At 51.4% G+C, this 288,358-nt stretch overlaps 1 protein-coding gene and 1 long non-coding RNA gene across 2 annotated transcripts; one reads left to right on the top strand and one right to left on the bottom strand.

The window, feature by feature from the left end:
• Window positions 1–122,266: 122,266 nt before the first annotated feature.
• Window positions 122,267–265,323, bottom strand: LOC140393282 (E3 ubiquitin-protein ligase TRIM8-like). Its single transcript, XM_072479579.1, has 6 exons — window positions 264,706–265,323; window positions 143,233–143,328; window positions 138,343–138,576; window positions 134,279–134,310; window positions 130,678–130,793; window positions 122,267–124,658 (listed from the first exon to the last, which is right to left on the bottom strand). The coding sequence occupies exons 1-6, from the start codon at window positions 265,321–265,323 to the stop codon at window positions 123,988–123,990; spliced, it is 1,767 nt and encodes a 588-aa protein (XP_072335680.1). The 3' UTR covers window positions 122,267–123,987.
• Window positions 265,262–268,606, top strand: LOC140393283 (uncharacterized). Its single transcript, XR_011935566.1, has 2 exons — window positions 265,262–265,419; window positions 267,456–268,606. It is a non-coding gene; the product is annotated as an uncharacterized lncRNA (long non-coding RNA).
• The last annotated feature ends 19,752 nt before the right edge of the window (window positions 268,607–288,358 follow it).

Raw genomic sequence — 288,358 nt, 5'->3', positions numbered from 1 at the left:
ATCCGATCCCCTTATGGCATACTGTATCTTTTCATGAATTCCTGCAAATTCCCAACCATGCCAAAACCTTTGGAGGTGCCCCCGTGGTGGGGGTCCTGTGTCTGGTCTGCTTCTTCCAGCCCCGGGCAACCTGAAGATTACCCTTGGCATGGTAATCTCAGGCGGTCCATGCAGTTCAGTGGAGAATCAAAGCAGAAATACCTTCCCTTTCCTAACGGGCTGGATTCTCTGCCGGCGGGATCCTCTGTTTTCACCGGCAGCGCGCTCACGCCTGCGGATTTCCCGACGGCATGGGGTGCCCACAATAAACCCCATTGGCTGGCTGGTGGGACGGAGGATGCGACTGCCGCCCGGGGCGCGCCAAATTCTCCGGGGCAGAGAATTTCACTCTCTCTATATTTATTACTTTTATAAACCGTTATTCAATAATTCACTTGGTGGTCGCTCATCTGTCACGCTACTAATTGGGCGACGAGGACGTAATGGGGTGCCTTCCTGCTGCTACAGGAATCAGGAGAGCAGACCTCGCGTGAAATCCTTTCCTTGAGCAAACCCGTCTAGCAGTCTGTGAGTGTCAAAATGCCTCTTTTTGGCAAATTAGAACCATCTGACCCCAATGGGGACTATAAATCGAACACCTCTGCTCTTTTCTTAAAGCGAGTAAAATCGGCGAGTGCGGGGGCAGGAGTGGGAGGGAAGAAGGGCAGTGGGTAATTCTATTGATGGCCTGTATGGCTCCCACATATAACCTGATTAGGCGTCTGACTTTCCCAGATACCTCCGACTCAAAAACCTTCGAGGAGCTTGTGGAATTAGCCAAGGGGCCTTGACAATAATGCAACGATACAAGCTCAATTCAATGGCAAGGGCCCCAGGGGAGACCATTGTGGCATTCATGGCACGCATAAAACAATCAGCTGAACAATGTGAGCTCAGGTCTGCACTCAATGACATGTTGAGGGATAGGCTGGTCTGCTGAGTTAACGACATAACCATACAAAAGAAAATTGTGAGCAGAGGCAGAGATTACCTTAAAGGAGGCATTAGAGGTCACCCAGGATACGGAAAGTGCTGAGGGGAGGGTGATGGGGTTACAGAGTGTGCAAGCAGGCAGGTTCCACCAGGTTTGGCGGAAGCCGCTGGCAGTCAAGGCGTCAAAGATGAAGGCACTGAAAGTAACAAGCAAAGGCAAGTTCCTGGAGTGTCTTGTGACCCAATCAGCCAATGGCACCAGAGCACGCAAACCCTGGGGGCAGAGCGTGAGTTCCCCAGTCGGTTTGGAATTTGGAGCCATGGAACATGGTAGCCTATATAGTTATTACTTTAATAAATCGCTATTCATTAATCAACTTGTCTGTCAGGATACGACACTGGGGCTGAGAGATTGTGATCTCTCAGAGAATAAAGGGATACAGGAAGTGGGCGAGAAAGTGAAAGTTGTGACAGAGGTTCAGTCTTGATTGTATCGAACAGCAGTGGACCAGATTTGAGGGGCAGTATGGTTTACGCCATTCCTATTTCTTATGTAAGGGTCCTTCCTGCTGATACCCTTGTTTCCCTTTTCTTCATTTTTTGCTGTTACATTTTGATCCACAGATGCCTAATGGACTTGTATCGGTTTTTTTTAAAATTTAGAGTACCCAATTCATTTTTTCCAATTAAGGGGCAATTTAGCGTGGCCAATCCACCTACACTGCACATTTTTATGTTGTGGGGGTGAAACTCATGCAAACATGGGGAGAATGTGCAAACTCCACACGGACAGTGACCCAGAGCCGGGATCGAACCTGGGACCACGGCGCCATGAGGCAGCAGGGCTAACCCACTGCACCACCGTGCTGCCCTATGGATTGTATCTTTAAGTCGAACAGCAAAGAGAAGGAGGGATTCAGGAAGCTGCAACATAGTGTATGGTGCTGCCATCTTTGGACAACAAGATCCAGACTATTGGGCACCCGCGAAGTGGAGTGGGATATGGTTTGATTGGTTGACTGGTGTCCAATGAATTGGCCAAAAGGCCGTATTCTGCCCGGTTACAGGTGGTGATTGGATCCTTCTCGAGTGGAATGATTTTCAGAGACCCAGGGAGCTCAGTTTGAATCCTGGACACTCAGGCAAAAGGATCTTCTCTCTCTGTCTCTCTCCAGAACGGCTGTGAACCTGAATGAATGAATCCGCAGTGAAGCTCGTATAGGCTGCAAATAGAGGCCTGGATCTGAAAGCTTAGTTTGAAGGAAGTTCTGCGTAAAGACAACCATCTGAAACAAGAAACTCTTTTTCCTTTTACTTATTATTTTCACCCCTCTCCTCCTCTCTGTGTTTTTAAAAAATAATTTCCCCCCCCTTTTAAAAAATATTTAGAGTGCCCAATTAATTTTTTCCTATTAAGGGGCAATTTAGCGTGGCCAATCCACCTACCCTGTAATCCTTGGGTTGTGGGGGCGAAACCCATGCAGACACTGGGAGAATGTGAAACTCCACACGGACAGTGACCCAGAGCCGGGATCGAACCCGGGTCCTCAGCGCCATCGGCAGCAGTGCTAACCACTGCGCCACCGTGCTGCCCAGCATGCTAGTTACTCAACGAGTATAGAAAAATACAGATGACCATTGACAGGCGGACAAGGATTTGATTACCGTGGAGACTTCAGATTCCTTCACCGATCCCTTGGGAACCTCGATCCCAGCTTTACCATGCTTTACATGAAATAGTCCGAAGGAATTCCTTCCCCCAATACCAAAATGCCTGGTTTAGCACAGGGGGGGGGGGTCTGGTTTAATACAGGGCTAAATAGCTGGCTTTGAAAGCAGACCAAGGCAGGCTAGCAGCACGGTTCAATTCCCGTGCCAGCCTCCCCGAACAGGTGGCGGAATGTGGCGACTAGGGGCTTTTCGCAGTAACTTCATTTGAAGCCTACTCGTGACAATAAGCGATTTTCATTTCATTTTCATTTTATTTCAAATCCACAATAATTCACTTGAGCGCCTTTACTTCTGAAACCGTCACTTCTGTTGCTGTCTAAAGAGTTCAATCAACAACTGGTGCTAAAAAAAAACACAGCTGTGCCAGTGAACAACTGCTGCAGTGCCATCGCCATAGAAACAATCCCAATCCAAGGCAAACACAAGACGTACAGGGGCAGTTTACAACAACTGTTCCTCGCATGGCCTCCATCATTCCTCCATGTTGCATACTGCTGCCGCCAGGGTTCTGGAACACAGGGTCACAGTCTCAGGGCGGGCCATTTGGGACTGGGAGGAGGAGGAACCTCTCCACCCAGAGAGTGGTGGACCTGCAGAATTCTCCACCACAGAAGGCTGGGGAGGCCAAGTCACTGAATATATTCAAGAAGAAAATAGATAGATATCTAGACACTAAAGGGGACAAGGGGTTTTGGGGAGGGCAGGAGTGTGGCATTGAGATGGAGGATGAGCCATGATCATACTGAATGGTGGGGCAGACTCCAGGATCCTGCGCCTGCTCCTATTTTCTATGTTTCTATCTCTGCAACATTTTCAGGTCTTGTAACCTTCCGAGATCTCAGCATTCCACCAATTCTGATCTCTTGCGCATCCGCAAGCCCCTTCGCTCCACCATTAGATTTTAAAAATAAATTTAGAGTACCCAATTATTTACTTTTTTTCCAATTAAGGGGCAATTTAGCGTGGCCATATCCACCTAACCAGCACATCTTTGTGTTGTGGGGGTGAAACCGACACAGACATGGGGAGAATGTGCGAACTCCACACAGACAGTGACCCAGGGCCGGGATCGAACCCGGGTCCTCAGCGCCGAAGTCCCAGTGCTAACCACTGCGCCGCATGCCGCCCTAGCTCCACCATTGGTGGCTGCGCAGCGGTTGCCTTGCCCGCGGGCCTATTCCCTCCCTGAACATAGGACATACAGTGCAGAAGGAGGCCATTCGGCCCATCGAGTCTGCACCGACACACTTAAGCCTTCACTTCCACCCTATCCCCGTAACCCAATAACCTAAGGGCAATTGGACACTAAGGGCACTTTAGCATAGCCAATCCACCTAACCTGCACGTCTTTGGACTGTGGGAGGAAACCGGAGCACCCGGAGGAAACCCACGCAGACACGGGGGAGAACGTGCAGACTCCGCACAGACAGTGACCCAGCGGGGAATCGAATCTGGGACCCTGGCGTTGTGAAGAAATAATGCTAACCACTGTGCTACCGTGCTGCCCGTTTCTCTCGCTTTCCTTTTGATCCTCCTTAAACTTTCCCTTTTAACCAAACTTCTGGTCACCTGTATTGTTTTTTTCTCTTCATTCTTTCATGAGGTGTGGGTGTCGCTGGCAAGTCTAGAATTTGTTGCCCATCACTAATTGCGCTTGAACTGAGTGACCCGCTAGACCATTTCAGAAGGCGGCAAAGAGTCAACCACATTGCTCAGAGTCTCTCGCGCATGCTCAGGGGTTCCCTTCTCTGCGCCGGCCCCCGGGCAATATGGCGGAGCCCAACAGGGGACGAGCGAGGAGTAAAATAGGCCCCCACGGAACCAGCCCGCCCGCCGATCGGTAGGCCCCGACCGCGGGCCAGGCCAACGTGGGGGCCTCTCCTCCGGGGTCGGATCCCCCCGCACCCCCCTCCAGGACGGCCACCTTCCAGGTCCCGCCGTGTGGGAGGTGAGTAACCCACGCCGGCGGGACACGGCCAAACCCGTCGGCCACTCGGCCCATCGGGGCCCGGAGATTCGATGGGGGGGGGCGCCCGCTGTCAACGGCCCCCAACCGGCGCGGCGGCGATCACGCCAGCGCCCGAAAAACGGCGCCGGAGAATCAGGAAGCCGGTGCCGGGTCGGGAATCCCGGCCCATGTCTCCGGAACATTAGCCCCTGGATTACCAGTCCAGTGACATCGCCACTGTGCCACCATCTCCTCTGGCTCATTTTATTTGCCAAGTTTTGTTTGCTAACCACTCCTCTGAAGCATGTTGGGATGTTTTACGAGGTGAAAGGTGCGATTGCCTGTAATCCGTAGAATGTGGTACACATTTTCAGTTCGTTGTCACAAGCAGTTTGGTTCAGTGTTCACAAAAGCCCCCCCAAAACACCTGGACAACTCAATCACAGGGGTGACCAATCAGAGAAAAGTTGCTCTCCCATTGGGATGTGGACCAGAGCAGCAGTGACCAACTTCCCGAGTTCCCGACGGCGCGGTCCTCGTGTGCTCTCACAGATCGTGCACTTGGCATGGTGGCTGCTATGGCATCAACACTTAGACTCAGAACTGGAGACTCTGGCCCCAGATCTCTTCTTGCCTTTTGTTCAAAGATGTTTTTAAAAAACAAGAGGGTGGAGAAGGGAACGTCCCATCAAGAAGGGAAACAAAACCAGGCGGCCATGTTTTAAAGTGAACATGGGCGGCACCAGGAAGCGGGCAGGTAGCGGACGCCCTGCCCTTCTCTCATGGGCTTAAAGGTCCGGGCACCATTTATAAAGGTTGGACGTCAAGATTGCAGATAGACTTTTGTATCATTCCCCATGTAACTGGAGATGTCTCAGAACAGTCAACGGGTGCCCCCATCCCCCGATAAGGCAAGGCCTCGCTATAGTTCTCCTCCAGATCTTCCAGGAAGCGCAGGAGGTTCTCTTTCTCAAGGATGGCACCAGGAGGCCGCTCTGCCAGACCAAGCAGCCTGGACAGAGGTCTCACCACAGGTCAGTGCCAGTGGGGCCCACAAACCAACCTGTCTCCAATGTAGGAAGATCTCCTGGAAGGAATGATCTGTGGACTCCTGCAAGCGAAGGTAGCACTGCCCACTCACAGAAAAGCAACCGGGAGTGGAGAACGATCTCAGTTAGGAGGATTGCGTGCAGGCCTCAGTAACAGATGGAATATGTGGATTGAATGTGTGACAGTCACATCACATGATCAATGTTGTCTCAGCTGCAAGATTATACATTTGTTAATCACTGACTGAGGAGGGTTACCCACAGTCCAAAGATGTGCTGGATAGTTGGATTGGCCATGCTAAATTGCTCCTAGTGTCCAAAGATGTGCAGGTTAGGTGGGGTTGTAGGGATAGGGCAGGGGAGTGGGCTTAGATAGGATGCTCTTTCAGGGGATTGGTGCAGTCTCAATGGGCCAAATGGCCTCCTTCTGCACTGTGGAAATTCTGGCCCAGGTTTTAATGATGATCGAGGACACTCTCTGTGGTGAGTATTGGAGAGCCCCACCTGATACTCCAAATATCGAAACCTCATCTATAGGTGGCCTATCGTATGCTTATGGTGGCTCTTGTGGAGGGATGTGTGACATTATTCCTCTACTTGGCAGCACCTGACAGATGAAAAATGAAATGAAGTGAAAATCGCTTATTGTCACAAGTAGGCTTCAAACGAAGTTACTGTGAAAAGCCCCTCGTCGCCACATTCCGGCACCTGTTCGGGGAGGCTGGAACGGGAAGATGACAAACTGACATCATCAGCCAGGTCATCTGAGGGATTCCTTGTCCCCAGGGAGCTGGCCTTGCAATTGCGAAGGACCTTCAGCTACCTGTGGCTCCTGGGAGTGGTTCAGATATAGGTGTTGTGAGAGCTACTTACGAATCGTGCATTTGTCTCCTGTGATCACATATCAGCTGCACGTTCAGAGTGAAAACCTTTCCTCTTGATGAATGTATCTGTGTGATGCCAGGGAGCTCTCAAGGCCGCACGTGGGCAGTCGGTGGCCACTTGCACTTGTGGGAATCCTGCGATTGCTGCAAAGCCCAACGGTCTGGGAGACAGAGGGTATCTCTCACCTTCTCAGAGCTACTTGTGTGAGATTGACTGAGATATGCTGCAGGTCCCCAGTGGAATCCTGGAAGGAGCCAATTGAAAAGAGATTTAGGGCTAAGGTCACCTTTAATACCACCGGCATGCGCTTGCGTCCCAGTCCTTGAGGACGCAGTGATCAACTGGCATATGTGATTAGCCACAGCTGATGATATCCTAAGGTGCTCCTAGCATTAACGCTCATCCATCTTCAGGCAGCTGCAGCACCTGTAATGTGTCCAATATGTTTGGGCCACTGCCCATTGTCACCCTGGCCCTCGGTTGCCAGAATCCTGCACTCCTTGGGCCTGTGCTGCCACTGCCTCTCGCTGCTCCTCCAGGCCCTGGGCCGACCTGCGCTGGACCACAGCCAATAGAAAAGCAGGATTGTTTTTTGCGATCATTGTGGAAGTCTAAGATGATCAGTGAACAAATCGTAGTGTCTGTCCACTCAGTTCATTCTTTGAAGCTGTCCTTTCGCCCCGAGCATTTCAGCCAATGGGAAGCCCTTATACCAGCATCAGTGTATGATTGGCCTCCTCCAACGCCACCACGGGGGACCGCAGCCGAGTGTTCCTGTTGTTCATTCATCCAGGTGCATGGGCACTGCAGCAATGCCCAGAGCTATTGAGAGCCAAGTCCACACAGTCCTACTCAAAAATGATTGGGCTACCCTCCATCGCCCTTGAGACACATTCGAGAGAGCCTTGCCTTGTATCATAGATGTTCCACCCACCCCAATATCAGCCATGACCCTCAGGATTCTAAACCAGCACATTGTTGCTACCCAGCCCTGGAAAGCTAACCCCTGCCTCCCTCCCTCCCATTTCCACCTCCCCACACAGCCTTGGTCAACTTGAGATGTTACTGCAACTCCCCACCTTGCTGGGATCATAATGTTCTGAGCCCAGTGAGTGAGGGACAAGCCTGCCGCCGTGTGGGCTTCACCATAGCGAGGAGAACAAAACTGGGCCTGTTTCACGCCCAGTTGACTCAGGATTATTAGCATGTCCCTGTAGTTATCCACCTGTAACTTCACACACCGAAAAAGGCCCCCCCCCCCCAACTTTGAAGGATTGCGTTTTCAAAGTGACTGCATTTTGGTAAATAGTGCGCGTCACATTTCATACTCACTCCACCACCTACTACCCTCTCCCCGTCACCCATCCTTGACACACCCAATATAACCACTCCTCTCCCCTCTGTTACCCTGAACATCGCCCCTGTTATACTTGGGGATACCTGTTATAACCATCATCCACCACGTGATTTCTTGATTTCTCTTCCGCCTGAGCCTATACCCGTTACCATCCCCATGCCCACCCTGACCCCACCCATCATCTGCACCAGTCTCATGAGACCATCCGCTCCCCGACCATGACCCTGGATATGCCACCCTACAGCAACCCACTCCCCCCCTCTCACTCTGACTGTTCCCTCCACTGCCCAGTACCCTTGGTTCAAACCCAAGCACTCAATGTCGTCAGCCCTGACCACACCCGTCAGTACTGTCCCTGCACAGGAACCACCTCCCCACTGCCACCCAACCCTAGGACCCCCACACCCAATAGGCAAGGTCCTTTCCTCTCTCCCACGTACCTGCATCCCCGCTGTCCCTCCCTGACCCGGAGAGCCCAGCTCCCTCCCTCCCTCCCTCGCCCAGCCTCCCTGCCCCATGCCCCTCTGGCTGCCGCCACCCAACCACTGCCGTGATGAAGGATGTTCCCCTAAGAGGAGAGAAACGGTGCCAACCTCTGCAGGTTGACCACCTTCCCTGCTGCAAATCATTTTGGTGGAGTCGTGGATCCGAACACTTATTTCTCATTCACTGGCAACTTAATTGGACAGGGAATTTAATTCTAGCGAGGTGGCCTTTTAACGAGAGTGCGTGGCATGCAAATGGTTGCAGCGGGCGTCCGGACATGGTGCCATCGGAAGGCTCGACCCACCTTTCAGGTTTCGAGAACTTATTGCAAAAGTTCATCCCGCCATTGGGAGGCTGATTTTTGGCCTTCTGCTCAATTGAATTACCCCGCCCACCTTGCTTCCCCCTCCCCAGGACAGCACAAGATTCCGCCCTGTGTGCGTGTGAGAGAGAGAGAGAGAGAGAGAGAGTGTGTATTTGAGAGATAGGCAGAAAGATATAAAAAAGGAAAGAACAATCTGTTAAAACGGGAAACTGCCTCCTCACTATCTGCAATCACATCCAGATTCTGCAGATTAGTCTTCTTCTTGGTATTAACTCTTAAAAGGAGCCCATTCGATGTTAAGCCGGGGAAGCAAACTTCAAACAAAGGGTGTGGAGACAGCCACAAAATGTAAATTATGTTGACAGGTGTGCAGTTGCTCGCGAGTGAAGCAATTTCAATGGAGATACTGTTCAGGGTTAACGGGTTGATAAGTTCTCTGTGCACAGGCTCTGCTGTCTTGCAGCTGTTTTGCAGCTGCTGTCTGTGCTTTTAATTCATTCTTGCAAAATATGCATCACTAACAAACTTTATCTGTACTCTCAAAGCAGCCTAGGCCCGGATCCCTAGGCCCGGATTGCTATGGATAGCTTTCTATATTCTACAACAATTTGGTTCATTCAGATTCCCAGACAACTAATTTTCTTTTGATGTACTAATGAACCAAAATTATTTTCTCCCCCCCCCGCGCTATTTTTGCTCCTGTATGTGTGTAACCTCCTCCAGCCTTACACCCTCTGAGGTCCCTGCGTTCCTCCCATGTTCATTGCTCTGCCATTGGCAGCCATGTCGTCGACTGCCGAGACACTAAACTCTGGAATCCCTCCCTAAAACGCTGTGCCTCTATCTCCTTCTTTAACACACTCTTTAAAACCCACCTCTTTGAGTAAGACCTGTCCTAACATCGCCCTGTGGCAACCTTCTATCTTCGAAGATAATGGCGGCAACCAAGGAAACAAGGAGAATTCCTTCTGCACAAAGTCCTGTACCTGCAAATACCTAAAAACATTCCCTCCCAGGAGTTGCAACTTCTCCACCAACTCCTCCAGCCCAGCAAACCTGTCCTCCATGAACAAATCTCCGGACCTCTGAATTTGATGTATTTTTACTGCGTGGCAGACAGTGAGAAAGTGCGGGGCTGGGTTAAGGATCTGGGGTCGGTATGGGGGCGGATGGAGGAGGCTTCTTGTATAGGTTCCAGTTTGAGGGCACTTGTTACTGCTCCTCTTCCACCCTCTCCGGCCAGGTTCTCTTCGAGCCCGGTGGTAACAGCCTCTCTGAGAAGGTGGAATCAATTCAGACAGCACTTTACGTTAGGGTTAAATTACTGGCGCTGATCTGTTACTTGGGGGAGCCCGGGTTAGGATGGATTTGTCATATAAGGTCTGGGAGAGGGTGGGGGTTGAGGGATTTAGGGATTTGTTTGTGGAGGATAGGTTTGCTGGGCGGCACGATAGCACAGTGGTTAACACTGTTGCTTCACAGCTCCAGGGACTGGGTTCGATTCCCGGTTTGGTTCACTGTCTGTGCAGAGTGTGCACGTTCTTTCTGTGTCTACGTGGGTTTCCTCCGGGTGCGGAGATTGGTTGTGGGGTACTTTTATGAAAATTGTGTAAATTTGTTTGACCATTTTGTATGTTATAATTAAAAAAAATTTTGAACACAAATATATATTTAAAAAAGTGCTTCATTTGCTCTGAGACACTTTTGCACGTTGTGGGCAGCACGGCAGCGCAGTGGTTAGCACTGCTGCCTCACGACGCCGAGGTCCCGGGTTCGATCCCGGCTCTGGGTCACTGTCCGTGTGGAGTTTGCACATTCTCCCCGAGTTTCCGTGGGTTTCACCCCCACAAGTGTTGGGTGGGGTTACTGGGTTATGGGGATAGGGTGGAGGTGTGGACCTTGGGTAGGGTGCTCTTTCCAAGAGCCGGTGCAGACTCGATGGGCCGAATGGCCTCTTTCTGCACTGTAAATTCTATGATAAAACCCAAAGATGTGCAGGGTAGGTAGCTTGGCCATGCTACATTTCCCCTTAATTGGGAAAAAATGAATTGAGTACTGTAAAAAAAAATTTTTTTTTAAACTTTTGCACAGTGTGTGGTTCTGAAAACTGCAAAATACAAATTTTTCCTTTAATTTGGTATGCCATTTGACTCTCTCCAGTCCTTTAAGACAAGTGAAGGTCCAACCAGTAGATATAACACTCAAACACTAGTCAATGAAGTGTCTATTTTCTGCCCAGTACCCTCAGCAGTTCAGCAGAGTGAGGGGCCACCAGTTTGGTCAATTCAAAGCTCTTTGCAACATCACATGATGCACAGGTTCACAGGTTCCAGCCTGCTGCCGGGACCACATTCAGCCCATCTGCGTTGTGAGTGCCGACCGTGAGCCACATTGTTAACCGCTGCCCACACTCAGGGCTGTCACATCCGGCTGATTTCCATCCGCGTAGTTTATTTTCCCCACCGGTACGTCTGAAGTGATTCGCACATAAAGCGAGGGTGAGTGAAATGAAGTGCTGATTGCTGTCAACATTGACTGTGGGAGCCGTGCGTTCGTTCTGCGTCCAAAATCTAAATATTTATTTTGCTTTTACTTTAATAAGGACACGGGGAGTCCACACCCAGTTAAATGAACAATTTGATTTATTTACAATAATGGTATATACACTTCCCGGTAGATCCCTACCGCATCTCTCTCTGGTCGGTGTCTTGTTGGCTGACCTCTTATACAGCTAAATGGAGTTTCCCGCCCCTCAGCGGGGGAGCTCTTACTCTGCGAGAGCCAGGATAATCATTCCCACCCCATAAGTCCCGTGTGGGATATGACATTCCGTAGACCCCCAAAGTCCGAAGACCCCCTTGATAACCGATGAGAAGGAGAAGAAGGAGCAGGTGGAGGCCGACAGACCCCCTTTGGTTCCAGTTAATCTTTGTGTGGCTAAAGCATGGGTCAGTCGGTGTGGACCGTGTTGGTGAATGCCGCCTGCAGCAGGAACGTTGTGGTGGATGATTGGCGGCAGGTGGCTGTACCGTTCAATCTGCACCCAAGACCTCAGACGTCTGCGACTCCCATGTCTGAATCGGAAGGTACAATGTCGGGCATGTCAGCGTTGACAGAGGCTCGAGACATCACATCAGGCTGGTCCGACAATCAAGTCGCAGGATCTGTGGTGTTACCTGCGTGGTCGATAACACGTGTTGCTCAATCCTTGGCTGATGGTGAGGTCCTCTGAATCTTGTTGAAGAAGACTCGAACTCGTCCAGTAACAACAAAGGTTTATTAAGTAACTATCAGTATTAATGCATGAGTTCTTTTACGTTAACATGGGGACCAGGAATTGGTTAACAAGATTTAACAATTGTAACTAAACGTAACTCCACTAACTATCTATGTGCTTCTGATGTTGCCCTGTTCACAGCACACCCGAGAGAGAGCGAGAGAGACCCTGTGTGGCTGCCCTTTATACCCCATTTGGTCCAGCCCTCTAGTGATCATGTGGTGCTGCTATCTACCCATTAACCCCTTGTGTGCATGCACCTACAGAGATCACTACAGGATCAAGGACAGGTTCCTCCTGAGGAACCTCAAGAGATACCAACCTCCCCAAGCGAATATGATCCAAATGCCGTCACGAGCTACCCCCCGAACCAAACTCGGTCCCATTTGACGGACGACAATCCCAGACAGCCAGCTAGCACCGTTGTTGAAGTTGCTAACGAACACCATGGCATCAGGTGTGAAGCGTCGAACTGGGCAACGGCCTTGCAAGTCCTGGTCACGGAGTCCCTTTGCGCCGATGTCCTAGAGAATTAAACTAAGTCGGGTATGAAGCCCACAACCCGTGAGCATCTCAGCGGGGACCACCCCAGTTACTACGTGCGGAATGGTCCCGTATGAGAACAAAAAATGTGCCAGCCTGGTGTCCATCGAGTCTGAAGTTGTCTGCTTTAGCCCCATTTAACCGTCTGGATGTTCCTCTCTGCCAAGCCATTTGATGCCGGGTGGTTTGGGGCATTGCACATATGATGAACCCCGTTGCTTTTCACGAAAATGGCACCAGATATAACTTCCCGCCAACATCTTCATGTTGGACATTCCTGGGTGACCGTTGTGAAGGTCCTGTAACACTAATTCCTGGCCCTCTGTCGGAACAACAACCCACATACCCCACAGTAGGATACCGTCTTCTACAGTCAGCTCCGAGAACTTTGAGGAGAAAGCCTCCAACTCACCTGGTAGCCGCTGATGCTGGCCACCGTCTAGCACGTGATGTCGCACATTGGCAAGGATTGGGTCTGTTTGCGTCCGGTCACGAATACACGAGGCACTGATGGGCAAGGTGTCACATGGGGGGTTTGTGGATTCAGCCTGCAGGGGAAGACAGCTCAACGCATCAGCAATCTGGGTCCCTGGGCTGTGCTCGGAAAGGGACTCAGAAGCAGCCAATAACAAGGCCCAGCACTGAATTTTTGTGGAAGCAATTGGTGGGATTGTCTTCTCTTCTAACCTGAAAGCCGTGTTTACCATCAATTTATATTCTCGGCAGAGTTGGACCATCTTATCCGGCTTCATCATAGGGCCCAATCAGCGAAGCACGCAGGTCTAATGATGCCCAAACTCTCCAAGCGACAAAGTCCGTCTCTACTTTCTCCACTTTCTCCACAGCGTTCCTGTGCTGTAATTTTCTTTGTTCTTTCTTGGAAAATAGGCGACAGGTTTAGATAAAGGATCTGGATTGGCGCAGGCTGGGAGGGCTGAAGGGCCTGTTCCTGTGCTGTAATTTTCTTTGTTCTCTTTGTTCTAATGCGCAGGGAACTGGGCGGGCATGAAAATATCCGGGGCTGGGTTTCCGGGTCCACTTGGATCTTGGCTACGGCACATTTAATTGTATCCAAGCCAGTCTGGAAACGTCGGGGAATTTGCTCAGAAACTCACACAGACTGCCAGATCTTACTTGGAAGACATGCTGTCAATCCAACTGCAGCTGGTGTAACCAATCGCAGCCCAACAGGTAAAGGCCACTTCCTTGCACGAGTGAGCGTTGTCCCCACAGTATTCAGACGTTCCGCAGTACAAGTGGCCAAACGAGCTGCCGTGTCAGCCAAAGTCAAAGTATGCACACCCTGTTTAATAAGATCAATGGTGCTCTGTGCCACCACAGAACCGGCAGCTCCTGTATCCAATTCCATCTGGAGCATATGACCATTCACTTGTATCGGAACTCGAATAGAGGCCACACGACCAAACAGCTTAACTGCATCTCAGCCTCATCCTCTGCCGCTTCTGGGTCATCCAGATGCAAGGCCCGGCCTCAGGGCTGACGCCTACCTCAACCAGGGCCTGGAGCCCTGTCCCTCTTGCTGCCTGTGGTTTTGGCTAGACTGGTACCCGCACGATACACATGGGCTGGAATCTCCCTCAGCTGAGTCCGGAGACGTCCCACATCCCGATGGCCAGCCTTTCGCCCAGAGGCTGGAGTCGCTGTGGCGGTCGGTCCAGGCCATGGGGATACCACGTAAAGGGCGACGCCCCAAATGTTCACCTCCCCCCCCTTGTATTTCTTGGATGTCGCATTCTGCGCTCGCCCAGGACAAAGAGATCTGTAGCACCTGTTGAAAAGTCAGTGAGGTTTCGCCCAGAGGCTTCTTCTGTGTTTCCATATTATTTATACCGCAGACCAAACAATCACGGAGCATATCCGATAAAGCAGCCCCATATTCCATGGCTATTTTCTGTGACCGTGATGTAAACTCGGTGATGGACCCACCAGGGGACCTCTCAGCCATGTTAAAATGATACCTTTGAAAGATCACTGACGGGGTTGGGTTAAAATGTTGCTCCACAAGAGCCATGAGTTGGTCGAATGAGTGTGTATCTGGCGCCACAGGGTACATAACATTCCTGATCACTCCAAATGTGTGCATCCCACAGGCCATCCACAGTCCACTGTCTGGCACTCGTTCTCCGTGATGTGGCTGAAGAAGTAACGCATCTGTTCTGCGTCTGGTTCCAGTCTTCAACACCAGTGTCAAGTGCATCTTATCGCCCAAATAGAGGCATGGTGAAATAATTGGTTCCAACCTGGGTCCAGAAAATCAGAGAGGTGGCTCAGCCGAGTAGATTGCAGAGTCATCAGCAAACCGGGTTACTCCTCATCGCCAGTTTAAGAAGGACATGGAGAGTCCGCGCTCAGTAAAATAAAGAACTTTGATTTATTTACAATAACGGTATATACACTTCCTGGTAGATTCCCACTGGATCTCTCTCTCCCTGGTTGTTGCCTTGCTGGCCGACCTTTTATACAATGTGAAATGGAGTTACCCGCCCCTCAGCGGGGGAACTCATACTCCACGAGAAGCACGGCAAAGATACTCATTCCCACCCCATAAGTCCTGTGTGGGATATAACAGTTAACATTTGAAGTTGATGACAACTCTAATAATTTATAAATGATTAAGCGTTTTCTATAACTCGTTGTGAAATATTCGGCGTGCATAAAATGCATTTAATCTTATTCATGGGGTCATGGTTAGTGAACAAGCCCCGATTGCGATCTTGCGACTCACTGAGATGAAGGAGGGACATTCACTGTTCTCAGGTTGCCCATCCGTGGGTTGCAGGGATAGGGAGGGGCAAGGCCTCAGAGCGATTTGAAAACAACTGAATGACAATTCTGTTTGTGTGGCTGCACCAATGTGAACAGAGGCTGGTTGGGCAGAAATACCTTTCTCTGCTGTAATGTGTATGGATCCTTTGCAATCCCCTGGCTGATCAACAATGGAAACAGAAATGACCACAGAAAGTAGACCTGATGGAAACTGCTCTCTGCAGGTAATCTTTCTCCAACCACTTCAAGTGGCTTTCTATCCCTAACACATCCTGCCCCATCTCCAAACACTTCAGCTCATTCCAAAATCAAATGGAAGGGGCAGGGGCAGGGGGGAGCCCATGACAATATTTCTCTGAAAAAAGACACAAGTTATTCTACTTAAATTACTGCGAAACTAAAGTTTGAAGAATAACAGTGCTGTTGCACAAGAGCCAGAAGACGTCCAGCTCACTGAGGGCTCTAGAGTTTTGACCACAGTTTGGCTCAGTTTGGCACTTAGCTGCAGGCCCATCTGTCTCAGGCTTACCGACTCCAAGCAGCTGGCATTACAGCCTAACCTCGAGAAAATGCATCTTAACAGCCTGCAATTAACATCGACCAGTTACAAGACAAATCAGCCATTTTCAAACAGACCGCGGGGCTGAATCCTTCATTTTATTCTCTCCAGCCCACCAATGTAACTTCAACATTTGTATCCACCTCAAGCTGAAGGTGGGGTAGCCCCGGCTCAAATGCAGTCAGTCGCAAAAAAACGCAGGTCAACTATGAAAAAAAAGTATTTTAGTTTTTCAAATTCAACTTCCCATAGCCCCAATAGAGCAGAATGGGCCATATTTTTCTGGTATTGTCACCTTACAAAGCCTGAATTGGGGGCCCCCTTGTTAGAATTCTTAGAACTAATTGGTAGCTTTAATAAAGAAAAAGACATTGCATTTATATATCATCTTTCCCTTCCTCAGGTTATCCTAAAGCATTTTCTTCTTCTGGTCACCAAGGCAGACTCCTGTCTGTTACCATAGCTATTTGTTCCTGCAAAAGGTCATTAGTCTGTCACCAGGGACTTATAGCTTCCACAGAATGTCTAGAATCCCTGCAGTGCAGAAGGAGGCCATTCAGCCCATCGAGTCTGCACCAACCTCCGAAAGAGCACCTTACCCAGTCCCAATCCCCCACCCTAACCCCTTAGCAAGCGCATTGATCAGGGCCAATCCACCCAATCTGCACATCTTTGGATTGTGGGAGGAAACCCACGCATACACGGGGAGAAAGTGCAAACTCCACAGAGATAGTAACCCGAGGTCGGAATTAAAGCCGGGCCCCTGGCCACTGTGAGACAGCAGTGCTAACCACTGTGCCACAAGACCCCCTTTTCTGAAACATTTTACAGCCAATTAAAGTGCAGTATCTGTGGTAATGTAATAAACGCAGCAGTCAATTTGTGCAAAGCAAGCTCGCACAAATAGCAGTGTGAAAATCACCATAGTCTGTTTTTTGAGATGTTGACTGAGAGACAAATATTTGCCAGAACATCAGGAAGATCTCCATATTCTTTTAATTAATGCAATGGGACCAGTTTAACATCTCAGCTGAAAGAAGGCACCTCCGGCAATGCAGCACTCTGTCAGTACTGCACTGGAATTGTCACCTGATGCACATTACTTACTCAAACCTCTAGGTTGGGCTTAAACTCACACCCTACTGATATCGGAGGTGAGAGGCATAGGGTTGCCAACTATGATTAAATATATTCCTGGAGGTTTCATCGCATGACTTGCCCCCATGCTTCAGCCATTTGCCGGCCAACACATCCATCCTTGTGACGTACGGCCTTCCTACACCAATTGGAAAGCAAAAAGAGTAATTACCCAATTGGATGATGCTTGATTGTCAGCCAGGCAGCCTCTTTTCTTTCTCAATTTTCAGCATTTTTACATCCAAGTGTTCAACGAAAGTTAATGCCCTGATGATTTTCCTCCGGGGTTGCACACAGCAGTGGCCTGGAAATGAGCTTAAATAGCTGGAGACTCCAGGGCAACCCTGGAGGCTTCGCAACCCCAGGCACTACCCACTGATCCATAGTTGACACCTAAAGTTACAATGGAGTCATATTCTCCTCCTCTCCATGACTAAATTCTGAGATTGAAGTCCATCCAATGTCACTTAAATCAAAGTTCCTCTCATGTTACAAAATACATTCATGCATTCCCATGCTCACAAATGTGATGAATGTAAGAAATTGCTATTTATCTCATACTTTTTGCATTAAAAACCCTGGGCTCAAATACATACAGGCAGGAAGTCTGCTAAAGCTGTGATTAAGGAGTCGTAAAGGCAAGGTAATGATCGATTTTAACCATTTACTTGTTTACATGTAGATGGCTAATGGAATATTGTTTATGTTTAGGAGGTTCTCTGGGGTGTAGATAATTTATGAGGGATTGTGTTTAGTCCTAGCTAAGCAAGTCACGGGGCATCTTAGTGGAGAGGAGTGGAGAATGGCTTATGCTTCAGATACAGATGATATAATTAATAAGAGGAGCCAGGTCTGTCTGTAGTTTGGCAGTCTGCTATAGGATTTTAAGTTAATAGAAGTGCCTGACAAGACAGAAGGATTTTCAGGTTGTTCCTGAAAGGGTCTCTCTTTAAAGGACTGCACAGAGACTAACTAACCTTGATTGTTAACTTTATTTATAAGTGGCATTTGAACTGTATTGGGTTGCTTAATTGGAATATACAGTGGCAGGTGTAGATAGTGAGTTAAAGATTTTTTTCCCCTTTTATTTAAGCACTGTTTTAACTGTTAATTGTAAAGCTATTTCTTTATTGTTAATGTGGGTAATGTGTTTAAATTAAAGTTTGTTTTACCATGAAACATACCTTTTTTTAAAATACCGATTCTTCTTTTAAATTTAGAGCACCCAATTATTTTTTTCCCAATTGAGGGGCAATTTAGCGTGGCCAATCCACCTACCCTCCACATCTTTTGGGTTGTGGGGGTGAAACCCATGCAGACATGGGGAGAATGTGCAAACTCCACACGGACAGTGACCCAGTTCGGGATTCGAACCCGGGTCCTCAGCGCCGCAGTCCCAGTGCTAACCACTGCGCCACATGCCACCCCTATGAAACATACCTATTGGTCAGTGTTATCACTGCTGTGGTTCAGTAGTGTTCCCTCACAATCTTACAAATTGAAAATTGTTGGATTTCTCGTATAGTCCTCACACAAGAAGTACAATTCTGAAACGCAAGAGAACATGCTGGAAAATCTCAGCAGGTCTGGCAGCATCTGTAGGGTGAGAAAAGAGCTAACGTTTCGAGTCCGATGACTCTTTGCCAAAGCTCAATTCTGAAAGTACTATTCTGAACCGTTGCACTCTCCTTCACTGCCCAATGTATTTGAGATCTTTCATCACAATCTTCCATTTACTTTACCTTGACCAGTTAGACTAAAGTAGGTATTGGTGAACTTCCCACTATCGCTTTCAATCGGCTTCACAGGAATGTAAATGGTGAGGCCTTGGCGTAAATGACAGTCAGGTAAAGTCCATCGAGCCAACCTTCTCTTGAAGAGTCGTGACCTTCTCATGACCTTCCAATTACGGACATTTATGGCAGGAGCTGGTGCGAAACCTCCGGGAATATTTCCAACCAGAGTTGGCCACTCTACGGAAGCCCTTAGCACACTCAGGGATTCTAAACCCGTCATCTTAGAGGGCTTGCTGCCAAGGGCCAAGCAGGTGATTAACCCACTCTCTCCGCCTTGTCCTCCTGGACCTGGGCTGGACAAGTGCACTCCAGGATAGTACCCAGCAGTCAACTACGCTTCCTCGGATGAATTTTTCTACACAACTCCTCTGTCAATAAGAAATTTGGGATCAGTTGAATCCTTGATACTGCTATTTCTGCCAATTATCCAGGAGAATAGGAAAAATATCTATATATAACTGCTTTCTGCTTGTTCTTTGTAATTGAGGATGTGGTCGGGTAATAATTGGCTTCCAGTCTGGCATTTCTAACTGATGCTGCTCATCTTTTAGCCACATCGTCACTGTAGCGCATTTATTAACCAAATTAAATGCGTTCCAAGGGGTGTTTTGCAGATTGCAATGAATTATATTTGTATCAGTTGAAGGGGTGATACACAGCGTCAGTCATTCCGCCTTCAGCTCGAATTGGAAATGCTCGCTCCCAGGGAATTATACGTGGAGCTAAATCAGGAGGTGAGACAAATTTCACTGATTGAGAACAAATTGGATGGAGGCCCAATTCCATTGGTGAGTTGGAGGATTCCTGTCACTCAGGGCTGGTGCTCTGTGTACTGTGCACAGCTCTGGTCTTATTACAAAAAAAAGCTTTTTAGAGGCAGTGGGGATGTGGATAAAGGACTCACAAGGATGGGATCAACACTGAGAGGCTTTAGCGATCAGGAAAGTTTGATCACGTTCTGGCTCTTTCCTCTGGAACAAAGAACGTTGATGGGTGACCTGAAGATAATTGACGAGACCTCCCGGCTGTTCACATCGATGGGATCTTCTAGTCCCCCTGATGATGCACCCCTGCTGCGAGTTTCCCGGCGGCATGGAGTGGATTCAATGGGCGATCCCATAGACAGCGGCGAGACCAGGATATCCCACCGCTGGCCAACAATGAGCTGCCTCCCACTGCCACGGGGAGGCCAGAGAATCTCGCCCACTTAAAGGGTTTGATGGGTTAGACGTAGAGATGACCTTCAAGTCGGGAGCGCGGAGTAAGTTTCCCAGATGTTCTCATTTTTGTTCTGAGGGTGGCAGTTTATGGGGGATGGGCCCACCAGCCCCAGGAAGAACTCAGGGGCAGCCACAGGGGCTGTAAGGTGCGAAGGCAGGCTGTGTGAAAGGCCCACCCACCTCAGTGCTCTGGGACGTGTAAGAAAAGAGAATAGAACAAAAACAGCCCTCCAGCTCTCCTCCCAAACACGCCTTCACCCTCCATACGCACCCATGCCCCACCTCTGCCATCTCATCCCCCTACCCACCCATGTCCCATGGCCCCACCTATCCTCCATGCCAACCTATGCCCCTCTACACACCCCCATGGTCCTTCATGCCCCTTATGGAAAACTATACCACTCTATTTACCCCCTTGGCTCTTTATTCACCTTTGCCAAGTTAGTGCCAACTCATGCCAACCCATTACTCCCACTCATCAGCCTCTGTCCTTACATGTTCCATGATAATACACCAAAGGCATGGTGAGGTGAAATAGAACAATGTTCTAAGTGTCTTTTACATACTTTATCTTTTAAACATTCTCATTCATCAAAACCTATTCAATACATTGAAATTCCTTAAACTGCTTAATCCTCTGTAAATGCAAACATTTTGTTCAATTACGTAATCCCTTAAAAACATGTATTTGTATTCCTAGCCCCGCATCAAACACTTTTATAACCACTTAGAGCTGTCAATCAAACTGTGAACTGACAGCCACCCCACAATGATAAAGATGGGTTGTGAAAACAGTCATGCAGCACAAATACTATAATGATAACCCTCCAGGCTTATGTTAACAGACAGATGAAATTGTAAGCACTGATTTTAAAAAAAACTGCAGACTGTTTTATTTAATTTAAAGAGTAGGAGAGTTGAATTCTTCTAAAGCTTGACAGTCCCACAAGCTTTTAAAATTTTAGACATATTCAGTGCATAATGTGCAGTGTAGGTTAACAAGGGCTGCCCCACCCACTCACTTAACTGGTTGGCAGAAGTGTCAGTCACTTTAATCTACTTTGATCTAAAAGCAGATGGGTGAGGGGAGTCAACTCAGGCCAATTTAAAAAGAACAACTTGTAACTCACTCCCAGTGAGTTCTCCCAGTGAGCCAGAGAAGACACAGCCAGAGTGAGACAGCAAAGAGTGAGTTTGGGAATTAGAATCTAGGTGGGAATTCGAAGCTGGGTGGGGAGGAGGTGCTTTTTATCCCTGGTAAGTGACTGGTAAGTAGTTTTTCTTTTCATTGTCTAATTTATTTATTTTTTCTTTCATTTTTTGGAATTGTAGTTGTATAAGTTTACCTAAGGTTTAAGACATGGCAGGAGATCTCAGGCCCGTGTCATGCTCCTCGTGTGCGATGTGGGAGCTCAGGGACACGTCCACTGACCCTGGCTCCTTCACGTACAAGAAGTGTGTACAGTTGCAGCTCCTGCTAGACCGCTTGACGGCTCTGGAGCTGCGGATGGACTCACTTTGGAGCATCCGCAATGCTGAGGACGTCGTGGATAGAACGTTTAGCGAGTTGGTCACACCGCAGGTGAAAGGTACTGAGGGAGATAGAAAATGGGTGACCAAAAGACAGAGCAAGAGTAGGAAGGCAGTGCAGGTGTCCCCTACGGTCATCTCCCTGCAAAACAGATATACCGCTTTGGATACTGTTGAGGGAGATGGCTCACCAGGGGAAGGCAGCAGCAGCCAGGTTCATGGCACCGTGGCTGGCTCTGCTGCGCAGCTGGGCAGGAGGATGAATGGCAGGGCTATAGTGATAGGGGACTCAATCGTAAGGGGAATAGACAGGCGGTTCTGCGGGTGCAATCGAGACTCCAGGATGGTATGTTGCCTCCCTGGTGCAAGTGTCAAGGATGGCTCGGAGCGGCTGCAGGACATTCTGGGGAGGGAGGGTGAACAGCCAGCTGTCGTGGTGCACATAGACACCAACAATATAGGTAAAAAGCGGGACGCGGACCGACAAGCTGAATTCAGGGAGTTAGGCGTTAAACTCAAAGGTAGTAATCTCAGGGTTGCTGCCAGTGCCACGAGCTAGTCAGAGTAGGAATGTCAGGATAGATGGGATGAATGCGTGACTCGAGAGATGGTGCAAGAAGGAGGGATTCAATTTCCTGGGGCATTGGAACTGGTTCTGGGGAAGGTGGGACCAGTACAAACCAGACGGTCTGCACCTGGGCAGGACTGGAACCAATGTCCCGGGGGGGTGTTTGCTAGAGCTGTTGGGGAGGGTTTAAACTAATGTGGCAGGGGGATGGGAACCAATGCAGGAAGTTGGAAGGTAGTAAATCAGGGACAGAAACAAAAGGCAGTAATGGGGAAAGTGTAAGGCAGAGAAGCCATAGTCAAAAATCAAAAAGCGCTACAGTACAAGGTACAGTGACTGAGGGGAGCTCAGTGAATAGGACCAGGAATACTAAAAGAAATAAAACGGGAAGTAAAAACATTAATCGTAAGCAACGCGGCAGGTTGTTACATGAAGATATGGGTTCAACGACAAGGAAAATTAGGAGAAAAGTTAAGAGGAAATATAACTTAGGAGAGGTGACTGATCGAGGTGTTAAGATTCAAAACAGAGGTAAAAGAGCCAACATAAGTGTACTTTACCTGAATGCTCATCGTATTCGGAATAAGGTAAATGAGTTGATGGCGCAAATCATCGTGAATGACTATGATTTAATGGCCATTACTGAAACATGGTTAAAGGATGGTCACAACTGGGAGTTAAATATCCGAGGGTATCAAACTTTTCGGAAGGACAGAGTGGATGGTCAGGGAGGTGGTGTAGCTCTGTTGTTTAAGGATGACATCCGGGCAACAGTAAGGGATGACATCGGTGCTATGAAGGATAAGATTGAATCCATTTGGGTGGAAATCAGGAATAGTAAGGCGAAAATGTCACTGATCGGAGTAATCTATAGGCCACCAAATAATAACATTATGGCGGGGCAGGCAATAAACAAAGAAATAACTGATGCATGTAGAAATGGTACAGCAGTTATCATGGGGGATTTTAATCTACATGTCGATTGGTTTAGCCAGGTCGGTCAAGGCAGCCTTGAGGAGGAGTTTATAGAATGTATCCACGATAGTTTCCTAGAACAGTATGTAATGGAACCTACGAGGGAACAAGCGGTCCTAGATCTGGTCCTGTGTAATGAGACAGGATTGATTCAGGATCTCATAGTTAGGGATCCTCTCGGAAGGAGCGATCACAATATGGTGGAATTTAAAATTCAGATGGAGGGTGAGAAGGTAAAATCAAGCACTAGTGTTTTGTGCTTAAACAAAGGAGATTACAATAGGATGAGAGAAGAACTAGCTAAGGTAGACTGGGAGCAAAGACTTTATGGTGAAACAGTTGAGGAACAGTGGAGAACCTTCCAAGTGATTTTTCACAGAGCTCAGCAAAGGTTTATACCAACAAAAAGAAAGGACGGTAAAAAGAGGGAAAATCGACCGTGGATATCTAAGGAAATAAGGGAGAGTATCAAATTGAAGGAAAAAACATACAAAGTAGCAAAGATCAGTGGGAGACTAGAGGACTGGGAAATCTTTAGGGGGCAACAGAAAGCTACTAAAAAAGCTATAAAGAAGAGTAAGATAGATTATTAGAGTAAACTTGCTCAGAATATAAAAACAGATAGTAAAAGTTTCTACAAATACATAAAACAAAAAAGAGTGGCTAAGGTAAATATTGGTCCTTCAGAGGATGAGAAGGGAGATTTAATAATGGGAGATGAGGAAATGGCTGAGGAACTGAACAGGTTTTTTGGGTCGGTCTTCACAGTGGAAGACACAAATAACATGCCAGTGACAAAATGAGGCTATGACAGGTGAGGACCTTGAGAGGATTGGTATCACCAAGGAGGTAGTGATGGGCAAGCTAATGGGGCTAAAGGTAGACAAGTCTCCCGGACCTGATGGAATGCATCCCAGAGTGCTAAAAGAGATAGCTAGGGAAATTGCAAATGCACTAGTGATAATTTACCAAAATTCACTAGACCCTGGGGTGGTCCCGGCGGATTGGAAATTAGCAAACGTGACACCACTGTTTAAAAAAGGAGGTAGGCAGAAAGCGGGTAATTATAGGCCAGTGAGCTTAACTTCGGTAGTAGGGAAGATGCTGGAATCTATCATCAAGGAAGAAATAGCGAGGCATCTGGATGGAAATTGTCCCATTGGGCAGACGCAGCATGGGTTCATAAAGGGCAGGTCGTGCCTAACTAATTTAGTGGAATGTTTTGAGGACATTAAAAGTGCGGTAGATAACGGGGAGTCAATCTATGTGGTATATCTGGATTTCCAGAAAGCCTTTGACAAGGTGCCACACAAAAGGTTGCTGCATGAGATAAAGATGCATGGCATTAAGGGGAAAGTACTGGCATGGATAGAGGATTGGTTAATTAATAGAAAGCAAAGAGTGGGGATTAATGTGTGTTTCTCTGGTTGGCAATCAGTCGTGGTGTCCCTCAGGGATCAGTGTTGGGCCGACAATTGTTCACAATTTACATAGATGATTTGGAGTTGGGGACCAAGGGCAATGTGTCCAAGTTTGCAGACGAACTAAGATGAGTGGTAAAGCAAAAAGTGCAGAGGATACTGGAAGTTTGCCGAGGGATTTGGATAGGCTAAGGTAATGGGCTAGGGTCTGGCAGATGGAATACAATGTTGACAAATGTGAGGTTATCCATTTTGGTAGGAATAACAGCAAAAGGGATTATTATTTAAATTATAAAATATTAAAACATGCTGCTGTGCAGAGAGACCTGGGTGTGCTAGTGCATGAGTCGCAAAAAGTTGGTTTACAGGTGCAACAGGTGATTAAGAAGGCAAATGGAATTTTGTCCTTCATTGCTAGAGGAATGGAGTTTATGACTAGGGAGGTTATGCTGCAATTGTATAACGTGTTAGTGAGGCCACACCTGGAGTATTGTGTTCAGTTTTGGTCTCCTTACTTGAGAAAGGACGTACTGGCACTGGAGGGTGTGCAGAGGAGATTCACTAGGTTAATCCCAGAGCTGAAGGGGTTGGATTACGAGGAGAGGTTGAGTAGACTGGGACTGTACTCGTTGGAATTTAGAAAGATGAGGGGGGATCTTTTGGAAACATATAAAATTATGACGGGAATAGATAGGATAGATGCGGGCAGGTTGTTTCCACTGACGGGTGAAAGCAGAACTAGGGGGCATAGCCTCAAACTAAGGGGAAGTAGATTTAGGACTGAGTTTAGGAGGAACTTCTTCACCCAAAGGGTTGTGAATCTATGGAATTCCTTGCCCAGTGAAGCAGTTGAGGCTCCTTCATTAAATGTTTTTAAGATAAAGATAGATAGTTTTTTGAAGGATAAAGGGATTAAGGGTTCTGGTGTTCGGACCGGAAAGTGGAGCTGAGTCCACAAAAGATCAGCCATGATCTCATTGAATGGCGGAGCAGGCTTGAGGGGCCAGATGGCCTACTCCTGCTCCTAGTTCTTATGTTCTTATGTTCTTATATCTAGTCTTACCAATCACAAAGGGCACCTTATCTCTCCCAAAGAGCACCATACCTTTCCAAACAACTCTGGCACCTTTAGATCTTTTCCTCAATGGTCTAAAGACCACTGGTCCGTGTTTTGGACACCTCACTAACGGAAAATAGGTCTGTTTGAACTTCATTTTTCAATGCACAGCTGCCTCAGTGAACTACAACCCATCTGGCAAAATGGTGGGTGTCAGGAAATCCATATTCGGATCTCTGGCACCATTCTGGCTAAGCAGGAGTTCCTGTCTATCCCCGCGAAGATTCAGGTCGATGTTTCCACTTGTGGGGAGTCTGAAATGAGAGTTCATAAATATAAAATAATCGCTAGTAAATTCAATTGGGAATCAGGGAGAAAATTCCTTCCTCCAAGAGTGGTTAAAATGTGGAACTTACTTCCACAAGGAGTAATTGCAGCAAATGACGTTTAAGGAAATGCTAGAAAGAGTGGCACGTGGCGCAGTGGTTAGCACTGCTGCCTCACGGCGCCGAGGACCCGGGTTCGATCCCGGCCCCGGGTCACTGTCCGTAGGAGTTTGCACATTCTTCCTGTGTCTGTGTGGGTCTCACCCCCACAACCCAAGGATGTGCAGGGTAGGTGGATTGGCCACGCTAAATTGCCCCTTCTTTAGAAAAAAATAATTGGGTACTCTAAATTTATTTTTAAAAATAGGGAAAGCTAGATAAATATACAAGGAGAAAAGGTACAGGAGGATATGTTGATAGAATTAGGCAAACAAGAGGTGGGAGGAGGCTCGTGTGAAACATAAATGCTGGCATAGATCGGTTAGGCTGAATGATCTGTTGACTCAATGCAACTTAAAAAAGCTTCATTTGCCCCTCTCTGGAAGATTGGCTAAGGCTCACATACTCCACCCCACTGCACAGCATTGGTGTGAAAGATCTCCGTCCAAGTTACAGCTGAAGAGGAAAGAACAGTGCCCAGTTTTGAAAAAATCCTGTTCAGCAACACAAGGCGAGCATTACGGGCAGGCACAGGACTCCTTAGTGTATGCTGTCATAATATCCACGCATGCATATAATGAAGTGCAGACAGGCAGTGATTGACACACAGGATGACCAGTAAGCACACAGCACAGTGCAGCCAATCACCAGACAGGACACCACCACTATAAAGTCAGAGGGCACTAGGTTTCCCGCTCTCTCTGGACCCAGCCACTGAGACAGTCAGAGTCCACGACCTAGCACGGTGCAAACACGATGCGGTAGCTAGTAAGTCGGGTCAGGCTAGTACAAGGGGCGGGATTCTCCACGCCCACGCCGAAGTGGCCGCGCCGTCATGAACGCCGTTGAGGTTCACGACGGTGTGGAACGGCCCCGGTCCCAACCGATTCAGGCCCTGACAATGGGCCAGGATCGGGGCTGCGTCACCTACACACGCCAGGCCTTGTCGCCCGCGGAAAAGCGGCGCCGCATAGATGACGCGGCCGGCGCCGCATAACGGGCATCATCCATGCATGCGCGGGTTGGCACGCGAATGCGAGGTTGCCGTCCTCTCTAAGCCCGCCCCGCAAGAAGATGGCGGACGGATCTTGCGGGGCCGCAGAAGGAAGGTGGGCACCGATCGCGGGCCACCCCACATCTGAGGTACCCCTCGGTGCAGGATCCCCCCTCGCCACCCCGCAGGCCGCCCCCCCAGCGGTCACGCACCGCTCACGACTGCAGCAACCAGGTGTGGACGGCGCCGGGGGGGTAACCGCCGTTTTGGCCTGGCCGCTCGGCCCATCCGGGCCTCAGAATAGCGGGGGTGCCGGAGAATCGCCATATCAGGAGGCCGTCGGACTGGCGTCCCGTGGAATTTTGGTGGCCCAGGCGATTCTCCCAACCGGCATGGGAGTGGAGAATCGCGCCCATGGTCTCCAGTCAGTTCAGTATAGTGTCGACCCACAGTTAAATATGTATGTTAGTTCTATCGTTCAATAAAACCGTGTTGGATCTTCTACAGTGTTAGAGGTCTGTTTCTCGCATCACTGCGTCAAGTGCAGCCCACACCGAACCGACCTGCCTAACACATCATGGTACCACGGAGTGACACCGAAAATTGACGGACCTACTTCGAGTGAATCAGCATTGACCAGCAAGCAGCCATCCGGTGACATGGAAAACATCCAGCCTCCTCCGCAGCTCCGCATCTCCGGCAACCTCAGCGCAAATTGGAAGCTCTTCAAGCAAAGGTTCCTCTGGTACATCGAGGCCTCCGACCTCAAAGCAGCATTGGATACCAGGAAGATCCCGCTATTTCTCTCCACCGCGGGGGACCACGCCATCCACATCTACAACTCCCTCACGTTCGCTGACGGCGAAGACAAAACAAAATTCAAAACAGTCCTGCTGAAGTTTGACAGTCACTGCGACATTGAGGTGAATGAGAGCTTTGAATGGTACGTTTTCCAGCAGAGGCTTCAGGGTAAGGATGAACCTTTTCAGTCCTTCGTCACCCATCTCCGCATCCTCGCGCAGTCATGTAACTATGACTCGACGGCTGATTCCATGATCCGGGATCAGATCGTTTTCGGGGTCCACTCCAACTCCCTGCGGCAGCAGCTCCTTAAAATCAAACAGTTGACCCTCTCTGTCGCTATCGAGACGTGCATTGTCCATGAGCATGATGAGAATCGTTACTCCCACATCAGGGCAGCAGAAACTGCGAAGCTGGCCTCCTACGAGGCGGAACGGGTGCAGGCCATTGCACAGAGGCAGGGCTTGAGCATCGAGGAAAGTGGCTGTTTTGCACGCTCTTCCCGGGTCCCTGCGCATGCGCGCCACGACCGAGTGAACGACGAGGCCGACAACCCGACTGCGCAGGTGCGTACGTTGACCGACCGCACTGCGCATGCGCGATGGCGCACGGAACGCCCTGACGTCGGCGTCATGACGTGTCCGAATTGTGGCTCTGCCCATTTAAAGCGGCAATTTCCGGCAAAAGGACGCCGGTGTCTACAGTGTGGCAAGCTTGGCCACTATGCAGCCCTTTGCAGATCTGCTCCACCGCTCAGCAGCCAGCGATCCCAGCTGCGGCGCAGACGTATCCGCTCAATACAACAAGGCATGCCAGATTCCGATCCCGACAGCCCAACGGACCCTGATGCTGAGTGCCTCCAGTCTCCATCATAACTACACATGAGCTGCCTTCCACCACACCTACGCAACGCCTCTCGATCCTCAGTGTGGATCCCGACGATGAGTGGTCTGCTGTCCTCACAGTGAACAAGGCCCGCATCCGGTTCAGACTGGACACCGGCACATCGGCGAACCTTAACTCGAAATCCGACCTCGACACCATCCGCACCAAACCAAGCATTCTTCCACCGGCCTGCCAGCTCCTTGACTACAATGGCAACGCCATAGCTGCCAGTGGCTCATGTCAACTGGGGGTATCCAATAAGGCGATCAAGGCGACACTGTGGTTTGAAATCGTCGGGCCTGACAGAGCATCTCTGCTCGGTGCTCGTGCCTGCAAGCTCCTGAACCTTGTTCAACGCGTCCACACCATGTCATCATCACCGGCGACGTCATCATCACCGGCGACGTCATCATCACCGGTGACGCCCTCGCCCGATGGAAACTTGCAAACCGACATAGATTACATCATCACGCAGTACCACAGCGTGTTCGACGGAATGGGCACGCTCCCATACCGATCTGAAATCCTGCTCAAGTCGAACGCCACCCCTGTAATTCATGCACCTCGCCGGGTGCCGGCGCCCCTCAAGGATCGTCTGAAGAAGCAAATACAGGCCCTCCAAGACCAGGGCATCATATCAAAGGTTACAGAGCCCACAGACTGGGTCAGCTCCATGGTCTGCATCAAGAAGCCGTCAATGGAGCTTCACATTTGCATTGACCCGAAGGATCTAAACCGCAACATCATGAGGGAGCATTACCCGATACCAAAACGAGAAGAGTTGACCAGTGAGATGGCTCATACCAAATTCTTTACTAAGCTCGACGCCTCCAAGGGTTTTTGGCAAATACAACTGGACGCGCCCAGTCGCAAGTTGTGCACATGCAACACCCCGTTTGGTCATTACTGCTACAGCCGGATGCCTTTTGGCATCATATCTGCCTCCGAAGTATTTCATCGCATCATGGAACAGATGATGGAGGGCATCGAGGGGGTGCGAGTGTACGTTGACGATGTCATTATCTGGTCCACACAGCCCCAGGAACAAATCGCTCGCCTCAAGAAGGTATTCCAAAAAATCCATGAACATGGTCTTCAGCTCAACAGGGCCAAGCGCTCATTTGGTCAATCGGAGATCAAATTCCTAGGGGACCACATCTCGCAGCAGGGCGTACGGCCAGACGCTGACAAGGTCTCGGCGATCAACGCCATGAAGACCACGGTGACAAAAAGGCGGTCCTCCGCTTTCTCGGAATGGTCAACTTCCTCGGGAAATTGGTTCCCAATATGGCGTTCCACACCACAGCCCTCCGCCATCTCGTCAAAAAGACGACGGAATTCCAGTGGCTGCCCACACATGAAGAGGAATGGTGCGAGCTGAAAGCAAAACTCACGACAGCCACGGTCCTAGCATTCTTCGACCCAACCAAGGAAACCAAGATGTCAACTGATGCAAACCAGGACGGCATTGGGGCGGCGCTCCTTCAGCGGGATGACTCCTCGTCCTGGGCTCCAGTGGCGTATGCCTCCAGGGCCATGACGCCCACTGAGCAACGGTACGCTCAGATTGAGAAGGAGTGTCTGGGCCTCCTAACAGGGATAGTCAAGTTCCACGACTATGTTTATGGCCTCTAGTCCACATAATCCAGAAGGATTTAAACGACATGACACCTCGGTTACAGCGTATTCTTCTAAAGCTACGCCGCTACGACCTCGAACTGGTCTACACGCCAGGTAAAGAGGTGATCATTGCAGATGCCCTGTCCAGGTCCATTACCACACCGCATGAACAAAGTGACTTCATCTGCCACATAGAAGCCCAAGTGCAGTTGTGTGCCTCGAACCTTCCGGCCTCCGACGAACGGGTGGTCCAAATTTGTGAGGAGACAGCCAAGGATCCTCTGCTGCAGCGCATGATGCAGCACCTCAGCAATGGCTGGCAGAAGGGACAATGTCCCCAGTTCTATAACGTAAAAGACGACCTGATGGTGGTGGAGGGAATCCTTCTGAAACTCGACAGGATCGTAATTCCTCAGAGTATGCATGCTATGGTGCTGGGCCAACTCCATGAGGGTCACCTTGGGGTCGAGAAATGCCGACGCAGAGTTCGGGAGGTGATCTATTGGCCGGGCATCAGCCAGGACATTGCCGACACAGTCCTCAATTGCCCTACCTGTCAGAAGTTTCAGCCAGCTCAACCCAAAGAAACGTTGTAGCAGCACGAGATTGTGACTTCTCCGTGGTCCAAAGTCGGTGTAGACCTTTTCCACGCCAAGGGTCGTGACTACGTACTCCTGGTCGACTACTTCTCCAGTTACCCAGAAGTAGTGAAACTGTCCGACCTCACGTCGAAGGCGGTAATCAAAGCCTGTAAAGAAACGTTCGCCAGGCATGGGATACCGCTCACGGTAATGAGCGACAACGGTCCTTGCTTTTACAGCCAGGAATGGTCTGACTTCGCACAGTCCTACAACTTCCGTCACGTTACCTCCAGTCCCCACTACAGTCAAATGGGAAGGCCGGAAAAGGGGTCCACATTGTAAAGCGGTTGCTGTGCAAAGCTGCAGATTCAGGCTCCGATTTTAACTTGGCGATGCTGGCATACAGGGCGACCCCACTGTCCACTGGATTGTATCCAGCCCAGATGCTCATGAATCACACTCTGAGGACCACAGTTCCAGCCATCCACGTTCCCGACCTTGACCACCTCACGGTCCTACAGAAAATGCAGCAGTCACGGGCCCAACAGAAAGCCACGTGCGATGCCCATGCCACAGATCTGCCCAGGTTGGCCCCAACTGATCATGTTCGTGTCCAGTTGCCTGAGGGCGGCTGGTCAGCCACAGCTGTTGTGCTCAAACAAGTGGCCCCAAGATCATTCCTTGTCCGCATGGCTGATGGCTCCCTACGACTGCGCAACAGACGGGCACTGCGAAGAGTTCCACGCCTGCTACCTGACCAGCGTGCCCCGCCACCTACGAAACCTCCTCCGGACGTACCCGACCAAGAGGCCACCGATCTACCAGCAATCCTGCCGGTCCACGCGCCCACCGCGATGCCAGCGATCCCACCTCTCCAAGCGCAGGCGCTCACCACAAAGACTAAATCTATAGACTGAGCTTTTGTACATTTTTGTGACTTCACCAATTGGACCTCTGTAAATATCGTTGTATCTGCACTATCCCAACCTTCCTATGTATGTACGTTCGTTTAGACATCTTTCTGTAAATAGTCAGGTACATATATATATATATATATATATTTATAAGCATCCACACCTTAGTATTTTTTTTTAAAAAGGGAGAGATGTCATAAGCACGGTAGCCTTGTGGATAGCACAATCGCTTCACAGCTCCAGGGTCCCAGGTTCGATTCCGGCTTGGGTCACCTGTCTGTGCGGAGTCTGCACATCCTCCCCGTGTGTGCGTGGGTTTCCTCCGGGTGCTCCGGTTTCCTCCCACAGTCCAAAGATGTGCAGGTTAGGTGGATTGGCCATGATAAATTGCCCTTAGTGTCCAAAATTGCCATTAGTGTTGGGTGGGGTTACTGGGTTATGGAGATAGGGTAGAGGTGTGGACCTCGGATAGGGTGCTCTTTCCAAGAGCCGGCGCAGACTCGATGGGCCGAATGGCCTCCTTCTGCACTGTAAATTCTATGAAATCTATGAAATCTATAATATCCACGCATGTATATAATGAAGTGCAGACAGGCAGTGATTGACACACAGGATGACCAGTAAGCACACAACACAGTGCAGCCAATCACCAGACAGGACACCACCACTATAAAGCCAGAGGGCACTAGGTTTCCTGCTCTCTCTGGACCCAGCCACTGAGACAGTCAGAGTCCACAAGCTAGCACAGTGCAAACACCATGCGGTAGCTAGTAAGTCTGGTCAGGCTAGTACAAGGTCTCCAGTCAGTTCAGTATAGTGTCGACCCACAGTTAAATATGTATGTTAGTTCTATCGTTCAACAAAACCGTGTTGGATCTTCTGCAGTGTTAGAGGTCTGTTCCTCGCATCGCTGCATCAAGTGCAGTCCACACCGAACCGACCTGCCTAACACATCATATGCCAGTTGATATTGATTTGGCATAGAACGGTGAATGAACAGAGGTGCTCCCTGACCTGTGTAACCTGGCTCACAAAACTCACTGGTGCTGGGGGGATGCAGGTTTAAAATGGTGGGAGGCTTTGACCATACGGAAAGCTGGGAGAGTTCTGACTTTGATTGTATTCAGTTCCTATAAACTGGTAGACCGTGTAAAACATCCATTTCTAGTTCAACATGGAGTGGGCAGCAGCAGCATCTTAAATTTACATAGCAGCCTTAGTTAGAAGAATGGCTTTAAGATGCTTAATAGATGTTAATTGTAAAATGGGCAGCGAGCGCGGGGATGGCTGGAAAACTCATCGGAAGAATTAGGAGCTGTGATTTTTAAGGTGGAAAGAGGTTTAGTGAGAATGAAATCCTGAGGGCGAAGCTGGGATAATGGGTAGGTTTCATCACCAATGAAAGTTAAGTTCACAATGAAACAGTCAGAGGATTCCCAAGCATCTGCAGACCAGCTCAAGGTGTCAATTCCGTTATAAAGTTCCGATGCACTGACCTGCTGTTAATTGGTGCGATGACATGAAAAAGAATTGGTGCTGTTGCTCCCAGCTCCAATCTGGGCATTAGCACTCCCAACAGCACAACGCTCTTTTTGTTACTCAAGGCTGGACTTCACTAATTAACTCAACACATTATTCCCTCGCGTGTTACATGAGCCCTTATGTACAGGACTTTTTTCTTTAATATCCTGGAGTGAATCCAGGACTTTTTTAGATGTAGGTCAGGTCAAACCAGGCAACAAAGACAATCGTTGTGCTAACATAATAGCAGACAGGTCGCAAACAGGATTCAGAGCTCTGCTTGCCACATGGAGAAGGTGATGACTGAAAGGCTAAACCCGCTCGCTATGGGACTTTGTTCCTATTTAGCCGAATCATGAATATCTCCCACTGGCCCTCCATTTTTTGATGACCATGTGTCCTTGGTGCAATAGTTATAGTATGTCAGGTCTCAGAGTTCTCGCCATGACCATTCTCTCATCATAAATAAGTAAGTATCTGTTCATGGTACTGTCTGAGAATGGGATTGTGTGGCATGTATGCAGGCCATCTCTGACACAGTCACTCTGCCCGAAACACGTTCTTATCAGATTTCTGCGCGTCTCTGATTTCATTGAGTCAGTGAGTTGTTGCTGCAACACTTGAGGTTGTTGTCGGTGCAAAACGTTCTACCTCTTCAAGAAGGGCTCCATCATCTTGTCCAGGCCTTGCCACTGGGATAGGGGGCAAAACATCTGCTATAGTCTGCTGCTCTCCCAGAATATTCTCTGTCTCTACATCAAACCTCATCAGCCTCAGTCTGAATTGTTGTACTTGAGGAGGCAGTTTTGCTCAACTCTTGCGAATTTAAGAGTGCCACTCAAGGTTCTAAAGCAGCGATTACGTCACCAAAGGCAGCTATTGCAACACGTTGAATCCCAAACCGTGGACCACAGTTTGTCAATAAATACTGGACATATACAGCATCATATAGATTTGTCCATACTACCAGCTCACCAAGATACCCTCAAAACATGGTGAGGCAGAAAGTGGAGTGCGTACAGTAAAAGCATCTCATAATCTTACTCTCTCTTGTAGAACTCATAGCAAGGAAGACGCAGTGAGAGATATTCCAATAATGTTAACATTTTCCTCACCTGAGCAGTGCCTGTAAATATTGTGTTAGCACAACGGGACTGAGAATATTAAAGATATCACGGCAGTCAAGAGAGGTGGAACGAACTCCATATTATTAATTTCTCCTGGTGTGCCTCTTTATTTTGTTCATTTATCATCGCCTTCTCAGAATGAATATTCTGTTGTTGCCAAGCTGCAGGAGCAGGTTAAAGTATGCATGCTAAAACCCTGAGGACCATGTAAAACAGAACAAATCCTTCCTGTAAAATCCTGAAACAGCCCCAACAAAAACACCTTCAACAAGAATAAATTTAGAGTACCCAATTCTTTTCTTCTAATTAAGGGGCAATTTAGCGTGGCCAATTCACCTACGCTGCACATCTTTTTGGGTTGTGGAGGTGAGACCCACGCAGACGCAGGGAGAATGTGCGGACTCCACTCAGACGGTGACCCGGGGCCGGGAACGAACCCAGGTCCTCGGTGCCGTGAGGCAGCAGTGCTAACCACTGCGCCACGTGCCGCCCACCTTCAACGCATTACAAGTGATTCTCCAGCCTCCTATCATTGGTAGTTATTTGAACCATTGATGACACAGCATCAGGGAAATTTGGGGGTTCGTATGCACGGATCTTTGAAGGTAGCAGACAAGTTAGCACACGGGATTCTTGGCTTCATGACTAGAAACACAGAGGACAAGAGCAAGGAAGTGATGTTAAAGCTCTACATAACGGTGAAATTGCCCCAGTTGGAGTATTGTGTGCAATTCTGGGCAGTACCTTCGAGGAAGGATGTTAAACCCTTGGAGACAGGGCCAGAGGAGATTTACTGAGATCACGGGCTTCAGATATTGTTAGAACAGGAAAAGTTAAGGGGAGATTTACCGCAGGTTTTCAGCGCAATGAAGCATTTTGGTCGAGTAGATAGGGACAGAATGTTTCCACTGGCAGAAGCATTGGGATCAGTTCCATTTCCCTTTTTACAGAATAAGTAAAGAAATAAGCTGATTTCACTGGCAGGCGGATTAGTAACCACATCATAAAGATTTACAATAAATGGGAAAAGAACCAGAGTGGGAATGTTTAATGCACTGGGTTTTTGTGATCTGGAATGCTCTGCATGAAAGGCTGGTGGAAACTCTGTGGGTGGCATTCTCCGTTGCCCGACGGCGAAATCGGGAACGCCGATCGGACGGAGAATGGCTCCCGACGCCGAAATCGGGGCAGGCGCCGTTTTGACGCCCGGTCGCGATGCTCTGCCCTCTCCAAACCGGCGTCATCGGGACATGCGCCGCGCACAGTCGCAACCCCATTGGAATATCCTCAGCCGGCCCACCCTCGATGCTCCGCCTCTCATGATCCGAGTTCTGCCAGGGCTTGGGGGAGTGGTGGGGGGGGCGGTGGCCAGGAGGTGGGCTGTGGGGTCGGGGTAGTCGAGTACGCGGTTCAGCATGGCCAGCGCCATTTTGTGCGGCGTGATCGGTGCGTGTGCGGGGGGTGTAAGGCGTACACGTGGCTGCAGCTAGTCAGCCCTGCGGATGTGCAGCCCGGGTCCTGGCGATTGTCCGACTGTTTTCCGTGCATTCCGCGGGTGATTCATGCGGCGGGGGTGCTAACCCCTCACCCATAGCGGAATCGGTGCGGGTGTGGTGCCGATTGTCCCCTTGTGAAACACCACAGATCCTCCGTTAGCCTCAGCACGCCGGAATGGAGAATCCAGCCTAGTGGCGTTTAAAAGTGAATTGGAAATGTACTTAAACATCTCTGGGGGAGGGGGTGAAATCAGAGCGGTAGGGAAAGGCAGGGAGGGTCAGAAAGCCAGCATAGATACGATGGGCCGATTGACCTTCATCTGTGCTGTGAGGCTGAATGACAATGATATTGGTGGGGTCTGCGTACTATTGAGGCTCAGTCTTGTGTCGCAGCCGGAACCCCAATTCACAGGTCCCTCTGAGCACAACTCCTTTCTGATTACTTTACCCCATAATTGTAGAGTGTGATGAATGGTTACTGTACCCTTAACACCATGTACGTGATGCCCCTTTATGACCGGGTTTGGAACCCTGTGGGACTCCGCCTCCGGCTCCGCCCACCAGAGAGCCGAATATAAGGTGACGCCCTGTAGGTGGCACTCAGTAAGCACACGTCTCTGTAGCTGGCTAGTTCTCTGCTTATTAAAGCCTTCATTTACCATTCCACACTCTCGTGTCGTTATTGAGGGTACTACAATTTAATAAGCAGACTACGTTAGGATGGACGCCGGTCTCAAGCCAGAAAAGCTCAACCTGGAAGCACGGACACCGGAGGCCAAAGAAAGTTTTAAGTACTGGCTCCGCTGCTTCGAGGCCTACCTGGAATCCTCGGAAGCTCCCGTCCTAGGGCCTCGCAAGCTGCACCTACTCCACGCCCGGGTGAGCCACAGAATCTCCGCCATGATCGAGAAGGCGACCACCTACGACGAGGCGATCGAGATCCTGCGAAAGCGTTTCATCAAACCCATAAATGAGGTACATGCACGGCACCTGCTCTCTACCTGCCGGCAGCACTCAGGGAAAACGCTGGACGAGTACGTGGAAAAGCTCACCGCGCTCGCCAGGAGCTGCAACCATCAGGATGTGACGGGGGACGCCCACATGAACCTGCACATCCGAGACGCCTTCGGCGTCACAAATGTGGACCAGTACGACTTGCGGGCTACTTACCCATACTTGGACAATGCCACCATCTGCAGCCATGATCAGCAGGACCATGACGCGAACCTTGAAAGGTTCATCCAGACCGCCCGGGCCCTCAACCTGACCTACAACAAGGAAAAATGCATTTTCCACACAACCCGATTAGCCATCCTCGGCTACGTCGTGGAAAGCGGGGACCTAGGTCCCGACCCCGACCGCATGCGCCCCCTTAAGGAACTCCCCCTCCCCCGTAGCCTCAAGGCCCTCAAACGGTGCTTGGGGCTTTTCTCCTATTACGCCCAGTGGGTCCCCAGATATGCGGACAAAGCCCGCCCACTCCTAAAGACCACAACATTTCCCCTAACGGCTGAGGCCCGGTCGGCCTTCGGTCGCATCAAGGCCGACATCATCAAGGCCTCTATGCACGCGGTGGACAAAACCATCCCTTTCCAGGTAGAGGGCGAAGCGTCAGACATCGCCCTGGCTGCTACCCTCAACCAGGCAGGAAGGCCAGTAGCATTCTTCTCCCGGACCCTCACCGCCTCCGAGATGCGGCACTCTGCAGACGAAAAGGTGACACAAGCCATTGTGGAGGCTGTGCGGCACTGGAGGCATTACCTAGCCGGTAGGAGGTTCATCCTCGTTACCGACCAACGGTCGGTAGCCTTCATGTTTGATAACGCACAACGGGGCAAAATTAAAAATGATAAAATCTTGAGGTGGAGGATCGAACTCTCCGCCTACGCGTACAATATTAAGTATCATCCAGGGGAGCTCAACGAGCCCCCAGATGCCCTGTCCCGCGGCACGTGCGCCAACACGGAGGATCACCTGTGGGCCATCCACAATGACCTCTGTCACCTGGGGGTTACCCAGCTCGCCCACTTTATCAAGTCCCGCAACTTACCTTACTCCACCAAGGAGGTCGAGGCCATGACCAGGGCTTGCCAGATCTGCGCGGAGCGCAAACCGCACTTTTACCGGCCAGACAAGGCTCGCCTTGTAAAGGCCTCAGGGTCCTTTGAGCGACTAAGTGTGGGCTTCAAAGGTCCCCTCCCATCCACCAACCGAAATACCTACTTCCTAACCGTCATCGACGAGTTCTCCCGCTTCCCATTCGCCGTGCCCTGTCCCGACATGACCTCGGCCACCGTGACAAAGGCACTGCACAGCATCTTCACCCTGTTTGGTTTCCCCACTTATATCCACAGCGACCGGGGTACATCGTTCATGAGCGATGAGCTGCGTCATTATCTGCTCAGCAAGGGCATCGCCTCGAGCAGAACGACCAGTTATAGCCCGCGGGGAAACGGCAGGTGGAGAGGGAGAATGCGACAGTTTGGAAGGCTGTCCTTCTAGCCCTACGGTCGAGAAGTCTCTCAACCACCCGCTGGCAGGAGGTCCTACCCGATGCCCTCCACTCCATTAGGTCGCTCCTCTGCACGGCCACGAATGAGATCCCTCACAACCGCTTGTTTGTCTTCCCCAGGAAGCCCACTTCCGGGGTCTCGCTTCCACCTTGGCTGACGACTCCGGGACCTGTTCTTCTACGGAGGCACGCGAGGAACCATAAAACGGACCCCCTGGTCGAGAGGGTCCAACTGCTACATGCAAACCTCCGATACGACTATGTCGCGCACCCCGACGGCAGGCAAGACACGGTTTCCCTCCAGGATCTGGCACCCGCTGGTTCCCCCACTGATGCCCCCCCTCGCGGTTTCCCTATGGGACCTGGCACCCGCTGGTTCCCCCACTGATGCCCCCCCCCCAGACCCCCACTCCGTCGGTAGACACCGACCGCGCCCCACCCAGTGCCCCCCTCCACACTCCCCGCCGGTGCCGGCACCGCTACCCCCAGCCCCAGCTATTCCCCCTGCCCCCCGACCCCCTACCCCGACCCGGATGAAAGCCCCGACCACCGTGCTCCCGGATGTACCCTCACCAAAGACGTCCGTGCCCGGCGCACCACCGCCCGAGCTGAGAAGGTCGATGAGGACGATCAAGCAGCCGAAAAGAATAGACATGTAATTCCACTTCACACCCGACGGGCTTTGCGTTTTTTTTATTTAAACAAGGGGTGAATGTGATGAATGGTTACTGTACCCTTAACACCATGTAGGTGATGCCCCTTTAAGACCGGGTTTGGAACTGGGGGACTCCGCCTCCTGCTCCGCCCACCAGGGAGCTGTATAATAAGGTGACGCCCTGTAGGCGGCACTCAGTAAGCACACGTCTCTGTAGCTGGCTAGTTCTCTGCTTATTAAAGCCTTCATTTACCATTCCACACTCTCGTGTCGTTATTGAGGGTACTACATAGAGATAGAAAAAGAAAAACCACGGGTGCTAGATATCCAAGAGAAAAGGCAGCACGTTATTCAGCATCTGAAATAAAAGGGTGGGTCAGGTGTGCAGGCGAGGCCACAGCCTTATGAAAATGAAATGAAATGAAAATCGCTTATTGTCACAAGTAGGCTTCAAATGAAGTTACTGTGAAAAGCCCCGAGTCACCACATTCCAGCGCCTGTTCGGGGCGGCTGGCACGGGAATTGAACCGTGCTGCTGGCCTGCCATGGTCTGCTTTCAAAGCCAGCGATTTAGCCCTGTGCTAAACATACTGTTATACTGTGTTAAATTCACTAAAACGGATCTGTAACAGCAGTAATGCCTGTGCCTGAGTGTCCCCGGGCAATTAACCTGGACGAATCTATCTTGCACCTACTATTAGAGAGAGAAGGAGAGAGTGGAAAAGATAAGAAAATATAGAAAGGGAGAAAACAAATTGGGTATAACTTGGGCAAGGTAGTAGTTGTATTACTGAATATTAATCCAGAGACCCAGAGACATGTGTTCAAATCCCACCCAATAGTCTGGGAAGTTAAATTCAATGAAATAGACAAAGCTGGTGTCAGTAATGGCGACCATTAAGCCAATTCGATTGCTGTAAAAATCCAACTTTATCCTTCAGAGAAGGAAGGATCCGCTGTCCTTATCTGACCTGGCCTACATGTGACTCCAGACCCTCAGCAATGTTGGTGACTGAGTTTTAACTGCCCTCTGAAATGGCCGAGCAAGTCACTCAGTTATACCCAAGCTAGGGGCTCACCACCACCTTATCAAGGGCAATAAGTGCTGGTTGTGCCTGTGACGGCCACATCCCGTGAATGGATGATAGAAAATTCCTCAGCTACAACGTTGCCTGCCCTTCAATAAATACTTATGGCTATCAAACACTTGGTGATGTCCTGAGGAAGTGAAAGGCGCTATATAAATGCAAGTTATTATTATTTCACTGTCTGAAGAGCGGAGTGTCTTTGCCGTTGTGCTCCTGGCACACGTCGGTGTCTCAGCTGACGGCTGAAGTTCCCAAACCAAGGTCAATCGTTCAGTACTAATGGTTCTGGCAATACCTGAAGTGATGATTTCCTCTTTTAGATATTGGAACGAGTTTCTTAAACGTTAAACTGAAAACAGCAGTTATTTTCAATGTTTACCCTCTGATTATGTTTACTCATGAGGAGGGGGGGGGGGGGGGGGGGAGTACAATCTCCTAGGACTGCTGTGCTGGCAGCAACATATTTAATTAATCTGGGGAGAATTATGAGTGAAAATGTCAATGTTAAAATGAAACGTCAATGCTATTTAATTAGTCAGATTGCCGATGCACAAGAATCCAGCTTGTGTGTAAAACTGCGAATACCTGTTTTGTCTTTAGTACTTCACAAGTATCCTCGTGTTGTATTGCGAGGCGATTGACATTCAAACATAACCGAGGTTCCCTGAACGAACAAAACTATATACACAGGACAGCACAGCTACCACACGAGTCCTATTCTACCGATTCACGGGCTAACTCTGACCAAGCCCCCAACACAGGTCTGCGCCTAAACACCTGATAGGCGAACGTTCATTCATTCCGTCCCCTTTGGCTCAGGGCCCATCATGTGACCCACGAAGTATCGCCCCTTAAAGGGGCCACGCTACCACATTCCTCCTCCCTTATGTTCCCTGTTATACAAAAAACGAAAAACTCTTCTTTGCAGTTATATACAGACAAAAAGAGTTACAGTGAGGGAGCTTAAAACAAAGTTTATAAGGTAAGTCTAGCAAGTGAACTTCGAACATTTGCCGAACATTTCAATTTGGCCACTTGATTCTTCCAGGTTAGCAGCATCCGAGTCTCCAGCATATCGGTCGAGTTGACTACCTCTTCAGCTCATTCCGAGGCCCCTGTTGAATCTCCTGAGGAAGATCTCGGTTCTAACACCATCACCTCAGCAAATGGTACATTGGGAGCTGGAATTGGGCCCGCCAGCCCATTTTCAGGGATGTCGGTCCCTCTCTCTCCCTTTCTCAAATGGTCAATGTACCTTCTTGCCTCACGGCCCTGGAGACGGGCCGAGCCCCTGGCAACGGCTCTTCCAGGTGGCCATTCTGGTCCTCCACCAAAATGAACACCAAATCGTCTGCTTGAAACGACCTGTCCCCCTTGGCTGTACAGTGGTGGCTTTTCTGTGAGGCTTGCTGAGCCTCCCCGGCAAATTTGGAAAAATAAGCATGATAAGTCCGTTAAGCAAAGCCTGTTAGCTTGTTTTTTCATTGATGCTTTGAAGCTCTTTTGGTCAGACCAGGGCGCTGTCCACACCAGTTGACCGTGCTTTCTGTGCGATTGTTGATTCCCGGCCACCATACGTAACTCCTGGTCAGGACCTTCATTTTAGATTTCCCAGGGTGACCATTGTGCAATTCTTGAAGAAGGTTCTGCCACCCCAGGGGTCTGCAACCCTTCAGGAGGACGCTGTCTTCACAAGTGATTTTGTCCCTATGTTGCATATCGGGCTTAAATGTGCACTGATTTCTCAAAACGCCAGCCCTTAAGAACCACCCTCTTGATTCTTGACAACACAGGTTCCCTGCTGATCCATGCCTTAACGTGGCCGGATGAAACATAAGGTTTCAAGAAAATTTAGAGCCAGGATGATCTCCTGTGGAGTGGGAGGTTGGGAAATAGTTTGCAGCAATGGAAGCCTGCTCGAAGCTTCCACATTTGATATCCGGGTCCCTGGTCTTTGCTGAAAAGTATATGAACAAGCTGTCAAGAGCAGTGCCCAACTTTGCACTCAAGCTGAAACTATTCGGGTTTATCTTCACGTAAAATGCCAAGTAACGGTCCATGGTCTGAGACGATAGTGAAGGTCGACCTTCAACATTTAAAATATATATATTTAGAGTACCCAATTATTTTCTTCCAATTAAGGGGCAATTTAGGGTGGCCAATCCACCTACCCTGCACATCTTTTTTGGGCTGTGGGGTGAGACCCACGCAGACACGGGGAGAATGTGCAAACTCCACACGGACAGTGACCCAGAGCCGGGATCGAACCCGGGTCCTCAGCACCGTGAGGCAGCAACGCTAACCCTGGGTCACCGTGTCGCCCTGTGTCAACCGTAAACATATTGATGACATTTCGAAGGCATAAATGACCACCAGACTTTGCCAGTCTGGGAATATTTCCTTTCAGCATCTGACAATGTTCTGGTTGCGAGAGCAACAGTCCTTTCCACGCCATCTTCCATTTTGTATGAGAGTACCGCCTCGATATAGTATGGAGATGCATCGTAACCACGATGTGTTTAACCGGGTTGAAATGGACCAGTAATGTTGGTCACTGCAGGGTTTGCTCGATCTGATCAAAAGACTTCAAATTTACAATGCCAGTGTTTTTTTAGCAGTTGAAGCTGTGCTGCCAAAATGGTCGACAGGTTGTATATTGGAACAAGCCTTTATTTATGGTAACAAACTTTCTTGACCCATCTTCCAGCTCAAGCTGCTGGTATGCATGACTTAAATCCATTTTGGTGTATTTAAGGTCCCATGCCAACTTGGGACATAAATCTTCTATCCTGCGTCTAGGATATGTATCTACTTTAGCCATCCTATTCACTGTCACCTTGTAATCACCACAGATTCGGACTGTCCGGCTTCAACATGGGTACAATGGGTGTAGCCCATTCTGAAAACCATGCTGGAGTAATTATCCCCAGATCCTCGTGGCACTTCAGATCTACCTCGACTTTCTGGTTTGGAGCATAAGGCGCTGGCCTGGCGCTAACAAAACCTGATGTTTCTTCTGGCCGTAGATCTTCTACGTAGATCTTTGCTTTCACACCTTTGATGCATCCTACCTCTCTCTGGAAGACCTCATGGTATTTCCATAGAAACTCTTGGAAAACCCCATCAGAGATACTGAATATTTCTAACCAATTCAATTTGATTTACTTCAGCCTGTCATGCTCTATGAAACTTGACCTCCTTCCTTCTTCAATAATTAAAGGCAGCTGGGTCCACTTCTGCTGGTACGATGCGTGTATGGATGCCATCCCCAATATCTTCAGCGCCTCCCCAGTATAGTTGTCTAAGGTGGCCGATGTGCTTCTGTGATTCACAAACTGCAGTTCTTCCTGCAGATACCTAAATGCTTGCGCACCCACTACTGTGGCAGCTGCCCCTGTGTCAACCTCCAATATAAGTCGACAGCCACTGACGATGAGGATGATCTCAATGCTAATACATGTCTGATGTTTCTTCAGGGTTTTCCTCAATCTGGTTGACTGGAGTTGCCAATGTCTTTTTTTTAAAACTTGCAGTAGGCTGTCTGCCTCTGCATTGGGCTTGCAAATAGTCTTTCTTATTACATCTGAAACAGCTGAATTCTGCATCTGCCCCACAACAGTAACGACCCTCTAACCATTGTGACTGCCAGTCCATTTTCTTCTTTTTGCCTCGGGAGCCTTAAGCAGCCTTTGCTTCCCATCATAACTGGTTCACCAGGGGGCAGCACGGTGGCACAGTGGGTTAGCCCTGTTGCCTCACGGCTCCGAGGTCCCAGGTTCGATCCCGGCTCTGGGTCACTGTCCGTGTGGAGTTTGCATTTGCACATTCTCCCTGTGTTTGCGTGGGTTTCACCTCCACAACCCAAAGATGTGCCAGGGTAGGTGGATTGGCCACGCTAAATTGGAAAAATGAATTGGGTACTCTAAATGTATTTTTAAAAACTGGTTCACCTCGGTCTGCCCACTTTCCGATTCAAAAGCGTTCTGCTCAGTGCTTTCTGCTGCTTGAGCCAATTCAACCATGTTGTCCAAGGATATCTTGGTTTCTGCCAGCAACGTCTTCTGAATATTTAAGTTGTTGTTCCCGCAGACCAACCAATCACACAGCATGTCGCTGAGGAGAAGTGCCAAATTCACAATGTTCCGACATTTGTCGAAGTCTGGCTACGAAAGCAGATACTGTATCAGCCGGGCCTCTAATGGCTGTATCGAACTTGTATCTCTGCATAATGACAGACGGTCGGGGTTATAATAGTCCCTCAGTAATTGCACCAATTGATCATCGGACTTTTTGTCCGGAGCCTCTGGATATCGCAGGAGGTTGTATGTTTGTGGGCCTAAAACGGGAAGAAATATTACTTTCTGATTTCCTTCCGCCGTTATTTCATTGGCAGCAAAAAAAACCAAAGCCTTTCGACATATTGGCTCCAGATTTCAATTTCCAGATCAAACAGATCAGTATTTCCGAACAGTGGCATCGCTATTCGACCGTAGACGATCTTTTATCTTTTTAGGATTTGACTCTTCCTCCCCTTCCAGATTTTCAACAATTTCCTTCAACTGGTTTGATTCATACTCGTCGCCAATGTTGTCTTGCCAGGCAGTGTTCAAATACAACAGGGGTTTATTGAACGATATACACAGGACAGTACAGCTACCACACGGGTCTTGTTCTCACAACTCCCAGACTTAGTCTGACCGAGTCCCAACAGTCAGGTCTAAACACCTGATAGGCTAACGTTTGTGCGCTCCATCCCCATTGGCTCAGAGCCCACAAAGTATCGCCCCTTAAAGGGCTCACACTACCACAATTTGCGTGCAATCTCCACCCTGTAACCCGGTTAACAAATAGATCCACTTATTTAGTAGCTGCAAGTGTAAGTGAAGTCGTCAAAGTCCCACATGACCATAGGTTGCTTTCCCCTTTGAGGGAGGAGAGCTGATTGGTGGTGGTTTAACCTGAGGGTCACCAGGTGAGGGGCAAGGTTAAGAAGGCGGGGCCTCCATGAATAACTTCAGCCGGTACGGGGATTGAACCCGCGCTGCTGGGCTCGCTCTGCATCACGAACCAGACAACTGAGCTAAACCTCAGCTGCAAGATGCCACGGTTGACTGCTGTGGCTCTCTGTATGGCCAGCTGTCGCAGGCTGCACACTGGTGTGTTATTGCTCAGATACCTTTCCAATATTGCTCCTGTTTCTCACAATACACATTAAGCTCAGGACTGTTGTCCATTACTGCCAGCATGAAGCCAATAAACATTCCCCGAATGCCTACTTGCAATAAGCAGCAACAAAACCCTACTTTACAATTACATGAAGTTGAAATTGCTACCGGGCAAAGCAATTAAGAAAACAACATGAAACTATTGGAAACAGTGCTAAGGGAGTGGGCACTTGCTCGTCTGAGCACGTGCGCCTGGCCACTTGTGTGCCAGCTGTTCTGAATGACTGGCACAGCAGCTCCTCAGAGAGACTGCGAGGAGCTGTCTTTCTACAGTCAGCCTCCGCTGAGAAGAAAGAGACGTTATTACATCCTCCAGCACAGGACAGGGTTTCTTTGCGTGTTTGAAGTAGCCTTTCTCATATTGCAAACCCCACACAGTCTTTTTGTTCCGATGGGTTTCTGTTGTCAAGCGATAGGACCGTTGAAGAGAAGATTGCACACATGGGGCATGGTGGGGCTGGGGTGGGCTGGGCTGGGGGCAGGAGGGAGGGTTTAGGTTATTCCTCCCCGTCACGTGGATACTTTTCTGTCTTTCCTTTCCTGATAGTACTGACAACTTTCCAGCGACTTACCCATGCCCCTATTCTTCATGTCCACGTGTCAGCTTGCCAGTCGATCTTGAGACCTCTGGCATCCTTGTTCAATCCAGGCACAGTGTGATATCTGCTCCAGTTAGGGATAATAATAATAATACTCGTTATTAATGTCCCAAGTCGGCTTACATTAACACTACAATGAAGTTACTGTGATAATCCCCTAGTCGCCACACTACGGCGCCTGTTCGGGTACAGTGAGGGAGAATTCAGCATGTCCAATTCACCTAACAAGCACGTCTTTCGGGACTTGTGGGAGGAAAGTGGAGCACCCGGAGGAAACCTACGCAGACACAGGGAGAACTCCGCACAGACAGTGACCCAAACCGAGAATCAAACCCAGGTCCCTGGCGCTGTGAAGCAACAGTGCTAACCACTGTGCTACCGTGCCGTCCAGCGGTGGGGAGCAGTCAGGAATAGGGAACCTGACTGATTTTCCCCTCCCCATCTCAGGGGTTTTGATGTCAGTTCCCCGTATCCCCAGAGCTGCCACAACGAAGGTCAGCTCATTTCATATCTACATGCTGTGACTCAGCAAAATTCTCATCCTTGCTCTCAAATGCTTCCTGATGTTCCTCTCCCTATCCCTGTAACCTCTGGCCCAACAACCCTCCGAGATCTCCATGCTCCTTCAATTCTGGCCTTTCCTGCATCCCTAATTTGTATCTGTCCACCATCGTTGCTTATGCTGTCAATTACCTGGAGTTTCCTCTCGAAACCTCTCCATTCTCTACTCCCTCTCATCCTGTAAAGCCAAGTCTGTCAACTTTCCCAAATCCCCTACGTGGCTTGGTTTTAAATGGTGTCCGATACCACTCCAGAGAAGCGCCTGGTTTTTCCTACATTAAAGGTGCTATATGAATGCAAGTTGTTGCAAAATTATAATTAAAATTCCATCATTGCTCAGGTGTTTCTTGAACGTTATTAAATTCCGATTGATGAGTAACCATTTCAGAATGTTATTTTTATCTCTGTTAGAGACAATGGTTATTTTGTTTTGCAAATACTCTTACCACAGAATGGAAACACAAGTTGGTTCCAGGACAGAAAGTGGCCATCCGGCCTGACGTGTCGTGCTGGCTCTTGGAAGGAGCAATTCTCCTCGTGCCACTACCCTGCCTTCACCCATTCTCCCTTTTCAGATAATAAGCTGAATGCCTTGACTGAATCTGTCTCCAACACATTCTCTTTTTTAAAATAAATTTAGAGTACCCAATTCTTCTTTCCAATTAAGGGGCAATTTCGCGTGGCCAATCCACCTACCCTGCACATCTTTGGGTTGTGGGGGTGAAACCCAAGCAGACACGAGGAGAAAGTGCAAACTCCACACGGACACTGACCCGTGGTCCAGGATCGAACCCGAGTCCTCAGTGTCGTAGGCAACAGTGCTAACCACTGTACCACCATTGCCACCGCCTCCACCACATTCTCAGGCAGTGCATTTTTTTGGACAAACTTTTTATTGGAGGCATTTTCAAGCATACACATAATAAAGAAGAAAACCACAAAAATTAACCGTGGCAACAACAAAGGCCAAAACATCCTTACCCCCCCCCCCCCCAAACCATCCCCCTCACACACACACACACACACACACACACACAATGCCCGCTGGGACCCCATTGCCTGCCACTTCTTTTTTAACTTATCTGGCAAACACATGGAGGACCAGCGTGGTTACCTGGGTGAGTTGTTGTCAGGACTGGGCTAGTGTCCTATGTCATAGACCTACAGGATTGTGAAGCTAGAAAATATGTTGATCATTTGAGAAGGAGCAAACCCGTCAGAAAAATGGGGGGAGGAATGTGGTAGCGTGGCCACTTTAAGGGGGCTGTCGTAACCCCACGAGACCCATGGGGAAACCATCATTGATCTCCCTGTGGGACACAGATAGGGGGCGGAGGATACTCATCTGGGGCTCGTTATGAACTAAAGATAAAAACAGGCCCAAAGCAGGGCCTGATGTTGTCGGGTCCTCCCTGCAAGGACTGTACTGGGAGTGACAGGCTGCCTTGAGCAGGACTTTGTAAATAGTTTAAATATAGTTATGTTCATTTACCGCCAGCCTCCTCTGATTTATTAAAGGAGCAATCGTTCGTGAGCCACATAACCGGCCCGGAGCCTATGGGGATGGAGCGCGCAAACATTAGCCGATCAGGTGTTTAGGCGGGGTCCTGGCTGCTGGGGTTTGGTTAGCGTAAGCTTCGGAGTCGAGGGGAGTAGACCTGTGTGCTGTCTTTTTGTAAAGTGCTGCTTGGTTAAATAAATCACCGTTGTGGTTTAATAATGCCTCGTCGCTTGCCTCTCAATACAACACTGTCTATGTCCTTTTGAAGTTCTACACTTCCCTCCTCACAGTTTACAATGCTTCTAAGTTTTGTATCATCTGCAAATTCTGCAATTGTGTCACTGATTTAACTACCGAAATGCTTAGACACACAACTTAGACATAAGAACATAAGAACTAGGAGCAGGAGTAGGCCATCTGGCCCCTCGAGCCTGCTCCGCCATTCAATGAGATCATGACTGATCTTTTTGTGGACTCAGCTCCACTTTCCGGCCCGAACACCATAACCCTTAATCCCTTTATTCTTCAAAAAACTATCTATCTTTATCTTAAAAACATTTAATGAAGGAGCCTCTACTGCTTCACTGGGCAAGGAATTCCATAGATTCACAACCCTTTGGGTGAAGAAGTTCCTCCTAAACTCAGTCCTAAATCTACTTCCCCTTATTTTGAGGCTATGCCCCCTAGTTCTGCTTTCACCCGCCAGTGGAAACAACCTGCCCGCATCTATCCTATCTATTCCCTTCATAATTTTATATGTTTCTATAAGATCCCCCCTCATCCTTCTAAATTCCAACGAGTACAGTCTCAGTCTACTCAACCTCTCCTCGTAATCCAACCCCTTCAGCTCTGGGATTAACCTAGTGAATCTCCTCTGCACACCCTCCAGTGCCAGTATGTCCTTTCTCAAGTAAGGAGACCAAAACTGAACACAATGCTCCAGGTGTGGCCTCACTAACACCTTATACAATTGCAGCATAACCTCCCTAGTCTTAAACTCCATCCCTCTAGCAATGAAGGACAAAATTCCATTTGCCTTCTTAATCACCTGTTGCACCTGTAAACCAACTTTTTACGACTCATGCACTAGCACACTCAGTTCTCTCTGCACAGCAGCATGTTTTAATATTTTATAATTTAAATAATAATCCCTTTTGCTGTTATTCCTACCAAAATGGATAACCTCACATTTGTCAACATTGTATTCCATCTGCCAGACCCTAGCCCATTCACTTAGCCTATCCAAATCCCTCGGCAGACTTCCAGTATCCTCTGCACTTTTTGCTTTACCGCTTATCTTAGTGTCGTCTGCAAACTTGGACACATTGCCCTTGGTCCCCAACTCCAAATCATCTATGTAAATTGTGAACAGTTGTGGGCCCAACACTGATCCCTGAGGGACACCACTAGCTACTGATTGCCAACCAGAGAAACGCCCATTAATCCCCACTCTTTGCTTTCTATTAATTAACCAATTTCTATCCATGCTACTACTTTCCCCTTAATGCCATGCATCTTTATCTCATGCAGCAACCTTTTGTGTGGCACCTTGTCAAAGGCTTTCTGGAAATCCAGATATACCACATCCATTGGCTCCCCGTTATCTACTGCACTGGTAATGTCCTCAAAAAATTCCACTAAATTAGTTAGGCACGACCTGCTCTTTATGAACCCATGCTGCGTCTGCCCAATGGGACAATTTCCATCCAGATGCCTCGCTATTTCTTCCTTGATGATAGATTCCAGCATCTTCCCTACTACTGAAGTTAAGCTCACTGGCCTATAATTACCCGCTTTCTGCCTACTTCCTTTTTTAAACAGTGGTGTCACGTTTGCTAATTTCCAATCCGCCGGGACCACCCCAGAGTCTAGTGAATTTTGGTAAATTATCACTAGTGCATTTGCAATTTCCCTAGCCATCTCTTTTAGCACTCTGGGATGCAGTCCATCAGGGCCAGGAGACTTGTCTACCTTTATCCCCATTAGCTTGCCCATCACTACCTCCTTGGTGATAACAATCCTCTCAAAGTCCTCACCTGTCATAGCCTCATTTCCATCAGTCACTGGCATGTTATTTGTGTCTTCCACTGTGAAGACCGACCCAAAAAACCTGTTCAGTTCCTCAGCCATTTCCTCATCTCCCATTATTAAATCTCCCTTCTCATCCTCTAAAGGACCAATATTTACCTTAGCCACTCTTTTTTGTTTTATATATTTGTAGAAACTTTTACTATCTGATTTTATATCCTGAGCAAGTTTACTCTCATAATCTATCTTACTCTTCTTTATAGCTTTTTTAGTAGCTTTCTGTTGCCCCATAAAGATTTCCCAGTCCTCTAGTCTCCCACTAATCTTTGCTACTTTGTATGCTTTTTCCTTCAATTTGATACTCTCCCTTATGTTCTTAGATATCCACGGTCGAATATCCCTCTTTCTACCGTCCTTACTTTTTGTTGGTATAAACCTTTGCTGAGCACTATGAAAAATTGCTTGGAAGATTCTCCACTGTTCCTTAACTGTTTCACCATAAAGTTTTTGCTCCCAGTCTACCTTAGCTAGTTCTTCTCTCATCCCATTGTAATCTCCTTTGTTTAAGCACAAAACACTAGTGCTTGATTTTACCTTCTCACCCTCCATCTGTATTTTAAATTCCACCATATTGTGATCGCTCCTTCCGAGAGGTTCCCTAACTATGAGATCCTGAATCAATCCTGTCTCATTACACAGGACCAGATCTAGGACCGCTTGTTCCCTCGTAGGTTCCATTACATACTGTTCTAGGAAACTATCGCGGATACATTCTATAAACTCCTCCTCAAGGCTGCCTTGACCGACTTGGTTAAAACAATCAACATGTAGATTAAAAGCCCCCGTGATAACTGCTGTACCATTTCTACATGCATCAATTATTTCTTTGTTTATTGCCTGCCCCACCATAATGTTACTATTTGGTGGCCTATGGACTACTCCTATCAGTGACTTTTTCGCCTTACTATTCCTGATTTCCACCCAAATGGATTCAACCTTATCCTCCATAGCACCGATGTCATCCCTTACTGTTGCCCGGATGTCATCCTTAAATAACAGAGCTACACCACCTCCCTTACCATCCACTCTGTCCTTCCGAATAGTTTGATATCCTCGGATATTTAACTCCCAGTTGTGACCATCCTTTAACCATGTTTCAGTAATGGCCACTAAATCATAGTCATTCACGATGATTTGCACCATCAACCTATTTACCTTATTCCGAATACTACGAGCATTCAGGTAAAGTACACTTATGTTGGCTTTTTTACCTCTGTTCTGAATCTTTTTAAAAATATATATTTTATTCAAATGTTTTCCGGTCAAACAAAACAATACCTTTTTACAACAATAAAACAATATATATAACAGTGACCGTTTTAACAAATAAATAAATAACATATAAACTAAATGGCAACTGCCATAACAAAAATAATAACTCTCCAGAGACAAAATCAAACAATCCAATATACATAACCAAGTACAAATATCTATACAAAAACACCCCTGAGGACCTGCCCGTGCCCCCCCCCCCCCCTCCCCCCGGGTTGCTGCTGTTACCTTCCCATTTCCTTTATCGTTCTGCGAGGTAGTCAATGAACGGTTGCCACTGCCTGGTGAACCCTTGAGCCGAACCCCTTAATGCGAACTTTATCCGTTCTAATTTTATAAACCCTGCCATGTCATTTATCCAGGTCTCCACGCCCGGGGGTTTGGCTTCCTTCCACATAAGCAATATCCTTCGCCGGGCTACTAGGGACGCAAAGGCCAAAACATCAGCCTCTTTCGCCTCCTGCACTCCCGGCTCTTCTGCTACCCCAAATATAGCCAACCCCCAGCCTGGCTTGACCCGGACCCCCACCACCTTCGAAAGCACCTTTGCCACCCCCACCCAGAACCCCTGCAGTGCCGGGCATGACCAAAACATGTGGGTGTGGTTCGCTGGGCTTCTTGAGCATCTCCCACACCTATCCTCTACCCCAAAAAATTTACTGAGCCTTTCTCCGGTCATATGCACCCTGTGCAAAACCTTAAATTGTATCAGGCTTAGCCTGGCGCACGAGGACGACGAGTTTACCCTACGTAGGGCTTCAGCCCACAGCCCCTCCTCAATCTCTTCCCCCAGCTCTTCTTCCCATTTCCCCTTCAGCTCATCCACCATGATCTCCCCCTCGTCCCTCATTTCCCTGTATATATCCGACACCCTACCATCCCCCACCCATGTCCCTGAGATCACTCTATCTTGAATCTCCTGCGTCGGGAGCTGCGGGAATTCCCTCACCTGTTGCCTCGCAAATGCCCTCAGTTGCATGTACCGAAATGCATTCCCTTGGGGCAACCCATATTTTTCCGTCAGCGCTCCCAGACGCACAAACGTCCCGTCTAAGAACAGATCTCTCAGTTGCACAACCCCAGCTCTCTGCCATGCTCCAAATCCCCCATCTATTCTCCCCGGGACAAACCTATGATTATTTCTTATCGGGGACCGCACCGAGGCTCCCGACCTTCCCCTATGTCGTCTCCACTGCCCCAAATTTTTAGCGTTGCCACCACCACTGGACTTGTGGTGTATTTCTTCGGGGAGAACGGCAACGGCGCCGCCACCAGTACTTGTAGGCTGGTTCCTTTGCAGGACGCCATCTCCAATCTCTTCCACGCCGCTCTCTCCCCTTCTCCCATCCACTTACACACCATTGAGATATTGCCGGCCCAGTAGTATTCACTTAGGCTCGGTAGTGCCAGCCCCCCCCCTCCCTATCCCTGCTACGCTGCAAGAACCCCCTCCTCACTCTCGGGGTCTTCCCGGCCCACACAAAACTCATGACACTTATCTCAATTTTCTTGAAAAAAGCCTTCGTGACCATCACCGGAAGGCACTGAAACACAAAAAGGAATCTCGGGAGGACTACCATTTTGATTCTGTTCTGAATCTTAACACCTCGATCAGTAACCTCTCCTAAATTATATTTCCTCTTAACCGTTCTCCTAATTTTCCTTGTCGTTGAACCCATATATTCTTGTAACAACCTGCCGCGTCGCTTACCATTGATATTTTCACTTCCCGTTTTATTCTTTTTAGTATTCCTGGTCCTATTCACTGAGCTCCCCTCAGTCACTGTACATTGTACTGTCGCCCTTTTTGATTTTTGACTATGGCTTCTCTGCCTTACACTTTCCCCCTTACTGCCTTTTGTTTCTGTCACTGTTTTACTACCTTCCAACTTCCTGCATCGGTTCCCATCCCCCTGCCACATTAGTTTAAACTTTCCCCAACAGCTCTAGCAAACAACTCCCCAGGACATCGGTTCCAGTCCTGCCCAGGTGCAGACCGTCTGGTTTGGACTGGTCCCACCTCCCCCAGAACCGGTTCCAATGCCCCAGGAATTTGAATCCCTTCCTCTTGCATCATCTCTCGAGCCACGCATTCATCCTATCTATCCTGACATTCCTACTCTGACTAGCTCGTGGCACTGGTAGCAATCCTGAGATTACTACCTTTGAGGTCCTACTTTTTAGTTTAACTCCTAACTCCCTGAATTCAGCTTGTAGGACCTCGTCCCGTTTTTTACCAATATTGTTGGTGCCTATGTGCACCACGACAGCTGGCTGTTCACCCTCCCCGCCAGAATGTCCTGCAGCCGCTCCGAGACATCCTTGACCCGTGCACCAGGGAGGCAACATACCATCCTGGAGTCTCGATTGCGTCCGCAGAACCGCCTGTCTATTCCCCTTACAATTGAGTCCCCTATCACTATAGCCCTGCCATTCTTCTTCCTGCCCAGCTGCGCAGCAGAGCCAGCCATGGTGCCATGAACCTGCTGCTGCTCCCTTCCCTGGTTGAGCCATCTCCCTCAACAGTATCCAAAGCGGTATATCTGTTTTGAGGGAGATGAACGCAGAGGACACCTGCACTGCCTTCCTACTCTTGCTCTGTCTTTTGGTCACCAATTTTCTATCTCCCTCAGTACCTTTCACCTGCGGTGTGACCAACTCGCTAAACGTGCTATCCACGACGTCCTCAGGGGCTGGTTTAGCACACTGGGCTAAATCGCTGGCTTTTAAAGCAGACCAAGCAGGCCAGCAGCACGGTTCAATTCCCGTACCAGCCTCCCCGAACAGGCGCTGGAATGTGGCGACTATCTTTCGTATTCAAGCTGCTTTATGTTCCATTTGTTTAATTTGTAACTGAAGTTTTGCCATTTCCAATCAGTCAAACTGTATCTCAGGCAACTTTAAATGCTTAGCCACCTCATCTTTTCGCATTTTGTCAGGTAATGTTAACTGCAATGTTTTTGCCAAATTTAACAGTCTGCTTTTCGTCTCTGTCCGTAAGGTACTGCGTGTGACCGTCTCCACCCCCAAAAACTTCAGAGCCTCTGAAAGAGCCATTGTCCACAACACACTCCCTACTTAAACTAAAATACCACACCGGAAAAGCAACCACAATATGCTCACCCCTCACTGTCTTTAAGTTCACGAAGTCAATCAAAGAGATAGACTTTTATCGCGGACAAGCCCCCAATTTGTTATGGACCAGGGTTTAGAGAACCCCAAAGTGTATCATGGAGTTCATCTGACCAACAACTTTTACTAGATTGTGGTATGGGGAGCACACGGCCCACTCTACAGGTGTGATGCAGCAGAAATGGAAAAGTATTATTTAAAGCAAAACAATGTTTATTCTATGAACTCAAGTTAACCTTTTTAAAACATACAGTGAACATCTTAGCAACCATTAATTCAAATACAACCCACAAAGAATACAACACTAAGTAATCCTTAATAAATTCCCAGACAACATCCAGAAGACAAAAGAAACACCTTTTAACAGAAGCACATCAGGTTTAAATTCATTACTGAAAACAGTTATAATTCTGAATTCACCAAATGATCAAGAGATAGTCTTTTCATGGCAGAGAGAACAACAGTACACTTGCTTTGTCTGGCTTCAGCTCCAACACTGAAAACAAAACCAAAGCAAACACAGACACATCCAAGCTTTTCTCAAAGTGAAACTAAAAAGTAGAGCCAGAGCTCAGCTCCACCCACACTCTGACATCACTGCAGTAACATGAGCATTAAAACAATTCTTAAAGTGACATTCTCATGACAACTGTCAGAGGATCAGTACTGAGGGAATGCTGCTCTGTCAGAGGATCAGTACTGAGGGAGTGCCGAACTGTCAGAGGGTCAGTACAGAGGGAGTGCTGCTCTGTCAGAGGGTCAGTACTGAGGGAATGCTGCTCTGTCAGAGGATCAGTACTGAGGGAGTGCCGCACTGTCAGAGGGTCAGTACAGAGGGAGTGCTGCACTGTCAGAGGGTCACTACTGAGGGAGTGCTGCACTGTCAGAGGGTCAGTATTAAGGGAGTGCTGCACTGTCAAAGGGTCAGTACTGAGGGAGTGCTGCACTGTCAGAGGGTCAGTACTGAGGGAGTGCTGCACTGTCAGAGAGTCAGTACTGAGGGAACGCTGCACTGTCAGAGGGCCAGTACTGAGGGAGTGCCGCACTGTCAGAGGGCCAGTACTGAGGGAGTGCTGCTCTGTCAGAGGGTCAGTACTGAGGGAGTGTTGCACTGTCAGAGGGTCAGTACTGAGGGAGTGCCGCACTGTCAGAGGATCAGTACTGAGGGAATGCCGCAATATCAGAGGGTCAGTGCTGAGGGAGTGCTGCACTGTCAGACGGTCAGTACTGAGGGAGTGCTGCACTGTCAGAGGGTCAGTACTGAGGGAGTGCCGCACTGTCAGAGGGTCAGTATTAAGGGAGTGCTGCACTGTCAAAGGGTCAGTACTGAGGGAGTGCTGCACTGTCAGAGGGTCAGTACTGAGGGAGTGCTGCACTGTCAGAGAGTCAGTACTGAGGGAATGCTGCACTGTCAGAGGGCCAGTACTGAAGGAGTGCCGCACTGTCAGAGGGCCAGTACTGAGGGAGTGCTGCTCTGTCAGAGGGTCAGTACTGAGGGAGTGTTGCACTGTCAGAGGGTCAGTACTGAGGGAGTGCCGCACTGTCAGAGGGTCAGTACTGAGGGAGTGCTGCACTGTCAGACGGTCAGTACTGAGGGAGTGCTGCACTGTCAGAGGGTCAGTACTGAGGGAGTGCCGCACTGTCAGAGGGTCAGTATTAAGGGAGTGCTGCACTGTCAGAGGGTCAGTACTGAGGGAGTGCTGCACTGTCAGAGGGTCAGTACTGAGGGAGTGCTGCACTGTCAGAGAGTCAGTACTGAGGGAACGCTGCACTGTCAGAGGGCCAGTACTGAAGGAGTGCCGCACTGTCAGAGGGCCAGTACTGAGGGAGTGCTGCTCTGTCAGAGGGTCAGTACTGAGGGAGTGTTGCAATGTCAGAGGGTCAGTACTGAGGGAGTGCCACACTGTCAGAGGGTCAGTACTGAGGGAATGCCGCACTATCAGAGGGTCAGTACTGAGGGAGTGCTGCACTGTCAGACGGTCAGTACTGAGGGAGTGCTGCACTGTCAGAGGGTCAGCACTGAGGGAATGCCGCACTATCAGAGGGTCAGTACTGAGGGAGTGCTGCACTGTCAGACGGTCAGTACTGAGGGAGTGCTGCACTATCAGAGGGTCAGTACTGGGGGAGTGCTGCACTGTCAGAGGGTCAGTACTGAGGGAGTGCTGCACTGTCAGACGGTCAGTACTGAGGGAGTGCTGCACTGTCAGAGGGTCAGTACTGAGGGAGTGCCGCACTGTCAGGCGGTGTTGCTAACTTTGCCTTAGTTTAATTGCTCTGTTTTATCACCGTTGCTCTTGAGTCGCCAGGTATCTTTACGATACCGCCACGTGGTTCAAGTCCGAGTAATGATCAATAACCCAATACACCGCTTAGTAAGATTTAAATCAAAGCACATTTATTATACACAGTAATCACTACTCATGCACAAATTCTACGTCTAAGCTACTTCTACAACTAACAGGCCTATACTTAACTTGGAAATGGCCCACCAGGTCAGGGAAACGAATGGCCTTTCGTTTGGGTTCTGAGTCTGCGGGATTCGAAGTTGGTACAGATTGATAGCTAGGAGCGCCTATCTCGTAGCGAGCGTTGAAGTAAGACCTTCAATTTTCAGCGGCTGTTGAAGAGTGAAGAAAGCTGCAAGCGGTTGAAGAGAGGTGGAAGAGATGGAAGAGAGCGCCTTGAACTTGGGGCTCAATTCTTATAGTCCCCAGGGGCTTCCCGCCTTTCGGGGCGGACCCTGTGCCTGGTCCCAAGTGACTGGACTTCGTCCCAATCGCTTGGTTCGATTTCTCCAATGCTGGAGCGGTTCCCTGATCGATGGGCGGTCCTGAGGTGGTCGTTCACCTCCCTTTGTGTAGGCTTCTGCTGGCGCCGACGAGTCTGATTTTGCTTTATGTGTCTAAATGTTACTCATAGTTCCCGGGGATTGCTCATTAGTATGCAGATGGCTGGTGTTGTGTTATGCTGATGGTTGCTGGTATCGATCTTGTCTGGCCTTTCCAGAGGTAAATACACAGTCAAACTGCAGCTGCTCGTTTTTGTCCTGTTGGCTGACTTTCCCATCAGCCTTTGCCATTCGCCATTTAAAATCGGGAGTTAGCTATTTTAAGTGGTAACAGCGGTCAGTACTGAGGGAGTGCAGCACTGTCAAAGGGTCAGTACTGTCAGTGCCGCACTGTCGGAGGGTCAGTACTGAGGGAGTGCTGCACTGTCAAAGGGTCAGTACTGAGGGAGTGCTGCACTGTCAGAGGGTCAGTACTGAGGGAGTGCTGCACTGTCAGAGGGTCAGTACTGAGGGAGTGCTGCACTGTCAGAGGGTCAGTACTGAGGGAGTGCTGCACTGTCAGAGGGTCAGTACTGAGGGAGTGCTGCACTGTCGGAGGGTCAGTACTGAGGGGGTGCTGCACTATCAGAGGGTCAGTACTGAGGGAGTGCTGCACTGTCAGAGGTCAGTACTGAGTGAGTGCTGCTCTGTCAGAGGGTCAGTACTGAGGGAGTGCTGCACTGTCGGAGGGTCAGTACTGAGGGGGTGCTGCACTATCAGAGGGTCAGTACTGAGGGAGTGCTGCACTGTCAGAGGTCAGTACTGAGTGAGTGCTGCTCTGTCAGAGGGTCAGTACTGAGGGAGTGCCGCACTGTCGGAGGGCCAGTACCAAGGGAGTGCTGCACTGTCGGAAGGTCAGTACTGAGGGGGTGCTGCACTGTCAGAAGGTCAGTACTGAGGGAGTGCTGCAATGTCAGAGGGTCAGTACTGGGGGAGTGCTGCACTGTCAGAGGGTCAGTATTGAGGGAGTGCTGCACTGTCAGACGGTCAGTACTGAGGGAGTGCTGCACTGTCAGAGGGTCAGTACTGAGGGAGTGCCGCACTGTCAGAGGGTCAGTATTAAGGGAGTGCTGCACTGTCAAAGGGTCAGTACTGAGGGAGTGCTGCACTGTCAGAGGGTCAGTACTGAGGGAGTGCTGCACTGTCAGAGAGTCAGTACTGAGGGAACGCTGCACTGTCAGAGGGCCAGTACTGAAGGAGTGCCGCACTGTCAGAGGGCCAGTACTGAGGGAGTGCTGCTCTGTCAGAGGGTCAGTACTGAGGGAGTGTTGCACTGTCAGAGGGTCAGTACTGAGGGAGTGCCGCACTGTCAGGGGGTCAGTACTGAGGGAATGCCGCACTATCAGAGGGTCAGTACTGAGGGAGTGCTGCACTGTCAGACGGTCAGTACTGAGGGAGTGCTGCACTGTCAGAGGGTCAGTACTGAGGGAGTGCTGCACTGTCAGAGGGTCAGTACTGAGGGAGTGCTGCACTGTCGGAGGGTCAGTACTGAGGGGGTGCTGCACTATCAGAGGGTCAGTACTGAGGGAGTGCTGCACTGTCAGAGGTCAGTACTGAGTGAGTGCTGCTCTGTCAGAGGGTCAGTACTGAGGGAGTGCTGCACTGTCGGAGGGTCAGTACTGAGGGGGTGCTGCACTATCAGAGGGTCAGTACTGAGGGAGTGCTGCACTGTCAGAGGTCAGTACTGAGTGAATGCTGCTCTGTCAGAGGGTCAGTACTGAGGGAGTGCCGCACTGTCGGAGGGCCAGTACCAAGGGAGTGCTGCACTGTCGGAAGGTCAGTACTGAGGGGGTGCTGCACTGTCAGAAGGTCAGTACTGAGGGAGTGCTGCAATGTCAGAGGGTCAGTACTGGGGGAGTGCTGCACTGTCAGAGGGTCAGTATTGAGGGAGTGCTGCACTGTCAGACGGTCAGTACTGAGGGAGTGCTGCACTGTCAGAGGGTCAGTACTGAGGGAGTGCCGCACTGTCAGAGGGTCAGTATTAAGGGAGTGCTGCACTGTCAAAGGGTCAGTACTGAGGGAGTGCTGCACTGTCAGAGGGTCAGTACTGAGGGAGTGCTGCACTGTCAGAGAGTCAGTACTGAGGGAACGCTGCACTGTCAGAGGGCCAGTACTGAAGGAGTGCCGCACTGTCAGAGGGCCAGTACTGAGGGAGTGCTGCTCTGTCAGAGGGTCAGTACTGAGGGAGTGTTGCACTGTCAGAGGGTCAGTACTGAGGGAGTGCCGCACTGTCAGGGGGTCAGTACTGAGGGAATGCCGCACTATCAGAGGGTCAGTACTGAGGGAGTGCTGCACTGTCAGACGGTCAGTACTGAGGGAGTGCTGCACTGTCAGAGGGTCAGTACTGAGGGAGTGCCGCACTGTCAGGCGGTGTTGCTAACTTTGCCTTAGTTTAATTGCTCTGTTTTATCACCGTTGCTCTTGAGTCGCCAGGTATCTTTATGATACCGCCACGTGGTTCAAGTCCGAGTAATGATCAATAACCCAATACACCGCTTAGTAAGATTTAAATCAAAGCACATTTATTATACACAGTAATCACTACTCATGCACAAATTCTACATCTAAGCTACTTCTACAACTAACAGGCCTATACTTAACTTGGAAATGGCCCACCAGGTCAGGGAAACGAATGGCCTTTCGTTTGGGTTCTGAGTCTGCGGGATTCGAAGTTGGTACAGATTGGTAGCTCGGAGCGCCTATCTCGTAGCGAGCGTTGAAGTAAGACTTACAATTTTCAGCGGCTGTTGAAGAGTGAAGAAAGCTGCATGCGGTTGAAGAGAGGTGGAAGAGATGGAAGAGAGCGCCTTGAACTTGGGGCTCAATTCTTATAGTCCCCAGGGGCTTCCCGCCTTTCGGGGCGGACCCTGTGCCTGGTCCCAAGTGACTGGACTTCGTCCCAATCGCTTGGTTCGATTTCTCCAATGCTGGAGCGGTTCCCTGATCGATGGGCGGTCCTGAGGTGGTCGTTCACCTCCCTTTGTGTAGGCTTCTGCTGGCGCCGACGAGTCTGATTTTGCTTTATGTGTCTAAATGTTACTCATAGTTCCCGGGGATTGCTCATTAGTATGCAGATGGCTGGTGTTGTGTTATGCTGATGGTTGCTGGTATCGATCTTGTCTGGCCTTTCCAGAGGTAAATACACAGTCAAACTGCAGCTGCTCATTTTTGTCCTGTTGGCTGACTTTCCCATCAGCCTTTGCCGTTCGCCATTTAAAATCGGGAGTTAGCTATTTTAAGTGGTTACAGCGGTCAGTACTGAGGGAGTGCAGCACTGTCAAAGGGTCAGTACTGTCAGTGCCGCACTGTCGGAGGCTCAGTACTGAGGGAGTGCTGCACTGTCAAAGGGTCAGTACTGAGGGAGTGCTGCACTGTCAGAGGGTCAGTACTGAGGGAGTGCTGCACTGTCAGAGGGTCAGTACTGAGGGAGTGCTGAACTGTCAGAGGGTCAGTACTGAGGGAGTGCTGCACTGTCAGAGGGTCAGTACTGAGGGAGTGCTGCACTGTCGGAGGCTCAGTACTGAGGGGGTGCTGCACTATCAGAGGGTCAGTACTGAGGGAGTGCTGCACTGTCAGAGGTCAGTACTGAGGGAGTGCCGCACTGTCGGAGGGCCAGTACCAAGGGAGTGCTGCACTGTCGGAGGGTCAGTACCGAGGGGGTGCTGCACTGTCAGAGGGTCAGCACTGAGGGAACGCTGCATTGTCAGAGGGTCAGCACTGAGGGAACGCTGCACTGTCAGAGGGTCAGTACTGAGGGAGTGCTGCACTGTCAGAGGGTCAGTACTGAGGGAGTGCTGCACTGTCAGAGGGTCAGTACTGAGAGAGTGCTGCACTGTCAGAGGGTCAGTACTGAGGGAGTGCCGCACTGTCAGAGGGTCAGTACTGGGGGAGTGCTGCACTGTCAGAGGGTCAGTACTGAGGGAGTGCTGCACTGTCAGAGGGTCAGTACTGAGGGAGTGCCGCACTGTCAGAGGGTCAGTACTGAGGGAGTGCCGCACTGTCAGAGGGTCAGTACTGAGGGAGTGCTGCACTGTCAGAAGGTCAGTACTGAGGGAGTGCTGCAATGTCAGAGGGTCAGTACTGAGGGAGTGCTGCACTGTCAGAAGGTCAGTACTGAGGGAGTGCTGCACTATCAGAGGGTCAGTACTCAGGGAGTGCTGCACTGCCAGAGAGTCAGTACTGAGGAAGTGCAGCACTGTCAGAGGGTCAGTACCGAGGGAGTACTGCACTGTCAGAGGGTCAGTACTGAGGGAGTGCTGCACTGTCAGAGGGTCAGTACTGAGGGAGTGCTGCACTGTCAGAGGGTCAGTACTGAGGGAGTGCTGAACTGTCAGAGGGTCAGTACTGAGGGAGTGCTGCACTGTCAGAGGGTCAGTACTGAGGGAGTGCTGCACTGTCGGAGGCTCAGTACTGAGGGGGTGCTGCACTATCAGAGGGTCAGTACTGAGGGAGTGCTGCACTGTCAGAGGTCAGTACTGAGGGAGTGCCGCACTGTCGGAGGGCCAGTACCAAGGGAGTGCTGCACTGTCGGAGGGTCAGTACCGAGGGGGTGCTGCACTGTCAGAGGGTCAGCACTGAGGGAACGCTGCATTGTCAGAGGGTCAGCACTGAGGGAACGCTGCACTGTCAGAGGGTCAGTACTGAGGGAGTGCTGCACTGTCAGAGGGTCAGTACTGAGGGAGTGCTGCACTGTCAGAGGGTCAGTACTGAGAGAGTGCTGCACTGTCAGAGGGTCAGTACTGAGGGAGTGCCGCACTGTCAGAGGGTCAGTACTGGGGGAGTGCTGCACTGTCAGAGGGTCAGTACTGAGGGAGTGCTGCACTGTCAGAGGGTCAGTACTGAGGGAGTGCCGCACTGTCAGAGGGTCAGTACTGAGGGAGTGCCGCACTGTCAGAGGGTCAGTACTGAGGGAGTGCTGCACTGTCAGAAGGTCAGTACTGAGGGAGTGCTGCAATGTCAGAGGGTCAGTACTGAGGGAGTGCTGCACTGTCAGAAGGTCAGTACTGAGGGAGTGCTGCACTATCAGAGGGTCAGTACTCAGGGAGTGCTGCACTGGCAGAGGTTTCTAACTTGCTGATGAAAAGCTAAAGCGAGGCCCTTTCTCGTTTGGAAACAAAAGGTCCCATGGCACTATTTCAGATAAAATCAGGGGAGTTATTTGTGCCCTGGTTAATGTTCATCCTTCAAAAAGCATCATTTAAGAAGAAACATCTGGCTATTATTACATCACTGTTAGTGGACCCGAGCTCAGATATGCTCCATTACCTACATGGAATGGGCTGGGCAGGGTAGTGACGGTTTCCCGGGCTGGGGAGTCTAGAAATAGGGGGCGCGATTCTCCATTCCCACGCTGGTTGGGAGAATCGCCTGGGCCGCCAAAATTTCCGGGGACGCCGGTCCGACGCCCTCCCGCGATTCACCCAAGCGGTGGGAACGGTCCAGTCGAGTTTCGCGGGCTGCAGGCCGGAGAATAGCCGGAGACACCGAAAATGGCGATTCTCCGGCACCCCCGCTGTTCTGAGGCCCGGCCAAAACGGCGGGTTCCCCCCAGCGCTGGCCACACCTGGTCACTGCAGTCGTGGGCGGTGCGTGAACGCTGGGGGGGGCGGCCTGTGGGGGGGGGCGGCCTGTGGGGGGGGGGGTGAGGGGGGATCCTGCACCGGGCTTCACCTGGAATGTGGGGTGGCCCGCGATCGGTGCCCACTGATCGTCGAGCTGTCCTCTCTGAAGGAGGACCTCCTTCCTTCCGTGGCCCCGCAAGATCCGTCCGCCATCTTCTTGCGGGGCGGACTTAGAGAGGACGGCAACCACGCATGCGCGTTATGCGGCGCTGGCCGCGTCATCTATGCGGCGCCGCTTTTACGCGGGCGACAAGGCCTGGCGCGTGTAGATGACGCGGACCCGATACTGGCCCGTTGTCAGGGCCTGAATCGGTCGGGACCGGGGCCATTCCGCGCCGTCGTGAAACTCGACGGCGGTCACGATGGCGCGCCCACTTCGGTGCGGGAGTGGAGAATCCCGCCCTTCCTTCTAAATTTACCCCTTCCCCAGAATGAAAGCAGGTAATTTAGGAAACAACTTCTCTCGTTAAAGACGCGCCCTCTGAAATATTTCGAATTTCTCTGCATTTGGAAGCCTGATCCTGCACATATGTTCATGAGTTAATGTATTTTTAAAAATTGGAAGACTTAAATATCGCAGAAAACCGAGAGACTGAGAAGAACATGCAGCTGAATCAAGCTATAAATAATTGGAATAATATGGTGTGCGAGGGGGTGTGGGGGTGAGTAAAGCTAACAGGCTGCTTATCCCTTGTATTGAAAGAGAGAGTTTCATTTATATAGCACCGTGCACCAGGACATCCCAAAGTACTTTGGCGTTTTTGGAATTAGTCGGTATTGTAGGGAAGTTGGTAGCCAATGAGCGCAGCAAGGTCGTGCCAACAGCGACATGATCATAATGGGATAATCTGTTTTTGTGATGTGAGCTTAGGGATAAATATTGACCAAAAGATCTGGGAGAATGCTCTGATCGTCTTCACAATAGTTGCAAATCTTTCATCTCAGTCTGAGAAGGAAGACCTCGGCGCCGTGAGGCTGCAGGGCTAACCCACTGCGCCACCCTGCTGCCCCCAGCACGACCAAAACTGAGTTGGAAAGAAGACAAAGTGCTTTTGATCACAAATCACTGAGAAGGATTGTAAAACCTCAAACTCGGAGAAAGTGAAGGAGGAGTTAGTTTTGGAGTGTCACACTTACAACAGGAGGTGAATTAAAATATGTGAAGCTAAAGACCTCTGCCAAACCAGAGAAGTAGCTGGGAAGGTTTCGGAGCAACTGTTGGGCATGGTGGCTTAATGGTTAGGTCACTGGACTAGTAATCTAGAAGCCTGGACTAAAAATCCAGAGACATGAGTTCATATCCCACTGAGGAATTGGGATTTCAGTTAAAGACATCTGGAATAAAATGGTCGCCGTGAAACTACCAGATTATTGTAAACTTTCATCTGATTCACTAATAATATCCTTTGAGGCAAGAGAGTCTGCTGCCCTGCCTCTGGTCTGGAGGTTATGTGGTTAAGTGCCCTCTGAAACATGCCGAACAGATAATGCTCGCAGTGGTTTTGAGAAGGTTCTTCACTGACACCTTCCCCCCGTAGGTGATAAATGCTGACCTGACCAGCGACCCACATGTCACATTCAAAAGACAAAAATGTAGTGATCTTTATGTCGTTAATTTCTGTCCCGCTTCATTGGTGCAATATTGGCATCTGGAGGAAGATGTGACATATTGCATACAGATGTGAGTGAAGCCAGAATATTAATGGCATTGTCATCAATGGTTGTCTGTTTTCCCTTCGGTAAAGCTAAAAGGTTTCTTAGTAAAACATCTGCTTTGAAACGAGGCATACTTTGAGTGAAGAGAAATAATTTCACCCATTGGGTAAGTGATGCTTTTGTTAAATGGCGTTGTCGGACAGAGAGTGGGAGACATATTGTCAGACATATGGGAAAATGATGGTGTCACCGGGCTAATAATCTAGAGGCCCAAGTTCATGCTCTGGGTTACATTGCTCCTGGTGGAAATCTTTTTAAAATCAATAAATTAATACATTTAATTAATAAATCTGGAAATGAAAGTTCGTCTCAGTGAGGGTGACCACATAACCATCATTGATTGTTGTAAAAAACCATCTGCTTCACTAAGGTCCTCCAGCGAAAGAAATTTGCTGTCCTTGCCTGGTCTGGCCTACATGTGACTCCAGACCCACAGTACTGTGCTCGACTCCTAATTGCTTTCTGAAATAGCCCAGCGAATCCCTACAGCAATGTTGAAGCAGGTGAACGCAATGGTTCAAGAAGGCAGTTCACCACTGCCTTCTCAAGGGCAATTAGGGAGAGGCAACAAATACTGGCTTTGCCCGTGGTGTCCACATCCAAAGAAAGAACAAACAAAAATACAGCTTGTCTGTAGAGGTAGAGCAGGAACCAGTTCTAGGATTTTAGGTTTAACAAGTCCCTGTTAAAGTTAGTCTATAAGCTCCCTGGAACTCTCCACCTCCCAACATCTCTCTCCTCCTTTAGGACGCTCCTAGAAGCCAATCTCCTTGACCAAGCTTTTGACCACCAACATCTCCTAGATGACTCGGTATCAGATTTTGACTGTAAAGGACTTTGGGTACCATAAAGATGCAAACTGTTGTTACTTTCAGGTCAAAGCAATAATAGTAGGGGGAGTCGGTCAATGGATATACACACACACATTAGTCTTAATGGATATGAAGTGTGACAGTAAAAGAGTCATAGGTTCTGTTCTAGTTACTGAGCTATGGGATGCGATAAGTAACCATCATTCTCCACACATTATCTGCACTTTGCCATTTGTGTCTTCTCACTGTTCCAAGTCTCAATCTTCCAATTAGGAGTCATTCCAATGTACCCGAACAGGCGCCGGAATGTGGTGACTAGGGGCTTTTCACAGTTATTTAATTGCAGTGTCAATGTAAGCCTATTGTGATAATAAAGGTTATATATAAATCACGCTGGAGGATCCTGATGTCACATGGATGACCTCCATCTCTGTTTTTTGCATGTCGGTGCAAATTTTCACATTTCTGGTAACCATCCTTTCTTTAAAAATTTTTTTTTAATTTAGAGTTTGAAATGAAAATCGCTTATTGTCACAAGAAGGCTTCAAATGAAGTTACTGTGAAAAGCCCCTAGTCGCCACATTCCGGCGCCTGTTCGGGGAGGCTGGTACGGGAATTGAACCGTGCTGCTGGCCTGCCTTGGTCTGCTTTAAAAGCCAGCTATTTAGCCCTGTGCTAAACCAGCCCTATAAGTAGCCAATTATTTTTCTTTTTTCCCCAATTAAGGGTCAATTTAGTGTGGCCAATCCACCTAACCAGCACATCTTTGGGTTGTGGGGCTGAAACCCACACAGACATGGGGAGAATGTGCAAACTCCACACGGACAGTGACCCAGGGCCGGGATTCGAACCCGGGTCCTCAGCGCCGCAGTCCCAGTGCTAACCACTGTGCCACATGCCACCCTACTGGTAACCATCCTACATTCAAGTAACAATTTTTAAAAAACCTCCTTGCTGTCCTGACTGTGTTAAATCCTTGTTGAGGATTGATTCCGTGGCCACCGCCTACACTTTGGTACAGTGAAACATTACAACTGGTTGACTATTTAAATGGCCGCAGATGAGTATGGAAAGATGAGGTGTCGTGTGCAACCTAAGACTATGGTTCTTCGTTCTGAGTGTCCTGCCACCCCCCCACCCCCCCCCCCCCCCCCCCCACCCCCACCCCTTACCATATGTAATCGGCAGAGTAGGTGGGTTTGCACTCTGAGGTTGCGAGGTTTTACTTGCAATGTGTTACACCACGGGTTTGTTTTTAGTTCAGAACAAGACTGCAGTCTTCCTTTTGAATGAGAATTCTGTATGCAAGTCACAGCGAAATGGAACACTTTCTGTGTTGAGCTCCCATTGTCGGCATCAAGCACTCCCACGTCAGGTTAGCACAGTTAAATGCAAAGTAAATCCTCCCCTTCTCTGCCCCAACAATATGCTTCAGTCTCTAGCCTCAAGAACCACACCACTCTGTGTCATTGTGACCATTTTCCATTTGAGTCATTCTAGCCCGCACTGCGAGTGAGGATGGTTTTGTGCCGTGGGGTTATGCCTCCTGGGGACTGGGTCAAGATGGTTCAAACTATTTCACATCAGGTGGCTACAATAAGAATGTTCATCCCATCAGCCTGAATGGGCAGTGTCTAAATTACTCCAATGTTACATTCAGTCCCTTTCGATTCTGAGGTGGGTTCTCTAATCAGACGCCCAACTTAAAAGAAAACTTCAAAAGATTAATCGGCTTTGGATGTTCATTCTTGAAGAAGGGGAGTATTGTGAGTGGAACATCAGAGAGCAATGGAAGCAGATGGATGTAAACTCCTCAAAGGAAATAAGACTTCTGTCAGAATACTTTTGACATTCAAATTTATGACTATATTTGAGTTCTAGGACGATGAAGCAATGATTTTTAAATTAACATTACAAAGGTGTTGCTTCAAGGAACTCCACTGACTTACAAACGTTAAAGTTTTGTGTTGAAGCTCCTTAAGCTTGACCTCAACAGATGATCTTTGAAATTAAAGATATATAAAGGGCTGGATCCTCCGATTTTGTGGCTATGTCCTCAGGATCCATCTGGTCTTACGACCAAAATGTCGGCGCCGTCACCGCACTGATGCTCCGCCCGGTGGGGGGCTAGCAGCCATGTCAGGTAAAGCCCCCCAGCTTTACCTGCCGATATGGATGCAAAATAGCCGGGTCCGTGGCCGTGCATGCACAGGGCGGAATGGCGGCTGCGCCGTACAACTTGGCGCCATCTGCGCGTGGACCCGGCCTGCCAGAAACTGCCCCCTGTAACCCCCCCCCCCTCACCAACCCCGGACCCACCCTCAGCAGTCTCCCCACCCCCGCCGAAGCCCCCCCCCTGCCAGCGGAAAGGCTCCCCCCACGATTGTTGGACCCAGTCCGCAGCCGCCATGGAAGGTCCCCGAAAGGTGAGAGGACATGCGACCCACGCCGCCGGGGACCCAGCCCATCGGGGGCAGAGCATCTGGTGATGTCCTGAGGCCGTCCTGGCGGCGTGCGGAGTACACCTTGAGTACGCCGTTTTTGAGGGGGCGGAGCATCGGAAAAACAGCGCCGCCCCCAATTCGCCATAAAAATGGATTCGCTGGCCGAATGCGATTTCAGCGTCGGCGATCGGAGAATCCCACCCAAGTAGTTTGCCTGAGGTTAAATGGTTAAGTTTGATTCTAAGTTGTGCAAATAAGTTCCCCGTTTGGTCTCTGGCCTGTGCTCATTTTGTTGATTGCAGTAGAATTGGCCACTAGCCCATATTGAATGACTCAGGGAGATAGTTCAGCCTGGATTTGCACTGTCGCTTAACCTCTGCTTTAAAGTGTGCATATGTAAGATAGGGATTGGATTTGCAGGTAGGAAGGAAGACTGGGACTTACACTTAACACTTCTTCAAACAGTGCCATGGGATGTTTGGCACCACTTGAGAGGGCAGAACTGATCTTGGTTCCTATGTCTCAACGAAAAGAGGGTGACCCACAACAGTGTTGTGCTCCTTCAGCGCTGCGCTGACGTGTTATCGCAAAGATTTAATGCTCAAATCCTGGACTGAGGAGCTTGAAACCGTGACCTTGAGTGGCCGCAAAGACAAAGGGAGCTGTGAAATCGGACAGGGGAATGAATCCCCTCAAGTAGGGAAAAATGGCTGAAAACTAGAAAGGGGAATCAATGCCAAAAATATGTTTATGCTGAATTCCGAATGGCCAGTTCAACTTATACCACATGTTTACAAATGTTTCTGGGGAGAATGTAGAGTGAGATGACCATTAAAATCTGCTTGGAGTACATATCCACACAATATTTGATGCTGGCAGCTATTCATATCACCAAGTCTGGGTTCCGAGGTCATTAAGTTGCCCTTCTCTTTCTGCTTACATTCCCTTGACAGCGAGACCATAAGACACAGCAGCAGAAGGAGGCCATTCGGCCCATCGAGTCTGCTCTTCCACTCAGTGAGATCATTAATGATCTGATATGATTATCCTCAACTACACTTTCCCGTCTTATCCCCGTGATTCCTTTACTGATTAGATGTCAGCCTTAAACATACTTAACGACCCATCCTCTACAGCTCTCTGCGGTAAAGAATTCCACACATTCACCACCCTCTGAGAGAAGAAATTCCTCCTCATCTCTGTCTTAAGTGGTCAACCCCTTACTCTGCGATTATGTCCTCTGGTCCTCGACTCTCCCATAAGGGGAAACATCCTCTCAGCATCTACCCTGTCAGGCTTCCTGAGATCCTATATGTCTCGTAGAACATAGATTCCTACAGTGCAGAAGGAGGCCATTCGGCCCAACGAGTCTGCACCAACCGGCTGAAAGAGCTCCCCACCGAGGTGGATTGGCCGCGCTAAATTAGCCCTTAATTGGGAAAAAAATAATTGGGTCCTCTAAATTTATTTTGAAAAGGGACGAGATTTCCTATGGCAGCCACACTCTGTTGTCGGTGCTGTAAGTCATTGCATTCAGAAACTAACTAAAACAGAGTGACCTTTCACTTTGAGCAGAGAGAGGGTGGGATGCTGTAAATTTGTGAAAGGATTACATAACAGATTCTTACGCAGCCTGCATGAATTTAAGTTGCATTCCAACAAGCCTAGAGTGAGTGTACATTACGCAGGTTTGGGGGGGAATATGTGCTTACGTCAGGACTTGTCACACTACCTGCCAAGACTCGCTCCATCAATCAGCCAGCACTTGGCAAACTCAACGACTGACAGTGCAAGGTCCTGGAGACTGCTGACAGTGCAAGGTCCTGGAGGCTGCATTCTGTGTTAAGCAGAAGGACTTCATTTTGCCCACACAAAAACAAATTGGGGCAGGAGCAGACTGTTCCGTCCCTTGAGCCTGCTCCGCCATTCAATAAGATCGTGGCTGATCTGACTGGGGCATTAATTCCACATTCCAATCTATCCCCAATAACTCCATTGTTAGTCAAGAATCTATCTACCTCTGCCTTAAGAATATTCATTGACTCCGCCTCCACTGCTCTCTGGGGATGAGCGTTCCAAAAATCCACAACCTCCCGAGAAGGCGAGAGAGAATAAAATTATTCTCATCGCCATCTTAAATGGGAGACCCCTGGGTGGCACAGTGGCGCAGTGGTTAGCACTGCTGCCTCCCAGCGCCGAGGACCCGGGTTCGATCCCGGCCCTGGGTCTCTGTCCGTGTGCACATTCTCCCCATGTCTGCGTGGGTCTCACCCCCACAACCCAAAGATGTACAGGGTAGATGGATTGGCCGCGCTAAATTGCCTATTAATTGGAAAAAATAATTGGGTACTCTAAATTTATTTTTTAAATGGGAGACTCTTTATTTTTAAACAATGTCTCCTGGTTCTAGTCTCCTTTCAGCATCCACCCTGTCAAGTCCCCTCAGGATCTTATGCGTTTCAATAAGATCACCTCTCAATCTTCTAAGCTCCAATGGATACAGGTCCAATCTCTCTAATCTTTCATAGAGTTGCTTCTGTCCAGTGAATCCTACCACTTTTGTGAGCCAGGTTCATTCAACCATCCACCCTCCGGTTTAAATTTTAGATTTTACTTTCCTTTGTTCAAAGTCTTTGATTATTTTAGCAATTTGCAGTGTTGGATGCAAGGATTGGGGAATGTGTCCTTCTGACAGTGCAGCACTCCTCCAGTACTGTAACACGGCGGGGAGATCCTGGTGAGATCCCAGTCCTACTTAAGCCCTGTCGTGGTGGGATCCCCATCAGCAAGAGGGAGCCCATCACCGCCAGTGAGGCAATGGTTGTTAGTGGGGCAGTGGGGCACACACTTTGTTGACTAGGACTGGCTGTGGTTCAATGTGTAAACATTCTTCCCTCACAGTTGTGAGTTCGAGTCCCATTTCAAGAGTGGAGCACAAGAATCATGGCTGAGGTAGTGCTGCACTGTCAGGTGTGGTGCCTTTTGGATGAGGAGATAAGCTGAGGCTCCATCTTCCATCTCAGGAGAATGTAAAAGATCGGCGTGCACCATTTTGAAGAAGTGCAGTTGAGATATCCCCAGCTAATATTCCTTAATCAACATCACAAAAACAGGTCAGCTGGTCATTATCTGATTTGTTTGAGTTTGCTGTCTGTAAATTAGCTGCCGCATTATCTAATTTACAACAGTGGCTACACTTCATTCTTATTTGTTTATTTATTTATTTTTAAATTTAGAGTACCCAATTATTTTTTTCCAATTAAGGGGCAATTTAGCATAGCCAATCCACCTACCCAGCACATCTTTGGGTTGTGGGTGTGAGACCCACGCAGACATGGGGAGAATGTGCAAACTCCATACGGACAGTGACCCAGAGCCGGGATCGAACCTGGGACCTCGGCGCCGTGAGGCAGCAGTGCTAACCACTGCGCCACCATGCCGCCCTTGGCTACACTTCTGACTGGTTTAGCACAGGGCTAAAAAGCTGGCTTTTAAAGCAGACCAAGGCAGGCCAGCAGCACGGTTCAATTCCCATACCAGCCTCCCCGAACAGGCGCCTGAATGTGGCGACTAGGGGCTTTTGACAGAAACTTCATTTGAAGCCTACTTGTGACAATAAGTGATTTTCATTTCATGTACTTCACCTTAAAGCACTTTGAGATATCTGCTGGTTGCTATATAAATGAAAGTCTTTCATTTTTTTCTTTTCTGTCAAGTGCTTCGAGGCAGTGCTGTAAACACCAGTTCTTTCTTGCTAAAGCCTCACCCTCTTTCTTTCCCCTCTCCTAAATCATCTCCCATTCACTGTTCGCTCGCCTCCCTCTTTTTTTGGAACATCTTGGGATGCATTGCTACATAAAAGGCTCTAGGGGCGAGTTATTCCTGCAGGTAGCAACCTGTGTTTCACAGTAGGTGCAATAACTCTGGATTGCAAAATGATAAGAATGGCTACAGTCCAAGCAGCCAGCAGTACAAAGCACAAGAGGAGGAAACAAACACCTCATTTACCAACATATCTGTTTGAAACCCTTTGCAATTTTACACCATGATCAGTTTGCTGATAGCTCTGCCACAGTATTAAATATGCATGTGCTTTGACAAGTGCCTACTCTGTCATCACCCTGGGTTTAACTGTGATCAAGGCAAAATTGGCTTTTGGGGTTTTTTTGGTTCCTTTCACCCACACAGCTGAGTTAAGGATTAAATTAATGCAGAAAATAAAGTTCAGTATAATCCTGCACAGCCATCAACGAGTTCAGGAACAATCTGTCCTGTGTATCAATCGTGTATCATGTATTGAGATCAAAGTTAAAAAGTGTGTTGATTTGTCATCTTCCAAAATTCCTCCCCCATACATTAAATTCTTGCAGCAAAAATGATGCCAGCCAATCAAAATGCATCCCAGGAGAACCACCTCCATCTGCTAAAGAATACATGGATTAATTTGAATTTAAAGTTGGATTACTTTGCAGTTTGAAGATTGGAAAAATATTATGTTGGCAGGTCGGAATTCTAATTCCGCGGAGTTAGCTGGTTAATCGGCATGTGAGAGAGATCATTGCTGAAAGGGAATGCGCGGAACTTTCATTATTCTAACAAACTAGTTCAGCAATGTAGCCTTTGCAGTCCTCCGACCAGACTTGAGTCAGCTTCGACAAGGATTGGCATGTTCTAAGGGGACTGTAGAGTACTCCGAAAGTGGGGTTGGTCACGGATCCCTAGGTGGAAGGTTTCAGATTCAAAGCCCACTCCAGACTGCACACAACAATACAGTGCTGGAGGAGTACAGCACTGTCAGAGGGGCTAATCGTTGAAACTGAGAATCTGTCTGGCTTCTCAGGTGGGTGCCAAAGATCCAATATGGCACATTTCATAGATTTCATATAATTTACAGTGCAGAAGGAGGCCATTAGGCCCATCGAGTCTGCACCGGTTCTTGCAAAGAGCATCATACCCAAGCCCACACCTCCACCCTATCCCCATAACTCAGTATCCCTACCCAACACTAAGGGCAATTTTGGACACTATGGGCAATTTAGCATGGCCAATCCACCTAACCTGCACATCTTTGGACTGCGGGAGGAAACCGGAGCACTCGGAGGAAACCCACGCACACACGGGGAGAACGTGCAGACTCCGCACAGACAGTGACCCAAGCCGGGATTCAAACCTGGGACCCTGGAGCTGTGAAGCAATTGTGCTAACCACTGTGCTACAAATGTAAAAGAGCAGAAACCCAGGAGGGAAAGGCAGTGTTCTTATTTCCCAGTCTTTTCTTCTGGGAGAGTTCGCCATGGAGTGCCGGTCAAGTCAACATTGCTTCCAACATTATTAGTAGATTATCTGATCATTTAGAGGCTTCTGTTACTGGGATCGTGCCGTGCTAAAACTGGCTGCCACTTTTACCTTTTTAAAAAAAATATTCCGATTAAGGAGCAATTTAGCTTGGCCAATCCACCTACCCTGCACATCTTTTTGGGTTGTGGGGGTGAGACCCACGCAGACACGGGGGAGTGCGCAAACTCCACACAGACAGTCTGATCCCGGCCCCGGGTCCTCAGTGCCGTGAGGCAGCAGTGCTAACCACTGCGCCTACATGCCCCCCCCCGTACCCCTTTCCCAACATCACAGCAGTGGCTACACTTTGAAATTGCTTCATTAACTATAACATCGGGTACCTGTGGAAGGAATTATTAAAATACAAACCTTTCATTCTTCGGAGATTTGTTAAACAAGCCAACAGCTTCACGAAGATTATTTGGGATAAGGGAGAGTGACTACATGCCCATCCCACAAAGTATGTTTGCTTCACATGTAGTTAAGTATGGAAGCTAAATCTGGTTCCTGAACTAGAACACAAATACGTTCAGAATTAGTCTCTCTGATGGAGTGGAGTGGATATGTTGCATTGCCGGCAAAACATCAGCTGATATAATGAACGGTCGCTAAGCCTGGTTGTTGCAGTGGACGTTTAAAATCCCTAGGCATTATTTGAAGGACACTACAGGGTTGTCCTGGCAACAGCAAAATACAGTTTGAATTGGTTTTCATCTCATTCTGCCCTGGGGACCTTGCTGTGCACAAAATGGCTGTCATCTGAGCCTAAACATCTCTGTACTCACTGTGTCTCCCTAACTCACTGTACCTCCCTAACTCACTGTGTCTCCCTAACTCACTGTGTCTCCCTAACTCACTGTACCTCCCTAACTCATTGTGTCTCCCTAACTCACTGTACCTCCCTAACTCACTGTGTCTCCCTAACTCACTGTGTCTCCCTAACTCACTGTGTCTCCCTAACTCACTGTACCTCCCTAACTCACTGTGTCTCCCTAACTCATTGTCTCCCTAACTCACTGTGTCTCCCTAACTCACTGTGTCTCCCTAACTCACTGTGTGTCCCTAACTCACTGTGTCTCCCTAACTCACTGTGTCTCCCTAACTCACTGTACCTCCCTAACTCACTGTGTCTCCCTAACTCACTGTGTCTCCCTAACTCACTGTACCTCCCTAACTCACTGTGTGTCCCTAACTCACTGTGTCTCCCTAACTCACTGTACCTCCCTAACTCACTGTGTCTCCCTAACTCACTGTGTCTCCCTAACTCACTGTGTCTCCCGAACTCACTGTGTCTCCCTAACTCACTGTGTCTCCCTGACTCACTGTACCTCCCTAACTCACTGTGTCTCCCTAACTCACTGTACCTCCCTAACTCACTGTGTCTCCCTAACTCACTGTGTCTCCCTAACTCACTGTACCTCCCTAACTCACTGTGTGTCCCTAACTCACTGTGTCTCCCTAACTCACTGTGTCTCCCTAACTCACTGTACCTCCCTAACTCACTGTGTCTCCCTAACTCACTGTGTCTCCCTAACTCACTGTGCCTCCCTAACTCACTGTGCCTCCCTAACTCACTGTATCTCCCTAACTCACTGTGTCTCCCTAACTCACTGTGTCTCCCTATCTCACTGTGTCTCCCTAACTCACTGTGTCTCCCTAACTCACTGTGTCTCCCTAACTCACTGTACCTCCCTAACTCACTGTGTCTCCCTAACTCACTGTGTCTCCCTAACTCACTGTACCTCGCTAACTCACTGTACCTCCCTAACTCACTGTACCTCCCTAACTCACTGTATCTCCCTAACTCACTGTACCTCCCTAACTCACTGTGTCTCCCTAACTCACTGTGCCTCCCTAACTCACTGTGCCTCCCTAACTCACTGTATCTCCCTAACTCACTGTGTCTCCCTAACTCACTGTGTCTCCCTAACTCACTGTGTCTCCCTAACTCACTGTGTCTCCCTAACTCACTGTGTCTCCCTAACTCACTGTACCTCCCTAACTCACTGTGTCTCCCTAACTCACTGTGTCTCCCTAACTCACTGTACCTCGCTAACTCACTGTACCTCCCTAACTCACTGTACCTCCCTAACTCACTGTATCTCCCTAACTCACTGTGTGTCCCTAACTCACTGTGTCTCCCTAACTCACTGTGTCTCCCGAACTCACTGTGTGTCCCTAACTTACTGTGTGTCCCTAACTCACTGTGTGTCCCTAACTCACTGTGTCTCCCTAACTCACTGTGTGTCCCTAACTCACTGTGTCTCCCTAACTCACTGTGTCTCCCTAACTCACTGTGTCTCCCAAACTCACTGTACTTCCCTAACTCACTGTGTCTCCCTAACTCACTGTGTCTCCCTAACTCGATTTCGGCGGGAGAATCAGCTGGTGAGTCAGTTTCAGCGGGAGCAGTGCGGAAGTGGTTGCTGGGAGGTAAGTCTGTCCTTTAAAAGCACTTGTCTTTGCAGGGGCAGGCCAGTCGATTTCGGCGGGAGAATCAGCTGGTGAGTCAGTTTCAGCGGGAGCAGTGCGGAAGTGGCTGCTGGGAGGTAAGTCTGTCCTTTAAAAGCACTTGTCTTTGCAGGGGCAGGCCAGTCGATTTCGGCGGGAGTGGAGCTGGCTGGTTAAATTTAAGAGCCGTGAGGTGATGATGCAGCTGTACAAAACATTGGTAAGGCCACATTTGGAGTACTGTGTACAGTTCTGGTCGCCTCATTTTAGGAAGGATGTGGAAGCTCTGGAAAAGGTGCAAAGAAGATTTACCAGGATGTTGCCTAGAATGGAGAGTAGGTCTTACGAGGAAAGGTTGAGGGTGCTAGGCCTTTTCTCATTAGAGCGGAGAAGGATGAGTGGCGACTTGATAGAGGTTTATAAGATGATCAGGGGAATAGATAGAGTAGACAGTCAGAGACTTTTTCCCCGGGTGGAACACACCATTACAAGGGGACATAAATTTAAGGTGAAAGGTGGAAGATATAGGAGGGATATCAGAGGTAGGTTCTTTACCCAGAGAGTAGTGGGGGCATGGAATGCACTGCCTGTGAAAGTAGTTGAGTCGGAAACATTAGGGACCTTCAAGCAGCTATTGGATAGGTACATGGATGACGGTAAAATGATATAGTGTAGATTTATTTGTTCTTAAGGGCAGCACGGTAGCATTGTGGATAGCACAATTGCTTCACAGCTCCATGGTCCCAGGTTCGATTCCGGCTTGGGTCATTGTCTGTGCGGAGTCTGCACGTCCTCCCCGTGTCTGCGTGGGTTTCCTCCGGGTGCTCCGGTTTCCTCCCACAGTCCAAAGATGTGCGGGTTAGGTGAATTGGCCAATGATAAATTGCCCTTAATGTCCAAATTGCCCTAGTGTTGGGTGAAGGTGTTGAGTTTGGGTATGGTGCTCTTTCCAAGAGCCGGTGCAGACTCAAAGGGCCGAATGGCCTCCTTCTGCACTGTAAATTCAATGATAATCTATGATTAATCTAGGACAAAGGTTCGGCACAACACCGTGGGCCGAAGGGCCTGTTCTGTGCTGTATTTTCTATGTTCTATGTTCTATGTTAGTCAATTTCAGCAGGAGCTGAGAATATATTTTTTTTTAATTAGTGTTTTAGGCGGGAACAGGAAGTCGACCCGCGGACGTCTGGGGAGACCCTCACCAATAAATTCTGGTGGAGAGGAAACCCGAGACACTACACGTGTAGTGTCTCCCACCCGCCCTCCTCCTCTAACCTAATAATAAAACCCATTGGTCTGAGGTAAGTACCATATTTTATTATATTATTATTTTTTATAAAAAATTTAATTTAGTTGTTAGCCAGATCTTGGTAGAAAGTTAGAGGAATGGCAGGGAAGGGAGTGCAATGTTCCTCCTGCAGGATGTTTGAGGTGAGGGATGCAGTTAGTGTCCCTGCTGATTTTACCTGCAGGAAGTGCTGCCATCTCCAACTCCTCCAAGACCGAGTTAGGGAACTGGAGCTGGAGTTGGAAGAACTTCGGATCATTCGGGAGGCAGAAGGGGTCATAGATAGCAGCTTCAGGGAATTAGTTACACCAAAGATTGGAGATAGGTGGGTAACTGTAAGAGGGACTGGGAAAAAGCAGTCAGTGCAGGGATCCCCTGCGGCCGTTCCCCTGAGAAACAAGTATACCGCTTTGGATACTTGTGGGGGGGACGACTTACCAGGGCTAAGCCATGGGGTACGGACCTCTGGCACGGCGTCTGTCCCTGTTGCTCAGAAGGGAAGGGGGAGAGGAGCAGAGCATTAGTAATTGGGGACTCTATAGTCAGGGGCACAGATAGGAGATTTTGTGGGAGCGTGAGAGACTCACGTTTGGTATGATGCCTCCCAGGTGCAAAGGGTACGTGATGTCTCGGATCGTGTTTTCCGGGTCCTTAGGGGGAGGGGGAGCAGCCCCAAGTCGTGGTCCACATTGGCACTAATGACATAGGTAGGAAAGGGGACAAGGATGTCAGGCAGGCTTTCAGGGAGCTAGGATGGAAGCTCAGAACTAGAACAAACAGAGTTGTTATCTCTGGGTTGTTGCCCGTGCCACGTGATAGTGAGATGAGGAATAGGGAGAGAGAGCATTTAAACACGTGGCTACAGGGATGGTGCAGGCGGGAGGGATTCAGATTTCTGGATAACTGGGGCTCTTTCTGGGGAAGGTGGGACCTCTACAGACAGGATGGTCTACATCTGAACCTGAGGGGCACAAATATCCTGGGGGGGAGATTTGTTAGTGCTCATTGAGGGGGTTTAATCAAATGCAGCAGGGGCATGGGAACCTGGATTGTAGTTTTAGGGTAAGGGAGAATGAGAGTATAGAGGTCAGGAGCACAGATCTGACGTCGCAGGAGGGGGCCAGTGTTCAGGTAGGTGGTTTGAAGTGTGTCTACGTCAATGCCAGGAGTATACGAAACAAGGTAGGGGAACTGGCAGCATGGGTTGGTACCTGGGACTTCGATGTTGTGGCCATTTCGGAGACATGGATAGAGCAGGGACAGGAATGGATGTTGCAGGTTCCGGGGTTTAGGTGTTTTAGTAAGTTCAGAGAAGGAGGCAAAAGAGGGGGAGGTGTGGCGCTGCTAGTCAAGAGCAGTATTACGGTGGCGGAGAGGATGCTAGATGGGGACTCTTCTTCCGAGGTAGTATGGGCTGAAGTTAGAAACAGGAAAGGAGAGGTCACCCTGTTGGGAGTTTTTTATAGGCCTCCTAATAGTTCTAGGGATGTAGAGGAAAGGATGGCGAAGATGATTCTGGATAAGAGCGAAAGTAACAGGGTAGTTATTATGGGAGACTTTAACTTTCCAAATATTGACTGGAAAATATATAGTTCGAGTACAATAGATGGGTCGTTTTTTGTACAGTGTGTGCAGGAGGGTTTCCTGAAACAATATGTTGACAGGCCAACAAGAGGCGAGGCCACGTTGGATTTGGTTTTGGGTAATGAACCAGGCCAGGTGTTGGATTTGGAGGTAGGAGGGCACTTTGGGGACAGTGACCACAATTCGGTGACGTTTACGTTAATGATGGAAAGGGATAAGTATACACCGCAGGGCAAGAGTTATAGCTGGGGGAAGGGCAATTATGATGCCATTAGACGTGACTTGGGGGGGATAAGGTGGAGAAGTAGGCTGCAAGTGTTGGGCACACTGGATAAGTGGGGCTTGTTCAAGGATCAGCTACTGCGTGTTCTTGATAAGTATGTACCGGTCAGGCAGGGAGGAAGGCATCGAGCGAGGGAACCGTGGTTTACCAAGGAAGTGGAATCTCTTGTTAAGAGGAAGAAGGAGGCCTATGTGAAGATGAGGTGTGAAGTTTCAGTTGGGGCGATGGATAGTTACAAGGTAGCGAGGAAGGATCTAAAGAGAGAGCTAAGACGAGCAAGGAGGGGACATGAGAAGTATTTGGCAGGAAGGATCAAGGAAAACCCAAAAGCTTTCTATAGGTATGTCAGGAATAAGCGAATGACTAGGGAAAGAGTAGGACCAGTCAAGGACAGGGATGGGAAATTGTGTGTGGAGTCTGAAGAGATAGGCGAGATACTAAATGAATATTTTTCGTCAGTATTCACTCAGGAAAAATATAATGTTGTGGAGGAGAATGCTGAGCCGCAGGCTAATAGAATAGATGGCATTGAGGTACGTAGGGAAGAGGTGTTGGCAATTCTGGACAGGCTGAAAATAGATAAGTCCCCGGGACCTGATGGGATTTATCCTAGGATTCTCTGGGAGGCCAGGGAAGAGATTGCTGGACCTTTGGCTTTGATTTTTATGTCATCATTGGCTACAGGAATAGTGCCAGAGGACTGGAGGACAGCAAATGTGGTCCCTTTGTTCAAAAAGGGGAGCAGAGACAACCCCGGCAACTATAGACCGGTGAGCCTCACGTCTGTAGTGGGTAAAGTCTTGGAGGGGATTATAAGGGACAAGATTTATAATCATCTAGATAGGAATAATATGATCAGGGATAGTCAGCATGGCTTTGTGAAGGGTAGGTCATGCCTCACAAACCTTATTGAGTTCTTTGAGAAGGTGACTGAACAGGTAGATGAGGGTAGAGCAGTTGATGTGGTGTATATGGATTTCAGCAAAGCGTTTGATAAGGTTCCCCACGGTAGGCTATTGCAGAAAATACGGAGGCTGGGGATTGAGGGTGATTTAGAGATGTGGATCAGAAATTGGCTAGCTGAAAGAAGACAGAGGGTGGTGGTTGATGGGAAATGTTCAGAATGGAGTACAGTCACAAGTGGAGTACCACAAGGATCTGTTCTGGGGCCGTTGCTGTTTGTCATTTTTATCAATGACCTAGAGGAAGGCGCAGAAGGGTGGGTGAGTAAATTTGCAGACGATACTAAAGTCGGTGGTGTTGCCGATAGTGTGGAAGGATGTAGCAGGTTACAGAGGGATATAGATAAGCTGCAGAGCTGGGCTGAGAGGTGGCAAATGGAGTTTAATGTAGAGAAGTGTGAGGTGATTCACTTTGGAAGGAATAACAGGAATGCGGAATATTTGGCTAATGGTAAAGTTCTTGAAAGTGTGGATGAGCAGAGGGATCTAGGTGTCCATGTACATAGATCCCTGAAAGTTGCCACCCAGGTTGATAGGGTTGTGAAGAAGGCCTATGGAGTGTTGGCCTTTATTGGTAGAGGGATTGAGTTCCGGAGTCGGGAGGTCATGTTGCAGCTGTACAGAACTCTGGTTCGGCCGCATTTGGAGTATTGCTTACAGTTCTGGTCACCGCATTATAGGAAGGACGTGGAGGATTTGGAGCGGGTGCAGAGGAGATTTACCAGGATGTTGCCTGGTATGGAGGGAAAATCTTATGAGGAAAGGCTGATGGACTTGAGGTTGTTTTCGTTGGAGAGAAGAAGGTTAAGAGGAGACTTAATAGAGGCATACAAAATGATCAGGGGGTTAGATAGGGTGAACAGTGAGAGCCTTCTCCCGCGGATGGAAATGGCTGGCACGAGGGGACATAGCTTTAAACTGAGGGGTAATAGATATAGGACAGAGGTCAGAGGTAGGTTCTTTACGCAAAGAGTAGTGAGGCCGTGGAATGCCCTACCTGCTACAGTAGTGAACTCGCCAACACTGAGGGCATTTAAAAGTTTATTGGATAAACATATGGATGATAATGGCATAGTGTAGGTTAGATGGCTTTTGTTTCGGTGCAACATCGTGGGCCGAAGGGCCTGTACTGCGCTGTATTGTTCTATGTTCTATGTTCTAACTCACTGTGTCTCCATAACTCACTGTGTCTCCCTAACTCACTGTGTCTCCCTAACTCACTGTACCTCCCTAACTCACTGTGTGTCCCTAACTCACTGTGTCGCCCTAACTCACTGTCTCCCTAACTCACTGTGTCTCCCTAACTCACTATACCTCCCTAACTCACTGTGTCTCCCTAACTCACTGTGTCTCCCTAACTCACTGTGTCTCCCTAACTCACTGTGTATCCCTAACTCACTGTGTGTCCCTAACTCACTGTGTCTCCCTAACTCACTGTGTGTCCCTAACTCACTGTGTCTCCCTAACTCACTGTGTCTCCCTAACTCACTGTGTCTCCCTAACTCACTGTTCCTCCCTAACTCACTGTACCTCCCTAACTCACTGTACCTCCCTAGCTCACTGTGTCTCCCTAACTCACTGTGTCTCCCTAACTCACTGTGTCTCCCTAACTCACTGTACCTCCCTAACTCACTGTGTCTCCCTAACTCACTTTGTCTCCCTAACGCACTGTCTCCCTAACTCACTGTCTCCCTAACTCACTGTGTCTCCCTAACTCACTGTACCTCCCTAACTCACTGTGTCTCCCTAACTCACTGTGTGACCCTAACTCACTGTGTCTCCCTAACTCACTGTACCTCCCAAACTCACTGTATCTCCCTAACTCACTGTATCTCCCTAACTCACTGTACCTCCGTAACTCACTGTGTCTCCCTAACTCACTGTGTCTCCCTAACTCACTGTGTGACCCTAACTCACTGTGTCTCCCTAACTCACTGTACCTCCCAAACTCACTGTATCTCCCTAACTCACTGTGTCTCCCTAACTCACTGTACCTCCCTAACTCACTGCCTCCCTAACTCACTGTGTCTCCCTAGCTCACTGTGTCTCCCTGTTATAACCTGCCTACTGACGATTGGCTGGGGACTAATGATTATCCCACAATCCTATGGGAGTATGAACTTCCCCAATGAGGGGGGCGGAGAAACTCCTACTATAAATAAGCTGGCCAGTCCAGGAACCAGGAGGAAGGAGAAGGTAGCAAGGGAAGTTACTGCTATGTATATATTGTTATAGTAAATAAACGTTATTATTTTGTATCCTTAAAACTCGTGCTGGATTCTTCGGGGCCCTTACAAAACTGGCGACGAAGGTAAAAGTGAGTAGCTGTCTACACTGCTGAAGCCACCTCCCTGGATTTTTGTTGGATACAGGTTGGAAGTTGTTTTCTATTATACCATGCCTCTGTACGGACGTTTGGATGTTTTTGATGCTGCGCTGGAAAGCTGGAACCAGTACACGCAACGGATGCGTTACTATTTCCGGGCAAACAATATCACTGAAAACGAGCGCCAGGTGGTCATATTGCTCACCACCTGCGGGCCGCATACGTTTGGGGTGATTAGGAGCCTTACGTACCCAGCTGCGCCGGACACCAAAACGTTTGACGAACTTGTGACTATAGTGGGGCAACACTTTAACCCAACCCCATCCACGATAGTCCAGCGTTACCGGTTTAATACCGCTGAGAGGACCCCTGGAGAATCCCTTGCTGATTTTTTTATCCAGGCTACGCGGGATTGCGGAATACTGTGACTATGGTGAGACCTTGTCAGAAATGTTACGCGACCGTTTGGTTTGCGGTATTAACAATGCGGCCACCCAGAGAAAGTTGTTAGCGGAGCCAACATTGACTTTTCAACAGGCAATACAAATAGTCTTGTCCCGAGAGAGCGCAGAGCGAGGAGTACAGGAGCTACAGGGAATGGAAGTGCATGCCTTGGGGCGAAACCCTTTCCGCCCAAAAACGTCCCCCCGCACTCCTGCGGTACCTTGGGCGAGGCAACGACCAGACCGACGCCAGTGGCCATCGGACATTCCTCCCCGAAGGGAGCCTTCTCCAGAGCCAATGGATGAGGAGCCATGTCCGTGTCAGACTTGTAGGCGCCGACCCCGTCGCGGACGGCGGTCCTGGGGACGCCAGAGGTGCCATCGTTCCGACCGAAACTGGGACCAGCCCAGGGGCCGTAACTGGGACCAGCCCAGAGGCCGTACCTTCCATCTGGATGAACCTGCGGCGACCACTCCTGAGGACGTGGAGACGGAGGACGACTGCCTGCAGCTGCATTGTGTGGCAGCTCCCCGTGTGGCCCCCATTAAGGTGACAGTACGGGTCAATGGCCACCCGCTGGAGATGGAGTTGGATACTGGCGCAGCGGTCTCCGTGATCGCCCAGAGGACATTCGACCGCATCAAGCAGGGTATACAGACCCTTACACTAACTGACTCACAGGCCAGGTTGGCCACCTACACGGGGGAACCACTGGACATTGCAGGAACTACAATGACCCCTGTTGTCTATGGACGCCAGGAGGGGCGTTTCCCACTTATCGTAGTGCGTGGCCATGGGCCCAGCCTGTTGGGTCGGGACTGGTTGCGCCATTTGCGGTTGCAATGGCAGCACATCCTCCAAACAGTTTCTGGAGGGTTGACTGAGGTGCTAGGACGATACCCAGAGGTATTCCAGCCTGGTCTGGGGAAAATAAAAGGGGCCGTAGCCCGTATCCAAGTTGAACCAGGAGCCACACCGCGCTATTTCCGGGCACGCCCGGTGCCTTACGCCTTGCTCGAGAAGGTAGAAGGGGAGCTCACTCGTTTGGAGAGTTTGGGTATTATCAGGCCTGTCTGTTTTGCTGACTGGGCAGCACCAATTGTGCCAGTAATGAAGCCAGATGCCACAGTTCGCTTGTGTGGCGACTATAAACTTACAGTGAATACAGTTTCCCGACTCGACCGATACCCAATGCCTCGCATAGAGGATCTCTACGCGAAACTTGCAGGCGGACTCTCATTCACAAAATTAGATATGAGTCACGCCTACCTGCAGTTGGAGCTGGACCCTGCCTCCCGACCATATGTAACAATTAACACACACCGGGGCCTGTATGAATATACACGGTTGCCCTTTGGAGTATCCTCTGCCTGCGCAATTTTTCAACGTGTTATGGAGGGCATTTTGAGAGGTTTACCACGTGTGGCTGTCTACCTAGATGACGTGTTGATTACAGGGACGTCGGAGCAAGAGCATTTGGAAAATCTGGAGGCTGTCCTTAAACGCCTTTCGGAGGCTGGAGTCCGTTTACGTCACACAAAGTGCGTATTTCAGGCAAAAGAAGTAGTCTACCTAGGTTATCGGGTGGACCGCGAGGGTCTGCACCCCGTCGCAGAGAAGGTGCGTGCAATTCAACATGCCCCCACCCCGACTGACACTTCGCATCTTCGTTCTTTTCTCGGTCTCGTAAACTATTACGGGAAGTTCCTCCCCAATCTGGCAACTACGCTGGCCCCCTTACACCTGCTGCTAAAGAAAAATCACACCTGGGTTTGGGGTCAGCCGCAAGAAATCGCTTTCCGGCGGGTAAAGCAACAATTGTCGTCGTCTGGGTTACTAACCCACTATGATCCGGGAAAGCCTTTGCTCGTCACATGTGATGCATCCCCGTATGGTATTGGGGCTGTCCTGTCCCACAAGATGGAGAACGGGGCCGAGCGACCGATAGCTTTCGCCTCCCGCACATTGACTGCAGCGGAGAAGAAGTACGCGCAGATCGAGAAGGAGGGCCTGGCAGTGGTTTTCGCGGTGAAACGCTTCCACCAGTATGTGTACGGCCGCCATTTCACTATCGTGACTGATCATAAGCCCCTGCTGGGACTCTTCAGAGAGGATAAGCCGATACCGCCCATTGCTTCTGCACGGATCCAGCGCTGGGCTTTGTTGCTTGCTGCATATGAGAATTCTCTGGAGCACAAACCAGGTACGCAGATAGCAAATGCCGACGCACTGAGCCGATTGCCTTTATCGACCGGCCCCATGTCGACCCCCACGACCGGTGAGGTGGTCGCAACCCTAAATTTTATGGACACCTTGCCTGTCACGGCATCACAGATCCGTGAGTGGACCCAGACGGAGCCAGTCCTGTCAAAGGTTCGGCACATAGTCCTGTATGGTGGGCAGCATAGACAGCTCCCAGGCGAGTTACGGGCATTTTCCTCCAAGCTGTCAGAGTTCAGCGTGGAAGACGGCATCCTCTTGTGGGGGACGCGTGTGGTTGTCCCGGAAAAAGGCCAGGAGCTGATATTATCAGACTTGCACAATGGGCATCCGGGCGTGACCAAGATGAAAATGTTGGCCCGGAGTTATGTCTGGTGGCCAGGCCTCGACACCGACATTGAGAAGGTGGCCCAAAACTGCTCCATTTGCCAGGAGCATCAGAAGCTTCCGCCGGCCGCGCCCCTACATCACTGGGAATGGCCAGGGCGGCCTTGGGCACGCTTACATGCAGATTTCGCAGGCCCTTTTCAGGGATCCATGTTCCTTCTACTAATTGACGCCCAGTCCAAATGGCTGGAGGTGCATAAGATGCAGGGGACAACGTCCTGCGCAACAATTGAAAAAATGCGTTTATCATTTAGCACGCATGGCCTCCCCGAGGTGCTGGTCACGGATAATGGCACTCCATTCACGAGTGAGGAGTTTGCTAGGTTTACAAAGATGAACGGCATCCGCCATATCCGCACTGCCCCTTACCACCCGGCTTCAAATGGGTTGGCAGAGCGTGCAGTGCAAACATTCAAAAGAGGCCTAAAGAAGCAGTCTTCCGGATCAATGGACACGAGACTGGCTCGGTTTTTGTTTACGTACAGGACCACCCCCCATACAGTGACTGGGGTAGCTCCCGCAGAACTCCTAATGGGCGGGAGACTTCGCACCCGCCTTAGTATGGTCTTCCCGGACATTGGCGCAAAAGTACGCCGCACACAAGAACGGCAGGGACCGGGATTGTCTCAGCATCGTCCGATTCGGCAGTTTGCGCCCGGTGACCCAGTATTCGTGCGGAATTTTGCTGGTGGTGCCCAATGGGTTCCTGGGGTAATCTTTCGCCAAACGGGCCCTATATCGTACCAAGTGCAAGCCCAGGGTCGTCTCCAGCGAAAACATGTAGACCACGTCCGGTCCAGAAGATCATCCCCGCAAAAGATTCCCCGCCCCCGGAGCTCAGTTCAACAGCGGCAAAGACCAGAAACAAGGGAAGGTAGTCCTCCAAATCTTCCACTGGTGCCTCACTCAAAGCCTGCGCAGGTCATGACGGGACCGAATGGGGACAGAGACGCTGACATGACGGAGGCAGCAGACTCTGACTCCGAGATGGAGACACAGGATGAATCAGAGGGGGAATCCTCGGGTCCACAGGCCGTGGATGTACAACCGCGCCGTTCATCACGGAAGCGCCGGTCTCCGTCTCGTTATACGCCGCCTGATCCAGCGCCGCGTGCAAATGGCATCCGGCCTGCGGCCAAACGAGTTCGACGCCTCCCTTCGCCAGGGCCTACGGTGGATTCCTTGGACTTTGGGGGGAGGGATGTTATAACCTGCCTACTGAAGATTGGCTGGGGACTAATGATTATTCCACAATCCTATGGGAGTATGAACTTCCCCAATGAGGGGGGCGGAGAAACTCCTACTATAAATAAGCTGGCCAGTCCAGGAACCAGGAGGAAGGAGAAGGTAGCAAGGGAAGTTACTGCTATGTATATATTGTTATAGTAAATAAACTTTATTATTTTGTATCCTTAAAACTCGTGCTGGATTCTTCGGGGCCCTTACAAAACTCCCTAACTCACTGTGTCTCCCTAACTCACTGTGTCTCCCTAACTCACTGTGTCTCCCTAACTCACTGTGTCTCCCTAACTCACTGTATCTCCCTATCTCACTGTGTCTCCCTATCTCACTGTGTCTCCCTATCTCACTGTGTCTCCCTATCTCACTGTGTCTCCCTATCTCACTGTGTCTCCCTATCTCACTGTGTCTCCCTATCTCACTGTGTCTCCCTATCTCACGGTGTCTCCCTATCTCACTGTGTCTCCCTATCTCACTGTGTCTCCCTAACTCACTGTGTCTCCCTAACTCACTGTGTCTCCCTAACTCACTGTGTCTCCCTAACTCACTGTATCTCCCTATCTCACTGTGTCTCCCTATCTCACTGTGTCTCCCTATCTCACTGTGTCTCCCTATCTCACTGTGTCTCCCTATCTCACTGTGTCTCCCTATCTCACGGTGTCTCCCTATCTCACTGTGTCTCCCTATCTCACTGTGTCTCCCTAACTCACTGTGTCTCCCTAACTCACTGTGTCTCCCTAACTCACTGTGTCTCCCTAACTCACTGTGTCTCCCTAACTCACTGTATCTCCCTATCTCACTGTGTCTCCCTATCTCACTGTGTCTCCCTATCTCACTGTGTCTCCCTATCTCACTGTGTCTCCCTATCTCACTGTGTCTCCCTATCTCACTGTGTCTCCCTAACTCACTGTCTCCCTGACTCACTGTGTCTCCCTGACTCACTGTGTCTCCCTAACTCACTGTGTCTCCCTAACTCACTGTGTCTCCCTAACTCACTGTGTCTCCCTAACTCACTGTGTCTCCCTAACTCACTGTCTCCCTAACTCTGTGTCTCCCTAACGCCCTAACTCACTGTGTCTCCCTAACGCACTGTGTCTCCCTAACTCACTGTGTCTCCCTAACTCACTGTGTCTCCCTAACTCACTGTGTCTCCCTAACTCACTGTCTCCCTAACTCACTGTGTGTCCCTAACTCACTGTGTGTCCCTAACTCACTGTGTGTCCCTAACTCACTGTGTCTCCCTAACTCACTGTGTCTCCCTAACTCACTGTGTCTCCCTAACTCACTGTGTCTCCCTAACTCACTGTGTCTCCTTAACTCACTGTCTCCCTAACTCTGTGTCTCCCTAACGCCCTAACTCACTGTGTCTCCCTAACTCACTGTGTCCCTAACGCACTGTGTCTCCCTAACTCACTGTGCCTCCCTAACTCACTGTGTCTCCCTAACTCACTGTGTCTCCCTAACTCACTGTGTCTCCCTAACTCACTGTGTCTCCCTAACTCACTGTGTCTCCCTAACTCACTGTGTCTCCCTAACTCACTGTGTGTCCCTAACTCACTGTGTGTCCCTAACTCACTGTGTGTCCCTAACTCACTGTGTGTGCCTAACTCACTGTGTGTCCCTAACTCACTGTGTCTCCCTAACTCACTGTGTGTCCCTAACTCACTGTGTGTCCCTAACTCCCTGTGTGTCCCTAACTCCCTGTGTGTCCCTAACTCCCTGTGTGTCCCTAACTCCCTGTGTGTCCCTAACTCCCTGTGTGTCCCTAACTCACTGTGTGTCCCTAACTCACTGTGTCTCCCTAACTCACTGTGTCTCCCTAACTCACTGTGTCTCCCAAACTCACTGTGTCTCCCAAACTCACTGTGTCTCCCAAACTCACTGTGTCTCCCAAACTCACTGTGTCTCCCAAACTCACTGTGTCTCCCAAACTCACTGTGTCTCCCTAACTCACTGTACCTCCCTAACTCACTGTACCTCCCTAACTCACTGTGTCTCCCTAACTCACTGTGTCTCCCTAACTCACTGTACCTCCCTATCTCACTCTGTCTCCCTATCTCACTCTGTCTCCCTATCTCACTCTGTCTCCCTATCTCACTGTGTCTCCCTATCTCACTGTGTCTCCCTATCTCACTGTGTCTCCCTATCTCACTGTGTCTCCCTATCTCACTGTGTCTCCCTATCTCACTGTGTCTCCCTAACTCACTGTGTCTCCCTAACTCACTGTGTCTCCCTAACTCACTGTGTCTCCCTAACTCACTGTGTCTCCCTAACTCACTGTGTCTCCCTAACTCACTGTGTCTCCCTAACTCAAATGTACAGCACAGGAACAGGCCCTTCGGCCCTCCAAGCCCGTGCCGACCATGCTGCCCGACTCAACTACAATCTTCTACACTTCCTGGGTCCGTATCCTTCTATTCCCATCCTATTCATATATTTGTCAAGATGCCCCTTAAATGTCCCTATCGTCCCTGCTTCCACTACCTCCTCCGGTAGCGAGTTCCAGGCACCCACTACCCTCTGCGTAAAAAACTTGCCTCGTACATCTACTCTAAACCTTGCCCCTCTCACCTTAAACCTATGCCCCCTAGTAATTGACCCCTCTACCCTGGGGAAAAGCCTCTGACTATCCACTCTGTCTATGCCCCTCATCATTTTGTATACCCCTATCAGGTCGCCCCTCAACCTCCTTCGTTCCAGTGAGAACAAACCGAGTTTATTCAATCGCTCCTCATAGCTTATGCCCTCCATACCAGGCAACATTCTGGTAAATCTCTTCTGCACCCTCTCTAAAGCCTCCACATCCTTCTGGTAGTGTGGCGACCAGAATTGAACACTATACTCCAAGTGTGGCCTAACTAAAGTTCTATACAGCTGCAACATGACTTGCCAATTCTTATACTCAATGCCCCGGCCAATGAAGGCAAGCATGCCGTATGCCTTCTTGACTACCTTCTCCACCTGTGTTGCCCCTTTCAATGACCTGTGGATCTGTACTCCTAGATCTCTTTGACTTTCAATACTCTTGAGAGTTCTACCATTCACTGTATATTCCCTACCTGCATTAGCCCTTCCAAAATGCATTACCTCACATTTGTCCGGATTAAACTCCATCTGCCATCTCTCCGCCCAAGTCTCCAGACAATCTAAATCCTGCTGTATCCTCAGACAGTCCTCATCGCTATCCGCAATTCCACCAACCTTTGTGTCGTCTGCAAACTTACTAATCAGACCAGTTACATTTTCCTCCAAATCATTTATATATACTACAAATAGCAAAGGTCCCAGCACTGATCCCTGTGGAACACCACTGGTCACAGCCCTCCAATTAGAAAAGCATCCCTCCATTGCTACCCTCTGCCTTCTATGGCCTAGCCAGTTCTGTATCCACCTTGCCAGTTCACCCCTGATCCCGTGTGACTTCACCTTTTGTACTAGTCTACCATGAGGGACCTTGTCAAAGGCCTTACTGAAGTCCATATAGACAACATCTACTGCCCTACCTGCATCAATCATCTTAGTGACCTCCTCGAAAAACTCTATCAAGTTAGTGAGACACGACCTCCCCTTCACAAAACCGTGCTGCCTCTCACTAATACGTCCATTTGCTTCCAAATGGGAGTAGATCCTGTCTCGAAGAATTCTCTCCAGTAATTTCCCTACCACTGAAGTAAGGCTCACCGGCCTGTAGTTCCCGGGATTATCCTTGCTACCCTTCTTAAACAGAGGAACAACATTGGCTATTCTCCAGTCCTCCGGGACATCCCCTGAAGACAGCGAGGATCCAAAGATTTCTGTCAAGGCCTCAGCAATTTCCTCTCCAGCCTCCTTCAGTATTCTGGGGTAGATCCCATCAGGCCCTGGGGACTTATCTACCTTAATATTTTTTAAGACACCCAACACCTCGTCTTTTTGGATCACAATGTGACCCAGGCTATCTACACCCCCTTCTCCAGACTCAACATCTACCAATTCCTTCTCTTTGGTGAATACTAATGCAAAGTATTCATTTAGTACCTCGCCCATTTCCTCTGGCTCCACACATAGATTCCCTTGCCTATCCTTCAGTGGGCCAACCCTTTCCCTGGCTACCCTCTTGCTTTTTATGTACGTGTAAAAAGCCTTGGGATTTTCCTTAACCCTATTTGCCAATGACTTTTCATGACCCCTTCTAGCCCTCCTGACTCCTTGCTTAAGTTCCTTCCTACTTTCCTTATATGCCACACAGGCTTCGTCTGTTCCCAGCCTTTTAGCCCTGACAAATGCCTCCTTTTTCTTTTTGACGAGGCCTACAATATCACTCGTCATCCAAGGTTCCCGAAAATTGCCATATTTATCTTTCTTCCTCACAGGAACATGCCTGTCCTGTATTCCTTTCAACTGACACTTGAAAGCCTCCCACATGTCAGATGTTGATTTGCCCTCAAACATCCGCCCCCAATCTATGTTCTTCAGTTCCCGCCTAATATTGTTATAATTAGCCTTCCCCCAATTTAGCACATTCATCCTCGGACCACTCTTATCCTTGTCCACCAGTACTTTAAAACTTACTGAATTGTGGTCACTGTTACCGAAATGCTCCCCTACTGAAACATCTACCACCTGGCCGGGCTCATTCCCCAATACCAGGTCCAGTACCGCCCCTTCCCTAGTTGGACTGTTTACATATTGTTTTAAGAAGCCCTCCTGGATGCTCCTTACAAACTCCGCCCCGTCTAAGCCCCTGGCACTAAGTGAGTCCCAGTCAATATTGGGGAAGTTGAAGTCTCCCATCACCACAACCCTGTTGTTTTTACACTTTTCCAAAATCTGTCTACCTATCTGCTCCTCTATCTCCCGCTGGCTGTTGGGAGGCCTGTAGTATACCCCCAACATTGTGACTGCACCCTTCTTATTCCTGATCTCTACCCATATAGCATTCACTGCCCTCTGAGGTGTCCTCTCGCAGTATAGCTGTGATATTCTCCCGAACAAGTAGCGCAACTCCGCCTCCCCTTTTACATCCCCCTCTATCCCGCCTGAAACATCTAAATCCTGGAACGTTTAGCTGCCAATCCTGCCCTTCCCTCAACCAGGTCTTTGTAATGGCAACAACATCATAGTTCCAAGTAGTAATCCAAGCTCTAAGTTCATCTGCCTTACCCGTAATGCTCCTTGCATTAAAACATATGCACTTCAGGCCACCAGACCCGCTGTGTTCAGCAACTTTTCCCTGTCTGCTCTGCCTCAGAGCCACACTGTCCCTATTCCCTAGTTCTCCCTCAATGCCCTCACCTTCTGACCTATTGCTCCCGTGCCCACCCCCCTGCCATACTAGTTTAAACCCTCCCGTGTGACACTAGCAAACCTCGCGGCCAGGATATTTATGCCTCTCCGGTTTAGATACAACCCGTCCATCTTATACAGGTCACACCTGCCCCGGAAGAGCTCCCAGTGGTCCAGATAACGGAAACCCTCCCTCCTACACCAGCTGTTTAGCCACGTGTTTGTCTGCTCTATCTTCCTATTTCTAGCCTCACTGGCACGTGGCACAGGGAGTAATCCCGAGATTACAACTCTCGAGGTCCTGTCTTTTAACTTTCTGCCTAGCTCCCTGAACTCCTGCTGCAGGACCTCATGCCCCTTCCTGCCTATGTCGTTAGTACCAATATGTACAACGACCTCTGCCTGTTTGCCCTCCCCCTTCAGGATTCCCTCTACCCGTTCGGAGACATCCTGGACCCTGGCACCAGGGAGGCAACATACCATCCTGGAGTCTCTTTCACGTCCACAGAAGCGCCTATCTGTGCCCCTGACTATAGAGTCCCTAACTCACTGTGTCCCTAACTCACTGTGTGTCCCTAACTCACTGTGTGTCCCTAACTCACTGTGTGTCCCTAACTCACTGTGTGTCCCTAACTCACTGTGTGTCCCTAACTCACTGTGTGTCCCTAACTCACTGTGTGTCCCTAACTCACTGTGTCTCCCTAACTCACTGTGTCTCCCTAACTCACTGTGTCTCCCTAACTCACTGTGTGTCCCTAACTCACTGTGTGTCCCTAACTCACTGTGTGTCCCTAACTCACTGTGTGTCCCTAACTCACTGTGTGTCCCTAACTCACTGTGTGTCCCTAACTCACTGTGTGTCCCTAACTCACTGTGTCTCCCTAACTCACTGTGTCTCCCTAACTCACTGTGTCTCCCTAACTCACTGTGTCTCCCTAACTCACTGTGTCTCCCTAACTCACTGTGTCTCCCTAACTCACTGTGTCTCCCTAACTCACTGTGTCTCCCTAACTCACTGTGTCCCCCTAACTCACTGTGTCCCCCTAACTCACTGTGTCCCCCTAACTCACTGTGTCCCCCTAACTCACTGTGTCCCCCTAACTCACTGTGTCCCCCTAACTCACTGTGTCCCCCTAACTCACTGTGTCCCCCTAACTCACTGTGTCCCCCTAACTCACTGTGTCCCCCTAACTCACTGTGTCCCCCTAACTCACTGTGTCCCCCTAACTCACTGTGTCCCCCTAACTCACTGTGTCCCCCTAACTCACTGTGTCCCCCTAACTCACTGTGTCCCCCTAACTCACTGTGTCCCCCTAACTCACTGTGTCTCCCTAACTCACTGTGTCTCCCTAACTCACTGTGTCTCCCTAACTCACTGTGTGTCCCTAACTCACTGTGTCTCCCTAACTCACCGCGGTGGGGACGGGGTCAGGGCTGTAAAATGCAGCGTTCAGCTGTTCAAATGTTCATTGACTTTGGCAGGATCATAAAATCCCGCTGGCATAATATCCCATCCAGGATCGATGAAAAGCCGGGAAGAGGAGGTTGAGTATCAATGGTGCAAAATGGAATTAGCCTACGTGCGAATATTGGAATTTGAGAAGTCATGATCAACACGTGAGCACAGAGAAAGAATAGGCTGCTCTCCATCCAGATGGAGGAAAGCTAGCACGGTTTTCCTGGGAATACAGCATAACCCAGAGGCAAGTCCTGCTGGGATGGAGATCTTCTGCCTGCCCTGTGTCTTGGCCTGGTTGGGTGACCTCATGGAATTGGTATGTCTCGGAAAATTCACCGGTAGATGGATGGTGGATGGGTTCTACCTGAGGTGGCATTCATTCATTTCTTTCTTTAAAGAGTTAGTCACCTGTGCGGCATGGTGGCGCAACGGTTATCACTGGCGCCGAGGACCCGAGTTCGATCCTGGTCCCTGTCTGAGTGGAGTTTGCACATTCTCCCCATGTCTGCGTGGGTCTCACCCACACAACCCAAAGATGATGCAGTGTTGGTGGATTGGCCGTGCTAAATTGCCCCTTCATTGAATTTTAAAAAAAAAAAGTTTGTCACCATCAGCTGTGAAGAAGTCTTACGGCACCAGGTCCAACAGGTTTGTTTTGAATCACTAGCTTTCAGAGTACAGCTTCTTCCTCAGGTGAGTACATCTTCGTCCCTGGTAGCCCGGCGAAGGATTCTTCTTCAGTGGAAGGATGCGAGGCCCCCAAGTGTGGAATCCTGGATCAGCGATGTGGCAGGGTTTATTAAATTGGAGAGGGTGAAATTCGCCTTGAGAGGGTCGGTACAAGGGTTCTTCAGGCGGTGGCAACCGTTCCTAGACTTCCTGGCAGAGCGTTAGAAGATGGTCAGTAGCAGCAACCCGGGTGGGAGGGGGTCATTTTTCTTGAGTGGGCGTGTATATTTGCTTTTGTGTTGATGATGGCTGTTAATTGATTATTTATGTATATTGGTGGGGGGGGGGGGGGGTTGTTCTTTTCTTTCTGTATTTTGTTGTTGATATTTTGTGAAAATTTGAATACATTTTTAAATAGACTCCAAGAGGAGTGAAGGTGCTCCTGGTTGTGTTTATAGAGCAGGGCTGCCATTGCAGAACCAATAAATCACTTCAAAATTACTGAGTGAATCCTGGATAGATTAATTGCGCATAGGAAGGGGTCGTGGTTAGAGGTTACATGCAATCTACATCATCTGAGGGTTCTAACAATCATCAGGAATGGTTTGTGTTGAAAAGATTTTGGAAGAAGGAGTCTTAGTAACACTTATAACAAAAAAAAAGAAATTATGGTACACAATTCAACTTTTCCAATTAAGGGGCAATTTTGCGTGGCCAATCCACCTACCCTGCACATCTTTGGATTGTGGAGGTGAAACCCATCGCAGACAGGGGAAGAATGTGCAAACTCCACACGGACAGTGACCCAGGGTGGGGATCGAACCTGGGACCTCGGCGCCGTGAGGGTGCAGTGCTAACCACTGCGCCACCGTGCTGCCCGTGTAACACTTTACTGAGTGGGAAATGAAGATGGCCATACTTCAAGTTAGTGGAAGGGCAACATAGATGCGGGAGGGAAGATTAAAAATATGTCTAAAATATGATACGTTTTTTAAGTTCACAAACCTGGAGCAAATGAATTTTAAAAATTCAAACCACTCAGCCCACATTAAAAGGAGCTACAAGTCACCGCATGTTCTTGGCTGTACATTAAGTAGCATTAACTGTAATGTGAAGCTAGGGCCATGTGCGAAGAGAGATGTAGAATACTAATACAGGCAGCTGCTGGTTATGTGTGCCCAACACATGTTCCAGAACCCATTGCTTGACACGTGCCCTGGAGGGAGTGCAGCAAAGGTTCAAATTCCTGGGTGGGGCAGTGGTTAGCACTGCTGCCTCACGGCGCCCAGGTCCCAGGTACGATCGTGGCCCCGGATCACTGTCCGTGTGGAGTTTGCACATTCTCCCCCTGTCTGCTTGGGTCTCACCGTCACAACCCAACGATGTGCAGGGGCGGGGTAGGTGGATTGGCCACGGTAAATTGGCCCTTAATTGAAAAAATAATAATTGGGTACTATAATTTATTTTTTAAAACGACTAATTCCTGGGGTGGCAGGATTGTCATATGAGGAGAGATTGGGTTGACCAGGCCGGTATTCACTGGAATTTAGGGAATGAGAGGGGATGCCATTGAGGTGTATAAAATCCTGACAGGGCCGGACAGAGTGGATGCAGGGATGTTGTTTCCTCTGGCTGGGGGAGGGAGGGGGGGGGGGGGGGGGGGAAAGAGAGTCACAGTCTCAGGATACCGGATAAGTCATTTAGGACTGAGATGAAGAGAAATTTCTTCACTCAGAGGGTGGTGAAGCTGTGGAATTCTCGACCACAGAAGGCTGTGGGAAGTTATGGGAGGTGAGTAGTGTATTTAAAAACCCTTGCCTGGTCCCGTGTCTGTTCTTCTTTTCTGTTTTATTTGTTTTTATATAAGGCGGGAACCGGAAGTTCGACCTCTGGCAAGTCCCCCCCCTCCCCCCACCCCCCCCCCCCCAACCAATAAATTCTGGTGGAGAGGAAACCCGAGACACTACACGTGTAGTGTCTCCCACCCGCCCTCCTCCTCTAACCTAATAATAAGACCCATTGGTGTAAGGTAAGTGCCATATTATATTATTATATTATTAGCATTGTGCAGGTCAAGGATCGGAGGTGGAGGAGCAGTCTCTGTCAGCGAGAGAACCTGAGAACATCTCAGACACTCAGAAGGTAAGTAAGTGATTTTTACTTTTATACCTTTTTTCAAATTGTGTGTCGGGGGGAAACTGAAGTGACATCACAGAAAAGCTGTGACCTGAGTGGCTGGTTGGGATTCTAACCTAAATTTAAAAAAAAAAAAAAAAAAATTTGAGTATTTGGGAACTAATTAAACATAATAACTTAATTATAATTTAGAGGATATCTAAGCCAGAGATCGGAGAGTATTATAGTTAGCTATCGCATTTCTATTAGAAATCTAGTGCTAGGAAACAGATAGTTGACAGTAACTTTGCAATTTAAAAAAAAAAGTATTTAAAAAAAAAAAGACAAATTTTAATTAATTGACGCAATGTCAGTTAGAGGGGTGCTGTGCTCTGACTGTGAGATGTGGCAGGTCCGGGAGGCTTCCAGCGTCCCGGATGGCTTCATCTGCAGAAAGTGTACCCAACTGCAGCTCCTCACAGACCGCATGGTTCGGTTGGAGCAGCAATTGGATGCACTTAGGAGCATGCAGGTGGCGGAAAGCGTCATAGATCGCAGTTATGTAAATGTGGTCACACCCAAGGTGCAGGCAGAGAAATGGGTGACCACCAGAAAGGGCAGGCAGTCAGTGCAGGAATCCCCTGTGGTTGTCCCCCTCTCGAACAGATATACCCCTTTGGATACTGTCGGGGGGGATAGCCTATCAGGGGAAAACAGCAGCAGCCAGAGCAGTGGCACCACGGCTGGCTCTGATGTTCAGAAGGGAGGGTCAAAGCGCAGAAGAGTAATAGTAATAGGGGACTCTATAGTCAGGGGCACAGATAGGCGCTTCTGTGGACGTGAAAGAGACTCCAGGATGGTATGTTGCCTCCCTGGTGCCAGGGTCCAGGATGTCTCCGAACGGGTAGAGGGAATCCTGAAGGGGGAGGGCAAACAGGCAGAGGTCGTTGTACATATTGGTACTAACGACATAGGCAGGAAGGGGCATGAGGTCCTGCAGCAGGAGTTCAGGGAGCTAGGCAGAAAGTTAAAAGACAGGACCTCGAGAGTTGTAATCTCGGGATTACTCCCTGTGCCACGTGCCAGTGAGGCTAGAAATAGGAAGATAGAGCAGACAAACACGTGGCTAAACAGCTGGTGTAGGAGGGAGGGTTTCCGTTATCTGGACAACTGGGAGCTCTTCCGGGGCAGGTGTAACCTGTATAAGATGGACGGGTTGCATCTAAACCGGAGAGGCATAAATATCCTGGCCGCGAGGTTTGCTAGTGTCACACGGGAGGGTTTAAACTAGTATGGCAGGGGGGTGGGCACGGGAGCAATAGGTCAGAAGGTGAGAGCATTGAGGGAGAACTAGGGAATAGGGACAGTGTGGCTCTGAGGCAGAGCAGACGGGGAGAAGTTGCTGAACACAGCGGGTCTGGTGGCCTGAAGTGCATATGTTTTAATGCAAGGAGCATTACGGGTAAGGCAGATGAACTTAGAGCTTGGATTACTACTTGGAACTATGATGTTGTTGCCATTACAGAGACCTGGTTGAGGGAAGGGCAGGATTGGCAGCTAAACATTCCAGGATTTAGATGTTTCAGGAGGGATAGAGGGGGATGTAAAAGGGGAGGCGGAGTTGCGCTACTTGTTCGGGAGAATATCACAGCTATACTGCGAGAGGACACCTCAGAGGGCAGTGAGGCTATATGGGTAGAGATCAGGAATAAGAAGGGTGCAGTCACAATGTTGGGGGTATACTACAGGCCTCCCAACAGCCAGCGGGAGATAGAGGAGCAGATAGGTAGACAGATTTTGGAAAAGAGTAAAAACAACAGGGTTGTGGTGATGGGAGACTTCAACTTCCCCAATATTGACTGGGACTCACTTAGTGCCAGGGGCTTAGACGGGGCGGAGTTTGTAAGGAGCATCCAGGAGGGCTTCTTAAAACAATATGTAAACAGTCCAACTAGGGAAGGGGCGGTACTGGACCTGGTATTGGGGAATGAGCCCGGCCAGGTGGTAGATGTTTCAGTAGGGGAGCATTTCGGTAACAGTGACCACAATTCAGTAAGTTTTAAAGTACTGGTGGACAAGGATAAGAGTGGTCCGAGGATGAATGTGCTAAATTGGGGGAAGGCTAATTATAACAATATTAGGCGAGAACTGAAGAACATAGATTGGGGGCGGATGTTTGAGGGCAAATCAACATCTGACATGTGGGAGGCTTTCAAGTGTCAGTTGAAAGGAATACAGGACAGGCATGTTCCTGTGAGGAAGAAAGATAAATACGGCAATTTTCGGGAACCTTGGATGACGAGTGATATTGTAGGCCTCGTCAAAAAGAAAAAGGAGGCATTTGAAAAAGGCTAAAAGGCTGGGAACAGACGAAGCCTGTGTGGCATATAAGGAAAGTAGGAAGGAACTTAAGCAAGGAGTCAGGAGGGCTAGAAGGGGTCATGAAAAGTCATTGGCAAATAGGGTTAAGGAAAATCCCAAGGCTTTTTACACGTACATAAAAAGCAAGAGGGTAGCCAGGGAAAGGGTTGGCCCACTGAAGGATAGGCAAGGGAATCTATGTGCGGAGCCAGAGGAAATGGGCGAGGTACTAAATGAATACTTTGCATCAGTATTCACCAAAGAGAAGGAATTGGTAGATGTTGAGTCTGGAGAAGGGGGTGTAGATAGCCTGGGTCACATTGTGATCCAAAAAGACGAGGTGTTGGGTGTCTTAAAAAATATTAAGGTAGATAAGTCCCCAGGGCCTGATGGGATCTACCCCAGAATACTGAAGGAGGCTGGAGAGGAAATTGCTGTGGCCTTGACAGAAATCTTTGGATCCTCGCTGTCTTCAGGGGATGTCCCGGAGGACTGGAGAATAGCCAATGTTGTTCCTCTGTTTAAGAAGGGTAGCAAGGATAATCCCGGGAACTACAGGCCGGTGAGCCTTACTTCAGTGGTAGGGAAATTACTGGAGAGAATTCTTCGAGACAGGATCTACTCCCATTTGGAAGCAAATGGACGTATTAGTGAGAGGCAGCACGGTTTTGTGAAGGGGAGGTCGTGTCTCACTAACTTGATAGAGTTTTTCGAGGAGGTCACTAAGATGATTGATGCAGGTAGGGCAGTAGATGTTGTCTATATGGACTTCAGTAAGGCCTTTGACAAGGTCCCTCATGGTAGACTAGTACAAAAGGTGAAGTCACACGGGATCAGGGGTGAACTGGCAAGGTGGATACAGAACTGGCTAGGCCATAGAAGGCAGAGGGTAGCAATGGAGGGATGCTTTTCTAATTGGAGGGCTGTGACCAGTGGTGTTCCACAGGGATCAGTGTTGGGACCTTTGCTGTTTGTAGTATATATAAATGATTTGGAGGAAAATGTAACTGGTCTGATTAGTAAGTTTGCAGACGACACGAAGGTTGGTGGAATTGCGGATAGCGATGAGGACTGTCTGAGGATACAGCAGGATTTAGATTGTCTGGAGACTTGGGCGGAGAGATGGCAGATGGAGTTTAATCCGGACAAATGTGAGGTAATGCATTTTGGAAGGTCTAATGCAGTTAGGGAATATACAGTGAATGGTAGAACCCTCAAGAGTATTGAAAGTCAAAGAGATCTAGGAGTACAGGTCCACAGGTCATTGAAAGGGGCAACACAGGTGGAGAAGGTAGTCAAGAAGGCATACGGCATGCTTGCCTTCATTGGCCGGGGCATTGAGTATAAGAATTGGCAAGTCATGTTGCAGCTGTATAGAACCTTAGTTAGGCCACACTTGGAGTATAGTGTTCAATTCTGGTCGCCACACTACCAGAAGGATGTGGAGGCAGAGAGGGTGCAGAAGAGATTTACCAGAATGTTGCCTGGTATGGAGGGCATAAGCTATGAGGAGCGATTGAATAAACTCGGTTTGTTCTCACTGGAACGAAGGAGGTTGAGGGGCGACCTAATAGAGGTATACAAAATTATGAGGGGCATAGACAGAGTGGATAGTCAGAGGCTTTTCCCCAGGGTAGAGGGGTCAATTACTAGGGGGCATAGGTTTAAGGTGAGAGGGGCAAGGTTTAGAGTAGATGTACGAGGCAAGTTTTTTACGCAGAGGGTAGTGGGTGCCTGGAACTCGCTACCGGAGGAGGTAGTGGAAGCAGGGACGATAGGGACATTTAAGGGGCATCTTGACAAATATATGAATAGGATGGGAATAGAAGGATACGGACCCAGGAAGTGTAGAAGATTGTAGTTTAGTCGGGCAGTATGGTCAGCACGGGCTTGGAGGGCCGAAGGGCCTGTTCCTGTGCTGTACATTTCTTTGTTCTTTGTTTGTTTGCTGTGAAGGCCGAATCACTGAATATGTTTTAAAACAAAATAGGTAGATTTCTAGACTTTAAAGGTGCCAAGACGTATGGGGAGCGTGCGAGTGCATGATATTGAGATAATGGATCAACCGTGATCATATTGAATGGCTTGAAGGGATGAATGGCCAGCTCCTATTTTCTGTTTTAACACAACACCAAAAGCATGCTCCAGTACTCAGTGTGTAATGCATGCTCCATAATCTATAAGCTAATCCATATTCCAGTACCCAGCCCCTAATCCATGCTCCAGAACCCAGCCCCTAACCCATGCTCAAGAACCCAGTCCCTAATCCATGCTCCAGAATCCAGCCCCAACCCATGCTCGAGAACCCAGTCCCTGATCCATGCCACAGAACCCAGTCCCTAACCCATGCTCGAGAACCCAGTCCCTTACCCATGCTCCAGAACCCAGCCCCTAACCCATGCCACAGAACTCAGCCCCTAATCCATGCTCCAAAACACAGCCCCGAACCCATGCTCCAGAACCCATCACCTAATGCATGCTCCACAACCCAGCCCCTAATGCATGCTCCAGATGCATGCTCAAGAACCCAGCCCCTAGACCATGCTGCAGAACCTAGCCCCAACCAATGCTCCAGAACCCAGCACCTAATGCATGCTCCAGAGCCCAGCCTCTAATGCTTGCTCAAGAACCCAGCCCCTAATGCATGCTCAAGAACCCAGCCCCTAACTCATGCTCCAGAACCCAGCCCCAACCCATGCTCCAGAACCCAGCACCTAATGCATGCTCCAGAACCCAGTCCCTAATGCATATTCCAGAACTCAGCCCCCAGTGCATGCTCCAGAGCCTAGTCCCTAATGCATGTTCCAGAACCCAGCACCTAATGCATGCTCCAGAACCCAGACCCGAACATATGCTCCAGAACCCAGCCCTTAATGAATGCTTGCAAATCTGTTACCAGTGTTGTGTACCCCCTCATCCTACTCCACACCCCAATATTCTCCCTACCTACCCGTCTCTTGTCATTATGTAAACTCTGACTCATTGTACATTTCTCACTCACTCTGGATCTCAAAACTATAAAAAATCAACAAAAAACATATACTTTATTCCATCTTTCCCCACCCCCATCCTCCTGACTCTATGCTTACTTAAAACATGTTGCACCTCTCTTCAAGTTCTGAGAGATCATTGAAGAATCTCTCTCCACCGATGCGGAGTGTTTCCGGCGTTTTCTGATTTTATTTCAGACCTGTAGTGCTTTAAATTGACTCTATCTTCCACCGCCATGACTTTGTGCATCCTTCATTAGCAAGAATTGACTGCAAGTGTCACTTGTAGCAGCTCAAGGAGGCCCAGGCCTTTCCTGGGACATGTCACTTTATTGGCAAGAGCAGCTCCATCTGCAGAGAAAACCAAAATGCTCGAATGCTCCTGCTGCTGGCTGGAGCGAGGGAGGGTGGGTAGGAGGAGGGTGAAACTGGTCGTCACGTCATTGACAGCTTTAATCAATTACAAAAGTGGAATCTCAAGCATAACACCATCTGAGTTTAATATTGAAATACTGGGACTGTGACACTCTTGCTTTGCAAACAGCTGTCAGATACCAACCACTGCCTGTGAAAACATTTTAAAAATCTACCACAGTTCACTTACAGGTCAGGGCCGCCTTGTTTAACGTTGTCAATTTTTAAAAGACGTTTCTCGCAGGTCAAAGAGAAGTTATAAAGACCTTTGTTTCTGAAAGGGTTGCAAACAGGGAAGAAATAATGGCCACATTCCAGATTTGCTCAGTAAACAAATCCCTCTGTCTCTCAGAGACTGTGTTTACAAAAAAAAAACATTCAATGTTTCTCATGTAGCAATTGGACACATTTTATGGCCTTTCTGGTCCTTATTGCAAATATGGTAACACACATATGTAGAAAAGTCACTTTTCTGTACCCGAGACTTTCGTTATCATGTCTCACTGGTGACTATTAAAACCTTCGCCTCCACTGAATTCTGATAGAAATTCCCAGAAGTCCCTATTTTCAATGGTTAAGGGCCCAAACTTCAAGCGTAAATTGTTATTGGTGATGGAGTTGAAACGAGCCTCTTAAAGCTAAAGGCTGGATGGGATTAAACAGCTGACAGCAATTAATAGGGGTGTGGTTAATAAGATTGTCCCTTTATGATATACATTTTTTTAAAACCTCAAACACCGACTGAAGTCCCAGCAATGAACCTTTGCCTAGTGGAGGTGGTGTGATAAATGGAAGCATTATACACTTGGAAGGAGTTGCTAAGAAAACATAATTGGCTGAAAAGCTGTCAAAATGCGAGGGGAAATAAAACAAGCTCCCACTCTTGTTTGCTAACATCACAGCAGATCCTGGCACACAGACTGTTGACCATAATCATAGAACTCAGGCTATGTCCAACACCGCGCCAATATTTTACTTCACAGCATAGCCATGCGGCAAAAATTATCAGTCGCATTTCCACCATTCAGTGCTGAGCATGAACGGTGCCGAATTTGACTTTTATTTTGTTTAATTTATTTCTGGTTCCAGCAGGCTCCAACGACTTTCGCTATTTTCTGTTAAAGCAACCTCGTTGTTCCAAGAAGACGTCTCTCTTCTGACATGGGGCTCACGCCCAAAACCTAATGCTGTGAATGTCGACCATCTTGTCTCAGTTCATTAAATAGGTCTTTCATATAATGAGTATTTTAGAATATCTTACACCCTCCTTTTTGTCATTGTGTACTGAGCTATCCCAGTATTGCTGCATTACCACCCGCACCAAACTGACAATGTGGAAAATTGCCCAAGTACAACCCAGCCTCAATAAGCAGGATACATCTAACCTGGCCACGTCAGCCTGCTCGCAATAATCAGCAAAATAATTCAGTAGTGTTCCCTCACCAATAACCTGCTCACAGATGCTGAAGTTTGAGTCCTGCCAGGGCCACTCCCACTCAATCTCTGACCTCATTTTAGCCTCGGTCCAAAGATGAACAAAACAGTTGAATTCCAGAGTGACTGCTTTGACATCAAGGCAGCATTGGACTGGGTGTGGCATCAAGGAGCCCTAGCAAAATGGAATGGGGATTCAGGCAGAACACTCTCAGCATATCTAGCACAAAAATAGATAGTTGTGGTTCGGAAGGCAATCATCTTGGTTCTTTGACTTGGCTGCAGGAGCTTCTCAACGTAGTGTCCTGGATCTTAAACTGCTTCATCAATGACCTCTATCCATAAAGTCAGAAGTGTGGCCTATTCACTATTGATTGCACATGGAGCTCAACACTGCAATTACTTCCTGTACCAGCCTCCCCGAACAGGCGCCGGAATGTGGCGACGAGGGGCTTTTCACAGTAACTTCATTGAAGCCTACTTGTGACAATAAGCGATTTTCATTTTCATTTCATTTCACTTAGATAATGAAGTAGTCCATGTCCACATGCAGGAACATATAGGCTGATTTTTGACTAGTAGTACTTATGTCATACAAGTGCCAGGAAATTACCACAATCCAACAAGAGAGCCTAGTCACCACATTTTGACATTCAACAGTGTGACAATTGATGAATATCCCACCACTGACATCCTGGGCATCACCCTTCACCAGAAACTTCACTGGACCTATAATTGTCTTGGCCACTAGAGGAGATCCATAGGTTACATTCTGCAGTGAGTCTCACAACTCCTGATTCCTCAAACTATCTTTCCCCGACCTACAAGGCCCGAGTCAGGAGAGTGATGTAATATCAAAGAGAAAATGCTGGAAAATCTCAGCAGGTCTGGCAGCATCGGTAGGGAGAGAAAAGAGCTGACGCTTCGAGTCTCGTGACCCTTTGTCAAAGCTGTAATATAGCCTGTGATGTAATATAGCCTGTATGGTTGCAACTGAGTCAACATTCAAGAAATGAGAATACATCGAGGGTAAAGTAGTTTGCTTGAGTGGTCCATCATCCATAGCGACAGCCATTGCCGACCAGAACAAGAGCAGAAGGTACATGGGAGTACCGTTCATTCTCTCCAATTCCACGTGACGAGACGGCCAAAGACCCGTTTCTGCAGCATAGAATTTACAGTGCAGAAGGAGGCCATTCGGCCCATCGAGTCTGCACCAGCTCTTGGAAAGAGCACCCTATCCAAGGTCAACACCTCCACCCTATCCCCATAACCCAGTAACCCCACCCAACACTAAGGGCAATTTTGGACACTAAGGGCAATTTATCATGGCCAATCCACCTAACCTGCACATCTTTGGACTGTGGGAGGAAACCGGAGCACCCGGAGGAAACCCACGCACACACGGGAGGATGTGCAGACTCCGCACAGACAGTGACCCAAGCCGAAATCGAACCTGGGACCCTGGAGCTGTGAAGCAATTGTGCTATCCACAATGCTACCGTGCTGCATGTCATGCACCACCTCACCAATGGCTGGCAAAAAGGGCAGTGCCCTTAATTCTTCAATGTGAAGGACGACCTGACGGTGGTTGATGGCATCCTCCTCAAGCTGGACCGCATCGTCATTCCTCGCAGTCGCCAGAGCTTGGTGCTCCGGCAAATCCACGAGGGGCATCTGGGTGTTGAGAAGTGCAAGCGCTGAGCCAGGCAAGCTGTCTACTGGCCTGGGATTAGTCAGGACATCTCAAATGTGGTCCTCAACTGTCCACCCGTCAATGCTTCCAGCCAGCGCAGAGCAAGGAGACGCTTCAGCAGCACAAAATCATGACCTCCCCGTGATCCAAGGTGGGCATTGACCTCTTTCACACCAATGGTCGTGATTATGTGTTCAGCATTGTTTATTTTTCCAACTACCCAGAAGTTGTGAAGCTCTCGGACCTCACATCCAAGACCGACATCAAGGCCTGTAAGGAGGTATTCCACTCACTGTCATGAGTGACAACGGTCCTTGCATCAGCAGCCAAGAGTGGTCAAGATTTGCCCAGCTATATCAGTTTCATCACGTCACTTCCAGCCCACATTACCCGCAGTCCAACGGGAAGGTTGAGAAAGGGATGCATATAGTGAAGCAGCTCATCTGCAAGGCCGCGGATTCTGCTTCTGACGTCAACCTTGCACTGCTTGCGTACAGGACAACCCCTCTGTCTACCGGCATGTCACCGGCTCAACTCCTGATGAACAGGAACCTGCGGACGACTCTTCCAGCCATACACTTGCCTGATCTGGATCACCTCCCGGTGCTGCAGAAGGTGCAGAAACTCAGGGACCGGCAAAAGCAGAGCTATGATGCTCATGCCACCGATTTGCCTGTGCTATCCCCGGCGGATGCTGTTCGAATCAAGCTACCTGATGGAGGCTGGTCAGCTCCAGCGGTTGTTCTTCGACAGGCTGCTCCTCGATCATATATTGTGCGTATGGCTGATGGCTCTGTTGTGCGGAGAAACAGACGGGCACTGCGCACAGCTGCCCGCCCGCAACCACATTCTTAGTTGTTTCCATCTGTTATTGTGCCACCTCCTGACACCTCGAACCACGAGGCCACCCGTCTGGCTGCAATCCCGCCCATCAAGGCGCCGTCGTCCCCAGCACCACCTCCCCGGCGGTCGACCAGGATCAGACGCAAGCCCCAGAGACCGGACGTATGAACATTTGTTTTGTTTGCTATGTTCTGTTTTCGCACATTAGACACCTGTTTTCACATGTACATATGTTTCCATCTGCCATCTCATGTAAATACATTAGTTTTTCGGCCTACACATGTAAATACTTCCACATAGGCTGCAGAAAAACATTTCAAAAGGGGAGATGTCATGATGTGCAGTCATGCACTTAATGAGATACAGACAGGCAGCTAATGAACACAGAGAACAGGGCATAACCAATCAGCAGGCAGAACACTTGGGGGTGGTTTCCCACTATAAAAGGCACGAGGCACTCACACTCTGCCTCTTTCCACTAGGGACATCTACAGAGTGAGTCCGGTGTATATATCACGTAACGCATACAGCACGTGGCTAAGATCTAGGCTGGTTCAGTCAGACAGAGAGATCAGACTTAGGTTAGCAGAGGGTCAAACTCACAGAGAACTGTGCTAACGGTGTGACAGGTTCAATAAATCAAATGGAACTAACTTCAAGGTCTGGAGTCTATTTCAGTCATAGCTGCATCAAGTTGCAACCCGTGTTATCTCAGTGTGCTTAACATGACAAGGAGCACAAGGGCCTACTTTTCAGCTGTTATGTAACAGAGGCCTCAAGCACTTGTAATCAAAAATAAGGTTTATTCTAAGAATTCAGTTAACATTTTATAAACACACTCAGTGAGCATTTTATTAACTACAAACATAAATACCCCACACAGCTACAGTACTCTATATTTAACCATTAATAACTTCCCTTTACTGTTTCACTCAAATAACAACATCCATAAATCAGACAATCCCTTTTACCACAAAACAGTCGGTTTGAATTCCTTCAGAACACAGTTATTACTTTGAGGTTATCAAGTGATCTGGAGACACCTTTTTAACATGCAGAGAGAGACTCCAAGATGGGGGGGGGGGGGGGGAAACGACTCGCCCGGCGCCGCTCCGGCGGTTCTCCGGGCCCCGGAGAATCGCTCATCCGTGCATCACGCCGCGCGGCTGGGGTGCCGTTACTCAAGGCCCTCACAGCGATTTCCCGACGGCATGGTTCTAACCATGCATGGCCAGTCGGGACTGTCGCGCAGCGGCTGCGGACTCAGTCCGCGGCCGCCCTGTTGGGGGGCGGAGGGGGTTCCAGCACCGTGGGGGGGGCCTTATGGGCGGCCAGGGCAGCAATCCGATGCAGGGGCGCGGGGCCGATCGGGGGGGGTCCTTGCTTCTTCGTGATGGTCTGCGGTCCGAGTCCACCATGGCGTTCGACACAGCCGCTTGAGGCCACCGCCGTGCGCATGTGCAGACTCATAACCGGAGGTGCGGGGGCGTGTATCCACAGCCAAAGCTGCATGAAGCTCACAGGTCCCTGCCAGCCCCCTACAGGTAAGTGGATCGGTCTTTATTTTTTGCAGGAAACAGGGGAGTGAAACTGCAGCGTTTTTACGCCAGCGCGGGGGCATAATCCCATTTTGGGAGAATCCAGCCCCGGTATCTTTCTCTGCCATTGGCACGTTGAAAGGATTTGCTGGTTGAGCACCTGTTTGGTCATGTTGTTATGGGCCAGGGTTTAGAGAACCCCAAAGTGTACCATGGAGTTCACCTGACCCACAACTTTTAATAGATTGTGGTATGGGAAGCACATGGCCCACTCTACAGGTGTGGGACAGCAGAAATGGAAAAGTATTTTTCAAAGCAAAACAATGTTTATTCTATGAACTCACATTAACCTTTTTAAAACATAGTGAACATCTTAGCAACCATCAATTCAAATATAACCCCAAAGAATACAACATTAAGTAATCCTTAAGCTGTCCTTTTGACATCCATAAGATTGAAAAAAAACCTTCAAACAGAAGCACATCAGGTTAAAGTCACTACTGAGAGCAATTATTAGTTTTAAATCACCAAAGGATCAATTTACATTCTTTAGATTACAGAGAGAGAGACTAATACCCCTTCTGGCTGTGACTGCAGCTATCCAGCTCTGAAAACGAAACTAAAACACACCCTGCAGTAAACAGCCTAAAATGAAAGTAAAAAGCTGACAGACAGCCCAGCACCACCCACACTCTGACATCACTGATAAACACCCATTTCTTAAAGGTACATTTCTTAAACACCCATTTCGTAAAGGTACTCTCACATGACAATGTGATAAGCGTACCTTCCTTGGCCATCAGGCCCTGGGGTGAGACTCAAACCTGGCCCTTCTGTCTCAGATGCGGGGATACTACCCAGTGCTCCACAAAACTCTCCACCCAGCTATGTTTTGGACCGCTTTTTCGTGGGTAAGGGCGGTGACTGTGGGGCTGGCCAAATCCAGTCCAAACAAATACTCGATACCCTTATGGGTCAAACGGTCATGAGGGTGTGGGGGGTGTATCCTGTCAAACTCAACACCATGTTTCTAATAAACGTCAGTGCGAATGGGAGAACTGTGTCCATGTCGTATTGTGCTGCTGCACCATTTTCCTAAGTGTTGCCTTCAGGGTTCGATTCATGCGTTCCACAATGCCGCTGGATTGTGGGTGCTAGGCAATGTGAAACTTCTGTTTAATACCGAAAATTGTTAGGACGTTTTTCATTACTCGTCCTGTAAAGTGCGAACCTTGGTCCGACTTAGAGAGGTCTAAGGTGGGCAAGGGTGGATTCTATCCCTTGGTGTCCATGTCCGTCAAGGAATTGACAAATAATCTGGTTCCTGTCCTGGGTGGGGACCACATAAATACCATCCTTTAATATGATTCCCTCGTGTATCGGTAAAGTGTCTTTAAATCTATCATAGGGAGCTGGGAAGTTTCCTTTTAAAATTTCCTTTAGCGTGCCGTCTTCCTTTTGTGCCTGTGCCAAATCTTGAATATTGGTCTGTGAGACCTGGACCGCGTGTACTGGGGCACTCTCGGGGGGTTGCCAAAAGTGGCCATGTCTTGAGCCTGCTTTCGCTAGGGCATCCGCTTTCACGTTACGGGGTGGGGAGGAATGATGGTGGCTTCTAACTTTTATGATTCCGTATTTGTGACCTTTCGCTGTCTGGAGAATGTGTTTTAGTAATGGCGCTGAGGGTAGGGGTTTTCCGTCCACGGATATAAATCCTCTAGATTCCCACAGGGGCAGGAATTCTGTCAAGCTGTTGCAAACATGTCCGAATATATGTGTGCTGGGGTCGGGAGCGAACCTGGGTGCTGGACAATGTATGCAATGGTTGCTAACTCGGCTGCCTGCGAACCTAAATGTCCGGGCAACTTCAACGAGATTTCCTCTAATTCGCGTCCCTGCGCGTCCTCTACATAAATACCACATCCTGTGATCCTTTTTCCATTTAGAACTGTGGAGGAGCCATCTACATACATTTTTAGAGCTTTATCTGTGGGCTGGATTTCTGTGGTCGGATGCCTGTCTTTTTCGCTAACGATTTGGGAACAAAAGTCCCTGTGTTGTGCTTGGCTTCAATGATTTCACACTCATGTGGGGTTCCTGCATATTCTAAATTATCGGCCAGAAAGGTGTGCGCCTTTGTCCTCTTTACTGTAATGCCGCGTCCTTGTAGGAGTAGGGTCCAGCGCGCTGCTCGAATTTGGCCTACTGTCTAACAGCAGCTGTGTCGGGGAGTGCTCGGTCAAAATGGTTACGGGGTTGAGTCCTGTTATGTACGAGAAGTATTGATCAACCCAAAAAACTGCGAGCAAGTGCCTTTCGCAGGCAGAAAATCCTTGCTCTACAGGATGTAAAACTCGTGAGGCATAGGCTACAGTCCTAAGCGATCGTGCCTTTCCTGGAGGAGTACGGCCGAAAGGGTTCAGTCGGTGGTCGCTACCTCTATTGTGTATGGGGAGTGTGGGTCTGGTGCCTGCTAAGCGGGGGCTGTACTTAGAGCGCATTTCAATGCATCTACAGTATCCGTGTGCTGTGGAAGCCATTTCCGTGGGGCCTGTTTCTTAAGGAGCTCGGAAAGTGGGACTGCTTTTGTGGCGAAACCGTCGATATGGTTCCTGCAGTAATCAACCAGTCCTAAAAATGACCGGAGTGCTGTAACATTTTGGGGCAAGGGCAATTTTATAATTGAATCAATCCGTTTCTGTTCTATCTCACGCTTATCATGCACTATGACTGTACCTAAATAAGTGACCTTTTGTTGGAGAATTTGGGGTTTTCTGGGGTTGATTTTACATCCAATTTCTTTCAGGAGACCTAATAGTTCAGAAAGAAGCGAAATGTGCTCTTCCTTGGTGTCAGTCTGTAGGAGCAAGTTGTCCACATACTGAATGAGGCATTCGGGTCTGGAAAATTTTGCTAATCCGTTCGCCAATTGTCTGTGAAAAATGGAGGGGGAGTTGTGGAAGCCTTGTGGAAGGCATGTCCAAGTGTACTGCTGTCCCTGGAAGGTGAACGCAAATTTGTACTGGCACTTTTTATCCAATGGAATGGACCAAAAGCCATTGCCAATGTCCAAAACCGTGAACAATGTTGACTGAAGTCCCTGCTTTAACATGGTCTCGGGACTCGTGGCAATGGTGGGGGCTGCTAACGGAGTTACTTTGTTTAATTCTCTATAATCGAACCATCTGGTTTTCTTCCGGGCCAAACTGAGCATTGTTCTTTGAGGCTACGGGCTGAATTACACCTTGATCCAATAAACTTTGGATTACCTTAGCTATCTCTCCCTCGGCTTGCTGTGGAAAACCGTATTGTTTTTGGGGCTTAGGATCGGGACCTGTAATGTTGACCATTCCTGGAATTTTACTGCAATCGTGCTTGTGCTGGGCACAAGATGCTTTGTGTCTCTTCAAGACTTCCCTAACTATCTTGTTCGTGGTAATGGTTTGTGGATCAAACCAGTACTCTCCCACTGAGCTAATCCTGTGTGCATAGTCTCCTACTGTGAGCATGGCGGGGGCTCGTGCTGCCCTAGCCATTTTCCACACACACTTATTTACGGGGTCGAAAGAAAGGTTGTGTGAGCTCATAAAATCTATCCCCAAGATGTGTTCTGCTGTCTGGGGTAAATCTACCAAAACGACCGAGTGCTTGGTTTTAATATTACCGATCTGGATATCCACAGGGGCTGCAATGTGTCCCTGCTGGAGGTGTCCTGTAAAGCCACTAAGAGTAATAGTGTCTGTAGTGGGCCATGTATCTCGCTGGTACATCGTGGAGGCGTTTAACGTGGTTCGGGACCCTCCTATGTCCCAAATGAACTCTACGGAGTGTCCCCGGACTGTGCCTGCAACTACCGGTCTTCTGGACTTGTCCTAAAGTGTGTCGCAGACCCAAGTTGGGGAGTCCGAATACCATCAATCGGTGCCATTTATGGCCAAATTGTCTGCACGGGTGCTAATGCTGATGATAGGTCCGGCATTGTTCCTAGGTGGGGCATTTGTGGGCTGATTCCATTGCTGTTTCGGGGGGCTGGACATTCTCGGGCGTAATGTCCCTTCTGTCCACAATTGTAGCATTCCTGCACTTGAGGCTGCTGCGTGTTATTTCTACCTTCATTTACCCATGCGGGGAACTTGGTGTGTCCTTACTGGATTCATGTTTGCCTCTACTTTCTCCTGCTCTGACATTTTCTGTAGGGCTAGTTCCCAAGCTCTAGATAGTCTCTTTAATACCCACACTTCATTGTGTGCCGGGTCTGAGGTGGTAATTCGTACATGTCTTTTGTCCTGCCTCCGTGGCGTGAGAGACTAAAATACGGGTCAATTTGGCCGTATTGTCTGCAGATGAATGGGCGCGTGTTAAATCACCGAATACTGCGGTGAAGTGGATCCAGAGGCGTCCAGCAAATGCTGTTGGATGCTCTCCTTTTTTCTGTCTACATCGGTTGAGTCCTTCTATTGCATCTCCTCTATTGTAGCCAATGGCATCTCGAATGGCTGTTTTCATATCCTACCTCCTCCTACATTTTGTGGGTTGGGAAGGGCTGAACTAACAGACAGGTCAAGGCTCATTATTATGAGTTTTACTTCTTCCTGCTCGTCCAGACCGTACATGACGGTCTGTTGCCTAACTCGCTCAAAGAAATGGTGTGGGTCTGATGTCGGGTGAAAGGTTTCTATTTTATCGCGGGCATCCCTTAACTGGGTGATGGTTAGTGGGGTAGTGTACACAAAATCGGGTTGGTCTTCTGTTGTTACTCTGCGCTGCGTGGTGACTGGATTCATAGGGTTGGGTGCTGCCTGCCAATCGGGGCCATCTTCCTGATCTAACTGTGGGCCAAAGGTATCTCGGAACCCATTCTGAACTGAGAGCAGTGATTGCAATCTTGCAATTTGCTGCCTGCACTTGGCAGGTATGATGTGGTAGGCATCACAGAGACGTGGTTGCAGGGGGTTCAGGACTGGCATTTAAACATCCAGGGATTCACAACCTAGCGAAAAGACAGAGAGGTGGGCAGAGGGGGCGGGGTTGCCTTGTTAATTAGGAATGAAATTAAATCAATAGCACTAAATGACATAGGGTCAAATGATGTGGAGTCTGTGTGGGTAGAGTTGAGGAACCACAAAGGCAAAAAAACCATAATGGGAGTTATGTACAGGCCTCCTAACAGTGGTCAGGACCGGGGGAACAAAATGCACCACGAAATAGAAAGTGCATGTCAGAAAGGCAAGGTCACAGTGATCATGGGGGACTTCAATATGCAGGTGGACTGGGTAAATAATGTTGCCAGTGGACCCAAAGAAAGGGAATTCATTGAATGTTTACATTCTTGTTTACAAGCTGCTTTTTGGAACAGCTTGTGATGGAGCCCACGAGGGAACAGGCCATTCTGGACTTGGTGTTATGTAATGAGCCAGACTTGATAAAAGATGTTAAAGTAAGGGAACACTTAGGAGGCAGTGATCATAATATGGTAGAATTCAGTCTGCAATTTGAAAGAAAGAAGGTAGAATCAGATGTAAAGGTGTTACAGTTAAATAAAGGTAACTACAGGGGCATGAGGGAGGAACTGACGAAAATTGACTGGGAGCAGAGCCTAGTGGGAAAGACAGTAGAGCAGCAATAGCAGGAGTTTCTGGGAGTAATTGATGACACAGTACAGAGGTTCATCCCAAAGAAAAGAAAGGTTATCAGAGGGGGGATTAGGCAGCCATGGCTGACAAAGGAAGTTAAGGAATGCATCAAAGCAAAAGAGAAAGCCTATAACGTGGCAAAGAGTAGTGGGAAGACAGAAGATTGGGAAGGCTACAAAAACAAACAGAGGATAACAAAGAGAGAAATAAGGAAAGAGAGGATCAAATATGAAGGTAGGCTAGCCAGTAACATTAGGAATGATAGTAAAAGTTTATTTAAATACATTAAAATCAAACGGGAGGCAAATGTAGACATTGGGCCGCTCCAAAATGACGCTGGTAATTTTGTGATGGGAGACAAGGAAATAGCTGAGGAACTAAATAAGTACTTTGCGTCAGGCTTCACAGTAGAAGACATGAGTAATATCCCAACAATTCAGGAGAGTCAGGGGGCAGTGTTGAATATGGTAGCCATCCACAGCCAGTCGTAACAATGCCGCCGAGGAAACCAGCCCCAAGGTTTGGGGATGCAGATCTGGCCAGGCTCCGAGACACAGTGGAGGCCAGGAGGGATGTCCTGGTTCCCCTGAGGGTCCTGGAGGGTCAGTCACAGGGCAGTCAGTGCTGCCTGGGATGAGGCGCTGGTGGCTGTGAGTGCCGGGAGTGTGACCAAGAGCACTGACTCCAGTGCTGAAAAAAGGTCAATGACCTACACTGGGCAGCACAATGAGTTGGCACCATCACACCCGCCCCCCCCCCCCCCCCCCCCCCACCGCCCTCCTCCATCCCCACCCGAGACCTTTCTGCCCCCACGCGAGCATCAACATCCCCCAACTCTCCATGCTACCAACTCTCCCTCCCTTCAACCCCCAACCCTCCCTCCACCCACTTACTTCAACCCTCCCCAACCCTCCCTCCACCCGCCGCCCTTCAACCCCCCAACCCTCCCTCCACCCACTTCCTTCAACCCTCCCCAACTCTCCCTCCACCCGCCGCCCTTCAACCCCCCAACCCTCCCTCCACCTCCTCCCTTCAACCCTCCCCCAACTCTCCCTCCACCCGCCGCCCTTCAACCCGCCAACTCTCCCTCCACCCGCCGCCCTTCAACCCCCCCACTCTCCCTCCACCCGCCGCCCTTCAACCCCCCAACCCTTCCTCCACCAGTGCAGATATGCACACCTCGGTGGGATATGTTAGTGGTCAGGCTTCTGCGTCACAATCTGGTGAGCACCACACAGCTGCTGATGCACATCTGGTGGAGGCAGGAACCCCTAGGCAAGACAGCAGTCGGAGGGCGGCTGGACCCCAGGACCCAGCTGGGCCCCAGCCTGATGCTGAGCCTGTGGAAGTGGTCATCCCGGAGCTGTTGGAGATGATGGGGAGCGGCCAGGACATTCAGAGGGAGATGTCAGCATCACTCCAGCAGATCCATGGCTGATTGGAGGAGTCCTAGTGGCTACGGGCGCTGGAGATGTCGTTGGCAATCTGTGGCACCGAGGCCAACACTGGTAGGGTGGCACCATCAGAAGAGTGAGGACTTGTTACACACAATAAACACGATGTGCACAACTAGTATGAGGCCTCTGTCAGTTTCTTCCTCATTGCGGGCCGACCTCTGAACCCTTGGCCCTTCTCTGCAGACAACCACCCCCCTCCCTGTGCACACCACGTGCAGCTGATGGGTGTGAGCGAGCACTCAGCAGACAGGCAAGGGTCAGACTATGGCATAGATTGAGGAGCACTGGCGCTCAGCTCTCTGCGGATTATCATCACCCTCTTGCCCTCGACAGTGACCTGCTGACACAGTCCCAGCACCCTGGAGTGATGTAGCACAAACCCTGGGAGGGTGGGAAATGAGGTGTGGGGTGTGGGTAAGATAGCGATGACGGACCAGGTCACGTCCTAAGTGAATTGGGCGAGTACGCGGTCTCCCTGGTCTTCTGGGGTTGCCGGACCCTCGCCGCTGCCGCCTGCCTTCTGCTGGTCCGGTGCCACCTCAGCATCCTCGCCCTCGAAGGTGGCCACATGTTCCTCATCACCAACCTCCAGCTTGTTGCCCTGCTGCTGTGCGAGGTTATGGAGGGCACGGCAGACCACCACAAAGTGGGCGACCTACGGGGGGGTGTACTGGAGTGCGCCACCGGAACAGTCGAGGCATCGGAACCGCATCTTGAGGAGTCCGGTGCACCGCTTAATCACAGCCCAGGTGGCCACATGAGCCTTTTAGTACCGTGTCTCCGCTTTGGTCTCCGTACTGGCATCAGTAGCTAGATCTTTCGCGGGTAACCCTTATCCCCCAAGAACCAGCCACCCACACTGATAGCATACTAATTCCCGCTGGAACCCTGGAATGATCGCGAGGCCTCAAAGTTCAGAGCTGCGGTGACCTTGATGGCCACTGGGAGTGGGTGTCCGCAAGGACAGGTCACATGTGCCGCACCATCTCCTTGTTGAGGTGGAGCCTCCTGTGGCATGTGCTGTTCATCATCTGTTCAAATGACCAGTGATGCCCGAACACCCTGGGTCATCGCGGGCCTCCCCATCTGGGTCCATCCCTGGCTTGACAAGCGGCTGGGTCCTCAGGCGCAGGGTCCAGCACATGGCTGCCACCTCGAGCATCTGCAGACACTGCTGCTGCCACCGTCCCCGGCGTCTGGTCACCCGGCCTAGCAGCAGCACGTCTAGGGCAAGTTCTGACACCAAACTCCCTGCCATAGCTTTCAATAAGGCATTGGAAGAGGGTGTTAGACTGACGAACAGCCGTAGCTCCCACCCCAGAACCCTCCATTCCCCGCCCGGCACCCGGAACGCCCTGCCCACGCACACCCTTGACAGTCGGTGGAGGTTATGGGTGGTCGGTGAGTCAGACGAGCAGGGACAAGTGTCCCCAGAACGTGTACACAGAATCCAGGGGTCGGCATGGTGGAGCGCGCAGTTGCTCTCCCAGCGCCTGTCCGGCAGAGGGTCCTCTGAGTGCTGGGGTGGCAATCACCGAGCTCTTTGCCTGTGAGCAAAGATGGCTACTCACCTCCTCGGCTCCCCACATAAACCCTCCCGTCAGGTTCACGTTTATTAAAAAGGAGCACTAATCGACGCCAGCGTGACACTTGCTGGGGAGGACGATGAATGGCGGCGGGAGGCAGTTGGATTTCGGGTGGCTCCCGTTAATTGTATGGAAATGGGGTTTACGTGGTGATAATTGGTTTCTTGCCACGCTACGGCGAGATCCTGATTTCGCCTAGGGGAGCGGGCTGGTTGCATTGCAGACTGTTTGGAACCTGGCGCGGTTCTTGTTTTCAGCCTCTGCCACTATTCACCGGCCTCGTTTTGCTCAGGCGAGAGCGCAATGAGGCTAGAGAATCATGCCCCTATGTATGATCCGATTACTATAGCCCTAACCACCTTACCTAAGTTCTCTGCTCTTTATTGGTCTCCAGCATGTTATTGTTCCTCCTCAATCATCAGAGACGTCATCACGTTCGCTCTTATCTCAACTGAGCTATACTTTGTACACTTTAAAACCCTCAGCAAAATCGAATCTTTAAAACAATACCATTGACCACTTTGCTCGTCTCCCTCTACATCATCTGTACTGCAAAGCAATTTGGGGATTTTTGCCTTTTTAAAGTCATTGCATAAATATGAACTGCCCTTTATGAATTTGGGGCTGCCCACAAGCTCTGGCTCTTGGTGTGGATGCTTACATTTATCCCCATTTAGTGCCATCTGCTATTTCTCAGCCTCTCCAATTAAATTGTCAAAATTCCTTTGAATGTTGTCAATCTTTTCTACACTTGGACACGGGCCCTATAGTTTGGTATCATTAATAGATATATGAACTGTCTTGCACTTTAGTAATGGCGTGCATTCTTGGTAACTTACATCAGGAGAGTAAGGTGCCATGATGTGATTCAACTTAGTGGCTCTTTTCCTCAGCTTTTATTGTTGATTGTGCAACCAAGGCAGTTATTCAAACCTCCTGCAGAGTGGCAGAACCATACAATCCCTACCGTGCAGGAGGCCATTCGGCCCATTGAGTATGCACCGAACGTCTGAAAGAGGACCCTACCTAGGTCCACTGCCCTGTTCGAATTCCGTTACCTACCCTGCACATCCCTGGACTGCAGGAGGAAACCGGGCCACCCGGAGGAAACCCACACACAGATGAGAATGTGCAAACTCCACAGTCACCCAAGGCTGGAATTGATCCCATGTCCCTGGCGCTGTAAGGCAGCAGCGCTAACCACTGTGCCACTGTGGGGAATATGGATGCATAAAAAACAAATTAGTCAAGATGTCAGACCAATATTGTAGCAATGGACTCTTTTAATATTATTTAGATTTTCTACGATTCAAATAATTAGTAACACAAGATGATGGGGAAGAGGATAGTGTTAAACTTGGGTGTAGACTATCACTTGTCTAGATTTATATGCAACATTTTCCAATGCTCAAATGAGGCTGAACATTTAGAATTGTTAGATTGATGCTGGTAAAGTTGACTTTCACATGAAACACGTTGGAAGAAGCCATGGATTATGCGCACCGAATTTCTTCAAAAGACATCACATGCACCTGTGCTACTGGGAGGATACTGGCAAACTCTCAGGTTGTGGCATTGGAGAGTCTGTAAAAGCACTGCACACACAGTGGTATGGGTCAACATCTGGAAGAAAAATGATTAAATATTTCATAATTATGGTTTAGTTCAGATTGCCAGCTTTTGGTTTTGCTTTCTTTATCTCTACATAGTGGCCAGCTTACTGATGAAGTGATGTCAATTGGGAACGGGTAGCATTATTTCTAGGAGTGGGAGAGATGGGGAGAGCAAACTGCTCCAGCCTCAAGGGCAATGTTGACAAGATACCATATTGTTCAAAAAATGTAAATGAAACTGTGGGATAGGACGAAAAAAAATTACCGTTTTTGCCCTTCAACCTTTTCAACAACCAAGTTGAAGATAGACAACAGACTGACTATACTTGTGCGTGCATCCACATGATGCAGCCAAAATTTCGAATCTCCGTCTGTTGAGCACTATAATGATTTTGCAATGTTTTGGAAACTATTCTGCTGCCAGCAAGGAAAGGTCATTGATGCAGCTGCCATTTCACCAGATCTAGGCAGCATTTTCCATGCCGCTGGCTGAAATGCCATTTTCCATTCTTGCTGGCAACTGACCCCGCCAGGGGCAGGACCAGAGAATCCTGCCCACTATTTTTCACGCATTTGAGAACCCAAGCGAACACAAAACATATCCCGTCTCGAGTGGGATTTGTAGGTGTGTCTACGATGGGTCAAGATTTAGTTAAAAGTCTGTGCCCATCCAAGAAATCAAATTTAGAATAGCACCCATTTTCTACATTCGGGATTGCTTGGGATTTAGAAAGCACATTCAGCATCTAGAGGTAAACCCCGTTAGTCCAACTGTTTCTTTCTGCTTGGATCCTGAAAATTTGGCACAGCAATATTTTAGATGCCAGGATCAAAGAGCTCCAACTTCTGTATTGATTGCAGGTTTTTCTGCATCCTTGAGTGATATCACAAATACATCAAAACCCTGCATGACTATCAAGTGCTGACTCATCTGAATCCCACTCTGGGACCAGCCTGCAGATTCCGTTCGCATAAATAATAGAAATGTGGAATAATTTACCAGAGAATATCATTGATGTACATATGTGCTCAAGCCAAGCACATATAATTCTGAGAGGTTACGATATTTGCCTGCCCTGCCCCCCCCCCAAGAGAATCCACTCAAGATGTGTGCCTAAACTTGCCCGTTCTTTAGTTTACAGAGCTTTAAAAAAAACGTTTACACTTTCTTTACGTTCATAATTTTCTAGCATAAGTATGTTGCTTCATTAATAATGATCTTTATTGTCACAAGTAGGCTGACATTAACACTGCAATGAATTACTGTGAAAATCCCCTAGTTGCCACTGTCCGGCACCTGTTCGGGTACACAGAGGGAGAATTCAGTGTCCAATTTGCCTAACAGCACGTCTTTTGGCACTTGTGGGAGGAAACCCACGCAGACACGGGGAGAACATGCAGTCTCCGCACAGACAGTGACCCAAGCCGGGAATCGAACCTGGGATCCTGCTGCTGCGAAGCAACAGTGCTAACCACTGTGCTACGTGCTGCCCCATTAAAGGGTGTCACTGACATCTCACAACTAAATGTTCAATTTTCCCAGGAACCAGGATAGAAAGACAATGTCACCACAAGGATAAAGCTGACCCCATTCTTCACAAATCATATACCCACTTCCAACATTATTCAATGGATGGCAATCAGGAACAGGAACCACAAGGAATGTTGCTTTTATCTGGGCGAAGGATACAGAGGTTGTTTAACCTAGCATGGTCCATAAATCAAACCTACAGCTTGTTAGTCAGAATTAGTGCCTCGGTATGTTTTGCCGGCAAACATTTTGTGGGCTGGGAAACAGAAAAGAGAAACTTTAATAATTCAATAACCTAATAAAAAATGCAGAGGACGATGGAGAGTTGAAATAAGATTTAATTACAGCCCTAATCACGAGTTTATTGTGCCCTGTTATATCAAAACGAAAATTACATAACAGTGCAAAGGATTCTAAAGGAATAAATCTAGATCACATTTCAGCCCTTGACAAATGGGATTTTTAAAATATGTATAATTAAAACACACAACAGCCCTGCTCTATTTCAGGAAACAGTAACATAAAGCCTGGACTAATGATTCTGAGATAGTAGTTCAAATCCTACCATGGCAGTTTGGAAATTAAAATTCAGTTAACAAATAAACCTGACATTTAAAAAAGCTAGTATCAGTAATGATGGCCATGTAACTATGGTTAGAAAAGCCCCCCTGATTCACTGAAGTCTTTCAGGGAACAAAATCGGCCATCTTTACCTGCTCTAGCCTACACGTGACTCCAGACACATAGCAATATGGTTGACTCATATCTGCCCTCTGAAATGGCATTGAGAGGGAAGTGAGGGCTTGGCAACAAATGTTGGCCTTCGTAGCAATGCCCAAATCCCATGATTAAATGAATGAAAAAGAAATCCTGTAACTGCATACAGTTTGCTTAGTTTTGACATGAGTTCTCCATGAAGGCACGAAAATCTCACCTGTCGCTCCTTGCATGTTGCTGCCCAGCTTTCTTTCGATCTTTTTCCTACATAACGAGTCACTTCACAAAGAAATTGAAATAGTCTTTACCATTATACTTTGCATAATGTATGGGGATTGAGGTTGGTTATTACAGAAAAGAGGGAGCGGCACGTGGCGCAGTGGTTAGCACTGGGATTACAGTGCTGAGGACCTGGGTTTGAATCCAGGCCCTGGGTCACTGTCCGTGTGGAGTTTGCACATTCTCCCCGTGTTTGTGTGGGTTTAACCCCCACAACCCAAAGTTGTGCTAGTTAAGTGGATTGGCCACGCTAAATTGCCCCTTAATTTGAAAAAAGAATAATTGGGTACTCTAAATTTAAAAAAAAGTTATTCCAGAAGAGAGCCCAATTAGGACAGAAATAAATGGAAAAGAAAGCTACATTGCCAGATTAACCATCCCTCTCAACTCCAAGATAATATATAGAATTTCTTTGGGGTGGTGGGATGGGTGGAGAATGAGGGACACAGAGGAGAAACCAAAGCAAAGAAATCAATCAATGTTCAGCAGAATGGGGACATAATTCAGGAAAACTAAAATTACAACATGATGTAATGGCATCTCCTTAGCAACAAATTTACTGAGACCGATATTTTGTGTTAGCACTCCACAACGTAATTGCAGAGAATGTATTTTTTTTTAAATAACATTTTATAGCAAGTAATCAATCTGGCACTTATTTCACTTGTGAGAAAGAGCTTCTATATTTTACTCACAGCTGTGCTACTTCCTCATTGCCAGTTGAATTCACATGGAAATCAAACTCAGCATGTCCTAGCCAAAATTAGGAGTAGTCATTAAATACATCATGAACAGGTGACTACTATTAAAACTAAAATTAGTACTTCAAGGTGAGTGATGCCAGGGTCATCTGGGTAGTCAGAGAAAGTATCAAGCACTTGAAGATCATGTATAGCAGAGGTTAGTTACGAAGATGTCTCTGAAATACTCTTTACAACAGACCTTAGGCCCCAGCTTCAGAAGAACACTTCCTGCACCAGTAGGAATTAAATTTGCAAAGATCAGGGGCAAAATTCTGCGGTATCAGCGCGATGTGCGCCGACTGGCGCCCAAAACGGCGCAAATCAGTCGGGCATCGCGCCGCCCCAAAGGAGCGGAATGCTCCGCATCTTTGGGGGCCGAGCCCCAACCTTAAGGGGCTAGGCCGGCGCCGGATGAATTTCCGCCCCACCAGCTGGCGGAAAAGGCCTTTGGTGCCCCGCCAGCTGGCGCGGAAATGACATCTCCGGGCGGCACATGCGCGGGAGCATTAGCGGCTGCTGACGGCATTCCCGCGCATGCGCAGTGGAGGGAGTCTCTTCCGCCATCGCCATGGTGGAGACCGTGGCGAAGGCGGAAGGGAAAGGGTGCGATCTGGCCCCGGGGGCTGCCCCCACGGCGGATTGGTGGGCCCCGATCGCGGGCCAGGCCACCGTGGGGGCAGCCGACGGGGCCAGATCGCCCCGCGCACCCCCCAGGACCCTGGAGCCGCCTTGTCTCGCCGGTAAGGTAGGTGGTTTAATCTACGCCGGCGGGACAGGCATTTTAGCGGTGGGACTTCGGCCCATCCGGGCCGGAGAATCCCGGGGGGGACCGCCAACCGGCGTGGCGCGATTCCCGCCCCCGCCGAATATCCGGTGCCGGAGAATTCGGCAACCGGCAGGGGCGGGATTCATGCCAGCTCCCGGCGATTCTCCAACCCGGCGGGGGGTCGGAGAATCTCGCCCCAGGTCTTAAGCATCAACCTAGAATGGCCAATGCGGTTTATTTTTTGACTAAAGTGGGATTAGCAGCCTTTGTTTGATCTTGGTTTCATCTGCTGGCCACAAAATTAAGCTCAGAATGAATGCAACAGTAAGCAGTAACGTGGGGTTCTGATTGCTTCCTCTCCCTCCTGATACCAGAGTGATTTGGTCCAAAGACAGCACCCCAGCTGCCTCCAAGAGTCAAATAATAATAATAATCTTTTTTTATTTCTGCGCTCCTTTGTTTTGCGGCCCAAAAAACACACCTGAATGAAATTAGAATCTTTTCACACGCACGAAAAAAAAGACAGTCCTCAACAATGCATGTATACATGTTTATTCAATGTCTTAAAAGAAGATATTGATAAAGTGACATGAAATAGGAGGTTAAGATAAACCCTGCATAACCTGGTAACTATAAGTATTTGAGAAAGACAAAATACCGACAGTCTTTGATTTTACTGATTACAATAGTTTTTCCAAACACTGACATTCACCCTTTTCTGCAGGGACAAAGCTAAACAGAGCTCCCGTGGTCAAACGCCTATGGACCATCACCATACAGTTAAAATACAGCCAAACCTCGTTACAGCAAACTTTCCCCAGGTCCCCAACCGAAGCTCCATTTCAGTTTTAATTTTTAAAAAAAAGTCCAAGGAATTCAATCCCTTGATGAAACAAACTTTGTTATAACATGCAGACCAGCAGATCCATCGGCACCATTTGTAATGAGTTATCTATCATTCCTTTGCCCAGTGATAACAAACTGCACTGTTGTAATTGCTTTTACCATTCATAAGAACATCCCAGTGCCACCATCATTGCCCGGATGCAGAACTGAAAATAAACAAACCAAAAAAAAAAAATTTGGTGAAACATGTTTTCCAGCAGTTGGTGGTGTGAAGGAGTGAAGTCAGAACTGGAGGGCTCAAATCTTGGCAAGGTGAAGCCCCCACCCCCGCCACTGACAAAAGCCACCATTGGGTTAATAATAATGAGGTTCCACTGTAATAGTCCATTCAACACAACAGGCCTGAAAAGATGTTTGTTCGAACAGATTTTCAACCCTTTGAGCATTATTGTAACATCCCCCCCCCCCCCTACCATTTTCTAGAAATAAAAGCAAGATTCCCAAATACTCCAGTTCTTCTACAGAATACCGATTAAGAAAGTTCATGTTATGCATTAAGCATATTCCCAATTATTTATCAATATATAGTTTACAGGACAGTATTTGCCAAACCTAAAATAATCTGTCTTTCTTCTAGCTGGCCAGGAACCCAGCCTGACCCGTTTTTCACTCTGTATCGTAGTAGTCCCTTTGTGATGTTTTTTTAAAAATTACATGATTAAAGTGACAGGCCAAATCTGCCATGCTTAATTAGGGTGTGGTTTCAATCTCCCAGGAGGCCAGAGTCGCATCTTGAACACTTCAAAATCAAAAAATTATTTTCTTCTTAAGATTTCTTGTTCCACAAGGGAAGTCCGTACTCAAAGGGTTTATTGTAAAAGGACTGTTGGGGTAATGATGACAATCAATGATTGAACGTCCTGCCTGGCAACTCGCCAGAGACAATCCTCCATTCAGCGTGCGTTACCTTGTGACAATTTCCAGTGTTAGGGTATCATTTCTCTTCTCCGATCCACCTATTTAACAGGTCAGACAAACGGTGTCAACGCATACCAGCGTAATTTGTGCTTCACTGTCAAATGGTACCTCTGTTTATTGCTGTTATTATTATACCAGAGCACTATTGTGATTAACTAATATTAAATGCCTCTGCAAAAAGTGCTAAGAGTTTTCATATAAAAATTCTGTTATGGTTGCGGCACTCATGGCAGAAACAACCAAAGGAAGTCATTTAATACAGAACATGACTCCATCTGTGAATGGATTACTAAACCAGCACTGGAATTCAATTGCACAAAAAGGTTACATCATGTGCGGAATGTATTTTCTAACTTCTTTTTAAGCAAATGATTTGAAATTAACATTTACAGAAAGAAGAAAAATTTAAAAAATGAGAAAATGCACAAATTGTTCAAAATGTATGATAGACAGAATTTAGAAGATTAGTTTGCGGTGTAGTGTTCAGAGAAGGATTGGCCATATATCCTGCAGTTATCTTGCCTGCAGTGTTGTTATGAGATGCTGATCCCATTCCATACGATATTAGGGATTGAGGTACAGAGGGAGCAGGCGGAAGAGCGTGTGCATATTCCTGCGACGTCACAGACCATGGGAAAGTGCCCGATCTGCTGTATGGCTGGTGTCCGTTGTGGTTCGAAACAGAAGGCACACCAGAACAGTAACAGTTATCCACAGAGCAGACGAGGATTTTGCGCCCACCGTAACCGACTGGCTGGGAAAGTACAGACTGCTGGGGAGGCGTGCCATTGGGATAGTGAGTTGCATTGAAGACTGGACCCGTGTGGACAGGCTGCGGACCGCTGGTCAGTCCCACAATGTGTGGGGAAGAACTGCAGGGCACAAGGGACTGTGCTGACTGGCCCTCGACAACAGGCCCGCCCTGGCCCATGAATTGGCTGGCAACATTCACGGCCGGAACTTCCAGGAAACCATTGTCCACAGCAGATGTCGTGGGCATAGGGAAAGCAGTGGAGTGCTTGCGTTTTTCTCCAGCAGTATTGGAAATGTTGCAGGTGTAAGCCGGAACGCTCTGCAGAAACGGTACAGGAGTGCTTATTGTCCCTGTTGAAGTATAGCAAAGAAAAAAAAACAGGTTACACTAGAAATCTGCAATTACTACAAATACATGCACACATGTACTGCTGAGACTTATCCAGTGGCTGGTTTTACAAGATTGAAACACAGAACATTTGTTTTGTTTAAGTTTCTGATCTCCTAGCCAACACTTGTGTCCAATTTATATAAGATGCATCTCCTGTTTACATGTAGATTAACAACTCTGGGAATTTTGCACAAGAGGTAGTATTTTCCTCGCACTTGTGAGACCTCATTCTACCAGTCCCTACACTTACTAAAGTCTGCTGATCCCCACCTGAATGCAACCGCTCCCTGGAGCTTTCCCAGTTTCTACACTCTCCAGCACTTCAGTATTTAAGCAATGGCGCTCTGCAATGATGCAAGTTATCAGTAACCAGTTGGGCTAAGATTCAGTGCTTGCCTGACTCACCAATACCTTGATTCAGATTTCAGTTTTGAATGGTGGGTGCAGTGAACACATGCTGACATCAAGACCTGCTTCTGTCACCATTCAGTCAGAAAACGACCACTTAAAAAAAACGTGCCTATCCCTAATGGATATAATGTAAGACTGGAGTTGCATTTGGTCAGATAGGGAGGTGAAGAGATTTGTGGATCAGTTAGATTTTATTTTTACTTTTGTAAAATAAATTTAGAGTACCCAATTAATTTTTCCCCCAATTAAAGGGACAATTTAGCGTGGCCAATCCACCTGGCCTGCACATCTATGGGTTGTGGGGTGAGATTCACGTAGACACGGAGAGATGTGCAAACTCCACATGGACAGTGACCCGGGGCCAGGTTCGAACCCGGGCCCTCGGCGCCGTGAGGCAGCAGTGCTAATCACTGCGCCACCGTGCCGCCTATTTTATTTTTAGAATCCAGCAGCTTTTATGATCAATTTTCCTGGTGCCAGATCACAAATTAACATTCCACTCAAACACCACTATTTGTCGTGGTGAGTTCTGAATTCTTATTCACCTGGGCTGTTAGCTCAGTACCATGTGCCCTACGTTACCATGTCGATAAACAGTGGGATGCAGGGGAAAATTTTTTTAAATGTTTACTCATAAAAAAGAAAATGAAATGTTTGAACCAATATCAATGAAATCACAGGCCAACATGGCTGTCTTCAACAATGATCACCGAAAATTGCTGATGGCAGAGAGCAGCGTTTACATTTGGGAGGGATTGAAAAGAAAATAACTCTTGATGATGGTTTCTTTTTAAAAAAATTTAGAATACCCAATTCATTTTTTCCCAATTAAGGGGCAATTTAGCGTGGTCAATTCACCTACCCTGCACATCTTTGGGTTGTGGAGGCGAAACCCACACAAACACGGGGAGAATGTGCAAACTCCACACGGACATTGACCCAGAACCGGGATCGAACCTGGGACTTCGGCGCCGTGAGGCAGCAGTGCTAACCACTGCACCACCGTGCTGCCCTATTTCTTTTAAACTTGCCTTTTTCTTTAGAAATATATGAAGGGGATTTTTTTTCTCCCATGGAGGCTCCTTTTAATTACTGTATTTATTTCAAACTAGTTCAATGTAGTTGAGCTGGTTCTAGGCAGATTGTTGAAATCTAAATATAGTTTTAAAGTGGCATATTTTCCACTCAACAGTATTCACATCAATTGGGAACAGAACAGCTCAAAACAAGAAAGCTAGCAAACTTCCTGAGTGTAGTCGGGACAGTTTTCTGAAGCACTGTGCTCTAAAACCAACGGGAAGGCAGGCAATGCTAGATTCAATAAATGAGCCAGACTTAGTCCAGTGTTCCTGTACTGCTAATTAATAACCTAACAATGTCATGATGTAATCAAATGCAATGTTAGGTTTGAAAATGAGAAACTTACTGAGTTTCTGAATTTCGGTATGGCTAACTTTAATGGATGAGACAGATACTGACAACAGTAAACTGGTCAAATCTCTTATTGGGTAAAAGTACATGTGAACAATGAGAGGTGTTCAAGAGAATGTAGCTTAATGCCAGTATGTGCCATTCCGGGGAAAGAGTTCTACTTACTCAACAAAAGAGGTGAGCAAAAACATAAATAACATACAAAGTGCAAAGGACAGTGTACATCCGTGGGATTGGTAACGGTATAAAAAAACAGCAAAGGAAGACAAAAAAATGGTAAGAGATGCAAAATAAGAATATGAAAATAAATTTAGCATCGGATGTCAAAATCAACTACGTTTTTACAGAAGTAAATGCCAGTAAAAGGTAGTGGGGCCCTTTAAAAACAAATGCAGGTAATATTGCAAATGAAAACTAGAAATGCCTGTCAAAGTGAATAATTACTTTGAATCAGTTTACAAAGTTGAGAAAGAGGCAAATATATCTAATATTCCAGGTAGGCCAAGAACAAATCAAGGACTGGCACTCACTAAAATTAACACAAGCAAGAGAAAAGTATAAGAACAAAATAATGTCACTAGAGTGTAATAAATCCTAGAACCTGATTAAAAACAAGGGCAAAAACAAAGGAGGTAGGTGAGGAAATTGCATTTGCTTTAGCCACAATCTTCCAAAGCATTCTTGATTGTTTCTCTGGATTGGAAAATTGCAAATATAACTCATTATTTAAGAAAGGTCTTGGATAAAGCAGGAAATTACAGACCGGACAGTCTAACATCTGGGGCGTCATTCTCCGACCCCCCGCCGGGTCGGAGAATGGCCGTTGGCCGCCGTGAATCCCGCCACCGCCCCCCGCCGAAGTCTCCGGTACCGGAGATTGGGCGGGGGCGGGAATCGGGCTGCGCCGGTTGGCGGGACCCCCCGTTCAATTCTCCGGCCCGGATGGGCCGAAGTCCCGCCCAGAAATTGCCTGTCCCGCCGGCGTAAATCAAATCTGGTATTTACCGGCGGGACCAGGCGGCGTGGGCGGGCTCCGGGGTCCTGGGGGGGGGGCGCGGGGCGATCTGACCCCAGGGGGTGCCCCCACGGTGGCCTGGCCCGCGATCGGGGCCCACCGATCCGCGGGCGGGCCTGTGCCATGGGGGCACTCTTTCCCTTCCGCCTCCGCTACGGCCTCCACCATGGCGGAGGCGGAAGAGACTCTCCCCACTGCGCATGCGCGGGAAACTTTCAGCGGCAGCTGACGCTCCCGCGCATGCGCCGGGAAACTGTCAGCGGCCGCTGACGCTCCCGCGCATGCGTCGCATTTACGCGCAAGCTGGCGAGGCAACAAACGCCATTTCCGCCAGCTGGTGGGGCGGAAATCCCTCCGGCGTCGGCCTAGCCCCTCAATGTTGGGGCTAGGCCGCCAAAGATGCGGAGCATTCCGCACCTTTGGGCCGGCGCGATGCCCGTCTGATTGACGCCGTCTTTGGCGCCAGTCGGCGGACATCGCGCCGTTGGGGGAGAATTTCGCCCCTGATGTGGGGATGTTATGGAATGAATAATTAAGTACTTTGAGAGCTGAGAATTGTAATGGGGAGGTCAGACAAATGTAATTAAAGTTTTTTTGAGGAACTAAAGTAACAGATAGGACATCATCTAAGGATGTAGTTTACCTCGACCTCCAGAAGGCGTCTGATAAAGTTCCACATAAGAGACTGTTAGCTAAAATTAAAGCTCAAGGAATTGAAGGCCAATTATTGACCTTGTTACAGAGTAGATGAACAGGTATGTACTCTAATTGGGAGCGGTGTCCCACAAGGATCAGTGCTGCAATCCAACCAGCACGGTGGCACAGTGGTTAGCACTGCTGCCTCACAGCGCCAGGCACCCGGGTTCAATTCCAGCCTTGAGTGACTGTGCGGAGTTTGCACGTTCTCCCAGTGTCTGCGTGGGTTTCCTGTGGGTGCTCCCGTTTCCTCCCACAGTCCAAAGATGTGCATGTTAGGCGGGTTAGTCATGCTAAATTGCGCCTTAGCGTCCAAAAGTGTGCAGGTTAGCTGGAACACATGATCAATGCACGGGGAGAGTGAGTATAGGAAAGTGCTCCTTTTGAGGGTTGGTGCACTCCTGATGGGCCAAATGGCCTCCTTATATGGATTATCAACTATTCACTATATTTACCAATGACTTGGGTAACATAATAGAGCCATATATCCAAGTTTAACAAGGACACAAATATTGATGGCGCGAGTAGTGCGATGGGAGTATAAAAGTACAAAGAGCCGCTGATAGATTTAATAAGTGAGCAAAACAGTGGCAGGGAGTTTTCAACACCGGTTAATTATCCTTTCAGGACAAAATAAAAGATAGTCGGCGTGGTTCAACGGGCCCCAAGTGAAAATCCGCTGAACGATTTCTCAGCGGCTGCATCACCGAGAAACACTCGGCTATCCATCGGCACTTTGCCGGTTTCTTTTTGGCCTCGGGGAATTTCTCCCCACCGAGGCCGCAGTTAAAGGGCTTCTTGCAGATCGGGGCGGCATTTTGATGGCAGCCCTGATCTCTCCTCCGCACCCCCCAACCTTTCAGGCTCTGACCCTCCGACTTCCCTCATCCCCACCAATCTTGCGTAGGCCCCAGGGAAACCCCTCTCTACCTGGCAATCCCCCCAGGCCCAAACTGGCAATGCCAATCTGGCATCCTGGCAGTGCTGCACTGCCAGGATGTCTGGTGGTAGTGCCAAGGTGCCCAGGTGCCAGGGGGAGTGTCACCCTGCCGTGTCCCTGACCACCCGGTCTCCAATGGCCTGGGAGAGACCCCCCACCTCCCATATGCTCTTAGGTCTGATCCACATTTGTATGGACAAGTAGGAAAGCCTGGCGAGGTCTCTCAGGCGCAGCCAGTGAATCCCAGGCGCTGAGTGAATCAAGCGCCTGGGTATTTAAATGAGCCGTAAAGTTCATTTAAATATTCAGATCTGGGAGGGGTCCAGATCACTCTGGGCGGAGTGAGTCGGGCGACTTGGGAGGTTTCGAGCCCGATGTGGGGATCGCCCACAATTCACCCGTGTCCCCGGATCCGTGATGGGAGCAACGGGGTCACTGAATCATGCCCAGTATTATTTTTATATTGGTGAAAAGCTAGGAACAATTTAAAGGCCGATTTACACAAACCACCAAAAGGTATGAGATAGGCACAAAAGACAGGCTAATAACCTTTCTCACTAAAGAGCCAGAAAATAAAAAGGGGAGGTTTTGCTTGATTAGACCACATCTAGAGTACTATGTACAGGATTTATGGACCTAGAAGGAATGCAGTATTAGATTCCAAGGTTTAGATTTTGAGGAGAGATGAGATAGATTAGGCTTGTATTCCTGAATTAGAGAAGATACTTAATGGGTGATTTGATAGGGTAAAAAGAGGAACTCTTCCCATTGGTGAATGAGTCTAGAACTAGGGGATATATTATTAAAATAAGAGGCACCCTACTCAGAAGAGAAATTAGAAAACACTTCTTCATACATAATGGTGGTGGAGTGTTCTCGCTCCTTCCCCCCCCCCCACAAAAATCAGCAAATTCTACCTCAATTAATCATTCAAAATCAGAGATAGATTTTTCCTAGACATGGGTATTAACAGATATGGAGCCTGGGTGAGTGAACGGAGTTAGGATACAAATATCAGCCACAATCTCATTGAATGATATAACAGGCTTGAAAGGCTGAAGGGCCTACTCCTGTTCCTGTGAGTAGACCGAGACATACACTGCTTATGCATCGGCACACACATATGAATAGACATTTTAGACAAAGACAGGCACACACAAACCCATAGAGATACATACACACATTTCCTATCAACTTTTTCATAATAAATATTGTAGTTGCACCGTTGTCGTAAGGCATTTATGAAGCTCCCAACGTTTCAGCCTGTGCCTCTTATGCTAAAAGCAACTCTACTGCTCCCCAAAATTCCCCCAGTTTTTGCTCGCCAACAATAAAGTTGAAGTATTGTAAAAATAGAGTGAATATAATAACAATAAAATCTCAAATAGTTACATGGGATTTAATTATACCCGATCCTCCAACCCCACTTCATCTCAAGGTTGTGACCACATATATGGTATTTTAAAAAAACAATAGGACACTTTACCTTCGAGCAACTTTCTGATGTGTTTTTCCTTCTTACCAATCTCACTTAAGAAAGGTTTTGGCTGGAGGTGACCAAATTTGGGAGGTGGCAGCCCATTTCCTGTACAAGCTTGAGTCCTTGGGAAAAAAAATAGAAATAAACATTACAAACAGAAAACGTGGGCAACACGGTAGCACACGTGGCTAGCACTGTGGCTTCACAGCGCCAGGGTCCCAGGTTCGATTCCCCGCTGGGTCACTGTCTATGCGGAGTTTGCACGTTCTCCCAGTGTCTGCGTGGGTTTCCTCTGGGTGCTCCGGTTTCCTCCCACAGTCCAAAGACTTGCAGGTTAGGTGGATTGGCCATGCTTAATTATCCTTAGTGTCCAAAATGGTTAGATGGGGTTATTGGGTTACAGGGATAGGGTGGAAGTGAGGGCTTAATGTGGGTCGGTGCAGACTTGATGGGCCGAATGGCCTCCTGTGCACTGTATGTTCTATGCTCAGCTTTATATTATGACCATAAAGTTTTACAGCAAACACTACTCAAGGCGCAGTGTATGGGCAATCCATTTTTCCATACTCTGCCTGTTCACACATTAGGGCAAAATGTGGTATACTTCATGCGTTACAATAATCCTTCAGGGCAAAGTTATGTCGGACCCACTGCCAAATTTACTTTTCCAATCCAGCATGGCGCTGGTATGAAAAAGACTTATAGGATCAAAACTTCCTTTCAAATAACTCCAGTAAGATTTCCATCAACTAGGTTTAAAAGGGGCTGTTATTTTACCAGGAAGAGACTGAAAATGAACAGTTGTACTACATAATGATTTGCACCAGAAAAATGACTGTTTGCCATCCAAAATTATGCAAACTATTAAACACACACAATCGCATTACTGTTGAAACATTTGAACCTGAAGTCTTCATTTACATGGAGCTTATTTATAAAAAAAGGTTCTTGGAAGCATGTGTTAAGATTGCGACTATCACATTCTAGGCTGCTTGGGATACTTAGGAAGCGATATGTTCAGACGTCAGAATTCTCAGACATGGCCCTGTATTATTTCAAAATCTCATAGACAAGTAACTATTGTTGTTGAGGAAATAAAAATATTCACAATTTTGAACAGAAAGCACATTTAACTTGTAACTGATAGGACCTTTGAGATATTTATATTCCAAACTTCAAAAGGTGCAGAATAGTCAACATGAACCATGGTCAGCTGAAAACCATAGCTCCAAGAATATCAGAAGCAACGAATGATCATTGGGTAGTCTCCACACGTGTGCTACCACTGCGCCACCCGAACATATACACTTTACAGGTAATCAAGTCGACAGCGTCACCAACACAATGCAAAAACCACCAAAAAGAATATTACAGTGCTTTGTCAACGGGCCAATTCTCCTGGAATGTTAAAGTAGAACCAACACTTAGTGGGCACCTGGAAATAAATTTGGCTTGGGCAGCACGGTGGCCCAGTGGGTGGCACTGCTGTCTCAAGGCGCCGAGGACCCGGGTTCGATCCAGGTCACTGTCCGTGTGGAGTTTGCACATCCTCACAGTGTCTCACCCCCACAACCCAAAGATGTGCAGGTTAGATGGATTGACCAGACTAAAATTGCCCCTTAATTGGGAAGAAAAAAAAATTGGGTACTTAAAATTTTTTTGTTTTAAAACGTAAATAAAGTTGGCATTTGCAGCATTTTTAAAAAAAAGGAAATTTTAAGGCTTTGGTGAAAGGTCAGCAACCTGAAACACATTTCTTCCACTCTCCACAGATTCTGGATGAATATTTCCTGTATTTTCTGTTTTATTTAATGGGTTTTGCTTGTTCTACAACAGGAATGCTGATAAAGACAATGAATCCTTCAGTCTGCTATGTTTCGTTCCCTTGTACAGTAATGTGAGACAATGGTCAATAGTGGTTGGTCAAGATCTTAACTTCATTTAATTATTAAAAATACTATGCAACTATACACTCCAGATTCAATAAATAGTGCAAAATCTTATTTCCTACACTCTTTGCATCAAACGTTTCCACAAGTTCTCACATTTACAGAAACTGGTAACATTGCAATAGCACCCTCCAACCAGTAATAGCGACTACAGTTATACAGCTCCCCGTTCATCAACCTGCACTTCAGAAGAACGCTCATGCTTCAAGCAACTCAAAGGCAGGGATTCTCCAATAATGGGGCTATTTCCCCACGCCCGCGAGAAAACAGGCGCAAATCACTCCGGACTTTTTTCTAGAAAGTCCGGGGTGATTCTCCATTTCTAAGGGGGCTTGCAGGGCCCAGGAGTGCTCCACGCAGCTCTAGCTGCCAATACAGGGCCCTGCACTTCCGGCCGCGGGTCCGCGCATGCGTGCGGCGGCCCCGCGTGACATAGCAGAGCCATACAGTGGGCCGGCGCCGAAGAAGTAGGGCCTCCAGATCGCACCGTCTGCCGATCGGTGGCCCCCCTTTGCGGGCCTGGCTGTCGTGGAGGTCCCCCCTGGTGATGGATCCGCCTGCCCCCCACTCCGAGCTCCCGCTGGGTGGAACCATGTTAGAAACATGCCGGCGGGAACTTGGCCAATTGCCGGCGCAGAATTGTCGCGGGGGCCTCTTTCAACGGCTCCCAACCGGCGCTGCGTCGACCGCGCGCACCACTGGTGCCGATTCTCCGGAGAATTGTGGGAAGGTGTCGTGGGTCCGCTGCCCCATTCTCCACCCCCACGCCGGGCGCGATTGCGGCGTGGAGGCTCGTCGAATCCCGGCCAATATCGCTGCTCCCAAACTCTCCTTGGTTTCTTGTTTGACCTCATTCAAATAATGTTAAGTCAACATATATCAAAACAGGAAAAGATTATTTTTAAATGGGGATTGCATACCCCAATTTAATTATTCCCTGCTGCTACTCCTAGAATCCCTATAGTGCAAAAGAAAACTATTCAGCCCATCGAGTCTGCACCGACCCTCTGAAAGTGTACTCTACACCTAGGCCCACTTCCCCCACCCTATCCTCATAACCTCACCAAATCTGCACACCTTTGGACTGTGGGAGAAAACTGGACCACCCGCAGGAAACCAACGCAGAAACGGGCAGCAAGTGCGAAACTCCAAACAAGCAGTCATCCATGGCCGGAATTGAACCCAGGTCCCTGGTGCTAAGGCAGCAGTGCTAACCACTGTGCCGCCCTTGCTTCACCTGAAGACTTGGTCTCAACTTTCAGTGTGCAACATCATAAAAGACTGAAAGGGTTTTTTGTGGAGGTAAGAAATGAAGTTTAATCAGATCATGCAGAAACACAGCTCAATCTACTTTAAAGAGTCTGTAGAGATGCTATTTATATCATCTAAATTTGGTGCGAAGACAGATGGTTTAATTTATAAGGGAAGGCTATATTGTAAGTAATACAACTTGTGAATCTAGTTCAATTAATAGAATTAATGTCATCAGTAATAGCCAAATGATTAGACTCTCAGTTCAGTAAGTTCCAGCACATTACAGCTTTCTATTAAAAGACACATCAAGGCCACTTTCAACATTTTTTCCTTCACATGCAGATGACCAAATACTCTTCATTCTCTTGTGGCTCATTTAGAAAATCTAAGATATTAATGCTTACCTTTCCAGCAAAATTTTTACTGATTTGGTATTCTGGAAAAAAAAAATAACGTTACAATTAGCAACAAGGCTACCATTTTATTTGCATTCTTGACATTATAACAATTACATTTAATGAAGCAAGGCAGGAATCTGAGTTTTTCCTGATAAAAATCCTTTAAAATGTTTACATCCCACAGTTAAACTGAATGAACAAATGAAACGTTCAGTGATCAATTGATTTGTTACAGGTTCTCATTCTTGATAGGGCGCTAGTAGCCTGGCAATCTGTACAAGTTGCCATCCTTTGTAAGAGTCTGGATAGTGATAGTGCGCAGGCTACATAACTGAATGGGCATTTCAAGTCTCCCCCTGCCCTGAATTAACATTTCGAAATGGCACTTCCCAACAGGAATCATGGAGTTGTGAACAGGAACAGGAATCCCAGGTGAATTTGCCTCTCCCTAGTCTGGGCCCCAAGTATGTATTCTTTACTTTTCTCCACTAACACTACAGTTGAATGGTGGCATCTCCAATATATCCCTTCAGCCAAAAAAAAATCACTTTTCCAGGACTGGCTGAATGAGGGTATGATCAGAACTTACTCTAACAAAGAAACTGGAGAACACAGGAACAGGCCCTTCGGCCCTCCAAGCCTGTACCGGTCATGATACCACCCTTGGCCAAAACCCTCAGCACTTCCTAGTGCCTCTATACCCATCCTATCCATGTCAAGATGCTTTTTGAACACTGCTAATGTATCTGCTTCCACAACCTGTCCTGGCAATGCGTTCGAGGCACTCACCACCCTCTTGTGTAAAATATCTACCTCACACATCTCTTCTAAACTTTGCCCCACGGCTCTTAAACCTATGCCCCCTGGTGACTGATCCTCCACCCTGGGAAAGAGTGCCTGCCCATCCACTCTACCCATGCCACTCATAATCCTGTAGACCTCTATCAGGTCACCCTTCAACCTCCGTCGTTCTAATGAAAACAGTCTGAGTCTATTCAGCCTCTCCACATAGCTAACACCCTCCAGACCAGGCAACATTCTGGTAAACCTCCTCTGCACCCTCTCCAAAGCCTCCACATCCTTCTGGTAGTGTGGCGACCAGAATTGTGCGCAATATTCCTGGTGGATGATTTCCCCCCCCCCGCTTCATTTAGATTATCAAGTCCCAGGTTCAACCCTGCTAGAAGATGCTGCAAGTTTTCCAGGATAATTACAATTATGGGTTTTTGTGATGAGGCAGGAATTCAATCAGTGCTGAAGATGGAAACAGAAATGTCTAAATTATGTATATTAGAACAAGTCAAAACATTAAATCTGGAAAGTTACAAGTTGCTAAATGCATTATTTTGGTGTTGAAGTGAAATTCGATCAAATGAGCCAAACAATAAATTTACATTCAAAACCCACATGTGCATTTTTCACCCAAGGTCAATGGACGACAATTGGGAAAAAAAGTTACATGGGGGGAGAAAAGAACTGGCAAAAGAAATATGCAGTGACATTAGGAACAAAGTCAGGAACTCAGCTTGGAATTTAAGTCTTTTTTTATTGCTGCTCAACTCTGGGCAGACTACTTGTCAATAGTTGGCCAATTAAAAGAAATGTCAGGAAACTCGCTGTGTGCGTGTTTCTTCAGGCCAATTTAGAAACCAGGATCCTGCTGCAAACTGTTCATTTCTGCAATAAAATTTCAATAGTTTCAGAATGAGGACATAACGAGGTGAGGCAGTGTATATTAACCCCTTAAAATTAAAGAACCAGGGGCGGGATTCTCTGCAGCACCACGGCGAAATCGCGTTTGGCGTGGGGGCGGAGAATCGATGTTCACGCGGGAATCGTGCCCAACGCCGCTCCCGCATGGATTACGTGGCGCAGCTGGGGGGGCATTGAAAGAGGCCCCCCCAGCGATTCTCCGGGCAAAACTGGCCGAGTTCCCGATGGCGTGGTTCTAACCACATCTGGCCGGTCAGGAACCTTGGGTGGCGGCTACGGCTCAGTTTGCGGCTGCCCTGGTTGGGGGGCGAGGGGATCAAGTACCGGGGGGGGGGGGGGGGGGGGAGGGACGACCTTAAGGGCGGCTGGAGCTGCGATAGTGCGAGTTATATGTAGTGGCGCAGGGTCAATCGTTGGGACCTTCTCTCCTCGTCCAGGTCCGCCGGCTGAGCCTGCCATCGCGTTCGGCGCAGCCGCTTGAGGCCGCCGCCGTGCGCATGTGCGGACTCTGAACCGGAAGTGCGGGGGCCCGTATCCACAGCTGAAGCTGTGAGAAGCACTCCGGGGCCCTGTCAGCCCCCTGCATGTAGGAGAATAGCTGCTAATATTTTTAAGGAATCTCCAGAGTAAAACTCCAGCGTTTTTACACTGGCGTGGGGACATAGCCCCATCTTTGGAGAATCCAGCCCCAGATTTTCTCTTTGGCGTGCTTTAATTGAAAATAAAATACAATATTTTGTTTTGATGAGTAATGCTTTGAAACAAAAGAACATTTTAGTCGGGAATTACTTAATAGATAAATATATACTTTTCAAAATCTTTCTATCCATTTCACATATCCTATCATCCAAGGCTGACAGAGGAGTTTACTTGGGCTGTTATAGGATGTACATCTCCATTTAAAGTTCAGGGCTGTGGCGGCATGGTGCCTGCACTGCTGCCTCACGGCACCGAGGACCCAGGTTCAATCCTGGCCCTGGGTCACATTCCGTGTGGAGTTTGCACATTCTCCCTGTATCTGCATGGGTCTCACCCCCACAACCCAATATGTGCAGGGTAGGTGGATTGGCCACGCTAAAACTGACCCTTAATTGGAAAAAAATAATTGGATACTGTAAAGTTCAGTTCAAGCGGCCTCTCCGAACGCGATGGCAGACTCAGCCGGCGGACCTGGACGAGGAAAGAAGGTCCCAATGATCGGCCCCACGCCGCTACATATAACCATTTACAGTTTTATTTTGTTTGCCAATACATGATTGCAACAGACACCACAGAATAAATAGACAGTAGCAATATTTAAAGACGGCAGCTGGTCAAAGCAGCATGGTAACACAGCACCACCAGCTTCCAAACATGCTATACCCAAAGGCACTAAGGTATGTCTTCACATAGTCAACTCATTGATTCTAAAGCAATAGGAGGGAAAACACACATCTACTGTGACATATTTCCCAATGTCGAGTTAGCCACAGCAGGTGTGCATCTTCTAAACATTATAAAATAGAGTGATCCATATCATTATACAAACATATGAATTGGGAGGGGTAGGTCATATTACTATAATAACATTTAAAGCCTTCCCATTAACCTTTTACATTTTAATTTTTCATAGCCAGATTTATAATGTATAGCACCAATGTAAATGAGTCACAGAATAACAAACACACCCCTGGCAATATCACTGTTGCTCCTCAGTTTAGTATTTCTCTCAACTCCTTAGCCTATACTGCAGAGAAAATTCAACACTCCAATTAGTTCCAACTTGTCAAAACACCTTAAATTTTGCTTTTAATTATAAATAATAGAAAAATCAAAGCCACTCCCTTCTTCATCAATGCACCGTGTGTCCCGTCTACAGGATGGACTGCAGAAACTCACTGAGGCTCCTTCGGCAGCACCTTCTTTACTCACGATCACTACCATCCAGGCGGACAAGGGCAGCAGATGTATAGGAACACCACCACCTGGAAGTTCCCCTCCAAACTCCACTCACCGACATGCAAATATATCGCCGTTCCTTCATTGTCGCTGGGTCAAAATGCTGGAACTCCCTCACTAACAGCACTGTGGATGCACCTATACAACAGGGAATGCTGAGGTTCAAGGCAGCAGCTCACTATCAGTGGCTCAAAGGCAATTAGGGATGGGTAATAAATGCTGGCCTAGCCAGCGACCCCACATCTCACGAATGAATCAATTAATTAAATAAAAGTGGAATGTGCGACTTGAAACATAGGTATTGAATTATGCCCTGGTCTAACTATTTATCATCCTCTAACCCCACTTCAGCTGAAGACTTGATCCAGAGTCCATCTGCAACATCATTGAAGATTAACTAGGGTTACTTTAAAACTTGCCTTCATAAAGGAAATATCCTCTGTCCTGTCCCACATTTTTTGGACAGAGTTCAGTAATTTTTTAGCCTCCTCCAGTCGCTCATTTAGCTGGTGCACTTGCGATGCATTTTCGTCACAGAATTTTGTTCGCGTTTTATCAATCAGTTCCAAAGTCTTCCCAAGATCCTCTTCCAAGATCTGACGCATTTTCTCATACTGCAGGCGCACTTCCTCTTTTAACTGCTGGACTTTTTCCTAACAAGAAAAAAGGCAGTGGTAGAATTTATTTAATAGATCCAATATGCACAATCTGGAAAAATGCAACTGGTTCTTGGGGACAGTGGGGAAGGGGGCAGGAGGCAGGGAGAAGAGAATTTAGGCACTCTTTCAGTGAACAATTTTTTAAAAAAATCATAAAGCCTCAAGCACATCCAACCCAGTGGCTCACTGAGCAGGCCTCACCATCTGAAACCAGTGCCATTTAGGCTTATCTGTGGATACAGACATCCTGGAAATTGCAGAAGTCTTGCTGTTTGCACACACTCACTTCTGTTCCAATACAAGGAGAGCTCAGGACTGTTTTCTTTAATGTGGAAATACCACTCCTCAGCCTTCTGTTTATCTACAGGAGGTCTCAAATCACCAAATGCAGATACACTGACTCAAAAATTAAAATGATTCACAGAATGTCAAATAGTTTTCTTATTAATGAGAATGGGGCACCGTCGATCTTTATAACACCGTGAGCTCAGAATTGTGCGTACCAAACACTTCTCATTGACCAAACAAACACATGCTCATCCCCAGTGCTTTTGCCTTTCCTACACCGTGTAAATAACACTGTACCCACCCTGGACATGAATTATCTTGTGCAAAGCATTTCTACAAATGTTCAAAAAAACAGGGCAACACGGTGGCGTGGTTAGCACTGCTGCTTCACAGCGCTGAGGACCCGAGTTCGATCCCGGCCCCAGGTCACTGTCCGCGTGAAGTTTGCACGTTCTCCCCGTGTCTGCGTGGGCTTCCTCCGGGTGCTCCGGTTTCCTCCCACAAGTCCTGAAAGACGTGCTTGTTAGGTGAATTGGACGTTCTGAATTCTCCTTCTGTGTACCCGAACAGGCGCTGGAGTGTGGCGATTTTCACAGTAACTTCACTGCAGTGTTAATGTAAGCCTACTTGTGACACTAATAAAGATTATTATTATTAATTGGGGGGGGGGGGAAAAAGTATTGGGTACTCTAAATTTTTCAAAAATGTTCAAATAGGGGCCAGTCAGGTGGCTCCCCTTCCCAGAGTTCAAGTTTTGAAGTCCTATCATAAATGAATAGAACAATGCTTGAAGGCCATGTGGCTGTAGTACTCAAAGCAGTTCTCGATATTTATGAAGGGAAAACTACCCTTGGGGAAAAATGTGACGATCGATTAAATCCAATATCTACTGGAGCATTTCTCTGAACTTTATTACAAATCAAGAGGTTCATCATGTCAGAGGGCATCAGGGATCTACAGAAAAAGGAAACAAAAGGGCCCATGTCCTCCAGGAATGGCACTTTAAAGTTAAGGATCTATCCAAAGGAGACCAAGATTCTTCATAGACTCAATGTTAAATAAATACAAGCAATGTAGAATAGCAGTTGAATTATACAGTCAAACATTAGACTATCAATTAGACGCAGCAATGATTAAACTTTATAACACCGTATTCAGACTGCATGAGATTGAGTGTTTCCAAACATTGTAGTTGAAGGCACAAGGCTAATCCCCAGGGTCAGAGTTTAGAGTTGAAAAAGGTTGAATAAACTTGGGCTTTGCAACCTGAAAGGAGGTCAAATTGCCTTCCTCATCCATAATTATATGAACTGTACTCCACACTCCCCCAGGTACCACAAATTGGAAATTAATTTCCAATAATGCATTTAGGTTACCAATAACACACGCCTTTGTAAAATTTGTAGTTTTAGAATTTGCTACAAGCTTGTTTTCAGATCACTAACATTGAACCTCTTATTATAGATATGCACTTCAGTGTATCTCCTTCAGCAAACAGTGGCCAACAGACTCAGAATATCTGTATCAATTGCAACATAAGCCTCTATCATTCCCACATTAGACAACAGGCACACTTCCAGCAGGAGGACATGACTGAACATCAACAGTCACAACTGTTGGAATGTACAGAACTTAATTACGAAAGCACATGCCCTCTGGGAGAACTCCCTTCCTCACCATGTCACTGTACAGGTCCACACCCAGCTGCACCCGCCCTTGTTCCCACCCTCACGTCAAATCTTTTGCCAAATTTTCTCTTGACTTCCATTTGCTCCCCTCTTTAACTTCCACCAAAGCCCTAGCAATGAAGCTCAAGACCTTAGCGATGTCCCATGTCGGATTCTAGACTTTGTCCTGTCTAAGCTTGTAGTGAAAAATGAAAGCTAGATTGGACTTGCATTTTTTCCACCATTTTATTCACAGGATGTCCCCAACTGCTTCACAACCAATGAGCTCCCATAGTTCATTTATGAAGCAAATACAGCTACCCATGTGTACGCAAAGTACCACAAAAAGCACCAATTAATCAGTTTTGGTGCTAATGGCAGGAGGGAATGGAGGACAGACCACCAGAGTATCCTTACAAATCTCTGTAGTGTTATAGTGATCTTTTGTGTTCAGATCTTGGTTTAATGTCCAATCCAAATTGAGGTACCCAATAATGGAACACACCTTCAGTACGGCACAAGGGTCAACCTAGATTAAATCAAGTATTCAAACTGAGCTTGAATTCAATCTTCTGATTCAGATGACGGTGTTCCCAGTTGAATCATATTAATCATTAAATCATAGAATCATTAAATTTACAGTGCAGAAGGAGGCCATTCAGCCCATCGAGTCTGCACCGGCTCCTGGAAAGAGCACCCTACCCAAGATCAACACCTCCACCATATCCCCATAACCCAGTAACCCCACCCAACACTAAGGGCAATTTTGGACACTAAGAGCAATTTATCATGGCCAATCCACCGAACCTGCACATCTTTGGACTGTGGGAGGAAACCGGAGCACCCGGAGGAAACCCACGCACACACGGGGAGGATGTGCAGACTCCGCACAGCCAGTGACCCAAGCCGGAATCGAACCTGGGACCCTGGAGCTGTGAAGCAATTGTGCTATCCACAATGCTACCGTGCTGCCAGGTAAATTGCACCCAGTTTCAACCAAATAAAATAACTAATTCAGTACTGAAGCAGTCCATGTTCAAATGCAGCACGACCTGGGCAATAGCTAGGCTTGGGCTGACAAGTAACATTCTTGCCACACAAGTGCCAGGCAATGACCATGTCCAAAAAGAGAATCTAACCATAGTACCTTGACATTCAATGGCATTACCATTGCTAAATCATCCACTAATAACATCCTGGGAGTTAACATTGACCAGAAATTGATCTGGTCTAGCCACATAAATACTGCGGCTATAAGAGGTCAGGAGCTAGGAATCCTGCAACGAGTAACTCATCTTCTGACTCCCCAAAGCCTGTCCACCAACCACAAGGTACAAATTAGGAATGTGATGGAATACCCTTCCGTTGTCCAAATTAGTGCAGCTACAACGACACTCAAGAAGCTCAACAACATCCAGGAGAAAGTAGCTCGCTTGATTGGCACCCACCCAATTCACTCCCTCCTCCACCGACAAACAGTAGCAGCCGTGCGTACCGTCCACAAATGGACTGCAGGAACTCACTAAGGCCCCTAAGAAAGCACCTTCCAAACCCACGGCCTCTACCTTCAAGAAGAACAAGGGCTGCAGATACATGGGAACGCCAACATTTGAATGTGGCCCTCCAAGCCACTCACCATCCAGAGTTTGGGGGCGCGATTCTCCGAAATGGAGACAAAGTCCCGACGCCGGAGTGTAAACCGGAGTGTTTCACTCCGGCGTCGGAGCCCACTCCCAGCCCCCTATTCTCCCACCCCCGGGGGGCTAGGTGCGGGCGTCGCGTATTTTATGTGCGCTGGGCATTGACGCCGCGTAAAAAGCGGCCGGCTCCGCGTAAATGACGTAACCCGCGCATGCGCGGTTGCTGTCCTCCTGGAGGCCGCCCAGCAAGAAGATGGCGGATGGATCTTGCAGGGCGGCAGAGGAAAGGAGGTCCTCCTTTAGAGAGGCCGGCCCGCCGATCGGTGGGCATCGACCGCGGGCCAGACCCCATCGGAGGCCCCCCCCCCCGCGCAGTTCCCGGCGGCAGCGACCAGGTGTGGACGGCGCCGGCGGGAACCTGTCATGTTGGGGCGGCAGCTCGGCCCATCCGGGCCGGAGAATCTCCGCTCGCCTTTTGCAAACGGCGATTCTCCGAGCAGCCAGGCGTGATTCTCGCAGCTCTGGTTTTTGGGGGGTGGGGGGGAAAGAGAATCACGTGCGGGTGGCAGGACCCGCGTGGGGCCCCGGCGATTCTCCCACCCGGCGTAGGGGGAGGGGGGGGGGGGGAATTCCGCCCTATATCACCATTACTTCAATGTTGCCAAGTCAAAATCCTGGTACTTCCTCCCTAACAACATTGTGGATGAGCAGTTCAAGAGACATTTAGAGATGGGAAATGAAAGGTCAGCCTAGCCAGGCCATAAACCAATTCCTAAAAATGAGGAGGGAAAATGAGTGGGGAATTCTATGGGCAATGGAATCAGAAAATACAGAGGGAATTTAGAACTTGAGATATACAACAGTTGTGACTAACCAATAAAGGCAGAAAAATTATCTTTCTTAATGGCACCATTCATCAGCTTGAAGGGCGCAATGCTCCAAATTAAGTCCAAGAGAAAATGCCAAAGTCTCAACAAACTGCATTAAACAATCTCTATTTAAAAATTCTGTAACCTAAAGGAGTTAGATCACAAGGCTCAGAAGTTTAAATTTACCTCAATCACACTTTTATCAGTCTTCAGTTTGTAGATTTGTTCTTCAATATCCTGTTCTCTTTCTGACAGTCTCTCTTGTTGTTTCATCAGCATTTGCTTTCAGGAAAGACAGAGTGACAGTACTGTTAAAAATTGGTCATGAAATTCGAAAAAAACACAACATCATTCAAAAATAGGAGCGTCTAACAGCAGATTTGCTACAAGCCATATCAGAATTTTATTTGCGGCCTCTATGTTGCACAAGACCCATGATAACACTGCCAGATCCAGACATACGAGTCTTACCGGCTGCATACCAAAGTGAACTTGCTGATTTCACCAAAGCGGGTTAGGAGGGAGAAGTGGTTTTATAAGAAGTTTCCCCAACTAGCCTCAAGACTGGCTAGCTTACAGGGATTGCTGCTAGCCTTCACATTGGGAGCCAGTGACACTAGCTCCAATATAAAAACAAACTACAGGTTTGAATGGAACACCAGGAGCATTAAATGCATCTCATAACTGGAAAACCGCTCATCACCTTTTATCTTTCCTTCCTCCTACAGACTTAATACCGAAAACTGTTATTACCTAGTTTGATTTACCCCCTCTCCTAATCTTTACAAACTTGGTTTCTCTTTCGTCCCTAATTCCTCACCAGAGTCGTCAGATACAAGTTGGATGGCATGAATAAACAAAACACGCATGTTGGTAGCAGTACACAGCCAGATCAAGAGTAGCCTATGCTGAAGCCTGCAGTCATGTTGACTAACTTCGGATATGGGCAATGTGTAGCAGCACTGGGGAATTTGGAAGAGAAAATTGATGGGCGAAATATTCAATCTCATTTGTCAGAATTTTCTCTTCTTCTCTTATTGCCCTCCAATTATCTTGCTATATCCAGTTCGTTTTCCTCCTTTTGTTCCCTCTAATCTTTGCAAGGAAAGGTCAGAAAAAGTCAAAAAGACAAAAACAAAGAACACAGATAGACAATCTACCAGAGGAAGGCTTATAGATTTCAATACAGGAAATGGCCTTTCAACTTCCAAGCGGATGCACAAGCTGTACTTTCATAGCAGCAGAATGGTATTTTTAGGTTATGATTCTGGTCTTTTGGAAATAAAAGTGTTTCCAATGTCACCCCAGGACCACACGCATGCCTAGAATTAATTCTTGATCATCCGCTGTTCTGTGAATGGCTGAATGTTGAACCTTCTGAAACATTTTCATGGAGTTTGAATTTGTGAAGAATTTCATGCTAATAACGATAGATCTTTTTAAATACACTTTTGCTCATCTTTAAAAAAACATATGGCGTGTAACTTTCGGGGGAGTGGCAATCGAGACAGATCGCCACTCCATTCAATCTCACCTGACCCTCCGACTCAGGCAGGGTGCAACCACTCCAGCGAGGATAAAGAGGAGAGTCCAGTGGGGAGTCGGGATGGGTCGATGCTACAGTTACCCAGAAGCGGTATTAATTCTACTTTTCCTGGGTAACAATTGCTGCATGACAAGCGGAACTATCCAAAGTTTGTGATTTAGATCTCATTATTGGATTTTCCCAGTGCAGGGAAATTGCCCAAAGGAACTTTGAATTTCCCAGGCAATTGCCATGCAATCCGTACTGGAGTACATCTGGGAAGGGCGGGTTCTCCTTCTTCGCTTCCCTCCCCGCACCAGAGCTCGGAAGTTACGGACCAGTGTGTCTCTGGACCCACACTTACTTTTACATTCACATTAGAGAGCAAATCTCATTAGGTGCCATAGGCATAGATTTTATCGGACTTCCACAGATTTGAAATACAAAGAACCTGTTCTCCATTTATATTGCTTTAAGTGATTTCTCTTATTCAAACTGCAGAATCATTGTTCCATATTTTGATGGATCCACAATGATCACCAGGATTAAGGTTTCTCTATACAACAGTCAGCCACCGGTGAGTACAGGCTGTAGCGATAAGGAGATATTTTCATACACATGTTGGGCGGGATTCTCCATTCCGCTGCACCTGTTTTCTGGTGCAGCGCGTTTCCGCTGGCAATGGGATCCTCCGTCCCGGCAGCCGGCCTATGGGGTTTCCCATTGTGGGCACCCCCACGCTGTCGGGAAACCCAGGGGCGTGAGTGCACTACCGGCAAAACAGAGGATCCCAGCAACAGAGAATCCAGACCGTCATCTCTGATTCCACTAAAAAGTGTTGATTTTCAATAACATTTCAGTGGCGTGTAATGTGCAAGCTTAAAAACCACCAATATCATCTACTTCCATCTCAGTAACAATTCCCTGACTCTACTGCTGCATTAGCTTGTTTGCAGATGCAACCTGCATCCATGCCTTTATTCATAGAATTGTAAATTTCCTGCTGTGCAGAAGGAAGCCATTCGGCCCATTGAGTCTGCACTGACCTTCTAAAAGAGCACCTTCCTCAGGCTCACTCCCCCACTCTATCCCTGTAACTCCACCGTTGAACAATAAGGGGCAATTTAGCATGGCCAATCCATCTAACCTGCACATCTTTGGACTGTGGGAGGAAACCGGAGCACCCGGAGGAAACCCACGCAGACACAGGGAGAAAGTGCAAACTCCACATAGATAGTCACCCAAGGTTGGAATTGAACCTGGGTCCCTGTCGCTGTGAGGCAGCAGTGCCACTGTGCCACCCTCTAGCCGCAACTATTACAATGTTCTTCTGGCAGCTTGCGCCCTCTGTAAACTTGAACTTATCTAAAATTCGGCTGCCCAGCTAACCCGTCCCATTCACTCATCACCCCATGTGCTCACTGACCTACACTGCTTCCTGATCCAACAACGCCTCCATGTTAAATTTCTCTTCTTGCTTTTAAAATTCACCCTATGGCCCCGTCGCCCCATATCTCCAATTTCCACAATCAACCAAGATCTCTGCGTTCCTTCAATTGTGTTCTCTGGCTCATCACTGATTTTCTTTGCTTCACCAGAGGCGGCTGTGCTTTTAGGTGTTTAGATCCCACATTTTGGAATTGCCTCACTAAATCCCTCTGCCTCACTACTTCTTTCCCCACTTTTAAGACCCTTCTTAAAACATACATCTGTCATCTGCTCTAACATCAATGACCATGTCAAACTTTGTTCGATAATGCAAGTGCCTTGAGACGCTTCACTACATTAAAGGCGCTATATAAATGCAAGTTGCCAAATTTTCAATATAATTTTAAGCTAATGCCCTGATGACAATGGATTTGAGACAATGAATCAAGATCATGCAAAGTGTAATTCTTTTCATTTGTTTTTGTAAAAAGGGCGTCAGGTTACGGTCAACATTTATAGTTCATTTTTAATTGCCCATGAGAAGATGGTGGTGAGCCACATTCTTGAACTTTTGCAGGCCCTGTGATGTAGGCACACCCACATTGCTTTTTTTTTTGCTGTAGTGCTTCCTTGACAAAGATTTCTCCACAGTATATTACACCAGCCCAGTAGCCAACAGATAAAATACTACTACACTAGGTAACACAGCACAGACGGCATATAAGGTTCCACAAACAGCAATGAGAAGAATGCAGAGGTAATGTCCGCTCGGATACCAGACTCTTGTTCTTCAAAAAGTACTCTGGGATCTTAATACACACCCAAGATGGTACAGCTTGGTTTAACAGTCTAGCACTTCCTCAGTGCTGCATGGAAATACCTGCCAAGACATTATGGGCATGATCAAATGGCCGTGTTGAGCCGAACACAAATCCGAGTGAGCCGGTTAGATCGTGGGAGGGTCCAAAATCAGGAACTGCACCAGACACTTGCTGCGCTGTGGCAAGAAACCAATGATCACTAATCAAGGTCACTCTCCATCCTATTAATGGGAAGTACCCCCTATCCAACAGCCTCACGTGATCTAACCGGCTCCCAAGCAGGTGAGGCGCCCATTAGTACTGGTCCACAAAAACGAGGACCAGGCACCACAGCACCTGGGGGGGGTCTCCCAAGTGTTGGGAGTTCCCTGGTGGTCAGGGACAGGGCAGGGTGGCACACGGGCTCTCGCTCAGGTACCCGGGCTTCACTGGACATATGAACATGAAGCAGGAATAGGCCATTCAAACCCTCAAGCCAACCCCGTTGTTTCAAGAGATCACGGCTGATCGGATAGCAACCTCAGTTCTGTATCCCGCCTCCATCACCCCTTTGCTTATTGGTCTCCTTATTTAAGGAAAAATGCAAATGCATTGGAAGCAGTTACAAGAAAACTTATTAGATTAATACCTGGAATGGGCGTGTTTGTCTTATGAGGAGATGTTGGACGTGCTAGGCTTGTATCCGCGGGAGCTTAGAAACACAAGAGGCAACTTGCTTGAACCAAATAAGATTCTAAGGGGATTTGACAGGATAATGTGAAACGGATGTTTCCTCTTGTGGGAGAATCTAGAACTTGATGGGTGGTGAAGGGGTTGCCCATTTAAGACAGATGATGAAAAAAAAATTCTGAGGGTTAAAAGACTTTGGAGTCTTTGAATATCACAAAGGCAGAAGTAGATAGATTCTTGGCAAGGGGGTGAAAGGTTATTACGGGTCAGCAGGAATGTGAAGTTGAGGTTAAACTTAGATGAGCCATGTGCAGAAGGAATAAAGCTATTGGAAAGCATTCACCGGATCATGGTGGTTCATCACAGTCTTTTTGAACATGCTGAACTCGCAGCAAATACATTTCAATTTGGCGTCTATATTCACCCAGCAAAGTCTGAATTTTCTGGGGAAGTTTCAGTATCAAATCAACTACAGCTCAAATACTTCTGTATCTACTGGAAACAAATGGTATCTCAGTTGTGCGCGGACTTTTGCGAGATCCAGAATTTATCCGTTCCCTGCACAATGCTCAAATTCTTTTGCCAGAGTCAGAAGAAAAACGGACTTCTCTTGTTATGAATGGCTGAACATTACAGGGGGGAAGTTGGGGCCTCGGTGTGGACCCCAATACGGGGGAACCACCGGTTTGTCCCAGGGAGTATAAATGGAGGGTTTTCGGGGTGGCACAGGGCAGGGATAAGGAGGTTGGGGGACCTGTTTGTGGATGGGAAGTTCGCGAGACTGGGTGAGCTGGAGGAGAAGTATGGGCTCCCCCCGGGGAACACCTTTAGATATTTACAGGTAAGTGCGTTTGCCAGGACAAGTGGTAGAATTCCCGCGGCTGCTGCCACGCACAGTACAGGACAGGATGCTCTCGGGGGGGTGGGTTAGAGAGGGGAAGATCTCGGAAACTTACCAGGTGATGCAGGAGGGGGAGTAGGCCTCAGTGGTGGAGTTGAAAGGTAAGTGGGAGGAGGTGTTGGGAGAGGAGATCGAGGAGGGGACGTGGGCAGGTGCCCTGGGGAGGGTGACCTCTTCCTCTTTGTGTGCGAGGCTCAGCCTCATACAGTTTAAGGTGCTGCACAGGGCACACATGACCGGGACAAGGATGAGCCGGTTCTTTGGAGGTGAGGACAGGTGTGTTAGGTGCTCAGGGAGCCCAGCAAATCACACCCATATGTTCTGGGCATGCCCAGCGCTGGAGGAATTTTGGAAGGGCGTAGCAAGGACGGTGCCGAGGGTGGTGGGATCCAGGGTCAAACCAGGCTGGGGGCTCGCAATATTTGGGGTTGCATGGGAGCCGGGAGTGCAGGAGGCGAAAGAGGCCGGTATTCTGGTGTTTGCGTCCCTGGTAGCCCGGCGAAGGATTCTTCTTCAGTGGAAGGATGAGAGGCTCCCAAGCGTGGAATCCTGGATCAACCATATGGCGGGGTTCATTAAATTGGAGAGGGTGAAATTCGCCTTAAGGGGATCGGTACAAGGGTTCTTCAGGCGGTGGCAACCGTTCTTGGACTTCCTGGCAGAACGGTAGACAATGAATGGTCAGCAGCAGCAGCAACCCGGGGGGGGGGGGGGGGGGGGGGGGGGTCTATTTTATTTTTGTTTGTTTACACTGGGGGATCAGAGGGGGTGTATATATTTGCTATGTTTGCTTTGTGTTAATTCGGGGTGTTAATTTATTATTTATGTATAGGGGGGGGGGGGCACGGGGGTTGTTTTACTTTGTTCTGTATTTAATTCTATTGGGTTCCTTTTGCATTCTGTTGTTGATATTTTGTGAAAACCTCAATAAAAATTATTTTTTTAAAAAAATGAATGGCTGAACATCAGAAAAGTCATTGGATATAAATCCATTGTAAAAAATATATTTCTGGATTTTGTGATTAGCATCAATGCTGCAGGTCAATATATTTAGATATACTTCGACACGAAAGCTATTTAAAGCAAAAATATTGGAACTTTACCACATGACTAAAACGTGAGGAACAAACCCAGTGAGGAACGTTGATCTTCCACATTACTATGTAATCTGGGGTCTACTGCTGATGGCTCGGTGAGCAATGCTAACGCATTCACCGACCACAAAGGACAAGTCAACACGACACATTGCTGTGGAACTGAGCTGCTGGCCACACAAATCCCCAGAAACCAGGCCTAACAAACTATTTGAACTCTGGCCCATGTCGCCCAGCATGAAGCATGCGTGCCAAGGAACCTGGTTGTATTGATGCACTCCTTTTTACAAACACCATGCAATGACTTCACAAAATGCATCTTTGGATTTTAATCAGTGTTAAAAATTTACTTCACAAAAGATATTATTCAAAAATTTACAAGGCACTCAATATACAGACATTATATTCCAATTTATATTTGTAAATGTAAGATTGTGTTTTGCTCCCAATTTTTGTACATACAAACAAGTCACGGTATTGCTAAATACTTGAAAATGGGAAACAAAATTGAATTTCACATTCAAGAAATCAACTTATTTAAATCGGCAAAATGTTTTGCATGCATAAAGAATATAGTTGAAGTAGAAATATTGCTAACTATGAGCCATGCTACATATGAACCCTCCAAGCAAAACAAGGAGCAAGGTTTCAGTTCAATTAAATTTGTGAGATTAACTAAAATGTAAGCTTTCAAAAGAAAGAAACTACCCATATACCTTTCAGGTATTTTATCCTCACAGCTTTCATTTATAGTACTCATAGTTTGATCTATCATGTCTGCCTGCAATTTTGACCCCGTCTTCTCCACCTCAAAAATGGGCCTTTTGTCTTAACCTCGAGATTTCCTCACTTCCGCCAATAGCAATCCCATGACCTCTCTATATAATGCTTTGTGAGATAGGAAAAAGCTTTAGGGGCTCCCTTCCATCCAGCTTCAGTTTCAGCACCCTAGGCTGCCATTTTTCATCTTACCTGAAGTCTTTTAGTCTTTGGCTGAATAAAAATTGATTTAATTTCCAATCTGAAGTCAGAAACCCACTGTTCTTAAGTGGAAGGTTAATTCACCAGTCAACGTTAGCTCAGCATTTCCTTTGTCAAAGATACAGTGGTCAAATTTCATCTTTCCTGGTCTTGCACAAAATACACCCAAGTGTGGCTAATATAGGCAGTTCTGTGCCATGAATCATGCTATAAAGCACATACAGCCTTAATTTACAGGATCCTGAGGGGTGGCAGTCTACCTGGACTCAGACTGTCACAAGAAATCACCGCCACCATAGAAATTTCATAATATAATGCACCCTGAATCATGCATTATGTGCAGAACTCAATTAATGCCTCATTAGGTTAGTCTCAGAATCAGTACGGGTACAAGCATAACTCACAAAAGTCAAAATTTTGCATTCAAGATGGATCTCCAGGAAATGATCCCACAGATGCAAGTTAATATTAGGACAAACCTTGATTAATGACATCTCAGCCACTCAATTATATGATTCCATCCAGAAGCTTTGTATTTGTTTGATATACCTATTAAATATTGACTGGTTTGGCCTCTAAAAGTGGAAAGTTGAGGAGATAGGGAGCATTTGGCATGGAAGATAACACTAAAGTTTCAACAATGAAGATGATATATTTAGAGTCATGGGCGTCTACAGCACAGAAAAGGCCCTTCAGCCCATCACGTCTCCACCGGTCAAAAACAACCACCTAAGTATTCTAATCCCATTTTCTAGCGCTTGCCCCATAGCCTTGTCTACCTTGGCATCGCAAGTGCAAATCTAAATACTTCGTGAATGTTATGAGGGTCTTTGCCTCCAGCACCCTTTCAGGCAGCGAGTTCCAGGCTCCCACCCCACTCTGGGTGAAAATGTTTTTCCCCACATCCCATCTAAACACCCTGCCCCTTAGCTTAAATCTATTCCCCCTGATCACTGATCTCTCCACCAAGGGGAAACATTTCTTCCCGCTTACTCCATCTATGCCCCTCATAATTTTATACATCTCTCAATTCCCCTCTCAGAATCCTCTGCTCCAAGGAAAACAACCCCAGTCTATCCAATCCCTCCTCGTAGCTAAAACTCTTCAGCTATTTTCCATTTAAGGCTGGACCAAGAAAATCAATAGTTGTAGGCATACCTCGCACAAAGGAAGATGAGTGCGGTTGTTGGGAGGCCCAAAGTCTCAGCCCAAGGACATCACTGTAGGAGTTCCTCAGGGTGCTGTCCTAGGCCCAATCATTTTCAGTAGCCTCATCAATGACCTTGGTTCTATCATAATGTCTAAAAATGGGGTTAATCATTGCACAGTGTTCAGTTCCATTGGCAAGAGAATGAAACAGTCCGTTACCACACGCAGAAAGACTCTCCCCATGACAATCACCAGCATGACCATCGCTGACTCCCTCACTATGAACATCCCGGGGGTTACCATTGACCAGAACCTTAACTGGTAAATGTTGTAGTTACAAGGGCAGATCAGAGGCTGAGAATTGTGTGGCAAGTAACTTACTTCCCGTCCGTTCAAAGCTTGTCCGCCCTCTACAAGATGCACCCCAGGAGTATGATGGAATACACTACTTGCTTGAAATGAATGAATGCAGCTCCAAAAACACTCAGGAAGCTTAACACAATGCGGGACTTAGCAGATCGCTTGACAGACACCACATCCACCACCGGCACACAGTGGCAGCAGTGTGTATTATAAACAAGATGCAATGCAGCAACTCGTCAACATCTCTTCTGCAGTATCTTCCAAACCAGTGACCTCTACTAAGGACAAGGGCAGCAGATTCATGTAACACCATCACCTGCAAAGTTATCCTCTAAGCCAACCGCATCTGACTTGGAACCAAAATGCCATTCCTTCATGGGCAGTAGACCTAAACCTGAAAACTAGCTGGTAATACTTGGCAGGTGACAGAAGAAAGGTTGTTTAGAAGAGCACAACACCAGACCCTAATGAGATGTCCATGGCAATGACGGACCAAAGCATTCATCAACATGGTTACAAGCGTAGTACAAGGAATAAATAGCCAGGCATGGCTAGACCAAGGAACTTATTAGCAATCATGGATTTAGTTATGAGGAAGCAGTAGGTGGTCATTTAACAGTTGAACTGTTCAAAACACAGGAGGTTCCAATTACCAAAATTACACAGCTGCTGAAAAATTATGTGCGAGTTATATATACAATCTAAATTGCCTTTCTGACTATAACAAGTTTCAAAAGTTTTAAAACATTAATCTGATAACAGCCAGAACACCAAATTATTAAAGCTCCCACAACACTTTCCCGGAGGTGGAACAAATGGTAGCTTTGGCAGCACAGTGGTTAGCACTGCTGCCTCAGGACGGGGGATTAGGCAGAGGTAGGGTATTCTATCGGAGCAGGGGCCGATGCAGAATCGATGGGCCGAATAGCCTCCTTCTGCATTGTAGGGATTCTATGATGATCTGGAACACATTTTGTACAAAGGTATCAAAGCGAGCCAAATAGGTTGTGGGTTGGGGAGGAGAGAAATTGGTAGCCGTAAATGAAAAGTCCTGGCACACAAACTGGATTTGCGCATCATAATTAGTGACTCAATATTGCCAGTTACCGTGTGTTTCTCGGTGGCGGGTGATAGCCCGCTGTTGACCAACGCCAGAATCTTCTGGTCCCCCCGCTATCAATGGAATTTTCCATTGAATCCACCCCACACTGATGGTTTGCCGGTGGCGGGATTCACCATCGGTGTGACCAGAAGATCCTGCTGGTGAGATCGCCGGAAAATTCCTCGCTACCCTCCAGGTTTAAATTTCACCTGCGAATGATGAATCCACCAGAATGATGTATCCGCATAACTTTTCATTAATTACAGGAGCCCTATTCCTCATTTATAAAAATTGAAAGCAATAATTCGAGTGAACTATCAACAGCATAGTGCCGTGTAAAAGCTGAAATCAAGTTTAAGACACATGCCAAGAATGAGAGCATCTCACAGGTGATTAAATTCCATATATAGTTTTGGCAGAACTGAATTTTTCTTTTTACTGTCACCTCTAATTAAAGATGTATGTGCTTTTCTCACTTACTAAAGAACTGCCACAAATGAATCATATAGTTAACTGTTCACATCACGTGTGCTGCCCAAATAAGGTTCACAGCAACAGGAAGTCTTTTCCATACCCGAATAGGGACTGGAATTCTCTGGCTGTTGCAATTCACTTTTCCCGCCGGTAGCGCACTTGCGGGTTTCCCCGAGGTATGGGGTGGTTTCAATGGGGAATCCAGCCCAGGGTCAGCATTAGTAGTAGGCCAACTGAAAAAAACTTTTCAGCTAGTTAAGTGCATAAAAAGGGTGGCATTTGAAAGGAAGACCATTTTTGGGACGACGCAAAGCATGTGAGGCAATGAAATACTTCTGAGCTGTAGTCAGTAGGAAACAAAACAAACAAAGAACCAAACTTATAAATGTCCCAAAACATTCTTACAGCCAAGTGCCACATGATAATTAGATAATTATTTCTGTTTTATTTGTTGAACACAAATAAAACAAGCCAACAGCAGGATCTATAGGTCAATCCCAAATGCTGGCAGCATTGCACCATATTCCTGAAATAATACCGGTATAATGAGCACGGTATTTAGTCAGGCAAAATTAATTTGAAATGATAAGTTCTAGTGCTAAACACTCGAGGGAAGCAAGCAAGTTCAGACACTCGCATAAGTCAGTGCAGTCAGATCACGTTTATGACCAATGGCTTCACTTGGCCGTCCTAATTTTCCACATATTGCAGTCTCGAGGTTCAAAACGCCAGGATACCGAGAGAACTTCAAACAGCGCTGGAGAATCTTTTACATCCCTGTAAACTGAGATGTGTGCCTGACAGTTTAAAATTCCATCTCAAAGTGGTCTCACCAATAATGCAGCATGCCATCAAGTACTGATGGCGAGTGGATTGTAATAATCCCTTTGCTTTCAAACCTGCATGGTATAGCCGACTCTTTGAGTAAGGGAAAGCAGGTTTGAGTGATGTGTAAGTCCTCCAAACGCAACGCTCTGCCGCAACCTGCTGACGACAGGTTGGGATGTGGGTCAAGAATAGATTTTCACTTTGCTCAAATGATTGATAGCCAAATATTTCACAAGTAAACAGTTTCTGAATAATTCAACAGGGTGTACTGATCAAAAGAAATCGTTACCAGGATATACTGTTAAATTTCGACATGCCCCAGGCACTGTTTGAAGAAGAGGCTTTTCATTTCTCTTTTTTCGTGAAGGTAGCAGATTCTGGAGCGCCAATGTTTTTCAATTCCCAGCCCGTTTTGTTTGTATGGGGTGATCCATTTTCACAGATAATTTAATATTAAGCTTTAAAGCTGCTGCTTTCCAATATAATTTTCTTTGCATACAAACAAGGAGGGGTAGGCCCGTTCAGCCCCTTGAGCCTGCTCCACCAAGATCATGGCTAATTGAACAGCAACCTGAAATCTGCATGCTGCCTACCCCCGATGGCATATCACACCCGTTGAAAGGTTTTATTCTATTAATCAAACCAGATTGAAAATCTGCTTTGTGGGTGCCAAACCCTTGAAAACAAACCAGGGGAAGTTTGGTCAGTACCAATAATTACTGCAGTCAGATCACATTTGCTGGCCAGCACTTTCTATTGATTTTCCTTCCAGTTCTGCCCCAGATATTTTATAGTCACAAGATTCAAACCTGGAACCATTTGGTAGCACAGAAAACATCACCCCTTTAAATTCCAGAAACGTCAAACTCAAAATCCCATGCCCCAATCAGTTCCTAATTGAGTTCATCATTTTGTGGCACAAGACCGGCTTCTTGGCAAATTAGCAGCTCTCAGTTACAGCAGACCATAAACATGATTAGGTAGGGAAACGTCACTCTGGTGAACAGATTGGATGTTTGAGGAGGCCTCCCAATATTGTGACAGATCTGCAATATATTTGATGGGGAGAAAGTCTAAGTGTGGGGAAAATAGTCCATTCTTCAGGATTATTATGGATATTGGGACAAATCAGAGCAGGCAGTTGCTCATTTCCAAAGGAATCATAAACAAGTGCATGAGTTAGAACCTTAAAAACAAGAGCCATTATTTATGGTCCATTTCCAAGTCTTGATTGACAAAAAAAATGCTCGGAGGAATACAAATGCTGCCTTGTTCAGGAAGGAAGGGAATAAAAATAAATGAATCGAGAGAACAAGTTCTCCAAGATATAGCTAGTGTGCTATATCCAGTGTATTCACTCTATAAACTATATCACATATGAAGCAGTTTCAACGTTACAGTAGTTTCTCCACCAGCAGCAAGTGCCTGAAAGCACTGGAGAAGTACCACTAGCAGTACCTTGGAAAGAACCTCCAAATCCAATGGCGGGAAAGCGGTCCAATAACAGTATCCTCTCTCAAGTTAACATGCCCTGTATCAAGGTGCTAATCACTTAAAACCAACAGCACTGGGTAGGACATCCCTTTCGCAAGACTGGCACCAGACTCCCGAAACAAATGCTCCACTCGGAATTCAGTCATAACCGGAAGTTCCCAGGAGGGCAGCAGAAATCCTTGAAGGGTATCTTCAAAACATTTCTAAAGAGGTCAAACATCCCGATTGACTCCTAGAAGCCCTGGGCTGGGACAACCAAAGTGAATATGTACTTCTGAAAAAGAGACGTGCTGTCAAAGCTTTTAATCTTGCATTCATCAGGGAAGACTCAAAAATGACAATTTTGAAAGGGAGCAACAATTTATATTGCATGAGAAAAGGGGGGAAATTGGTTGGGAAATTTGATTGATTGAGGCCAAATGCACTAGGGAGCTTTATTCTTCTCCCTTATGCCTTTACTTAATTCAAAGACAATGCAATGTCTGGACATATTCCTTTTGCCTGCAGAGGACAGGTCCCGGTGTATAAAACATGTCATTTCTAGCAAGCTTAAGTGAGCCTGATTGATAATCTTAAATTGGTTGTTAGTGTAAGCTTAGCACAATTGGGATTGTTCGGCAAGTGCTGCCCCCAATCATGTAATCACAACTAACATTACACATTACGTTCTGAGTTTTGCTAGCATGGGTTTGGAGAGTACGGTCAGTACTATGCTTATTGCAAACAGCTGTTTGATATGATCCAAGTTGGGACGTACGGCCTACATGCCTGGCATCACACCGGCACCAAAATTCACATACCACATTACTCATTAGTGTGATAGGCAAAATGTATTTTTGACTTGATGGCAGAAATACTCAAGTTCTGTATTACCAAAATGAAGGTGGTCCATTTGGCAAGGCACCAAATAAGTAGAGGCGTAGTCAGAAAATATAGTGAGGTTGAGCTGTTGGAGAGTGAGTGCACAAACCTCATCTCGTCTATCCGATTCTTCTAGCTGCTCTGCATGTGGTAGAATTTGCAGACTATACATTGGATTTGATCAGCCATCGCAGGATCTATCAAACCGTTCTTGATGCTGAGGGACTGCCTAAGTAACTCTGCGGCTAAACGTGTGAGGTATCCTGGCCCTACCTGAATCCAAACTGAAGCAAATGACTGTCTCTTTTTCCCTTACTGAGGGAAGCTCAATAAGGTGAGAGAGTGGCATAGTGGCAATGTCACTGGACTAGCAATCCAGAGCTCCAGACTCTGCAACTAAATTTAAATTCAATTCATAAAATCTGAATTAAAAGCTCATCTCAATAATAGTGGCCATGATAGGGCAGCACGGTAGCGCAGTGGGTTAGCCCTGCGGCCTCACGGCGCCGAGGTCCCAGGTTCAATCCCGGCTCTGGGTCACTGTCCATGTGGAGATTGCACATTCGCCCCGTGTTTGCGAGGGTTTCGCCCCCACAACCCAAAGATGTGCAAGCTAGGGGGATTGGCCACGCTAAATTGCCCCTTAATTGGGAAAAAATGAATTGGGTACTCTAAATTTTTTTTTTTTTTTAAATAATAATAGTGACCATGAAGCCATTGTCGATGTCTTTAAAACCCTTTTGGCTCACTTCTATCCTCTAGGAAGGAAATCTGCCATCCTTACCTGATCTGGCCTACATGTGACTCCAGGCCCACTGTAAAGTGGTTGCCTCTTAAGTGACTTTTGGAATGGCCTAGCAAGACACTCAGATCAAGGACAATTGATCGGACAATTAGGCAGCACAGTGGCACAGAGGCTAGCATGCTGCCTCACAGCTCCAGGGACCCGGGTTCAATCCCAGCCTTGGGTGACAGTCTGTGTGAAGTTTGCACTTCCTCCCCGTGTTGGCATGGGTTTCCTCTGGGTGCCCCAGCTTCCTCCGACAGTCCAAAGATGTGCAGATTAGGTGGATTGGCCCTGCTAAACTGTCCCAGTGCCCAGGGATGCGCAGGTTTGGTTAGGGGGTTATTGGGATAGGGTGGGGAAGTAGGCTTGGGTGAAGTGCTCTTTCAGAGGGTCAGTGCAGACTCGAGTTACCAAATGGCCTCCTTCTGCACTGTGGGGATTCTATGATTCTATGAATTAGGGATGAGCAACAAATGCTGGCCTTGCCAGTGACGCCCACATCCCAATGACAGAATAAATAAAAATAAATCTACTTTAATGCAGTGACAGGCACAAATCAAAATCACTTTGAACTCACTTCAGAAGTGCACCTTCATTTTCTCTTTTGTCACCCATGGCAATTGCCTGGGAGGCCGATAGACACCAAAAACCTATTGATGGAACAAATGAGCTTATTTACCGTACAAACAAACTAACCAGGATTTGACTTTGCTCCCTCAATTTATGTGTATTGATTGCCAAACTATCTGGATTTATACGCCAAGCCCATAGTGCAGATTGAGTTAATGCAGTGCACTCTATGCACAGTTCTAATTTTCCTCTGCTTCCTCAAGCAAACAGTGGGTACAAAAGTGAGTCAGAACAAAAAATGTGACACAGCCTCACCACTGACTAATATGGAAAGTGAACTATGAATGGAGGGGCCTATTTGTGAACCAAAAACTTCAGCTTATACTAGCAACTGGAGGTTAAATGCCTGATCCCAACTATCTTCAAATTGTCAGTTTTAAATGCCATTTGGTATCGCATTGATATTGTGGAAGTCGTTCCTGAACTTGACCGAGCTGTTTGATGGCACGAGACAGATCCAAAACAAGTGGGCAAGTGGATTATTTTTGGATGTAGACAATCCCAAATTTCTTGGGAAGGTTAAACAGGCCAGCAGCATAAAAACGACAGTGCTGTCCTACACTGACAAGCTAAGAGTTCAGTCTGCAGAGGCCACAATAAAATGGCAGTAACCAGCGTCAAGCCAAGTACTTAAACTGCTGGCTTCTGTTTTGCCTCTGAAGACACACAGCTCAACCGCTTCACAAGATGGTGTTCTGTGCCTCAGGAGTCTTGCACACGCTGCTGTTTGTATTGAACTGCTGGCTCAGGAAACAGCACTGCATTATAAACAGTATCAGTCATGTACGCAATTCAGGTCGGAATAAATCAGGCTCCCATTTTGTTATATAGCTCAAAAGTATCCAGTTTAGAAGGTACAGCCTTGAGCAGAATTCTTTCTGAATTAAATGTGGAATGAAGTTACTCCAGCAGAAGGCGTGTTTTCAACTTAAACTTTGTTAGGGGAGTGGAGGTGGGAGATAAAGGACATTAAAATACTTCTGTAATGAAGGCTCACCTCTTGCAGCTCAACAATGCCGGGGGTATTTTAGGGTTTTTGCGTGACGGCCCGCGCAGTTGTTCAAGGGATGTTCAAGTGTTAAACTGTAAACTGTGAAAATTACAAATGCCTCGATAAAATATTTTCTAAAACAAAACAATGCCGAGGGTAATTGGTACGGTTTGTATTGATGAACAATGCTAATGAGAAGCATTAAGAGTTACCTGGTACCATTATGCTGTTGGAAGTAGGGCTTGAGTTAGTTCAACACATTTGGCGATCTGAGCATTTCTTCCTGTCCCTCACTAACCAATGTAAGATCACAAAGCTATTCTGAAACAAAATATAGGGGGCGATTCTCCGATATGGAGGCCAAGTGTTCGCGAACAGGGCCCGGGCACGACCTATTCTGGCCCCCACAGGCGCATGCGCAGTTGGGCCGCGCCACCCTGCGCATGCGCGGAGAACGTCTTACGCACGCCAGCCCCTCACCAACATGGTGCCGGTGTTCTGGGGCCGTGCGCGGAAGGAGGTAGGCCTGGGGGGGGGGGGGGGGGGAGAGAGTGAGAGGCCGGCCTGCCGATCGGTTGGCCCCGATCGCGGGCCAGACCCCATCGGAGGCCACCCCGGTGAAGGAGCCCCCCCCTTCCCTCCCCCACAGGCCGCCCCCCGGCGTTCCCGCAGAGTTCCCGCCGGCAGCGACCAGGGGTGGATGGCGCCGGCGGGAACCTGTCGTGTCGTAGCAGCCACTCGGCCCATCCGGAATTGCCGCTCGCCGGTTCTCCGAGCGGCCCGGTGCGAATCGCGTGCCGCTGATTTCCGGGGGGTGGGAGAATCACGTGCGGGGGTCGGGTGGCATGACGCGATTCGCGCGGTGCCCCGGCGATTCTCCCACCTGGCGTGGGGGGAGAATAGTGCCCATAAGCCGGCAAACATTTGGCCTCCCCATGCCTGGTTTGTTAGAGCTAAAAGCTCAATGAGCTGATCGCCAAAATACATCCTAAGTGACAAACTGAGATGGAGGCTGTTGCACCAACAGAACTGCAAGCTAATTACTCGCCTTATGGTGGTTTCAACATGGAGGCATGAAAAGGACAACGATATGTATAGTTTGAAAAATACTTGCCTGCAAATTATTATTTTTCTTTCTCTTTTTCTAAAATAAATTTAAGAGTACCCAACTCATTTTTTCCAATTAAGGGACAATTTAGCGTGGCCAATCCACCTAGCCTGCACATCTTTGGGTTGTGGGGGCGAAACCCACGCAAACACAAGGAAAATGTGCAAACTCCGCACGGAGAGTGACCCAGAGCCGGGATCGAACCTGGGGCCTCGGCGCCGTAAGGCAGCAATGCTAACCACTGCGCCACCGTGCTGCCCTGGCAAATTATTTTTTGACTTCCAACCAACAAAAAGAGAAACAGTTCCGAAAATAAGGTGCAGTGGAAAGCAAGAATGTCCAATCATTTTCATTTGAGGACCAAAATTAAACTCACTGCTGCAGTCAAGTTCCTCATCAACATTTAAAATACTCTTCCTACTTTTTCATATTTGTGACTCAATTTATGTAGCTATTAAAAATTAAGTACGGCACTGCTTTCAGGCAGCATCTTACAAGATGGGCATTTTTCAAATATTTACGAGTGTGCTAGAAAACCAAGTTCCTGCTGATCCTCATCATGCTGGCTCATCTTCCCCCCAGGCCCAGGTAAAAGTACAGGAATTCACTCAAAATCAGTAGAGCAGTAAATCTGATCAATAGTGCAGGGGTTCACAATCATGTGCAGATTGGCTAGTTCTATTGAACAGTATGTACAGCTATGGTCACCGTATAAAATTATGACTGAAAGAAATCCACAATGTTTTATAGTGAGGGAGACTTTAAGAGATAGCAATGCCGTATTTTGAGACATGGCTGGACATTCTTGGGGGGGGGGGTAATTTTCCCAGCCATGTCTCAAAATACGGTGCTGGGAGTGGCAAGAGGGCATGTCTGGGATCCTTATTCTGCCAACTTGCAAATATTGGACACGATCTATCCGAACGGGAAGAGTCCCGTAGTGAGTGTGTTAATTCAGGTATTTCCTGGAGCTGGGAGCGCCGGGAAACACCATGCTATTGAACTCCCCTTCAGGGAGATATGGGGCCTTAGCAGGGAACACCATTCTGCATTGAGGAGCTCTGCGCTCCGGAACTCCTAAGTGCAGATGGGGATGGGGATGCCAACCATCCCCCCCCATGGCCCCCCTGCCCCCAAAGCCATAATTCACCTATAAGGGAGCCATCAGGTCCCCCCCGCCCTAGCAGGGTACCCTTGGACCTGATCAGCAGCGTGGGAAAAATGCCAGTTGCCAATGTCAGCCTGGCAGTGCCCCTGCTAGCTGGCAGTTCCGCCTGGGCACCTTGGCTGTGCCAGGCCAGCACCCAGGTGGCACTGTTGGGGTGCCAGGCTGGCAGCACCAAGGTGCCACCTGGCCCAGAGGGCAAGCACCTGGGGGGTCTTGATACCTGGGTGACCCCAGTGGGTGTCGTTCTGTCTGGTCCCCGTTTATGGAAACCAGCATTGAACGGCGCTCGCCCAAGATCTCCAAGGCAAAAGGGTGCATATTTCAGTGAGAATAGCTGTCTCACTCTAATATACAGATTTGCCAAAAGTGATCCGCTCACAATGGGCAGGATTCACATTGCAACTTCTCGCGAGATCGCATTAAATCTCGTGAGGTGTTGGGAGCTTGGTAGATCCCCGAAGAGGGATCTCCCGGCATCTACCGGCCATGATGCTCCGCGCTGACTTTCGGACATAACATGGCGGGTAGATCGCCCCCATCTTTTCCAACGCCCTTCAATCACCAGGATCCAAAGAGAGGTTTCCCAATTTCATTTCAAATGCAGTCGAAAAGATAGTGGTTAGCACAGTTGCTTCCCAGCGCCAGGGACCCAGGTTCAATTCCCGGCTTGGGTCACTGTCTGTGTGGAGTCTGCACGCTCTCCCAATGTCTGCGTGGGTTTCCTCCTGGTGCTCCGATTTCCTCCCACAAGTCCCGAAAGACGTGCTTGTTAGGTGAATTGGACATTCTGAAATCGCCCTCTGTGTATCCGAACAGGCTTCGGAATGTGGCAACTAAGGGCTTTTCACAGTAACTTCGTTGCCGTGTTAATGTAAGCCAACTTGTGACACTAATAAAGATTATTATTATATGTCACCCTCCGCTAGCTTTTTATGCAACAATAGCAAGAGGCCTATATATCCTGTGCTGATTATGCAGTCAAGTATGGTTACTCATAAACAAGTTTAAAAACTAGGAGGAACAGAGAAAAATAATTGCTCAAGACTTAAAAAGGAAAATACCCTACTCTCTGGTCTTGAATGTAGTTCAGGGTAAGGTGGATGAAAGGCTATTTTCTGTTAGCATAAGGCTTGGTCGATTCCACCCAGCTTCTGGCGGACAGGGCTTACCACACAAAGCTGCACAGGAACAGTAGTGGCCCAGAGAAAGGGAAAGGAAGCGAGCAAGTAAGAGAGGGAAATTGAGAGGGGGAAAAAAAAAAGAGGAGGGGGGGGGGGGGAGAATGAGAAAGTCCCACAATCCAGCAGTGGAGTCAGCTCATTACTGGAACAGGTTATATGATGTTTTGCTCTGCAATTTACTGTGCCATAGGGTGGGAGTGGGTGTTCAAAGCCAGAGGTGGTTGCACCCAGTGGAAAATTACTCTATTCTCAGCACAGCTGTTGCTTGCCTTGGTGAACACAAGTTTCAACCAAAAAAGCTTCACTGTACAGTTACCAGATATGAGAAAAACCGCATAGAAAGGTGAAGCAAAAAACAAAATGGACACTATCACACCATTAGATAAGTTGTAAACACTTGGCAAAGAATTGTGGAGGAATAAAAGAGCAGAAATGTACTAGTTCAAAAAAAAAGGTTCCTGTTTAAAAAGCATTGTGCAACCTTGTCATAACAGTTTCTGTGGCCATTTTTGTATCAGCAAGTGCGGTCCAGGCAGTGTTGAAATGTCAAGTTTTGCAAAAGTGAAAGTCTAAACCACCTCACGACTTCTGCAGTTAATGTTTTTTTATTGAAATGATCTACAATATTAAAAGAGCAGTATCTTGCAGTCAGTATTTTGCATGCTTCTAACATTTCTAAATTCCTATGCAAGGAACTATTGCTGCTAAATGTGTAAAAATCCACATTTAAATCTCAAGTTGACGTAAACACCTACTGCTAGTGGTTACATTCTATTTCAACTCCATTTTTTTCCCTTCCAGAGCTTTAATCATTGGAAAATTAAACTTTCTCCATATTTACATTCAGTCAGGTACTCCTAAACCAGACCCAAAACTTGGATTAATGCAAGATTAAATTCCCCTTTCACTGCTTCAATGTGTTCTAATAAATCATCCTGGTCACCTCAACAGCTCCAACTGCAGCAGTATGACATTTCCAAGAGGCACTCCTGTGGGCTCTCTACGCAAGGCCAATCATCTAATGCCAAATTATTTTTTTTAAATATAAATTTAGAGTACCCAATTCATTTTTCCAATTAAGGGGCAATTTAGCGTGGCCAATCCACCTACCCTGCACATCTTTGGGTTGTGGCGGCGAAAACCCACGCTGACACGGGGAGAATGTGCAAACTCCACACGGACAGTGACCCAGAGCCGGGACCGTACCTGGGACCTCGGCGCCGTGAGGCTGCAGTGTTACTCACTGCGCCACCGTGCTGCCCTAATGCCAAATTATTGATAGTTCTGCAATGTGACTCATACAGAATGAGAGTGAGGGAGAGACTGATTTTCATCTGAATGGCTTGGAACAGATTCAGTACTCAGATGTGAAAGCACTCCATTTCAACAGTCGCTTTTCTCCACAGTGTTTTTTTAAAATGGTATAACATTGAGTTGTTCAATCTCTTACTTGCACCACATTATGCAAGGATGACTTGCAGAACAGGCTCTCACTCGACAACGCCTTCAGTGTTGCATACCACATTACAGAACACTCAGCTTCTCCACTGTTTTTAGAGAAAGGTAGGAGTGTTGCACACACTTACAGACATGCATCTCTCTACTGCCCCAAATATTAAGATTTGTTGAATTCATTTGAGCTTCAATTGTGGAATTTCCCCAAAATTAAAAAAACATTTTTTTTTAAAAGTCTTACTGGAACAATAAAAGCATGACAGGCTGCATGCTATAACACAGCAGAATCAAACCACCCACTATACGATGATGAATTAGGCTACAATGGTCATGCAGAAGCTTTGCTGCTGACTGCAATGCAACAGCTTGTACAGTATCTCTTACTCCATGTTCTAAACACGTTGATCACTTGTGTCCCCAGTAGACATCTGACTGTGGTGCATACGAGCGTCTCTAATCCTTTCCTGATGCAGATTCCATTTGCTTGGATTCTTGCACACTATCATCAGCAGAACACCATTTCCTGCTAACCTTTGGCATATAAATTACTGCCATTTACTAGAATATTGAACAAATCTTCTGAAGCACATTCCTGCCAAAAAGAAATTAGCCAAAATATACGCAACTAGTGCACAACTCAAAGGAGGCTGAATTGTGCATTGAGATACAAGCCACGCATTGACATACCAGCTGTGGTTCTGAACCTCAAAAAACACACTAAATGCAAACGGTTTGATATAACTATCGAGCATATGTTCCACGTGGTCGATGAAAGTTACTGAAAATCCAATTGTGTAATTATGAAAAGTTTCAGCAATGAAATGGCATAACAGCATATTAAATATCACTCTCAAATCAGACATTAACCCGGTTACTTTTTTTCACCAATTGTTGTATAACCCAGAACAAAAACTGGCCTTCTCTCTCCCACCCCAATACTCTGCCCAGTCTTCCCAATTTGGCTGTACAACTCTACTCCTTTGTCCAATAAGCTATCTTTTAACAGGGCACTTTGGAATGGACCCATTTAGATAGGCATGCAAGATGACGATACAATTCCCCTATTGTAAGTCGTCGTCCCCCCCCCCCCCCCCCCCCCCAAATACAAGAAATTAGTGTTTTTATACTAGCTTGCATTTACATTGGAAGAAACCAACCGCACTTTTGTGCATCTCCACCAACACTCTCAAGGGTCCCTCAATCTTTCAATAGAGTGTAAACATTAATAGTGAGAACCCTTGAATCATTATCAAAAATTGCTGACCCTTAAGCCAACTTCCAGAACCAGAATTTTGTTGTGCAGCACATTTGTAAGACATTAACTTTTAGACATTTTCTACACTGCTGCGAAAATGTGATCTTTGAAGCTTGCAACTCCATGGTGAATTACAGATTGCAAAGGTCTTCAGTAGACTGATGGGTGGTGAAGGTTGGTTTAACAATAGCTCCTTGCCAACCAATTGTTTTAAGACAATGGCTACGTTTACTAACAGGCATGAAATGTTTTCTAGCTAATATTTTATAACAAACTCAATTGATAAACGAGTGGAGGTCGGTGTGTTTGTAGTTGCAGCATGTTTTAGTCAGTAGGTTATAATCTAGCTCCAATTAAGAATTTGAAATGGGATTTGCAGATGAAAATTTACCTGCTGTCCATTTCCTAATGCCTTAAATCACTGCAAATAAGTTTAATACAAGTCCTATAGGAGGCTAGCTGCATATCCAGTTACAGCTTAATCTGGAAGATCATTTTTAATTGGTCAATTCAGATTTTCAAACTCAACTGGATGGCTCAGTCAGTCAACCCGCGATATTCCCACACAGCCTTGAGATTTTCTCCAATTCCTTTCCGAAAAAAGTGTGGAACTTAACTGGGATACATTTCTGGGGAACAACAGTCACTAGATCAGCCAATTACCAAATTAGGAGCACAGCAAATATGATGGAAGAAAGCAGCATGTGGTATGAAGAAACGAGATGCAGCACACTTGGAAAGAACTGCAAAAAAAGGTGCATGCTTAAATATTCCCAAGAATGATGCATAAAACTTTAAAGTATGCAAAACAAGTTAAACATAGAAAATAGGAGGAGTAAGTCATTCAGCCCTTCAAGCCTGCTCAGTCATTCAATATGATCATGGTTGATGCTCTATCTTGACACCACACTTACAGTACCATTTGCGACTCCTCAGATAATGAAGCAGTCCGTGTCCAATTGCAGCAATATCTGGACAATATCCAGGCTTGGGTTGATAAGTGGCAAGTTACATTCGTGTCATACAAGTGCCAGACAATAACCATTTCTCACAAGAGAGGATCTAACCATCGCCCCTTGACATTCAATGGCATTACCATTGCTGAACCCGCACAATCAACATCCTGGGGGTTACCATTGACCAGAAACTGAACTGGACTCGCCATAGTAATACTGTGGCTACAAGAGCAGGTCAAAGGCAGCTCACCATCACCTTCTGAAGGGCAACTAGGGATGGGCTGACCTGCGATGCCCAACTCCCATAAAAGAAAAAACTTCCGCTCTCTCCCATACCATTCAACGTCTTTAGAGTCGAGAAATCTTTGAAGAGGCCATTTTAAAAGAAATTGATTTTAGAGTATTGAACACAGAAGAAAAAGTGAATTGGTATTGATTACTATATCGGGTAAGCCACAGTTCTGCATACTGTATGTAGTTCTAGGCAACCTAGTATCAAAAGAATATTTATAGTAAAATTTCACCACATGGATGTGAGGAACAAGAGGTTATGGTTATTAAGAAAAATTTCAAGCAAGGCATTTTTAAGCTGAAACAAACGTTAAGGAGAAACCTTGATTTATTGGCCTTGTTGCGCCAGACTTGGTGATGCCAAAAGGCCGTTGAATTTCTCATCGGTCCACACATTAGTAGTTTAATAGTTTAAAAAGGTAGCAGTGAGAGCTATCTCGATTGGTTGCCAATGTCTGCAATGGGAAACCACAGGTTCAAGTTTATCGTGTTGAAAAGAGGAAAATCAGAAGAATGAAGCAGAAACCATATAATTTAATGGGAAATTTGAAAGTGACAAAAGAACATTGGCAAGGAAATGTGCTTAGATTTGCTAACGCCCATAACAAGAGCACAGACAAGTAGTTTGACAACTCAAAGATGGCACACCATCACTTTCTTAAGACGACTGGGGATGGGCAATAAATGTGACCACTCCAAACGTTACTCAAGTTCACAACTGAACAAAAGCTGAAGGAGGTAGTACAACAAGAGCAACATGCTGAATGACCTCCCTTTCAATACAATTTCTGTGATTCTGCGACCAAAAACCACTGGACTAAATAGAATTAGCTCTTTTCAAAGGAGTTGATACTATAAAGGGAAAATACAATTCCTGACATGTTGGATCAACAGGAAGGAGTAGGCAATAATTTCATGAAGAAACTGAAAAGGATGTAATAGGAAGACCAAATAGATAGTGACTAGGTTTGGTAGCTGGAATATTGGGACCGCATATTAGGGCACGATTCAGTAGGGCAAAAACAGAGTCTCGTTTTGGCACAGAGAAAGACCCCGTTAAGCAACAGCACTTTGCCATTTTTTGGAGGCGCAGTGGGAAATGCCATGTTGAGATTGGATTTACATCATTTCCTGAGCTCAGCTCACCAGTGCAGGAAGAGAACTTGAGGAGCCAAGCACCATATTAATGGCCACCCCAATCTTTCGACCCTCCCTCAGCTACCCCACCGCGGCTTTCTGACCGCATACTCTCCCCCCTGCCCTTAGAGATGTCTCAAGCCCCCACCCCACCACTTTTCTAGCCCCGCCCCGCACCTCTTATAAGCAAGACATCCCGAGGCCCAAACCCCAGCACGGGAAATCTGGACATTGGCACTGCCAGCATGGCACCCTGGCAGTGCCCTGCCAGCACCATCCAGGCACCTGGCAGTGCCAGGATGCCAGCTAGTGTGCCAGGATACCTCCCTGCCTATAGCCCGACTACCTGGGGGTCCCTAATGGCCTGGCAGACACCCCCTCCCCCTCTCCCAGTTGCCATTATTTCTGGTCCATGTTTGTGTGGACCAATGAGAAATTCAACGGCCTTTTGGCATCACCAAGTCTGGCGCAACAAGGCCAGTAAATCACGCCCTACATTTGATATTAATGTCACAGAAGTATATAAAAATGGAGCTAGTGTCCATTTAACACAAAAAGCAGACCGTCATAAATCACAAGGTGCTGCAAGTATAAAATCACCCATTTGACAATATTTGCTTTAACCCACTGAAACTACTGCTCAGCAATTCAAGCACGGGTGAGCCAGAGGGATTCTTTACCAAGAAGATGTGTAAGTGACTCCATACTCATACAAGCCAATAATCAAATGATGCTCCTTCCACATTTCCAAGTTATTTTGAGTAACGGTACAGTGTCTCAAATCCAGCGGTCTAAAAAACAGAAATGTCTGCAGGTGAACAATTTTAGAATGTGCCATGCATCAATTTTAATTGAATGAAAAAAACCTTATTGGACAATATGGTTTGGTGCTGGTGTCCTCATTGCTTGTTGCCTGTTCCCATGTTCAGAGAGAAACGCAACCCCTCCTGACCCAGCTTGACCCAAACCGAAATCTGGCACGATCTGAAATCCTGCACTGCCTCGATCCCGAGGTTGCCGGTTTTGGGATGCTGTTTGTTTGTTATTAAATGTGCATTGTGTACGGCTTTCCCCAATGTAAATAATAAACTGAAAGATATGACCAAAAATAAAGAGGATGCCAGCAATAAAAATAGGCAAGCAATATAGGGAATGCTTCTTATGGAGTGTTTCCCAGCATATATCCCTCAGTTAATATCAAAACAGATGAAAATAAAAAATCTCTCACTTGCTCCTAATAGCAATTTGTTGCTTGTTAATTTAAGTTTAAAATAACAGTGGCTGCACTCCAAAGAGTGATTCATTAGCCGTCTCAAATCTCCTCCAGCCCCACAACCGGCATCTTCACTCATCTGACTGACCTCTCGAGTATCCCCAATTTTAATGGTTCAGTCATTGGTCACTGTGCATTAAGCTGTCAAGGTCCCAAACCCTGAACATTCCTTCCAAATCTCTCCTCGACCCCTCCTTCAAGATGTTCCTTAATTTTTATTCTCTTTTTAAAAAAAATAAATTCAGAGTACCCAATTCATTTTTTCCAAGTAAGGGGCAACTTAGTGTGGCTAATCCACCTACCCTGAACATCTTTTGGGTTGTGGGGGCGAAACCCACGCAAACACGGGGAGTGTGTGCAAACTCCACACGGACAATGATTCAGAGCAGGGATCGGGCCTGGGACCTCGGTGCCGTGAGGCAGCAGTGCCAACCCACTGCCCCACCGTGCTGCCCCAGATGTTTCTTAATAAACTACCTCTTCAACTAAGCTTCTATTCGTCTACCCCAATAGCAGTATCTCAGTGTCAAATTTTGCATGGTAACTCTCCCGAGTCGCACTTTCGGACATTTTGTTACGTTAAAGAAATTACGCAAATGCGAGTTGTTGTTGAAGCATTTGGAATACCTCAAGTGCAATGCACAACATATAAATGCAAAGCGGCTTGGTTGTTATATAACAAGTATTAAAACCACAAGTGTATCCAGTGTCAAATTCAGCACACAAACAGGAAAATGATTTGAAAAGATTGTTATTCTGTTTTTTTATTTTAAAATGCAGGATTACAGGGTACTCCAGTAGCATCGACGTCCTAAGTGGCGAGAGTCTGTCAATGTATAGAATGTGCCAAATTGGTTTGGCTGGGCATTAGACAAGAGTCCATTTTGTCTGGCAGATTGTTCCACCTCAAAGAAAGTCAAACTAACCACCTGTACCATCCTGAGAGCTGAGGATAAAGGTCACCCAAGCCTGGCTTGGGACTAACGTTTCTACTTTTATTTCCAAATATAGTAAATTGGGAGTGAACCTTCAGCAATTGGGATGGAAGCAAAATGAAACTAAATTGTATTGCAAACATACGAATTAGAGACAAGAGAAGGCCACTTGGCTCCTTGAGCTTGCTCAAGTCATTTAATAAGATCATGGCCAATTTGATTATGGCCTCAACTCCACAATCAACCTATCCCCAATAATCTTAAATTCTTCTCTAAAGGGAGTCAATCTACCTCTGGCTTAAAAATATTCAATGACTCTACCTCTACTGCTGTCCAGGTAAAGGTTCACAATCAGAGAGAGGGAAAAAATTATTTTAATCTCCATCATAAATGGGAGACTTCGTGGCTGGAATTCTCCTTTCCGGGGACTAAGTCCCCAAGCAGGCGGGGAAGCCGGTGCCAACGGGCCCCCAAGGTGAGGAATTCTCACCTGTCTCGGGAGCTAGGTGGACGCCGGAGGGGTTGGCGCCGTTCCAGCCGGCGCCAAAGGGACTGCGCGGATTCGCGCATGCGCCAAAGGGCTGGCGTGATCTCGCACATGCGCAGAACTGCCGGAGGGCTTTGGCGCATGCGCGGGGGTTCTCCTCTCCGCGCAGGCCCCGGCGGAGCCCTACAGGGGCCGGTGTGGAAGGAAGGAGTGCCCCCATGGCACAGGCCCGCCCGCAGATTGGTGTCTCCCCCTCCCCCCCCCCGGAGGACCGCCCCAGCCGACTTACCTGCCAGGTCCTGCTGTGTGGGACCATACGTAACCCACGCCAGTGGGAATCGCCAAAAACAGACGCCCGCTCAGCCCATCAGGGCCTGGAGAATTGCCCAGGGGGGGGGGGGGGGGGGCTGCCAACAGCCCCAGACCGGTGTGGCGTGAAACCCACCCCCGTCCGAAAAACGGCACCAGAGAATACGGCAGCCAGCGGCGGGGGAGGATTCGCGCAGCCCCCCGGGGATTCTCCGGCCCCACGGGAGTTTGGAGAATCCCGGCCCTGATTTTTAAACTGTGTCCCCTCGTTCTAGTCTCTCCCCAAGTCAGAAGATGAATGTTGGCACTTTAGAATTGAAATGCTGAATTGACACCAAGTAGTTTCCGAAGGCACTCTTTCAAAGAACAAAAACTTAATCTACAAGCTCCAAAATAGTTGCGCATTTTTGTACAAAAGCCAGACTTCCTCCACAATAAATGACAGGGTATAGACAAAAACAATAAAGCAATGCTAGGACTGAGTCACAAGATTGTGTGGGTCGTGCTGTGCAACATATGACAAGCTTTGGAATTTGCATAAACCACTAAACTCATTTTTCTGCACAAATGTTTAAGGTGTTGAGATAGAAATCCAAAAAGAGTGTTTCACAGGGAAGGATTTTGTAATTTTGCTGTCCTCATAGAAGGTTCACCTGACACCAAAAAAGTCACAAAACAGGTATCCTTAAGAATGAGCTGTTTATTACTTAAATCAACCCATAAAGTATTTAAAGGAGATCCCAAATTCAGAGATAGTGGACACGATCTACTGGCCACATTGCGGCTGAAAGACAGCGCACCACGGTGCAACGTGGCTGGTAGGTGCCAGGAGACCCTGCTCCGGGGATCTACCCACCTTGATATACCTCACGAGATCCAATGCCATCTCGCTAGATGTCGTGATGTGAATCCTGCACATTGTGGGTGGGATCACTTTTTGGCAAATCTGCAAATTAGAGCAAGACAGCTAGTAACACTCTAATATGCAGTTTCCGGAGGTAACCAAGGCGTTTGAATCTATCCCCTTCAGCTCAGAGACCTCGGGCGAGTTCCGGTCAGTGCTGGTCCCCACAAACGGGGACCAGGCGGAACGGCACTCGTGGCGGGTATCCCAGGGGATCGGAGGCACTCAGGTGTTTGCTCTCTGGGCAGGGTTGGCACTGCCAAGGTGCCCAAGTGGCACTGTCAGCTGGCAGGGGCATTGCCAGGGTGCCAGGTTGGCACTGCCAAGTTGGCATAAAAAAAACTGATGGTGATTGGGCCCAGGGTGCTATGTGAGGTGGGGTGTGGGGGACGAGGACCATCTTTTAGGTGAGTTGGGGCTTTGGGAGTTCGGGGGGTCATGTGAGGAGGGGGTGGTGTCAAGAGATCGGGACACCATTTCCCTGCACTGAGGAGTTCTGGCGAGTGGGGCTCCTCAGTGCAGGAAACAGGACTAAATGCTGCATTGGCTGTGCGTTCCCCGCAGAGGCCCCGTACCTAACCGGAGTCGCGTTACATAGCATTGTGTTTCTTGGCGCTGCGAGCATCTGGAAATACGTGACTCAACAAACTTGCTGTGGGACTTTGTTCCTATTTGGTTAAATCAGGCCCGTGATGTGCCCAAGACTGCCAAAGTAAAATTTGAAATGATGGATAAATCCCACATTATCGAACGTTTGTTTTGTAGCTATGTCACTTGTTTACTTTGTAAATAAAACACTACTAAGACACTGCCTTCCTTAACCAGTCTAATATCATAGAATCCCTTCAGTGCAGGAGGCCATTCGGCCCATTGAGTCTGCACCGACCCTCCTGCACCCCCACCTATTCCCGTAACCCCACCTAACCTTTTGGACACTAAGGGGCAATTTATCATGGCCAATCGATCCCATCTTCACATCTTTGGATTGTGGGAGGAAACCCACACAGACACGGGGAGAACATGCAAACTCCACACAGACAGACAGACACCCGAGGCCGGAATCGAACCCAGGTCCTTGGTGCTGTGAGGCAGCAGTGCTAACCGCTGTGCCATCCTATATGTGCGATAGAAACAGGAAATGCTGGAGAAATTCAGCAGGTTAACAAAATGTTAACCTTATTTCTCTCTCTACAGATGCTGCCAAACCTGCTGAAATGTTTGAATCGTTCCTAGTTTCACATTTCCAGCATCAGTATTTTGCTTCTAATATACAAGACTCCAGTCCCACACAAACATGCTGGACTTTTTAAACTGTCCTCTGAAATGGTCAACTGAACCACTTAGTTGCATCGTCACCATTGCAGGAGCCTTGGGATGGGTAAATGGCCAAGGTACCCACATACAAAGAACAAACTTTAAAGTGAATACATGATTACAGTAGTGTGACAGTCACAGGAAGTCTATGCCAGATTTATTTTATGAAAGCATACTTTCTGTGTGCACACTATTGTATCTAAGTTACTTCCAATACCTTTCCCCCTAACCACCATTACAAAATGGCGAACAATGCCATGGGAGACTTGAGGACAGCCAGTTAACTTTAATCAGGGAACAGAATTGGCCTAAAACCAAACAACTTAGCAGAGGGAAAAACACATCTGGACTTTGATTTTTCAGTGAAATTACAATCCAAATGTTAAATATAAAAGAGAATTTATTGCACATTAATTTAACTTTCTAGGTAGCATGGTTGATTCAATAATGCATAAAATCTAGCACACAAGAGAACTGGCTAGATTTCATGAATCTACTTACTTCAAAGAAAGGCACAGTGATTAATATTTTTTCAGTGCATATCTAATGCTGTACAGTCAAAAAGCATTTTCTTTTAGAATTTCAAATAGCTCAACTTTAACTATTTCACCAATATTCTACATACACCATTCAAAAAGGCCTAGTATATAAAAATTGTGCCAAGTTGAAAAACACATGGCAGAATTAATCCATCCGAAGTCCCATGGCGGGCGCAAGGCTAGGGACAGGGGGTGCTTCCCTCTGTGGAGGCCAATGGGAAACTATGTCAACCTCATTAGTGATGCATCTGGGCATGAGAGGCGTATTTTATGGCGGGCGGGCGTGTCTGCATACGTCCCACCATCATATCTGGATGCCATATTGAAAAGGTGCCCAACATTAAAGAGAGAAAATGGACCTCCTGAAAAAAAGCTGGATGTTCGGGGGGGGGGAAAAAGAAGAAGAAGAGATTCCAGAGTCCCCAGTGGCATCCATTAATGGGATGCAAATCCGTTTCACGCCGGCCACCAGTGAGCTTTCCAATTTGCATGGCAGGCTCCAGCGAAGTTCCTGCAGGAAATTCATGCCTGCGTAAAAATGGACTCCCCACCAAATCTCTCCCTTGCTCCACCCACCATTGAGGCCGGTAGTAGGGGCATGGGAGAATTTGGCCCACAGTCATGTGACATTTTTATTCAACATCTAGGGCGGGTTTCTCGGTCGGTTGATGGCGGAATCAGGAAACACAATTGGGCGTAGAATTCAGCGTCAGCTGACTGCCCACTGGGAACTTAGCGCCATGGGTCATATGCCCCCCCCCCCCAGTACCTTCTGGCCACCAGCCGACCCATCAACAGGATGGGCATGCACCAGCATAACCATTGCCATCATCATGGCTAGGATTTAAAAAAAAAAAATTTAGGGCACCCAATTTTTTTTTCCCAATTAAGGGGCAATTTAGCGTGACCAATCCACATAAATCGCACATTTTTGGGTTGTGGGGGTGAAACCCACGCAAACATGGGGAGAATATGCAAACTCCATACAGACAGTGACCCAGAGCCGGGATCGAACCTGGGACCTCGGCGCCGTGAGGCTGCAGCACTAACCACTGCGCCACCGTGCTGCCCTATCTTGGCTAGGGTGAGGGTCGGCATGCATTGGAATTGCACGAGTTCTATGTGGTGCATTAGCCCATTAATGGGACCTGAATCCCTCGGGGACTGGCACTGCTTTTGTCCACGTAGAACACTCGCGATTCAGTCCAGGCATCAGCACTTATTCAGAAAATACCCCCCCCCCTAGACTTTCACCTCCTTTACCCAACATTCCCAGCACCCCATCACTAATTTAGAGACAAGACAAATTGTCAGGTTATCTTAGTACACTATCAGAGACAGTATCACAATAATGCAGTAATTTACGTGCAAAATTTTGCAAATGAAAGCAAATTCTGTTATTGTAAAATACAAAATATTTCAGGAATTCCTGCACGTCTTAAAAACCCATGGCCCGCATCAGCTCTGTGAAATGGTTGCTCAACGGGACTCAAATTCCAAACTCCTTTTTTTTTTTTATAAACATAAATTTAGAGTACCCATTTCATTTTTTCCAATAAAGGGGCAATTTAGCGTGGCCAATCCACCTACCCTGCACATCTTTGGGTTGTGGGGGCGAAACCCACGCAAACATGGGGCGAATGTGCAAACTCCACACGGACAGTGACCCAGAGCCGGGATCGAACCTAGAACCTCGGTGCCGTGAGACAGCTGGGCTAACCCACTGCGCCACCGTGCTGCCCCCAAATACCAAACTTGCAAGACTACAAGGATAGTGATGGGCAATAAGGTTATTTTTGCAAACTGGCATGGACGAAATGGGCTGAATGGCCTACTTCAATGCCATAATGACTTTATTAACCGCACACATACACGAATATACCTGACTCAGGATATTGTCACATTTAACAACAGCTATTTAGTGTGAAATAGAAGATTTCATCTGAATTACTAGATTAATTTGTGGAAAGACTAATTAATGAGAAGGTACAATGGTATAGTAGTTATGCTACTGGATCATAAACACAAGAGGCCTGGACGATTAATACAGACACAAATCCTACCATAGCCGTTGGGAATTTAATTTCAATTAATTATATAACTCTGGAATTTAGTGCTAATATCGGTATCGATGATTACAAAACAACAGGATTGTTGTTAAAAAAAAAATCTGATCTATTAATATCCTTTTAGGGAAGAAACCTGGTCTGACTTAAAGGTCATAGAGAGTCATACAGTAAAGAGGCCCTTCGGTCCATCGAATCTGCACTGACAAAACTACACTAAACCCACACTAATCCCACAGCGTTGAATGTTATGAGACAGAGTGCTCTTCCACATTCTTTTTAAAGGTTGTGAGAATCTACTGCCCTCCCATGCGGTGCATTCCAGACTCTCACCACCTTCTGGGTGAAAATTATTGTCCTCAAATCCCCTCTAAATCTCTTGCCCCTCACCTTAAAATTATGCCCCATCGTTATTGACCCGCAACTAAGGGTAACAGCTGTTTCCACGAACCAAAATCTTATCCACCTCAATCAGGTCCCCCCTCAGCCTTTTCTGCTCTAAAGAAAACAACCCAAGCCTATCCAGCCTCTCTTCATAGCTCAAATGCTCCATCAGAGGCACCATCCTGGTGATTTGGGGTGGCACGGTCAGGCAGCAGTTAGCACTGCTGCCTCACGGCGCCGAAGTCCCAGGTTCGATCCCGTCCCGGGAACTGTCCGTGTGGAGTTTGCACATTCTCCGCGTGTCTGCGTGGGTTTCGCCCCCACAAACCAAAGGGTAGGTGGATTGGCCACGTTAAATTGCCCCTTAATTGGAAAAAAACATAATGGGTCACTATAAATTTATATTTTTAAAAAACATCCTGGTTCCAACTAGGGAAGGGGCGGTACTGGACCTGGTATTGGGGAATGAGCCCGGCCAGGTGGTAGATGTTTCAGTAGAGGAGCATTTCGGTAACAGTGACCACAATTCAGTAAGTTTTAAAGTACTGGTGGACAAGGATAAGAGTGGTCCGAGGATGAATGTGCTAAATTGGGTGAAGGCTAATTATAACAATATTAGGCGGGAACTGAAGAACATAGATTGGGGGCGGATGTTTGAGGGCAAATCAACATCTGACATGTGGGAGGCTTTCAAGCGGCAGTTGAAAGGAATACAGGACCGGCATGTTCCTGTGAGGAAGAAAGATAAATACGGCAATTTTCGGGAACCTTGGATGACGAGTGATATTGTAGGCCTCGTCAAAAAGAAAAAGGAGGCATTTGTCAGGGCTAAAAGGCTGGGAACAGACGAAGCCTGCGTGGAATATAAAGAAAGTAAGAAGGAACTTAAGCAAGGAGTCAGACGGGCTAGAAGGGGTCACGAAAAGTCATTGGCAAATAGGGTTAAGGAAAATCCCAAGGCTTTTTACACGTACATAAAAAGCAAGAGGGTAGCCAGGGAAAGGGTTGGCCCACTGAAGGATAGGCAAGGGAATCTATGTGTGGAGCCAGAGGAAATGGGCGAGGTACTAAATGAATACTTTGCATCAGTATTCACCAAAGAGAAGGAATTGGTAGATGTTGAGTCTGGAGAAGGGGGTGTAGATAGCCTGGGTCACATTGTGATCCAAAAAGACGAGGTGTTGGGTGTCTTAAAAAATATTAAGGTAGATAAGTCCCCAGGGCCTGATGGGATCTACCCCAGAATACTGAAGGAGGCTGGAGAGGAAATTGCTGAGGCCTTGACAGAAATCTTTGGAGCCTCGCTGTCTTCAGGGGGTGTCCCGGAGGACTGGAGAATAGCCAATGTTGTTCCTCTGTTTAAGAAGGGTAGCAAGAATAATCCCGGGAACTACAGGCCGGTGAGCCTTACTTCAGTGGTAGGGAAATTACTGGAGAGAATTCTTCGAGACAGGATCTACTCCCATTTGGAAGCAAATGGACGTATTAGTGAGAGGCAGCACGGTTTTGTGAAGGGGAGGTCGTGTCTCACTAACTTGATAGAGTTTTTCGATGAGGTCACTAAGATGATTGATGCAGGTAGGGCAGTAGATGTTGTCTATATGGACTTCAGTAAGGCCTTTGACAAGGTCCCTCATGGTAGACTAGTACAAAAGGTGAAGTCACACGGGATCGGGGTGAGCTGGCAAGGTGGATACAGAACTGGCTAGGCCATAGAAGGCAGAGAGTAGCAATGGAGGGATGCTTTTCTAATTGGAGGGCTGTGACCAGTGGTGTTCCACAGGGATCAGTGCTGGGACCTTTGCTGTTTGCAGTATATATAAATGATTTGGAGGAAAATCAAGAGTATTGAAAGTCAAAGAGATCTAGGAGTACAGGCCCACAGGTCATTGAAAGGGGCAACACAGGTGGAGAAGGTAGTCAAGAAGGCATACGGCATGCTTGCCTTCATTGGCCGGGGCATTGAGTATAAGAATTGGCAAGTCATGTTGCAGCTGTATAGAACCTTAGTTAGGCCACACTTGGAGTATAGTGTTCAATTCTGGTCGCCACACTACCAGAAGGATGTAGAGGCTTTAGAGAGGGTGCAGAAGAGATTTACCAGAATGTTGCCTGGTATGGAGGGCATTAGCTATGAGGAGCGGTTGAATAAACTCGGTTTGTTCTCACTGGAACGAAGGAGGTTGAGGGGAGACCTGATAGAGGTATACAAAATTATGAGGGGCATAGACAGAGTGGATAGTCAGAGGCTTTTCCCCAGGGTAGAGGGGTCAATTACTAGGGGGCATAGGTTTAAGGTGAGAGGGGCAAGGTTTAGAGTAGATGTACGAGGCAAGTTTTTTACGCAGAGGGTAGTGGGTGCCTGGAACTCGCTACCGGAGGAGGTAGTGGAAGCAGGGACGATAGGGACATTTAAGGGGCATCTTGACAAATATATGAATAGGATGGGAATAGAAGGATACGGACCCAGGAAGTGTAGAAGATTGTAGTTTAGTCGGGCAGCATGGTCGGCACGGGCTGCTCCTGTGCTGTACATTTCTTTGTTCTTTGAATCCTCTCTGCACACTCTCCAGTGCAGTGACATCCTTCCTACCTACAGTGAGGTGACCAGAATTGCACACAGTACTCCAGCTGTGGCCTAACCAAAGTTTTGCTCAGCTCCAGCATAACCGCCCTGCTCTTATAATCCAGGCCTACACTGATAAAGGCAAGTGTCCTTCGGAACTAACCTGGTAACTTGCCCTGTTGCCTTCAGGTATCTGTGGACAAGCACCCAAAGATCCCGCTGTTCCTCTGAGCTTCCTATTGTCTTGCCATTCATAAAGTACTCCCTTGTCTTGCTATTCCTTTCAAAGTGCATCACTTCACACTTTTCAGGATTAAATTCCACCTGCCACTAATCTGCCTGTCTGACCAACCCGTCGATATCTTCCTGCAACCCAAAGCCTTCTTACTCACTATGAACCACCCTGCCAATCTTCAGGTCATCCGCAAACTTACTTATGATCCCCTCCTCCCATATTCTCATCATATTATTTATATATATCACAAATAATAAGGGATCCAGCACGGATCCCTGTGGTACGCCACTGGACATAGGCCTCCAGTCATACAACAGCCTTCTACCACCACCCTCCTACCACTAAGCCAGTTTTTACCACGATACCCTGGATCCCACGTGGGATCTTGTCAAAAGGTTTTGCTGAAATCCATATAAACTACACCAACTGCACTGCCCTCGTATGCACACCCAATCACCTCCTCAAAAAATTCAATCAAGTAGTTAACCATGACCTCCCTCTGACAAAGTCATGTTGACTATACCTGATGGGACCAATCGGCAGTTTTGATAAAGGTTTAAGATCCCTCATTACAGATCACACATGCCTCCTAGCAGCTTACTAAAGAGGATTTCTGTAGTTAAGTGAGCAGATCCTACATCCTCACGTGTGCAAAATGGTCGGTCAGTGGAAAAACTTTTTAAAATTTTAAACAAGAAGTTTTTTCTTATACAAATAATGTAACATTTCACTTCATACAGAGTTCTACAAGATATATAGGTTACAGTAAATTTTATTCACAATTATTTTTTTTTAAATGCTAAATATTGCACAAGCTTTTGGAACCCATGTTTTTGTGAAGTTATACAAATAATTGATTTTCCGGACTATATGAAATGACCAAATGCAAAAAAACCAGACTGAAAACTAAAACAGAGGTCAACTCAATGCAGTGTTGGAAAGCATTCAAAAAGCAGGAAGTGTACATCATACACATGCAAGAACCATTTCTGTTCCAAGGCCTCAGCAGATGTTTTAGTGACGTCAAGTGTTAGTGCCTGGTACACATTCCCAAACATGGGGAGTTTTTTTCCAGCAAGGTAAGCTGGAAGTGTAATTTAGTGACCTGAAAACAGGAGGGTAGTGTGAGCGAGCTCGTTGGAGCAAAGACAGATGCAACTTGTATTAACATAGAATTTACAGTGCAGAAGGAGGCCATTCGGCCCATCGAGACTGCACCGGCTCTTGGAAAGAGCACCCTACCCAAGGTCAACACCTCCACCCGATCCCCATAACCCAGTAACCCCACCCTACACTAAGGGCAATTGTGGACACTAAGGGCAATTTATCATGGCCAATCCACCTAACCTGCACATCTTTGGACTGTGGGAGGAAACCGGAGCATCTGGAGGAAACCCACGCACACACGGGGAGGATGTGCAGACTCCGCACAGACAGTGACCCGAGCCAGAATCGAACCTGGGACCCTGGAGCTGTGAAGCAATTGTGCTATCCACAATGCTACCGTGCTGCGCCGTATGAAGAGTTAAAAAAAAAAATCAACTTTTCCTGTTGGCTGTTGTATTAGATACATCACCAGGCTGGGTTTCTGTACATGTCTGTGTTCTAAACCAGTGTTATAGACAGCTTTACTAAAACGAAAGAGAGCCAACATTCTTGTGCACACTGCAAACTAAATTGCCAGCTCTCTCATTTTACAAAAATGTAAAATCATTAAACATGTAAAACAGGGCATCCCCAATAGCTCGGCTGGCTGACACAGTTGTAACTGAGCTTAACCATACAAATTAGGGAACTCTGGGCAGAAGGTTCGGAACTCAGACAGGGTGCCACACTGTCCTCTATAAATGGGGACAAAATCAGAGTTCAACTGGCTGCCCAGAGAACTAAAAGCTTGTGAGAAATCAAAATCCTCAAGGGACCTGGGTTGCTTTAGTCAGGAAGCAGGGGGAAAAGCCGAATGTATCGGCAGAAAAAAATAACCAGGAAAAGGACCAAAGCAAAAGCATACCGTGAAACAAAACATGTTACATGATTTAGGAAATAACCGTGGCAACCATTTAGCGAATTTCTAATGTTACTAAGGAAAACAATGAAGGATATCTATTTCCTTAAGGATCCCAGAGACTGATCAAAGGAAATTATTTATCCACTGTGCGACATAATGAGATTTCCAGCTTATGTTCATGGATGGTTAATTCCCCCATGCACCACCTTTCTCCTCATTGACCAATTTTCAGAAGCACCCGAGTCTGGTAAGAGAATCATTTATTAAGTTTGATGAAAAATTCTACAAATCATTAACTTATTGAAGCAACAAGTCTATATTTATGGTTACAATCAGACACAGATGGGTCCCCACGTGATAATTTATTAAAAAAAATATTTCAATATCTAACGAGGAGGTCTGGTGGAAAAGAAATCCTTTAAAGATTTATAGAGGAAAGATATTAATGTGCTAGAGCATTTTAATAAGCAATGGAGGATTTTATTTAAACTTCTAGTCACTCAGCAGTATACTGGGAAATGGTCAATTGGGTCTTTTTCTAGAAAATTAACTGCCTTGTTTCCCATTTTATTTGGAAAACAAAAATCCAAGAATTTTACATTTTAAATGCTAATTGACGTCCCTTTCTACCTAGAACCCTCAAGTAGTTTCTTTGGTCCCAGATGCCAATATTGGCAAACAAAGAAAGCTTGTTAAAGAAAGCTACAGTGTAGCTTTATTAAAAGCAATATGGTCAACCAATTTATTTTAAAAATTTAACATCCTAACCTCAACCCTCAATTTTTCTCACTCTCCCTCTGCACATCTAGTTGCAGAGGCAGGGTGAAGCAGCTTTGGACATCTCGTGCCTTTGACCTCGTGGTTCTTCACACATGCAGCCATTCTCCTTTCCGCCTTGGCAGAGGTTCCAAGGTCGTAGCGAGTCCCACCAAGAAATGGCAAACCTTAGGTGGAATTGGTGAACTGGACTGTCAAAAACAGCCCGAGAACTCAACCCTGAAACCACTAGAACAGGAAACCAAGTTTTGTAACTGGGCTGTTACTAATATAGCAGGCCTCATTTAAAAGGGTGGCACGGTAGCACAGTGGTTAGCACTGTTGCTTCACAGCTCCAGGGTCCCAGGTTCGATTCCCGGTTTGGGTCACTGTCTGTGCGGAGTCTGCACGTTCTCCCCGTGTCTGCGCGGGTTTCCTCCCACAAGTCCTGAAAGACGTGCTGTTAGGTAATTTGGACATTCTGAATTCTCCCTCCATGTACCCGAACAGGTGACTAGGTGATGACTAAGGGTTTTTCACAGTAACTTCATTGCAGTGTTAATGTAAGCATACTTGTGACAATAATAAAGGTTATTTTTAAAGGAAAAAGGTATAGATTTTTAAAATGCTGGCAGGGTCTTGTTATGGAAAATAGGAAATGCTTACAACTTAAGTGACAAAGCAATTTCTGAAGAGCAGAGCAGTTATTTCCAAAGGTAAAACACTGCACACAATATTTTGAAGTATTCCCCATGACAGCTCTCAGTAATAACGAACCTCCGTTTATAGAATCAGTGTGACTTTCAGGCAACATAACAATGCCGTTAAGTCATTTCTCCAGAGAATCAGCTATTTAGGCAGAAATTGTATGCATCCTGCAACCATTAAGTGGCACTGATAAGTCAACTGACACTGATAAGAGGCCAAATGCCCTTTAGTGGCCCAAGTACAACTGATGAAAGAAAACGAGAGATGAGAGCAGACACAATTACAGAAATAGTACCTTTAAAAGGATCACTACGGAATTTTAAAATAGTTACTCTTCAAAAATGCAACGCCTTTGATCTTCCCACAATAAGCCTTGGGTCTACCATATGTTATTTTAAAGAAATGTGGAGAAAGGAAATATTTGGAAATATGTCAACCACATAAAATAGAAGGTTAATGTAGCTGACCAAAGCTTCCAATTGTATGTTGAGATGCGATGAGGGAAGCGATGGCATTAATATGCAATTAGATTGAGATTATTCAACAATACCATCGGGTGTTCTCAAAGAATTGTTCCAATCAGGAGGTTCCCCCAAGTAGGTCTTTTCTGATCAAGGGTTACCCCAGAACATGTCAAGGATCCCACAGTTATACAAGGCAATAGAATCCAAGTTAAACCTTGTATGTTTCCTGTTATTATGACACTCCCTGATATACTTTTCAATTCATGCGACCCTTCCCAACAAACACCGTGTCTGCCAAACAAAGTCCATGCTGTGAACGCTCTATCCTCGCCAATAGAGTATTCACTTATTCCAGTTGGTGCATAAAACAAGCATTAGGATATTCAGCAAGATTAATTTAATTTTCAAATTCTGGACAGGATCTGCAATAAGACATTAAAATGGAGTATTATCGAGATTAGGTCCTGTCATATTGCTTGTGGTAAGGATAAATAAGCTTTCAGATAGATGGAATGGCAATCCGAGAAGCAAATAGCTCGGGTGTGTCAATTAGACACTTGGGGTGGAGTTAGAAGAGGAGAAACACTAAAAAGAAAGACGCATTTATATTGTGTTTTTCATGAGCGCGTCTTTCATGAGCAAAGGTGCTTTACAGCCAACTAAATGTTTTGAAGTGCAGGAAATGCAGCAACAATTTTTCACAAGTGACCAGATAATCTGTTTTAATGATGTTGGTTGAGGGACAAATATTGGCTGGGACATCTGGAAGAAATCCTCTTTCAAAAGGAAACAGAAGTCCCTCTCCCAATAGCTAATCGGGTCCAATCTAGAATCATTGCTTGAAAAAAAAAGGATGTTAGGCAGAGACTGTTCGGTTGCAGCAATTGTATTTTTTTTTTTGTTATAATTATGGGGCTTCTCTTCTTTTCACCTCCCAATACCTCAAATAAAGTTATTTGAAAATTATGGCTTTAGGATGTAGTTAATACTGTGGAAAAACAAAAGTGTTCAAAGAATGTTTTCTTGCTTCAAGAACAAGAGACCGCATCCGTCCCCTCTCAGCCTTCTGAGGCTGCATTTCAAATACACGAAGAAATACGAGACACTCGTACCATACCTTTCAAATCGTGCCAACATCCACAACAGCTCAACACAGTCCATCTCAGCATTTAGTAAGACCATTGCAACCACCATTTTTTATTGACCCACATACCAGCCAATGTTCGCAAAGCATAAATAAACCTGCCACATTCGCAAAAACAGACTTAGCATCAACAGTTCTATGATTAGGTATTGTTTTCTGGTGGTTAACCCATTATCAGGAAATTGTTGGGTAACAGCTAATCAGTGTGAAGATTTCTGGTTTTGACTTTAATCTTAATCTAATTTAATCTTTATTATTGTCACAAGTATCAACACTGCAATGAAGTGACTGTGAAAAGCCCCTAGTCGCCACATTCTGACACCTGTTTGAATGCTGAAGGAGAATTCAGAATGTCCAATTCCCTAACAAGCACGACTTTCGGGACTTGTGGGGGATTTGTGGGAGGAAACCGGAGCACCCGGAGGAAACCCACGCAGACACGAGGAGAACATGCAGACTCCACATGGACAGTGACCCAAGCCGGAATTGAACCTGCGACCCTGAACTGTGAAGCAATAGTACTAACCACTGTGCTACCATGCTGCCCACTTCACATCAAACAGGCTTTTAAATGAAAGACAGGCTGAAAAGGTTTAATGGAAAACAGTCAGCAAATAAGCTGTGAAAATAAACTAAATTCCAGAAAGGGTCACAACTATACTTTTAACAATAACCTTGATATTAAGACCAGACAACCGAGTGTACAGTTAGCCCCACATTAATTTATCCATCAGGTGGGTGCACCCTAACTGAAGCAAATCCGGGATTCCACCCACTCACCATGGCAAAACCAGGTAACCCACTATATATCCAGAACCAAACAAGGCACCTCTTGGTTTGTACTGCTCAGCTGCAGACGTGCCAATGAAGTCATCAGGATAGCTGGTCAGTTGCTGAACTAAAATGCTTCTTAGCTACAAATTAGAAACACCGGAAGCCTCAAATTAAAAGTCCTAGATAGGGGGCTGGATTCTCCGTCCTGCTGGATCAGATTTCTGGTTCAGCACACCGGTGGGATGCTCCGTTCCATCGGTTGGTCAATGGGGTTTCCCATTGTGGGGCAGCCCCACACCATCGGGAAACCCCGAACTGCCGGAAAAACGGAGCATCCTGACGGCGGAGAATCCAGCCCAGGATATTCTACAAGAAAACTGCAAAATAAAAAGGATATTGTACACAGATCATAAGCTGATCGACCAGTCATCCATCACACAAGTACCTAACAAGCACAGTTACTTAAATTAAGGGGCGAACATAATGATGTACGTGCAGGGGCTTTTCACAGTAACCTAATTGCAATGTAAACCTACTTGTGACAATAAAGTTTATAAAAAATATATTCAATTCAAACTAGGATTTAATTCAGAGTCTCTAGATTCAGGTTTAAACTTAAAACACTCAAAAAATGTAAAGAGAATGCATTAGATGTGGAAGTGCTACCTTGCACAAATTAAAGAATTGTTTAAATCAGTAACACGAATGGTAACCAGCTTCACTTGTAACCTTTTATAGCCAACTACTGGGTTAGAATCTGAACATTTCACCTATGTAAATTGATATAGGCAAAGGAAAAGTATCTACTGTACTCCATTAAGTGATATATAGACATATTTAACATTGCTGTACAGTGTAAATTGCTGACGTGGCATATGGGGGACACAGTTAGCCAATGGGACGTCTGATAATAAATGGCTGCACTTAAACAATACTGGTAAATGTGTGTCTATTTCCTCAACATCCACTGCATTTCAGTAACCAAGTGAAGCATCCTAAATATCAAAACACACTAGCACATGCTGCTTTCTGCCTTTCCATTTTAGAAATAAAAGAGGTTGTGTCCAAGTAAGCATTGAGATCACTTGCCTAACTACTGTCTATTGCAAATTTTAATTTGCTAATCAGAAATTGAATTATCCATAACGGAATTCCCAAAAAGCCACACATGCCTAGGGGCTTAAATACTGGACAACACTGCTACTGAAAGCTCAAGTGCAACAGTTTTAAGCAACAAGTGCAGGCCGACTACCTAGAAATACAGGTCAAGAGTTAACAACAAGGATAATACAGAGACTTGCAGTATCTGGCAGAACTATTTATGGGAACCACAGTGAACTCCAAGAATATGACAACTTGGTTTCATTTAACAGGCCTGCAACAGTAAACAGGATATACAGCAGGTTACTGAAAACGTGCCCATCTTCATTCCATGGAAGTCCAACGTAACCATCGTTATGCGATGGTCGATACTTCTGGCTAACACAATAGATGTTTAAAAAAAGGACTGCTTTGTCTTTCAATTTTATCTACCCAGTTTTTACAAAAGGATTAGTTGTTCACATATTTCCAAAGTTTGAGAGGATAGCAGTGAAATGCAGTATATATTTTTTTTATTTTTGAGAGGGAAGACCGCTTTACAGACTTAGCGTTGCTGCTTTTGAATCTGGGTGACCTACTCTGCACATCCATCACAAAGCAACACGGATGGTGGTCACAGGCATCTATGGCCTATTGCTCCACCCCTCCCCCACCACTCCAGGATATTTAGAGCAGCTTTAAGCAAAAACCAGAAGAGACAAGTAATTCTTGCAAGGTACAGCTTTGTATCTCTGTAAATAGGAACTATGCCATGTACAAATATGAAAATTTAATCAGAAATAAATCTACAATAATTCCCTGCAATTTTCCCCATGCTCAACTGCACAGAAAATGCTTGAAAGTGCCTGGAAGGTGGGCTACAGATAGTTTTAAGACCATGCTGGTTTTGAATGGATTGCTGACTTTAAAGTAACAAAACAAAAAGATTGGTGGGTGGCTCTTGGCCATGGAGATGGAGTCTCAGTCACTAGTTCCCATGCTGTCACGATGGAAAGACAAAAGCTAGCAAGTCACCCAGAATGCTCTCGCTCACCTCCTAGCATCTGGTGCAAGAAAGACATCGTCAAAGGCCTGGGAACAGGTCACCTCACTGCCATGGTGTTTGGTAGTTTAGCTATAGATCAAATATTGAGGGGCGGAGGTTTGGGGGGGGGGGGGGGGGGGGGGGAGAGAAATCGCTTCAAGTTTCTATTGTCAAAAACACTGCAGTGGGAAAACAAAACACTTTATGTACAATAGCTGTAAATGAAGTCATTCCAGATTTAAGTGAAAGTCACTTTGCCTTCTTTAAAGCAGTTATGTGAGCCACTCCAAAATAACCTCCAGCTCTGCCAGCCAGTAAGTGATTCTTGCTTAACGACTGAACAAAACTAAGCCGGCTCCAGAAGCAGCTTTTACATTTAATCTACTGACTTGCAGGTTTCTGCATGTTTTTTTAAAAAACTAGGTCTTTCCGGCTGTGGCAAATCCAACATGCTTATGCTGGGATTACTGGCGGCTGGTGGAACCAGCACGATTGGAGCCAGTGGCTGTAAATGACAGTCAGCAATATTAGCACAAGAGTTTATTAATGCAAAGGTTTAGAATGAAACAAAACGAAGGCTGGATTTTACAGTCGATTTCTCTTCCATTTACTGAGCATCCCACATGGAGTGCATTTGTACATATGAAAAAGTTGGGCCCAAACATCTCTTGGCTGCCAAAGCCGTGGGAGGCACAGAATGAAAGCAATTCAAATGGGTGCTACCCGTGTTGATGTGTGCCAGGTTAGGATGACACTGTTTTGCACCAAGTGGGGGCGGGGGGGCGGAAAGAGGGAATATTTTGGAAACACATTTCTGATCTCCATATGAAGAAAAGATTTATATTTGAAAAATAACAGAAAAAAAATCAAAACAGATTGCAGGAAAATGATCACAAGCGATCAAGAAAAGCTGAAGTTTAGCCGTCTAATCAGGAAGGCAGTTAAAGGGAAAACACCAAAGTACATCAAATATTAAATGTCAGAATTATAAACAACACAAATTACTTCCAAGGCAAAAAAAGTATAAACTGAAACTTAGTGGGAGGGGCCTTAAAGTGATATTTCTCAAAATACTATTAATGTAAGATATGGGGCAGCACGGTGGCGCAGTGGTTAGCACTGGAACTACGGCGCAGGGGACCTGGGTTCGAATCCCAGTCCTGGGTCACTGTCCGTGTGGAGTTTGCAAGTTCTCCCTGTGTCTGCGTGGGTTTCGCCCCCACAACCCAAAGATGTGCAGGCTAGGTGGATTGGCCACACTAAATTGCCCCTTAATTGGAAAACAAATAATTGGGTACTTTGAATTTTGAAAAAAAAGAAAAGAATTAATGTAAGATATGGGTAAACATTGGTAGCCCGAATGGGTATTTTTCATCCCTAACGTTTATGCTCTTGGGTGGCACAGTGGTTTGCACTACTGCCTCGCTGCGCCAAGGACCCGGACTCAATTCCGGCCTTTAGTGCGCAGTTGGCCTGTTCACCCAGTGTCTGCGTGGGTTTCCTCCGGGTGCTCCAGTTTCCTCCCACAGCCCAAACATCTGCAGGTTAGGTGGATTGGCTATGCTAAATTGCCCCTTAGTGCCCAGAAATGTGGTTAGGTGGGGTTGGGCGGCACAGTGGCGCAGTGGGTAGTACTGCTGCTTCACGGCGCCGAGGTCCCAAGTTCGATCCCGGCCCTGGGTCACTGTCCGTGTGGAGTTTGCACATTCTCCCAGTGCCTGGGTGATTTTCACCCCCACCAACCCAAAAATGTGCAGGTTAGCTGGATTGGCCAGGCTAAATTTTCCCTTAATTGGAAAAAAATAATTGATTACTCTTAAATTTATTTATAAAAAAGGTTGGGTAGGGTTATAGGGGGCAGCATGATGGCGCAGTGGTCAGCATTGCTGCCTCACAGCGCCGAGGTCCCAGGTTTGGTCCCAGCTTTGGGTCACTGTCTGTGTGAAGTTTGCACACTCTCCCCGTGTTTGCATGGGTTTCGCTCCCACAACCCAAAGATGTGCAGGGGCCAGATCGCCCCGCGCCGCCCCCCCCCCCCCCCCCCCAGGACCCCGGAGCCCACCCACGCCGCCTTGTCCCGCCGGTAAGAGAGGTGGTTAGATTCTCGCCGGCGGGACAGGCATTCCAGCAGCGGGACTTCGGCCCATCGCGGGCCGGAGAATCGCCGGGGGGGGGGGGGGGGGGGGGGCGCGCCAACCGGTGCGGCGCGATTCCCACCCCCGCCGAATATCCGGTGCCAGAGAATTCGGCAACCGGCGGGGGCGGGATTCACACCAGCCCCCGGCGATTCTCCGACCCGGCGGGGGGTCGGAGAATCCTGCCCCAGATCTCAGGGGTGAAATTCTCCTACCCGCCCCATTTCTGCCCCGACCGGCCGGCGGGAGTCTCCGTAACACCGGCCGGTCAATGGGGTTTCCCATTGTGGGGCAGCCCCGCGCCGTTGGGAAACCCCCGGGCGCCGGCAAAATGGAGACTCCCGCCGGCGGAGAATGACGCCCCTGATTTTCATGCTATGACACTCAGCCACATTACATATCCATTCCAAATAATAGCAAACACAATCCAAACTGCATTCGAACATAATCAGAATATCCCATTCACTGATAAATCCTGATGCAGGCTTTGCTTCCTGGCCAGTCATATGCATCAAGATTTAATATCATAGAATTCCTACAGTGCAGGAGGCGGCCATTTAGTCTGCACCAACCCACTGAAAGATCACCCAACCTAGGCCCAAGCTCTCACCCCATCCCAGTAACCCCACCTAACCTGTAGACACTAAGGGGCAATTTAGCATGGCCAATCCACCTAACCTGCACATCTTTTGGACTGTGGGGGGACCCGGAGCACCCGGAGGAAACCCACACAGACACGGGGAGAATGTGCAAACTCCGCACACCCACAGACAGTCACCAAAGGCCAGAATCGAACCCGGGTCCCTGGCGCTGTAAGTGCTAACCACTGTGTTCTCTAGCTGGTTGGTTCAACACTAATTTCTCGAGATATCTGATCAATAAATAACATTTTAAGAACGAGAGCTTTAGAAAGTTGTAATTTCATTCAGTTTGGTTTGCTATTTAACAGAAAACTAGAATAGCTATCAATTTACAAGTTGAAAGGTCCCCCTTTGAATCTACCATCTGACCTGCCACACCTGGCTGAACAAGAGTTAATAACTTTACTTAAGAGTTATGTTAAAAAGTGCCCTTTTTTTTGTAATTAAATGCACATCGGGATTGTTAATGAAGTTAAAAATTATTCAAGGCCAATTTATAATCACGGCTGTAACCAGAGGAAATTTTCCAAAACATAAATAAAATGCACATTAAACAGAAACAGCAAAATAGAGAAAAGGCTGAAGATCAGCATAAAAGAATCGCAGAAATAACCAAAGCAAGATTCTGGGGATTGATGCAGAAATGGGATTTTATTTATTTATTTAAAAAATATTTTTATTGGCATTTTCCAACTTTAACAGTAGAACAGTTTTACTTTTAAAGCACATAATATTTACACGGTGTGATGTTTGTATCATAGAATTTACAGTGCAGCAGGAGGCCATTTGGCCCATCGAGTCTGCACCGTCTCTTGGAAAGAGCACCCTACCCAAGGTCAACACCTCCACCCTATCCCCACAACCCAGCAACCCCACCCAACACTAAGGGCAATTTTGGACACCAAGGATGTGCAGACTCCACACAGACAGTGACCCAAGCTGGAATCGAAACTGGGACCCTGGAGCCGTGAAGCAATTGTGCTATCCACAATGCTACTGTGCTGGCCAAATGTGCAAATTTTACACCCCCCCCCCCCCTTCTGTCCGACCCCCTCCCTCCCTCTGCTATGCTTCCCCGCTCCACTCCCACCCCATACTGCTGTACTTCTCTCATGCAGTTCCAGTTGTTTCTGTGGGCTCGCTGGGGGAGGTCGCCCTGCCCCCTCCTCCCTCCTTTTCCCCACCATTCCTTGTGGTGACACACACACACACACGGTCCTCCTTTCCCCCCATTCTTCCTAGCCACTATTGGCTTCGAACAGAACAGGTCTTGGAACAGGCTGATGAATAGCCCCCACCGAAATGGGATTTTATTTTGTTTTTTTTAATGTTTAGAGTTCCCAAGTCTTTTTTCCCCAATTAAGGGACAATGTAGAGTGGGTAATCCACCTATCCTGCACATCTTTGGGTTGTGGGGGTGAGACCCACACAGACATGGGGAGAATGTGCAAACTCCACACGGACAGTGACTGGGTGCTGGGATTGAACTCAGGGCCTCAGCGGCGTGAGGTAGCAGTGCTATCTGCGCCACCGTGTTGCCCGAAACGGGATTCCAAGCTCCCATCAGTGAAGCGGCTCTTGCCTCCCACCTGCTAACTTTCCAATTCCATCAGTTTTCCAAATAAAACGTGAAAAGGCAAGGCGGTGCTTTAGATTTCCCAGGGAGAATACAGAAAGACAATTTTTTTTAAAATTACAATGCAGAAACAGCTGACCGACATTGGTGGCTATGCTTCACGCCAGCCTCCTTCCAACCTACCTCATCTAACAAAATCCGCACATTTTGTAAAATAAAACGAGTTTAAGAAAAAGCCAGGGAGAATTTAAGACCAAATACCAAACTTGATTCACATTTAAACTGCCCTTTAAATGTCAACAATCAGAAGCATCTAGGGTTTAAAATCAAAAGTCTCTCTAAAATTCATGGTGGTTTATAAAGATCCCATTCTCCCAGCCTATTATGCATAATTTCAGCAAAGATCACTTCACATTTCACAAGCACTATCCATATGCATTTATCGGAGCTAAATTAGAGGGCTTGTGTCACAACATGTAGCTGTTTGTGCTGGTTGCTGTGAGGATAAACTAGAACAATCCTGGTAATTTTGGGGAGGACAGAACAGAAATATGAATGCTTGATGTTCTGTATTATCATGACAGAAATATTTCTGGTTCGGTTCAATACATCATGTCACTGCTGGAACAAATGTCTGCACATCCAGACCGCTCACCAAGAATTGCCTTGGGTTCCCTGCTTGAAAATGGAGGGCTGCAGTCAGATAGGGAGGGAGACAATGAAAAGGCTTGCCTGCTTGAATGTAGAATTGTTACGCAGCAATCAAATCCGGATTCCTCGTTATCATCTTATCGTTTCCTAGAGTAGCTTGAACCATGTAAACTGGTTCTATCTTGCTTGGTGTTGTAATCAGGACTTGGAGTATTCTTGGATTTAATTCATTGGTCCAACGATTGATTTTATTCCTCTGATTCAATGAGCTGACAGTGTTATGAGATCTGGTACTACATCTCAGTGTAATGATAGTTATATTCCACTGGCGCTCAAACAAGTTCGCTCTTCACACCTGGCACTTTGATCAGTATGAAACTTTGCCGACTACAATATTCACTTCTGGAAGTCTGCTCTTGAACACTTATCACTGTTAGTCTAGTCATTATCTTGGGAAATACCCAAAGCCTTTCATAAGGTCTGGTACTATGCACACAACCAATTATAATCATTCCGTCTCACTGTCCCTGACATCTCCAAAGCCTTGGACAGGGTCTGGTATTTAGCAATTAAAATAAGTACCCACACCATAGCTTTGATCATATACCTGGTTTCTCAAAGAGCTGTGCTTTATTTAATGGATCATCCCCTGTCTTTTCTATTGACCCCCCAAGGGCTTTTACCTGCCTTCTGTTGGGGACCGTTTCAATATTAAACCCCTCCCCCACCCCACCCGTCATGACTTTCCATTACTTTGCTGATAATTCCATTCTACAATTATCAACTTCAAGATCATATACCCTCAGCACAGAGAATCTCATAGTACCAGTAAAATGATTGATGTATATCTTGTTATCTTCCATACCCTTCAATAAAGAGTTTCATAATTAAAGATTCACAGTACAGAAGGCGGCATATGACCTATAGTGCCTTTGTTGACCCTTCGAAAGAGCAGGCTTTGTACCACACCTTTCTTTTAGTCTCTAACCCCATAAATTCCTCATTCTCGCGCAGCTGTCCAAATCTGTTCTTAACTACATTTGGAATCAGAAGTTTGCCAGATCTTTTACCTCAATTATCACCTAACCTTTCAGAGATTCACTACTAGTCCTTTTTCACAGGTGAAAATTCTTGGCCTTGATCTTTTCCTCTGAGCCAAAACAGAACACCTCCATCAGAAAAACTACTTCCTAGATGTTCCATTCCCTTTTTCTTGGCAAGTATATCCTTTTCTTCTTTCAAATCTCTAATAGAACTATGTTGATTGTTTTAATCCAGGAAGCCAATTGGGAAGGATGATCCTGGAGAATAATCTTCACTCAACCTTACACTTCGTTAGAGAGAGAAACATTACAAGTATACACCACCTAACTCAATCATACACCTCTTTAAATGTGCTCAAGTGAGACCTCAATTAATACCCTCCACCCTGCATATAATTAAATACAAGTAATATACAATTAACAGCCATGGCTTAAATGTTTATCCTATATTCTGGAGGCTGCTTTAGCATTTGTCTTGCAATGCAGTACAGGTTATACAAAAAAGCTGATGGATATTGCATCCCTCACACTTCTAGAATTCAAGTTACTGACTGCAACCTTTTTCTGTAACTCTCCCGTTGAAATCTAATACCACACCTCATTTCTTCTCTTCTTTAACCTAAAATCAAATGTCCAACATGACCTTCCTCCTCCACACACTCCCAATGTTCAAATCAACACTGAGTGATGGCCTCTTCCATTTCATGTTCTTTCCCACAATCACACAGCTGAGCACAAGTCTTATCTCGCACAGATTTCATTCCTCCCTACAATCTTTTAAAACTCAAGATTGGCATCATCTAGTCACCACTTTGATTTACCTCATTTTACATTCTTTTCCAAAAGACAGAAATGAATAAACATGTACCCAACCCGATTAAATGTTTCAACAAACTCCTCCGAGCGCTAATCATTGGAATTTTGTACTGTGCCAACCACAGCAAGTTTGAGGCCACAGTTACCCAAGTAGTTTGTTTACCAATTTCAGCTGTGCATTTCTAGAGAGGCACACAGAGCAGAGGTCAGACTCTTTCCTGAGGAAACAAGAAAAACAAACACACAAAAAACGCAAAAGAAATCTCAAAATGCTCTCTCAGCAGCTGGTTCTAAAATAGCATAAGGAAATATAAATCAGTAAGGCCTAGCAAAAATTCTTTTTTTTTTTTTTTTAAATTTGAAAAAATTAGCACACTGAAATTTATTGAAATGCCTGCCAGTAGAGTGTGTCTTAACTAGATCTTTCTATGGGAGCTGGTGTTGGCTACTCAGATATCACAGCTTGATTGATATTTATAGTCACATGTACCGAAGTACAATGAAAAGTATTTTTCTGCGGCCAAGGGAACATACACAGTAGACAAAAGAATAAGCGACAGAGTACATTGAGAAATGGTGCATCAACAAATAGTGATTGGAAAGCAACATAGCTCTGGGCAAGTTTCAACTGTCAAGTTGAGGTAATTGTCTTGGGTTTTTAAATTTCACTACATAACCGAAGATCTTAAAAGATGCAAAAATGTAACTGCTTCAATTAAAAGACTGTGCAGCAAGTTTCAACAACCACATTTTTTAAAGCAGGTGCTAGCAGGGAATCCACATCATTGACCACATATTGAGAGATCAGGAATTAGACATGGACCATATTTGGAGCACCCTCTATAAAACCCACATACAATAAAATATTTTTGGAAGAAATAAATTATGGCATTATTTAATATTACCTATTCAAGAGGCATAAATTACTACAAATCAATAGCTGGGTGAAAACAGCCATTAACCTCCAACCAGGTTGCATAGCTCAAAATTTTAATTTGAACAGTGACAGAGGGAGCCAGTCCATCCAGCAACATTAGAAACTAGTTTTATTTTGGAATAAAGAAATTGTAATGCTCGTAGTTCCATCTTAATAAAGAATGTAACTACGTTAATAGTACGTGATAAACACAATTGCCTACAATACTACTACCAGATTTTCATTCCTCCTTCACCTTTATGATAAAACCAACAGGCTACCTAGTCCCAGTTCATTGCTAATCCTGTCATTCACTTGGAGGGAGGCAGCGTGTATAAAAGAATGGTCAGGTTGAATTTCATCCACAATTAGATTTTTTCCTCTTCTGCAAAACAGCACATCAGTAGTTGAACACACTGAGCCAACTAGCCCATTGTTTTCCATTCGGGAATCCGTTAGGAAGTCCATTTACATGATTCCTAATACAGATCCTGAATACCATATGCGACACAAGTTACAAGGTAAACTGCCCCCCCCCCCCATGTATTTACAAAGTGGCTGATTAGAATTTACAGTGCAGAAGGAGGCCATTCGGCCCATCGAGTCTGCACCGGCTCTTGGAAAGAGCAACCTACCAAGGTCATTTTAAGGTTATAATTATGTGCATATTTATACAAATGCACCATTTATGCACGCTCATTTATGTCCCTGTCTGATCCAGTTGAACAAGTGTGATGAGACAAACGCTACATTAAGTCTATAAGGGGGTGTGCACATGATATTTCAGTTCTGTAAAGTCATATGGTCTCCAATTGTAATAAGTCCACAGAGGCAGAAGTCCCTTCACCAGATTTCCTTTTATTTACAAAACCAAAAGCCAAACATCCATGTGCATTCCGCTTGCTGTCTGCACTGGGAGTGCAGAGGATCTGACACTCCCTGTTTTATGCAGAGGAAGGGGTTCCCTGATTGGGCCACTAATCAGGGAACTCTTATTCTAATTGGCCAATCTCAAAGGCCTGGCCTAAATCATGACACCAATATACAATCCACTACAATTTAAAACAATCTTCTCCCAGGGTTGGCAATAGACTACAAACTGAACATCTAGGATAATTATTCTGTATTAGATGTGAATGCAATCTCTAGTACATTGGACAACCAGACATAGGTGAACCACAGAGTATACAGACTATTGGTGGGAATCACTGCAGCAATTATTTCAAGTATTGAAAGGAATGGGGCAATCATGTTGGGAGACAGAATGCTTTGGAACCAAAGTGTGCTTTAACCATTGCACTGCAAGGGCGAGATGATTTTTAGGCGCCAGGGCAATACGGGTAGTTTATTTGTTTAAAAGATTTGGGTTCAAAGAACTGAACATTCCAATCAACGGCAAGCCTCGGTAACTCCCACAATGCTACATATCATTACTGACTTATTTTCAAATGAGGTAGATTGGTAAAATAGCTTTGAAGTTATCTAGAGGCATGTTCTTGACCTACTGCAGAAACTAAAACATTTGATTAAACCTTCCAGCAAGGGAAATAATGTATTTGTTTACTATATATACATAACACATTATTTTCATGGGGGGACCAGCAAGATGGCTGTCACATAAACACTGGCAAACAAAAAAAAATTGCTGCAGAGTTAAAAGCATTAAGTACATCTCATAATATGGACAGTGGACTTACAGAAATGAGACTGGTGCTGATCACATGAAATGGCTACCCAGTACTGGTGAAATTCACAGCATACTCAATGTTTTCCCCCAGTGAGTACAAGATGTGGAGAGGTTTGGTAGATGGCCAGGGGAGAGGGAAGCTGGAGTTATAATTGGGTCAGAGTGCCTTGGCCCGGGACAGCTCTGGATCTGTCTGGGACTGTTCTGACAACTGGCAGATTCACCGCAGTTCAGTTGTATTTTCGCTTTTATTTTCAGTGCTGCATTAGCAGTTTTCCTACACTCCTGTACCTTTCTTCTCAAAATGTTTATTGTACAGGGTCTGTCCCCACCCCTATTTACATATTCTTTTGACCTTTCTAGATGTCTGTAATTTTTGAAGAAGTTTTTTTCCTCCTTTTAAGCAACTTTGAGGTCACTTAATACATTAGCTGCCTTGCTGTAGTTCCATCAGCTGGCTTTCTCCCTCCTTTTACTATTTAATCCCCAATTCCTTAGCCTTCAGTCGAATGAAGGGTATACGTCATAACCAGTTTTTTCACTTTGCTGATACTGACCAATCAGCTGTATGTTTCCAGTGTTTACTGTTCTCAAGAACTTGACCATTTGATTTGAATGGACATTCTGGTGAATTTACAGAGCTGCCCAAAGGTGCAAATGGAATTCAAAGCAGAATCAAAGAATCACCCTTCAGCTTTCACACAAAAAAATGGACAAAATTCAACTTAATGGAGTTTGACAGTCACCATGGACCCATAGTCCTAATTATCCATCGAAAGAGCTCCAGACTACAATCCTCAATTCAGTGATAAAAATGCAGGCAAAATAGACAGAATCCAAGTCCAAAAATCAATGTCTATGACAATAAAACAGAAAATGGTGGAAATACTCTTTTGGCAGCATATGAGCAGAGAGAAACAGAGTTAACATTTTGGGTCAATCCCCTCTCATCAGAATTCATCAAACCTGCTGAATTGCTTCCACCATTTTCTGTTTTTATTCCAGTTTTCCAGCATCCGCAACATTTTGCCTCGTGTATCTTAAGAAGGTGCTTACAAACAACAATGACAAAAATACGTATTTTTAAAATTATTGTTAAGGAACCTAGGTGTCATGGAATATTGGAACTTGTATGAGAGGTGCATAGAGTTCTCCAATGCACTGCTACCGTTGAAAATTACAAACTGCAGGAAAGGATCTTCGTTTAAGCTTAAAGGTTTAACTAATTTGCACTATAACTCAATTTTACTTTTTAAACTGCACGATGGAAAGAAACTATTGCAAAAACATGATTAAGGCAATTTAACATGAACGTCAAAAAAGGCTCCAGCACTTATGTTAACCTTTAGTCAAACCATCACAGTCAATAGATTTTAAATCACAAACAACCAGATACCAGTCATTTTGTCTGATCAGAGGTACACAGCCATTTATGTACTGGAAGCAGAAAGTGAATAGATGGTGCAACAGCCACCAGTCTTGAATATTGTGATACAATATATATTGCAGGGATATAAAGTCATAAACTGTCACAGAAAATGAAGGGAATATACAGCAGTACCTTCCATATGATCAGAATTATGCTCAGGGGAAAATGCCCCCCACATTTTAAGGTCTCCTTGTATTTATATCACTAAGCACTGCGCCCTTTGACACTAAAGAAACCTGCCATAAAAGATCTGAGAGAGCTTAATTTAAATTTAGAACCCTTGTAAAACATTGAGAAAGAGAGATGCAAGGGTCGGAATTAAGGCTACAATTCAATTTTGGAGGTCCAATATCCATATAGGGAGCTTGAGGTCTTTACTTTTATGGTTTATGATTTGATTAGATCATTGCTGCCCAGAATTATAACTGGATACCCTTCCCAGCTATACATATCAGATCAGTATATTCCCTAGCTATCTCTATCACTATATTGCTACATACTGACAGCCTGTGCTGGGGAATTTATGGATGGGTTCTATTTTCAGAGATTTATTATTTTTATGTCCCAAATTCAATTAATCTCCAGCTTTTCAGGGCCTTACCTCATCAAAATTTCCAAGGAGACAGTTTGTCTTTCACTCTAGCTTTTTTGAACAGATGCATAATTTTGTTCATATAAAACAATGTATTCTCTATGTAGGAATTATGCAAAACAGAAATGTGGTTTTGGCACAAGGGAGATGCAATGGTTAAAAAAAAAAACATTATGTGGAAAAGAAAAATTAGGTTGGTGATCACATGGAGAATGAGGGAGTCAGTAGTTTCTGCAAATTGCAGCGAAGGAGGAAGAAAGGTGACTTGATAGAGGTGTACAAGGTGATGAGAGGCATGGATAGAGTGGATAGCAAGAGACTATTCCCCAGGGTGGAAATGGCTGTCACGAGGGGACATCATTTTACGGTGATTGGAGGGAGGTATCGGGGAGATGCCAGAGGTCGGTTCTTTACAGAGAGTGGTGGGTGTGTGGAATGCAAGGCCAGCAGAGGTGGGGGAGTCAGAGTCATTAGGGACATTTAAGCGACTCTTGGACAGGCACATGGGCAGCAGTAAATTGAAGGGGTGTAGGTTAGGTTGATCTTAGATTAGGATAAATGATCAGCACAACATTGAGGGCTGAAGGGCCTGTACTGTGCTGTACTGTTCTATGTGTACAAATTTCTTACCGGCCGTTTTACCATTACACCACCCACTAAATCAGAACCTTAAACTAGCTTGGTCATAAATTATTTTCCAAAATGAGTGTTGAATGGCTTTGCCATTATGTTGCTTAGTTAGTAGTCCTCTCTCCTCCAAGGCAGAAGGTTCAAGTCCCACATCAGAGATTTGAGCACAAAAATCAAGGCCCAACACTGCTGTGGTACTGAAATAGAGCTGCATTATTGAAGGTGCTGTCTTTTAAATCAGACATTAAATGAGACCGGTCTGGCCTCAGGAGGATGTAAAAGATCCCATCACATTATTTTGAAGGAGGACAGGGGAATTATCCTCGTTGTCCTGGTCATTATTTATCCCCAGTCAACATCTCAAAAGCAGATTATTGGTCATTAGGGGGCCTTGCTGTGTAAAATTTGGGTGTAGTACTCAAGTACTTCACTGGCTGTAAAGTACTATTAAGACATTTGGTAATCGTCAGAGTAGAATTTACAGTGCAGAAGGAGGCCATTCAGCCCATTGAGTCTGCACCGGCCCTTGGAAAGAGCACCCTACTTAAGCCCACACCTCCACCCTATTCCTGTAACCCAGTAACCCCACCTAACCTAACCGTTTTGCACACCACGGATTATTTAGCATTAGGTGGCCAATCCACCTAACCTGCACATCTTTCATGACTTGTGGGAGGAACTGGAGCACCCGGAAACCCACACAGACACAGGGAGAAAGTGCAGACTCTGCACAGACAGTGTCCCAATCCAGGAATCGAACCTGGGGACCCTGGAGCAGTGAAGTAACAGTGCAAACCACTATGCTACCGTGCACTATTTAAATACAAGTCTTTCTTTACGGCGTAACTGATGAAACAATCAAATAAAATAAAATTGAGAATGAGGGATTAAAAATGCTGTCTCCTTTTATACCATTCTATCAACAGTAATACAAAAAGTCAAACTTGTGCAATGGAAACACAATCAGGAGGGCAGGGTGTTAGCAGAAGTACAATGCACAAATACAATCTGCAGGGTTAAAGATTGCTCAAACCTTGACCTCAATATGGCCCGGTGCTACCCCAACTATGGAATCCAACTTTAGTTAAAGAAAATATAAAATGAAAGTTTTTCTCTCTTCCAAGACCTTTGCTTAATGATAAAAGAATGCAAGGAGAGAAGTGTGCACCCTACACAAAGGCATGAGGTCCAAACTAGAAATTCCTAATTTTAAACCAGTTTTGTCCCTTGGGCGTAACCTCAGATACAGCAAAGAATAAGAGATAACTACCAAGTAAGGAAGATGACTCTCCCAGACAGTATTTGCACTGCCCCCAGGCTGGTATTAGGAAAGCAACGTAATAAGCAGACCACACCAGCCCTCAAACAAACCTTGTCTGCTTGGCCCTGAAACAAGATAAACGTGGCCACCAGAATGTATCCCAGAGGCACATACACAAAATCGATGGACTCTCTTTCCTTCCATTATTACCAGACAGATGCAAAGCAAACTCTTAATTAGTTTGCTCTGAGAGTCGATCAGTGTTTTAAGGGAGGAAGCCAGTGAGGGTTTCAATGGCTTCATGCAATATTTTAGCTTCCATATAGAAAGAGCCCTTCCATCCCTGGGAGCCTACAAGCAGATTGTTCTAAAGATAAGCACCAAGAGTAGACAAAACAAGGTACACCAATTTTTAGATGCATTTCCTGTCAGTGTTCTTTAGTGCTGCTCACAGCCTGTGGGATCACCCTCACGTCTGGAGAAGGAATCAATACAAACACCATTCAGCAAGGAATGCTGAACTGCCACAAGGTTCCACAGAAATAAAATGTTCCAAGTGATAATCACTAACAAAACAATCTAACCCTCTCCCTATATCATTCAATGCATAGCATTTCCATTGTCAAATCCCCTACCTGGGGTTTACCACGGACCAAAACTGAACCGGCTACATAAATACTGCAGGTCGGACCCAATATTGTGCAGTCAAGTGACTCACCTATCTGGGGCTGGTTTAGCACAGGGCTAAATCGCTGGCTTTAAAAGCAAACCAAGGCAGGCCAGCAGCACGGTTCAATTCCCGTACCAGCCTCCCTGAACAGGTGCCGGAATGTGGCGACTTCGGGGCTTTTCACAGTAACTTCATTTGAAGCCTACTTGGGACAATAAGCGATTTTCATTTCATTTTTTTTCATTTCACCTCATGTTTTCCCAAAGTCTGTCCACCACAGGACAGAAGTCAGGAGTGTGTTGGAATACTCTCCCAATTGCCTGGACAAGTACAGCTCAAGAAGCTCGTCATCATTCAGGACAAAGCCTGATCACCACCCCATCCACCATCTTGAACATTTACTCCCTCCACACCAACGCACGGTGACAGCAGTTTCTACCATCTACAAGATGCACTGCAGCAACTTGCCAAGGTTTCTCTGACATCTCTTTTCAAAGCCACTCAACAAATTAGAACAAGGGCAAGTAGGAACTCCATCACTTGTAAGTCACACACCATCCTAATTTGGAAATATTTCACTGTTCCTATATCTTCAGAGTCAACATCCTCAAACAGCACTGTGGGAATACCTTCATACACCACCTGCAGTTACAGACAGCAGCTCACCACCATCTTCCCAAGGGTAATTAGGAACAAACAAGAAATGGTGGGCTAGCCTGTGAAGCCCACATCCTGGGCGTCATTCTCCGACCCCCCGCCGGGTCGGAGAATGGCCGTTGGCCGCCGTGAATCCCGCCCCCGCCCCCGCCGAAGTCTCCGAAGGGAGAAAAGTCGGCGGGGCGTTAATGGCGCCGCTGCCGCGGAGAATGTCACGGGCCTGCGCAAGGCAGCCGATTTTCGGCCTGCCGATATTCTCCCTTCCGGATGGGCCGAAGTCCCGTCGACGTGATGACCGTTCACGTCGACGTCAATCAAACCTCCTTTTCATCGGCGTGACCCGGTGCTCCAGGCTCACGCCGACCAGCGAGGAGGTGAGTGACGGCCTGGGGGGTTGGCTCTGGGCAGGAAATGGCGTGGCCGCAGACTGATTGCCTGAGAAGAGGTGTGTCTCGGCTTGTGTGTGTGTGCGGCGGGGGGGGGGGGGGGGTGGTTAGAGTAGGCTGGGCTCCGGGGGAGTGCCGGGAGGGGGTCCGTGCCGGGGTGGAGGTTGTGGAGGGGGTCCGTGCCGGGGTGGAGGTTGGGGGTTGTGGAGGGGGTCCGTGCCGGGGTGGAGGTTGGGGGGGGGGGGGTCCGTGCTGGGGTGGAGGTTGGGGGTTGTGGAGGGGGTCCGTGCCGGGGTGGAGGTTGGGGGGGGGGGGTCCGTGCTGGGGTGGAGGTTGGGGGTTGGGGAGGGGGTCCGTGCCGGGGTGGAGGTTGGGGGTTGTGGAGGGGGTCCGTGCCGGGGTGGAGGTTGGGGGGGGGGGGGTCCGTGCTGGGGTGGAGGTTGGGGGTTGTGGAGGGGGTCCGTGCCGGGGTGGAGGTTGTGGAGGGGGTCCGTGCCGGGGTGGAGGTTGGGGGTTGTGGAGGGGGTCCGTGCCGGGGTGGAGGTTGGGGGGGGGGGGTCCGTGCTGGGGTGGAGGTTGGGGGTTGGGGAGGGGGTCCGTGCCGGGGTGGAGGTTGGGGGTTGTGGAGGGGGTCCGTGCCGGGGTGGAGGTTGGGGGGGGGGGGGTCCGTGCTGGGGTGGAGGTTGGGGGTTGTGGAGGGGGTCCGTGCCGGGGTGGAGGTTGTGGAGGGGGTCCGTGCCGGGGTGGAGGTTGGGGGTTGTGGAGGGGGTCCGTGCCGGGGTGGAGGTTGGGGGGGGGGGGTCCGTGCTGGGGTGGAGGTTGGGGGTTGTGGAGGGGGTCCGTGCCGGGGTGGAGGTTGTGGAGGGGGTCCGTGCCGGGGTGGAGGTTGGGGGTTGTGGAGGGGGTCCGTGCCGGGGTGGAGGTTGGGGGTTGTGGAGGGGGTCCGTGCCGGGGTGGAGGTTGGGGGTTGTGGAGGGGGTCCGTGCCGGGGTGGAGGTTGGGGGGGGGGGGTCCGTGCTGGGGTGGAGGTTGGGGGTTGGGGAGGGGGTCCGTGCCGGGGTGGAGGTTGGGGGTTGTGGAGGGGGTCCGTGCCGGGGTGGAGGTTGGGGGGGGGGGGTCCGTGCTGGGGTGGAGGTTGGGGGTTGTGGAGGGGGTCCGTGCCGGGGTGGAGGTTGTGGAGGGGGTCCGTGCCGGGGTGGAGGTTGGGGGTTGTGGAGGGGGTCCGTGCCGGGGTGGAGGTTGGGGGGGGGGGGTCCGTGCTGGGGTGGAGGTTGGGGGTTGTGGAGGGGGTCCGTGCCGGGGTGGAGGTTGTGGAGGGGGTCCGTGCCGGGGTGGAGGTTGGGGGTTGTGGAGGGGGTCCGTGCCGGGGTGGAGGTTGGGGGTTGTGGAGGGGGTCCGTGCCGGGGTGGAGGTTGGGGGTTGTGGAGGGGGTCCGTGCCGGGGTGGAGGTTGGGGGGGGGGGGTCCGTGCTGGGGTGGAGGTTGGGGGTTGGGGAGGGGGTCCGTGCCGGGGTGGAGGTTGGGGGTTGTGGAGGGGGTCCGTGCCGGGGTGGAGGTTGGGGGGGGGGGGTCCGTGCTGGGGTGGAGGTTGGGGCGGGGGGGGGTCCGTGCCGGGGTGGGTGATGGGAGGGCAAATGAGTTGGTCCACCTGGCCAGGTGCCAGCCTCCAACAGTTGGACCCATGCGGTCCATGCCACCTGGCTGGGGGGAGGAGGGGATATGGGCAATGATGACATGTCGTCGTTCCCCTCCCCCCCACCAGGTCGTCATGTTTTCAGATCATCCAGCGATGTTGGCCGCCGTGGTGGCAGCCGCTCATGTCTATGTTGCCCTGGATGAGGAGGAGGAGGAGGAGGAGGAGGAGGAGGAGCGTGCCAGAGAGGCGGCGCAGGCTGCCGCAGAGGGGCAGGCGGCAGCCGCCCAGGCTGGAGGGACACCTGACCGACAGGACGAGGAGGGGGAGGAGGACGTCGCGGCCCCACGGCAACGGAGGCACCCGAGGGCGCCCCGTGTGTACCGGCCCCGGCAGTCATACCAGGACCTCACGGACCGGGAATGCAGGAGGAGACTCCGGATGAGCCGGGAAACCGTGGCACACATCTGCCACCTGCTGGCACACCTGTCACCGCGTGGCACTGGCGGGGGACACCCTCTCCCCGTGTCCGTCAAGGTTACGGTGGCCCTGAACTTTTATGCAACGGGGTCATTCCAGGCACCGAGTGGGGACCTGTCCGGCATATCGCAGACATCGGTGCATCGGTGCATCCGGGCAGTGACAGATGCCCTTTATGCCATGGCGCACCGCTACATCCGCTTCCCCGTGGACCGGGCCAGCCAAGATGCCCGGGCCGTGGGCTTCTCTGCCATTGCCGGGTTCCCCATGGTCCAGGGCGCGATCGATGGGATGCACGTCGCCGTGCGGCCACCTGCAGATAACAGGGCCGTGTTCACTAATAGGAAGGGGACCTATTCGATGAACGTACAGGTGGTCTGCGACCACCGCATGATGATCCTGCACGTCTGCGCCCGTTACCCAGGCAGTGTACACGACTCATTCGTGTTGTCGCGGTCATCCATCCCCGGCATGTACGAGGGACGCCATCCCCGGCTGAGGGGCTGGTTGCTGGGCGACAGGGGCTACCCATTGCGATCGTGGCTGATGACGCCTATACGGAGGCCACGCAATGAGGCGGAGAACCGCTACAATGATGCCCATGTAGCGACAAGGGGAGTGATCGAGAGGTGCTTTGGCGTGCTGAAGATGCGTTTCAGGTGCCTGGACCTCTCTGGGGGCGCCCTCCAGTATCGGTCAGATAGGGTCGGCCGCATCATTGTGGTGTGCTGCGTCCTGCACAACATAGCCCAGCAGAGGGGCGATGTGCCGCAGGCAGAGGAGGGCGGAGTGGAGGAGCAGCAGGAAGAGGCCCAGTCCTCCCCAGATGAGGGGGATGGGGGCAATGGTCAGGGCAGACGGGGTAGACACAGACGGGTGGCTGTCCACCGTTACCGGCTGGCCCAGCGGGCACGGGACAGACTGATAGACGCCCGCTTCACTGACTAGATGGGCGTGGGAATCGGGTAGTATGGCCACAGACCGCACACCATGACAACAGCCGACCACCCACACCCCCCACCCATCCATCCACCCAGCACCATCACCCCCCTCCCCAACCCCACACACCCCACCCGCATGCACACCACCCCCCCACTCCCAATTGCCGATCCACCGGCGGCACAACGGGCCGGGCTCACCCAGTTGCGGGTGGACGCGTGTCTATCGCAGGCCATGGAGAATGATGACAGCCCGCCTCCGATGAGCTCCTGGCTCTACATCGTTGGACTATGTCTGACCCATGGCCACAGTACCACCATCCACCCGGACCATCCCTGCATGCGGCTGTGACACTGCAGCGCACGGTCCCGTCCTCTGCCCGGGGGATGTTGATGGCGGCCCAGGGGGAAGGGGGCAGACTCACCTGGGGCTGAGGTAAGACCACCCCTCACACACACACTTGCGCTCAACGTACATGACACCCCCGCACACTTTGGACAGAGCATAAAGGCAGCTTCGGTAGGTGTAACATTGACTTTAATAACCAAAGGAGTTCATGCACGTGCCCTAGCGCCTAAAACTCATCTGTGCCCTGCACCCGTGCCAACTTACTCAGTGTCTAATTGTTTGGCCTTACGGGCCCTTTGACTACGTCTACGTGGTTCCCCAGACGGTACAGCAGAACTGGAGGTGGACTCCTGTGATTCCTGCCCTCTGACACTGGATCCCTTTGGCGGCCGTTTCCTGGGGCGTCCTGGCCTAGATGGGCCAGGCTGCGGCCCGGGCGACTGGGATGGCGAGCTGCCAGCCTGTCCTGCCCGTTGCCCACCCGATGCACCTGGGACGGAAGGGGGGGAGTCCGAGGTGTCGCGGTGTACCGGGACCTCCCCTACAGAGGGAGCCGGGATGGACCACACCACCTCCTCCTCCCTCGGGGTGCCCGATGGCCCCCAGGCCTCTACATGGGTGGGGGATGCGAACGGACTGGCCATCCGACGCGCCCCCGACATCTGGCGCTGCCAGTCCTGGAGGCCCGTGCTGGTATCGACAGGGGTCTGCAGGTTTGCAGCCATGGAGCCCAGGGGGTTGTCGAACCCTGTCTGCGACAGTGCGACGCCAGCTCGCACATGGCCACTGGCGCCGATGCCCTCAGCGATGGCCTGCTGAGACTGGGCCATGGCCTGCAGAGACTGGGCCATGGCCTGCAGAGACTGGGCTATGGCCTGCTGAGACTGGGCCATGGCCTGCTGAGACTGGGCTATGGCGTTGAGCGCCTCTGCCATCTGGCGCTGGCACTGGCTCATGGCCTCCTGTGAGAGGGCAGCCATTTCCTGGGCCACAGACGCCGCCTGCACGGAAGGCCCCAGGCCTCGCAAACCGTTCCCCATGTCTGACACCGTCGCACCCATTGCCTCCACCGCGGACGCCACCCGTGCGGTGTCAGCCTGGGTGGCACGCATGACCGGGACCACTCCCAGCTCCTGGACGCGGGTGGACTCCTCCACCTGCGACCGCAGCCGCCGCAAGCCACCCGTCACCCTATTCGCTCGTCTCCGTGTCGGTGGTTGCATCGGATCTATGTGTGGGTGTGGTAACTGCAGGAACCCGGGATCCATCTGGGCGGCAGATGTTCGCTTGGCCTGGGCTGCCCTCCGACCGCCCGGTCCCTCTGCTGCTCCTACCTCCACCTGCTGTACCGGGACGGCTGTGTTGTGCGCACCAGTGAGTGTACCAGACGCCTCATCACTAAAGTGCCCAACCGTGGTGAGTGTTTCTGCGATGGTGGAGGGTGTTGGTGACAGCAGTGGCGTTGTGTCGTGCTCTTCGTCCCACTCTGAGTCCATGGCACTTTGGGGTGGGGGTTCGTCTCCACCCATCCACTCTGAGTCACTGTCCGGTATTTCGTCTTCCCGGGTAGGGGTGTCCTGGGTAGTGCTGTCCCGGGTAGTGCTGTCCCGGGTAGGGGTGTCCTGGGTAGTGGTGTCCCGGGTAGGGGTGTCCTGGATAGTGGTGTCCTGGGTAGTGGTGTCCTGGCTCGGATGTGACGGGGGCCTGTGGCTGCCCCCCTCATCGCTGGGTGGTCGCTCCCGCACGTGACGGGGGTGTCGTCTCCCTGTTGCTCCAGGTCTCTCCGTCTCCCGTGGTCTCCGAGGGGCATCCTGCGGGCGTCGCATGCTGGAGGGTTCGGGTCTCTCCGTCTCCCGTGGTCTCCGAGGGGCATCCTGCGGGCGTCGCATGCTGGAGGGTTCGGGTCTCTCCGTCTCCCGTGGTCTCCGAGGGGCATCCTGCGGGCGTCGCATGCTGGAGGGTTCGGGTCTCTCCGTCTCCCGTGGTCTCCGAGGGGCATCCTGCGGGCGGTCTGCATCTGCGGGGATGGGTGCCTGGACGTTTGGTCCTGCGATACACAATGAAGCATGCATGGTTAGACATCAGGCAGTGATCAGGTGATACGGGAGAGGGGTATATAGGGGAGGGGGGATATGGGGACGGGCTGTTGGTGGCTCACTTGCTCGTGGGGCCCCGACCTCTGCATCAGCAACCTCCCGGTCGTCAGGTCCGCCAGCCAGTTCCAGGGCCCTTTCCTCGTGTACGGTCAGTGGCCTCTCATCAGCGGGCCCTCCTCCAGTCCTCACATGCTCCCTATTGTTGTGTGCGCGCTTCTCCTGGGGGGGGGGGGGGGGGGGGGTGGTGGCAGGGGTAAAAGGCAACAGTGTTAGGCAGGTATATGAATGCACGCCATCGGTTGCGCGTGCATTGCAGAGGTTAAGGTTAGGGCTGGATTCACTTGGGGATATGGGGGATATGGGGGAGGGGGGATATGGGGGAGGGGGGATATGGGGGATATGGGGGAGGGGGGATATGGGGGATATGGGGGAGGGGGGATATGGGGGAGGGGGGAATATGGGGGATATGTGGGAGGGGGGATATGGGGGAGGGGGGATATGGGGGAGGGGGGATATGGGGGATATGGGGGAGGGGGGATATGGGGGATATGTGGGAGGGGGGATATGGGGGAGGGGGGATATGGGGGATATGGGGGAGGGGGGATATGGGGGAGGGGGGATATGGGGGAGGGGGGAATATGGGGGATATGGGGGAGGGGGGATATGGGGGAGGGGGGGATATGGGGGAGGGGGGATATGGGGGATATGGGGGAGGGGGGATATGGGGGAGGGTGGATATGTGGGAGGGGGGGATATGGGGGAGGGGGGATATGGGGGAGGGGGGATATGGGGATATGGGGGAGGGGGGAATATGGGGGATATGGGGGAGGGGGGGATATGGGGGAGGGGGGAATATGGGGGATATGGGGGAGGGTGGATATGTGGGAGGGGGGGATATGGGGGAGGGGGGATATGGGGGAGGGGGGATATGGGGATATGGGGGAGGGGGGAATATGGGGGATATGGGGGAGGGGGGGATATGGGGGAGGGGGGAATATGGGGGATATGGGGGAGGGGGGATATGGGGGATATGGGGGAGGGGGGGATTTGGGGGAGAGGGGATATGGGGGATATGGGGGATATGGGGGACGCTCACCCTGCCTGCTCTGACGAGGTCGTTCACCTTCTTGTGGCACTGGGTGCCTGTCCGTGGTGTCAGGGCCACAGCGGTGACGGCCTCTGCCACCTCCCTCCACAGACGCCGGCTGTGGCGTGGGGCAACTCTGCGGCCGTGCCCGGGATACAGGGCGTCCCTCCTCTGCTCCACCGCATCCAGGAGCGCCTCCACATCGCGTGACTCGAACCTCGGGGCTGAGCGACGGCCAGCCATCAAGTCGGGTGTTGCGGTCGGCTGTTCCGGTCGGGTGGGGGGGGAGCTGCGCGGCCTTATGAGCCGTCACGCCGTGCAGCGCGTATGACGCTGCACGGCGTGAACCACTGCGCAAGCGCGGATCCCGTTACGTCGCTGCTAGCCCATTTCGGGCCGCAGACTATCGGCCCATTTTTATGACGTGACGCAAGTGGGATTTGCGCCGTTTTTTGCGCCGATCGGCGGAGTTTCCGCCGATAACGGAGAATTTCGCCCCCTGTGTATGAAGTAAAACAAAATGAGAGAAAAAAACCCCACAAAATAGAAACAGCGAGGGGGGAGAAAGATATGGCAACTCTCACAAATATCCAATTTTCTGTGCAACTCTGGTTAAAGATATACAGTCAACAGTAAATGGTACAGCAAGCTCTTGTTGTCCTCCATCTGATTAAGCAATACACCACACCCATCATAATGACTGACAAAGATGTATGAACGCAGCTAAAAAAACTTACGTGGTCACAGATGGCAAACCTGGAGACCCTTCCCATTGGTAGCTAATTGGATCAGGAAGTATTGACTTTGGCAGCGCAAACAGCTTTAAGTTGGCTACTTTCCACTAGTCAATTAAACAAAATACGGACAACATTTCTGGTTGGCTTGCGCTTCTCTTGATCTTTTAGCCAAGCGACCTTAATCCATTACTCAGATTGGTGCAAGTAGTCATCCTTCATTTTGATGCATTTTTGTTGGCACTGCAGTCTAATTCAGGATGCAAAGTACTGCAAACATCAGCTGCAAGAGCCTTCGCCTTTATCCAGATTCAAGCAGTCAAGACTCATTCGACCGGTGTTACAGTGGGACGCTGTATGTCAGTTATAGCTACATGCTGCTGAGCAGAGATAATTAAACAAGCCCTTCCTGAGAACTCACTTATTGATATCCCAATTTGTAGAACCCCTTCAGAAAACAAGCTGAGTGCAAGTTTCATTTTCCTTGCCCTCTCCTTCCAGCTTGCAAAGCAGAGAGAGGGGAGGGTAAGGAGTTTGAGAGCAGCAGCTAAAGTGTAAAGGAGGGATACAATCCTACAACTCCCCACTTTAAACCCTGGTCTGTACAGGGTTAGCGGAAACCACTTTAAATGGCCTCAGTTGGGGGAGGGAAGAAGGGAAGCCAGAATTCCAACTCCCTCAGTGAACATCTTTGAAAATTGTGATTTTATAATGAAAAAGTGTGATGGAGATATGGGGCTAAATCCTGGGTTTGCTATGACAACCTCTAGTAGGAGTAGGCTGTGGCAGCTCATGTAGGGTGAACAGGACTCTCAGCATCAGTAAGGGTCACAAAGAGGAAAAGACTGGATGCAGGGCAGCAAATACATTTTTTGATATATTATGAGCTGAGCAGCACTAAGTCACTGGGCTGGATTCACCGACCCGCCAGATTTCTGGTTCAGCACGCCGGCAGGATGCCCCGTTTCACCGGCTGGTCAATGGGGTTTCCCATTGTGGGGCAGCCCCACGCCGTCGGGAAAACCTCAGGCTGCCGGCAAAATGGAGCATCCCGCCGGCGGAGAATCCAGCCAATGCTCTATTCCTTTTTTTAAAAAACTTTTGAGTACCCAATTCATTTTTTCCACTTAAGGGGGCAATTTAGAGTGGCCAATCCACCTAGCCTGCACATCTTTGGGTTGTGGGGACGAAACCCACGCAAACACGGGGACAACGTGCAAACTCCACACGGACAGTGACCCAGAGCCGGGATCAAACCTGGGACCTCGGCGCCGTGATGCAGCTGTGCTAACCACTGTGCGGCCCTGAATGCTCTATTCCTTAAGGTAACAAAGTTGCTGCATAGAATAATTACCCTTTGGAGTGGAGCATTCAGTTAACCCCAAGGGTGTGACATGGACATTAGGCTGCAGGCTAGTCAATGAAGAAAAAAGAAAACAAGTTATTTTAACTGTCAGCAGTCTCCAAAAGTGTAAAAGTCGCCTCTTATTGATACACTTCACTAAACTTCATTTGGGCGAGAGATAGAGGTAGTTTGCAGTTTCAATTCCAGGCAAAAGACAGAGAAAAAACCAGAGCCATTACAGAAGCGAGTCATCACAGCCTTTGCAACAGTTTCCTGAACACTGCATTTTGCAAAGCCAAGCCCAGCCAAGCTGCACTTTTCTCCCCAGCCAATGTGAATGCTGGCAGCCCATCTCACTCAACAAGAATGACATTTGTTAAAGCAACAATGGCACTGCTGCTCTCCAGAGCAGGAGCAAAATGGGCGGCACGGTAGCACAGAGATTAGCACTGCTGCCTCACAGTTCCAAGGTCCCAGGTTCAATTCTGGCCTCGGGTGACTGTCTGTGTGGAGTTTGCACTTTCTCCCCATGTCTGTGTGGGTTTCCTCCGGGTGCTCCGGTTTCCTCCCACAAGTCCCGAAGACATGCTTGTTAGGTAATTTGGACATTCTGAATTCTCCCTCTGTGTACCTGAACAAGTGCAGAATGTGGCGACTAGGGGCTTTTCATAGTAACTTCATTGCGGTGTTAATGTAAGCCTACTTGTGAATAAAGATTATTATTATAAGGTGCTCTTTCCAAGGGCCTGTGCAGACTCGATGGGCCGAATGGCTTCCTTCTGCACTGTAAATTCTATGATTCTATGATCACATCAAACCAAGTATACACTCTTGAGGTTAATTAATCACATTTCAGTCACTTCAAATTTGACAATGGTTAAAAGAGTTTCGTACATTATCCAATGCAGCCGACGGAAAGCTGGGACCACTGAAAATCCATCTATAAAAAACACCAATAACATTTCTGCTTGGTGAATAGATTTCCCAACCCCTCCTTCCCTGGCCTTGCTATCCAAGATGACTGATAGTTTGAGAGTTGGTCTACTCTACCACACATTAAGTGGCCCGGAAATGGCCTTGGCTGTTAGACATTTTCTTCTACTTGCTGTCGATAAATTCAAGCGTCGTTTGGTCTAGGGATACACATAATTGGTGGACTTGAAAAGAAACAACACTGGTTCCTGACAAAACAATTTGAGGAAACTTTTTTTTTTAAAACAAAGGAAAAGGGGGAAACCGCAAAACATGTGAATGCGGCCACCTCACATTCTGTTCTATTGAAGCTGGTGACAGAATAGTCTTCATTAAACAGACTATGCTTCCCATTTAAATCTACACTTCTTTTCACAATCACTGTGGCTCCTTAATGGAGCAGCAAACTGTATTGGGAATTGAACCACTTCCAAAACCATGACTTCCAGCAGAACGCTTTTGTTGGTAGCCTTGCTTCATCAATTTATGGAAATTGTGGCAGTAATTCTGCATTTTTGAACTTAATCTGACCTCCCCTCCCTTCCACACCTGCACACTATCTGTCCACAATACTGACAATGCCATTATCTAATTTTGAAAAAGTGCTCACATTTAGCTAATGCAGCATTCTGTGGTCTCCAAACAAAGCTGTCTACTAGATATACACTGATGAACATCCCTAAAATCTTAAAATGCCATTCCCAACCTCATTTAAATGCTGGCATGAATGTTTGGCTTCCAAATAATAGCAGAGAGTGCAGAGATACTCCAGGCACATGAAAGTATTGGCAAAAGGATAATCACTTTGCTTCTTGGCCTTCTGGCGAAGATAAATTGTTAGATCAAGCGCGAGGGATCAGGTGCGATGCCTGTTCTGGTCAGCTTGAATGTAGTATGATCCTCTTGTGGGGACCACGATTTGGATTCAATGTGAATTTGAATTGACGTTTGGAGCAAGCAAGGGGATGGATTCAGGGCTTCCCCTGTCCACTCTGTACATTGGATTTGTAACTCCGAGTTAGGAATAATATATATATATTCTTTTAAAATCACTTTGTGCTTCTAGATTTGATAAAATTCAGCTCTCTTGAAGAAATTGCCCAAATGATAAGCACATTTATGGTGACAAAGGGCAGCACGGTGGTGCGGTGGTTAGCATTGCTGCCTCACGGCGCCGAGGTCCCAGGTTCGATCCCGGCTCTGGGTCACTGTCCATGTGGAGTTTGCACATTCTCCCAGTGTCTGCGTGGGTTTCGCCCCCACAACCCAAAGATGTGCAGGGTAGGTGGATTGGCCACGCTAAATTGCCCCTTAATTGGAAAAAATTGAATTGGATCTTCTAAATTTATTTTTTAAAAAGAACATGGTGACAAAACAGAAAAAAGCTGCAATAATTTAAATTTTTTTTGACTCAAATTGTTTAAAATGTAGGGACTTGATCCATAGGTTCAAAGTCATTTAAACCAACCAACCAGGGGTTTACTACAAAAAGATATGGATACGTCATCTGCGGGATAACCAACAATTCTTGTTAATGCCGAGTTTGCCTTTAAAACATTCCAGTACTTGAGGAAATCATTGCTGCTGCAGCCTTACAACACATGACCAAGTCTCACTCCAGTATATTGTGGTGTTGGGTCTGTCAGATCCCCAATTTTCACATCCTTCAAGAAAGTATGAGACCCAAGAATTCACTTACAATCTGACCACGAGTAAAATTGAAATGTATTAAAAAAAATTAAAAGCTGCATTAAATTGGGACACTATTCTTAATCCATCGGGGTTGATGATATCATCAAAACTGAACTGCATAAAAACATGGAAAGTGTTGCAATATAAATTAGAATTGTGTCCACGTGGATAACTGCCACCCACTTCAGAGACCCTCCGCACCCTCACAGACCCCAGTGACCTGCTCCCCCCTGAAGTATGGGATTCCTCAGTTCATTCCAGGCAGTTTAGGCCATGTGAGAATTTAGCTTGACTGTAAAAAAGGCTTACATTGCCTTCCGTTCCTCAACAAGATATTTGCACACTCCAAATGTCAGCTGTTCTTATGGGAGGCGTAGCCTCTCAGTTCTAACCTGTGCAATTACAGAATTCCCCCATCTAAAGCTTTCAGTTCTATAGCTTTGAGGAGTCTCCAGACTCTCATTTTTTTCTCTACACATCACAGAACTCCATGCTAGCATTGTACAGTTTACCGGGGGGAGGAAAAGTCACAAGAAGACATCTGCTCATGACAGAGCTCAACATTTTTCAGTTTTATAGCCTAATATATCACTGACTCCCTCATACTATAGAGCCTCTCAGCGCAAGGCCTCATCATTCGACAGCTGAGGGGCAGAGGAATATACGCTGTTAATGAAGAAGCCAAGAACCATGGGCGATATTCTCCGGTATTGGCGCGATGTCCGCCGACTGGCATCAGTCGAGCATCGCGCCGCCCCAAAGGTGCGGAATGCTCCGCATCTTGGGGGGCCAAGCCCCAATCTTAAGGGGCTAGGCCCGCGCCGGACTAATTTCCGCCCCGCCAGCTGGCGGAAAAGGCCTTTGGTGCCCCGCCAGCTGGCGCGGAAATTACATCTCCGGGCGGCGCATGCGCGGGAGCGTTAGCGGCCGCTGGCGGCATTCCCGCGCATGCACAGTGGAGGGGTGGGGGGGGCCGCCAACTCCCGCCCCCGCCGAATATCCGGTGCCGGAGAATTCGGCAACCAGCGGGGGCGGCATTCACGCCAGCCCCCGGCGATTCTCCGACCCGGCGGGGGGGTTGGAGAATCTCGCCCCTGACTGCATTTAGTTTCTCAAACCCCAAAAGCACTTGCCCAACATACTGATCAACTATTGTGCCAGAAATGTTATTCATGAAGCAAAATGTGTCCCGCACAAAAGGAGGCAAGAGGGAGGGCCTAGTGGGAGGGGAGGGTAAGAGCAGGGAGAAGACGAAGGGGGGTGGAGGGAGGGTTGGCGAGTGGGGAGGCGGGGGAGGGGGGCTGGCGAGGGGAGGGGAGAGGGCGGGCGAGGGGAGAGGGAGGAGAGAGGGCTGACAAAGGGGCAGAGGGAGAGAGGACTGGCAAGGGGGACAGGAAAAGGTGTGGGAGGACTGGCAAGGTGGGGCGGGAGGGGGAACTGACAAGGGGGGGGCGGGAGGGACTGGCAAGGGGAGGCGAGAGGGGAGACTGGCAAGGGGGGGCGGGAGGGGGAATGGCAAGGGGGGGCTGGCAAGGTGGAGCGGGAGGGGGGACTGGCAAAGGGGGGCGGGAGAAGGGACTGGCAAGGGAGACGGGACTGGCGGGGCAGATGGGGGGACTGGCAAGGGGGGGCGGGAGTGGGGACTGGCATGGGGATGCGGGAGGGAGGACTGGGAAGCGGGGCGGAAGGACTGGCAAGGGGAGAGGGAGGGAGGACTGGCAAGGGGGAAGGGAGGGAGGACTGGCAGTGTGGAGGGAGGGAGGACAGGCAAGGGGGAGGGAGGTGTAGCAAGGGGGAGGGAGGTGTAGCAAGGGGGGGGGGGAGGGAGGTGTAGCAAGGGGGAGGTCTGGCATGGGGAGGGCTGGAATGGGGAGGACTGGCACGGGGGGGACTGGCACGGGGGGACTGGCACGGGGGGACTGGCACGGGGGGACTGGCACGGGGGGACTGGCACGGGGGGACTGGCACGGGGGGACTGGCACGGGGGGACTGGCACGGGGGGACTGGCACGGGGGGGACTGGCACGGGGAGGACTGGCACGGGGAGGACTGGCACGGGGGGAGGACTGGCACGGGGGGAGGACTGGCACGGGGGGAGGACTGGCACGGGGGGAGGACTGGCACGGGGGGAGGACTGGCACGGGGGGAGGACTGGCACGGGGGGAGGACTGGCACGGGGGGAGGACTGGCACGGGGGGAGGACTGGCACGGGGGGAGGACTGGCACGGGGGGAGGACTGGCACGGGGGGAGGACTGGCACGGGGGGAGGACTGGCACGGGGGGAGGACTGGCACGGGGGGAGGACTGGCACGGGGGGAGGACTGGCACGGGGAGGACTGGCACGGGGGGAGGACTGGCACGGGGAGGACTGGCACGGGGAGGACTGGCACGGGGAGGACTGGCACGGGGAGGACTGGCACGGGGAGGACTGGCACGGGGAGGACTGGCACGGGGAGGACTGGCACGGGGAGGACTGGCACGGGGAGGACTGGCACCGGGGGAGGACTGGCACCGGGGGAGGACTGGCACCGGGGGAGGACTGGCACCGGGGGAGGACTGGCACCGGGGGAGGACTGGCACCGGGGGAGGACTGGCACCGGGGGAGGACTGGCACCGGGGGAGGACTGGCACCGGGGGAGGACTGGCACCGGGGGAGGACTGGCACCGGGGGAGGACTGGCACGGGGGAAGGACTGGCACGGGGGGAGGACTGGCACGGGGGGAGGACTGGCACCGGGGGAGGACTGGCACCGGGGGAGGACTGGCACCGGGGGAGGACTGGCACCGGGGGGAGGACTGGCACCGGGGGAGGACTGGCACGGGGAGGACTGGCACGGGGAGGACTGGCACGGGGAGGACTGGCACGGGGAGGACTGGCACGGGGAGGACTGGCACGGGGAGGACTGGCACGGGGAGGACTGGCACGGGGAGGACTGGCACGGGGAGGACTGGCACGGGGAGGACTGGCACGGGGAGGACTGGCACGGGGAGGACTGGCACGGGGAGGACTGGCACGGGGAGGACTGGCACGGGGAGGACTGGCACGGGGAGGACTGGCACGGGGAGGACTGGCACGGGGAGGACTGGCACGGGGAGGACTGGCACGGGGAGGACTGGCACGGGGAGGACTGGCACGGGGAGGATTGGCACGGGGAGGACTGGCACGGGGAGGACTGGCACGGGGAGGACTGGCACGGGGAGGACTGGCACGGGGAGGACTGGCACGGGGAGGACTGGCACGGGGAGGACTGGCACGGGGAGGACTGGCACGGGGAGGACTGGCACGGGGAGGACTGGCACGGGGAGGACTGGCACGGGGAGGACTGGCACGGGTGGACAGGCACGGGTGGACAGGCACGGGTGGACAGGCACGGGTGGACGATTGGCAAGGGGGAACGACTGGCAAGGGGGAACGACTGGCAAGGGGGAACGACTGGCAAGGGGGAATGACTGGCAAGGGGGAATGACTGGCAAGGGGGAATGACTGGCAAGGGGGAATGACTGGCAAGGGGGAATGACTGGCAAGGGGGAATGACTGGCAAGGGGGAATGACTGGCAAGGGGGAATGACTGGCAAGGGGGAATGACTGGCAAGGGGGAATGACTGGCAAGGGGGAATGACTGGCAAGGGGGAATGACTGGCAAGGGGGAATGACTGGCAAGGGGGAATGACTGGCAAGGGGGAATGACTGGCAAGGGGGAATGACTGGCAAGGGGGAATGACTGGCAAGGGGGAATGACTGGCAAGGTGAGGGAGGGAGGGCTGGCAAGGGGGGTTGGGAGTGGGGACTGGCAAGGGGGGCGGGAGGGAGGACGGGCAAGTGGATGTAGGAGGCGGGACGGGCAAGGGGGGGCGGGACTGGCAATGGGGGCCGGGAGGCAGGACTGGCAAGGGGAGGGGTGGGAGGGGGGACTGGCGTGGGAGGAGGGACTGGCAAGATAGGGCGGGATGGGGGGGACTGGCAAGAGGGGGCCGAGAGGGGGGACTGGCAACGAGGGAGGAGGGGAGGACTGGCAAGGGAGGGGGGGGGGGGGTTTGGAGGGCCGGCAATGGAAAGGGGGCTGGAAGGGGGTGTGGGTGGGGGGGACAAGGGGAGGGGACTGGCAAGGGGGGGGCGGGAGGGACGACTAGCAAGGGGGGGCAGGAGCGAGACGGGCAAGGGGAGAGGAAATGGGGGCTGGCAAGTGGAGGCGGGACTGGCAAAGGGGCCCAGGAGGCGCGACTGGCAAGGGGGTGGGTGGGAAGGGGACTGGTGCGGGAGGAGGGAGTGGCAAGTGAGGGCGGGAGGGGGGACTGGCAAGGGGGGGCGAGAGGGGGGAGTGGCAAGGGGGGCGGGAGTGGGACTGGCAAGGGGGGCGGGAGTGGGGACTGGCAAGGGGGGGCAGGAGGGGGGACAGGCAAGGGGGGGCAGGAGGGGGGACTGGCAACGGGGGCGGGAGGTGGGACTGGCAAGGGGGGCTGGGAGGGGGGACTGGCAAAGCGGTGGCGGGAGGGGGGACTAGCAAGGGGGGGCGGGAGGGGGGACTGGCAAGGGGGGGCGGGAGGGGTGGACTGGCAAGGGGGGGCGAGAGGGGGGGACTGGCAAGGGGGGGCGAGAGGGGGGGACTGGCAACGGGGGGCGGAGGGGGGACTGGCAACGGGAGGCGAGAGGGGGACTGGCAAGGGGCGGGCGGGAGGGGGACTGGCAAGGGGGCGGGAGGGGGGACTGGCAAGGGGAGGTGGGACTGGCAAGGGGAGGCGGGAGGGGGGACTGGCAAGGGGAGGCGGGACTGGCAAGGGGAGGCGGGAGGGGGGACTGGCAAGGGGAGGCGGGAGGGAGGACTGGCAAGGGTAGGCGGGAGGGAGGACTGGCAAGGGCGGGGTCGGAGGGGGGACTGGCAACGGGGGCGGGAGGGGGACTGGCAAGGGGAGGACTGGCACGGGAAGGACTGGCACGGGGAGGACTGGCACCGGGGGAGGACTGGCACCGGGGGGAGGACTGGCACCGGGGGGAGGACTGGCACCGGGGGGAGGACTGGCACCGGGGGGAGGACTGGCACCGGGAGGACTGGCACGGGGAGGACTGGCACGGGGAGGACTGGCACGGGGAGGACTGGCACGGGGAGGACTGGCACGGGGAGGACTGGCACGGGGAGGACTGGCACGGGGAGGACTGGCACGGGGAGGACTGGCACGGGGAGGACTGGCATGGGGAGGGACTGGCAAGGGAGGGCGGGAGGGGGACTGGCAAGGGGGGGCGAGAGGAGGACTGGCAAGGGGGGGGCAAGAGGGGGACTGGCAAGGGGGGGCAAGAGGGGGACTGGCAAGGGGGGCGGGAGGGGGGACTGGCAAGGGGGGCGGGAGGGGGGACTGGCAAGGGGGGGCGGGAGGGGGGACTGGCAAGGGGGGCGGGAGGGGGGACTGGCAAGCGGGGGCGGGAGGGGGGACTGGCAAGCGGGGGCGGGAGGGGGGACTGGCAAGGGCAGGTGGAACTGGCAAGGGCAGGCGGGAGGGGGGATTGGCATGGGGAGGCAGGACTGGCAAGGGGAGGCGGGAGGGGGAATGGCAAGGGGAGGCGGGAGGGGGGACTGGAAAGGGGAGGCGGGAGGGGGGACTGGAAATGGGGGGCGGGACGGGGACTGGAGAGGGGGGGCGGGACGGGGGCTGGAAAGGGGGCAGGCAGGGAGGGCTGGAAAGGGGAGGCGGGAGGGGGGACTGGCAAGGGTGGTGGGAGGGGGGACTGGCAAGGGGGGCAGGAGGGGGGAGTGGCAAGGGGGGAAGGGAGGGAGGAATGGCACGGGGACGACTGGCAGTGGGAGGGCTGGCAGGGGAGGACTGGCAAGGGGAGGACTGGCAGGGGGTGCGACTGGCACGGGGGACGACTGGCACGGGGGACGGACCGGCAAGGGGGAGGGACCGGCAAGGGGGAGGGACCGGCAAGGGGGACGGACCGGCAAGGGGGACGGACCGGCAAGGGGGACGGACCGGCAAGGGGGACGGACCGGCAAGGGGGACGGACCGGCAAGGGGGACGGACCGGCAAGGGGGACGGACCGGCAAGGGGGAGGACTGGCATGGGAGGACTGGCAAGGGGGAGGAAGGACAGGCAAGGGGGGAGGGAGGAGTGGCAAGGGGGGAGGGACGACTGGCAAGGGGGGTGGGACGACTGGCAAGGGGGGTGGGACGACTGGCAAGGGGGGTGGGACGACTGGCAAGGGGGGTGGGACGACTGGCAAGGGGGGTGGGACGACTGGCAAGGGGGGTGGGACGACAGGCAAGGGGGGTGGGACGACTGGCAAGGGGGGTGGGACGACTGGCAAGGGGGGTGGGACGACTGGCAAGGGGGGTGGGACGACTGGCAAGGGGGTGGGACGACTGGCAAGGGGGGTGGGACGACTGGCAAGGGGGGTGGGACGACTGGCAAGGGGGGTGGGACGACTGGCAAGGGGGGTGGGACGACTGGCAAGGGGGGTGGGACGACTGGCAAGGGGCGTGGGACGACTGGCAAGGGGCGTGGGACGACTGGCAAGGGGCGTGGGACGACTGGCAAGGGGCGTGGGACGACTGGCAAGGGGCGTGGGACGACTGGCAAGGGGCGTGGGACGACTGGCTGGGGGGGAGGGACAACTGACATGAGGGGGCAGGATCGGCAAGGGGGGGGGAGGGAGGGAGGACTGGCATTGGGGGGGGCAGGACCGGCAAGGGAGGGGGGCGGACGGGAAAGGGGGTGGGAGGTGGGACAAGGGGGGGCAGGAGGGGCGACTGGCAAGGGGGGGCAGGAGGGGCGACTGGCATGGGGGAGTGGGAGGGGGGACTGGCAAGGGGGGGTGGGAGGGGGGACTGGCAAGGGAGGGCGGATGGGGGGACTGGCAAGGGGGATGGGAGGGGGGACTGGCACGGGAGGGGGGACTGGCAAGGGGGGCAGGAGGGAGGACTGGCAAGGGAGGGGGGACTGGCAAGGGAGGGGGACGGGCAAGGGGGGAGCGGAGGGGGGGGCGGGAGGGGGCACTGCCAAGGGGGGCGGGAGGGGCGACTGGCAAGCGGGGGCAGGAGGGGGGATGGGCTACGGAGGGGCGGGAGGGTGCACTGGCAAGGTGGGAGGACTGGCAAGGGGGAGGACTGGCAAGGGGGAGGACTGGCAAGGGGGAGGACTGGCAAGGGGGAGGACTGGCACGGGGAGGACTGGCGCGGGGAGGACTGGCACGGGGAGGACTGGCACGGGGAGGACTGGCACGGGGAGGGACTGGCAAGGGAGGGCGGGAGGAGGACTGGCAAGGGGGGGCGAGAGGGGGACTGGCAAGGGGGGGCGAGAGGGGGACTGGCAAGGGGGCGGGAGGGGGACTGGCAAGAGGGGGCGGGAGGGGGACTGGCAAGGGGGGCGGGAGGGGGGACTGGCAAGGGGGCGGGAGGGGGGACTGGCAAGGGGGGCGGCAGGGGGGACTGTCAAGGGGGCGGGAGGGGGGACTGGCAAGGGGGCAGGAGGGGGATTGGCAAGGGGAGGCGGGACTGGCAAGGGCAGGCGGGAGGGGGGATTGGCATGGGGAGGCGGGACTGGCAAGGGGAGGCGGGAGGGGGAATGGCAAGGGGAGGCAGGAGGGGGGACTGGAAAGGGGAGGCGGGAGGGAGGACTGGCAAGGGCGGGGCGGGCCAGGGACTCACATGTGGGGGCGGGAGGGGGGACTGGAAATGGGGGGCGGGACGGGGACTGGAGAGGGGGGGGCGGGAGGGGGGCTGGAAAGGGGGGCTGGCAGGGAGGACTGGAAAGGGGAGGCGGGAGGGGGGACTGGCAAGGGGGGCGGGAGGGGGGACTGGCAAGGGTGGTGGGAGGGGGGACTGGCAAGGGGGGAGTGGCAAGGGGGAAGGGAGGGAGGACTGGCACGGGGACGACTGGCACAGGAGGGCTGGCAGGGAGAGGACTGGCAAGGGGAGGACTGGCAAGGGGGGGACTGGCAAGGGGGGGACTGGCAAGGGGGGAGAGAGGACTGGCAAGGGGGGAGAGAGGACTGGCAAGGGGGGAGAGAGGACTGGCAAGGGGGGAGAGAGGACTGGCAAGGGGGGAGAGAGGACTGGCAAGGGGGGAGAGAGGACTGGCAAGGGGGGAGAGAGGACTGGCAAGGGGGGAGAGAGGACTGGCAAGGGGGGAAGAGAGGACTGGCAAGGGGGGAGAGAGGACTAGCAAGGGGGGAGAGAGGACTAGCAAGGGGGGAGAGAGGACTGGCAAGGGGGGAGAGAGGACTGGCAAGGGGGGAGAGAGGACTGGCAAGGGGGGAGAGAGGACTGGCAAGGGGGGAGAGAGGACTGGCAAGGGGGGAGAGAGGACTGGCAAGGGGGGAGAGAGGACTGGCAAGGGGGGAGAGAGGACTGGCAAGGGGGAGAGAGGACTGGCAAGGGGGGAGAGAGGACTGGCAAGGGGGGAGAGAGGACTGGCAAGGGGGGAGAGAGGACTGGCAAGGGGGGAGAGAGGACTGGCAAGGGGGGAGAGAGGACTGGCAAGGGGGGAGAGAGGACTGGCAAGGGGGAGAGAGGACTGGCAAGGGGGGAGAGAGGACTGGCAAGGGGGGAGAGAGGACTGGCAAGGGGGGCGGGAGGGGGGACTGGCAAGCGGGGGCGGGAGGGGGGACTGGCAAGCGGGGGCGGGAGGGGGGACTGGCAAGGGCAGGTGGAACTGGCAAGGGCAGGCGGGAGGGGGGATTGGCATGGGGAGGCAGGACTGGCAAGGGGAGGCGGGAGGGGGAATGGCAAGGGGAGGCGGGAGGGGGGACTGGAAAGGGGAGGCGGGAGGGAGGACTGGAAATGGGGGGCGGGACGGGGACTGGAGAGGGGGGGCGGGACGGGGGCTGGAAAGGGGGCAGGCAGGGAGGGCTGGAAAGGGGAGGCGGGAGGGGGGACTGGCAAGGGTGGTGGGAGGGGGGACTGGCAAGGGGGGCAGGAGGGGGGAGTGGCAAGGGGGGAAGGGAGGGAGGAATGGCACGGGGACGACTGGCAGTGGGAGGGCTGGCAGGGGAGGACTGGCAAGGGGAGGACTGGCAGGGGGTGCGACTGGCACGGGGGACGACTGGCACGGGGGACGGACCGGCAAGGGGGAGGGACCGGCAAGGGGGAGGGACCGGCAAGGGGGACGGACCGGCAAGGGGGACGGACCGGCAAGGGGGACGGACCGGCAAGGGGGACGGACCGGCAAGGGGGAGGACTGGCATGGGAGGACTGGCAAGGGGGAGGAAGGACAGGCAAGGGGGGAGGGAGGAGTGGCAAGGGGGGAGGGACGACTGGCAAGGGGGGTGGGACAACTGGCAAGGGGGGTGGGACGACTGGCAAGGGGGGTGGGATGACTGGCAAGGGGGGTGGGACGACTGGCAAGGGGGGTGGGACGACTGGCAAGGGGGGTGGGACGACTGGCAAGGGGGGTGGGACGACTGGCAAGGGGGGTGGGACGACTGGCAAGGGGGGTGGGACGACTGGCAAGGGGGGTGGGACGACTGGCAAGGGGGGTGGGACGACTGGCAAGGGGGGTGGGACGACTGGCAAGGGGGGTGGGACGACTGGCAAGGGGGGTGGGACGACTGGCAAGGGGGGTGGGACGACTGGCAAGGGGCGTGGGACGACTGGCAAGGGGCGTGGGACGACTGGCAAGGGGCGTGGGACGACTGGCAAGGGGCGTGGGACGACTGGCAAGGGGCGTGGGACGACTGGCTGGGGGGGAGGGACAACTGACATGAGGGGGCAGGATCGGCAAGGGGGGGGGAGGGAGGGAGGACTGGCATTGGGGGGGGGCAGGACCGGCAAGGGAGGGGGGCGGACGGGAAAGGGGGTGGGAGGTGGGACAAGGGGGGGCAGGAGGGGCGACTGGCAAGGGGGGGCAGGAGGGGCGACTGGCATGGGGGAGTGGGAGGGGGGACTGGCAAGGGGGGGTGGGAGGGGGGACTGGCAAGGGAGGGCGGATGGGGGGACTGGCAAGGGGGATGGGAGGGGGGACTGGCACGGGAGGGGGGACTGGCAAGGGGGGCAGGAGGGAGGACTGGCAAGGGAGGGGGGACTGGCAAGGGAGGGGGACGGGCAAGGGGGGAGCGGAGGGGGGGGCGGGAGGGGGCACTGCCAAGGGGGGCGGGAGGGGCGACTGGCAAGCGGGGGCAGGAGGGGGGATGGGCTACGGAGGGGCGGGAGGGTGCACTGGCAAGGTGGGAGGACTGGCAAGGGGAGGACTGGCAAGGGGGAGGACTGGCAAGGGGGAGGACTGGCAAGGGGGAGGACTGGCGCGGGGAGGACTGGCGCGGGGAGGACTGGCGCGGGGAGGACTGGCACGGGGAGGACTGGCACGGGGAGGGACTGGCACGGGGAGGGACTGGCAAGTGAGGGCGGGAGGAGGACTGGCAAGGGGGGGCGAGAGGGGGACTGGCAAGGGGGGGCGAGAGGGGGACTGGCAAGGGGGCGGGAGGGGGACTGGCAAGAGGGGGCGGGAGGGGGACTGGCAAGGGGGGCGGGAGGGGGGACTGGCAAGGGGGCGGGAGGGGGGACTGGCAAGGGGGGCGGCAGGGGGGACTGTCAAGGGGGCGGGAGGGGGGACTGGCAAGGGGGCAGGAGGGGGATTGGCAAGGGGAGGCGGGACTGGCAAGGGCAGGCGGGAGGGGGGATTGGCATGGGGAGGCGGGACTGGCAAGGGGAGGCGGGAGGGGGAATGGCAAGGGGAGGCAGGAGGGGGGACTGGAAAGGGGAGGCGGGAGGGAGGACTGGCAAGGGCGGGGCGGGCCAGGGACTCACATGTGGGGGCGGGAGGGGGGACTGGAAATGGGGGGCGGGACGGGGACTGGAGAGGGGGGGGGCGGGAGGGGGGCTGGAAAGGGGGGCTGGCAGGGAGGACTGGAAAGGGGAGGCGGGAGGGGGGACTGGCAAGGGGGGCGGGAGGGGGGACTGGCAAGGGTGGTGGGAGGGGGGACTGGCAAGGGGGGAGTGGCAAGGGGGAAGGGAGGGAGGACTGGCACGGGGACGACTGGCACAGGAGGGCTGGCAGGGAGAGGACTGGCAGGGGGAGGACTGGCAAGGGGAGGACTGGCAAGGGGAGGACTGGCAAGGGGGGGACTGGCAAGGGGGGGACTGGCAAGGGGGACTGGCAAGGGGGGAGAGGGGACTGGCAAGGGGGGAGAGAGGACTGGCAAGGGGGAGAGAGGACTGGCAAGGGGGGAGAGAGGACTGGCAAGGGGGGAGAGAGGACTGGCAAGGGGGGAGAGAGGACTGGCAAGGGGGGAGAGAGGACTAGCAAGGGGGGAGAGAGGACTAGCAAGGGGGGAGAGAGGACTGGCAAGGGGGGAGAGAGGACTGGCAAGGGGGGAGAGAGGACTGGCAAGGGGGGAGAGAGGACTGGCAAGGGGGGAGAGAGGACTGGCAAGGGGGGAGAGAGGACTGGCAAGGGGGGAGAGAGGACTGGCAAGGGGGGAGAGAGGACTGGCAAGGGGGGAGAGAGGACTGGCAAGGGGGGAGAGAGGACTGGCAAGGGGGGAGAGAGGACTGGCAAGGGGGGAGAGAGGACTGGCAAGGGGGGAGAGAGGACTGGCAAGGGGGGAGAGAGGACTGGCAAGGGGGGAGAGAGGACTGGCAAGGGGGGAGAGAGGACTGGCAAGGGGGGAGAGAGGACTGGCAAGGGGGGAGAGAGGACTGGCAAGGGGGGAGAGAGGACTGGCAAGGGGGGAGAGAGGACTGGCAAGGGGGGAGAGAGGACTGGCAAGGGGGGAGAGAGGACTGGCAAGGGGGGAGAGAGGACTGGCAAGGGGGGAGAGAGGACTGGCAAGGGGGGAGAGAGGACTGGCAAGGGGGGAGAGAGGACTGGCAAGGGGGGAGTGAGGACTGGCAAGGGGGGAGAGAGGACTGGCAAGGGGGGAGAGATGACTGGCAAGGGGGGAGAGAGAGGACTGGCAAGGGGGGAGAGAGAGGACTGGCAAGGGGGGAGAGAGAGGACTGGCAAGGGGGGAGAGAGAGGACTGGCAAGGGGGGAGAGAGGACTGGCAAGGGGGGAGAGAGGACTGGCAAGGGGGGAGAGAGGACTGGCAAGGGGGGAGAGAGGACTGGCAAGGGGGGAGAGAGGACTGGCAAGGGGGGAGAGAGGACTGGCAAGGGGGGAGAGAGGACTGGCAAGGGGGGAGAGAGGACTGGCAAGGGGGGAGAGAGGACTGGCAAGGGGGGAGAGAGGACTGGCAAGGGGGGAGAGAGGACTGGCAAGGGGGGAGAGAGGACTGGCAAGGGGGGAGAGAGGACTGGCAAGGGGGGAGAGAGGACTGGCAAGGGGGGAGAGAGGACTGGCAAGGGGGGAGAGAGGACTGGCAAGGGGGGAGAGAGGACTGGCAAGGGGGGAGAGAGGACTGGCAAGGGGGGAGAGAGGACTGGCAAGGGGGGAGAGAGAGGACTGGCAAGGGGGGAGAGAGAGGACTGGCAAGGGGGGAGAGAGAGGACTGGCAAGGGGGGAGAGAGAGGACTGGCAAGGGGGGAGAGAGGACTGGCAAGGGGGGAGAGAGGACTGGCAAGGGGGGAGAGAGGACTGGCAAGGGGGGAGAGAGGACTGGCAAGGGGGGAGAGAGGACTGGCAAGGGGGGAGAGAGGACTGGCAAGGGGGGAGAGAGGACTGGCAAGGGGGGAGAGAGGACTGGCAAGGGGGGAGAGAGGACTGGCAAGGGGGGAGAGAGGACTGGCAAGGGGGGAGAGAGGACTGGCAAGGGGGGAGAGAGGACTGGCAAGGGGGGAGAGAGGACTGGCAAGGGGGGAGAGAGGACTGGCAAGGGGGGAGAGAGGACTGGCAAGGGGGGAGAGAGGACTGGCAAGGGGGGAGAGAGGACTGGCAAGGGGGGAGAGAGGACTGGCAAGGGGGGAGAGAGGACTGGCAAGGGGGGAGAGAGGACTGGCAAGGGGGGAGAGAGGACTGGCAAGGGGGGAGAGAGGACTGGCAAGGGGGGAGAGAGGACTGGCAAGGGGGGAGAGAGAGGACTGGCAAGGGGGGAGAGAGAGGACTGGCAAGGGGGGAGAGAGGACTGGCAAGGGGGGAGAGAGGACTGGCAAGGGGGGAGAGAGGACTGGCAAGGGGGGAGAGAGGACTGGCAAGGGGGGAGAGAGGACTGGCAAGGGGGGAGAGAGGACTGGCAAGGGGGGAGAGAGGACTGGCAAGGGGGGAGAGAGGACTGGCAAGGGGGGAGAGAGGACTGGCAAGGGGGGAGAGAGGACTGGCAAGGGGGGAGAGAGGACTGGCAAGGGGGGAGAGAGGACTGGCAAGGGGGGAGAGAGGACTGGCAAGGGGGGAGAGAGGACTGGCAAGGGGGGAGAGAGGACTGGCAAGGGGGGAGAGAGGACTGGCAAGGGGGGAGAGAGGACTGGCAAGGGGGGAGAGAGGACTGGCAAGGGGGGAGAGAGGACTGGCAAGGGGGGAGAGAGGACTGGCAAGGGGGGAGAGAGGACTGGCAAGGGGGGAGAGAGGACTGGCAAGGGGGGAGAGAGGACTGGCAAGGGGGGAGAGAGGACTGGCAAGGGGGGAGAGAGGACTGGCAAGGGGGGAGAGAGGACTGGCAAGGGGGGAGAGAGGACTGGCAAGGGGGGAGAGAGGACTGGCAAGGGGGGAGAGAGGACTGGCAAGGGGGGAGAGAGGACTGGCAAGGGGGGAGAGAGGACTGGCAAGGGGGGAGAGAGGACTGGCAAGGGGGGTGGGACGACAGACAAGGGGGTTGGGACGACTGGCATGGGGGGGAGGGACGACTGACATGAGGGGGCAGGATCAGCAAGGGAGGGGGGAGGGAGGTAGGACTGGCATTGGGGGGGGCAGGACCGGCAAGGGAGGGAGGGGGACTGGCAAGGGAGGGCGGATGGGGGGGAACTGGCAAGGGGGATGGAAGGGGGGACTGGCAGGGGGGGGAGGAGGGGGGATTGGCAAGGGCGGGCAGGAGTGGGGACTGGCAAGGGAGGGGGTGACGGGCAAGTGGGGGAGAGGGGGCACTGGCAAGGGGTGCGGGAGGTAGGACTGGCAAGGGGAGAGGACTGGCAAGGGGAGGACTGGCAAGTGTGAGGACTGGCAAGGGGGAGGACTGGCACGGGGAGGGACTGGCAAGGGAGGGCGGGAGGAGGACTGGCAAGGGGGGGCGAGAGGGGGACTGGCAAGGGGGGGCGAGAGGGGGACTGGCAAGGGGGCGGGAGGGGGACTGGCAAGAGGGGGCGGGAGGGGGACTGGCAAGGGGGGCGGGAGGGGGGACTGGCAAGGGGGCGGGAGGGGGGACTGGCAAGGGGGGCGGCAGGGGGGACTGTCAAGGGGGCGGGAGGGGGGACTGGCAAGGGGGCAGGAGGGGGGACTGGCAAGGGGGCAGGAGGGGGATTGGCAAGGGGAGGCGGGACTGGCAAGGGCAGGCGGGAGGGGGGATTGGCATGGGGAGGCGGGACTGGCAAGGGGAGGCGGGAGGGGGAATGGCAAGGGGAGGCAGGAGGGGGGACTGGAAAGGGGAGGCGGGAGGGAGGACTGGCAAGGGCGGGGCGGGCCAGGGACTCACATGTGGGGGCGGGAGGGGGGACTGGAAATGGGGGGCGGGACGGGGACTGGAGAGGGGGGGGCGGGGGCTGGAAAGGGGGGCTGGCAGGGAGGACTGGAAAGGGGAGGCGGGAGGGGGGACTGGCAAGGGGGGCGGGAGGGGGGACTGGCAAGGGTGGTGGGAGGGGGGACTGGCAAGGGGGGAGTGGCAAGGGGGAAGGGAGGGAGGACTGGCACGGGGACGACTGGCACAGGTGGGCTGGCAGGGAGAGGACTGGCAGGGGAGGACTGGCAGGGGGAGGACTGGCAAGGGGAGGACTGGCAAGGGGAGGACTGGCAAGGGGAGGACTGGCAAGGGGGGGACTGGCAAGGGGGGGACTGGCAAGGGGGGGACTGGCAAGGGGGGGACTGGCAAGGGGGGGACTGGCAAGGGGGGAGAGAGGACTGGCAAGGGGGGAGAGAGGACTGGCAAGGGGGGAGAGAGGACTGGCAAGGGGGGAGAGAGGACTGGCAAGGGGGGAGAGAGGACTGGCAAGGGGGGAGAGAGGACTGGCAAGGGGGGAGAGAGGACTGGCAAGGGGGGAGAGAGGACTGGCAAGGGGGGAGAGAGGACTGGCAAGGGGGGAGAGAGGACTGGCAAGGGGGGAGAGAGGACTGGCAAGGGGGGAGAGAGGACTGGCAAGGGGGGAGAGAGGACTGGCAAGGGGGGAGAGAGGACTGGCAAGGGGGGAGAGAGGACTGGCAAGGGGGGAGAGAGGACTGGCAAGGGGGGAGAGAGGACTGGCAAAGGGGGAGAGAGGACTGGCAAAGGGGGAGAGAGGACTGGCAAGGGGGGAGAGAGGACTGGCAAGGGGGGAGAGAGGACTGGCAAGGGGGGAGAGAGGACTGGCAAGGGGGGAGAGAGGACTGGCAAGGGGGGAGAGAGGACTGGCAAGGGGGGAGAGAGGACTGGCAAGGGGGAGAGAGGACTGGCAAGGGGGGAGAGAGGACTGGCAAGGGGGGAGAGAGGACTGGCAAGGGGGGAGAGAGGACTGGCAAGGGGGGAGAGAGGACTGGCAAGGGGGGAGAGAGGACTGGCAAGGGGGGAGAGAGGACTGGCAAGGGGGGAGAGAGGACTGGCAAGGGGGGAGAGAGGACTGGCAAGGGGGGAGAGAGGACTGGCAAGGGGGGAGAGAGGACTGGCAAGGGGGGAGAGAGAGGACTGGCAAGGGGGGAGAGAGGACTGGCAAGGGGGGAGAGAGGACTGGCAAGGGGGGAGAGAGGACTGGCAAGGGGGGAGAGAGGACTGGCAAGGGGGGAGAGAGGACTGGCAAGGGGGGAGAGAGGACTGGCAAGGGGGGAGAGAGGACTGGCAAGGGGGGAGAGAGGACTGGCAAGGGGGGAGAGAGGACCGGCAAGGGGGGAGAGAGGACCGGCAAGGGGGGAGAGAGGACTGGCAAGGGGGGAGAGAGGACTGGCAAGGGGGGAGAGAGGACTGGCAAGGGGGGAGAGAGGACTGGCAAGGGGGGAGAGAGGACTGGCAAGGGGGGAGAGAGGACTGGCAAGGGGGGAGAGAGGACTGGCAAGGGGGGAGAGAGGACTGGCAAGGGGGGAGAGAGGACTGGCAAGGGGGGAGAGAGGACTGGCAAGGGGGGAGAGAGGACTGGCAAGGGGGGAGAGAGGACTGGCAAGGGGGGAGAGAGGACTGGCAAGGGGGGTGGGACGACAGACAAGGGGGTTGGGACGACTGGCATGGGGGGGAGGGACGACTGACATGAGGGGGCAGGATCAGCAAGGGAGGGGGGAGGGAGGTAGGACTGGCATTGGGGGGGGCAGGACCGGCAAGGGAGGGAGGGGGACTGGCAAGGGAGGGCGGATGGGGGGGAACTGGCAAGGGGGATGGGAGGGGGGACTGGCAGGGGGGGGAGGAGGGGGGATTGGCAAGGGCGGGCAGGAGTGGGGACTGGCAAGGGAGGGGGTGACGGGCAAGTGGGGGAGAGAGGGGGCACTGGCAAGGGGTGCGGGAGGTAGGACTGGCAAGGGGAGAGGACTGGCAAGGGGAGGACTGGCAAGGGGGAGGACTGGCAAGGGGGAGGACTGGCAAGGGGGAGGCAGGACTGGCAAGGGGGAGGCAGGACTGGCAAGGGGGAGGCAGGACTGGCAAGGGGGAGGGAGGACTGGCAAGGGGGAGGGAGGACTGGCAAGGGGGAGGGAGGACTGGCAAGGGGGAGGGAGGACTGGCAAGGGGGAGGGAGGACTGGCAAGGGGGAGGGAGGACTGGCAAGGGGGAGGGAGGACTGGCAAGGGGGAGGGAGGACTGGCAAGGGGGAGGGAGGACTGGCAAGGGGGAGGGAGGACTGGCAAGGGGGAGGGAGGACTGGCAAGGGGGAGGGAGGACTGGCAAGGGGGAGGGAGGACTGGCAAGGGGGAGGGAGGACTGGCAAGGGGGAGGGAGGACTGGCAAGGGGGAGGGAGGACTGGCAAGGGGGAGGGAGGACTGGCAAGGGGGAGGGAGGACTGGCAAGGGGAGGGAGGACTGGCAAGGGGAGGGAGGACTGGCAAGGGGAGGGAGGACTGGCAAGGGGGTTCGGACGACTGGCAAGGGGACGGAGGGACGACTGACATGAGGGGGCAGGATTGGCGGGGGGGGCGGGGTGGGGGACTGGCATTGGGGGGGGCGGGGACCGGCAAGGGAGGTGGGGCTGACTGGAAAGGGGGTGGGAGGACTGGCAAGGGGAGGGAGGACTGGCAAGGGGGGAGGGAGGACTGGCAAGGGGGGAGGGAGGACTGGCAAGGGGACGGAGGGACGACTGACAAGGGGACGGAGGGACGACTGACAAGGGGACGGAGGGACGACTGACATGAGGGGGCAGGATCGGCAAGGGAGGGGGGCGGACTGGAAAGGGGGTGGGAGGTGGGACAAGGAGGGGAAAGGAGGGGCAACTGGCAAGGGGGGGGGCAGGAGGGGGGAGTGGCAAGGGGGGGCGGGAGGGGGGACTGGCAAGGGAGGGCGGATGGGGGGACTGGCAAGGGGGAATGGGAGGGGCGACTGGCAAGGGCGGGCGGGGGGAATGGCAAGGGAAGGGGAGGTAGGGGGGACGGGCAAGTGGGGGCGAGAGCGGGGTGGGCAAGGGGGGACTGGCAAGGGGGCGGGTTGGGGGACTGGCAAGGGGGCGGGATGGGGGCGACTGGCAAGGGGGGGCAGCAGGGGTGACTGGCAAGTGGGACGGGGGGCTGGCTAGGGAGGGGTGGGAGGGAGAACTGGCAAGGGGAGAGGACTGGCGAGGGGGGAGGACTGGCAAGGGGAAGGACAGGAAAAGGGGAAGGACAGGAAAAGGGGAAGGACAGGAAAAGGGGAAGGACAGGAAAAGGGGAAGGACAGGAAAAGGGGAAGGACAGGAAAAGGGGAGGACTGGCAAGGGGGAGGACTGGCAAGGGGAGGACTGGCAAGGGGAGGACTGGCAAGGGGGAGGACTGGCAAGGGGGAGGACTGGCAAGGGGGAGGACTGGCAAGGGGAGGACTGGCAAGGGGAGGACTGGCAAGGGGAGGACTGGCAAGGGGAGGACTGGCAAGGGGAGGACTGGCAAGGGGAGGACTGGCAAGGGGAGGACTGGCAAGGGGGAGGACTGGCAAGGGGAGGACTGGCAAGGGGAGGACTGGCAAGGGGAGGACTGGCAAGGGGAGGACTGGCAAGGGGAGGACTGGCAAGGGGAGGACTGGCAAGGGGAGGCAGAACTGGCATGGGGGAGGGAGGACTGGCAAGGGGTGAGGGAGGACTGGCAAGGGGTGAGGGAGGACTGGCAAGGGGTGAGGGAGGACTGGCAAGGGGGAGGGAGGACTGGCAAGGGGGAGGGAAGACTGGCAAGGGGGAGGGAAGACTGGCAAGGGGGAGGGAAGACTGGCAAGGGGGAGGGAAGACTGGCAAGGGGGAGGGAAGACTGGCAAGGGGGAGGGAAGACTGGCAAGGGGGAGGGAGGACTGGCAAGGGGGAGGGAGGACTGGCAAGGGGGAGGGAGGACTGGCAAGGGGGAGGGAGGACTGGCAAGGGGGAGGGAGGACTGGCAAGGGGGAGGGAGGACTGGCAAGGGGGAGGGAGGACTGGCAAGGGGGAGGGAGGACTGGCAAGGGGGAGGGAGGACTGGCAAGGGGGAGGGAGGACTGGCAAGGGGGAGGGAGGACTGGCAAGGGGGAGGGAGGACTGGCAAGGGGGAGGGAGGACTGGCAAGGGGGAGGGAGGACTGGCAAGGGGGAGGGAGGACTGGCAAGGGGGAGGGAGGACTGGCAAGGGGGAGGGAGGACTGGCAAGGGGGAGGGAGGACTGGCAAGGGGAGGGAGGACAGGCAAGAGGGGAGGGAGGACTGGCAAGGGGGTTGGGACGACTGGCAAGTGGGCGGATGGACGACTGACATGAGGGGGTAGGATCGGAGGGGGGGCGGGGGGGAGGACTGGCATTGGGGTGGGGCAGGACCGGCAAGGGAGGGGGGCGGACTGGAAAGGGGGTGTGAGGTGGGACAAGGAGGGGACAGGAGGGGCAACTGGCAAGGGGGGGGGCAGGAGGGGGACTGGCACGGGGAGCGGGAGGGGGGACTGGCAAGGGGGGCGGGAGGGGGGGACTGGCAAGGGAGGGCGGATGGGGGGACTGGCAAGGGAGGGCGGATGGGGGGACTGGCAAGGGGGAATGGGAGGGGCGACTGGCACAGGAGGGGGGACTGGCAAGGGGGGGAGGCAAGGGCGGGCGGGGGGGACTGGCAAGGGAAGGGGAGGGGGGCATGGGGGGGCGAGAGCGGGGGGGGTGCAAGGGGGGCGGGAGGGGGCACTGGCAAGGGGGGGGCAGGAGGGGGGACTGGCAAGGGGGGGGATGGGGGACTGGCAAGGGACAGGAGGGGGGACTGGCAAGGGGGGAGGCAAGGGCGGGTGGGGGGACTGGCAAGGGAAGGGGAGGGGGGGCAAGAGCAGGGGTGGGTAAGGGGGGCGGAAGGGGGCACTGGCAAGGGGGGGCGGGAGGGGGGACTGGCAAGGGGGCGGGATGGGGGACTGGCAAGGGGGCGGGATGGGGGCGACTGGCAAGGGGGGGGCAGAAGGGGTGACTGGCAAGGGGGGGCAGGAGGGGGGACTGGCTAGGGAGGGGCGGGAGGGAGTACTGGCAAGGGGAGAGGACTGGCAAGGGGAGAGGGCTGGCAGGGGGAGGACTGGCAAGGGGAGGACTGCCAGGGGGAGGACTGCCAGGGGGAGGACTGCCAGGGGGAGGACTGCCAGGGGGAGGACTGGCAGGGGAGGACTGGCAGGGGAGGACTGGCAGGGGAGGACTGGCAGGGGGAGGACTGGCAGGGGGAGGACTGGCAGGGGAGGACTGGCAGGGGGAGGACTGGCAGGGGAGGACTGGCAGGGGAGGACTGGCAGGGGGAGATCTGGCAGGGGGAGGACTGGCAGGGGGTGACCGGCAGGGGAGGACTGGCAAGGGGAGGACTGGCAAGGGGAGGACTGGCATGGGGAGGACTGGCATGGGGAGGACTGGCATGGGGAGGACTGGCATGGGGAGGACTGGCATGGGGAGGACTGGCATGGGGAAGACTGGCATGGGGAAGACTGGCATGGGGAGGACTGGCATGGGGAGGACTGGCATGGGGAGGACTGGCATGGGGAGGACTGGCATGGGGGAAGGGTTGGCATGGGGGAAGGGTTGGCATGGGGGAAGGGCTGGCAAGGGGGGAGAGAGGACTGGCAACGGGGGTTGAACGACTGACAAGGGGGTTGGGACGACTGACAAGGGGGTTGGGACGACTGGCATGGGGGGAGGGACGACTGGCATGAGGGGGCAGGATCGGCATGGGGGGGCGGGAGGATGGACTGGCAAGGGAGGGCGGATGGGGGGATTGGCAAGGGCGGGCGGGTGTGGGGACTGGCAAGGGAGGGGGAGACGGGCAAGGGGGCGCGAGAGGGGGGTGGGAGGGGGCACTGGCAAGGGGGGCGGGAGGGGGGACTGGCAAAGGGGGCAGGAGGGGGGACTGGGAAGGGGGACTGGCAAGGGGGGCGGGGGGGCGACTGGCAAGGGGGGACGGAAGGGGTGACTGGCAAGCGGGGGCGGGAGGGAGGACTGGCAAGGGGCGAGGACTGGCAAGGGGCGAGGACTGGCAAGGGGCGAGGACTGGCAGGGGAGAGGACTGGCAAGGGGAGAGGACTGGCAAGGGGAGAGGACTGGCAAGGGGAGAGGACTGGCAAGGGGAGAGGACTGGCAAGGGGAGAGGACTGGCAAGGGAGAGGACTGGCAAGGGGGAGGACTGGCAAGGGGGAGGACTGGCAAGGGGGAGGGATGACTGGCAAGGGGGGAGGGATGACTGGCAAGGGGGAGGGGATGACTGACAAGGGGGAGGGATGACTGACAAGGGGAGGGATGACTGACAAGGGGGAGGGATGACTGACAAGGGGGAGGGATGACTGACAAGGGGGAGGGATGACTGACAAGGGGGAGGGATGACTGACAAGGGGGAGGGAAGACTGACAAGGGGGAGGGAAGACTGGCAAGGGGGAGGGAAGACTGGCAAGGGGAGGGAAGACTGGCAAGGGGGCAAGACTGGCATGGGGGAGGGAAGACTGGCATGGGGGAGGGAAGACTGGCAAGGGGGAGGGAAGACTGGCAAGGGGGAGGGAAGACTGGCAAGGGGGAGGGAAGACTGGCAAGGGGGAGGGAAGACTGGCAAGGGGGAGGGAAGACTGGCAAGGGGGAGGGAAGACTGGCAAGGGGGAGGGAAGACTGGCAAGGGGGAGGGAAAGACTGGCAAGGGGGAGGGAAGACTGGCAAGGGGGAGGGAAGACTGGCAAGGGGGGAGGGAGTAGTGGCAAGGGGGTTGGGACGACTGGCAAGGGGGTGGAGGGACGACTGACATGAAGGGGCAGGATCGGCAAGGGGGGGAGGGAGGGAGGACTGGTATTGGGTGGGGGCAGGACCGGCAAGGGAGGGAGGCGGACTGGAAAGGGTGTGGGAGGTGGGACAAGGAGGGGGCAGATGGGGTGACTGGCAAGGGGGTGGGTCAGGAGGGGGTCTGGCACGGAGGAGCGGGAGGGGGGACTGGCAAGGGGGGGCGGGAGGGGGGACTGGCAAGGGGGATGGGAGGGGCGACTGGCAAGGGAGGGGCGACTGGCAAAGGGGGGGCAGGAGGGGGGACAGGCAAAGGCGGCCGGGGGAGGACTGGCACGGGGGGAGGACTGGCACGGGGGGAGGACTGGCACGGGGGGAGGACTGGCACGGGGGGAGGACTGGCACGGGGGAGGACTGGCACGGGGGGAGGACTGGCACGGGGGGAGGACTGGCACGGGGGAGGACTGGCACGGGGGGAGGACTGGCACGGGGGGAGGACTGGCACGGGGGGAGGACTGGCACGGGGGGAGGACTGGCACGGGGGGAGGACTGGCACGGGGGGAGGACTGGCACGGGGGAGGACTGGCACGAGGGGAGGACTGGCACGGGGAGGACTGGCACGGGGAGGACTGGCACGGGGAGGACTGGCACGGGGAGGACTGGCACGGGAGGACTGGCACGGGGAGGACTGGCAAGGGGAGGACTGGCAAGGGGGGAGGACTGGCACGGGGGGTGGACTGGCACGGGGAGGACTGGCACGGGGGAGGACTGCACGGGGGAGGACTGGCACGGGGGAGGACTGGCACGGGGGAGGACTGGCACGGGGAGGACTGGCACGGGGAGGACTGGCACGGGGAGGACTGGCACGGGGAGGACTGGCACGGGGAGGACTGGCACGGGGAGGACTGGCACGGGGGAGGACTGGCACGGGGAGGACTGGCACGGGGAGGACTGGCACGGGGGGAGGACTGGCACGGGGGAGGACTGGCACGGGGGGAGGACTGGCACGGGGGAGGACTGGCACGGGGAGGACTGGCACGGGGAGGACTGGCACGGGGAGGACTGGCACGGGGAGGACTGGCACGGGAGGACTGGCACGGGGAGGACTGGCAAGGGGAGGACTGGCAAGGGGAGGGCTGGCACGGGGGAGGGCTGGCACGGGGAGGGCTGGCACGGGGAGGGCTGGCACGGGAGGGCTGGCACGGGGGAGGGCTGGCACGGGGAGGGCTGGCACGGGGAGGGCTGGCACGGGAAGGGCAAGGGGGAAGGAAGGGCAAGGGGGAAGGAAGGGCAAGGGGAAGGAAGGGCAAGGGGGAAGGAAGGGCAAGGGGGAAGGAAGGGCAAGGGGGAAGGAAGGGCAAGGGGGAAGGAAGGGCAAGGGGGAAGGAAGGGCAAGGGGAAGGAAGGGCAAGGGGGAAGGAAGGGCAAGGGGGAAGGAAGGGCAAGGGGGAAGGAAGGGCAAGGGGGAAGGAAGGGCAAGGGGGAAGGAAGGGCAAGGGGGAAGGAAGGGCAAGGGGGAAGGAAGGGCAAGGGGGAAGGAAGGGCAAGGGGGGAAGGAAGGGCAAGGGGGAAGGAAGGGCAAGGGGGAAGGAAGGGCAAGGGGGAAGGAAGGGCAAGGGGGAAGGAAGGGCAAGGGGGGAAGGAAGGGCAAGGGGAAGGAAGGGCAAGGGGGAAGGAAGGGCAAGGGGGAAGGAAGGGCAAGGGGGAAGGAAGGGCAAGGGGGAAGGAAGGGCAAGGGGAAGGAAGGGCAAGGGGGAAGGAAGGGCAAGGGGGAAGGAAGGGCAAGGGGGAAGGAAGGGCAAGGGGGAAGGAAGGGCAAGGGGGAAGGAAGGGCAAGGGGGAAGGAAGGGCAAGGGGGAAGGAAGGGCAAGGGGGAAGGAAGGGCAAGGGGGAAGGAAGGGCAAGGGGGAAGGAAGGGCAAGGGGGAAGGAAGGGCAAGGGGGAAGGAAGGGCAAGGGGGAAGGAAGGGCAAGGGGGAAGGAAGGGCAAGGGGGAAGGAAGGGCAAGGGGGAAGGAAGGGCAAGGGGGAAGGAAGGGCAAGGGGGAAGGAAGGGCAAGGGGGAAGGAAGGGCAAGGGGAAGGAAGGGCAAGGGGGAAGGACTGGCAAGGGGGAAGGAAGGGCAAGGGGGAAGGACTGGCAAGGGGGAAGGACTGGCAAGGGGGAAGGACTGGCAAGGGGGAAGGACTGGCAAGGGGGAAGGACTGGCAAGGGGGAAGGACTGGCAAGGGGGGGAAGGACTGGCAAGGGGGGGAAGGACTGGCAAGGGGGAAGGACTGGCAAGGGGGGGAAGGACTGGCAAGGGGGGAAGGACTTGGCAAGGGGGGGGAAGGACTGGCAAGGGGGGGAAGGACTGGCAAGGGGGGAAGGACTGGCAAGGGGGAAGGACTGGCAAGGGGGAAGGACTGGCAAGGGGGAAGGACTGGCAAGGGGGGGGAGGGCTGGCAAGGGGGGGAAGGGCTGGCAAGGGGGGGAAGGACTGGCAAGGGGGGGAAGGACTGGCAAGGGGGGGAAGGACTGGCAAGGGGGGAAGGACTGGCAAGGGGAGGACTGGCAAGGGGAGGACTGGCAAGGGGAGGACTGGCAAGGGGAGGACTGGCAAGGGGAGGACTGGCAAGGGGAGGACTGGCAAGGGGGAGGACTGGCAAGGGGGAGGACTGGCAAGGGGGAGGACTGGCAAGGGGGGAGGACTGGCAAGGGGGAGGACTGCAAGGGGGAGGACTGGCAAGGGGGGAGGACTGGCAAGGGGGAGGACTGGCAAGGGGGAGGGACTGGCACGGGGAGGACAGGCACGGGGAGGACAGGCACGGGGAGGACTGGCACGGGGGGAGGACTGGCACGGGGAGGACTGGCACGGGGGAGGACTGGCACGGGGGAGGACTGGCACGGGGAGGACTGGCACGGGGAGGACTGGCACGGGAGAGGACTGGCACGGGGAGGACTGGCCACGGGGGAAGGACTGGCACGGGGAGGACTGGCACGGGGAGGACTGGCACGGGGAGGACTGGCACGGGGAGGACTGGCACGGGGAGGACTGGCACGGGGAGGACTGGCACGGGGAGGACTGGCACGGGGAGGACTGGCACGGGGAGGACTGGCACGGGGAGGACTGGCACGGGGAGGACTGGCACGGGGAGGACTGGCACGGGGGAGGACTGGCACGGGGAGGACTGGCACGGGGAGGACTGGCACGGGGAGGACTGGCACGGGGAGGACTGGCACGGGGAGGACTGGCACGGGGAGGACTGGCACGGGGGAGGACTGGCACGGGGAGGACTGGCACGGGGAGGACTGGCACGGGGAGGACTGGCACGGGGAGGACTGGCACGGGGAGGACTGGCACGGGGAGGACTGGCACGGGGAGGACTGGCACGGGGAGGACTGGCACGGGGAGGACTGGCACGGGAGACTGGCACGGGAGGACTGGCACGGGGAGGACTGGCACGGGGAGGACTGGCACGGGGAGGACTGGCACGGGGAGGACTGGCACGGGGAGGACTGGCACGGGGAGGACTGGCACGGGGAGGACTGGCACGGGGAGGACTGGCACGGGGAGGACTGGCACGGGGAGGACTGGCACGGGAGGACTGGCACGGGGAGGACTGGCACGGGGAGGACTGGCACGGGGAGGACTGGCACGGGGAGGACTGGCACGGGGAGGACTGGCACGGGGAGGACTGGCACGGGGAGGACTGGCACGGGGAGGACTGGCACGGGGGAGGACGGCACGGGGAGGACCGGCACGGGGAGGACTGGCACGGGGAGGACTGGCACGGGGAGGACTGGCACGGGGAGGACTGGCACGGGGAGGACTGGCACGGGGAGGACTGGCACGGGGAGGACTGGGCACGGGGAGGACTGGCACGGGGAGGACTGGCACGGGGAGGACTGGCACGGGGAGGACTGGCACCGGGGGAGGACTGGCAAGGGGGAGGGGAAGACTGGCATCTGGCATGGGGAGGGAGGACATGGCATGGGGAGGGAGGACTGGCATGGGGAGGGAGGACTGGCATGGGGAGGGAGGACTGGCAAGGGGAGGGAGGACTGGCAAGGGGGAGGGAGGACTGGCAAGGGGGAGGGAGGACTGGCAAGGGGGAGGGAGGACTGGCAAGGGGGAGGGAGGACTGACAAGGGGGAGGGAGGACTGGCAAGGGGGAGGGAGGACTGGCAAGGGGGGAGGGAGGACTGGCAAGGGGGGAGGGAGGACTGGCAAGGGGGGAGGGAGGACTGGCAAGGGGGGAGGGAGGACTGGCAAGGGGGGAGGGAGGACTGGCAAGGGGGGAGGGACGACTGGCAAGGGGGGAGGGACGACTGGCAAGGGGGGAGGGACGACTGGCAAGGGGGAGGGACGACTGGCAAGGGGGGAGGGACGACTGGCAAGGGGGGAGGGACGACTGGCAAGGGGGGAGGGACGACTGGCAAGGGGGAGGGACGACTGGCAAGGGGGAGGGACGACTGGCAAGGGGAGGGACGACTGGCAAGGGGGGAGGGACGACTTGCAAGGGGGGAGGGACGACTGGCAAGGGGGAGGGACGACTGGCAAGGGGGGAGGGACGACTGGCAAGGGGGGAGGGACGACTGGCAAGGGGGAGGGACGACTGGCAAGGGGGCGGAGGGACGACTGACATGAGGGGGCAGGATCGGCAAGGGGAGGGGGAGGGTGGGAGGACTGGTACTGGGGGGGGGGGGCAGGACCGGCAAGGGAGGGAGGGGGACTGGAAAGGGTGTGGGAGGTGGGACAAGGAGTGGGCAGATGGGGCGACTGGCAAGGGGGGGCGGGGTGTCAGGAGGGGGTCTGGCACGGAGGAGCGGGAGGGCGGACTGACAAGGGGGGGCGGGAGGGGGGACTGGCAAGGGAGGGCGGATGGGGGGGACTGGCAAGGGGGATGGGAGGGGCGACTGGCACGGGAGGGAGGAATGGCAAGGGGGGCAGGAGGGGGGACAGGCAAGGGGGGGGCAGGAGGGGGGACTGGGAAAGGGGGACTGGCAAGGAGGAGCGGGAGGGGCGACTGGTAAGCGGGGGCAGGAGGGGGGACTGTCTAGGGTGGGGCGGGAGGGAGAACTGGCAAGGTTGGAGGACTGGCAAGGTTGGAGGACTGGCAAGGTTGGAGGACCGGCAAGGGGGGAGGACCGGCAAGGGGGGAGGACCGGCACGGGGGGAGGACCGGCACGGGGGGAGGACCGGCACGGGGGGAGGACCGGCACGGGGGGAGGACCGGCACGGGGGGAGGACCGGCACGGGGGGAGGACCGGCACGGGGGGAGGACCGGCACGGGGGGAGGACCGGCACGGGGGGAGGACCGGCACGGGGGGAGGACCGGCACGGGGGGAGGACCGGCACGGGGGGAGGACCGGCACGGGGGGAGGACCGGCACGGGGGGAGGACCGGCACGGGGGGAGGACCGGCACGGGGGGAGGACCGGCACGGGGGGAGGACCGGCACGGGGGGAGGACCGGCACGGGGGGAGGACCGGCACGGGGGGAGGACCGGCACGGGGGGAGGACCGGCACGGGGGGAGGACCGGCACGGGGGGAGGACCGGCACGGGGGGAGGACCGGCACGGGGGGAGGACCGGCACGGGGGGAGGACCGGCACGGGGGGAGGACCGGCACGGGGGGAGGACCGGCACGGGGGGAGGACCGGCACGGGGGGAGGACCGGCACGGGGGGAGGACCGGCACGGGGGGAGGACCGGCACGGGGGGGAGGACCGGCACGGGGGGAGGACCGGCACGGGGGGAGGACCGGCACGGGGGGAGGACCGGCACGGGGGGAGGACCGGCACGGGGGGAGGACCGGCACGGGGGGAGGACCGGCACGGGGGGAGGACCGGCACGGGGGGGAGGACCGGCACGGGGGGAGGACCGGCACGGGGGGAGGACCGGCACGGGGGGAGGACCGGCACGGGGGGAGGACCGGCACGGGGGGAGGACCGGCACGGGGGGAGGACCGGCACGGGGGGAGGACCGGCACGGGGGGAGGACCGGCACGGGGGGAGGACCGGCACGGGGGGAGGACCGGCACGGGGGGAGGACCGGCACGGGGGGAGGACCGGCACGGGGGGAGGACCGGCACGGGGGGAGGACCGGCACGGGGGGAGGACCGGCACGGGGGGAGGACCGGCACGGGGGGAGGACCGGCACGGGGGGAGGACCGGCACGGGGGGAGGACCGGCACGGGGGGAGGACCGGCACGGGGGGAGGACCGGCACGGGGGGAGGACCGGCACGGGGGGAGGACCGGCACGGGGGGAGGACCGGCACGGGGGGAGGACCGGCACGGGGGGAGGACCGGCACGGGGGGAGGACCGGCACGGGGGGAGGACCGGCACGGGGGGAGGACCGGCACGGGGGGAGGACCGGCAAGGGGGGAGGACCGGCAAGGGGGGAGGACCGGCAAGGGGGGAGGACCGGCAAGGGGCGAGGACCGGCAAGGGGCGAGGACCGGCAAGGGGCGAGGACCGGCAAGGGGGGAGGACGGGCAAGGGGGGAGGACCGGCAAGGGGCGAGGACCGGCAAGGGGGGAGGACCGGCAAGGGGGAGGACCGGCACGGGGGAGGACTGGCAATGGGGAGGACTGGCAATGGGGAGGACTGGCAATGGGGAGGACTGGCAATGGGGAGGACTGGCAACGGGGAAGGATGACTGACAAGGGGGAAGGATGACTGACAAGGGGGAAGGATGACTGACAAGGGGGGAGGGAGGACTGGCAAGGGGGAGGGATGACTGACAAGGGGGGAGGATGACTGACAAGGGGGGAGGGAGGACTGGCAAGGGGGAGGGAGGACTGGCAAGGGGGAGGGAGGACTGGCAAGGGGGAGGGAGGACTGGCAAGGGGGAGGGAGGACTGGCAAGGGGGGAGGGAGTAGTGGCAAGGGGGGAGGGAGTACTGGCAAGGGGGTTGGGACGACTGACATGAGGGGGCAGGATCGGCAAGGGGGGGGGGGGAGGGAGGGAGGACTGGTATTGGGGGGGGCAGGACTGGCAAGAGAGGGAGGCGGACTGGAAAGGGTGTGGGAGGTGGGACAAGGAGGGGGCAGATGGGGTGACTGGCAAGGGGGGGGGTCAGGAGGGAGTCTGGCACGGAGGAGCGGGAGGGGGGACTGGCAAGGGGGGGCGGGAGGGGGGACTGGCAAGGGGGATGGGAGGGGCGACTGGCACGGGAGGGGGTACTGGCAAGGGGGGGCAGGAGGGGGGACAGGCAAAGGCGGCCGGGGGGGCACTGGCAAGGGGGGCGGGAGGGGGGACTGGCAAGGGGAGGGGGGCGGGAGGGGGGACTGGGAAAGGGGGACAGGCAAGGAGGGTAGGGAGGGGCGACTGGTCAGCGGGGGCAGGAGGGGGGACTGGCTAGGGTGGGGTGGGAGGGAGAACTGGCAAGGGGAGAGGACTGGCAAGGGGAGGGCTGGCAAGGGGAGGGCTGGCAAGGGGAGGGCTGGCAGGGGAGGGCTGGCAGGGGAGGACTGGCAGGGGAGGAGTGGCAAGGGGAGGAGTGGCAAGGGGAGGAGTGGCAAGGGGAGGAGTGGCAAGGGGAGGAGTGGCAAGGGGAGGACTGGCAAGGGGAGGACTGGCAAGGGGAGGACTGGCAGGGGAGGACTGGCAAGGGGGAGGACTGGCAAGGGGGAGGACTGGCAAGGGGGAGGACTGGCAAGGGGGAGGACTGGCAAGGGGAGGACTGGCAAGGGGAGGACTGGCAAGGGGAGGACTGACAAGGGGAGGACTGACAAGGGGAGGACTGGCAAGGGGAGGACTGGCAAGGGGAGGACTGGCAAGGGGAGGACTGACAAGGGGAGGACTGACAAGGGGAGGACTGGCAAGGGGAGGACTGGCAAGGGGAGGACTGGCAAGGGGAGGACTGGCAAGGGGAGGACTGGCAAGGGGGAGGACTGGCAAGGGGGAGGACTGGCAAGGGGAGGACTGGCAAGGGGAGGACTGGCAAGGGGTGGACTGGCAAGGGGGAGGACTGGCAAGGGGGAGGACTGGCAAGGGGGAGGACTGGCAAGGGGGAGGACTGGCAAGGGGAGGACTGGCAAGGGGGAGGACTGGCAAGGGGGAGGACTGGCAATGGGGAGGACTGGCAAGGGGAGGACTGGCAAGGGGAGGACTGGCAAGGGGGAAGGAGGGCTGACAAGGGGGAGGGTAGACTGGCAAGGGGAGGGAGGACTGGCATGGGGAGGGAGGACTGGCATGGGGAGGGAGGACTGGCAAGGGGGGAGGGAGGACTGGCAAGGGGGGAGGGAGGACTGGCAAGGGGGGAGGGACGACTGGCAAGGGGGCGGAGGGAGGACTGACATGAGGGGGCAGGATCGGCAAGGGGGGGTGGGGAGGACTGGTATTGGGGGGGGGCAGGACCGGCAAGGGAGGGAGGGGGACTGGAAAGGGTGTGGGAGGTGGGACAACGAGTGGGCAGATGGGGCGACTGGCAAGGGGGGGGGGTGTCAGGAGGGGGTCTGGCACGGAGGAGCGGGAGGGGGGACTGGCAAGGGGGGGCAGGAGGGGGGACTGGCAAGGGAGGGCGGACGGGGGGGACTGGCAAGGGGGATGGGAGGGGCGACTGGCACGGGAGGGGGGAATGGCAAGGGGGGGCAGGAGGTGGGACAGGCAAGGGGGGGCGGGAGGGGGGACTGGGAAAGGGGGACTGGCAAGGAGGGGCGGGAGGGGCGACTGGTAAGCGAGGGCAGGAGGGGGGACTGGCTAGGGTGGGGCGGGAGGGAGAACTGGCAAGGTTAGAGGACTGGCAAGGGGAGAGGACTGGCAAGGGGAGAGGACTGGCAAGGGGAGAGGACTGGCAAGGGGAGAGGACTGGCAAGGGGAGAGGACTGGCAAGGGGGAGGACTGGCAAGGGGGAGGACTGGCAAGGGGGAGGACTGGCAAGGGGAGGACTGGCAGGGGGAGGACTGGCAGGGGGAGGACTGGCAGGGGGAGGACTGGCAAGGGGAGGACTGGCAAAGGGGAGGACTGGCAAAGGGGAGGACTGGCAAAGGGGAGGACTGGCAAAGGGAAGGACTGGCAAGGGGAAGGACTGGCAAGGGGAAGGACTGGCAAGGGGAAGGACTGGCAAGGGGAAGGACTGGCAAGGGGAAGGAGGGGAGGACTGGCAAGGGTGAGGACAGGCAAGGGGAAGGAGGGGAGGACTGGCAAGGGGGAGGACTGGCAAGGGGAGGACTGGCAAGGGGGAGGACTGGCAAGGGGAGGACTGGCAAGGGGAGGACTGGCAAGGGGAGGACTGGCAAGGGGAGGACTGGCAAGGGGAGGACTGGCAGGGGGAGGACTGGCAGGGGGAGGACTGGCAGGGGGGAGGACTGGCAGGGGGGAGGACTGGCAGGGGAGGACTGGCAGGGGGGAGGACTGGCAGGGGGAGGACTGGCAGGGGGAGGACTGGCAGGGGGAGGACTGGCAGGGGAGGACTGGCAGGGGAGGACTGGCAGGGGAGGACTGGCAGGGGAGGACTGGCAGGGGAGGACTGGCAGGGGAGGACTGGCAGGGGGAGGACTGGCAGGGGAGGACTGGCAGGGGAGGACTGGCAGGGGGAGGACTGGCAGGGGGAGGACTGGCAGGGGGAGGACTGGTAGGGGAGGACTGGCAGGGGAGGACTGGCAGGGGAGGACTGGCAGGGGGAGGACTGGCAGGGGAGGACTGGCATGGGGAGGACTGGCAGGGGGAGGACTGGCAGGGGGAGGACTGGCAGGGGAGGACTGGCAAGGGGGGCAGGAGGGGGGACTGGCAAGGGAGGGCGGACGGGGGGGACTGGCAAGGGGGATGGGAGGGGCGACTGGTAAGCGGGGGCAGGAGGGGGGACTGGCTAGGGTGGGGCGGGAGGGAGAACTGGCAAGGGGAGAGGACTGGCAAGGGGAGAGGACTGGCAAGGGGAGAGGACTGGCAAGGGGAGAGGACTGGCAAGGAGAGAGGACTGGCAAGGGGAGAGGGCTGGCAAGGGGAGAGGGCTGGCAAGGGGAGAGGGCTGGCAAGGGGGAGGACTGGCAAGGGGGAGGACTGGCAAGGGGGAGGACTGGCAAGGGGGAGGACTGGCAAGGGGGAGGACTGGCAGGGGGAGGACTGGCAGGGGGAGGACTGGCAAGGGGAGGACTGGCAAGGGGAGGACTGGCAAGGGGAGGACTGGCAATGGAAGGACTGGCAAGGGGAAGGACTGGCAAGGGGAAGGACTGGCAAGGGGAAGGACTGGCAAGGGGAAGGACTGGCAATGGGAAGGACTGGCAAGGGGAAGGACAGGCAAGGGGAAGGACAGGCAAGGGGAAGGACAGGCAAGGGGAAGGAGGGGAGGACTGGCAAGGGGGAGGACTGGCAAGGGGAGGACTGGCAAGGGGAGGACTGGCAAGGGGAGGACTGGCAAGGGGGAGGACTGGCAAGGGGAGGACTGGCAAGGGGGAGGACTGGCAGGGGGGAGGACTGGCAGGGGGAGGACTGGCAGGGGGAGGACTGGCAGGGGGAGGACTGGCAGGGGGAGGACTGGCAGGGGGAGGACTGGCAGGGGGAGGACTGGCAGGGGGAGGACTGGCAGGGGGAGGACTGGCAGGGGGGAGGACTGGCAGGGGGGAGGACTGGCAGGGGGGAGGACTGGCAGGGGGGAGGACTGGCAGGGGGGAGGACTGGCAGGGGGGAGGACTGGCAGGGGGGAGGACTGGCAGGGGGGAGGACTGGCAGGGGGGAGGACTGGCAGGGGGGAGGACTGGCAGGGGGGAGGACTGGCAGGGGGGAGGACTGGCAGGGGGAGGACTGGCAGTGGGAGGACTGGCAGGGGAGGACTGGCAGGGGAGGACTGGCAGGGGGAGGACTGGCAGGGGAGGACTGGCAGGGGAAGACTGGCAGGGGAGGACTGGCAGGGGAGGACTGGCAGGGGGAGGACTGGCAGGGGGAGGACTGGCAGGGGGAGGACTGGCAGGGGAGGACTGGCATGGGGAGGACTGGCATGGGGAGGACTGGCAGGGGGAGGACTGGCAGGGGAGGACTGGCAGGGGGAGGACTGGCAAGGGGAGGACTGGCAGGGGAGGGAGGGGGACTGGAAAGGGTGTGGGAGGTGGGACAAGGAGTGGGCAGATGGGGCGACTGGCAAGGGGGGGGTGTCAGGAGGGGATCTGGCACGGAGGAGCGGGAGGGGGGACTGGCAAGGGGGGGGCAGGAGGGGGGACTGGCAAGGGAGGGCGGATGGGGGGGACTGGCAAGGGGGATGGAAGGGGCGACTGGCACGGGAGGGGGGAATGGCAAGGGGGGGCAGGAGGGGGGACAGGCAAGGGGGGGGCGGGAGGGGGGACTGGGAAAGGGGGACTGGCAAGGAGGGGCGGGAGGGGCGACTGGTAAGCGGGGGCAGGAGGGGGGACTGGCTAGGGTGGGGCGGGAGGGAGAACTGGCAAGGTTAGAGGACTGGCAAGGGGAGAGGACTGGCAAGGGGAGAGGACTGGCATGGGGAGAGGACTGGCATGGGGAGAGGACTGGCAAGGGGAGAGGACTGGCAAGGGGAGAGGACTGGCAAGGGGAGAGGACTGGCAAGGGGAGAGGACTGGCTAGGGGAGAGGACTGGCTAGGGGAGAGGACTGGCTAGGGGAGAGGACTGGCTAGGGGAGAGGACTGGCAAGGGGAGAGGACTGGCAAGGGGAGAGGACTGGCAAGGGGAGAGGACTGGCAAGGGGAAAGGACTGGCAAGGGGAGGACTGGCAAGGGGAGGACTGGCAAGGGGAGGACTGGCAAGGGGAGGACTGGCAAGGGGAGGACTGGCAAGGGGAGGACTGGCAAGGGGAGGACTGGCAAGGGGAAGGACTGGCAAGGGGAAGGACTGGCAAGGGGAAGGACTGGCAAGGGGAAGGACTGGCAAGGGGAAGGACTGGCAAGGGGAGGACTGGCAGGGGAGGACTGGCAAGGGGGGCAGGAGGGGGGACTGGCAAGGGAGGGCGGACGGGGGGGACTGGCAAGGGGGATGGGAGGGGCGACTGGCACGGGAGGGGGGAATGGCAAGGGGGGGCAGGAGGGGGGACAGGCAAAGGGGGGCGGGAGGGGCGACTGGTAAGCGGGGGCAGGAGGGGGGACTGGCTAGGGTGGGGCGGGAGGGAGAACTGGCAAGGTTAGAGGACTGGCAAGGGGAGAGGACTGGCAAGGGGAGAGGACTGGCAAGGGGAGAGGACTGGCAAGGGGAGAGGGCTGGCAAGGGGAGAGGGCTGGCAAGGGGAGAGGGCTGGCAAGGGGAGAGGGCTGGCAAGGGGGAGGACTGGCAAGGGGGAGGACTGGCAAGGGGGAGGACTGGCAGGGGGGAGGACTGGCAAGGGGAGGACTGGCAAGGGGGAGGACTGGCAAGGGGGAGGACTGGCAAGGGGGAGGACTGGCAAGGGGAGGACTGGCAGGGGGAGGACTGGCAAGGGGAGGACTGTCAAGGGGAGGACTGGCAATGGGAGGACTGGCAAAGGGGAGGACTGGCAAAGGGCAGGACTGGCAAGGGGAAGGACTGGCAAGGGGAAGGACTGGCAAGGGGAAGGACTGGCAAGGGGAAGGACTGGCAAGGGGAAGGAAGGCAAGGGGAAGGACAGGCAAGGGGAAGGACAGGCAAGGGGAAGGAGGGGAGGACTGGCAAGGGGGAGGACTGGCAAGGGGAGGACTGGCAAGGGGAGGACTGGCAAGGGGAGGACTGGCAAGGGGGAGGACTGGCAAGGGGGAGGACTGGCAAGGGGGAGGACTGGCAAGGGGGAGGACTGGCAAGGGGGAGGACTGGCAAGGGGGAGGACTGGCAGGGGGAGGACTGGCAGGGGGAGGACTGGCAGGGGGGAGGACTGGCAGGGGGGAGGACTGGCAGGGGGAGGACTGGCAGGGGGAGGACTGGCAGGGGGAGGACTGGCAGGGGGAGGACTGGCAGGGGGAGGACTGGCAGGGGGGAGGACTGGCAGGGGGGAGGACTGGCAGGGGGGAGGACTGGCAGGGGGAGGACTGGCAGGGGGAGGACTGGCAGGGGGAGGACTGGCAGGGGAGGACTGGCAGGGGGAGGACTGGCAGGGGGAGGACTGGCAGGGGGAGGACTGGCAGGGGGAGGACTGGCAGGGGGAGGACTGGCAGGGGGAGGACTGGCAGGGGGAGGACTGGCAGGGGGAGGACTGGCAGGGGAGGACTGGCAGGGGAGGACTGGCAGGGGGAGGACTGGCAGGGGAGGACTGGCAGGGGGAGGACTGGCAGGGGAGGACTGGCAGGGGGAGGACTGGCAGGGGGAGGACTGGCAGGGGGAGGACTGGCAGGGGGAGGACTGGCAGGGGGAGGACTGGCAGGGGGAGGACTGGCAGGGGAGGACTGGCATGGGGAGGACTGGCATGGGGAGGACTGGCAGGGGGAGGACTGGCAGGGGGAGGACTGGCAGGGGAGGACTGGCAGGGGGAGGACTGGCAAGGGGAGGACTGGCAGGGGAGGGAGGGGGACTGGAAAGGGTGTGGGAGGTGGGACAAGGAGTGGGCAGATGGGGCGACTGGCAAGGGGGGGGGTGTCAGGAGGGGATCTGGCACGGAGGAGCGGGAGGGGGGACTGGCAAGGGGGAGGCAGGAGGGGGGACTGGCAAGGGAGGGCGGATGGGGGGGACTGGCAAGGGGGATGGAAGGGGCGACTGGCACGGGAGGGGGGAATGGCAAGGGGGGGCAGGAGGGGGGACAGGCAAGGGGGGGGCGGGAGGGGGGACTGGGAAAGGGGGACTGGCAAGGAGGGGCGGGAGGGGCGACTGGTAAGCGGGGGCAGGAGGGGGGACTGGCAAGGGTGGGGCGGGAGGGAGAACTGGCAAGGTTAGAGGACTGGCAAGGGGAGAGGACTGGCATGGGGAGAGGACTGGCAAGGGGAGAGGACTGGCAAGGGGAGAGGACTGGCAAGGGCAGAGGACTGGCAAGGGGAGAGGACTGGCAAGGGGAGAGGACTGGCAAGGGGAGAGGACTGGCAAGGGGAGAGGACTGGCAAGGGGAAAGGACTGGCAAGGGGAAAGGACTGGCAAGGGGAGGATTGGCAAGGGGAGGACTGGCAAAGGGGAGGACTGGCAAAGGGAAGGACTGGCAAGGGGAAGGACTGGCATGGGGAAGGACTGGCAAGGGGAAGGACTGGCAAGGGGAAGGACTGGCAAGGGGAAGGACTGGCAAGGGGAAGGACTGGCAAGGGGAAGGACAGGCAAGGGGAAGAACAGGCAAGGGGAAGAACAGGCAAGGGGAAGGAGGGGAGGACTGGCAAGGGGGAGGACTGGCAAGGGGAGGACTGGCAAGGGGGAGGACTGGCAAGGGGGAGGACTGGCAAGGGGGAGGACTGGCAGGGGGAGGACTGGCAGGGGGGAGGACTGGCAGGGGGGAGGACTGGCAGGGGGAGGACTGGCAGGGGGAGGACTGGCAGGGGGAGGACTGGCAGGGGGAGGACTGGCAGGGGGAGGACTGGCAGGGGGAGGACTGGCAGGGGGGAGGACTGGCAGGGGGAGGACTGGCAGGGGGAGGACTGGCAGGGGGAGGACTGGCAGGGGGAGGACTGGCAGGGGGAGGACTGGCAGGGGAGGACTGGCAGGGGAGGACTGGCAGGGGGAGGACTGGCAGGGGGAGGACTGGCAGGGGGAGGACTGGCAGGGGAGGACTGGCAGGGGAGGACTGGCAGGGGAGGACTGGCAGGGGAGTACTGGCAGGGGAGGACTGGCAGGGGGAGGACTGGCAGGGGAGGACTGGCAGGGGAGGACTGGCAGGGGAGGACTGGCAGGGGAGGACTGGCAGGGGGAGGACTGGCAGGGGAGGACTGGCAGGGGGAGGACTGGCAGGGGGAGGACTGGCAGGGGGAGGACTGGCAGGGGGAGGACTGGCAGGGGGAGGACTGGCAGGGGAGGACTGGCATGGGGAGGACTGGCATGGGGAGGACTGGCATGGGGAGGACTGGCATGGGGAGGACTGGCAGGGGGAGGACTGGCAGGGGAGGACTGGCAGGGGGAGGACTGGCAAGGGGAGGACTGGCAGGGGAGGGAGGGGGACTGGAAAGGGTGTGGGAGGTGGGACAAGGAGTGGGCAGATGGGGCGACTGGCAAGGGGGGGGGTGTCAGGAGGGGATCTGGCACGGAGGAGCGGGAGGGGGGACTGGCAAGGGGGAGGCAGGAGGGGGGACTGGCAAGGGAGGGCGGATGGGGGGGACTGGCAAGGGGGATGGAAGGGGCGACTGGCACGGGAGGGGGGAATGGCAAGGGGGGGCAGGAGGGGGGACAGGCAAGGGGGGGGCGGGAGGGGGGACTGGGAAAGGGGGACTGGCAAGGAGGGGCGGGAGGGGCGACTGGTAAGCGGGGGCAGGAGGGGGGACTGGCTAGGGTGGGGCGGGAGGGAGAACTGGCAAGGTTAGAGGACTCGCAAGGGGAGAGGACTGGCATGGGGAGAGGACTGGCAAGGGGAGAGGACTGGCAAGGGGAGAGGACTGGCAAGGGGAGAGGACTGGCAAGGGGAGAGGACTGGCAAGGGGAGAGGACTGGCAAGGGGAAAGGACTGGCAAGGGGAGGACTGGCAAGGGGAGGACTGGCAAGGGGAAGGACTGGCAAGGGGAAGGACTGGCAAGGGGAAGGACTGGCAAGGGGAAGGACAGGCAAGGGGAAGGACAGGCAAGGGGAAGGACAGGCAAGGGGAAGGACAGGCAAGGGGGAAGGAATGGCAAGGGGGAAGGAATGGCAAGGGGGAAGGAATGGCAAGGGGGAAGGAATGGCAAGGGGGAAGGAATGGCAAGGGGGAAGGAATGGCAAGGGGGAAGGAATGGCAAGGGGGAAGGAATGGCAAGGGGGAAGGAATGGCAAGGGGGAAGGAATGGCAAGGGGGAAGGAATGGCAAGGGGGAAGGAATGGCAAGGGGGAAGGAATGGCAAGGGGGAAGGAATGGCAAGGGGGAAGGACTGGCAAGGGGGAAGGACTGGCAAGGGGGAAGGACTGGCAAGGGGGAAGGACTGGCAAGGGGGAAGGACTGGCAAGGGGGAAGGACTGGCAAGGGGGAAGGACTGGCAAGGGGGAAGGACTGGCAAGGGGGAAGGACTGGCAAGGGGGAAGGACTGGCAAGGGGGAAGGACTGGCAAGGGGGAAGGACTGGCAAGGGGGAAGGACTGGCAAGGGGGAAGGACTGGCAAGGGGGAAGGACTGGCAAGGGGGAAGGACTGGCAAGGGGGAAGGACTGGCAAGGGGGAAGGACTGGCAAGGGGGAAGGACTGGCAAGGGGGAAGGACTGGCAAGGGGGAAGGACTGGCAAGGGGGAAGGACTGGCAAGGGGGAAGGACTGGCAAGGGGGAAGGACTGGCAAGGGGGAAGGACTGGCAAGGGGGAAGGACTGGCAAGGGGGAAGGACTGGCAAGGGGGAAGGACTGGCAAGGGGGAAGGACTGGCAAGGGGGAAGGACTGGCAAGGGGGAAGGACTGGCAAGGGGGAAGGACTGGCAAGGGGGAAGGACTGGCAAGGGGGAAGGACTGGCAAGGGGGAAGGACTGGCAAGGGGGAAGGACTGGCAAGGGGGAAGGACTGGCAAGGGGGAAGGACTGGCAAGGGGGAAGGACTGGCAAGGGGGAAGGACTGGCAAGGGGGAAGGACTGGCAAGGGGGAAGGACTGGCAAGGGGGAAGGACTGGCAAGGGGGAAGGACTGGCAAGGGGGAAGGACTGGCAAGGGGGAAGGACTGGCAAGGGGGAAGGACTGGCAAGGGGGAAGGACTGGCAAGGGGGAAGGACTGGCAAGGGGGAAGGACTGGCAAGGGGGAAGGACTGGCAAGGGGGAAGGACTGGCAAGGGGGAAGGACTGGCAAGGGGGAAGGACTGGCAAGGGGGAAGGACTGGCAAGGGGGAAGGACTGGCAAGGGGGAAGGACTGGCAAGGGGGAAGGACTGGCAAGGGGGAAGGACTGGCAAGGGGGAAGGACTGGCAAGGGGGAAGGACTGGCAAGGGGGAAGGACTGGCAAGGGGGAAGGACTGGCAAGGGGGAAGGACTGGCAAGGGGGAAGGACTGGCAAGGGGGAAGGACTGGCAAGGGGGAAGGACTGGCAAGGGGGAAGGACTGGCAAGGGGGAAGGACTGGCAAGGGGGAAGGACTGGCAAGGGGGAAGGACTGGCAAGGGGGAAGGACTGGCAAGGGGGAAGGACTGGCAAGGGGGAAGGACTGGCAAGGGGGAAGGACTGGCAAGGGGGAAGGACTGGCAAGGGGGAAGGACTGGCAAGGGGGAAGGACTGGCAAGGGGGAAGGACTGGCAAGGGGGAAGGACTGGCAAGGGGGAAGGACTGGCAAGGGGGAAGGACTGGCAAGGGGGAAGGACTGGCAAGGGGGAAGGACTGGCAAGGGGGAAGGACTGGCAAGGGGGAAGGACTGGCAAGGGGGAAGGACTGGCAAGGGGGAAGGACTGGCAAGGGGGAAGGACTGGCAAGGGGGAAGGACTGGCAAGGGGGAAGGACTGGCAAGGGGGAGGACTGGCAAGGGGGAGGACTGGCAAGGGGGAAGACTGGCAAGGGGGAAGACTGGCAAGGGGGAAGACTGGCAAGGGGGAAGACTGGCAAGGGGGAAGACTGGCAGGGGGGAAGGACTGGCAAGGGGGGAAGGACTGGCAAGGGGGGAAGGACTGGCAAGGGGGGAAGGACTGGCAAGGGGGAAAGACTGGCAAGGGGAAGGACTGGCAAAGGGGGGGAGGACTGGCAAAGGGGGGAAGGACTGGCAAAGGGGGGAAGGACTGGCAAAGGGGGGCAAGAGTGGCAAGGGGGCAAGACATGCAAGTGGGCGACTGGCATGGTGGGCGACTGGCATGGCGGGCGGACTGGCATGGCGGGAGGACTGGCATGGCGGGAGGACTGGCAAGGGGGAGGACTGGCAAGGGGGAGGACTGGCAAGGGGGAGGACTGGCAAGGGGGAGGACTGGCAAGGGGGAGGACTGGCAAGGGGGAGGACTGGCAAGGGGGAGGGCTGGCAAGGGGAGGGCTGGCAAGGGGAGGGCTGGCAAGGGGAGGGCTGGCAAGGGGAGGGCTGGCAAGGGGAGGGCTGGCAAGGGGAGGGCTGGCAAGGGGAAGGGCTGGCAAGGGGAAGGGCTGGCAAGGGGAGAAGACTGGCAAGGTGAGAGGACTGGCAAGGGGAGAGGACTGGCAAGGGGAGAGGACTGGCAAGGGGAGAGGACTGGCAAGGGGAGAGGGCTGGCAAGGGGAGAGGGCTGGCAAGGGGAGAGGGCTGGCAAGGGGAGAGGACTGGCAAGGGGAGAGGACTGGCAAGGGGAGAGGACTGGCAAGGGGGAGGACTGGCAAGGGGAGGACTGGCAAGGGGAGGACTGGCAAGGGGAGGACTGGCAAGGGGAGGACTGGCAAGGGGAGGACTGGCAAGGGGAGGACTGGCAAGGGGAGGACTGGCAAGGGGAGGACTGGCAGGGGGAGGACTGGCAGGGGGAGGACTGGCAGGGGGAGGACTGGCAGGGGGAGGACTGGCAGGGGGAGGACTGGCAGGGGAGGACTGGCAGGGGAGGACTGGCAGGGGAGGACTGGCAGGGGGAGGACTGGCAAGGGGAGGACTGGCAAGGGGAGGACTGGCAAGGGGAGGACTGGCAAGGGGAGGACTGGCAAGGGGAGGACTGGCAAGGGGAGGACTGGCAAGGGGAGGACTGGCAAGGGGAGGACTGGCAAGGGGAGGATTGGCAAGGGGAGGATTGGCAAGGGGAGGATTGGCAAGGGGAGGATTGGCAAGGGGAGGATTGGCAAGGGGAGGATTGGCAAGGGGAGGACTGGCAAAGGGAAGGACTGGCAAAGGGAAGGACTGGCAAAGGGAAGGACTGGCAAAGGGAAGGACTGGCAAGGGGAAGGACTGGCAAGGGGAAGGACTGGCAAGGGGAAGGACTGGCAAGGGGAAGGACTGGCAAGGGGAAGGACTGGCAAGGGGAAGGACAGGCAAGGGGAAGGACAGGCAAGGGGAAGGACAGGCAAGGGGAAGGACTGGCAAGGGGGAGGACTGGCAAGGGGGAGGACTGGCAAGGGGGAGGACTGGCAAGGGGGAGGACTGGCAAGGGGGAGGACTGGAAGGGGGGGAGGACTGGAAGGGGGGGAGGACTGGAAGGGGGGAGGACTGGCAGGGGGAGGACTGGCAGGGGGAGGACTGGCAGGGGGAGGACTGGCAGGGGGAGGACTGGCAGGGGGAGGACTGGCAGGGGGAGGACTGGCAAGGGGAGGACTGGCAAGGGGAGGACTGGCAGGGGGAGGACTGGCAGGGGGAGGACTGGCAGGGGGAGGACTGGCAGGGGGAGGACTGGCAGGGGAGGACTGACAGGGGAGGACTGGCAGGGGAGGACTGGCAGGGGAGGACTGGCAGGGGAGGACTGGCAGGGGAGGACTGGCAGGGGAGGACTGGCAGGGGAGGACTGGCAGGGGAGGACTGGCAGGGGAGGACTGGCAGGGGAGGACTGGCAGGGGAGGACTGGCAGGGGAGGACTGGCAGGGGAGGACTGGCAGGGGAGGACTGGCAGGGGAGGACTGGCAGGGGAGGACTGGCAAGGGGAGGACTGGCAAGGGGAGGACTGGCAAGGGGAGGACTGGCAAGGGGAGGACTGGCAAGGGGAGGACTGGCAAGGGGCAGGACTGGCAAGGGGGAGGACTGGCAAGGGGGAGGACTGGCAAGGGGGAGGACTGGCAAGGGGGAGGACTGGCAAGGGGAGGACTGGCAAGGGGAGGACTGGCAAGGGGAGGACTGGCAAGGGGAGGACTGGCAAGGGGAGGACTGGCAAGGGGAGGACTGGCAAGGGGAGGACTGGCAAGGGGAGGACTGGCAAGGGGAGGACTGGCAAGGGGAGGACTGGCAAGGGGAGGACTGGCAAGGGGAGGACTGGCAAAGGGAGGACTGGCAAAGGGAGGACTGGCAAAGGGAGGACTGGCAAAGGGAGGACTGGCAAAGGGAGGACTGGCAAGGGGAGGACTGGCAAGGGGGAGGACTGGCAAGGGGGAGGACTGGCAAGGGGGAGGACTGGCAAGGGGGAGGACTGGCAAGAGGGAGGACTGGCAAGAGGGAGGACTGGCAAGGGGAGGACTGGCAAGGGGAGGACTGGCATGGGAGGACTGGCATGGGAGGACTGGCATGGGGGAGAGAGGACTGGCATGGGGGAGGGACGACTGACATGAGGGGGCAGGATCGGCATGGGTGGCGGGAGGGGGGACGGGCAAGGGAGGGCGGATGGGGGGATTGGTAAGGGCGGGCGGGAGTGGGGACTGGCAAGGGAGGGGGAGACGGGCAAGGGGGGGCGAGAGGGGGGGGCGGGAGGGAGCACTGGCAAGGGGGCCGTGAGGGGGACTGGCAAAGGGGGGCAGGAGGGGGGACTGGGAAGGGGGACTGGCAAAGGGGGGATTGAGGGGCAACTGGCAGGGGGGGTGGAAGGGGTGACTGGCAAGCGGGGGCAGGAGGGGGGACTGGCTAGGGAGGGGCGGGAGGGAGGACTGTCAAGGGGCGAGGACTGTCAAGGGGGAGGACTGGCTAGGGGGGAGGACTGGCAAGGGGAGAGGACTGGCAAGGGGAGAGGACTGGCAAGGGGAGAGGACTGGCAAGGGGAGAGGACTGGCAAGGGGAGAGGACTGGCAAGGGGAGAGGACTGGCAAGGGGAGAGGACTGGCAAGGGGAGAGGACTGGCAAGGGGAGAGGACTGGCAAGGGGAGAGGACTGGCAAGGGGAGGACTGGCAAGGGGAGGACTGGCAAGGGGAGGACTGGCAAGGGGAGGACTGGCAAGGGGAGGACTGGCAAGGGGAGGACTGGCAAGGGGAGGACTGGCAAGGGGAGGACTGACAAGGGGAGGACTGGCAAGGGGAGGACTGGCAAGGGGAGGACTGGCAAGGGGAGGACTGGCATGGGGAGGACTGGCAAGGGGAGGACTGGCAAGGGGAGGACTGGCAAGGGGAGGACTGGCAAGGGGAGGACTGGCAAGGGGAGGACTGGCAAGGGGAGGACTGGCAAGGGGAGGACTGGCAAGGGGGAGGACTGGCAAGGGGGAGGACTGGCAAGGGGGAGGACTGGCAAGGGGGAGGACTGGCAAGGGGGAGGACTGGCAAGGGGGAGGACTGGCAAGGGGGAGGACTGGCAAGGGGAGGACTGGCAAGGGGGAGGACTGGCAAGGGGGAGGACTGGCAAGGGGGAGGACTGGCAAGGGGGAGGACTGGCAAGGGGGAGGACTGGCAAGGGGGAGGACTGGCAAGGGGAGGACTGGCAAGGGGGAGGACTGGCAAGGGGGAGGACTGGCAAGGGGGAGGACTGGCAAGGGGGAGGACTGGCAAGGGGGAGGACTGGCAAGGGGGAGGACTGGCAAGGGGGAGGACTGACAAGGGGGGAGGGAAGACTGGCAAGGGGAGGGAGGACTGGCATGGGAGGGAGGACTGGCATGGGGAGGGAGGACTGGCATGGGGAGGGAGGACTGGCAAGGGGGAGGGAGGACTGGCAAGGGGGAGGGAGGACTGGCAAGGGGGAGGGACGACTGGCAAGGGGGAGGGACGACTGGCAAGGGGGAGGGATGACTGGCAAGGGGGAGGGACGACTGGCAAGGGGGCGGAGGGAGGACTGACATGAGGGGGCAGGATCGGCAAGGGGGGGGGAGGGGGAGGACTGGTATTGGGGGTGGCAGGACCGGCAAGGGAGGGAGGGGGACTGGAAAGGGTGTGGGAGGTGGGACAAGGAGTGGGCAGATTGGGCGACTGGCAAGGGGGGGGACTGGCAAGGGGGAGGACTGGCAAGGGGAGGACTGGCAAGGGGGAGGACTGGCAAGGGGGAGGACTGGCAAGGGGAGGACTGGCAAGGGGAGGACTGGCAAGGGGGAGGACTGGCAAGGGGGAGGACTGGCAAGGGGGAGGACTGGCAAGGGGGAGGACTGGCAAGGGGGAGGACTGGCAAGGGGGAGGACTGGCAAGGGGGAGGACTGACAAGGGGGGAGGGAAGACTGGCAAGGGGAGGGAGGACTGGCATGGGAGGGAGGACTGGCATGGGGAGGGAGGACTGGCAAGGGGGAGGGAGGACTGGCAAGGGGGAGGGAGGACTGGCAAGGGGGAGGGACGACTGGCAAGGGGGAGGGACGACTGGCAAGGGGGAGGGACGACTGGCAAGGGGGCGGAGGGAGGACTGACATGAGGGGGCAGGATCGGCAAGGGGGGGGGGGAGGGGGGAGGACTGGTATTGGGGGGGGCAGGACCGGCAAGGGAGGGAGGGGGACTGGAAAGGGTGTGGGAGGTGGGACAAGGAGTGGGCAGATGGGGCGACTGGCAAGGGGGGGGGGGGCTGTCAGGAGGGGGTCTGGCACGGAGGAGCGGGAGGGGGGACTGGCAAGGGGGGGGCAGAAGGGGGGACTGGCAAGGGAGGGCGGATGGGGGGGACTGGCAAGGGGGATGGGAGGGGCGACTGGCACGGGAGGGGGGAATGGCAAGGGGGGCAGGAGGGGGGACAGGCAAGGGGGGGCGGGAGGGGGGACTGGGAAAGGTGGACTGGCAAGGAGCGGCGGGAGGGGCGACTGGTAAGCGGGGGCAGGAGGGGGGACTGGCTAGGGTGGGGCGGGAGGGAGAACTGGCAAGGTTAGAGGACTGGCAAGGGGAGAGGACTGGCAAGGGGAGAGGACTGGCAAGGGGAGAGGACTGGCAAGGGGAGAGGACTGGCAAGGGGAGGACTGGCAAGGGGAGGACTGGCAAGGGGAGGACTGGCAAGGGGAGGACTGGCAAGGGAAGGGACTGGCAAGGGGAGGGACTGGCAAGGGGAGGGACTGGCAAGGGGAGGGACTGGAAAGGGGAGGGACTGGCAAGGGGAAGGACTGGCAAGGGGAAGGACTGGCAAGGGGAAGGACTGGCAAGGGGAAGGACTGGCAAGGGGAAGGACTGGAAAGGGAAAGGACTGGAAAGGGGAAGGACTGGCAAGGGGAAGGACTGGCAAGGGGAAGGACAGGCAAGGAGAAGGACAGGCAAGGAGAAGGACAGGCAAGGGGAAGGAGGGGAGGACTGGCAAGGGGAGGACTGGCAAGGGGAGGACTGGCAAGGGGGAAGGAATGGCAAGGGGGAAGGAATGGCAAGAGGGAAGGACTGGCAAGAGGGAAGGACTGGCAAGGGGGAAGGACTGGCAAGGGGGAAGGACTGGCAAGGGGGAAGGACTGGCAAGGGGGAAGGACTGGCAAGGGGGAAGGACTGGCAAGGGGGAAGGACTGGCAAGGGGGAAGGACTGGCAAGGGGGAGGAATGGCAAGGGGGAGGAATGGCAAGGGGGAGGAATGGCAAGGGGGAGGACTGGCAAGGGGAGGACTGGCAAGGGGGAGGACTGGCAAGGGGGAAGACTGGCAAGGGGGAAGACTGGCAAGGGGGAAGACTGGCAAGGGGGAAGACTGGCAAGGGGGAAGACTGGCAAGGGGGAAGACTGGCAAGGGGGGAAGGACTGGCAAGGGGGGAAGGACTGGCAAGGGGGGAAGGACTGGCAAGGGGGGAAGGACTGGCAAGAGGGAAGGACAGGCAAGGGGAAGGACTGGCAAAGGCGCGAAGGACTGGCAAAGGGGCAAGAGTGGCAAGGGGGCAAAACTGGCAAGTGGGCGACTGGCAAGGGGGCGACTGGCATGGTGGGCGGACTGGCATGGCGGGAGGACTGGCATGGCGGGAGGACTGGCATGGCGGGAGGACTGGCATGGCGGGAGGACTGGCATGGCGGGAGGACTGGCATGGCGGGAGGACAGGCAAGGGGAGGACTGGCAAGGGGGAGGACTGGCAAGGGGGAGGACTGGCAAGGGGGAGGACTGGCAGGGGGAGGGCTGGCAAGGGGAGGGCTGGCAGGGGAGGGCTGGCAAGGGGAGGGCTGGCAAGGGGAGGGCTGGCAAGGGGAAGGGCTGGCAAGGGGAAGGGCTGGCAAGGGGAGGACTGGCAAGGGGAGGACTGGCAAGGGGAGGACTGGCAAGGGGAGGACTGGCAAGGGGAGGACTGGCAAGGGGAGGACTGGCAAGGGGAGGACTGGCAAGGGGAGGACTGGCAAGGGGAGGACTGGCAAGGGGAGGACTGGCAAGGGGAGGACTGGCAAAGGGAGGACTGCCAAAGGGAGGACTGGCAAGGGGAGGACTGGCAAGGGGGAGGACTGGCAAGGGGGAGGACTGGCAAGAGGGAGGACTGGCAAGAGGGAGGACTGGCAAGGGGAGGACTGGCAAGGGGAGGACTGGCAAGGGGAGGACTGGCATGGGAGGACTGGCATGGGAGGACTGGCATGGGGGGAGAGAGGACTGGCATGGGGGAGGGACGACTGACATGAGGGGGCAGGATCGGCATGGGTGGCGGGAGGGGGGACTGGCAAGGGAGGGCGGATGGGGGGATTGGTAAGGGCGGGCGGGAGTGGGGACTGGCAAGGGAGGGGGAGACGGGCAAGGGGGGGGCGAGAGGGGGGGCGGGAGGGAGCACTGGCAAGGGGGCCGTGAGGGGGACTGGCAAAGGGGGGCAGGAGGGGGGACTGGGAAGGGGGACTGGCAAAGGGGGGATTGAGGGGCAACTGGCAGGGGGGGTGGAAGGCGTGACTGGCAAGCGGGGGCAGGAGGGGGGACTGGCTAGGGAGGGGCGGGAGGGAGGACTGTCAAGGGGCGAGGACTGTCAAGGGGGAGGACAGGCATGGGGGGAGGACTGGCAAAGGGAGAGGACTGGCAAAGGGAGAGGACTGGCAAAGGGAGAGGACTGGCAAAGGGAGAGGACTGGCAAGGGGAGAGGACTGGCAAGGGGAGAGGACTGGCAAGGGGAGAGGACTGGCAAGGGGAGAGGACTGGCAAGGGGAGAGGACTGGCAAGGGGAGAGGACTGGCAAGGGGAGAGGACTGGCAAGGGGAGAGGACTGGCAAGGGGAGAGGACTGGCAAGGGGAGAGGACTGGCAAGGGGAGAGGACCGGCAAGAGGAGAGGACTGGCAAGGGGAGGACTGGCAAGGGGAGGACTGGCAAGGGGAGGACTGGCAAGGGGAGGACTGGCAAGGGGAGGACTGGCAAGGGGAAGGACTGGCAAGGGGAAGGACTGGCAAGGGGAAGGACTGGCAAGGGGAAGGACTGGCAAGGGGAAGGACTGGAAAGGGGAAGGACTGGCAAGGGGAAGGACTGGCAAGAAGGACAGGCAAGGGGAAGGAGGGGAGGACTGGCAAGGGGAGGACTGGCAAGGGGAGGAATGGCAAGGGGAGGAATGGCAAGGGGGAAGGAATGGCAAGGGGGAAGGAATGGCAAGGGGGAAGGACTGGCAAGGGGGAAGGACTGGCAAGGGGGAAGGACTGGCAAGGGGGAAGGACTGGCAAGGGGGAAGGACTGGCAAGGGGGAGGACTGGCAAGGGGGAAGACTGGCAAGGGGGAAGACTGGCAAGGGGGGGAAGGACTGGCAAGGGGGGAAGGACTGGCAAGGGGGGAAGGACTGGCAAGGGGGAAGGACTGGCAAGGGGGAAGGACTGGCAAGGGGGAAGGACTGGCAAGGGGAAGGACTGGCAAAGGGGGGAAGGACTGGCAAAGGGGGGCAAGAGTGGCAAGGGGGCAAGACTGGCAAGTGGGCGACTGGCATGGGGGCGACTGGCATGGTGGGCGGACTGGCATGGTGGGAGGACTGGCATGGCGGGAGGACTGGCATGGCGGGAGGAATGGCATGGCGGGAGGAATGGCTTGGCGGGAGGAATGGCATGGCGGGAGGACTGGCATGGCGGGAGGACTGGCAAGGGGAGGACTGGCAAGGGGGAGGACTGGCAAGGGGGAGGACTGGCAAGGGGGAGGACTGGCAAGGGGGAGGACTGGCAAGGGGAGGGCTGGCAAGGGGAGGGCTGGCAAGGGGAGGGCTGGCAAGGGGAAGGGCTGGCAAGGGGAAGGGCTGGCAAGGGGAAGGGCTGGCAAGGGGAGAAGACTGGCAAGGGGAGAAGACTGGCAAGGTGAGAGGACTGGCAAGGGGAGAGGACTGGCAAGGGGAGAGGACTGGCAAGGGGAGAGGACTGGCAAGGGGAGAGGACTGGCAAGGGGAGAGGACTGGCAAGGGGAGAGGACTGGCAAGGGGAGGACTGGCAAGGGGAGGACTGGCAAGGGGAGGACTGGCAAGGGGAGGACTGGCAAGGGGAGGACTGACAAGGGGAGGACTGGCAAGGGGAGGACTGGCAAGGGGAGGACTGGCAAGGGGAGGACTGGCAAGGGGAGGACTGGCAAGGGGAGGACTGGCAAGGGGGAGGACTGGCAAGGGGGAGGACTGGCAAGGGGGAGGACTGGCAAGGGGGAGGACTGGCAAGGGGGAGGACTGGCAAGGGGGAGGACTGGCAAGGGGGAGGACTGGCAAGGGGAGGACTGGCAAGGGGAGGACTGGCAAGGGGAGGACTGGCAAGGGGAGGACTGGCAGGGGGAGGACTGGCAAGGGGGAGGACTGGCAAGGGGGAGGACTGGCAAGGGGGAGGACTGGCAAGGGGGAGGACTGACAAGGGGGAGGACTGACAAGGGGGAGGACTGACAAGGGGGGAGGGAAGACTGGCAAGGGGAGGGAGGACTAGCGAGGGGGAGGGAGGACTGGCAAGGGGGAGGGAGGACTGGCAAGGGGGAGGGACGACTGGCAAGGGGGAGGGACGACTGGCAAGGGGGAGGGACGACTGGCAAGGGGGCGGAGGGAGGACTGACATGAGGGGGCAGGATCGGCAAGGGGGGGGGAGGGGGGAGGACTGGTATTGGGGGGGGCAGGACCGGCAAGGGAGGGAGGGGGACTGGAAAGGGTGTGGGAGGTGGGACAAGGAGTGGGCAGATGGGGCGACTGGCAAGGGGGGGGGGGGGCTGTCAGGAGGGGGTCTGGCACGGAGGAGCGGGAGGGGGGACTGGCAAGGGGGGGCAGAAGGGGGGACTGGCAAGGGAGGGCGGATGGGGGGGACTGGCAAGGGGGATGGGAGGGGCGACTGGCACGGGAGGGGGGAATGGCAAGGGGGGCAGGAGGGGGGACAGGCAAGGGGGGGCGGGAGGGGGGACTGGGAAAGGTGGACTGGCAAGGAGGGGCGGGAGGGGCGACTGGTAAGCGGGGGCAGGAGGGGGGACTGGCTAGGGTGGGGCGGGAGGGAGAACTGGCAAGGTTAGAGGACTGGCAAGGGGAGAGGACTGGCAAGGGGAGAGGACTGGCAAGGGGAGAGGACTGGCAAGGGGAGAGGACTGGCAAGGGGAGAGGACTGGCAAGGGGAGGACTGGCAAGGGGAGGACTGGCAAGGGGAGGACTGGCAAGGGGAGGACTGGCAAGGGGAGGACTGGCAAGGGGAGGGACTGGCAAGGGGAGGGACTGGCAAGGGGAAGGACTGGCAACGGGAAGGACTGGCAAGGGGAAGGACTGGCAAGGGGAAGGACTGGCAAGGGGAAGGACTGGCAAGGGGAAGGACAGGCAAGGGGAAGGAGGGGAGGACTGGCAAGGGGAGGACTGGCAAGGGGGAGGAATGGCAAGGGGGAGGAATGGCAAGGGGGAAGGACTGGCAAGGGGGAAGGACTGGCAAGGGGGAAGGACTGGCAAGGGGGAAGGACTGGCAAGGGGGAAGGACTGGCAAGGGGGAAGGACTGGCAAGGGGGAAGACTGGCAAGGGGGAAGGACTGGCAAGTGGGGAAGGACTGGCAAGGGGGGAAGGACTGGCAAGGGGGGAAGGACTGGCAAAGGGGGGAAGGACTGGCAAAGCGGGGCAAGACTGGCAAGGGGGCAAGACTGGCAAGTGGGCAACTGGCAAGGGGGCGACTGGCAAGGGGGCGACTGGCAAGGGGGCGACTGGCATGGCGGGAGGACTGGCATGGCAGGAGGACTGGCATGGCAGGAGGACTGGCAAGGGGGAGGGCTGGCAAGGGGAGGGCTGGCAAGGGGAGGGCTCTGGCAAGGGGAGGGCTGGCAAGGGGAAGGACTGGCAAGGGGAAGGACTGGCAAGGGGGAAGGACTGGCAAGGGGGAAGGACTGGCAAGGGGGAAGGACTGGCAAGGGGGAAGGACTGGCAAGGGGGATGGACAGGCAAGGGGGGTGGACAGGCAAGGGGGATGGACAGGCAAGGGGGATGGACTGGCAAGGGGGATGGACTGGCAAGGGGGAAGGACTGGCAAGGGGGAAGGACTGGCAAGGGGGAAGGACTGGCAAGGGGGAAGGACTGGCAAGGGGGAAGGAATGGCAAGGGGGAAGGAATGGCAAGGGGGAAGGAATGGCAAGGGGGAAGGAATGGCAAGGGGGAAGGAATGGCAAGGGGGAAGGAATGGCAAGGGGGAAGGAATGGCAAGGGGGAAGGAATGGCAAGGGGGAAGGAATGGCAAGGGGGAAGGAATGGCAAGGGGGAAGGAATGGCAAGGGGGAAGGAATGGCAAGGGGGAAGGAATGGCAAGGGGGAAGGAATGGCAAGGGGGAAGGAATGGCAAGGGGGAAGGAATGGCAAGGGGGAAGGAATGGCAAGGGGGAAGGAATGGCAAGGGGGAAGGAATGGCAAGGGGGAAGGAATGGCAAGGGGGAAGGAATGGCAAGGGGGAAGGAATGGCAAGGGGGAAGGAATGGCAAGGGGGAAGGAATGGCAAGGGGGAAGGAATGGCAAGGGGGAAGGAATGGCAAGGGGGAAGGAATGGCAAGGGGGAAGGAATGGCAAGGGGGAAGGAATGGCAAGGGGGAAGGAATGGCAAGGGGGAAGGAATGGCAAGGGGGAAGGAATGGCAAGGGGGAAGGAATGGCAAGGGGGAAAACTGGCAAGGAGGAAGTCTAGCAAGGAGGAAGACTGGCAAGGAGGAAGACTGGCAAGGGGGAGGAGGGGCAGGACTGGCAAGCTGGCAATGGGGAGGACTGGGTGGCGAGGCAGTGAGGGGGGTAGGGAGAGTGAGGGGGTTTTGAAGAGTGAGGGGGGTAGGCAGTGAGGGGGTACGGAGTGTGAGGGGTGTAGGGAGTGTGAGGGGTGTAGGGAGTGTGAGGGGGTAGGGAGTGTGAGGGGGGTAGGGAGTGTGAGGGGGGTAGGGAGTGTGAGGGGGGTAGGGAGTGTGAGGAGGGTAGGGAGTGTGAGGAGGGTAGGGAGTGTGAGGGGGTAGGGAGTGTGAGGGGGGTAGGGAGTGTGAGGGGGGTAGGGAGTGTGAGGGGGGTAGGAAGAGTGAGGGGGGTAGGAAGAGTGAGGGGGGTAGGGAGAGTGAGGGGGGGAGGGAGAGTGAGGGGGGAGGGAGAGTGAGGGGGGTAGGGAGAGTGAGGGGGTAGGGAGAGTGAGGGGGTAGGGAGAGTGAGGGGGGTAGGGAGAGTGAGGGGGGTAGGGAGAGTGAGGGGGGTAGGGAGAGTGAGGGGGGTAGGGAGAGTGAGGGGGGTAGGGAGAGTGAGGGGGGTAGGGAGAGTGAGGGGGGTAGGGAGAGTGAGGGGGGTAGGGAGAGTGAGGGGGGTAGGGAGAGTGAGGGGGGTAGGGAGAGTGAGGGGGGTAGGGAGAGTGAGGGGGGTAGAGAGAGTGAGGGGGTAGGGAAATGGGTGGGGAGGGGGGAGTGTGAGGGGTGGAGGGGGTGAGGGGGTGAGGGGGTAGGGTGAGGGGTAGGGTGAGGGGGAGTGTGAGGGGTGGAGGGGGGATTGAAGGGGTAGGGTGAGGGGTGGGGAGGGGGGTGAGGGGTGGTGGGGGGAATGAGGAGGGGGGATGAGGAGGGTCGGGGAGGGGGTATGTTTATAAATTGGGGGAGGGGGGATGTTTATAAATTGGGGGGAGGGGGGGATGTTTATAAATTGGGGGAGGGGGGGATGTTTATAAATTGGGGGAGGGGGGATGTTTATAAATTGGGGGGAGGGGGGATGTTTATAAATTGGGGGAGGGGGGATGTTTATAAATTGGGGGGAGGGGGGATGTTTATAAATTGGGGGGGATGTTTATAAATTGGGGGGAGGGGGGTTTATAAATTGGGGGAGATGGGGGGATGTTTATAAATTGGGGGGAGGAGGGGGATGTTTATAAATTGGGGGAGATGGGGGGATGTTTATAAATTGGGGGGAGGAGGGGGATGTTTATAAATTGGGGGGAGGTGGGGGGATGTTTATAAATTGGGGGGAGGAGGGGGGGTGTTTATAAATTGGGGGGAGGAGGGGGAGGTTTATAAATTGGGGGGAGGGGGGTGTTTATAAATTGGGGGGGAGGAGGGGGAGGTTTATAAATTGGGGGGAGGAGGGGGAGGTTTATAAATTGGGGGGAGGTTTATAAATTGGGGGGAGGTTTATAAATTGGGGGGATGTTTTTAAATTGGGGGGAGGAGGGGGGAGGTTTATAAATTGGGGGGAGGAGGGGGGAGGTTTATAAATTGGGGGGAGGAGGGGGGAGGTTTATAAATTGGGGGGAGGAGGGGGGAGGTTTATAAATTGGGGGGAGGAGGGGGGAGGTTTATAAATTGGGGGGAGGTTTATAAATTGGGGGGGAATGCTTCAGGTGCGCTGCTCTTACCCGGATCTCGCTCCGCCTGACCTCCAGGTCGCAGATGCTGTGGCCGTGGTGGCTGCCCATGTAGTAACAGTAGCGGCACACGGCCACCTGGTCCGTCTCGCAGTGCAGCAGCCGGTAGGCGTCATGCTGGGCGCAGCTCCAGGCCCGCGCGTCCCCGGCCTCGATTAGCAGGTGGCTGCCGCTGACCGAGGCGGCCTGCAGGTGGGCGCCGACGTGGGCCTGGCAGCAGCCGGTGTCGCAGCGGAGGCAGACCTTCTGGGCGGGCGAGTTGCGGCAGTAGCGGCAGCAGAGCGGGTTGTAGGCGGCCCCCGCCGAGTTGCCGTTGCCGGCGGACGGGGCGGCGGCAGTGGCGGCGGCCACGGCGGCGGCGTCGGCCGTGAAGGAGTTGAACTTCTCCACGATGTTGCTGAGCTTGAGGTTCTTCTCCAGGGCCGGCTTCTGCGGGTAGACGTTGTTGCACTCGGGGCAGCGGCTCACCGCCTCCTTGCCCCAGGCCTCGCCGATGCAGGCCCGGCAGAAGTTGTGCTTGCACGGCAGCTGCACCGGCTCCACGAAGACCTGCAGGCAGATGGGGCAGAGAAGTTCCTCCTCGAAGCAGCTCTTCCAGTTTTCAGCCATCTTGGATAAGAAACGGTCGTTATTTTCAAAAATTCAAAAAGAAACGGCACTAACGGCCCAACTCTCTCCAGCTCTCCGCCCGTCAACAAATCTCAGGTAAGGTTTTCCTCATTTAAATGGACATGGGGGGGGGGGGATATAAAAAATAATTACCACAGCAAACCCTTCCCTCGCCTTTCTTCCTCACAGCCTCAACTGTCTGACTTCCTAACTGCCATCCAGCTCGGAAAAGCCTCTCGCTTCTTTTTCCCTCTCTCTCTCTCTCTCTCCTCTTCCAGAAAGAGATTTAAAAGGGAAATTCCAAATTTCTTGGCATCATTCGGATTGCAAAATCCTCATTTGTTTTTCTGGAAGCAGCGCAATCTTTGGGTTTCAAATCCACTCCTTTCCAGCCATCTTCAGCCAGTCTGCTCTCTCGAACTGGGTGCCTGGTTTTTTTTTTTTTTAAAACATCGTCGAGGATTTAAATCATTTATATTTATGGCACATTTCTCTCTGTTCTTCTTCCCCCACCTTCTTCCCCTCCAACGTTTTTTTCTCTCTCTCGTCTTCCCCCGCAGACGAACGCCACCCTCTGCTGTCAACTCCAAACTATTCGGCTCTCCTCCTCTTCCTCCCCCCAGGACATCTAAATAAAAGGCTTCTTCAAGAGGAGGCGAGAATCCAATCGGCCGCTCGCCGCCCTCACCATTAAATCCCGATCTAACGCGCACAAATCAGTTTTGCAGCCATCTTGCTTTCTTCTCCTCTCCGCCTTCCTGTTGTGTGTCTGTTTCTTTTACCAAATGTGCATCTGTGTTGAAAATATTTCCGTGTGTTTGTCGCCTAAAATGGCACGCAGAAAATCAGAAATGAGGCATTGATCCTTCAGTAGCTTCCTCAAACACACACACATACGCAGGCAAAGGTGTAGGGAGGAGGGGAGTTAAAAGGAGGAGGGAGGATATGATGGGGGTGGAAGGGAGAGAAAATCCGGTCTGGTCTTATCATCAGAATAAATATACAACGCACTGCCCAAATGGAGTTTAACTCCCCTTTTTTTTTTGTTCATCATGTGATAATTCAGGTTTTTTTTTACAGCATATATACACAGTCGGAGATTCAATTAAATAGGAAATGCTGGGGAGAAGTATATTTAAAAATGCACTTTTTAAAATCTATTTTGTAATAAGTAAAATAATAACGTTGGTGCTTTTAAATCTTTCTTTTAAACGCCTGTTTAATTTCTAACATTCACTGTTTTAATTTCTAACTGTTTCAATTTCTCACATTCACTGTTTAATTTCTAACATTCGCTGTCAAAATGATTAAATGTACAATGTGCATTTTCAAATGGATATTTTTCTCCCAAAAAAAGGAACATACGACAGAAATTTCTTAATTATTTTGCACCCTACTCGAACCAGTATTTCTGTTTATTGTATTTATAATGTATTTAATTGGTGCATGTTTAGTGGTCCCCTCGGTAATGGAATTTTACGTATGGATTTGAAATACTTTTTATTTAAAAAAAAAAATACATTTCGCTCGAAGAAATCACAGTAAGATTTTTTTTAAGCCCATTTAAGTATGTTCAACACTAATGTTAATCGGTGTTCTTAAATTGAAATGGAGTTACAATCCAAATACAATACAATCTCTGTGGGACCCACCACAGCCAGTGTGAAGGACTGCCTAGACATTCCCTACCACCGCTCATTACGCGTGACCTGAAATTTCATTTCCAGCTACCCCTTTAAATTATTATTCTTCACAGCTCGCAAGTTTACTCGACCCCTTCCAAGAGACTCCATTCTTAACAAGTAAAACGATTGCCGTCATCATATAAGGTCGTTTTAACTCCTATTTGTCTTGGCTAGATTATGGTTATTAGGTAACCCATAAAGATTGCGTGTTCGTCCACGACAAAAACAGCACTTTTTAGATTTGCAGTCAAGAGTTTGAGAGAGCGAGAAATACATATTAGGATTGGTGTATAATGAATGCAATTTCAACAATCCCTCAAACACACAACAGTTGTGCGATTACATTGCACAGCCGCCCCATTAAAATTTTTGAAACATTCTCAAATCGGTGAGTAATGAGGCAGTGTTTCCTGGTGATGTGCAAAACTGATCATTTCTCTATTTCAGAGGTGAGGGAGCCGGCTGTTTCCAATCACTCCCGAAAATGACGAGGCGGATATTAACGCGCACACAAGGAAAAAAAAGATTGTGACTCATTTCCTGCTGAAATACGCCAGCTTTCGCCTGGCAAGTTTTTTGGGGGGAGGTTCATAAAACTTCTCTCCGGTTTTTTTTCTCTCTCCCATGGCAATTTTTTTTTAAAGTCGAAAATGATTAAGGGATTTTTAAAAGAACTTAACCCACCCAACGCATTGGTCACTATAGTTTGTTGCACAGGATTTCATCCAAGCTATTGTGCAATTCAGGCGGGTCTCTGCTGTTAAAACAGTCAACAATCATTGCTGCTTCAATTTCTTATTGGAAAATGTTGGGCTCCTTTTCCTATAAATCGCCATTATTACTTCCCAGCAGTGTCTCCGTTAATCCTCACCTTGCACCCCCACGATTCTTTTTTAATGATAAGGCACACTTCCACTGTTGACTGTCCCCTGTATCCCAGCCAAGTACCATCTTGATTTAAAAATTCCCATCCTTGTTTTCAAATCTCTCCATGGCCTTGCCCCTCCCCCTACAACTCTTGGGGATATTGGTGCCCATCCAATTCTGTCCTCTCGTATGGTGGAGGATTCGGGCCCGGAGGGCAACTGTCCGAAGACTGTCAGCCGCCCAGTGTTAGGAGCGGAGGGTGCACATGAGGCTCTCTGCAGCAGGGTGCAGGGCTCACTCGTGCCAGACACTGTGTAGCCCCTCACCCCCTCTGGGGGTCTCCCGGAATCTGGCACATCATAATTGAAGATTCTTTTGTTTTTCTGCCTCCATAGATCGTTCAGTCCTATTGGGCCCTCCCCACCACCCTCCTTTCCCTTCTCTCCCCACCACACCCCCTTTTCCCTTTTGGTACAGAGGCAAGGGCATCTAGTCTTTCCAGCAGAAAGTTTTGTGCTTGAACCGTTTGTTTTTTGTACAAATGTGTTGTGAACTGTTTTAACGATCAGAGTATCCTACCCCCCTCCCCGTATGTTGGTACTGAGGGGAGGGTACCCTATTTCTCCAACACAAAATTAGTGTTTGTACCCTTTGGCCTTGTATAATTTTTTTACTGTTTTAATAAAAAGATATGACCATGCTGCATCATTGGTGGCCACTATTCAGTCTTATGTCCTGGACTCTGCAATTCCTTCACCACATGTCTCTGCCTCACTTTCATCCTTTAAGGTGCTACTTCAACCTACCAATTTCCTATGAACATACAAATTAGGAGCATGACTCAACCATTCGAGCCTGCTTTCCATTCAATAAGGTCATGGCGGATCTCATTTTAACCTCAACTTCACATTTGGGTTAAAGCAAGGGTGTGCAAAGCTATCAAGAATCTATCTCCCCCTTATTCAAAGACTCTGCCTCAACCACCTTTCGTGGAAGAGAATTCCAAAGCATCTCAACTCTCCATCTGTCTTAAATGGATGACCCCTTAATTTTAAACCTAGTGGTCCCTAGTTCTAGATTCTTGCACAAGAGGGAACATCCTTTCCGCCTATAGAGTCCCCTCAGAACTTCAATCAAGTCACTTCTTCCCCTTCTAAACTCTAGCGGATACAAGCCTAGCCTGCCAAACCTTTCCTCGTAAGACAACCCGCACATTCCAGGTATTAATCTAGTAAACCTTCTCTGAAATGCTTCCAATGCATTTACATCTTTCCATAAATAAGGAGACCAGTACAGTACATAGTACTCCAGATACAGTCTTACCAATGCCCTGTTTAACTGAAGTCTAACTTCCCTGTTCTTTTATTCAATTTCCCTTTCAATGAATGATAGCATTCTATTAGCTGTGTTAATTAGTTTCTGCACCTGCATACTGACATTTTGTGATTCATGCATTAGGATAACCAGATCCCCCTCCACCTCAGCTCTGGAATTTCCCACAAATTAGATAATATGCTTTTTTTCAATTCTTCCTGTCAAAATGGACAACTTAACATTTTCCCACATTATGATCCATTTGTCAGATCTTTGCCCATTCATCTAACATAACCATATCCTATTGTAGCTTCTTTATGCCCTCTTCAGAACTTGTTTCCCATCATCGGCAAATTGTGCCTTCATCCAAATCGTTTATATAAATTGTGAAGAGCTTGATGCCATAACACTAATCCCTGTGGCACACCACTCGTCACGTCCTGCCAAACAGAAAATGACCTATTTAGACTGTTTCCTGAAACAGTCTCCTATCCAGCCAATATGTTACCCGCTACACGATGAGCTTTAACTTTCCGCAACATCCTTTGATGAGGCACCCTATCAAATGCCTTCTGAAAATCTAAGTACGGTGCATTTCACCAAAACCTTGGTTTTCTGACTTATTATCTCTTTAAATATTTTGGTTTAAAATGCTCCTGTCAAGTGCCTTGGAATGTTTTATTATGTTACAAATGTGAAGTGTAGTAGTTGAATGTGGAAGGAAAAAGTAAAATCGATATCAAGAATATTTCCCATGAACACCAAAGTTTAAGGTATTATCAGTTGAAAAATGCTAACTATGTAGAATGTTCTCGAGTTAAAGGTCTAGTAGGTTTTAGAACTGGGTTGGGCGTGTCTGAGGTCTAAGGAGGAGATGCATTGTTAGAGGTGAAAATATTCACACCAAGGCCTGAGTTTAAGTTTAAAAAAAAAAGCAGTTTATTATATAAGAATTCTGGGAGAAAGGGCCTGAGGCTCTGCAGCCTATTGACAGCACCTTTTCTCACTTGAGCTAAGGCTCACATGGGTTAATGTACAGATTCAAGGGATGGAATTAGATGTATTCTTATTTACATACAATCAATCAACTATATTCGCGTCACACTTCATTATATGCAGTCAATCAATTTTCTTAGCATCCCAGTTATCACCTACATGGTTAAAGTGGGTGTTGTCTTACTTGCCCCTAACTTCATGCAAAAGTCACTCCAGACTAACATAATGATGTCCTGTCTGCAGCTGGGGTCCTTGAGCTTGAGCTTATCAAGGACACATAGCATTTCTTGTTCTGTGAAGCTGTTTTATAACTAGGATCCTGGATGGAGCATAGGTTTTAGGGGGTGATGGTTGGAGTTCTAGGGGGAAGCACAGGTTTTACCACTGGAGTTTTGGGATCCTGGAGGCTTCGTAGAGCAACTGGAAAGGGAAGTGTCCATAATGTCATGTTTAGTAGGGTTTTCCCTGGTCACCAAGGTTCATAGTGAAATGGTTGGTTGGGCAACAAAAAATCAGATCTTTATAAACCAATCTGTACTGTTTTTGTCTGACAAATGCAATATTCTGGTCAGTTTAAGGTACTTTACTCTGATAAGTTTTAATTTAAACTTTGTATCAAAATGGTGATATAGTTGCATTGGACAGTCCTTTTTTATTTTTTTTAAGGGGCAATGTAGCGTGGCCAATCTACCTACCCTACAGATCTATGGGCTGTGGGGGTGAGACCCACCCAGACATAGGGAGAATGGGCAAACGCCACGCGGACACTGACCCAGGGCTGGGATCGAACCTGGGTCCTCAGCGCCGAGAGGCAGTAGTGCTAACCACTGTGCCATTGTTGGGAATTCCTTTCACCCACTTAGAGTTGTGCCTGGCGGATACATCAAATGATATTAACTGTAAAAAGGGGTGGAAGCTTTTTAATTTAAGCTTTTACTGTGTTAATATTTAAAGGGGGTGAAAGAACAGAAAGAGATTGGGTTCACAAACACATCTTTGAAAGTGCGAGGATCAGTTAGATGGGGCTCTCGTTAACATTTGGCCTGTGAGTCAGAAGGTTATGGGTTCTAGCCCACTCCAAAAATTGAGCAGAATCTCTGGGCTGTGCAGTACTGCGCTGTTGGATGATGTCTTCGAATGAGCCATTAAGCCATCCACTTGGGTGGAGGTAAATTATCTTGTGGTACTATTTCAAAGAACAGGGTAAGTATCCCTGGTGTTTTGCCAATATCTTTCCCTCAATCAACATCACAACAACAGATTATCTGTTCATTCTCATTGCTGTTTGTGGGAGCTTGCTGTGCACAAATTGGCAGCCATGTTTCCTACATTGCAACAATGACTCAAAATTAAAAGTACTTTATTAGCTAGCTGTAAAGTGCTTTGGAACATCAGCGAAAAGTGCTTTGGAAATGTGTGTCTTAGATTCTTTAAAGGGTGGCACGGTAGCACAGCTCCAGGGTCCCAGGTTTGATTCCCGATTTGGGTCACTGTCTGTGTGGAGTCTGCACGTTCTCCCTGTGTCTGTGTGGGTTTCCTCCCGGGTGCTCCGGTTTCCTCCCACAAGTCCCGAAAGACGTGCTTGTTAGATGAATTGGTCATTCTGAATTCTCCCTCCGTGTATCCGGACCGGCGCCGGTTTTTTGGGGACTAGGGGATTTTCAAAGGAACTTCATTGCAGTGTTAATGTAAGCCGGCTTGTGACATGAATAAAGGTTATTAAATGGAAGCCGCGCAGGTCTCCTGTGCTGTCTGAAGGCCCCCCAGCAAAGCTGGTCAGGTTTGCAAGCGGCCTCCTGATTAAAGGCCTCTCGGTAGCAGGTACTCTGTGCTCAATCCAGTGACCCACTGGCGGACGAGGGGGTATGCGGAAGGGTGAGGGGATGTATCGAAAGATACCTGGAGGTCAATGACGATGGGGAGGTCCAGGTGGGAGTAGTATGGGAAGCGCTGAAGGTGGTGGTTAGAGGAGAGCTGATTTCTATCAGCCCACAAGGGGAAACAAGAGGGTAAAGAAAGAGAGAGATTAGTTGGGGAAATTTTGAGGGTGGATAGGAAGTATGCGGAGGCCCCAGACGAAGGGCTATACAGGGAAAGACTAAGATTACAGACTGAGTTTGACCTGCTGACCACGGGAAAGGCAGAGACACAGTGGAGGAAGGCACAGGGGATACAATATGAATATGGGGAAAAGGCGAGCCGGCTGCTGGCCCAACAACTTCGGAAGAGGGGGGCGGCGAGAGAGATTGGAGGAGTTGGGGACGAAACGGGAAAGATGGAGCAGGGAAAGTGAACTAGGTGTTCAAGACATTCTATGAGAGGCTGTACAAGTCCCAACCCCCGGAGGGGAAAGAGGGAATTATACACTTTTTGGACCAGCTAGAGTTCCCGAGGGAAGAGGTGGCCGGTCTGGGGGCGCAGATTGAAGTGGATGAGGTGATCAAAGGAATTGGGAACATGCAAGCAGGGAAGGCCCTGGGACCAGATGGGTTCCCGGTGGAATTTTATAGGAAGTATATGGACCTGTTGGCCCCGCTTTTGACGAGAATCTTTAATGAGGCTAAGGAAAGGGGGACATTACCCCCGACAATGTCGGAGGCGACGATATCGCTAATCCTGAAACGAGACAAAGACCCGCTGCAGTGTGGGTCATACAGGCCCATCTCCCTCCTAAACGTAGACGCCAAACTGCTGGCCAAGTGATGGTGACAAGGATAGAGGATTGTGGTACATGACGACCAGACAGGGTTTGTTAAGGGGAGACAATTGAATGCCAATGTACGAAGGCTGCTGGGGGTGATGATGATGCCCCCACCGGAGGGGGAGGCCGAGATAGTGGTGGCGATGGATGCAGAGAAGGCATTCGATAGGGTGGAGTGGGACTATTTATGGGAGGTGCTGAAGAGATTTGGGTTCGGGGAGGGGTTCATTAGATGGGTTAGACTATTGTACGCGGCCCCGGTGGCAAGCATCGTTACAAACGGGCAAAGATCGGGATACTTTCGATTACATAGGGGTACAAGACAAGGGTGCCCCCTGTTCCTGTTACTGTTCGCGTTGGCAATTGAACCATTGGCCATAGCGCTGAGGGACTCTAAGAAGTGGAGGGGGATGCTTAGAAGGGGAGAGGAACATCGAGTGTCACTATATGCAGACGATTTGCTGCTATATGTGGCGGACCCGGTAGAGGGGATGCCAGAGGTAATGCAGATACTCGGGGAGTTTGGAGAGTTCTCGGGATACAAATTAAATATGGGAAAGAGCAAACTTTTTGTGATGCACCCCGGGGAACAGGGCAAGGGGATAGATGCTCTGCCGCTGAGGAGAGTAGCAAGGAATTTTCGATACCTGGGGATTCAGGTGGCCAGGAACTGGGGAACCCTACATAACCTTAACCTGACACGATTTGTAGAGCAGATGGAGGAGGACTTTAAGAGGGATATGGTGCCCCAGTCATTGGCGGGCAGAGTATAGGCGGTCAAAATGGTGGTCCTCCCGAGGTTTCTTTTCGTGTTTCAGTGCCTCCCCATCCTGATTACAAAGGCCTTCTTCAAAAAAATAAACAGGAGCATTATGAGCTTTGTGTGGGCGGGAAAGACCCCGAGGGTAAAGAGAGGGTTCCTGCAGCGCAGTAGGGACAGGGGGATTGGCACTGCCGAGTCTGAGTGACTACTATTGGGCCGCCAATGTGTCGATGGTCTGTAAGTGGATGAGGGAAGAAGGTGCGGCGTGGAAAAGGTTGGAGATGGCGTCCTGTAAGGGAACGAGCCTAAAAGCGCTGGCGACGGCGCCACTACCGTTCTCGCCGAAAAGGTACACCACAAACCCAGTGGTGGTGGCGACCTTGAAGATCTGGGGGCAGTGGAGACGACATAGGGGAGTGACGAGTGCCTCGGTGTGGTCCCCGATAAGGAATAACCACAGGTTCGTCCCGGGGAGGATGGATGGGGGATTTCAATGTTGGCAGCGAGCAGGAATTAGGAAGCTGAAGGACTTGTTTGTGGACGGGACGTTTGGGAGCATTAGAAGAAAAATACAAGTTGCCACCAGGGAATGCTTTCCGATACATGCAAGTGAGGGCATTTACGAGGCAACAGGTGAGGGAATTTCCAGGATAGAGTGATTTCGGGGGCATGGGTTGGAGAAGGTAATGTGTCCGAAATATACAGGGAGATGAGAGACGGGGGGAGGCGATGGTAGAGGAGCTGAAGGGAAAATGGGACGAGGAGCTGGGGGAAGAGATTGAGGAGGGGCTGTGGGCAGATGCCCTAAGTAGGGTAAATTCTTTGTCCTCGTGCGCTTCAATTTAAGGTTCTACACAGAGCACATATGACGGGAGCAAGACTGAGCAGGTTTTCTGGGGTGGAGGACAGGTGTGGGAGGTGCACGGGAAGCTCGGCAAACCACACTCACATGTTCTGGTCGTGTCCGGCACTGCATGAGTTCTGAGGGTGCGGCAAGAGTGATCTCAAAGGTGGTGGGGGTCCGGGTCAAACCAAGCTGGGGGTTGGCTATATTTGGGGGTTGCAGAAGAGCCGGGAGTGCAGGAGGCGAAAGAGGCCAACGTCTCGGCCTTTGCGTCCCTAGTAGCCCGGCAAAGGATTCTACTTGTGGAAAGAAGCGAAAGCCCCGGGCGTGGAGGCCTGGATAAAATACATGGCAGGGTTCATAAGACTGGAGCGAATAAAATATGCGTTAAGAGGATCGGCTCAGGGGTTCACCAGGCGGTGGTAACCGTTCCTTGACTATCTCGCGGAACGATAATGGAAAAACAGAAAAGACAGCAGCAGCAACCCGGGGGGGGGGGGGGGGGGGGGGGGGGGGGGGAGGAGGATTATTCCGTGTTCTTGTTTTTTTTTCTTAGTTAGTTGTTGATATTTGCTTTTTGTTTATTTCTTTTTCCATCTATTGTTAGTTTAATATATTATTTAAATAACGTTTACTGTATATTCCTTTATTAAGTTGTAAAAATTGAAAATCTTTGTTTGAAAAACTTCAATAAAATATATTTATTTTTTAAAAAACCAGTAACCCATCCTGACTTGGAACTAAACCACTATTTCTTCAATGCTGGATCACAATCCTGGCACTCTAATAGTGCTGTAGGTGTACCTACACCACATTGACTGCAGCAGTTCAATAAGTTGGCTCACCACCACCTCCAGGGCAATTGGGGATGGACAATAAATGCTGACGTTGCCAGTGATGCCCCTATCCCATGAATGAATGAGAACAAAGCCTGATCTTTTACTTCACCCTTCTGAAAATCTAGGGCTCCAACCTCTTTCCAGATGAAAGTGATTTACTTGTACTACTTCCAATTTATTGTATTCTTGACTCTTGAAGGTTAAGTTTGAATTGAGGGGAAGGATGGAGGGGTTCTCCAATTCATGGGCATTATTCATTATGCACTTTCAAGAACTGGATAACATCGAACATTAGTTGGGGGAGGGGGCGGTGAGTGTTAATGGTGACTATGGGTGATTCCTGATTCCTTTTTGTCATTTGTTTATGTAAACATGCGGGCTAATGTTTGGGGTTTGGTGGGAGGATGGGATTGTTATTGATATGTGGATTGACATTTGTTACTGATTATTTATTGTTGGTGGGTATAAATTTGGGAGAAAATGTGAAAAAGGAGAATAAAAAATTTTCCAAAAAAAAACTACTTCCAATTTATTGTAATTATATTCACTGTTCATGATGCAGTCTCCTACATTGGGTAATCACTTTGAACATCTCTGGTCTGTTCAGAAAGGTGACTCCCAAGCTTCTTGTTGGACAGTTTAATTTGCTGCCCCACTCTGGTAGCTCAGTTGGGAGCATCCTTGCCTCTGAGCCAAAAGGTTCAAGTCCTACTACAGATACTTAAGCACATGAATCTAGGTTGATACCACAAGACAATATGGAAGGAGATCTGCACCATCAAAAGTGCCATCTTTTGGATGGTACATCAAGCTCCAATCTATTCTTTACTTAGAATGAATATAAAATATCCTATTGCATTATTCATAAGAGCAGGTGAGTTATGTGTTGTCCTGACCAATATGTCCAAAGATTCCTGCCTTCAGAGATTTTTGGACATGCATCCCAAGATCCATCTGATCCTCTACACTTCTTGGCACCCTGACCAACATCCCTAAAACAGATTTTCTGGTCATTATCACATTTACTGTTTGTCTAGTGCTTTACAGCCCATCGTGTCTGCACCAGCCATCAAATACCTATCTTTTCTAATCCTATTTTCCAACACTTGGTCCGTAGCCTTAAATGCTGTAGTGTTTCAAGTGCTCATTTAAATGCTTCCTGCCTCTATCACCCTATCATGCAGTGAGTTTCAGATTCCCACCAGCCTCTGGGTGAAAAGGTTTTTCCTCCAATCCCCTCTAAATTTTCTGTCCCTGGTCTTAAATCTATGCCCCTGGTTATTGACCCCTTTACTAAGGGGAAAGTTTCTTCCTATCTATATCCCTCTTAATTTGTACACCTCAATCAGCTTTCTCTGTTCTAAGGAAAACAACCCTAGCCTAACCAGCCTATCTTCATAGCTGAAAAGCTCCAGCCCACGCAACATCGTGGTAAATCTCCTTTGCACCCTCTCTAATTCTATCACATCCTTTCCGTAGTGTGACCAGAACTGCACACAGTACTCGAGCTGTGGCCTAACGTGCGTTTTATACAGCTCCATCATAACCTCCTTGCTTTTTTTGTTCTCTGCCTCGACTGATACCATAGACTCCCTACAGTGCAGAAGGAGGCCATTCAGACAATCAAGTCTAGACAAACCTTCTGAAAGAGCACCCTACCTAGCCCCCCACCCCTTATCCCCATAACCCCATGTAAAGTCGAGGCCATCTAAAACCACTGTCTCTGCCTTAACTTGCATCAAGTCCTCTTTCCCCCAACTTCACTGTGCCCACTGACTTACATTGCCTTGCAGTCAAGACATATCTTGATTTTTAAAATTCTTATCCTTGCACTCAAATTCTTCCGTAGCCTTCCCTCTCTCTCTCTCTCTCTCTCTCTCTCTCTTTGTAATTTCTTCCAGCCCCACAACTCTGAGATATCTGCACTCCTCCAACTCATGAATATCCCCAATTTTAATTGCTCCACCATTGATGGCTATGCCTTCAGTTGCTTAGGATCCAAGCTGCCTATGTCCTGAACTCTGGAATACCCTGTCTACTCTTTGCTTCTCTATCTCGCTTTCCTCCTTTTAAGACAAAATTACAAAGACCAAGTACGTAATGTCCTAGTTTGAGAGTTATGATGCTGCAATGGCAACCCATGCTGAAGTTCACCTGCACCAGCTTGTAGATCAGTTCTCCCAGGCCGACAAGGCATTTGGACTGATTATCAGGGTCAGGAGGAGTACTATTATGGGCCAGGAGGTGAAAACGCATCAGTTGACCTTGGGCTAACCATATTTGTCTGTGTCGGCTGCAGAAGAGAATTCCACTCACGAATCAGCCTCTACGGCCACAGCAGTACTGAGTGATATACACCCTGGGCACAGCCCATGTCTCCAGTGATGCACGGATACCAAAGGATTTAAAGTAAAAGTTGTTGCTGTAGCTGTCTTCCATCTAATGATGGATGTTTCCCTCTTATTCTTGCCCTTCCTCTTCTCTTTCTCTGGACCAGTATTTAAAACGTTTTTCTGTTCTGACAAACGGTCACCAATCTGGAACATTAACTTTGTTTTTCTCCCGCCACAGTAGCCACCTGACTTCTTGAGTGCTTCCAGCATTTCTGTTCATATTTTATAGAATGTTATTTGATGTGAGGAACTTGTGTAGAAAGATTAGAGAAAGAACAAAGGGGATCATTTTTTAATGCAGGTAATTATTACGACCTGGAATGCGTTACCTGAAAGGGTGATGAAAGCAGATGCAATAGTAGCTCTCAAAACAGAATTGGATGAATACTTAAAAAAGACAATTAACAGGGCTGAGGAAAAAGTAGGGAAATAGTACTAATTAGATAACTTTTTCAAAGATTCAGCATAGCTCAATGAGCCCAATAGCCTCCTGTGCTCTTGTGAGTCTACTGTTTTGTCCATTTTAAAGGAAAATTGCTTAGCTTTTTTGTTTATTAACAGGAGATAAAACATATGTGGAAACTGGAATAGTTAAATATTTTTACCTGCTAATATAATTTTTTTTAAATGTATTCGTGGGATATAGATGCCACTGGCTCGGCCAACATTTATTGCCCATCCTTACTTGCCTTTGAGAAGATGGTGGTGAGTTGCCTTCTTGAACCGCTGCAGTCCTTAAGGTATAGATACACCCTCCGTGTTGTTTGGGAGGGTATTCCAGGATTTTGACAAAGCGACCGTGGAAGAACGCCGGTATATTTCCAAGTCAAGATGGTGAGTGACTTGGAGGACATCCTCAAGGTGATGGTGTTCCCAGGTATCTGCTGCCCTTGTTTGGAAGTTGCTGCAAAAGAAACCTTGGTGAGTTCCTGAAGCGCATCTTGTAGATGGTGGACACGGCTGCCACTGTTCGTCATGGTGGAGGACTGAATGTGTGGAAGGGCTAGCAATCAAATGGCCTGCTTTGTCCAGGACGAGCTTCTTCTGTGTTGTTGGAGCTGCACTCATCCAGGCAAGTGGAGAGTATTCTGTCACACTTTTGACTTGTGCCTTGTAGAGGGTGGACAGGCTTTGGGGAATTAGGAGGTGAGTTACTCACCCCAAGATTCCTAGCCTTTGACCTGCTCTTGTAGCCACCGTATTTATATGGCTAGTCCAGTTCAGTTTCTGGTCATTGGTGACCCTCAGGATGTTGCTAGTGGGGGATTCAGCAATAGTAATGTCATTGAATGTCGAGGGGTGATGGTTAGATCATCTCTTGTTCGTGATGGTCATTGCCTGGCACTTGTGTGGCATGATTGCTACTTGCCACTTGTCAACCCAAGCCTGGATATTGTCCAGGTATTTTTCCAATTGGGCTTGGACTGCTTCCTTAGCTTTAAAGTTGCAAATGGTGCTGAACATTGTGCAGTCTTGATTCTGACTTCCTGGTGGAAGGTCATTGAAGCAGCTAAATCTGTTAAGCCTAAGACACTACCCTGAGGAACTCCTGCAGTGATGTTCTGGAACGTGCAACCACCACAACTATCTTGTACCAGGTATGCCTCCAACCAGCAGAGGGTGTGTCCCCCGCCCCCGATTCCCATTGACTCCGGTTTCACTAGGGCTCCTTGATGTCACACTCGTTAAATGCTGCCTTAATGTCAAGGGCAGTCACTCTTGCCTCACACATGTTCAGCTCTTTTGTCCATGTTTGGACAAAAGCTGTAATGAGGTCCGAGTGATCCTGGCGGAATCCAAACTGAACATCATTGAGTGGGTTATTGCTGATGCTGATAAGTGCTGTTTGATAGCATTGTTGATGACTCCTTCTCATCAGTCTACTCTCTATCATCAGTAGAGTGATGAGTTGGACTAGTCCTACTTCTTGTTTGGAGAACATAACCTGGGCAATTTTCGACATTGCTGGGTAGATACTAGTGTTGTAGTTGTTCTGGAACAGCTTAGCTAGAGATGTAGTGAGTGAGTTTTGGAGCATAAGCGTTAAGTACTATTAAGGCCGGAATATTGTCAGGGCCCTTGGCTTTTGCAGTATCCAGTGCTATCAGTAGTTTTCACATGGAGTGAATTGAATTAGCTGACTAACATCTGGCAGAAGATTGTTGTGAATGCTTCAGTCTTATCTTTTGCACTGATGTGCTGGGCTCCACCTTCATTGAGGATGTGAATATTTGTTGAGCCTCCTCCTCTGGTAAGATGTTTAATTGTCCAGTTACATTTGAAGCATTTATATTTTCAGAACAGGAAGAGCAGAAAAAAGGAACTCTCAGAAGGCTTTTCAAAAACGCTCAATGATAAGGTATAACAGCAACGTCCGGTGATGGTCAGTGGATTCCCTTAAAAATAATGTTACGGATTGCTTTTTTCCCCAAATATGGTATTTCTTGGCTGCATGAAGATATGCCAGGAGATCAGTAGATACCAAATTGAACAGCCTGCACCTGCAAATATGACACCGCTTTTTGAGGGTCGTTGCTCCCACAGAACCGTACTCCAAATTAATCCATCACCTCATAAGAAAGGTGAAAACTGGGTGAGTCGGATGGAGACAGTTGAGGGTGAAGAAAAAGAAATCGCAGTAGAAAGTAATATCTTTATTATGTGGTTACTTATCATGGGGGAAGAGTTGCTGCATAAGACAGAGTCTGCTCTGCCAGTCAATCATGGATTTTCTCATCTCCATTCTCCTTTTCCAAACCCTTCTCCCCATAACCCCTGATCCCCTTATTAATCAAGAACCTATCTATCTCTGTCTTAAAGACACTCCGTGATTTTCAGTTGATGATGTGGGTTAGTTGGTCTTGCTGGTTCGTGGAATGGCGGGATGGATGTATGCGGAGAGATTGAGTCAGTTAGAATTGTGTTCGCTGGAGTTCAGAAGAATGAGGGGGGTCTCTTAGAAACCTATAAAATTCTAAGGGACTAGACAGACAGGGTAGATGCAAGAAAGATGTTCCCAATGGGGGTATCCAGAACAAAGGGCATAGTCTGAGAATATGGTACGAAGTCTTACAACACCAGGTTAAAGTCCAACAGGTTTGTTTCGATGTCACTAGCTTTCGGAGCGTTGCTCCTTCCTCAGGTGAATGAAGAGGTATGTTCCAGAAACACATATAGACAAATTCAAAGATGCCAAACAATGCTTGGAATGCGACCATTAGCAGGTGATTAAATCTTTACAGATCCAGAGATGGGGTAACCCCAGGTTAAAGAGGTGTGAATTGTATCAAGCCAGGACAGTTGGTAGGATTTCGCAGGCCAGCTGGTGGGGGATGAATGTAATGCGACATGAATCCCAGGTCCCGGTTGAGGCCGCACTCATGTGTGCGGAACTTGGCTACAAGTTTCTGCTCGGCGATTCTGCGTTGTCGCGCTTCCTGAACGCCGCCTTGGAGAACGCTTACCCGGAGATCAGAGGCTGAATGCCCTTGACTGCTGAAGTGTTCCCTGACTGGAAGGGAACATTCCTGCCTGTTGATTGTTGCGCGATGTCCGTTCATTCGTTGTCGCAGCATCTGCATGGTCTCGCCAATGTACCACGCTTCGGCTCATCCTTTCCTGCAGCGTATGAGGTAGACCACGTTGGCCGAGTCGCACGAGTATGTACCGCGTACCTGGTGGGTGGTGTTCTCGCGTGTAATAGTGGTATCCACTACACTTTAACCTGGTGTTGTAAGACTTCGTACTGTGCTCACCCCAGTCCAACGCCGGCATCTCCACATCTGAGAATATGGGGTAGACCATTTAGGAAAGAGATGAGGAGAGAGGAGAACATTCTTCGCTCAGTGAGTGGTCAGCTTGTGGAATTCGGTTTTCAAGAAGCAGTTAGCTCTTGCACTTGGGGCGAAAGGAATCAAAGGATATGGGGGGGAAAGTTATTGAGTTGCATGATCAGCCCTGATCATGAATGGCAGAGCAGGCTCGAAAAGCCGAATGGCCACCTCCAGGTCCTATTTTCTGTTTCTATTGCCTCAAAGCATTGAGTACTGCTTTTTTGTCATTGTGGATTGACAAACCGAAATGGAAATGAGAGAGAAAACTGTCCAGAAGAGCTTCACAATGAGATCATCTGAACCATTTTCAATGGTTGGTGCATATGGTTAATGTGAAGTACTGTCATTATCAAATAAACACCTGATGGGCTGGGTAGACATTCTGCATTTGCCAGCCCACAGTGTCCTATCTATTCACTCTAATGGAGGAAAGAATCACAGGCTTGTGAGAACCGAAGCAAACCTTTTGTTCCACTGATTCCACTGAATTAATTGTATTTGGGACCGCCCAAAATCTTCTGGGGTTTAAAGTAATCCACCACAAATGGTTTGGAAAGGTAATGTAAACAAATATTTGGTGATTTTCTTGTAAAACTATTTGTCTCTTCAATTTCAGAGGATTCTAGCTGTATACCCGAGTACAGGTAAATAATTATTGGCTGGAAAATCTCTTGGAACACCGATCATTCGTCTCAACCTCTTGAACTCAGGCTGGGACTGGAGTTTGCAGTCAGTGGCAAAGCAATAATGCAAATCACTCCTTACCTCAAAGAAAGCTACCCACTTCCCTATTTCCAAAGGCAGTTACATTTTGCTGCTGTGGAGGGGATCTCCAGGCATTCAGCAGATGTAATGTCATCAGATAGGGTAAGCAACCAATCGCATTGAAGTATTCTCCTGCACAGTAAACCAGGAAATAAAATCCACTGAATTCCTTTTGTTTTACAGTTTACAAAATAAATGGTAGGGATACACACATTATACAAGCTGTTAAAAATAAGTGCAATTTCTATCTGTTATAGTGTTACCATTATGCATCTTATTTAAATCCATTTCTGATGTCATCAGTAAATGCTGTGATGTCATTAGTTGTTGATACCTGCGTATATTTGTATTTAACTGCCGTTAGTTCTGTTATTTTCTGTTGCTGTTATTTCAATGTTTAGCTATTTTAAATGTTATTTTTTATATATTAAAGAAGGTTAACTTTATTGACAACACGTTTTGTCTACCTTTTTATCGTCAAGTTAAGTTACCACATCTTTATGATTGACGAGGATGAGATAAGACAAATTCAAGTTTCAGCATGTTTAACACACAGGTTTGCTAAGTTCAAAGAACAAAGAAATGTACAGCACAGGAACAGGCCCTTCGGCCCTCCAAGCCCGTGCCGACCATACTGCCCGACTAAACTACAATCTTCTACACTTCCTGGGTCCGTATCCTTCTATTCCCATCCTATTCATATATTTGTCAAGATGCCCCTTAAATGTCCCTATCGTCCCTGCCTCCACTACCACCTCCGGTAGTGAGTTCCAGGCACCCACTACCCTCTGTGTAAAAAAACTTGCCTCGTACATCTACTCTAAACTTTGCCCCTCTCACCTTAAACCTATGCCCCCTAGTAATTGACCCCTCTACCCTGGGGAAAAGCCTCTGACTATCCACTCTGTCTATGCCCCTCATAATTTTGTATACCTCTATCAGGTCGCCCCTCAACCTCCTTCGTTCCAGTGAGAACAAACCGAGTTTATTCAATCGCTCCTCATAGCTTATGCCCTCCATACCAGGCAACATTCTGGTAAATCTCTTCTGCACCCTCTCTAAAGCCTCCACATCCTTCTGGTAGTGTGGCGACCAGAATTGAACACTATACTCCAAGTGTGGCCTAACTAAGGTTCTATACAGCTGCAACATGACTTGCCAATTCTTATACTCAATGCCCCGGCCAATGAAGGCAAGCATGCCGTATGCCTTCTTGACTACCTTCTCCACCTGTGTAGCCCCTTTCAGTGATCTGTGGACCTGTACTCCTAGATCTCTTTGACTTTCAATACTCTTGAGGGTTCTACCATTCACTGATGGAAGACCAGTTAGAAATGCCATGACTATGTTTGGGTCTTATCAGTGAGTTTGTGGAAGGGCACAGTGATTAGCACTGTTGCTTCTCCATGCCAGGGACCCGGGTTTGAATCCCGGCTTGGGTCACTCTCTGTGTAGAGTCTGCACATTCTCCCAGTGTCTGTGTGGATTTCCTCCGGGTGCTCCGGTTTCCTCCCACAAGTTCCGAAAGACATGGTGTTAGGTGTTCTGAATTCTCCCTCGGTGTACCCCAACAGACGCATACCCCAACAGGCGCAATGTGGCGTCTAGAGGATTTTCACAGTAACTTTATTGCATTGTTAATGTAAGCCTACTTGTGGCACTAATAAAGATTTTTGTTTTTGTTATTATTGTGGAACAGTCATTATGACGAGAGGTTGAGTAGACTGGGACTGTACTCATTGGAGTTTAGAAGGATGCGGGGGGATCTTATTGAAACATATAAAATTATGAAGGGAATAGATAGGATAGATGCGGGCAGGTTGTTTCCACTGGTCAGGGAAAGCAGAACTAGGGGGCATAGCCTCAAAGCAGAACTAGGGGGCATAGCCTCAAAGCAGAACTAGGGGGCATAGCCTCAAAATAAGGGGAAGTAAATTTAGGACAGTGTAGGAGGAACTTCTTCACCCAAAGGGTTGTGAATCTCTGGAATTCCTTGCCCAGTGAAGCAGTTGAGGCTCCTTCTTTAAACGTTTTTAAGAAAAAGATAGATACTTTTCTAAAGAATAAAGGGGTTTGGGGATATGGTGTACGGGCTGGAGTGTGGAGCTGAGTCCACAAAGATCAGCCATGATCTCATTAAATGGCGGAGCAGGCTCGAGGGGCCAGATGGCCTACTCCTGTTCCTAGTTCTTATGTTCTAACACTTTCTTGGCAAATGGGATCATAGATGAGGCCACTTTCTTGGCAAATGGGATCATAGACGAGGCTAGAAAGTGCTCCATTCTCCTGTGGGGGGGAGGGGTGGCCAGGGTGGTGAAGATTTACAAGGTAGTGGGAAATTTAGCTACACCATGGAAACTGGGGGACATTTAATTTGTGGATTTAATTACACTCGTTCAAAATCACCACAGCCTAAGCCCTCAGTAATTGTATAAGTATTCAAATGTAATCATTTTTGGGAGACTAATCGGTCTGCAGCTAACTTTGTTGCCAAATTGCACCAGTTCTCTGAACATTACGAGTTTGGGTCTGTTTAGGAAGACATGCTTCGGGACAGACTACTTTGTGCCATTAATGAGGGCTGTATTCATGCAGTATTTGCTGGGAAAAGTTACACTATAAGAAGGCTCTAGAAATTTCTCCATATGGAAATGTCTGCCGATTAATGCAAAAGATATTCAGAAGGCCAATGGTGGTGCATTCCATCCAAGTAAAGAAAGCAGCTGCAAGTAAAAAGCTTGATGTGACTGATCTAGATGAATGCAGACATATTTGTTCCATTATGTGAACTGAGGATGAAAGAACGAAGAGGAAGCGCCATCTTGCAAACGCTTTCATTCAGAAAGAACAAAGTAACACCTTGAAAACAAAGAGAACCATCTATGATCTCACCGATAGCAAGAGGATTGGAAACTATCTTTGGATGTCCCTTTGGAGAAACTGGAATCAACTAATGACATTGATAAGTTAACAGACTTGCTCTGAAATGCAGGTGACTGAAGAGCGTAAACTGATTAGAGCTGCCATTCTAAAATGAAATGAAAATCGCTTATTGTCACAAGTAGGCTTCAAATGAAGTTACTGTGAAAAGCCCCTAGTCGCCACATTCGGGCACCTGTTCCGGGAGGCTGTTACGGGAACATTCACAAGCTCTGTGAACAGGAAATCGAAGCTGCATCCATTGCAGATAAGCTAATAGTACAGCACTGAAAAATGAAACAACAGCCAGCATTTACCGTCTGGACATTGCACCACAGACGACATGGTCAAGCAAGAACTTGCCCCATCAAACACTAGGAGAATGTTCTTCAAAACCCAACAGAGGATCCACGAACTTCGGAACCAGAGTAAGCCTGATGAAATGGCCTCCGATTCAGTTGTTCTCAATCCACTGAAGAAAGTTAAGTGAAACCTCTGAGTATCTCGACAGGGCAGAATCCTCTCCTGTTTGGCTTATTGCTCGTCTAGCACTGACTCTGACTGGGACACAAAGTGGTAAAGACCCCAGTGCGAGTATGGCAGCTGACTTCCAGGAGCATACTAGAAACACATTGGACAACTGAGTGGAACAGGTTGATGGAGTCTTCAATGTTACTGCATAGTACACTGTAGTCGCAAAGCACCTGAAAGACTCAGGTGTAATTAAGGCATCAATTTCATTCCTCAAGGGGGATTAAAATTTAAGGAAGCAGTCTTATAGTATTATTGTTATGCATCTTATTCAAATCCATTGCTTTTTTTTTTTAGAAATATTTTTATTCAAATTTTTACATATTTTCAACAAACCCCCCCCTTACAGTAAAAGGAGAAACAAAGAACACATACATAAACATCTTACAACTACATCACTAATTCCCCCAATATACAAACCCCCTATTAAGCAATAATAAACACAGTAGTACAACCCCCCCCCCCCCCCCCAAAACCTCCTAACGCCCCGCTAGAAAGTCTAGGAACAGTTGCCACTGCCTGAAGAACCCTTGCACAGACCCCCTCGAGGCAAATTTTACCCCCTCCAATTTTATGAACCCCTGCCATGTCGCTGATCCAGGCTTCCACGCTCGGGGGCCTCGCATCCTTCCACTGTAGCAGAATCCTCCGCCGGGCTACCAGGGAAGCAAAGGCCAGAATATCGGTCTCTTTTGCCTCCTGCACTCCCGGCTCGTCCGATACCCCAAATAGTGCTAACCTCCAGCTCGGCTTAACCTGGGTGTTCACCACCTTAGACATTGTCCTCTCAATACCCCTCCAGAACCCATCCAGCGCCTGGCACGCCCAGAACATATGGGTATGATTTGCTGGGCTCCCCGAGCTCCCACACCTGTCTTCCACCCCAAAGAACCTGCTCAGCCTCGCCCCTGTCATATGCGCTCTGTGAAGAACCTTAAATTGTATCAGGCTAAGCCTGGCGCAAGAGGAGGACCAAACCGAAGGCTCTACCTCACCCCTGTGGTGCCTCCACTGCCCCCAGATTTTCAAAGTCGCCGCCACCGCTGGACTCGTGGTGTACCCAGTCGGCGGGAGCGGCAGCGGTGCCGTCACCAGCGCTCCCAGACTCGTGCCCACACAGGATGCCATCTCCAGCCTCTTCCACGCCACCCCCTCCATTACCCACTTGCATATCATCGCCACATTGGCAGCCCAGTAACACCCACACAGATTAGATAACACTAACCCTCTGTCCCTACTCCGCTCCAGAAACACCCTTCTCACCCTTGGGGTCTTTTTCGCCCACACAAATCGCATGATGCTCCTACTGACCCGCTTAAAAAAGGCCTTGGGGATCAGGATGGGGAGGCACTGGAATATAAAAAGGAACCTCTGGAGCACCGTCATTTTAACCGACTGCACCCTACCCCCCAGGGAGAGTGGCAGCATATCCCACCTTTTAAACTCCTCCTCCACAAGCCTCGTCAAGTTGAGCTTGTATAGGGCCCCCAGCTCCTGGCCACCTGGATCCCCAGATACCAAAAACTCCTTTCCGCCCTCTTCAGTGGAAGCTCGTCTATCCCCCTTCCCTGGTCCCCTGGGTGTACCACGTAGAGCTTACTCTTCCCCATGTTGAGCTTATACCCGGAAAAGTCCCCAAACTCCAGTTCCTGGACTCCCTTAAGAGCCATAGCCAAAGGCTCAATTGCCAATGCAAATAGCAAGGTGGATAGGGGGCACCCCTGCCTCGTCCCCCGGTACAGCTGAAAAGTATTCCGACCTCCTCCGATTCGTGGCCACACTCTCCACCGGGGCTTCGTAAAGTAGCCTAACCCAACTAATGAACCCCTCCCCGAACCCAAACCACCTCTACACTTCCCAGAGGTACCCCCACTCAACCCTATCGAAGGCCTTCTCTGCGTCCATCGCCGCCACTATCTCCGCCTCCCCCTTCACTGTCGGCATCATGATTATGTTAAGGAGCCTCCGCACATTGGTATTCAGCTGCCTTCCCTTAACAAAACCCGTCTGGTCCTCGTGAATCACCCCTGGGACACAGTCCTCAATTCTGGTAGCCAACACCTTCACTAACAGCTTCGCGTCCACCTTGAGGAGAGAGATTGGCCTATGTGACCCACACTGTAATGGGTCCTTGTCCCGCTTCGAGATCAGCGCCCTGGACATCGTCGGGGGTAGGGCTCCCCCCTCCCTCGCCTCATTGAAAGTCCTCACTAATATAGGGCCCAGCTGGTCCATGTACTTCCGGCAAAATTCCACCGGGAACCCATCTGGCCCCGGTGACTTCCCCACCTGCATACTCCCCAACCCCTTAGTCAGCTCCTCCAGCCCTACACCGGTGCCCCAAGCCCAGCCACCTGCTCCTCCTCCACCTTCTTGAACCTCAGTCGATCCAAAAATCGACACATCCCCCCCCCCCCCCCCCCTCCTCCGGGGGCTCAGACCTATACATCCCCTCATAAAAGTCTCTAAATACCCCATTTATTCCCACCGCACTCTGTACCATGTGCCTCCTTTATCCCTAACTCCCCAATCTCCCTCGCTGCCTCCTGCTTCCGAAGCTGGTGTGCCAACATCCGGCTAGCCTT

Source organism: Scyliorhinus torazame, chromosome 16, assembly GCF_047496885.1.
Source record: "Scyliorhinus torazame isolate Kashiwa2021f chromosome 16, sScyTor2.1, whole genome shotgun sequence".
Classification (NCBI taxonomy): Eukaryota; Metazoa; Chordata; class Chondrichthyes; order Carcharhiniformes; family Scyliorhinidae; genus Scyliorhinus; species Scyliorhinus torazame.
The sequence above is the reverse complement of the archived record's forward strand: the minus strand, read 5'-3'. Positions and strand labels throughout refer to the sequence as shown.

Coding starts and splice junctions, on each gene's coding strand:
- LOC140393282 (XM_072479579.1), bottom strand. CDS start 265,323: ATGGCTGAAAACTGGAAGAGCTGCTTCGAGGAGGAACTTCTCTGCCCC. Junction 143,329..264,705: donor TCAGGCGGAGCGAGATCCGG/GTAAGAGCAGCG, acceptor CTTTCCTGAAAG/CAAATGCTGATGAAACAACA. Junction 130,794..134,278: donor GTAAAAATTTTGCTGGAAAG/GTAAGCATTAAT, acceptor TTTTTTCCCAAG/GACTCAAGCTTGTACAGGAA.